The sequence below is a fragment of the Strix uralensis genome, chromosome Z (assembly GCF_047716275.1).
Source record: "Strix uralensis isolate ZFMK-TIS-50842 chromosome Z, bStrUra1, whole genome shotgun sequence".
Classification (NCBI taxonomy): domain Eukaryota; kingdom Metazoa; phylum Chordata; class Aves; order Strigiformes; family Strigidae; genus Strix; species Strix uralensis.
Window position 1 is genome coordinate 79,884,923 of NC_134012.1, and position 288,358 is coordinate 80,173,280.

Sequence of the window (288,358 nt, forward strand, 5' to 3'; positions counted from 1 at the left end):
GGTCCTGATTTATTTTAGCTCAAGAAATTGACTGCCGTGTAAAATCCATTAGTAAGGTTTCTCTTCAAGTACTTTAGAACTTCTATATCTGACTTTGCCTAAGTTTAGCCACCTGAGTGTAATTGAGAGGCAAAAGGCCAGATACAAACATAATCAAATCGGATACTTTCCTTGCATAATAATCTTTTAACACATAAATCTCTTGAATTACAACAGGCTATGGGGGTACTAAGACAGTTTACTTCATCTTACATATGTAATCATATTCTTCACCAGGTGTCAGAAGTGTTCCAATGATGTTATGAGTAATATTTGTAAGAACAGCTTAATTGATTTTCAGAATTATTTAATATGGTGTAGAAATGGTTCACATCTCTTGTAGGAAAGTACAGAAATGGTGGCACAAGTAAAGGATTTCTGTGGTTATGGGTTAAACAATTTTGATATATATTCACGTTCGTACATGCTGATTTCATTTCTGCTAATATGAAACAAAAGCAACTCCACTGAAGATAGCAAAATGTAATTCTCAATTTAAAACCAGAAGAGCAGAACTTTAGATGGTGAATATAGGACTCATTCTGGGTGATGGTGTTAGAGTGTAAACAAGCACAACAAATTTCATAAGCAGAGAAAAGCTTAAGTAAACTGAGAAAACGTTTTTTGAATCATTTAGATGAGTGTTCACTTGTTCAAGGTTAATAGGAAAAAAGAGACTTCTTTAAACATTTGTCACAAAAATTACAAAGTAATGTAGGTTAAGAGTTCTTTCTCCCTCACTCTGGTGTTCAAGAGTTGAGTAATATATACTATTGCAGAGCACTCGAGGAAGGACACCTCCAAATTGCAGCAGAGGAGAATAGTGTCATGCTACAAGGCATGGAAGGCTAACCTTACATCCCCAATCAAGTGAAACTGATTTTCTATTTGACCTGCAAGATATGCATAAGTCAATTATTTGGTATGTCTTAGCATTAGAAAATGTTGTTGTGACTTCAGTAGCCTAGCAGATGATCTTTTTAATTCTTCACTCTTCAGTTGTTCTAATGGAAATATGAAAGAGCACTTGTCTTACGCTGGGCTACTAAAATAGAAGGTGAAGTCCCTTCCCCACTCTCCAGCACTAAACGTCCCGATTTGCTGCCTTAGAGAGCCGTGAGTATGACCTTTATTTAGTCTTCTATTGCACAGCAAGCAAAACAACAGGTCTCTGCCACCAGAAATTCATGAAATGGCAGACAAGTTTAGCTACTGCAGACTTCATTTTCTGCAGTCTACTCAAACTACTTTAGTCTGTTGCTTTCAATAATTCTGTGCCCAATACAGTTCAGTAGAAGGAAAATGGATTTGCTTGTCTGCCTGGAGGAGCTTGAGTAAAAATTTGACTTCACTGAGAAAGCTGCTTCTCAGAGGAGGCTTCTGTTAGAGCTGATCATCTGAAATTTCCCAACATTATTAACATGCTAGTTCAAATTCTGTAAGTAGCAGAGGTTGAAACATTAGTGTAAAGAAAGCATGCATTTCCATCGCCAACAGCAGTCTGTCTTGAGCAGACTGGCTCAGGCTGACGTGGCATTAATTTAAATGCTCATGGTTACATGGAAATTCCCATATGGTATACTGCTGTCACCATGACCCACTGTGCCACCTGTGAACCCAGGGTCCCAAAGGGTGAAGATTTTGACAGAAAGTCTTAGTGTCTGATGTTTCTGTATTCAAAGCAAGAGCAGTTCTCCTGTTCCTTCAGTGGAACAGAATTTCTCTACCATGGAGATACCCTTATTCGCTTTCTGTTTTTTTTCCTCTCCCTCTCTCTCATTTTCATTTTAAAAAAATAACTTCCAGGGGAACCAGGAAGGCTAACGACATCCTACACTCACATTCCAGACAGTAGTTTTCAGCAGTCTTGTTTGAGACCACAAGAGACTAATAGGAATGTGAATATGATCACTGGCTATTGATTTTGAGCCTGTAATTAAAACATCAAGCCTGTAACATCTGTTGGGATTCAATATGTAGATACCCTTTGTCCTTTAGGAAGATGCCTTTATTGATATTGTAAAAAGTGGTTTCAAGTTTAGGATTTGTCACGTGGCCAGAAAAGAAGTAATTGATGATAGATGGCCATTAACAATGTTCTGAGATTTACAGTGAGTACAAGCAGGACACTAGACTGTGAAGTATCCACACACTGAAGTTAGTGATTCAGGAGGAGGGGAGTTTCTTTTTGTGGAAAACTAATTCAGTAGCTACTTATGCTTAGGCTAAAAGTACACTGAGAAAATAGCAACATGGAAATCATATTACCACTTAATAAAAATTATTTTGAAAAAACAAAAAGGTAAAATCTGAAGCATTTTGCCAAGACTTTGAGGCTGTCATTAAAGTAAACACAATTTCAGAATCTATCTGTACAACCATACACTACCTAGCTATAAATGCAGGAGCTGTGACACTTAGGAAATGGCATAGATAAATAAAGACAAAAAATTTAACACAGAGCCAATGCCAGGCCACACAGTTTTACATCTTTCATCACAGACAGGTACAAACATTTTAAAGTGTATTTTTCTATATGTACATATACATTTCTGTTGGCATAGGAAGCATATTGGGCATTGTGTCATGTCTGAGAGCGCCATAGTCTTACAGGTAATGCTACCTACATAAGGAATTTCCAGAAAGGTGTTGTAAAACTGTTATGATTTCATAGATTTTAATGAAAACTAGAAGTTACGTTTCATTTTAATTATTTTTTTTACTTTAAATTTTAAAACTTTATTTTAAAGGTGTTTTCTGCAAGAGCCTGAGCTTCTTGATATCTTATGTCTAAGTAAAGTGATGGTTGTCCTGGTGGGTGAAGGTTAGGTTTTCACAGACCACAGTGATGATGAGAAAATCCTGCATGCTAAAATAGTGTGTGATCAAGAGACTAGAAGTATGTTGTGAATGTCTGAAAACAGAAATAGTCAGAACATATGTATTTCCAAAATGTTTTAGTATATTTTGTCATTTAGACCTCATCATTTGGGATTTTAAAAGCTTTGGATGTCCTTCTCAATGTCTTTGGTGTTAATACTACATGTATTGATTTTTAGCTTTTAATTTTTTAGAAATATACTGAATGAATTTGTAACTAGTTCAATCATTTTTTAAGTAACAACCTGTATTTATTAGCATTTACTACAAAGTTACATTTGTGTTCAAAGAACAATGTTAATAGATTGGGAATTATTTATCCACCAAATATTGTTCATGTTCTAAGAAATATTGTCCATGTTCTAGCACAGCAAGACACAGTGAATACAAGCGAGCACTTAGCAGATTCTAGAAGTGTTGTAATTCCCATGCATGATTCGCAGCTTTCCCAGACTTAATTGTTATAGGGTCATAGCATATCCGAATATCTAATTCAGAAGAACAGAACAAAAATTATTCTCTATCAATATTCTTGATTGAATTTCCATCCCCCCTGGATGAGTGTTCAAGCAAATGACTTGCATTTATCATTTGTAATAGTGCTGAAATTTTCTCACATAAGTGCTTGACACTGACTTCATAAGCCAGCTGTCACTGTTGCTTAACCTCAGGACAAACACCATTTTTGGCCTATGGGGGCTAATGGAGAATATCACAGTTCTAGGATTAGTGGTGGCCCTCTGAAGAGCATCTGTTGACTGTGGACCTTTGCTTCCCTCCTTGCTGGAATAGAAATCTAAACATGTAGTCCCAATTCCAGGATTGGAGGACTGAAATTCATTGTGATTATCCAAGTAGGTTGGAGATCAATACTTGCATATCTGCTACAATTTCTCAGTGAGTGAAGCAGCAAGCAGATAGCTTTACAGAAGTGTAGTTCATTTTGTTTACAGAGAAAACACATAGTAAAAAAATAAATAGCCTACACACATGCTGATGAGTCATCCACAGAAGCCCCTGACCATAACTGTACGTAACAGGCTCCTCATAAGATTCTTAACAATTTTTACCAAATTCTTAACAATATTTACCAAATTCCAATACCAAAGGTATTTTCTAATTTCCTCTGGAACTGTATGGGCTGCTTTGTTGTGGATGAATGTTTCTACTTTAAGTGTCAAAACAACTGAATGCCTATGAAAAGTAAATTAAATATGCTGTTATGGAGGTTATTTTGGACCTTGCCCTCATCTCTGTTATTTTTTTTCACAAAATGTTCCTGTGCATTGTGGAGCGCAGGATGTTGAGTAATTTTAAAATTTCACCAGTAGGTTGCAAGTGAATGGTATGTCAGTCACTCTTCCAAACAAAACTGAAGGTGGTTAGCTACCAGGATGGTGGAAAATCATGCCAGAAATATGGAGGAGGTTTTCTTCCTGGAAGAAAAATTAACTACCTAAACCACCAAAGATACTGAAGATGTAGGAGTTAATGAAGCACCTATTTCTCATAAATAGATTAAGATAGGCATTTTTTGGTAAATTTAGCAATACGTATTTTGGTCAAATTTGATATTTAAAAAGAATATACCTATTTTATATGTTGTTATAAGGACAGAATATTAAAAATCTATACATTTTAATAGGTCTAGAACATCTTTTATGTCAGAGAACCTGTCCTTCTGAGCAGTCACCCTTGCATGCTTTTTTGATATCTGCTTGAGTCTTCTGAAAATGATTGATAAACACTCCCATAGAGATTGACTCTGTTTAAGATTCATTAATTAAAGGCAATTCTGTTTCCTCAGTTCCAAAAACCTATTACTTCCTCATGTGGTCCCATTTTGAGGCTGCATAGACTGCAGGAGTATCTTACCTGTACAGCAGGTGTATTGGTGCAGTGTTTCTGTGCAGTCTGCCTATGAAAGGATCTGCCTGACTTGCTAACTATCCAGATACAACTTCCTATCTTCTGAAAGACTTTTTTCGCTTCTCAGTAGCACCATGTAGTCCCCTACTGAGTTCTGAAGGAGAAGAAATGCTTTAGCTAATTGGGAACCAATAAAAAAGCCTTCTTGATGTCACAGTGCACACCACTTTCTATTTAGAATTGCCACATACCATTAGCTGTCAAAGACTGAATCTTTGTGGTCTCAGAGGTATGAAATTCAGCTTACATACTGCTGTTCTGATACATGGCAAAGACAATCTGGTGAATGCCACACAAACTGTTACTTTACCAGCTGCCCCTGAGTTAATACTCTTGATGATCTTGGAGTTCAAGATCCTTAGGGCAGTGAGAAGGATGCACAGCAAGCTCATTACCCTGGACTTCAGGAGAGCAGACTTTGGCCTCCTCAGGTGTCTGCTTGGTAGAGTACCAAGGGATAAAGGCCTGGAAGGAAGAGGGGCTCTAGAAAGCTGGTTAATGTTCAAGGATCACTCCTCCAAGCTCAGGAGTGATACATCCCAGCAAAGAGGAAGTCAGGCAAAAAGCCAGGAGGCCTGCATGCATGAACAAGGATCTCCTGGACAATCTCAAACAAAAACCAGAAGCCTAAAGATGGCGGAAACAAGGACAAGTACCCTGGGAGGAATACAGACAAATTGTGCGAGCAGCCAGGGATCAGGAAAGCTAAAGCCCAAGTGGAGAGCAGTGACGAGTGGAATTCCTCAGGGGTCAGTGTTGGTACGGGCACCGTTTAACATCTTTGTTGGCGACATGGACAATGGAATTAAGTGTGTCCTCAGGAAGTCTGCCAATGACACCAAGATGTGTGGTGTGGTCAACAGGCTGGAGGGAAGGGATGTGCCATCCAGAAGGACCTTGACAGGCTTGAGAGGTGGGCCTGTGCAAACCTCATGAAGTTCATCAAGGCCAAGTGCAAGGTCCTGCACATGGGTTGGGGCAATCCCAAGCACAAATACAGGCTGGGATGAGGAGAAGGACTTGGGGGTGTTGGTTGATGAGAAGCTCAACATGACCCTGCAATGTGGATTTGCAGCCCAGAAGGCCAACCGTATCCCGGGCTGCATCAAAAGAAGCGTGACCAGCAGGTTGAGGGAGATGATTCTTACGCTCTACTCCACTCACATGAGACCCCACCTGGAATACTGTGTTCAGTTCTAGAGCCACCAACATAAGAAGGACATGGACCTGTTGGAGCGAGTCCAGAGGAGGGCCACAAAGATGATCAGAAGGCTGGACCGCTCCTATGAAGACAGGTTGAGAGAGTTGAGGTTGTTCAGCCTGGAGAAGAGCTTCCAGTACCTAAAGGGGGCCTAGAGGAAAGATGGGGAGGGACTTTTTACAGGGGCGTGTGATGATAGGTTGAGGGGTAATGGCTTTAAACTGAAAGAGTGTAGATTTAGATGAGACATAAGGAAGAAATTCTTTCCTGTGAGGGTGGTGAGACACTGGAACAGGCTGCCCAGGGAAGCTGTGGCTGCCCCCTCCCTGGAAGTATCCATGGCCAGGTTGGACAGGGCTTTGAGCAACCTGGTCTAGTGAAAGGTGTCCTACTATCTGTATGACCCCTTGGATGGGACCCAAGTTCAGTGAATTGCAAGCAAAGTTTTTGTGCAAGCTGGGCAAAACTGTACCAGAATATTTGTGGAAAGTTGCTTCAATGGTGGAGATGGGATACTATTAAGTGTTGATGAAGCAAGGGGTTTCTGGGGACTGGGACTGTTTCTGAGTGACAGGCAGGTAGGTGATGAGTCGATAATGTCTTGAGTAGCTTATTTGGCTCGGATTATGGACGCCAAGGAGGGAGGAGAGCCTATGACTGTTCAGGTAAAGAAGTCATCAGAGTTAATGGAAGGAGTGCAAAAAGCCATGTGTGTTCAGGCGATGTCGGAAAGGGGGCAGCAAGGGATACCAATGACTGCACTGGTGGACCTCCACCACATTAGATCTCTTATTAGAGGACTAATGGACATTTTAAAGATACATGTCTAGTCCCTCAGAGAAAGGGTTCAGAGGGCAAATGAATGTAATCAGCAAGACCCTCAGAATCTGCCTGTGCATCTGTTAACCTGGGTCGAAGTGTTAAATGGTACGTTTGATTACAGGAGCAAGATGAGCTGATCTGGGTGATGATGCGGACAGTAATAGAAAGGTCTGGAAAGCCAGCCAAAAAACCCTGAATGGCTTCCTCTCCAGGATCCTGAACCCCACTGAGGCAGGCTGGGTCAAACTTACGATCCAGGAAGGAACAACCTGGACATTAGGAAAAAATTTTTCACAGACAGAGTGGTCAGACAGTGGAATAGGCTGCCCAGGGAGGTGGTGGAGTCACCATCCCTGGATGTGTTTAAGGGTTGTTTGGATGAGATGTTGGGGGGATATGGCATAGGGGAGAACTTTGTAGAGTAGGGCTGGTGGTTGGACTCGATGATCCCAAGGGTCTTTTCCAACCTGAATGATTCTATGATTCTGTGAACCGACCTTTGGCAGAAAGCATTAGCACTAGGGGCAGCTAGAGCAATCCACTGATCATATCAGGAAGCTGGTGGAATTGCTAGAGGGGAAAACTCAGGAAATTTGGGTAACCTCAGCCCACCCGGAGAGGGAGGCTTAACCCTTACATGACACTGTGAAGGGAAGGAAAAGAGTTTTAAAAAATAGTAGTGGTGGTTTGGGGTTCAGGACACTACTCAGCAAGGTAAATTCCTGTCAATGGTCTGCTGACAAGGAGCCTTATATAGGTATACCTGTGGGTCTAAAATTAATAAGTCTAGAGTTTCTAATTGATACAGGGGCCCAAATCAGTGTTCTAAACAGACAACAAGCTGATCAAATAGGAATTAAACTATCAAGAAAGACTATAAACACAATGGGTGTGATGAGTGCAGCAGAAAAATGTTCCATAGCTTGAACTCAGTCTTGACTACTTGGGGAAAAGAGGATTATGGCTGTGGAGGTGACTCTGACCCCTTATAAAAGAAATATATTAGGAATCAATGTGCTGGCAGGCAGACAATAGTACCATACTAATTTTGTCCTACAGGAGTATTAATGGGCGACGTTCCAAAACTGGACAATCCAAAGGGACCACTTCACACTAAGGAAGTACGTGGGCCAACCTGTAAGGGTCAGACTGCCCTCCACTGGCATCGTACCTATGACCCTGGCAAAACCCAGAGGCTCATATGCCTGGGAAACCCTAGATGGGAGTGGAAAAACCACTGTATTAGTGTTCAGTGGATAATTCCCGACTTCTAACCTCAAGACCTGGTCTCAGAGGACTGAGGCTCAGCTTTGTGTTTTCTTGCAGGGCAACGGAGAAACAGACCACCCTGCTGCTCCTACTGGCAGGGTGAGAGCAGCCAATATGGGCAACGTAGACCTGGATGACAATGTTGTGGCAAAAATGATTGGTGGGGTTTGATTGAATAATGAATCTAACCTCAATAATGGTTTGCCTACCTACCTCCAAGTCAGCAGAAGACCCTTTACCAATTTTTGTGCAGGACATTAATATATTGTTAAATCTTGAGCTCATATGGGAGCAATATAATTATAGCTGGAGATTTAGGCAGATCAAGGGAAGAGGCTATAGTTACATCATCTATAGTTGGTCACTGGGTAAGTAAATGCTAGCTCCTTATGGGATGCCAGATGTGATTATATTCTCCAACCCACTCATGAAGCCACAGGGTGGACCTAGAATGGCACTACACCATGGCCCAAAATTCAGTAGGGAAACTACTGAATATAATATTCTATGGAGTACTGACGAACATTCCCTACAATATACAAGACCATTAAATGCCTCATGGTGTATCAAACACCCTAAAAAGGATAATGACGAACGTCCTAGTGCATGTAACTGAAACTCATTCTACTGTCTTCTTAACTGCACATGGGCTAGATATATACCTATGAACCTAGCTGGGATGGAAAAAAGGATAAGTGTTTCCAGGAGGGAAATCTCTGCTCTGCAACTGTCAGGTGGAGGTTGGGTGCAAGGACATAGATAAAATGCCACTTCTATGGCTACATCCTCCTTCTCAGGAAGCTTTAATACAGGGCTTCCTATGTAGTAATACCAGTTACTTCTGGTCCTCTGCCCTAGATTGTGGTAAGAAAGACTACTGTGTCTCCTTACTACCCTGCCGCCCCTAATTTAGTGTGGGCATGTTCTGACAGCCACCTATATTCCCAGTTATATCCAACTAGCCTGGGACTAGCCTGCACACTGGCTGTGCTTTCTCTCTGTCCAATTTATCAGGAAGGACCCACACCAATCATAGTATTGTGGGATCATAGTATCATGGGATCGTAGACCAAGGGACTTCTGGAAGGGATGACAGAAGACCTCAACACGAGTTGGATGGTGGGTGGAATCAGTATTTTGGATGGGAGTTGTTCCAGTATGAAACTGACAAGCTATTCTAGAACTGGGTCTGCAGGTATCAGCCTTAGCTAATGTCACGGCTAATAGCCTGAGACTCAAGAACAAGCAATTACAACATGCTATGAAAATTACTATCAAAAAATGAACTGTATTGGATTTGATATTATTAAAGGAGAAAGGTGTATGTGGAGTCCTGCATCCATCATCAGATGAGTGCTGTGTCCACACCCCGAATGTGCCAATGCTGCTTCAGGATCAGATCAACAAAATGAAGAAAGTAGCAAAAGAGTCAGAGGCAATTGTTGCCACATTAGGGACCAGTTGGTTGGGGAAAGTTTTTGATATGTTTGAGTATTCCTTGTTGGGATGGCTAGTTAGCCTCCTCCAATCTTTAATAATGGTTATAATTGTGATTACTGTGATTCGTATTATCATAAGCTGTATTAAGTGTGCTATAACGAAATCTGTGTCAACTGTGGAGTATAGAATCTGTTCATGTATTACATATCTCAATGTAACCTTAGGATAGTATTTACCTACTTGTTTGCTGCTGCTGTTGATTATTGTTATATTGTTGACTGTTGCCGTACGACTGTTTGTACTGTTGATTGCTGTCATACTGTTAGTTGATACTGCATTATTGATTGTTGCTAATTTGTAATAGCCTGAAAATAATTAAGGAATGATGATCCACAGTGAGCCTTAAAACTCACTGAGACTGTGCTCCCTTTTAACTTTGGAGGCAAGAGGTGACTGTACCACCACTCCAAGGAGACCAGTCGAATCGTGAATGGGGTCATGGGGTGGATTGTGTGGCAGGTGCACCCGCCCTGATAGAGGCTGAAACTTCTCAACCACTGAAAGGAAGGAGTTAAAGCTAGAAGATGTGGTTTGGGGGTCAAGCTGCCCAGCACGAGTGGTGACTGTGGCCACTTACATACACTTTGGTTGGTGATGATCATCACATACACACCTCAGTTGAAAGGCAAGGCCCTTCAGTCAACAGACAAGGCCCTCAGCCAACGAAATGCTGTGGTTGAGAGAAGTTTCTAGACCTCTGACCATATATGACCACAGATCAGATTCGACTAGGGTATAAATGGAGCCCTGCCGGAGGCCACATGGAGCCAGTCCTCCTCAGAGCAGCGGGTCTGCAGTCGGGGACTCTCCCCTCAGGTTGGGGCACCTCCTAAGTAACCTCCTTGAGGTTGAGAGCCCTCATCTTTTAGGTGAGTGATTTGCGCATTTTGGGTCATCATTTCTAAATTCTTAAGTTGGTTGTGTTGTAATTAACCCCTCTTACATCCTGAATCTGTGGTTTGCTAATGTTGTTGAAGTTCTAAATTGTTTTGATGATAACAGATCTTATTAAATTTAACACCTGTCTAAATTCGATTGTGTGTGCCTGTGTGACACCCTTTTATAGTTGGATTCAGAGCTTTTAAATGAATGCTTAAAGTTTCCAAGCAGAAGGCATAAGGAAAAGTAGGGTCAGGTTTTTGCTCTAACATCACTATTTGTGTGAAATGCAAGTGAATTCTACAGGTTAATAGGGGAATGGTTTCTTGTCCATGATAAATCAGGACCTGGAATTCTAATACAGATCTTTGTTCAGTAAAGTACCTGATGTCACAAGTGTATTATTTAGTTTATCTGCAGTACCTGAAAAGTCATCCTCACAAGGAAATGTGTTGGAGAATGATAAGGGCAAGAGGTATGAGAATAAATGAGTCCCACAGGAAAGTTCATGATGTAAAATACAGGCAGAGTGGCAGTCGTCTCCTAGTTCTAGCCTTGACACACCAAATTGACTTATTACCCCAAGCCTTTATTCAGCTGTAATAAGCACTGTGTTAAAATGCTTTACCACTTCAGACTTTTTACACATCTGTGTCTCATTCTGACTTGTTCCTTCACCACTAATGAGTCCTCTGTCAGACCTGGATATGTCTTCTGATTATCTGTCTGTCTCAACTTCCACCCCTTTGAAAACAAATCTCAAGTTTCCGAATGCCACCGTGTCAATATATTATGCCTACGGGACTAGCAAAAAGCAGTTGTTGCAGAATTAGAATGAGTCAAGAGCATGGACACAGACCCTGGGAGAAGGCCATAAACTGCATTCATTCACAATGGTTTGATTTGTTGACTTTATAGATTTTAAGACTGCTGTTGGACAGAGAGTTAGTAAAAAACTTACTGGAATAAAAAATTTCCAGAAACTGAAAACCTACAGTTCTGAATAGTTAAAGTGACAGACTTGATCACAGCTCAACTTAATACTTCTCTTCCAAGGAATAGAAAAAAAATCACTTTTAGATACAAGTCTATAATTTTTAAAAGTTCTCTTTAGTTTACAGTATAAATAATTTCAGAAAGCCAATCACATCCTGGGCTGCATCAAGAGAAGTGTGGCTAGCAGGTCAAAGGAGGCGACTCTCCTGCTATACTCCATTCTCATTAAACCCCACCTGGAGTACTGTGTCTGGATCTGGGGCCTCCAACATAAGGGACACAGACCTGCTTAAGCAGGTCCAGGGGAGGGCCACAAAGATGATCAGGGCTGGAGCACCTCCCTTATAAGGACAGCCTGAGAGAGATGGGGTGGTTCAGCCTGGAGTAGAGAAGGCTCTGGAGAGACCTTATAGTGGCCTTCTGGTACTTAAAGGGGGCCCACAGGAAAGATGGGGAGGGACTCTTTATCAGGGAGTGTGGTGATGGGGCGAGGGGTAATAAACTGAAAGAGGGTAGATTTAGATTAGATATAGGGAAGATATTCTTCACTGTGAGGGTGGTGAGACACTGGCACAGGTTGCCCAGCAAAGCTGTGGATGCTCCCTCCTGGCAGTGTTCAAGGCCAGGTTGGACGGGCCTTTGAGCAACCTGGTCTAGTGGGAGGTGTCCCTGCCCATGTCAGGGGGGTTGGAACTAGATGATCTTTAAGGTCCCTTCCAACCCAAACCATTCTGTGATTCTACAATTCTATGATAATTGAAGAGTAGGAATAAGTGTAACTTTAAAAGTGGTAGATCAACACAAGAGAAACAAAATGGCAGCAATAATTCTCAAATGGCATGGTTCAAATATATTACATACAGTATTATAGGAGAAAGGCCTCTTTCCTCCATGTTTTCCTCCATGCTTCTGCATTAAAATTATTCTTCCCCTTTCAGGTCCCTTTTATTCAAACCCAGGATAGGACCAGAATTGCATTAATGATACTCATGGTAGCAGACCTAGAAACTGGACTGTGGAGTTCATTAGCAGGAACTTGATGATGATAAAGCCTACTGAGCAGTGTCTTTGAGCTCATAGGTGGAGACACGGGCAAAATAGGCAGCATGTTCTCATGGCTAGACATGAGACTCTTTGATAAGTATGCAGCTGATGTTTTCTGTAATGAACACCTTTTTTGTAATATAGAAAATATTTAACTTCTGTTTGGATGGTCACACAAGCATTTTCTCCTAATTTTATTTTGATTATACATTTCTTTGAATTTATTATGTTTTGTTTATAACCTGGCTTTGTGTAATTCTATGCAAAGAGTTGTTTCCCACTATAAATATAAATATCACTATCAAAAATACGTGTCTATAACTGGCCTGAGAACCTTAAAGGAGTACTCTAGTAACTGACAGATTTTCCTTGAGTCTCTTCCCAGACAAAATGGTGATTTGTAACATTGGGTTTTGTGTCATGAGGGTAAAAAAATGTGAGGAAAGAGCCAAGAGCATTGTGCATATTGTTCTATTATTTTATGAAACATATGCTGGTCACAATCAGATGTAGTTTAAATCTGATTTATGTTTGAGGGAAAGCAATTTAAATATGACTTACATTTATTTAATTACTGATCTTATTAGCCATAATATTTAGCTATTTCAAAATGTTACAGGCAGAACTTAGAATCACTTGGCATTGCTGGTTTCTTTACCAGTCATCATCACTCAATCTGATAGCACGTGCATTTCTCCAGCTTTGACTATCTTTTTTGATAATTCAGTTCTCTCCCAGCTGAATAGATTTTTTTTTTTAATGAGAAGTAAATTAGCCCTTTTTTCCCCTGAAATAAAAGAACATGGACAAGAGTTGACATTTTTGCTGACATTATCAGCAGCTCTAATGTTTTCCATGATACAAAATAATCAATGTGTATTTTAATCACTTTTATGTGTCTATTTTAATTTTTTAAGTCAAAATTTCTTTCAGATATCATGTCTAATTCTTGTTGAATATTTACTTCAAATATTTTCAGGAACTTGGTTACTAATTCCACAGATTGTTTTCTTTACTTATTTCAACAGAAGGAATACAAAAACCTCTCTTCATTAATGTTTCTCAGTCTTGTGATAATTAAAATGGGTAGGCAATTATCTGCTCTATTTCCACTGCCCAGTTTGCAAAACTTCATCTATTGAATATTTGATCTTAAATGCATCACTGGTCTTTTAAAGACCAGGCTGTATATTCATACAAGTCAGCATTCATTTTTGACAGAATATGTATGCAACTGTGGAACCATATTGTAAGCTCTAGGCCTTTTCCTTTCATCTTAATACTGTCAACCACATTAGTTCATGCTTACTACTTCCCAAATAATTCATGTGCTAAAGACACACTTTCAATTCTTTTCCCAATATTTTATGTAGTTTTGATTCAATGGACATAGACATGATTTTGTTTTGTTCCTAACCTGTTCATTCTGAGTCTTTCAAGATACTATTAGAATAAAATTTAAATCCTACCATGGCATAAAATTTCAGTATTTCCTTTGACTCCAGATACAGCTTAGATTTTGCCACAAATTTCAGTCACTGAACAATTCAGACTCTTTATTTCAGCTATCCCTATTTGATTCCTTTAAATGCTCTTCTTTACCCTTATCCACAAACCCAATTTTATGTTTTAACACTAGCTTTCAGAGCTCTTAATTTAATATAGTTTACAACTTAATTATAGATGTTGATTTTTGTAACTTGGCTTATATGTGATGGAGTGGTTTACAGAAATGGAGCAGGTATATCTGATTACAGCCTCTTCATTAAAAGGAGTGCATAAAACAGACTGCTTGGCATTCTTTGTTGAACACACCTTTTCTCTGTCTTTAGAACCTGATAACTGAAAGTTTTGAGGATCTCAAATGAACCAGTGAATTAACTAAAAAAAAAAAACCACCACCAAAACTGGCAGAATTAGAAAGGTAGGGAGAAAGGATATTATAAACCATTAATTAAACAAGAATATAAGTATTCATGTATATGTACAAATACTCTTAAATCTCCTGGTGGTAATGTGTTAGAAGATTGTGTTCTGGGGAATATGAACATAGCCAGTAAGAAACCATTATTTCTTTTTCAAAAAAATGTATGCAGGAACTGTTAAAACACAAAATCTTTGCACACAATCTAAAGTAGCCTTTTTAAAAACTGAATTGTGATGATTAGTTATCAGACCAGAAGCCAGATACTTCAAAGAAACCTGTAATAAAAATCTGATTAGACTCATAGAATCATTTAGTTTGGAAAAGAGCCTTAAGATCATCAAGTCCAACCATTAGCCTAATGCTGCCAAGTCCACCACTAAACCATGTCCGTAAGTGCCACACCTACACATCTTTTAAATACCTCCAGCGATGGCGAGGTACTTAACCACTTCCTTGGGCAGCCTGTTCCAATGCTTGACAACCCTTTTGGTGAAGAAATTTTTCCTAATATCCACTCTAAACCTCCAATGGCACAACTTGAGGCCATTTCCTCCTGTCTTATTGCTTGTTACTTGGAGAAGAGACTGACACCCACCTCGCTACAACCTCCTTTCATGTAGTGGCAGAGAGCTATAACATCCCCCCTCAGTCTCCTTTTCTCCAGGCTAAACAATCCAGTTCCCTGCATTTATTAGGAGAGGAGAGTTCCTGTAAGTAATCTATGTACCTCATACCTCAAAAGCATTGATTTACCAAAGTTATGAAAAATTATGAGTGAGGTATGGAATAAAACCAAGTATGGAGTACTGCAAAGAAAAACCACAGTTTTTAAGAAATTTATTTGATCAAGGAAAAAAGATTCAGTAACAAGACAGATCTGGCTAAAAGTATCAAAAGGAAGGGAAAGGAAATACAATGTATAGAAAAAAATTAAAAAGCTAGTCGTAAATCATAGGAATTCAAAGGTAGGGAGTATAGAAAATGTTAAAGGGAATTTTAAATACCAACAACTTTTAAGGATAAGGATAAAGTATCTTAAGGATACTTTAAAGTACATTAAAATATATTAGCAATGTTATAGGTCCTACATGTTTTTACCCAAATGATAAAATGTGAGGATGAAGGAATTATGAAATGGGCATACCAGACGCTGATATCTGGTATATGTCTGAAGGGAACATAGCAAGGTGCGTCACATAAGCATGATTAAATACTTTCTAATACATTTGTAAGTAGGGATAATTGTGAATAATACTGAGCAGGAATTAAAACAGGCCCAGATAACTGGCAGACAAAAATTCTGAGGAGGTCTTGTTCCGTTTGATGGGAAATTTTAATAAATCATGAACTCCAAGAGAAATACCAGAAGAGACTGGAGCTGTGCTGCTGTTGTACTATCAGCTGTAGGTTAATTAAACACTGTCATCAGACAGCACAAGTAAACACCCTGATAAATTTTCGAAGACATTTGTCTGAATGTTACTGAACGCTTTATGATAAACTGAAGAACAGAATGATAAATGATACAATCAGGCTTCCTGTTCCAGCTCTGCCATAACTGTTGTGTGATCCAGTGGAAACAGATCCATTGCTCTCTTGACTTTCAGATAGTGGTGGTGCAGCACAGGGAGTAAAACCAGTTAATCTAAACAGGCTTTTGTGGGAGGCAACGCAGTAATTTTAGTAAAGCTTAAACTACATTATGAAATATAAAAATGCAAAACTTTATTGTATTTGCCAGCAAAAGAAACAGGTATTTTTCCCAAAACATCTTTTAATCCAACACGTTTCTAAGTCCCTCTTTGAACCTGCAGTTAGATGTGTTTTTATCACTACTATAAAATATTTGAACCCAAAAGAGTTTAACAACTGTTGTTAGGGCTCGTTGCTGCAACAGGAGATGGCAGGTTTAATTCCTCCATAGATATCAAAACCTTTATGTAACATTAATTCTAATTAGTTGTTTTAATAGTAAAGATATGGGATTTCTTTCCTCATACAACAGGATTGAAGGCTTGTAATTAAGTGCGTGTTAGCTCCATTATTCCTGCACACCATAAGCCTTTACAAAACACAACATTAATAAATCTTAACAGCAGCGTGCACATTCAGAGTTACTCAGGAAAATTTTCCTATGTGGTCAAACCTTTAGTATTTGAGAGAGGAGTCTTTCTCTTATCTTTCCAGTTATAAGAACAATAATCTGAAAATTCTTTTGCTTCCTCATTTGCTCATCTTAATGTCTTTTTTATTTCTCTCATGAGGTAAGGTACACCAGCAGGTTTATTTTACTCTCATCATTGTTTGTTTGTTTGCAGTGTTAGGATAGTGGGTAACTTCACATTGCAAAGATGAGATTAGTTTACCATACAATTAAATTAGCAAAATTTGGCTATGGTAATCTCAGGCATCTGTTAGAAAGAAACCTGAGCTGCTGCTGCTAGTTGTTTTCAAAGTATTCCTACTGCAAGGACCAGTTTTGGCTTTTGAGAATTAGATTAGTTTGTGATTTTTATCCAATTAATTGTTCATTTTCTAAGTGCTACTTTAATTGGTATGCTTTAATCCAGGCATTTCTGGAAGAGTATGTATTAAATTTAAATAAAGTGTACTAAGTTGTACTAGGTTGCATTAAGTTGTAGCAGCCAAAATAATTCACACATCACAACGTTCTTTCTGCAGGGCAGGAGCTGTTTATTTTCTTTAATATCTCTTTTTCTCTTCTTACATTAAAACATACTCATACAATAATACATACGTATGGTCTCATCCAAGCTCTTACTTCATAATAAAGAAATCAGCAACTAGACAGTCATCAACCCTCTCTCCCACAAACAGTTTCATACTTCCCCCAAGCTGACTTACCTTTCTTCCAAGGCCTGCTTCTCCAGGCTGGCGTAAAGTAGGTCTGGCACTTCTCCAAGCCAGCGCAGGACAGAGCTCCTGCCCGGCTCGCCAAGCAGAGTTCTTCTGGGCAAAGCCTTCCACTTTCCCTGAGCTCCCCAAACTGAGCTCTCTGACCAGCCGATGTCTATTTGACTCTTAACATATTGAATCTCCCACAGCTGCACAGAACTGACACTCCCACATCTCCCCCTTCTTTGTTGTACAACTGCACCTGCAAAGGCTTTATCAATTAAGGTTTAGACAAACTTCAGAAAACACAATATACTAGAATAATTACAACATAAGGAAGATAACTCCTTGAGGGGCTCAACACTCTGGTCATATAAGCAGTCTCTCTGCTGATTACACACTTTATTGACATCATCACCAGTCACAGAAGCCTTAAGCTTAACAAATACTCCAATCTACACTATTGTTAACAAATACTACAATCTGCATTATTTTATTATTTTCCTTAAGCTTAACGAATACTCCAATCTACATTATCTTATTATTTTCCTTAAACTTACCAAATATTACAATCTACATTATTTTTAACTTAACTTCCTTAAGCTTTGCATTATTTTTAACTTCCTTAATCTTCAAGACTTTTAAACATCAAAACACCATTAAAAATACACAAAGCCATTTCTTGGTGACCATGTGGTGTATCCAGAGAACTCCCCCTTCTTTGTTTTGAAATCAAGGCCTTTAGTATACAAATTATCCTTTTAGAATAGACAAGGGACGCCACATCACAGTGTCAACACCTTCTGTAAAATCCAGTATACTTGTTGTGAGTTTTTAAGGCAGTCCTCATTAATGCTTTTCTCTGTAGTTCTTTAATAACAGAAAAATAAAGTCCTTCCCAATGTGGCTGATGTCCTAGTTCATACATTACAGCAACAGCTTCTGGGGGTGTCTCAACCACAACTATAGGATCCATCCGAGACTCAGATCCACTACACAACCTGGCCTCAGCTGCAGCTACCGCAACAGTCCAATCACTTTTTTTCTCTCTCTCTGACCTGTGCAGCAGTCCAACCACTTTTTAACTGTTTCAGGGAATCGTTTACCAGTTGCCGTGAAGTTAAAGATGATGCAGCAGGGACCCCATTCCTTTTGCATCAAATAAGCAGAGTACATATCACTTTTTCCTCATATTTGATTCTCATCTTCTCCAGACTTCTTATCAAAATATATAAAGTAGATTTTTCCTCTGCAGAAATTTTCACCCCCATCTTCTTTAGTCCCCAGCTGCTCACCTTCTATCCAGGTGCCTTCAGTTCCTTGTCCAGACTAGTCGGCTTACCTCTGCCGATCGTAAAGTTCAGCTGGGCTCCGCTACCACTGCTCAGCTCCACAGTCCTTGCTCTGTCCCAAATCAAGATGGGATTCGCACATCACACATCAGGGTCACCAGTTGTATTAAATTTTAATAAGTTGCATTAAGTTGTAATAAGTTGTAGTGGCCAAAATAGCATGAATCACAGTGTTCTTCTTTCTTTCTACAGGGCAGGGGCTGTTTATTTTCTTTAATATCTCTTTTTCTCTTCTTACATTAAAACATACTCATACAATAATACATACTTATGCTCTCATCCAAGCTCTTACTTCATAATAAACAAATCAGCAACTAGACAGTCATCAACCCTCTCTCCCACAAACAGTTTCATACTTTCCCCGAGCTGACTTATCTTTCTTCCAAGGCCTGCTTCTCCTCCAAGCCTTGCTGCTTCTCTGTGCCGGCGCAGAGTAGGTCTGGCGCTTCTCCAAGCAAGCGCAGGACAGAACTCCTACCTGGCTCACCAAGCAGAGTTCTTCCGGGCAGAACCCTCCACCTTCACCGAGCTTCCCAAACTGAGCTCTCTGGCTAAGCTCTCTAACTGAGCTGACCGGCCGATGTCTATTTGTCTCTTAAGTACTGAATCTCCCACAGCTGTTCAGAGCTGACAGGCCAATGCCAACTTGCCTCTTAATCATTTACCAGTAACACATGATTTGACTCTTAACATATTGAATGTCCCACAGCTGCGCAGAGCTGACACTCCCACAAGAATATATTAAATAATGTGTACTTAGAAGGTGGCTGAATCTGGGATATTTTTCACTGCACCAGTATTTGGGGCTATTGAACCCATCAAATTTGTTTGGGCCAGTAAGAAAGTTTCTCTGAATCTATTCCTTTTTACTATGAGTTACTGAGCAATGACATGCACAAAGTACACAGAGTGGCAAAGAAAATAAGTCATCTAGAGTGAATATTTATCACTGTGTAAAATAACAAAACAAAGAGAAACTAAACTACCGACCCTAAAGAGAAAGCCACACATGATTATTAGTACAAAATTGAGTTTATTTTAATCTCCCAGTTTTGAAATATGCATAACATTTGGGGTCTGTTTCTCTTTGAATCTTTGTATCTTACATAGCTGCTTACTCGTAAGAAAAGTGGATATAAACCACTACCAAATAAAAATCCTGTATCCATTTTTCACAGGTTAAAATGACCATGCTCTATGAAGGTCCAGAAAAAAAAATGATTTTTCAGTTTTTCAGTACTTCTTGAGTGAATGACAGCAGGATTTCCAGTGCTCTTCTACCACTGCTCTTGCTCACAGTAGCTAAGAACATATTTTTAGCTAGAAATAGTCAAGAAAAAGTGTATACATAATTTAGGAGTAAACCTGAAATATTATTGGTATCAATATTCTGCCTTGAAGTTCTCTCTCCATGTTAACCATACCCCAAAAGCCACTTTTAAAAACAGCAAAACTTAAGTTACTTCCCTCATTGAACCTACATTGATATATTTTTGCTCAGTTTTTCTGAAGCATGATCTGCACCACTTCTACACTCATTACCTTTTTTACTCAACCAAGTACTTCCATGTAAAGCACATAATAAAATATGAGGTTATGAAACATCTAAAATTTCCTTCTACTGTAGCTGTTCTCCAGGTTCCTATCTCTACCCAAAACGACAATATCCATTCTCTTCCTGGCTGTTACAGAGCACTGTTTCTTGGTCTTTTTAGTTGGTACCCTCTTGATTTAAAGATGATGTTCACTCTTAAGGAAGCATAAAAACAATGAAAACCTGATCAGAAGAAAAGAGCAGTATATGATTTTGTGTGCCTTTGGTCTTGAAGACTAACATTGTGCAAGCAGAAGAAAGAGGGAAGTACCTGTAGCTGTTTTATGATTTTGTCACAAGATATTAACTGAAAATGACTTCTGACTGTCCTCCATGAGGTCAAACATAACTACCACCACACTTAATGAAAAGCAGTGCTTTAAAACTTTTCCCAACTGCATGCAAGCACAGCTTTTTCAGCTACTTTTCAGCAACTTGGGCATGTGAGACAATCAGATGTTTCAGTTCTCAGCATTTTTACATCACACCAGCTTTTTAAAAATCTCAGACCTACCCTCAGCAAAACATACACTTTTTTTAGCTGTAGGCAGAATTTTCACCACTAATGGTTATTTATATTGTAACCAGCTCTCAAGAAAAACTACTCAGACCAACCTTTTACATATCCCTTAGTTTTTGGCAGCCTTCTCAAGATAGTTAGGAGTTCATATGCCTGCATCTGTGGGAGTGGGCACACCTGGTTAATGGTGGATCAGCCAGAGGAGTTGAAGGGAAATGTGCTGGGTGCTAATAACTGGTCTAGAAAATACCACAAAGTTCTGCACAGCCTCTTGGAGTGTAACTTTTAATAAACTCTAGAGGCTACTACAGGCAAAAGTGGCTGCCAGGTACTTTGAGTGTATTTCTTCCCAGCTGCACCATGAGAGATGTAACAGCATTTTGGACAAACAAAGCCCTCAGGAACTCAGTGGAAAACATTGATAGCCTTGTAATCTGCATAATTCTATTACTCAGCTACAGGATAATCAAACCACAAGCAGAGGAACTTTATTCAAGAAAGCAACAAGTAAGCAGGAAAAAATAGCACTGGTGATTGGAAGAAAGCTTAATCATATCACATAAATGTTAGTTCCAGGAATAAATCGCCCAAAGGATTTCTTACACTGTACTGACTTGTTCTTATTACGGAATAGGTGAAATACAGTGTAATACATGGGGAAGAGTTCTTCAGCCTATTAGAAAATTTACAGTTAGGGAACTCCACAGTCACTGACAAATCATTTAGAACTTGACTCCATTATAGCACCAAAAAAACCTCATCTAGAAGTCTAACCCTGCTACCTGTAAGGGATGGGAATCTGTGTAGCTTCCCTTTTCCTATCCCTTCCTTTGGCTGTTGCATTATGACACCTTTATGCTGTCATTGTAGTTAAAGACTAACTGACGAGGGAACTGGGAACTCCTCCATTGAAAAAGGAATTTTTGTTGATCCTTCTATATGAGCTGATGTACTTCTGCAGAACCATGGAGGAAAAACTCATATAGCACAATCCTGAAAACTCTTCTGTAGATACTTATTTTTGCTTTTGAATAATGTTAATAAAGGTAAGAGATCTACAGTAAGAATAAACTTGGACTTTGATTTTTTTCCTTGGAGAGCCAACCTTAATGTGGGAACAGAGATATGATGTGAATTTTCAAGTTGTTAGAGTAGTGGGAATTGTACTGCTGTGTACACATTTCTGTAGTTTACCAAAAAACCCTGATTCTGACACTTATCTCAAACTGTATGTACTGGTTATCAAGTACTATTAGACAAGGCAAATATTTACTTGCACTAGCAATGAATAACATTATTCAGAGAATAACTATATTTGTATGAAACTCCAGGATCGGCAAACTCAGAGGATCCTGAGTCCTTTAAAACCTGCCTGCATTCTTTCTTATGTCAGGAAGGTATTCTAAAAAGTTACTATCACCAAAAAGTACAAAAATATTTAGCTTTCAAATGATGAAGCAACTGCTTTGTAATTACTTCTGTTTCATATTTAATTGGCAAAGGTAGAGACAATTGTTTTCCACAGACCTAGAAATACTAAGCTTTGATTTAAAAAAATATTTTACATTCACAATATAAATAGATGCAATTGCCTATGGGGAAGAAATCAACAAATCAACCACTTATGCTTGTTTAAATAAATATTTGCTTATCCTTCTATTTTCTAATGGTTTCACCTATCACTGTTGCATAAACTTTTGAGTCAAAAGCTTGTTGCTGTTATTATAGGTATTTAAAACTCTGTAAGTTCAAAAGTTCAAGTATCATTACAAGGTTTGTTTTCTTTAGAATAAACCAGTAGAGAAAAAAATGGTAAGAGCATGAGGAAGTATAGAGTCGAACTCTAAGGAAACTTTGAACACATGCACAAAGAAAGCAAAGCTGAGAAAAAGAAATAGTTTAATTTTTAGTGTAAACATGCTGTTATAAACCTGAGGATCTAGCTCGTGTGCAATAAATGTTCCCTTCCCCTCCCCCCCCAAAAAAAAACAAAACAAAACCAGAAAATAAAGACTTCCGACACCTGAAATAACCTTGCAAGAGATTTAAAATTCATGTGCTGATTTTTCAGACCTTCAGTAGAGTTATAAGGTCAAAAATATCATATTGTCCACAGATTGCAAACTTGTAAATGAGTATCGAAGTCTGGGACATGGAGTATGATGTAGTGTTGCATTAGCAGGTCTGTCCTAAAACAGCTATCTGTGGAGGTAATCCTGCCCAGAGAACAGAAGGGGCTGAACTGAAAAAAACCCTGAAGCCATGGGATCTGTAGCCTGAAGGAGTTCCCACCTCGACCACCGCGTTAGCACAAGTGATTATGTAGTGCTCTCTCTCTGGTACTTGAGCTTGCAGTTCCATGTTCTCAAAGGAGACAGTGATAATTACTCTGTAAGAAGTCAGTGTTTTCTATATAAAGGAATCACAAATGTGCCTTTTCACAGAATCACAGAATCATTCAGGTTGGAAAAGACCCTTGGGATCATCCAGTCCAACCACCAGCCCTACTCTACAAAGTTCTCCCCTACACCATATCCCCCAACATCTCATCTAAACGACCCTTAAACACATCCAGGGATGGTGACTCCACCACCTCCCTGGGCAGCCTATTCCACTGTCTGACCACTCTGTCTGTGAAAATTTTTTCCTAATGTCCAGTCTGAACCCTGTTGCAGTTTAAAGCCATTCCCTCTTGTTCTATCGCTAATTACCTGTGAGACTGTGGTAGTAGTAAGCTTGAGTGTTGGCACGACCACATTTTAGAACAAAATGTTACAGTGGAATACCTATGGAAACGACAGGGAAATGGGTTAAAATTTAAATTTCGGATCCAAGTCCAAGCTGAACCAACTTGGCTGAGTTTTTCATTAACTGAGACAGTAGAAGTCAGCTGTATATGGAAACGTCCGGATGAAAACATAATTTTTAGAATTAAAAATGGAACAAGGCCAATAAAGCCAACAACAACAACGGTTAAACCAACAATAACAACAGTGGTAAAGCCAACAGCTCCCCCATACCCTGGATACCATATTTATGAAACAGGCCCACACATAATTCAGAAAACAGGACAGCAGATTGTATTGTACAATCCTAAATGGTCATTGAAGCAAATAGAATTACATTTGCAACTAGATATGTCAGGTGTCCACCAAAAATGCCTCCCATTTATAAAAGCAACCCAGGAGGGATGGAGAGAGTGGTTAAAATCTCGCACTATGAGGTCAAAAAGGGACGTGACAGGGGTCCTAGGAACAGGACTAGGAGTACTAAACAGCATAGACTCAGAAGTAATAATGAACAAGCTAGCATCTGCAACCGGAGAGCTGGTCAAACTAAAACAACCTTTGATATCATCCTTGTTAGCCTTAGGAAATCACGAATGGCTGACGTCTAAACTACTCCCTGATTGGGAAAAAAACAATATTAAGGACCATTTGATGATAGTAGAAGGATTGGAAATGATACCAAAAGACATATCCTGGGCCCTTAGTTGCATCCAGGCACAAATGCGGATGCAAATTGTCATTTCCAATATCTTAAGAGAAGGCGAAGAAGGAATCCTCCCAACAGAGATTAGAAAGATAATTTGGGATAAGACAAAACCTCAAGAGAGGGAGTTGCAGTCCTGGTGGAAACTGGTGAATTTTACATATGAAAGACAAAATGACAAAATAATTGCCTTTGTATTAACAGTTGTAGAAGCTGCCCAGCATAGCATATACCCTGTTACCTCTATAGGACTAAACCATGGGGGAATGATAATCAGTCCAGTAGGGCATGGGAAATAGGCATGGAAGCAAGGGGATAAATGGCAAACCGTCAACACAAAACTATGCATTAATATGGACCAGCAGGGATACGTTTGTGAAGGGAACGGCATACAGGCCGAAGACATGGGCTTAGACACACATCAGAAAGAGTGTCATTTTGAAATACAGTCATCCATAAACAATGATACAGTCATGATATATATAGGAGAAGGGTGCATATGTCTTCGTACCCTTTGCACAAGTGTGCTCATAGATGGTTATTTTAAGGTAAAGATAGGAAACTATTCCAATCATTGTGTATGTAATTTCACAAAAATTGAAGGGTGTGATTTTACCTATACTATCCCAGTACTAACCTCTCAGGTAATAGAATCAGATTATACCTTGATTAGAAAAATAGATCCTGTCTCTATAGGAATGAATTTGGATAGGATTAAAGAAATGTTGCAACATAAAGACTTAATCTCCATCTTAGAAGATGTAAAAAAGAATGGAAAAGATATGTTAGTTGTAGTAAAACATGATACAGAACAAATTCATGAGATTCTAACACAAGTACAGAAAACCACTGATCACCACTGGTGGGATACTCTCTTTGGGTGGTCACCTACAGCTACTGGAACACTTACTATAACTCTCCACCCAATTATAGCATTGCTAATAGCAGTAGCAATCCTACTAATTCTCACTATAACCATATATGTCTGGAATTGGAGACTTACCAAACGCATACAGGCTATATACGAGGCTCTTCACTTTACTCCGATACCAAAAAAACCAATAAGGCCTTGAAAACTAGATTTAAACTATAAGATAAGTATTAGAGTTAGGAATAAATGTCAATAAGTAAAACTATTAATTAGTATAAGTATTATGAGTGAATTTTAGCTAACGAAAGAAGTAAAAGAATTTACTACTAGGAAAAGAAAGGGGGGAATTGAAGTGAGAAACCTTAACGAAATAGATGCAGGCCTCTCAGCAGGGTGGGCTCTCAGCAGGATGGGCTCTGAGATAAGGGAGGAGCTGCAACTACTGAGTCCCAAAATAAGGAAGGGGAATTCAAAGAATGCTAAATTGACATGCTGAAGAGACCTAATTGGGTGAAAAGTCACGAGAGGAAGAAGAGGAATCTTCAGTCTTCATCCTGAAGACCCCTGCCCAAGACCATCAGGAGACATTGCGCAGGCGCAACGGGGAGGGACTTGGGGCAGGATTTATGATAATGATTTCTCAAAACTAATTGTAATCTCTCTCCCTATTCTCGGGATTATCATGAATATGTAAACACTTACGCTACAGAAAGGAGCTGCTTTTTGCTCCAAAATGTGCACGTTTGTGGAGGAGCGATCCCCCGTGCACCCAGCGTTGAATAAACATACCTTCTTTATAACCTTACTGGTTGTAAAGTCGTGACTCCGCACGTCACCAGCACCTTGATATCTCTCTCGTATTGAGGTGCCCAAAACTGGACACAATACTCAAGGTGTGGCCTCACCAGTGCAGAGTACAGGGGGACTATCACCTCCCTACTTCTGCTGGTCACACTATTGCTGATACAAGCCAGGATGCCGGTGGCTTTGATTTCTGAGCTCTCATAGCATTCTCTACCATACAGGGCCACTGTACCACCTCTCCTTCCCTGTCTACCCCTCCTGAAGAGCTTGTAGCCATCGATTGCAGCATTTTGTAACAATGCTGCTAAATGCTACTGTACTACCACAGACCTTGAATTACTTGTAGCAGGCAGAAGCAAAGCAACTGTTACTTCACCATGAGATATAGTAGGCTCCCAGGACACCGACAGAGCAGCTGGAGCAGCCTTGTGTTAATAATGCTTTATAGCTGCTCTGGAGAACACTAGTTTCAGTACTGCAAGGCATGACTTAGATGTGGAAGATTTTCCAAGACTGTATTTCTTACAAAATACAAGCCAGTAAGTTAAATGCTAGATCCAGCTATGCAAGCTAGGAGTGAAAAACAGCTGATTCCCAAAAGACTCCAAAATGACAACCAGCCGACACCAAAGGCAGGCACGAACCCCTCCGTTCCACAGCTTCCATCGCTGTGGAGCGGCGAAGGTGTCTGGTGGGAAAAGGGGAAAAAAGCCCCAGATACGGGATTTTATAATAGTAACCTGCCGGGTCGCCCCTCTGCCCTCCGCCGGCCTCAGAGGGAGGTGACAGAGGGGCGACCGCGCGCTGCCCGCCCTCTGGCAGCCCCCCCCGCCGGCAGGCAGGCAGGCAGGCAGGCAGGCAGACAGCCCGCCCCCCCGCGGCGCCGGAGCTCCGTGATGACAGCTAGTCTCCCCTTCCCCACCGCCCTCCTAACCTTCGGCAGCGGGTGTGTGCGGTTCTGGGTTTGGCTTTTTTTTTTTTTTTTTTTTTTTTTTCAGTTATCTGGGGAGCTTTTGTGTGTGCATGAGGGTGTTTTGTTTTGTTTTTAAGCAGCTGCCTGCCTTTGCTTCCCTCGGCGCTTCGCAGCCATCCGGGCGTCCCTCCCCGCCCCTCGGCCCCCGCCCCGGCGGGAGGGGGGGTCTCTCCCTCCCCGCCCGAGCCGGAGCCCGGCTGCGCCCGCAGTCACTCACCGGCGGGGAGGAGGCGGCACCTGCCTGCCCCTGCCGCGGGCCCGCGGCCCTCCCGGCGGCGGGAGGGGAGGCGGCAGCCCCTTGCCGCGGCGGGGCGAGACTGGGGACGGCTCCCCTCCGGCGGCGGGAGCCGGGGGCGCCGGCGGCCATGGCCGGGTGCTGCCTCTCCGCCGAGGAGGAGTCGCAGCGCATCAGCGCGGAGATCGAGCGGCAGCTGCGCCGGGACAAGCGGGACGCCCGCCGGGAGCTGAAGCTGCTGCTGCTGGGTGAGTCGCGGGCTGCCGCCGAGCTGCCGCCGGGGCGGGCCGGCACCTAGTCCCGGCGGGGCGCTGCTGTCTCGGAGGGCCGGCGCCGCCCCGCGTGTGGCGGGGCTGGGGAGGAGCGGCCGGGGGTCACGGCCCGCTGTGCCGGGGGCTGCTCCTGCCGGCCCGCCCCCTGCCTGCCTGCCGGTTGCTGCGTATTCTTTGGAGAGAAACCGAGTCAAACCCAAACGCGCCCAGGCACCGCGAGGAGGCCACGGCGTCACGGCCGTCACGGAGTGGGGCGTGGCGAGGGGGTCGGCGCGCAGCCTGTCCCGTGTGCGGGGGAGCGCGGGGGCTGGTGGCACCGGCCCCTCCGCCGCCGGCCCCCGGTGAGAACGGGGAGAGGCGGTACCTGCCTGCCCGGCCCTGCCCGCACCCGCCCGTGCGGAGCGTCTCCTCTGAGGCACCATCTCCTACACCCGCCGCTTGACTTTTCCAGCGAGTGCTGTTTCCCTGGTGGTGATTCGGCTTGGCGGAGGCGCGGGTGTGAGCTCCGGTGCGGATGAAGTTTACAGCGTTGAGCCTTTCTAGCTGTTGCAGCTCCGCACAGACGCCAAACACACCTACGATAGAGTTGCTGCTGCTCTGATAGTGGCTGGGGGTGGGGGGGGAACAGCCCGCAGCAGTGGCTGAAAGAAAACAAGACACTTGAAACCACCTGATACAAAATCTTAAACTAAGGTGAAGCAGCCTCAGCCTGGGAGAGCTTTGTTTTTTCTGTGGCAGCTGTTTGTGCCCAAGCAGAAGCTCTCGGGCGTCAAAGTTCCCGGCGTGGGAACAGCTTCCCTCGCTATAACCAGTGCCCGAAGAGAAGTCTGTGTCTGTAGCGCGGTGGGTCGGTGAGCCAGCGCTACCGTGTGCTTGTGCGAACGCTCCCTTGCCACGCTCTCTGCCTTCATCTCTGCTGCAGGCGGGGCAGGATACAGCTGCTTGCATAATGCACCTGACCAAATAACCGACTAGGCTTCAAACAGTAAGTTTTTAGGAAGACTGAGCGAAGTTCTAGACCAGAAACTAAGTTTAAACAGGCTGCTCTCAGTGTTGAATTACAAAATTATTTTAACATGAAACTGATTGAAAAATGAAAACCCAAAACACTGACTCACCCCCAGTGCCCTATGTCTGGTTTGCTGTTGCCTTTTCCTATTACCTGTGTAGAAATCTATGGTTGACTCATGCAACAGTCTAACCGGATGTCTGTTAGATTTGGGATTTTGCAGTGAATATTTATAAGAAATAAAAACTGTTAAAAACTCCCCTAGTGCAATGTTCTATCTGTGATGCTGATTTCTTGAAAGATTGTGAAGTAGCTTTTATTCCAATTTACTTTTCTTCAGTATATGCTCTACCTTTATGCAATTTAAATGTTATAATGTATACTGTTTTCACACTTTCTCTTCTGTTTCCTTTTGGGATATCACATACTGTGCAATGTTGTTTTGCCTTAACTGAAAACACTGCAGATATTTCTCTACATTAATTTACTGTTTTTACCAGGAAAACTGGTGAGAACAGTTCAGCTTGTTATCAAGAACATAGGTCTAACAGAAAAAACCCACAAACAAAAAAAACTTATCACTCTGTATTTTTTCTTACTGAAATAATTGTAAAACACACCCTCTCTACCTATATGCAGCAGTGGATAGCTATGGTTATTGTATGTTGTGCACAACTGAAAGAATTGTTTTGTTGGGCAGGTTGGCTGTTTGAACATAAAGGAGAAAATACAAATATCACAGTCTGGGGTCAAGCATAATTTTATAGTTTTTTGTACAAGAAATGGAAGATTCTTGGTGTGTTTTTAGTAAAAGATAGAGGAAAGTAAGTGGAAAGACAGAACCAAGTAGGCAAATCATAAGGAGCTGCTGTATCTAGAAACTGAGTTTGCATACCTTCATATCAGAGATAAGATGAAATTTTTAACTGATGATGTTGTCCTTAGGTAACTCCTGGCTGCATTCCTGTGGACAGCTTGGTCAACATGAGTTGTTGAGTCATGGTGGGGAGAGCCCATAGATGACCAGTCCAGAGAGGCTTGATTCTGGAGTTGGATTTCTCCAACCTTTGATTTATTTAGATGAAACCATTTTTCATAGCTATCTCAAAGGAAAGCTTTTGGCTAGCTTGAAACTTATGTTTGGTGGAGAAATTAAAGTGAAATCCCATGTCCCCATTAGCAATGAAGTCAAATGAAGCTGTTGGTTTGTTCTGAGTGCAAACCTGTCCCTTACGATGTTTGAGTCACAGATTAAAAGTTTAAGCAGCTGTTATAACTTTACCGGGCAAAAGTAAGTTTGACTACTGTGTTCATCCACTGGTTCTTGTTGCACCGTAGTCAGCTTCTTCTTTAAAAAGTACTTTATTTGCTTTGTTGTAGTGCAGAACCATCATAGAAAACCTCAGGTGGTACAATATTAATCACTCGTACAAAAAGACTGGACACATGTTGAAGAAACAGTATACTTTCAAAGATGAGACCTTTCTAAAGCACTCATCAGTGGCAGTACTTATGGGTCTTGGAGGAATACCAAGCCTTTTCTGAAACTACCTGTTGCAATCAACAAACTAAAACTTTGTTCTGACCTCTGTGGGACATTACCAGTATATGTAATTCTGTAAGAAGGGTAACTTGTTTATGGTAGTAATTAAAATATTTTCTTGAATATGGATGTAACCATGTACATCCAGATATTGTAAATATACTTCAGAAAGTATAATTTGAAGCATGTAGTTCTGTTCAATGAAAAATAAAAACATTTTCCTGTCTGGCAAATTTAGCAGTTCCTTTAGTCTTTTACATGATAGGAAAAAGGGTGATTATTCTGGATTACTATCCATCCAGCAATGTTTTGTCATCAAAAAACAGATCTCCAAGGAATGAGGCAGGAGTGGCATAAACACAACTTCTCTCCTTTCCCTAGCATGTGCTCCCAGCTTCCAAATACTTCTGTCTCAGGAGCTTTCTGAGCCACGTGGGGGTTCTGAGTTTTCAGCAACTCTCAGTGGATTCCTCTTCCATGAATTTATCTAGCATCCTCCTGCCATCCACAGCATTTTGGGGCAGCAGATGATCAGCTTACCTGTGTTCTGTGTCAAAAACCACATCCTTTTGGTTTTGATTGGCCTATTCCTTTTATTTAAAACCTCTTAATATTTGTTTTGAAAGAGACAGCAGACTCTCAATGCCTATTCATTCACCTCCATGCCTCTTCTGGTTTTACAGAGCTGTTATATCCCTCTAGCCATCTGTTTTCCAAGTTGAAGCAAATAAGTGATTTTTTTCTTCACTGTGTCCGTGCACATGCATGGCAGTGGTGTGCTTATAAAGGGGGATATAATATATTTTGAAATCTTGACTCTTGTTGAGTCAAGATTTACACTGGGAAAGGGCTAGTTTTCTTATTTTTAAAAAAAACATTGATTTTCATAGTTACCCTTGAATATCTGTTCCGTGCTTGCTTTTCGTTTTTTCACTTTGCTTTCTACTGCCCTCCCCCTCCCACCCCTGTCAAATGCATCAGGGTTTTCTTTTTGACAGTGGCTGCAGACTTCGGGCAGAGCTCAGATTGTTCCACAGTGCTGAGACCTTTTGCAGAACGGACCCCACTGCATGCATTATGGGTGCCTAAATAAAGACCTCATTATAAACTCTTAATTAAAAGGGATTTGTTGTTGGCAGAAGTGGACATTTCTTTAACAAAACCAAAATACAGTAAATTTAATGGCAAAAAGGACTAACATATTCTTTTCCTGGTAGCTTATTAGAGGACATAATAATTTATAAATAAAAAATTATGATTGTGAATAAAACTTCAATGTAAAACATCTAAGCATGGGGAAGATAATGCTGATTATGGACACACATAAGCATCAATGGCTCATGAGGAGGGATAGACAGGGAAGGAGAGGCGGTGGAGTGGCCCTGTATGTTAGAGAAAGTTATGACAGCTCAGAAATCAAGTATAGTGATATCGGGGTTGAGAGTGTTTGGATTAGGTTAAGGGCCAATAAAGCAGATCTTGCTGTGGGAGTCTGCTATAGACCTCCCAACCAAAGCAGTGAGGTGGATGAAGGTTTCTGTGAACAGTTGGGAGAAACCTTGCGGTCACTTGCTGTTGTTCTTGTGGGGGATTTTAACCTCCCAGATATCTGCTGGGATCACAACACAGCAGAGGGGGAACAATCCAGGAGGTTCCTGGAATGTGTGAAGGATGACTTCCTCACACAGCTGGTGAGTGAGCTGACCAGGGGAGGTGCCCTCCTGGACCTGCTTCTTGTGAACAGGGAAGAGCTTGTGGGGGAAGTAAAGGTTGGAGGTCGTCTAGGGTGCAGTGATCATGAGATGAATGAGTTTTCCATCCTTGGGGAAACGAAGAGAGGGGTTAGTAAAACTGCCACCTTGGACTTCTGGAGGGCAAACTTTGACCTGTTCAAAAGACTGATTGACAAAATCCCTTGGGAGGCTGCCCTGAAGGATATGGGAGTCCAGGAAGGCTGAACATACTTCAAGAGAGAAGTCTTAAAGGCACAGGAGCAGGCTGTTCCCGTGTGCTGAAAAACAAGCAGGCGGGGAAGGAGACCGGCCTGGCTAAACAGGGACCTTTGGCTGGATCTCAAGAACAAAAGGAGAATCTATGACCTTTGGAAGAGGGGCCAGGTCTCTCATGAAGACTATAAAGATGTAGTGAAGCTATGCAGGGAGAACATTAGGAGAGCCAAAGCACAGCTAGAGCTCAACCTGGCTACAGCTGTTAAGGATAATAAAAAATGTTTCTATAAATTCATTAACAGCAAAAGGAGGATTAGGGAAAATCTCCCTGCTTTATTGGATGCAGAGGGAAACAGAGTAAGAAAGGATGAGGAAAAGGCTGAGGTGCTCAACGCCTACTTTGCCTCAGTCTTTAGCAGTGGAACTGGCTGTTCCCTGGACACCCAGCCTCATGAGCTGGGAGATGGGGAGGGGAAGCAGAATGAGCTCAGCACAATTAAAGAAGAAGTGGTCAGAGACCTGCTACACCACTTGGATGCACACAAGTCTGTGGGACCGGATGGGTTACACCCAAGGGTGCTGAAAGAGTTGGCAGATGTGCTCGCCAAGCCACTTTCCGTGATTTACCTGAAGTCATGGCTAACTGGGGAGGTCCCATTGGACTGGAGGGTGGCAAATGTGACACCCATCTACAAGAGAGGCAGAAAGGAGGATCCAGGAAACTATAGACCTGTCAGTCTGACCTCAGTGCCAGGGAAGGTCATGGAGCAGGTCATCTCGAGTGCCATTACAAGTCATATAATGGACAACCAGGGGATCAGGCGTAGTCAGCACGGGTTTAGGAAAGGCAGGTCCTGCCTGACAAACCTGAACTCCTTCTATGACAAGATGACCCGACTATTGGACGAGGGAAAGGCTGTGGATATTGTCTACTTGGATTTTCGAAAAGCATTTGACACAGTTCCCCATAGAATTCTCGTAGAAAAACTGGCTGCCCATGGCCTGGATGAGCAAACGGTCTGCTGGGTCAAGCACTGGCTGGATGGACGGTCCCAGAGAGTGGTGGTCAATGGAGCTAAATCCAGCTGGCGGCCGGTCACAAGTGGTGTTCCTCAGGGCTCGTGTGGGGACCATTTCTGTTTAACATCTTTATTGATGATCTTGATAAGGACATAGAGTGTATCATCAGTAAATTTGCAGATGACACCAAGTTAAGCGGGAGTGTCGATCTGCATGAGGATAGGGAGGCTCTACAGAGAGACTTGGACAGATTGGATCGGTGGGCCAACATTAACGGGATAAGCTTCAACAAGGCCAAGTGCCAGGTCCTGCCCTTGGGCCACAACAACCCCATGCATGGCTACAGAGTTGGGGAGGTGTGGCTGGAGCTGTCTGGAAGAGAAGGATCTGGGGATTCTAATTGACAAGCAGCTGAACATGAGCCAGCAGTGTGCCCAGGTGGCCAAGAAAGCCAACGGCATCCTGGCTTGTATCAGCAATAGTGTGATGAGCAGAAGTAGGGAGGTGATCTTACCCCTGTACTCTGCATTGGTGAGGCCATACCTTGAGTATTGTGTCCAGTTTTGGGCACCTCAATATGAGAGAGACATCGAGGTGCTGGAGCGAGTGCAGAGGAGGGCGATGAAGCTGGTGAAGGGCCTGGAGAATAAATCCTATGAGGAGCAATTGAAGGATCTAGGACTGTTTAGTTTGAGGAGGAGAAGGCTAAGGGGAAACCTCATCACTCTCTACAACTACCTGAAAGGACATTAAAGGACACATGCCTGGATGTGTTTAAGGGTCATTTAGATGAGATGTTGGGGGGATATGGTGTAGGGAAAAAGAGTAGGGCTGATGGTTGGACTGGATGATCCCAAGGGTCTTTTCCAACCTGAATGATTCTGTGATCAGAGCGTGACCTGTGGGGGTAAGCTCAGCTGGTCCTGCTGAAGGTCCAGTGAGGCCATATCAAGTGGATTTTCTTCCAGCCTGCGTCATTATAATGGCCATGTGTGGTCAGGTTTGACAGGAAGAGTCAGTTGTCCATGATAAGCCACATTAAGATAGATCAGCTGTTCTTTCTAGGTCTTGTATAGTGCAGAGAGATGCATTTGAGGGTGGTAATCCATAGCAGTCTTTTAAGAAGTTATATAAAAATGGCAGTACATTGACTCCTGATTGGGAGTAGGAAGATCTCCAACCAGATAAGACTATGATAGATTTCAGTGGAATACGATGGCGCTTTTGATAGGTGTGCTGTTGTAGGTCTCCATTTTCTTTTAAGCACCTGGAAAAGTTTACAATGATCATCTCACATGTGGGTTATCTATGAACCACTTTTTTTTTTTTCTTTCTCTCTAATTTTAGACTGTGCCTTGTCAAGGAAAAAGAGCAGAAAATAGAATCAGGCTTTACTGAAAGCTTTGCTGTCATGCATGGGGCACTGTAGTCACTTAACAGTTTTCCCATTTCAAACATAAGGTTAACAGAAGAAATTATGAACCTGTTAGACTGAACCATGTAATACCATCATTTGCTTCAGAGTTTCTAAGGAGTAAAGGAATTGACCAGCACTGCTTTTTGCATTTCTCAGAGAAGTGTCCTATATTTAGAGAGAGAGTGAGCACGAGTGTGCAGATTTTGACTGGCTTCTAACTGCAACACAAAGTGATGTGGAGGCTCATCTGATTCTGATGATTCGACAATAGTCTGAAATACATGATAGAGTCTTTCTGTGGGATCTCTTTTCCCAGTTATGCCAAAAAAGAATGAGTTTCTAAACATACTTAGCTACAATTTAGTATGAAATAGTCCAGTTTTACATTTTCACTTATAGTCGGGTATGTGGACAGAAGCACTGTACTGAACCAGGAACTTCTATACACATAGATGAAGTGCTTTCTGGCATTCACTGCAGTAGCAAGACATGTCTTTGGACCTTGTGTTTCCTTAAAATAAGTCATTACATTTCTACAGGAAGCACAAATTAATCTCTTTGAGAAAAGGAAAGTTCGACATGTGTGTTCATGGTTGATTTTTTTGATGGCACTGTGCAGGCTGACATTCATGGATGTGGTAAAATACAATTTATTATTTTTGAGTAGCGGCATAGGAAAAATAAACCTGTCTATGATGAAACTGATTTGAATTTGCTAAAGTCAGAAGGATATGGAGAAAGAAAATATATCTGTATCAGTCTAGTGATGGTAGAGTCATCTTACCAAAGTCCTTAGTAGATCTGTGTTAATCTAAACCAGCAGACTGTATAAATTAATCCAAAATAAGCGTATTTGGGTTTAATACAAGCTCAGAGAAGCAAGAATGAGCATCTAGAGTGAGCAAGATTTTTTTCGCAGCACCCTAATGATTTTGCATGTTGGTTTGTCAGTTTTCTGCTGTAGCTATCACTGGGTTGTAATTACCAGGAATGTTTTACTCTTCCATTTTGAATGTGGTTTTTATGCATCATTTTTATTATTGTTGGTAACCGGATCTGTCTGTGGTGAATGAAAGGCTGGTGAAGACCTTAAGGGCTGAGACAGAGCTGAGTTAATCAGTGACCGTGACTGTACCTGAACCCATGTGGGTGTTGGTGGGGACAGTCAAGGCATCTTAGCCTGTGCAACTTCATAATTCATCACAAATATGGACACGTGAAAAATTGCTGCTGTGCCTCATCTCCTCACTGTTAACTGGCAATAATGACTCTTGGTTTATCTTCCTGGGATATGTGTGCTACAGGAGTGCTTACATCCTAACTCATGAGGGCGTATCTGATAGTGATTGCTTGCTTTTCTGCAGCCTTCCTCCTACAAGCTGTCTGTCTGCCTTTGTTGGACATATTTACTATATCTGTGTTGGCTTCTGTGAACAGATTTTATGAAAAAATGAGGAATCCCTCTGCTTACCTACCTGGTAAATTTGTTCTTTTTCTTTCCTATCTGTTTGAAAATTAATACTAAGAAGAAATAGTGTAAAACTAATCTAACTTGAATAGATGCAAAGAGAGGAGACTGTCTTAGCTTAAGGAATAATGTTTTGACATGAATGCAGTTGATTCTTGTTCATTTTGTTTTAGTAGTTTGCCAACACAGGATTCCCAAAATTGACTCTAGAGAAAATTGATGCAATGAACAAGTGCTGGTTAAGCCTTGAGATTCTGATTGTGTACTACAGTTTCTAAGAGTAAATGAGATAATCCATATCTTCAGAAGGTAATCTGAGCAAATACTTGATACAAATCAATTTCAGTGGCCATAAGCTTCCTCATGATGTGCCCTTCTAGAATATTTATAAACTGGATTGTGCATGGCTGACTGGCATCATGAAGTCCAGAGATAATGTAAGCCTGTGTGAGAACCGATCTAGAAGTGTACAAATACATCTTCTTTCTTATTTATTTGTGAATCACATTACAGATAGTTGAATCATGGTAGCATCCTTTTTTAGGTTAGAAAAACCCAATGTGCTTTAATATTGAGAACCTGATTTTGCAGGGCTGAAGGTAGACTGGTCCCTGGATGAACATGCTGGGTGGCAAAACCAATCATAATTCACAGCAGCTAGCTCAAACCTTTGCTCAGACTTGTACCTGTCAGTATGTGTGTCAAGGCAGTAATTTTAGTTGAACTGGATTTTATTTCTGAGAAAGGTATGTTGAAGCTATCAAATGATAATTCATGAATTCACTCTATGTACCTTTTAATTAAAACAGCCTTTCTGCTCTTTGAATAGAACAGTTTAAGTCTTTCTCTTGACATTATCATTATGCAATTTTAAATGCTTTAAGGATTGTATTAAGATAATATTCCTTTGTTTGGAAGTTTAGCAAAATGATCAGTGCTTTCTGCCAAAAACATTTTTTTGTCTTTACTGGGTATTAGTTGAAAGTGCCAGTTATTTTACAGTGCTGGTATGCTCTCTTTCATTTTGAGAGAATTTAACTGTTTTGTTTCTACTTGATGCCATCATTATCAAAACATCAAAGAATTTTTTTGGAAATGTTCAGAGGGATAGCAGTTACTAGACAACTAGTAGCAGCTGTTGTAAGATAGAACAAGCACGATGTTTTGAGGAGGAAAGGAATCACATGCATCTTTTTGCCTATAGTTTTGTATTGACTGATACACAAAACCCATGAAGCATTACTTTGGGAAGGGAGAGATTAGTAGTGAAGAGATGAGGACATGACCCATCGAGAATGTTTGCTACCTGTAAGGTCCCAAAAAGGTAATCTGCAAACGTTGTCTCAAAATTTGGGTTCTTTTGCCTTGTATGCAATGAGCCAAAAAATACAGAGTTGAGATATTAGTTTAATCCGTATCTGTGCAGAGTTGGGTGCTAAGTGATAATTCCACAAAGCTAGCACTCCACACACAGACAAGCGACATATTTATACACTTCAAACTACACAAATACACATTTACTGTAATGACCATTGGTTAGTTCCTTATCACTTTGTTCATCATTGTTAAAGAACATGCCTTGTCTCGGTTTAAAGTCACAGTGTCCTCTTTTTTTAACTGTGCATGTTCAGTGAGGAAGTGGCTTTTCTTGGTAGAGGGCTTTTTCCTACTTGAAGGTGTGTTTTTACTATGTTAATGAGGAAAGCTCACTCATAGTTCAAGTAGTTCTCTCCTTGGTTCAATTAGCAGCTTTTGTTCCTGTGCACTTATCTTGATATTTCCCTGCTTGATGGTTTTATGGTTTATCCCTCACGCTTATCTCAGTATTTTCTTGTTTTAGCCACAGTGTTGCTTCTTCAGGGTTACTGTCAGCTTTACCAGTTCCTTTATCAATTCCTGGCATTCTTTCACAACTTTCCTTTGGTCATTTTATTAATTAAGATGTAACACAAGAAATAAAGTGGCATCCCTGCAATTTTTCTATGAAGTGACATCTTACTGTTGACCATTTTGGCTTTTTGGTACACTGTCGTTTTCCAACATAGATAATGTTCTTTCTTCGTGTTCCTTGAAGAAAGCAACAGAACAGAATAAGGGAGAAAATGCAATTGTTTTTTATGTGACTGCTATCATAAAGGAAGATAATTGGATTTTTTTTTTTCATTTCATCCCATCTGGCCTTGTTTCCGAAGGAAATAATAGCCTAATAGGCAAGGCAAAATTAGAATTTTCTGAAATGAATCTTTTACTTACAAGGGAAGTTAGTGAGTAGTACAATGTAATCATCTTTACCCTTCTGAAAGAGAAAAAAATGAAGAAATGAACAATTATATTTTTATGATAAAGCTATTAAATCTTCTGTTAACTACTAAGTGATAGTTTGTTATATTTGCCTTCAGATTGCATTCTTTTATGGTATTTGCTTCATTGTTACTTTGTTTGCCTAATATTAGTGGAAAGAAGTAGATGGAGTAGTATATCTTTCTGCTTTGAAACTGAAATACAAGGACTAGCTTAAAATAAGTGCTCAGGGTTCCACAGCTCCCCTCATTATGCAGGAACACCATGTATGAAGTACTGGGCACTGAGGTAACATAAATGCACATGGGAGCAAGCATTGATTTTGATGTACTGAGGAGCTACAACTAGAAACCAACACCTGACTCTTGGTTGAATTTCTCTCTGAGCAGCAGTGGCTGGGTGAACTAAGCAATAAATTGTTTCATTTGCACAAAGCAAACCCAATAGGGTATATGTTCATTTTATCTAATTTGCTGTGATTCATACAGTCCTCGCTAGGGCTTCAATACCAACCCTTTCCAAGTGAATGACCTTTTTGACTGTTCAAATATTTTGATAAATTGCCCTGTAATATCACAATCACATTTTGCTTGTATAGTTTAAATCTGATAAAATGATGGTCTACTGCTTTTTATTGATCCGTGTAATATTCATAAATGTATGTAGCTGGCTAGCTTCCCTTTTACGTCCAGAATAGCTTAGTATGAATGAAAGCACCCAGAGCAGTCAAGGACTGCTGTATGCTATTCCTTTACCTTCCTTTCACGGTTTAAGAGTGGCTCTACCACATCTTTATTGACTTATAGCTACTATTGTCAAAAAAATATTTAGCAAAGTCTGTCATGTGTCACCAAGCCCCTTTTTTTCCCCGCTACATAAACAGAAAACCTCTTCAAGTAATAGCTGTTGATTTTATATCTAGCAAGTGCTGATCCATGACAGAGTAGTGGTTGGCTTCCACTGGAGTGTGATGATCATACAAAGCCACTATTAATTTTGTTCCTTTTTGATTCTTAAGAGCAGATGGTCAATTTGAACAAATGCAGCTGAAAGAGTACTCCTGTTGGAAAGAATAAAACATAAGAACTAAAATATAGTCCTGGGAAATAGTTTAGCTCTAGGTTATACAGTGAAATATTAAATACAAGCATTATTTTTTATGTTTTCCTTTTCACTTTTTACTTTCTCTAAGTCAGTTCCAGGTCTAAAGATTTCCTCCACTAAGGAAAGCAAGTTAGATAATTTTTTATGAGTAGAAGTATACAAATTGTTGCCTCAAGAACTATTTGTTTGAAATGTACCTTCAAAGCCCTTGGGATTCATTTTTACACTTCCTAATGCTGTACATGTGTTTAATTTAATCTCTTTAATTTGGATAGTCATCTAAGCATGCATCTTCATTTGCAAACATCAAAAAGGAATCAGAACTCAGTTGGAATCTGTTTTGGAAAAGATGTAGATAAGCTTTCTTTGCATGCAGAATCCAAGTTGTATTATCCAACATGTTGGAAGTTTACCTTGGCTATGTTACTATTCTCTGGCTTCAGTTTGGTTTAATGTATTTAGATACTGCTCGCTTTTTTACTTTCTTTCTTTCTTTCTTTCTTTCTTTCTTTCTTTCTTTCTTTCTTTCTTTCTTTCTTTCTTTCTTTCTTTCTTTCTTTCTTTCTTTCTTTCTTTCTTTCTTTCTTTCTTTCAATTTAATTCCTTTGAACTTAATTTAAAAACTGTTGCATGTAACTGCCTTTGCAAATATCATTGAAGGAGATGATTATGGAAATTTTTTTTAACTGTTTTGGGTAAGGGACCAAATATTTCTAATTACAGTACTTTACAAATATATGTGAATATTTTCCACCTCAGTAGTATTAAGAGTTACTTTTAGGCTTGTTTTGGAGGGAGTGATCAATTTGCTGATGTGTCCTGAAGACTCTGGTTAGCCCAATTGTTTATAAACCTGAGCATTGAGAAAGCTTCCTCAAAACATGCTTTTCAGTTTCTGCTCAGAAGGGTTCACTCTTAGCTGACAGTATGTAATGTTGAGCAGGTTGCCACTTTCAGTATGCTAAAAACAAAGTTAAAATTTGATTTGAGTAAATAAAATCTCATTCTTAAATGAATACCTGATTACAATAAAGCACATAGGAAATCTGAGGAAAGAAATTGCTGGTAAATAACAGGTAACTACTAATCCATTTTACCCAAGTACCTATTTTCAGGCAGTAAATTGATTTAGCCTGTGATTTAAAGGGCTTTGAAGAAAGATTTTGATTTGTTTGCTTAGCAGATGACCAAAAAAAAAAGAAAAAAAAGTGAAAAATTAGGTCATATTGATAACTTCTATCACTGAAATTTCCATTCTCTTCATTATATTTAATTGCTGAAACTTAGCAGTAGCTCACGAACTCTTTTTGGTTTTGTATTTTAAACTTTCTGTTAAGTGGCCTTTGAGCTGTCTTGTATCATGGTGCTTTTCTGTGGTTGCTATGCTTTGCCTCACATCTGTTGCATGTATAAAATTCAGTATAAATTAGTTGAAGATTTTGTAGATATAACTTTATTTGCAGTGTTTCTTGAAAGAGTAAGCTAACTTGTCTAGCAGAGTGTGGTTTTCTACCCTTGCCCTTTTCCACTTCTCAGATACATTGCTTGATGTTTGACTGTTGACTGGATCTCTTTGTTTCTTTCTTAAATAGGGGTAGTAATCTGCTCTTATTTATCTGAAATATTGTGTCTTATGAAGTCTTCCATCAGTTCCTATGGAAAACAGCTTGCAATATCAGTGCTAAAAGTACTGTAAGATATAGTTGAAAAACAAATGTGCCAACATGAGACCCTGTTATGAAAAAGCTGTAAAATTTGAGTTTATTTACATCAGAATCATAGAATGATATTACAATTCCTTGGACATTCCCGTTTCCACTGTTGCATAGTTAACCCATAGTGATAACTGCAGCATAGGCAACTTTGAAATGATTTTTCCATCACTCCTATTTGCAAATTTTTCACTGATATATAAGTTGAAAACAGAGCATAGAAAGGGATCATTTTCCACATAAAACATATACACTTAAAACAAATATTATCAAAAGCAGTGTGAAAAAATATTAAATGGTAAAAAGACAATTCTGTTGTTTTTTCCAGTCTGTGCTTAGCACAGCAATGTTCATGTTTCAGATAAAAAGTTAAAAGTTGTGGGGTTTTATCCAAAAAAGAAGGAAAAAGGAACAAGGTTTGATAATGTGTGTGGTATCTCTTTCCTTGTAAGTTTTGCTTTAGGAAAATTAAATTTGAGTCCTCATTAACTCAGGTAGTACAAATTAAATATACATTGTCTTAAACAAAAATCACAACATAAAGGCCAACATCATTAGCTGTGATTTTGTTTTTGTTTTCTCAAATGTGCTTTTAAAAAGGTGTCCTTTTCCAGTTGATTGAATAGTCGCTGTTTTGTAAATGTCTTCTAAAATTCATACTCTTCTAATAGACCCATCATATCAGATAACACAGGGATTATTATCTTTATCCAGATAGCATTCTGAACTGTAAATAGGAAAATAACATGTGCCTGAAAATGAATTGCTAAGTTTTTTCCCATGATGGCTGGAGAGAGTAGGCCTTGCTGTCTGAACATAGTGTCTTCTGCTGGTAGTAGTGGTGACTGTATACGTGTTTTAAATTAAACTAAAATTCATTTCTTTCAAATATATTTACACTGGTTCTATTTAACGTGTAATTTTATTGGCACAAGCTTGTAGTTATGAAAAAAATTGTAATAGGAATGAAGTTCTGCAGCTTTGGTAGGAATCAATTCCTTCTGTGTGAAAACACATCCTGTGTTTCTCACTTCCCTAGAGGCAAAAATTGTGAGAATGATAATGTGGGAGATGATGCTGTCTATCATATTGTATATTTGCTTATTCTAGCCTTTCAAGCACTGATGCTCTTTCTGCAGGCAGAGCTCTCGGCACAATTAAGGAATCTCTCTTGAAAAGTATCCTTTCTGTACAATTAGGATTACAGAATACTTTCCACAACAGTAGCGTAGGTAAGCGGATCTTTGCAAGAACTTTTATGCACAGTGACTCTACTGTTCTTTTATGATTATCTTCTCTCATTGTTATGGAATTTCAATGTGATTATGCTAGGAAGTTGGATTTAGCTTAGAGAATTTTTTTTCAGAACAGTGTTCCAACTTTCTAAGAGCAAATTGAGTGTACTTGTAATTAATACTAAATATGAGTTAATAAAACTTCATTAAAGTTCAGGAATTTTAGTTGCTGAGGTATTTCATCATTGAAGTTCTGTTGGTTTCCTCAGTAGTAATGCTCCTCAGTACTGAAATAACCATTTCTACTATGAAACTATTAGTTTAATGATTACACCTTTTTCTCTCTCAGTGCTGAGCTTCATTTGCTTCATTTGCTGTCTTCAGACCGAAGGTACCTTCATTTGCTGTCTTCAAACTGAAGGTATTCCATGGAAGAAAAAATCTTTGTAAAATAACATTTAAATAAAACAGAAGAATGGGTTTCTAGATGTATTACATGCTTGTAATGTTTTGTGGTTCCACTGCTAGTCCCAGGTCTCCTGTATTTAATTTCTTTTCAATGTGATTACTTTTCCCAGTGCTTGTACTTGTGCCCATCTTTTGCTGAAAAAGCATTAGAACTTTATGCAGAGCATCTTGGAAATATCTGTAGTTAGCCACTGGTTGGGAACTGCATGAAACACTAAATGAAAAGCAAAGCATTTTCAGTAAATAAAAATATGTGTCACAAAATAAGTCTTTTTTTTAAAAAAAAAAAATACAAGTAAATACTTTTTGGACCTAAATATTTCCAAGGTAATTGTGCCAAGCTCTTATCCATAATCATAATATGTATTTTAAAAAGCAAATAAGTTCCCAACCTGATATATTTTCTCTGGTAGGAAAAGCCAAACAATTCATTTTGGCCCTTAGGACATATCCATTTCACAATTCCCATCTTTGTGTTTGAAATGAAAATGTCTTTTCTATAAAAACTTGGCATTCACTACCCAAGCAGGAAGCTTTTATGCTTAATTTTGGTTTGTTGTTACTTCACAATCTGAAAGCCACATGTCAGCCTGTGTTTTTTTCTGAGGGAGCACCTTCTGTGACACTGTGCTATGTAACCTCTGAGTAGGAGCTGGTATCTCTTACTTGACAGACACCTAAGTGTCCTAATTTCCAGCTGAAATTCTTAAATGCTAACATAACGGATGTCAAGACAAGGAGTTTTCAAACCTATATTTGGGAGGAGTTCCTGCCAATCCCATAGCTTTACTCTGCATGTGCATTAGTGTACCTTTTTCCTTTTTTTTTTTTTTTCCCCCGAGTCATAGAACAGTGTGAAAACTGAGTAGATAAAGGCAAAGTTTATTTCACTGGAAGTTTTCACTGGTTATTAAACTTTTTTTTTTTTTTTTTATTTCCTTTGGTAACGTTTGCAGTGTCAAACCTTTTAAATTTAAATGGATTGCAACTCAAACAAGGAGGAAGACCAAGGTCCACCAAGGCCGGGTTGTTCTAGACCAGGTATTAAAACCAGTTCTAAAAAGAACCCCAGAAGAGTCATTGTAGTGGGTGACTCCATTCTCAGGGGTGCCGAAGGCCCCATATGCAGACTGGAGCCGTTTCATAGGGAAGTCTACTGCCTCCTTGGGGCCCGTGTCAAGGACCTCACGGCAAAACTACCTGCTCTAGTGAGACCCAAGGACTACTACCCTCTCTTGGTTTTTCAGGTAGGTAGCAACGGTATTACCAGGAGAAGGCCTAAATTAATGAAGAGAGATTTCAGGTCCTTGGGGAAACTGATTAAGGGGTCGGGGGCACAAATTGTGTTCTCCTCCATCCTTTAGTTGCGGGGATGGATGAAGTAGAATACCGGAGAACTCAACAGATGAATTTGTGGCTCCAAGACTGGTGTTACCATCAGGGCTTTGGATTTTTCAGTCATGGGTTAGTATACAGGACACCAGACCTTTTGGCATTAGATGGGATGCACCTGTCCCAGAGGCAGAAGAGGATCTTGGGGCAGGAGTTAGCTGGGCTCATTGACAGAGCTTTAAACTAGATTTGAAGGGGGAAGGGGGCAAAACACCAGCCCATCTGAAGTGCATGTATACCAATGCACACAGCATGGGTAACAAACAGGAGGAGCTTGAAGCCGTGATGAAACAGGAAAATTATGATGTAGTAGCTATTACAGAAACATGGTGGGATGTCTCCCATGACTGGAGTGTGCCTGTTGATGGCTACAAGCTCTTTAGGAGGGATAGACAAGGAAGGAGAGGTGGGGTGGTGCTGTATGTTAGGGACTGTTATGATTGCTTTGAGTACAAGTGTAGTGAAGACAGGGTGGAGTGTTTTTGTGTTAGAATCAGGGGGAAGGCCAACAGGGCAGATGTTGTAGTGGGAGTCTACTATAGGCCACCCTCCCAGGACAGAGAGGTGGATGAAATATTCTATAGTCATTTAGGAGAAATCTCATGATCGCTTGCCCTTGTTCTTGTGGGAGACTTTAACTTCCCAGACATCTGCTGGAAATACAACACAGCAGAGCTGGACCAGTCCTGGAGATTCCTGGAATGTGTGGCAGATAACTTCCTGACGCAGCTGGTGAGTGAACCAACCAGAGAAGGTGCCCTGCTGGATCTCCTCTTTGTGAACAGAGAAGGACTGCTGGATGATGTGGCGGTTGAAGGCCAACTAGGGCACAGAGATCATGAAATAATAGAGTTCTCTATTCTTAGAGAGGCCAGGAGAGGGGGCAGCAGAACTGCCATCCTGGACTTCCAAAGGGCTGACTTTGTCTTGTTTGGGCACCTGCTTGACAGGATCCCTTGGGAGACGGTACTGAAGGGTATAGGGGTCCGGGAAGGCTGGACACTCTTTAAGAAGAAAGTCTTAATGGCTCAGGAGAAGGCTGTCCCCAGGTGCTGTAAGAGAAGCCGGTGGCAGAGAAGACCACCCTGGCTAAACAGGGAGCTTTGGCTGCATCTCAGGGAGAAAAGGAGAGTTTACAGCTTTTGGAAGAAGGGGCTAGCCACTCACAATGATTACAAAGGTGCTGTGAGGCTATGCAGGGTGAAAATCAGGAGGTCTGAAGCCCAGCTAGAAATTAATCTGGCTTCAGCAATCAAGGACAACAAGAAATGTTTCTATAAGTATGTCAGCAACAAAAGAAAGACCAGGGAGAGCTTCTATCCCCTGCTAGATGCAGGAGGAAACATGGTAACAAGTGATGAGGAAAAGGCTGAGGTGCTTAATGCCTTCTATGCCTCAGTCTTTAATAACAAGACTAGTCATATTGAGGGAATCCAGCCTCCTCAGCCAGAAGACAGAGACTGGGAGAACAACCCCCGCTCATTCCAGGAAGAGATAGTCAGTGACCTACTGCATCACATTGATATACACAAGTCTATGGGACCAGATGGGATACACCCGGGGGTGCTGAAGGAGCTGGCTGGGGTGCTCGCCAAGCTGCTTTCCATCGTTTACCAGCAGTCCTGGCTGACCGGGGAGGTCCAGACAGATTGGAAATTGGCCAATGTGACACCCATATATAAGAAGGGTCGGAAGGATGATCCGGGAAATTACAGGCCTGTCAGCTTGACTTCGGTGCCCGGGAAGCTGATGGAGCAGCTCATCCTGAGTACCATCATACAACACATGCGGGACAACCAGATGATCAGGCCCAGTCAGCATGGGTTTATGAAAGGCAGGTCCTGCTTGACAAACCTGATCTCCTTCTATGACAGGGCAACCTGCTTATTGGATGAGGGAAAGGCTGTGGATGTTGTCTACCTTGACTTTAGTAAGGCCTTTGACACAGTTTCACACGATGTTGTCCTGGCGAAACTGGCTGCTCGTGGCTTGGATGGGCACACGCTTTGCTGGGTAAAAAACTGGCTGGATGGCCGGGCCCAGAGAGTTGTGGTGAACGGAGTTAAATCCAGTTGGCGACCGGTCACAAGTGGTGTCCCCCAGGGCTCGGTTTTGGGGCCACTCCTGTTTAACATCTTTATTGATGATCTAGACGAGGGGATCAAATGCACCCTCAGTAAGTTTGCAGATGACACCAAGTTGGGTGGGAGTGTTGATCTGCTCGAGGGTAGGGAGGCTCTGCAGAGAGACCTGGACAGGCTGGAGCGATGGGCTAAGGCCAACTGTAGGAGTTTCACTAAGGCCAAATGCCGGGTGCTGCACTTGGGCCACAACAACCCCCAGCAGCGCTACAGGCTTGGGGAGGAGTGGCTGGAGAGCTGCCAGTCAGAGAGGGACCTGGGGGTGTTGATTGACAGCCAGCTGAACATGAGCCAGCAGTGTGCCCAGGTGGCCAAGGCCAATGGTATCCTGGCTTGTATCAGCAATAGTGTGGCCAGCAGGGACAGGGAAGTGATCTTACCCCTGTACTCGGCACTGGTGAGGCCGCACCTCGATTACTGTGTTCAGTTTTGGGCCCCTCACTACAAAAAGGACATTGAATTACTCGAGCGTGTCCAGAGAAGGGCAACGAAGCTGGTGAAGGGTCTGGAGCACAGGTCGTACGAGGAGCGGCTGAGGGAACTGGGGTTGTTTAGTCTGGAGAAGAGGAGGCTGAGGGGAGACCTCATCACCCTCTACAACTACCTGAGAGGAGGTTGCAGAGAGCTGGGGATGAGTCTCTTTAACCAAGTAACAAGTGATAGGACAAGAGGGAATGACCTCAAGTTGCGCCAGGGAAGGTTTAGACTAGATATTAGGAAGCATTTCTTTACAGAACGGGTTGTTAGGCGTTGGAATGGGCTGCCCAGGGAGGTGGTGGAGTCCCCATCCCTGGAGGTGTTTAAGAGTCGGTTTGACATAGTGCTTAGGGATATGGTGTAGTTGGGAACTGTCAGTGTTAGGTTAATGGTTGGACTAGATGATCTTCAAGGTCTTTTCCAGCCTTGATGATTCTGTGATTCTGTGAAATTCTTTCCCAGTGTGTTGCCTGTGAGTTCTTGCCATCTGCATGCGTACAGTCACCTCCCAGCACAGCTGTGTTGACAGGTTACTGTAAAATGGCACCTGAAAAGTCCAGTTCTTATTGCTAAGAGAAAGAAGAATGGGAGTGAACCTGTTGCTTAGAATTACAAGCTGACCTGAGCACTGTCAGTCTGTCCCCGAGATTAAATCAGTCATAATTTCCCATGCAAAAGAATTGAGGTCCTATAAAATGTCAGTATGGCAGGTGTTTTAGTGTAGAGCTGCCTACCATCCTGTTATTGCATGAAACAGATTTCAAACCTCTGTTCTTGTTTTGAAATTGTTTACAAGCTGAAACTCCAGGTAGGTGAGTTAAAGCCAGTTCTAATAGATTTAGGAATGTGCCTTCTATATAATGCCATGTCTGTAAAAATAGAAAAATTTAGTTTTAAATTTGAAATTGTTTTATATTGCACTGTTATGTCTTGGGTTTGTTCTTTTTTTTATCAATGCAGTCTTCAACAATGTTTAATTTGGTAATCCTTCACACTTTAAATCCTTCAGTTCTCATCAGCTAAGTTGTTTTTATACCTAGATGTTTGAAAGTCCCAGTTTAAGCACTAGGAATGATAAGCAAGGGATCTTTTGGGGATTGCATGTTACTCGAGTTTTTTATTTAGCAATGTGGAGAAACATCTGGTGCTATGTGAAATGCAGACTAAACAGAGGAACTTGCTTAGTACTTGCAGTCTTTTTCTTGCAAATCATGTATGTAAAGTATATCACACTTTTGAGCTTGTATCTGAGGTAGAGGTACACACATTAAATACAAACCAGTATTTCTGGTGTATAGAGGACTGATAGAAGTATGATGATAATGGCAAGGGAATGGTGGTACAGTATTTCACTGGCATGTTTCAAACCTTAATTCAATGTTTTTGAATTATGACTGATGAAACCAGATGAGATAGGGAGATTGTGTATTGATACTATTAGCATCTAACATAAAGAACACGTGGTAGTCTAATCATAGAAGTCTAATGTTCTGCTGCTTTTGAACAGATTAGGACACTATATTTCATTACCTTACGAGGAAAATACTGTGTGCATGACCAAGTATACTGTTGTGTGAGTCTATTTTTTAATTATTTCCTGGAAGAACTACTGGGCATTTTGGAGCTCAGCACTTTTCTGCTAGTAACATTTGCTGTAATCAGGCTGTGGTTTTGATCATTTGACAGTTTTCAGGAGGTCAGTAAGTAAATTTTATCCTACTTGTGTGATTTGTCTAAGTACATATCTAGCATCTGTTAAAGAGTTGAACAGCTTCCACTGTGCTGAGTATGCTTTGGACTTGAGTGCAATCTGCCACTAGTATCTGGTTTACCTAATAATTTACCATTGCTAGGAGTAATTGTGGGGTTATATGCTGGAATAAAGTAGATCTTTTGTCACTTTTTGCTTTGTAAAACTCATCTGTCTTAAGAGTTACCTGTGTTCACATGTGCGGTTCAGGGAGATGGATGGAGATATTTTTTCATGCTCATGTATTACAAATATTTAATTCAAGAATTGTTCTTAAGTGTCAAAAAGACCTTTGGTAACAGTAGAAGTAGTCTCAGAAACTCTTATGAAGGCTGTTTTGATTAGATGAAATAATTGTAACTCAGGTTACTTAGAAGCTACAGAAAACCCTTGCCTTAGGCTTTAGTATTAGTATGATTTTTCTCAAAACAATTTTGCTTGACTATCTTTTTGAACTGGCTGATCCTTTATGACTGCTGTTTTTTGATGCGCCACCCATTAAACCATTTCTAAACCAGAAGTTATCTTTACCAAATTTATCTTGTCTCTTAAATTGTTGTTTGGCTATTTATCTGGGTCTGGAGTAGCATTTTGTAGTTTTTTCTTAAGTGCTATACATAATGTATATTGAAAGGGTTGGTTATAGACTTGTTATATGTAACCATAAGGGCCTGTATGGGTCTGGAGGCTGTATTTTTCTTCACTGCAAGCCATAACCTCTAGATCTGAGTTACAGCCATTTCCTTAGTTGGATTAAAACTCTACATTTCAGGAAAACTGATTTATTCTTTTCTTTGTCTCTTTGATAAGGTCCATCCAGCTGTGCTCAGTTTAATACAACAGCCACAGGAAAGCCATAGTAACAGGTTGACATATGTTTATATTCTCTGGAGGCCGGGGTATAAAAGATAATTCTTACTGTAAGTTCTTTCACTCTTTTTTTGGGGAGGAGTGGGGACATATATTGCTTTTCTCTTTGAATTCAAATGTTAATCATAACTGTTTTGTTTTCAGGTTACAGTGGTTTTGATTAAGCTCATGACCCCAAATCCTGTTTATATTTTTGTCAGCGTACATGGATGTATATTATTGTATTTCAAATGGATTTATATTATTGTATTTTCATGTTACTGGATACAGTCACCTTTTAAAGTCCCTTAAGTTTCTTTTTATACTTGCAATCTTTTGAGAAGTTCTTCAGCCTCCGAGTGCCCCTGCAAAACAGTTGCCTTTCAAAATATAGCTGTATTTCTTGGCTAAGGTGTAAGTTTGCACAACACCCTCTATCTCAGTATTAATCTTAATATTCACATAATAAATACAAGTATTCCATGAGGGCTTTCAGCTGTTAAAATTAAGCTTAAGAAGGGTTCAGTACCAGTAGCTGGTTTTTGGCTCCTGCTTAGGTTCTTAGCATTAAACTCTTACTCTATTTCTTAGTTATGCCCTACAAGATTGTGACTTCTTTGAGGTTTGCCAATGATTGTAGGTCCAAAGCATAAGTCTGAACTTAAAAATTTGAACCTGAAACACACTGGATAACTATGTGTTTGGTGTTAGCAGGTGTGGAGAACGGTGTAAGTAAAGAGACACTTAAGCCTGAAGGAAGGATGATTGTTAACTAAATGTGTACAAGTGTTATATGATTTGACACTTTAATTTAGTGATCAAACTTGCCATTGTGGCAGTACCTGTTGGGATGTAAATCTAAAATGGTCTATAAAATGGTGTGGGATATTAGAGTCAGAAGTGGTTGCAGATGGTTGGACAGGCATATGCCAGCATATCGTTCTGGCCCCTGAGAGAAACCCAAGTGATTGTCAAAGAACTGCAGTAGCAAATGACTTTGGCTAGGTCAGATCCACAGCAAAAGCTCTGGTTTTGATGCCCACCTGCCCATAGAGTCTCACTGAAGGACTGTGTGTCACTACTCAGTGAAGAGTAGATGAGAATTGATTGCATCTTGTAAGTGGTACCATTCTCGATCTGCTCTACTGCAGTAGTGTATTGGGACCTGGTTTGTTAGGTGCAGTGATGTGCTCCTCTGGGGCTTAGAAAATATTTTGGTCTCAAATCAGAGATTTTGAAGATAGAGACAGGAGGTTGAGGAATTGTCTTCTTTAGAGTCTTTTTTTTTTTTTTTTTAAACAACTCACTGTAAATGGCAAAACTAGGAAAGATAGGATTGTCACCACCCTAAATTCACCTTTTCTTTCCCTTGCTATGCTGTAAAATTTTAGTAAGGTGTAGGTCTGGTTCAGACACTTTTCCTAGGTAACCTCACAGACCTGAAGGCATGACCGTAAAGGCACTTGCGTATATACAATGGTATGTATTGTGTGTACATACACACACACCTCAAGCAAGGGGTGCTGGTTTTGGGGGCTTCTCACTATATATATTAGATCCTATATATTAGCTATATATTTAGATCCAAAGTGATTAACTTCAACAATGTCCTACACTTTCAAGAAGAGACCTTGATTGTGTATAGCAAATAAGTTGCCACATTGAAACCACAAACAGGCATGGGCTGCTTTTGTGTGTTCTGATGCCAAAGCTTGAACAGAGGTAAGGAGATTACTAGTTTTTTTGTGGGGGAGCAGCCTCAGCTGTGGAAGTCATGCCTGTGTAGCGTCTGAATGGCAGGGTATTAGTTGAGGCATGGTGGCATTCAAAAATTACTCTACTACTTCTGAATACTGGGTACTAAATCAAAACTGTTCCAGTGTCTGCACTTCCTAGGGAGAGTCTCTGCTATCTTGGTATGTTCTCACCAGATTCAATTACCTGTAGCAGCAACAAGTTGCTAACTGGAGAAATGGGATTCTTTGAAGCACCTGTGGATAAATTAAGGGGCTGCTACAGATGAAATGGCAGGAATACCATCATCTAGTTTTCTTGGCTATTTAAAAATAACTTGGGAATAATTGCCCTGTATTTCTTGTAAAGGGCTAGCAAAATTTTTAAAGTCCTGATGGGAAAATAAAAAACTAGAAAATTTATTGCTGTTTGTTAAAATTCAGGAAAAAATACTCATTTTGAAAGAAGATTTTTGCTAGGATTTATTATTGCTGGTTTCTAAAGCTTTCTAAACTCAGTGCAAAGACCATACTCATCAGCTTGTTCTTGCAATGGAATATTGTCATGGTGTACAAAGTTCACAGTTGTAAATAAAGGCTGTCATCCTATGATGTTAACATTTGAAGCTATGTAAGGTAACCTTCAGAGCTTGCTTATATCTGTATTAATGTGGTGTGATTATGGATTTGTCCTCATTCACCTCTTCTTTCCCAATAGTATTTTATAAAGAAAGTTGTGGAGCTGCTGATTCAGGGAGAACAAAAAAAGTGGAGGATAAAGACAGTCTTTATAATTGACAATTAAGGTTAGTATTTGGGGGTTTGAGGTTTTCTTTGCTTGTTTGTTTTTGTGACTAGCCAAAACGTTTGTTTCTGGAAATCCATAATCTTACTGGCAGACTCCAAAAAACCTACCTTCTATCTTTTCTGATATAAAGTCAGTACTTCTAGCCTTTTTTGACCAGCAGTAACTAAATAATACCGCTTATCAAAAAAATCTGTAAGAGAGTAAATAATAGGAGATCTGCAATATGTGGTCCAAAAATTTACATTAAATTTGGGTAGTATGCAGAACTAGATGCACAGCAGCTGTGCTTTGATCCCATTCAGTCTCTGAGGAGACTGTTTCCATTTAGTCACCATTCTTCCTCTAGGTAAATCCCATTCTGCACATCTCGCAGAGCTAAGCAGGACTGGTGGTGTTCAGGTTCTTCTCTTGTCTTCTTTGTGACCAAAATAGACTTTTCAAGTTCAATATTATTTTGGCTCAACTGAAGTTTTATACGGGGTACCTCTGCCTCTGGGGACAGGGTTTCAGTCAACTTCCAGATTCTCGCTACCACACTACTATATTATTTTGAGCTGTGTTTTTATCCACCCAGTCATAGAATCACAAAGCTGTCGAGGTTAGAAGGGACTTCTGGAGATTCTTTTGTCCATGCTCCTGCTCAAAGCAGGGTCACCTGAAGCAGGCTACTCAGGACTGTGTCAGGTTGGGTTCTGACTATTCTCCTGTCATGGTTTGAGCCCAGAGGGCAACTGAACACCACGCAGCCATTCACTCACCACTTCCCCCCCAGTGCTGGGAAGGAGAAAATGAAGGAAAACGCTTGGGAATTGAGATAAGGACAGCGAGGGGTGGCTCACCCATTACAGTCATGGGCAAAAGACAGACTCATTAGGGGAAGAAAAAGGACATCACTTTAATTCAAAACACTAGCGACAACAACACTTAACAGACAGAATGGGACAGTGGAAGTGTCTTAAAAATACCTCCCCCAGCCCTCCCTTATTCCCAGAATCAGTTTTGTTCCCAATATCTCTACTTCCTCCCCAGCAGTGCAGGGGGCAGGGAATGGCGGGTGCTGTAAGTTGGCTGCTTCTTCCTCCAGAACTGGGGGAAGCACTCTTCTGCATTCTTCCCCCTGCTCCATATGGCATCCCTCTCATGGGAGACAGTCCTCCATGAACTTTCTCTGGTGTGAGTTCTTCCCACAGGCCACAGCTGTTCCTGTGCTGCTCTGACATGGGTCACCCCTACATGCTGCAGTTTTCCCAGCACCAAATTACAACAGCGGGAGCTTCTTCTTTCCTCAGAGTCCTGGCCTCCTTTAAGTGCAGCCACCTTCTCCAGTGTGGGGTCCGCCAGAGGACTCGGCTCAGCTTCTGCTCCACCATTGACCTCCATGGATGGCAGGGGAGTGGCCCTGCTGTTTCACCACAGGACACAGCGAGGCTCTCTGCTCCAGCACGCCTCCCTCCCTTGTTCCTCCTTCCTTCCACTGACCTCGGTGTTTGCATAGGTGTCCTTCTTGTAACTCCTCCTCACAGTCCCCAGCCCCTCTCAGGTTGCCCTTCTTAAATACATTATCGCAGAGGCACAGCCACCATCACTAATTGTCTCGGCCTTGGCCAGAGGTGGGTCCAACTTGGAGCTGGGGGAGCTTTCAAGAAGCTTCTCTCAGGGGCCACTGCTGTAGCCCCCTCCCCTGCTACCAAAAGCCCTGCCACATAAACCCAGCACACCTCCAAAGATAGAGAGAACCTCTCTGGACAGACTGGTTGCATGTTCAGTCACCTTCACATTAAAAAAAAGGTTTTTTCTTATGTTTAAACAGAATTTCTTGTATTCCAATCTATCTCCTTTGCCTCCTGTCCTGTCATTGGGCACCACTAGAAGAGTCCAGCTCCATCTTCTTTACTCTCACCATCACTATTTACGCAGACTGATAAGATACCCCTGAGACTACTCTTCCCTATGGGAAGCAGTTCCAGCTCTCTTAGCCTCTCCTCATATGAGAGATGGTTCATCTTTGGGACCCTCCACTGGACTCACTCCAGTATATAATCTCTGTTATAATGGGGAGCCTAGACCTGGACCCTGCACTGCATATGTGTCTCACCAGTGCTGATTAGAGTGGAAGAATCACATTCCTTGACCTGCTGGCCACACTTCTGTAAGAGTCGGTCAGAAGATCAGCATTGTCTCAACGTTGTCGTTGGGGACATGGACAGTGAGGTACCCGACAATGGCCTGTTTGAGGCGCAGTTCCCGAGCCCTGGAACAGAATGTGGTGCAAAGGCTCCTGAATGCAGAACTGTGTGACACAGCCAGTGCTGTGCTGTTCTCCTGAGCACCGACCCGTGTGGTGCACGCAGTGCAGTGCTGTTCTTTGGTGCCTGAGCCGTGTAGTACAGAGAGTGCTGTGCTATTGTTCGGTACCTGGGCCTAGCCGGAGCTGTTAGAGATAATTGCATAGCCACTGTCAAAAAAGATGGATCGCGACTGTTGCCATAACATCGATGAAGAAATCATGAACCTTAGACGAACTTTGCTTCATTAGAATACCAAAACACACCTCCTGGTTGAAGGTTACCCGCCTCCAAGACTGACCACACCTCGGACACTCCCCCCTGCACACGTGCGATGGCCTCGCTCGAGAAGGGCGGAGATATGATAATTGAATTCTGAGAAGGATGGAGACCCCTGAGGCAGAGGAGGAGCAAGGTGTGTTACTAAGCATAAAAGATGACTTCTGGACAACAAAAATGGGAAGCTTCCCCACCAAGGACCACGACGATCGACGACACAGCATCAGCTGGACCCGGGACCGTTAGGACGTCGTGAGATCAGTGGTGGTAGCTATAACCTCTCTCCCCCCTCTCTATAAACTTAACTTTACTCTTCTCCTTTCTCTCACCCATCTCTAACTATCACGTGCCGCTTCACAGGCAACACAGTAAAGTTTCACAGTTTGATTACTGCTATCCCCTTTGGTATTGGTCACCTTAATTTTGCACTTTCGAGATCGTAGCAAAAGAACCATCATGAGTCCACCGAGTGGACCGTGACAACTTCTCCTAATGCAGCTCAGGAGGCTGTTGGCTCACGTTCAACTCAGTGACCACCAGAATCCCCAGGATCTTTTCAGGGTCTTTCTATATGGTCAGTCCCCAGCATGTACTGATGTCTGGGGTTGTTCCTTCCTAAGTGCAGAACTTTGCATTTGCCTTTGTTGAACTGCATGAAGTTCCTGTTGGCTCAATTCTCCAGCCTGTTGAGGTACCTCTGAATGGCAGCACAGCCATCTAGTGCAGCAGGTTTTCCACTACTTTCCAAATTCCAGATGTCTCAAAGATGTAATCTAGTCATGTTTAGCAGACAGAGCTTATTTGAGGTAAACCTCAACAGGCATGAGTTCTGTGCTGGTGAATGTAACAATTTAGAGACACTTTTCCCTTTTCTTGAAGTTCTACCCTTTTTTGTGATCTCCAGTGACAAACATGCTTGTGAAAAGTAACCTAGTAATACCGAGTAAATTACTTTATCACAAATATATGGCAAAATACTGTTCCTAAAAAGTTATGAATGCCTTCAGAAAGATGAACTGTAGCAAGGAAACTGACAACTGTTTAGTTTTAAAATAAAGTAAAAGCCTATAGAAGTGTATCATACAAATACAAACATGTCTTTTCCTCTCTAGAAAACTTTGTTTCATGGGTAGAAACGTGTTCATGGTTGTCACACCCACTTGAGCAACTACCCCCCAAATGCAGTAAGCTATGATTTTAAGGTCTTTATATAATAAGGAAGGTAAGTCCCTCAGTCTCACTTTGAAAACTTTGCATGGTCAGGAGATCTACCCTGGCTAGAGTTTGGGCCATATACCAGGGAGCTTCACTATACTATAGCATAAAACCAACAAAGGAGAGAGATGGACACACACACAACTTCTACTGAAAATTTTTTTAAAAATTAAATCAGCTGACAACTTGTGTAAGTTCACGTCCTGTTGGCAAAAGCAATGAGTGGTAGCTTTCTGAATACTGGCTCTTATTCCTTGAAGCTAGAGGGGAAAGGACCAGAGAAAAGTCAGCCACTTATAGTCCCTTTGGGCTAACTACAATGACATACCAGCCAGCCTTCAAGAAGTCACTGGCAGGGCAGCCTAGAGTTGATGAGATGTTCCTTCATTGTTAAAATATGCCCTTCCATGTTCAAAAAGGAAATGTACTGAAGATTTCTTAGACAACTGGGAAATTTTCCATGAACAGTAAAGTGGAGGCTTAGAATGGGGAGATGTAAAAAAAAAAAAAAAAAAAAAGGCGTTGTCTGGCAGATTTTTAGTCCAAAGTGTAGCAAATTGTTTCCAACTACATTGCTCTATAAGGAACCTTCAGAAACAGGTCAGTGGTCTCTGTATTTTTGAATCTTTTCCATTTAAAGAACAAAAATGTTACTGTTTTGTCCCTTGGTTTTTAAGTTGGGATAATACTTAGCATGATTTTCTATAGTTAGACTACTTTTTGTTAATTTGTTTTCCTGTTCTGCTTTGAAGTTCAAAACTGTGTATGATCGGGAAACATCTTACTCTGTCAGAGCTGCCCTTTTCATATTAAACTTCTGCCCTGAATATATGATGTTGCTATGGTTCTTTAAATAGTTCTTGTATCCTGGAACATGAAAGATGATCAGACATATTTAACCTTTGGTTAAATAAATGGAGTCACAACGTTTCTTTTCATGGGATACTGTGATATGTTGGGTACTGGGGGAGCATAGAGTTTGAAAAATAGAATTGAAATATCAGATATAAGCCCACAAAATTAAAGCTCCCTCGCCAGATGGATTTCTTAGCTCAAAATACAATATTATGTTAATCAATGACAGGAGAAAAGCTTGTTTGAATTGTCAAAATGTTAGATGCGGTCCATCAGCAGATCAAACCAGTATTTTATGGGTTTCTGTAATTTTGTTTCAGTTAGTTGGATTTTGGGACAACCTGGCAAAAATAGGTTTTTGGGTTTTTTGATTTCAAGAAAAGTTTATTTTACAAAATATTCTATTAAATACTCTAAAGCCTTTTTAAAAATACTATAAAATAATCCCCATCACAAATGATTAATAATTTACCTAGCATCTCTGGTGACTGCAGATGACACCTGAGTATAGTTAACTTCTTTAAAACCTCACATGTTCGTTGGCAAATTTGCAATGTAAGGAATTTCCTACTCTTGTTAGTTTATGCTTTTGTAAGACATAAGCTCTTAATATATGCTATTGCCAGGTACCACACAGGAGATGCCTAGTTCAGGGTGTTTGATGATGCTGTAGATTTAAGGAGTTGCCTCATGCTTTCTACTTCCTCAACAACAAAGAGACCCTAAAGGATTTGCAGGTATTTTTTCCCTAGGATGTGAGGTAAGAGGAGAGGATCGCTGGAATGGGAGTTTGTCCTTGGTGGTGCATAGATAACTTAGAATGGAACATAGATAAATTGGAAGTTAAGACTGAAAGACTGAAATTCCTGTAGCATTTGCATTTGTCATTCAAAGATCATGTCAGTAAACCTTACTCAGTTGCAGTATAATTTAATGATTCAAAGTTATGGGAGATCAAAACATAACTAAGATGACTGTGGAGTGGCCTTTCAGAAAGTTATTTCACAGCCAATAGTGTTTGTCTACTTTGTATATTGTATGTAAGGTAGCAAAGTTAGAATAAATGTGTTGAGAACAATTTTGTGTTTTAAAGATTATTTGATTTCGGATTAACATTTCACACAGCAAATTCATTGTTTATTAGCAATTTGATAAGCAATCTAATAAAGTTCTTTGGCTTTTGAAAATACTTAAGTACTGTTCTCCTGAAATAGCTATTATCCATAACAGTCCTCTGTTCCCTGCACAGGGCTATGATAGGAGTTGGAATTGGTGTTCTCTCTGTTTGAAAGTGTAATAAAACATAATTAGAGCAACAGCAAATTAGTCTCCTTGTGTTCAGCAACACAAAGTGCTAATATAAGGTCCAACTAATTAGGGATAATATCAGAAAATATTTTAGAAAAACAATTTACAATTTATGTGTTTGAGCAAGATATTACTGAATCATACAGGGTGGGAGACTACTTGTGATTTAGAGGTCAGTCATGAGTAATTTATGGTAGATTTTTTTTTTTTTAAGTGATTTCAGACTATCGTCTAAGTCTCATATAAAGTCAAGAGAACTTAGGGTGCTGAATTTCTCAGATCCTTCAGAAGCAGTTAGGTTCCATCCTCATGGGGAAAAAAAATAAAATGATCCTGGTAATTAGACTGTTAAATCTTGGTGGGAAACTTCTGTTTTAATCCAGTGCTTACTCTATCAACCTATATGTTCATAAGATGACGTGGCAAAACTGTGGTCTTGTACTGAGGAAGTGTTAATAGATTAGTGTTTAGACTAGGACTCAAACTGATCTTTTGGTAAAGTCCAAAGTGTGTGAATGCTGGGTGCTGCTGATCTCCTACTTCTGATTTTTGTCTCATTAAGTAACTTGGGGTTTTGTTCTTGTCCTATGTATCACAGGGCTTGTCTGGATACTCCCACACCTTCTCTTGGGTTTGTGCCAAATACACAAGCAAAAGGCCAATGTTCAACTCTGCGGTCACCATTCTCATGTCACTGAAGTAGTTTGTATTTCACTGGTGGTGTGTGTAGCAGAGCTGAGATCCCTTTATGCAATGCTTGGTACAGTCAGAGCCAGGCTAACTCTGCTCAAGGGTAGGGAGGCTCTGCAGAGAGACCTGGACAGGCTGGAGCAATGGGCTGAGGCCAACTGTAGGAGTTTCAATAAGGCCAAATGCCGGGTGCTACACTTGGGCCACAACAACCCCCAGCAGCGCTACAGGCTTGGGGAGGAGTGGCTGGAGAGCTGCCAGTCAGAGAGGGACCTGGGGGTGTTGATTGACAGCCAGCTGAACATGAGCCAGCAGTGTGCCCAGGTGGCCAAGAAGGCCAATGGCATCCTGGCTTGTATCTGCAATAGCGTGGCCAGCAGGGACAGGGAAGTGATCTTACCCGCTTGCTGGCAGCACTCCTTCTAATGCAGCCAGGGTGCAATTAGCCTTTGCTGCTGCAGTGGCACATTGCTGGCTTGTGTTCAACTTGGTGTTCACCAAGACCCCCAGGGTCTTTCCTGTCATGCTACTTTCCAGATGGTCAGCCCACAGTAACTGGTGCCTGAGGTTGTTCCTCCCCATGTGCAGGACTTTGCACTTCCCTCATGCAATTAACATGAGGCCCTGTCAATCCATTTCTCCAGTCTGTTGAGGAGTGCTGCCAGCAAGTGGAGAGAGGTGATCCTTCCCCTCCCCTCAGCACTGGTGAGGCCACACCTGGAGTTCTGGGCTCCCTAGTACAAGGGAGGAAGAATCACAGAGTCATTGGGGGAAGTTGTTTCTGAAAAGTTCTTTTGTTTCCTATTTAAAGCCTGTCCAGGCACTACTATCAGTTTTATAGGATGCACACACACATCTGTGTCAGCATCACCTGTGATCTCCTTTTCTATTTTTTTATAAAATTACTTTAAAAGTACTTTTAATATTTTCAACAGTAGCAGACACTTTTTGGTGAGCGGCAGTAGTTTTTGCATGTTAAGCATGTGAACTATTTTACAAAGCCTCATATCCCATGTGCAACACCTTGGAGGATTTGACCAGAGGTTGTTAAGTTTTGGTTCTAATGCTGATTTTGCTCTGATGCTTTCCTTCAAGTTGTTTGGAATGACTTAGAATAACAGAATGAAGACTAACTTGATCCTGCACTTTTATAGCTCAAAAGACCAGAATGAGCTATGGAACTTTTGCTTTATATAATTGTTCCTAGCTAAAAAATTATGTGTTCAAGCTTTTTTTGGTTTTCCAAGAATCCTATAATTGAATGAGTTATTTGCAGATATATTGTTACTTCCACCTTTATACTTTGTAGCAGAAATAACGAGATTTGTAGGTGTCAAATAAGTGGTGCCAGTGCAGAAGCAGACATTCAGCTATATACATAGCAGTAGTCCATATGGACTTCTAAATAATTTTTTTAAAGTATATTGTTCTTTTCTCTACAGAGCTTTTAATGGTGATTATTAAATATGTTTGGAGCTTCTTCCTCTGTAATTTGACTTCGGAAATTGCAGAAGTCTTACTCTTAATCATGTTTCCTGTCATCAGCAGGGGAAAAGTCAACAGAATGTGCTTTTAACATGTGGGATTTTAGAATGAATGAGAGCTGTTTCCATGGTAACAAATGTGGAAGATGGTTCTGAATCCTACAGAATATGAATGGAGTGTCTTAAATAGCTTCTGGTTTTTGGGGGGTTGTTTTTTCGGTTGTTTCCCCCTCCCCTGCCAGATTTGTTTCTTTATACATTTATGGAGGGGGGGTGTGTGTATTGTTAGTTAGTAAAAAGCAATAGATAATACTTCAAAATATTGCCTGGCACAGATATCAGGAATGCTTATCAGTAAATGAACAAGAGAAGTGAAAACATGTTTTATTTTTGGGTTACATTCCTGTTAGAAAACAAGCACCAACTGTGTATGAGTTGTAGAGATGAAATCTGCTTTGGCTTTTCCCCAGGTCATTAAAAACACTGTCTTGTCCCTGCCTTGTAGTAGTAGAAACAGTTGTGGGTTTGTTTTCGTGTAACTATGTGCATTACATTGTGAAGCTTATTTCAGCATTTAATATGGTACCTCCATGAAAGTAGTTAACAGAATGGGCAGACTAATCCTCCTGAATGTCTCTAAAACATTTTTCTTTCTGATAAACCTCAAAAAACTCCTTTCTCCTGCTTCAGGTCTCCTTGAAATAACAAGAATTTAATTTTGTATAATTTTTCATTCATTCATTCATTCATTCATTCATTCATTCATAACTCATTCATAACTCATTCAACATGAGGTTTTGTTGCTCTAACCTTATAAATTTTCAGTAAGATTTATTTACCTGAAAGTCATTTTTGTTATGTCCACATTTGCACACTAGCACCGTTTAGTTCGGTATATCAAACTGTTAATTCTACACTTATAGAAAGATTTTTCTTTCTGTCAGTTGAACAAGCCTAACAACTGCAATACAAAATATTGCAGATCCTGTTTAAATATAGTTTAATTTTTAATGCAAGCAGCAAATCTTCTTATTTAATTACTAAATGTTGCTATCTTTATTCTCATAATTATTTCTGCCCATGAAATGACTCTGTAAAGAGTCAGAAATGTGGCCTCTCATTAGAAGCTTGAGAACAGAGGCTTGAGGCTACTGAGTTTTGCAGCTATAGCTATAAACATAATTCTGTCAGTGAGCCTTTTCCAGTGACCACTCATAACTGGAGAAGAGGTTTAATACTAGATTCTGGTCTAAAGATGTCATCAAACATTACTTTTATGACCCTGTACCTTGTCTTTTTGTTTTACTTGTGAGATTTTGACTCATGATGTTTATCATGCTTGACAACAGGGACAATTGGGAAGGTATTTGGAATTCTCTTGCTTCTGCTGGGACCAGAGGGCTTGTTCATGCAGGTGTCCAGTGACTTGGCCCTTACCAGCACCACAGCTATTGAGTGAGACACAGCTGCCAGGACAAGAGTGAAATCTGTTGTCATGCAGCAACAGGTGAAATATATTTTCTTACTAACTGACCTATATCTATTCAGGTATGGCAAGTAGAAGTGAGCATGTGGGCAGATCTGTACTGTCAATGAAGGTATCGCTGCCGTTTAGAGCTGATAATGGTGAAGACCAACCCAGATCTCAGTCATTTGAACTGCTCAAGTGTGGAACCAGGATTTACAGTAGGCTTTATCACCTCTGCCAAAGCTGCTGTTCTGTTGTTCTTAATGGTAGTAGGGTTAGAAAAACTAGTTAGTTAGCTTTGCTCTGTCCTTAGCAATTACAGCCTTCTAGTTTTGTTGTGACTGTATTCACAGTCTGCTCATTGACATCAAGTCCTTAGGAGAATGAGACTGTAGAGTTGTGTTTGGGATTTTGGTTTTGTTTGTTTGTTTGTTTTAATAACTTGTCATTTCCTCCATAAAGAATTGAGATATTAGAATTGGAAAAAAAGTTGACGGGCAAAGGAGGAGTTAAGAACAAAAGAGACAATGACCAAAACAGATATAATATTTTATTCCTTGAATTAACTGGCAAAATTCCAATATTTCTTTTAATTGAGAAAGTGGATTTGGGTAGGTACCATTTACCTACGTGCAGTCTGTAGTTGAAAGCAGAGGAAAAAAAAAGAATGCTTGAAGTGACAGGAAGGAAGATAAATATGTGACATTAACTAATGTATTTACATCTCACCTTTTGAGAATATTCTGTCTCTTAATCTAATCAGTAGACTATGTATTTCATACTTTGTCAATAATGATTAAACAGATCATTTCCTGAAGATAAATGCACTAAATATATTCTGGGCAATGTTTACCACAAATGTCACTGAGGAATAAAAGACACTTTGCCTGGGTTTTTTTGGTGGTTTTGTTTGTTTGTTTTGTGGGAGTTTTGTTGTTGTTTTGTTTATTTACACAAATAACCTTTTAAAACTTGCTTGTAATAATAGAATTCCAACATCTTGGAGGTATATAGACAAGTTTTAAAGCCCCCCGTTCTCTAATGCTTGTAGAATCAATGGCATTAAGATGTGATATATACCTCCAAGGTATATAACACATCAATATTTTATTGTTCTATTATCTACACTTTCTCTACTACCTGCTTTTTATTACCCTATTCTCATTTTTATTATTCCTAATGTAAAAACTGTACTGCATTTTCTTAAGCCCCACAATCTGAAGTCTTAAAGCACAAGTTCCAATTTGTGTGTCTCCATTTGCTTTCCAACTATTTTAATTAAAAAGATACTCAATCCAAATCTGATTTTATATGCGGTTCCATCCTGAAATGCAGTTATCTTTAGCTTAATATCTCACAAGTATGCATTGGCATGACTACTCCATATTCAAACCCATTTTGAAAGCCCTGACACTTTTTAACATGCTTTAAAATGATGCTCTGTCAAGATGTGCTTCAAAAGCCCTGTTTCATTTTAAGCTAATGAACTCTGAAGATTTTTTTTAGATAGTTTATGGGAGTGGAGAAACAAAGTGCATGTATTGTTGGATGTGCACAGAGACCATGTATTCTGGGTTTATGACAAGAGGCACATCTAGGCACATAAGGAGTTGCTGGAAAGAAGAATACAGAAGGAAGACTGTGCACTTTACTTAAGGTCAGGGTAGGGAGCACAAAGCTTTTAAATCAATTTGTGTTCAGGATTATGAGACGCCAAGGGGTAAAGCAGGATGGCTCAGTTTATTACCCATGTATTACATAGCACTTTATAAATCACTTGAATAGGCAATTTTCATTAGCTGAAGGTTGATATAGATTAGATCAAATCAGATCATAATAAAGAATTAACCCTAAATTTCTTTAAAATTAAATTGGATACATGCAGGGAGGAATAGCTTGGATTACAGATTATGATCTCTTCAAACCTGGCTCCATCTAACTTTGATGTTTGTGGGGGCTTAGAAAAAAGCGTGTTTCTTTAAAAGCCGAAATTAGATTTTCTAAACTTAATTTCACAGCATTGTTACATATCCCTGACAGTGAAGTTAACAGTTGCACAATGTTTTTTCTTTAACTCAAACATTAGTAGCGGGCACTGCTGTAATGTGATAGGACTGTTTATTCTGAGTTATATAAAAATTTAGGCCAGCAATTCAGCCTGGATTAATCAGAGTGTTTTCCTCGCAAATAGAAGTGTTCCACTGGCAGTGAAAAAAGTTCGTGGTGGAGTTTGGTTTGGTTTTGCTTTGTTTTATGTTTAAACTGAATTGTATTTGAATTGTATTTATGTTGACTTCTTAAAGCTGACATGCCAGGACTGCCTTTGAGGGCTGTGATATATAATGTAACATCAGCATTTTACCAAAACAAATTCCTCCAGGAATTTGTTTCACATGTATTACAGCATATCTCTATGTTCCATCTCTCTCAAGTAAACCAATGCAATGCCAAAATTAAAGAAATCCTGAACATTTCTTGAAAGAATAGCTATATTAATCTTCTTTTTACAGACAAAAATATTAAATATTTCTTACTGCTTGATTAAAAGGTTGCTTCACTCTTCTGATGAGTGCTATAGGTCCTCTTACCTGGAGAGCAGAGCTGTGCTCGCAATGTCCTAGAGGACAGTTAAACACCAGGGACAGCTACAGCTTTGAAAGGAAGCCCACAGTGGATGATGCAAAATATGAAAGAAGATTGTAGAGTAAGAGTTGACAATGATAAACATTTCAGAAAAATGGCTATGATATATGAGTAATACATAACATATTACACTTTCCTAGGTTACCTGGGCTTTGCTTGCTATTACTGTTAATGGTTGGAGACCTGCTATTGCAGGATCTTTCATTGAAGTGATACTATGGTTTGCTGTGGTACTGAGACACAGCAGGATCAGGTGGACACTCGCAGGATTTTCCTGCTCTATCTGAGGATGTAAAGTTCAGAGGAACTCTTTCTGCTTTGTGCTTATATATTTCGACACCTAGTGGTACTAAGTGTAAATTACCGAAAGTCAGTTATGGGAATACTATTTTACCAGCAGTAAATTCTTAGTGAAGAAGTGAAGCAAATCCTATAGCTCAGCCAGAATGAAGTTAATTGTTAAAATTCTGAAAAATTACAGTGAAGGTTTTAAGGAGAAAGTGTAACAGGTATTTTTTGCTCCTCTACCATCCTTCAGTTGGGGGAGAACTGGAAAAGGCTGTCCATGACCCTCTCGTATAACAGCTTGTGTGATAGGAATGCATTTGTTCAGTCACATCACACTGATGCTGAATAACAGGAAATATAGAGAAAATGAAAGGTTGAGCAATTACAAGAGAAATTTTTCTGCTCAGTGTTAGTCAAGTTTGTAAGGATGACAAAGTTGAAGGAGGGATATCACAAGAGTAGGCAGTGAAATGGCAAGACAATTTAATTGTAGATCTGTATAAAGTAATGCAGATGGAGAACAACTATATAGCACATGCACTCTTTCTCTCTTGTAATTAATTAGAGTACAGATAACACGATGATGCCACCTCAGAAATCCAAGTTTTGACAGCACCTCAATATTTGAAGTTTAGGTACTGTAGGTATATCTCAGAGGTAAACAGAATTGAGAAAGCCTCAACAAGTGTCAAAGGGATGATCAAGCTATGGAGTATCTTCCACCTGAGAACTGAACTGACCTGGTTAGGACTCTTCAACCTAGAAAAAGTACAGCTGAAGGTGAATATGTATGGTGGGTTGACATTGGCTAACCTCCAGGTGCCCATCAAGCTGCTGTATCACTCCTCCTTCTCAACAGGACAGAAAAGAAAATATGGTCAAAAAATTAATGGGTCAAGATAAGGACATGGAGATCACTTACCCATTACCATCATGGACAAAATGTACTTGGCTTAGGGAAATCAGTTTAATTTCTTGCCAATTAATAACAGAAGGACAGTGAGAAATAAGAACAAATCGCCTTCCCCCCACCCCTCCCTTCCTCCCAGGCTCAACTTCACTCCTGACTCTTATACCTTCTCCCCCTTAGCAGCACAGGGGCATGTGGAATGGGGGTTGTGGTCAGATTGTAACACTTCATCTCTGCTGCTCCTCCCTCCTTGCACCCTTCCCCTGCTCCAGCCTGGGGTTCCTCTCACAGGATGCTCCTTCACAAACTTAGCCAACACTGGTCCTTTTCACAGGCTGCAATTCTTCATGAACTGCTCCAGCATGGGTCCCTTCCACATGGTGCAGTCCTTCAGGAACAGACTGCTCCAGCGTGTGTGCCTCACAGACCACAGCTCCTGCCAGGAGCCTGCTCCTGCATGGGCTTGCCACAGGCTGAAGCTTCCCTAAGGACACATCCACCTGCTCCAGTGTGGGGTCCCCCATGGGCTGCAGTGTAAATATCTGCTCCACTGTGGTCATCTGTGGGCTAGCAGGGGAACAATCTGCTCCACCACGGTCTTCTCCACGAGCTGGAGGGGAATCTCTGCTGTTAAGTAGAGAGCAGAGGTCTGGAACACCTCCCCTCCTCCTTCTTCACTGACCTTTGTGTCTGCAGGGCTGTTTCTCTCACATTTTCTCACTCTCCCCTCTCACACAGCTGTTGCACAGCTTTTCTTACCCTTTCTTAAGTATGTTATCATAGAGATGCTACCACCATTGCTGATGGGCTCAGCCTTGGCCAATGATGGGGTCAGTCTTGGAGCTGGTGAAACTGGCTCTGTATGACATGGGAATAGCTTCTGGCATCTTCTCAGAGAAGCCACTCTTGCAAGCCCCTTACCAAAACCTTGCCACATAAACCCAATACAGTATGATAGAGGTGTGTAAAATCAAGGGTGTGTGGAGAAGTCAGGAGGAACATTTATTTAATACAGAAATTAAATATAAAGAAATAGAAATTAAACTGGTGGATCCAGGCTCAGAACAAATGATGTATCATGGATGATAGAGCTCTGAAACACCTTATTAAAATGTGTTGAGGATGCAGAAATTTTCCATGGTGTGCTGGGTTTATGTGGCAGAGTTTTTGGTAGCGGGGGAGGGGAATACAGTGGTGGCCACTGTGAGAAGCTTATCGAAAGCTCCCCTGGCTCCAAGTCAGACCCACCTCTGGCCAAGGCCGAGCCAATTAACGATGGTGGCTGCATCTCAGCTATAACGTATTTAAGAAGGGGAACCTAAGAGGGAGTTGGGGGACTTGTGAGAAGGCATTATGAGAAGGACACCTATGCAAACACTGAGGTCAGTGGAAGGAAGGAGGAGGAAGGGGGAAAAGTGCACTGGAGCAGAGACCCCCCCTGTATCTCATGGTGAGATGGCAGGGACACCCCCCACTGCCACCCATGGAGGTCACTGGAAGAGCAGAGATACTCCTGTGGCCTGTGGAGGACCCCCAGAACGATATGGGAAGAAGAAGCCCCCGCTGTTGTAGTTTGGCATTGGGAGGAGTGCAACATGTGGAGGTGACACACGCTGAAGCATCTTGAGAAGAATGCATCCTATGGGGAGGACTAATGATGGAGAAAGCTTGTGGAGGACTGTCTCCCATGAGAGGGGAGCCACGTGGAGCAGGGGAAAGAATGCAGAAGAGTGTTTTCCCCCCCTTGCAGGAAGAAGTGGCAGACTGACTGCACCCCCATCCTCTGCTCCTGTGCCACTGAGGGAGGAGGTGGAGATATCGGGAACAAAACTGATCCCAGGAAGAAGGGAGGGGTGTGGGGGGGGTGTTTTTAAGATACAGTAATGCTTCTGACTGTCCCATTCTGTCTGTTAAGTGCCGTTGTTGTTAGTGCTTTAAATTAACATGATCTCTTTTTTTTTTTCCTTACCCTAATGAGCTTATCTTTTGCCTGTGACCATAATGGGTGACTGACCCCTCTCTGTCCTTATCACAATTCTTGAGCCTTTTGCTTCATTTTCTCCTTCCCAGCACTGGGGGGGGAGGGGTGAATGTACAGCTGCATGGTGCTCCGTTGCCCTTGGGGTGCAAACCATGACACATAGCTTTAAGGAGAGACTTGCCCAAGTACTTGAGAGATAAAGTAGGGCTACCAAATAGGTAGCATTCAGCTAATGAACTTCTAAGATAAGTCCTAACTTTTAAACAGGGAGGTTTTTGTGGAGGAAGTGTTGTATTCTGGCCCCTCTTTTTACTCTTCTCTTGGCCACCACTTACAAACTTGGTTGTAGACAGGACACTACCTGAATGGACCTTTGATATAAGTCAATGCAAACATTTTTCTGTTGTAAGGCTAATAGGAAAGAACAGAGGAACAAGGCTTATATCCTGAAAAATGTTAAGAAATATGTTGTTATGTCCTGTAAATGGGCTTAAAGCAGTATGTACATGCAAAATATTATATGAATGATGTAAGTTCATATATGACTTTCTAATATTTGCTTGTTAGGGGTTTTTTTAATAGAATCAATAATTCCCAGTGTTATTGATTTGTTATTAATTTGAGCCGATTTTAATGATTTTTGATTATTTGGATTTAAATAAGGAATGATTTAGAGTAACTATAGAACCAGTTATACTGCTACATGGCCTTATACTGAGGCCATGTAGACTATTGATAATCATTAACTAGATTTCAAAGCTGTTGAGGTTTGAACTCAACCGGCAGCCAGACACCATGTAGCCGGCTGTTCACCTCCCCCCCCACCTCTGGTGAAATAGGGGAAGGACAAAAAGAAGAGAAATCATAGGTTGAATAAAAAGAAAGAATTTACTAAATATAACAAGAGAACAACAGTAACAATAGTGAGTCCAAAAAGAAATGGGTAAAATGCAGCAGTGGCTTACCGAGCACGGTGACCGTCCCCCCACAGAAACAACAAGACCTGACGAGCAGACGGTGCAAGCCCAAGCCCGAGCGAGAGCCTGCCCACCCACCTAAATCCCTGACATGACATCACATGGTATGAAATACTCCAATGAAAGTTATCCCCATTCTGCTCAAAGCCAAGATATATACAAAGAATAAGACCGTGATGAGGTACCATTGTTAGACTGTTCAGTAAGGATGATTTATTGCCATGTAGACCAGGTGTTCTAGAAGTTACATTGTGAAGGGGCCTTGAAGCATGTTAAAATTGCAATGTGAACCAAAAATACATGGGTCAAGGGCATTGGAGGGTCTTTCGTTTAGGTCAGTAGTCTGTGGTGGTCGCAAAAACAGCCCCCTGACTCATTTCAGGACTCAAGTGCGCATGATTGGAAAGAGGTGGGAATAAGAAAATGAGTTATGGGAGTTAACGTGTTTATATATGAGAACTTGATTAATATAGAATCACAGAATTCAGAATCACAGAATCATTCAGGTTGGAAAAGACCCTTGGGATCATTGAGTCCAACCACCAGCCCTACTCTACAAAGTTCTCCCCTACACCATATCCCCCAACATCTCATCTAAACGACCCTTAAACACATCCAGGGATGGTGATGCCACCACCTCCCTGGGCAGCCTATTCCACTGTCTGACCACTCTGTCTGTGAAAAATTTTTTCCTAATGTCCAGTCTGAACTTCCCCTGTTGCAGTTTAAAGCCATTCCCTCTTGTTCTGTCACTAATTACCTGTGAGAAGAGACCAGCACCAACCTCTCTACAACGTCCTTTCAGGTAGTTGTAGAGAGCGATGAGGTCTCCCTTTAGCCTTCTCTTCCTCAAACTAAACAGTCCTAGATCCTTCAATTGCTCCTCATAGGATTTATTCTCCAGGCCCTTCACCAGCTTCGTTGCCCTCCTCTGCACTCGCTCCAGCACCTCGATGTCTCTCTCGTATTGAGGTGCCCAAAACTGGACACAATACTCAAGGTGTGGCCTCACCAATGCAGAGTACAGGGGTAAGATCACCTCCCTACTTCTGCTCATCACACTATTGCTGATACAAGCCAGGATGCCGTTGGCTTTCTTGGCCACCTGGGCACACTGCTGGCTCATGTTCAGCTGCTTGTCAATTAGAATCCCCAGATCCTTCTCTTCCAGACAGCTCCAGCCACACCTCCCCAAGCCTGTAGTCATGCATGGGGTTGTTGTGGCCCAAGTGCAGGACCTGGTACTTGGCCTTGTTGAAGCTCATCCCGTTAATGTTGGCCCACCGATCCAATCTATCCAAGTCTCTCTGCAGAGCCTCCCTATCCTCATGCAGATCGACACTCCCGCTTAACTTGGTGTCATCTGCGAACTTACTGATGATACACTCTATGTCCTTATCAAGATCATCAATAAAGATGTTGAACAGAAATGGTCCCCACACCAAGCCCTGAGGAACACCACTTGTGACCGGCCACCAGCTGGATTTAGCTCCATTGACCACCACTCTCTGGGACCGTCCAGCCAGCCAGTGCTTGACTCAGCAGACCGTTTGCTCATCCAGGCCATGGGCAGCCAGTTTTTCTACAAGAATTCTATGGGGAACTGTGTCAAATGCTTTTCGAAAATCCAAGTAGACAATATCCACAGCCTTTCCCTTGTCCAATAGTCAGGTCATCTTGTCATAGAAGGAGATCAGGTTTGTCAGGCAGGACCTGCCTTTCCTAAACCCGTGCTGACTACGCCTGATCCCCTGGTTGTCCATTATATGACTTGTAATGGCACTCGAGATGACCTGCTCCATGACCTTCCCTGGCACCGAGGTCAGACTGACAGGTCTATAGTTTCCTGGATCCTCCTTTCTGCCTCTCTTGTAGATGGGTGTCACATTTGCCACCCTCCAGTCCAATGGGACCTCCCCAGTTAGCCATGACTTCAGGTAAATCATGGAAGGCGTCTTGGCGAGCACATCTGCCAACCCTTTTAGCACCCTTGGGTGTAACCCATCCGGTCCCACAGACTTGTGTGCATCCAAGTGGTGTAGCACTTCCTCTTTGGTTGTGCTGAAATATCTATTAGTGTATCCTATGTAATCAGCATACAACAAGAGTTAGGTGTGCGTTGTTGGTGAGATGACTCCCCTATGCACCTGGCCATTAATAAAGGAGTGTCTGCTTATCTACATCAAATTGGTGTCGATAAGTTCTTTTATCCTGTTTCGGTGACACCAGAGTAGTGTGATAATGATAAAATTGTTCCCCAAGTTCAGGATTAGTGCAAGCTTTATTGTTAAGGTGTAAATGGTACATAAACTCCGTACAAAGTTCTCAGTGTTGAGGAATTTGATTTTTACACAAATGAATTCCTTTCTTTTGTACTCACCTACCTTGCTTATTTTGTAATCTGACTTCTACCTACAGGATGCTTAGATTAAACGTTGTAGGATGTATTACGTGAAGATACTTATATATATCTTTTACCAAAACCCCTCCCAAACCCATCAATCCAAATATTTTGTCTAAAACAATATAGATTATGAAGAATGGAATAATCAGAAATGGTACTACAGTTAATGATATCTCTTATGCATGCTCAGATAAGGTGCACATCCTTGTATGTGTATTTACAAATATTCTCAAGTGCCAGGATTTGCAAATACAGTACTTCTTGTTTCTCTCTTCTTTCCCCCTCCCCCAGGCACAGGAGAAAGTGGCAAGAGCACATTCATTAAACAAATGAGGATTATTTATGGATCAGGTTACACAGAAGACAGGAAAGGCTTCACAAAACTGGCTTACCAAAATATATTTACTGCCATGCAAGTAATGATCACAGCCATGGATGCCTTCAAGATACAGTACACATCCAAAGAGAATGAGGTAAGCCAGTACAAAGCAAATTCTAGTTTCAGCCCATGAAATTTCAGTTTGTACACAAATTATTTGAGTCATAAACTTCTACAGGCAGAACCTTAAAAATCCGTAGATGTTGTGAGGAGTTTGGTGCCGCAACATCTGATTCTATAGAACAACAGTGAGTTCCTAGTGGAACGAGGAACAGAGTGAGTGGGGATGGGATGGAGCTGGCTAGGAAGGGAGAATTTTCAGAGTTGCAAGCTGGTAATAAGTACAAAAAAAGAAAAAAAAAAAAGGTTTTTTTTATTCTAAGTTGTAGAGTTAGACTGTGCAGGATAGGAGTATGCAGTCAGAACTCCAGAATGAGAAATTTGGGGTCTATTGTAGGAAAAGTCAAATCTGCTTGATGCTGGTGTGCTTTGAAACATACCACCAAGAGCCCTTTTATGGATTTGGTTGCAACCTTTTAGTTTCAGTGTATGTTATACAATTACATTTTTGGTTTGAGTGCTTGCAATTATAGAACTATACAAAAAATTTTTTTGCTTCAGTTAAATCAGTTGCATCCTTTGCATCCATCCATTGCATCAGCTGCTCAAGTATCATGAAGAATATGTAAGCAAAATATTGGGTGATATTTGTTTAAGAGGGATTTCCAGTTGGCTAACTTTTAGTGTTAAGATAGGGAAGACTGTGCAGGAAATATCAAGGCACAAATAATTTGTAGAATTTATAGGTTTATTGACTGAAGTACTATATGAACAAAATACAAATGATAGCCTACTTTTCATTCAAAAAAATGGGATTGCATATGAACAACACAAAACCCAAAATTATGATCAGATTTTTTATTATTTAAGTTGGTTTGTGTTTATTGTCCTTAGGGTTGTAGAGAAGAGGGATAGAAAATGTTGTTTAAAATAAAGGACTGGGAAATTAATTTTTTTTTTTTTATCAGAAAAGAATAGATGGTGTTAGCAAAAACAAATTTTGGACTTCAGAGAGCTGAGGTAATTCTTCCCTACATAAGAAAAATAGTCTGAGGGTTAATAAGTTTGTAAAACATCTTTAGATCCTTAAGAAGGTGGCAGTTACAGAAACATCAAATGTGATTGTGAATATACTTCATCCTAATTCAGATGTGTATATTTTGATTAAAAATTATGATAATCAGAATATTTGAAGAAACACATTTGCACTGCCTCTTACTGAGTTTTGGGGTCCTTTTCCTTTTCCTTTTCCTTTTCCTTTTCCTTTTCCTTTTCCTTTTCCTTTTCCTTTTCCTTTTCCTTTTCCTTTTCCTTTTCCTTTTCCTTTTCCTTTTCCTTTTCCTTTTCCTTTTCCTTTTCCTTTTCCTTTTCCTTTTCTTCCCATTAAGAACAAAATATGAAGACTTAATAAACAGCAAATTTTTTCTCATTCTGCGCTCAGAACTGAGCTGGATATGTTCCCATAACACACTATTCTGGCTAAATTGTGTTCTTGATAATAGCTGTGCTGCCAGCCTCTTCAGAAGATTATAATGCTATTTTACAGTTGTTGGAGAGAAGCAGAATTTGGTCTTGTGCTTCTATATTAAAGATAACAAACTGCTAAGCGATAAGCACACAGTTTGGCATGCCTATCTTCAGTGGCATTTAGAAAGGAAAGTAATTTTTGCTTACACACAGATAAAACTCGTGAGACATAACGTGAAAATAACCAAGCATTACTCCAGTCTCTTTGCAGGAGACAACTGCATTTTAATCTTTCATTTAGGTGATGAATGTAATGCAAAGTACTATAAATCTTGTAGTTGCCTTCCATTAGAGGATCTTAAGCCTGTAGTAAAAAACAGTTGACAACGACAGTGATAAACAGAGGAGTTGTGATTCTGCTGTCATAACTGTATTGCAAAGGTATGTCCAGTGACGATACAGATTGTCCAGCGTACTCCTCCACATTTCAGTATGTCCATTTTCTCCATGGCATGCCTTCTTTTCCCTGAAAAATTTGTTTCCCTCTGGCCCTTTTATTAGTTTTTGTTTGCTTGCTTGTTTTTCTTGTATCCAGTTTGTGCTTTGACCAGGTCAGGTTTTTTCCTCTGTGGGCTCTGGAATTCTCTGGCTGCTGTATATCTTCATTTAATGTTTTTGTAGTAGAGAGCAGATTGTTCTGCACCAAGTGTCTCTTCTTTGTAAGGGTGACGTGTGTGAAAATCCGTAACTGATATATGGCCAGAATGTTCCAAAAGGCCTCTTAATCCTCTTAGTATTTGCAAATAAAAGCAAGTTTTATAGAAGGTGTTTGAAGAGTTTTCTTATTGCTGTTGTCAACTGCAAGTATTTAAGTAAATGATCTGACTTTCTGTAGTTGCTGCATTGAGATGGGAAGGGGTTTTTCTTTTGTATTGGGTTGAAGTTGCTTGGATGAAATACTTGACCTTGAACTTTAACTGAACAGGCAATTTTTATCCTAATTTCAGGTGGTGTGTTCTTTGGGATACTTTGTCTTATCCTCAATTTGAAGTTGGAAGGTATCATAGCATGTTTTGGGTATATTTTAAGTACAAATCCTGCAGATGTTTAGGAACCTAATAATTCATGGAATTAGTATAGTGCTGTCTAAACCCCACAGTTTTGAAAGGGATTGTTTGGGTGTTTTTTCTCATTTTTTTCCTGTTATAACCACTCTATAAAATTTGCCACTAGAGTTTAACTAGTTGGAGGTTGGGGGTGGAGGAAGTAATATTTATTACCTATATGACACTTTTTTCAATGTCATAGAGTGAAAATTCATAAATTGAGTGTTGGTCAAGTAGCAAGTTACAGTACAACAGGATTTACAGTCTCTGAGGATAGTCTTTTTGTGTGAGAGCTTGAATCAACTACTTTTACAAATACTTCTTCTTTCCACACGATAATAGAGACTGCCAAAAAGCGAGATGAAAGTTAATGGCAGCCTGTCTCTTGGCTTCTTTGAGAAATTGTGATTGAGTTAATGTGAATATTAAGATAAGTAAATGAAAGAAAGAATGTATGTGAGGTATAGAGAAATAAAACATCAGCTGATAGCTGAAAAGTAGTGAAAGCTGTTTTCACTGTCCGAAATCTTTCTTAATCAACTTAAAGTGTAGGAAAAGAAAACTTCAAACAGAAGCAGCAAGAAATCAGGTGATGTTGGAGGAAAGGAAAATATAGCATTCCCTTTATGAGTATCTTAAAAGGCAGATTCTAAAATATTTCTTGGTTGCTTGACTGTGCCAGTCAGTCAGATTTTACTGGACTATGTTAATTTTTCCTGTATTACAAATATGCAGAAGAAGCAAGTTTTTTAAACCTATCTGAACTGGAGATGCAACAGAGATTTTAAAATACTAGTTCACCAAAACTTTTCCATCATCTTCCAAGCTAACATGTATTCTATATTGTAGGAAAATCACTCTCTTTTCCTTCTCCACTTAAGGCAACATTGGGTATTTCACCTTATTTGCATTTAAAAAAAAAATAAATGCACTTAATCCACTGGGAAGACCTTTTTATATAGCTGTTCAGGGTAAGGATCATAGAATAGCAATTCAGTCCTGTTGTTGTGGGTTGGTTTGTTTTTTAAAATACCCTGGTAAGATGACAGTGCGTATGTTTGCAATTAACAACAGATCTTTGTAGCAGTATGAACAATTACTTTTTTCCTAAGGAGAAAAACAGAATACTGTGTAAAAATGCACTTCAGAAAGAGGTCATCACATTGCATCTCCAAAACATTTCTTGCTTTCAATAAGTATAATCTAGTGTTCTTCTGTCTTACAAAAGTTGCCCTGGCATGAGTGTGTGTCAGCAAAACTAAAATTTTTCTGAACAAAAGGACTACAATGCCAAATTAATTTTATGGGACAGGCAATTAACTTATGTTAGAAAAGGGGAATGAAAAAAGACAAGTACAGTAAGATGAGATTTGGGAATTCCTGAGGAAAACCATGTAGCTGGGACAAAGGGAAAACACAGCAAAGAGTAATTATTGGTTGATTTTATTGCATGTTTCCATTTGAAGATGTGTAAAATGACACAACACAGTTCTTTCTGCTCTTAATTTTTTTAAACCTTAGCAGAGAAACAATTGCTCATAGCAGGTGCTTTATTTTAAGAGTAATCTGATGGCATTAACAGTACTTTGTGCTTTTAAAAGAACTTTTTTATTACAATCAAATTTAACTTCAAAGATGCAGTACTTTGGTAACTGATTTTCATTGTGTTAGCATTAATGCAGGTGATAAAGTGCTAGAATTTATAGACAGTCTAAATGTGTTTTTAGCAGTTTATTTTATAGAGACACTAATTCAAAACATTCAAAAACATACTGCATCCTTCTTCATAACAAACATGTTTAATTATGGGCCAATGCATGAAGTCTGGGTCTAGGCACTCCTAAACAGAAGTTTCAATTTGATTTTCCAAGGAAATGAGCTTTATGTGACCAGACTAATTGTATCTGTCTTTGGACCTTTGGTCTGATTTCAATTGAATTCCACAAAGAGATTGAAGTTAAAAAGCTAAAATTCTTGGCTTCAGAGAGTTTAGTCGTGCTAGAGAGTTCAAAATAGAGAAAAGGGAAAGCTTCTCCAGGTAACCCAGTTGAAGTAAAAGCAAAGAATCAACAGAGGAGAGGCTGCTTTCAAAGTACGTGCAGGAGGAACTGGCGTTCACTCAGTCACAAAATGTGATTTAGCTCCCCATGCATAAGCAAGTAGCATCATACACTTAAACACTTGGACACACAATATCAGAATTTCTGCTTCCTCCCTGGAAGGGCATAGGTTTTTCTTGTTATTTTTTGTTTTGTAAGTTATTTTTTAGTGAGAACATGGCCTTGTTCTAGAGCAAGATTAAGCATCCACTTTGAGGGATTAAAGTTGTGTGCTGCTTTACATAAGCAAATATAAAACATGTTAATACTGAATTAACTGCTCTCCATGTGGAAGTCAGGAAAGAAATTTTCCACTTCTTAGATGACAAGCTTCCCTGCCATACGTGGAATGTGCATGTGCTCAATTGGAACTGTGTGCAAGTTTGTTGACATTAGAATATGTGGGAGTTACTGAGGTTATGTGGAGAGTTTCTGTTTGCTTGTTTTGTGTTGGCTTTGTTTTGTTGTTTGTTTTGGTTTTGGGTTTTTTTATGGTCATTAATCAGAATGCCTTGTATTTAAAAATTGCCAGACCCCTAATGGGACTGTTTCCACTAATACCACTGCCTTGAATGGTGGAATTCTTATTCTGGTATGTCACAGTGAAAGTGTGTGCTTATAAACAATAATGCGAGTTACCAATTACTATTAAGAGACCTATGAGAGTGCTGTACAGGCTGTAAACATATGGACTATGGCTTCCTTCTACTTCAAAAACTGACTTTCTCTACCACGCCATCTGGTTGATGGGGGTGAATACTGGGATCTATTTAATTTGCTTATCCCTGCCAATACTAGAGAGGTTGTTGGCATCATTGTTTGCATTGCCCCATTGAATTTAAATACATGTTACTGGCTAGGTTTAGAATTGTTTTTTGTTTCTTCTTCTTCTTTGGTAAATTCAGAATCATGGGCTGCTGACAGAATTTCTTTTTAAACAGTTTCTAAACAGACCTACATGCAAAAGCTATATTGACATGCTTTTGCTTTTTTTCTTAGCATGCAAGCTCCAACTATGCACTTCCCTGTCTTCTAGTGAAATTGCTGTCTTCAAAATAATTGGTTGTTGGTTAGAAATCTTCAGGTATTTCTTTACCTTTTCTTTACCTTTTAGTGTCAGAGCTACCAGAAATATAACAGAGTTTTCCTTCTAACTTATTCACAAATTTATTCCAAGTTTGTCATCTTCTTGTTATGTAGTTCAAGGTGGAAGGTTTTTTGCTTTGTTTGTGGTTTTGGGTTCTTTTGGGGTTTTTTTGTTTGGTTTTTTTTTTTTTTTTTCCCTTTCTACCAGTAAAATCTTATGTTTAAGTTCTATATATTTTTATTTTGCTTTTGGTTTTTTGCACTAGGAGAGATGGTTCAGCTTAACAGAAACAGAGCTAACCTTTCCAATTCCTTCAACTAATTATAACTGTCTTATGGATGTTTTAGGAAGAAAACATGTAAAAAACTGTAACTGGAGCAATATCACAAGCAGAAGAGCAGAAAGTAGAAAAAAAGTGTGTCTTAAAAAGCATGTACATCTAAGGTTTATGGCAGAAAAGTGAAGGATGGGAGAAATACTCAGTGTATGTGTTGGATTTTTGAGAAAGTTTGGGCTGAACTGACTTATTTGAGTCTCTGAACTGAGTTGCATTTGTGATAATCACAGAATCACAGAATCATCTAGGTTGGAAGGGACCTTGAAGATCATCTAGTCCAACCGTTAACGTAGCACTGACAGATCCCAACTACACCATATCGCTAAGTGCTATGTCAACCTGCCTCTTGAACACCTCCAGGGATGGGGACTAATGGTGAGTTTTAATTTCTTAGGTCTCCTGATCTTTGAGGTAGGTGTGTAATTTCTTTTTTAGAAGGAACATATTTTCTCTTAAAATACTAGCAAGTGCACCCATATTTGAAATTCTGTTGTTTTGAAGAAAAGTGAATATTAGTGGATACTGGGTTCATGGTAAGAAAATTTAAAAGTTTTCTGACCAATAATAGGGCCTATATTTTCATAAATATGAAAGTTTGACCAGAGGTACATTAGTAAATCTACCAAAATCAGGTACTTCTCAGAGTTAATTTGTTAGACTTTTTCCAGAAAATGTTACCTGTATCTTGTGGAATTCATTGAAGCTTTTTCTCTTGACATGGCATTTCATCTAAAAGGTTCTGACTTTATAGTTACTGTTTTTATGCAGCATTTAACATAACATACAAAACTATGTAAGCACACAGCATGTAAGTAACCAGGCTTGATTTTAGTGCATTATGAATGACTGGGTGAAGCCCGTCTGCCAGCAGTGAATTATTTGTGCCTAGTTCTCTTGCTTTACAATGTTATAAATCTTACTGGCATGAATGATACACATAGATAAAAAGTGATCTGATAATGAAAAGGAAGGACAGTGATGATGGGAAAATTAATGATGTAGAGCTTGTAAGTGAAGACTCCAGACTTAGCTTTGTACTTTGAAGTGAATTGCATATAAGGGCAAATACTAGGATACATACAAGTGGTTAAGATTTTTTGGCTTTTCAGAGCAGACTTTAATGTTCTGCAGACCAAATATCCTTTCTGTTCCCCATACTCCTTCCTTCGTAACAACTGAATAATTTCATTGCCAGCTTTGTGGCTGCAAAAGCATTATTTGTTGGCAACTGAAACCAAGGGAAGCTTGGTAAACAAGTCTGCTAATGGTGCAGAAGATGTAGCAGAGTCCAGTTATTCTCTGTGCTGTGGGTTAGAGAGGCAAAAAGTGGCAAAACTTTGCTACAGAGGCTGAAACAAGGTCACTGTACAAAGTCTGCTGTGGCTGAATACCTTTTCTCACCCAGCTTCTCTGTCAGAACTTGCTGCTTCTGCATCAGAATCAGAATGGATGCATATGCCTCTGGCTCTGTCACCTGAGTTCAATCTGGAAAGTTCACATCTGTAGTTGTCACAACAAAATTAAGCAGAGTTCATCTTTCAGAGCCCTTGGTTAGCAGAATGGGGAAAAAATTACTCTCAATCAGAAAGCAACAATATATTGTCATCTTTGAACGATTGAAATATATTGTCATCTTTGAACGATTGATTTGTCAAAAGCTTTAAGGAAATAACATTTAAAACAATGCAAAAGTCTGCATTTTTTGATTTGGCATGAGGAGCCAGAGGTTGAATCAGTCCTGAGAGGAATATACTTGAAAATGTGTGTTGCAGCTGGAGGCTTTTGATATCTGTGCACAACTGGTTGCATAAAAGATGTGTTCTCTGTGTGAAAGGCTGTGTGACTGTTTTTGCTGACAACTTTTTCCAGTTCATGAAGTTTTCTTGTGCGGTCTTCCTTGCATACTTGGCTTTTTATTAAGATAGAAATGAGTGAGTGCATACAGTTGAAAACTTCTAATTCTTAGAAGAAAGACATAGTGTTTTATAGATATATTTACTGCAATATGGGTCTAACTCCTTGCAATGGAAAATATGAGGGGTTTTTTAATGAAAAGTTTAATGGGTATTTTTCTAAAGGAAAATTGGCAAATTTCTATGTTGCTGCAATTAAATCTCTTAATGAACAAGAAGACAAATAAATTAATGGCAGATGAAAAGACCAATTAGTAGTAACTTAGCCAAAATCACTTAAATCAGCATCTGCTGTCATGTTAAAAATAAAAAAGCCACTTCAGAAAGAGAAGCAGCTAGAAAACTCCTCTAGGCCTGCTCTTTCCTTAATACTAAAGCCTGTGACACATTTTGTGGATTTATGAACTGCTGAAAAAATTATTCTTTGGAATGAATTTGCCACAATGAAGAAGTATTTTTAGTTTTAGCCTATTTCCTAGCAAACACCTTGGTGCCATTTTTTTACTCTTTTTTTTTTTTTTTACTTTTTTTTTTCCGCCTCCTGAAATGTGATGCATATGATTATTCATGAATTTAATTTCTGTATTCTTACACTGTATGAAGTGATTCTAGGGACCATTATATTGATGCTGGTCAGCAAGCCTGTGTATCTGACCCTCTTTCTGGAAAGTATACAAGGCATCTTGGGGGCAGAATATGCCACTCTGTTACTGGATGTCTCTTTGCAGGCTGTCAGTTTTTTGTCTTGCAAGCCATTTCCACATCTCTGTGTTTGACCAGGAGATTAATTTAGAGGCATGGAGAAATACCGGCTGCTGCCTGGAGGCCACACTGCCAGCACAGCAAGGAGGCTCCCCTAGTCTAACAGGGTTGAGAGTGTTATCTATTTACAAGGGCTGGACAACTCTGAAGAGGTGGTGTGCTCAGTAGCTGTCAAGTAGAGTCCATAAAGGTCGTGTTTGCTTTTGTAAAATAGGGATTTCAATGGCTTTGACATTTAGACCAGTATTTATTTACTCATCCATAGAGCAACAAGAATACAGTAAACCAAGGCCAGATGGACTTTTGTGCAAACCTTGTTCACTCTGTTTCATCAGATTGCGATGGTAGCACTCAGTGTGAGTTTAGCTTTCCTGAGGAGAGTGTGTGGTAACAGTGGGGAAGAAAAACTAACATTCCACAGATTAGTAGCTCATCACAGGAAAGGGAAGCTTGGAACAAACATTTGTATCTTTTAAACTAAAGAGCTTTCTTTCTGTCACTTGATTCTTGTCACCTTTACTGAAAATCTGCAGTAGTGTAGAATATATCATATTTGGATGCAAGATACAGAGGAGAAATCCTGAATTAATTTTTTAAATTCTTGCTGTACAGTGAAAAATCCTATTTCTTAGAAGAAAATAGTAGTATATTTCATACACATATTTACTCACTAAGTAAATTAGTGTGACATTAAAGAATAAATCTCATGTTTTTGAGGTATTTATAGATTGCTACTTAAAAACTGAGGTGAAATGTTGGCTAATTTGCCCTTAGTCTAGAGTTTTCAAAGCATCAACAGAATAAATTGACTATAGGCAATTCACATTAAAGAGGAAAAGGATGAGAATGTAAAAAGCTGTAATAACATATGCAACTATTAATGGCGTTTAAGGAGCTGACATCAGGTCAGATTTCTTCTCTCTAATATACTACTTTGAACAGGTTTGGTAAAACAAAGTCTTATACTAGAAATTCTGAAGAAAATGGATTCTTATTTGGGAATTAGAATTGTTCTTTATCCACTTTGTTATTTGGCCGCTTAAGTCGACAGGTCTGTCCCTCTGAATCCCTCTCTAGAGTTTGTTCTCCATCTTAGAACATACATTCATCTAAATGGGCAGTTACACTATTCTAAAGGAGGTGAGTATTAATTTACCCGAGAGTCTCTGTTTGAAGCTAAAACTGCATGGTAGGCAATACAGTAAAAACCATAGAGTAGTTGCATACTTTATGGCTGGTATGTTTCCTTCAAGTTGCTGCTGTATTTTTGTATGTGTTTATGCTGCTGGTATTTCTTTTTTCCTCTTATCTCTTAGTCATTAGCAAAAATTAATCTTAGCTTTGTAGACAAGTCTGAAATTTCTAATACTTTAAAGCAGTTTTGTAATTTGAATTAGTTTCTGAAAATGTTGGCTGAAACATCTTGTGAAAATTCTTGGGAATTGGCAAGTACTCTCTTAAAACAGAAATCTAAGTGTAAGTGTCCAAGGAAACTGAAAGACAGTATAAGTAATAGTATGGATTGTTCAGCTGAATACAGTGTAACAAATTGAGAATACAGTGTGGCAAATTGATTGTATGAACTAATGACTAATGGCCAACACTTTCAAAAGGATGCCTAAAAACTCTGCATTGCCAAAACTCCCCTGAGAGAGGAGCTCCAGTAACATAAGCCATTATGGCGTTAATGACATTTTTAATGGAAGAGTACCGATACTAACTGTTAAGCACGCACAGTACTTATTTGTCCACATTGTTGCAGTGAAAATACTCTGAACATATTGCAAGCCTTCTGCCACATGTACTAGATGGCAGCCTCCCTGGCAGAATTTCACATAAACACTTGCATTTGCACACCAGTCCAAGGCATTTCTGCACCTCGGTTATGTGTTCAAACCATGTGTGCTATCATGAGCTGAAGCTGGTCTCTGGGAAAAGGTTGGATGGGATGGGCAGCTGATGGCTAATGGAATAAGAGAAAATAGTGAGAAAAAGAGGAAGGTTTCTTAACTCTGGATGACCTCCAGAGGTCTCTTACACCCTCAACCATTCTGTGATTCTTTGAACTCTACAGGGATGGTGATGGATGGATGGGGAAGAGGGTGTGGCCCTCAGAGCAGTGTGGGAAAAGGTAGTCTGGAAGGCAGGGAGAAAAATAGAGGTTCAGAGGGGACATAGAGCTTTAGTGATTTTTGTCAGCAGGTACCCAAGAGGTCCTTTTGGTATTTGCAGACCTGACCTCCATAGCTGTGAACCAGAAAATCGTGTGTCCCGTGTTAATTAAGTGTGTGGCAAAGCCAGGAATATCTAGCATTGAGTTTGTTAGTCTTAAAGAGACTTCTCAAGAGATTTACCAAAATACTAGACTTTTCTCCTTGCTTTTTGATTTGTTTCTTAAGTTTCTACTTAAAGGGACAACTGTTGTCTGATGAGCAGAAGCAAAGAGAAGGTAATTATACAGGGCTACAGACACTGTGGGTGCCACAAACAAAAAAAATTGTGAAAGGTAAAAACCTATTTCTGCTTTAGTAGTAGAAAAATTTAATTATTAATAGAAAGAGACAAGACTTTGTTATTTCTTCTTTTCCTCTAAGCCAAGAAAAGGAGAAAAACTAAGGGATTTTTCAACCCTTGTGACTACAGGAAATGTAAAGTATTGTTGTATAAAAATAAATGGTTGGGATAAGGGATCAGAAAGCAGTTGGGGAAACTTGAGGTAGAGGTGTAGGAAACCCAGAGAGAACAGGGAATAAAGAATGAACTAGAAAGAGGGGTAGGAATTCTAAAAGTAAATAAAGCTTAGTATTGTATAAGTTAATATTTTATTCCTAGTGGTCATTTGTTAAATTTTTGAGTGTCTCCATTTTCTTTTGATGCTAGATATGTGCTTGTAATTCCCCTGCACTGCTGGCTTCTGCTCTATGTTCCTGTTAGGAATAAATTAAATTAAATACATGGAACATAACACACATTGTGCTGAATTCCAAAAGATAACATTTCTTAAAAGTATCCCAAAAGCTGACTGCTATTTTTCTGTTATGCCATGCAAATATGCCCCAAAAGTGCTTTGCACAAAGATGCATTATGGAATAACATAATGGACTAGAGAGATGGTACTGCGATTATCTGGTCTGATTTCCTGTACAACACAGACTGTAAGACTTTCTTGCATTCCAGATTGGCTGTTTTTCTAAAAGTTATGCTCCAATTCAAAATAAAATAAGAATCACTGTAATAGTAAATTCACTTCAATTCTTGGTAAATTATTCGAGTGATAGGTTACTTTCATAGCAGTGGATGGAAAAGGCGCCTTGTTCTGTTTTGTGCCAAGCTTCCACTTTTGGCATGTGGCTATTGTTACATATTTGCTGGTTATCTTTAAAAGTCATCTGTTACTTTCTGTTCTGCACTTTGAGTGATTGAGTTACTTGTGCTTATTCTCTTTGATCCCTTTAATAGTTCAAGTTTTCTCATGAAGGCACATATTAGGCATGGCTCCAGTCCTTTAAGCAGGATCAGTGCCAAGCTTCTTCATGGTGTAGTCTAAAAATCAAGAGGCAGGGTGCCTGAGCTAGCTTTTCCCCAGGTTTCAGTGTGACACGATGCCTGGCTTGAAGGGGCATGAGAGAGTTGGAAAACTTTTTTCTGCTTTGGTTGGGAGTTCTACATTAAAATAAATACAGCCACAGTGGAGTGCAGGCCAGTGATTTCTGCTGCTTCTGTCAGCCTAGTGTCCTAGGCAGCTGTCTCCCTTGCATAGGTAGAAACTGTCTTGAATGGTAAAAGAATGCTTTTCACCATTGCCACAGCTTTTCTATGAGCACTCTTCTGGGTGACTGGGTAGTAAAGATGAGGGATAACAATAAAGAATTGCATGAGATAAATAATAAATAAAATGGCAGATAAAATTGGTATAAAGAGAGGTTAAGTGGTGCATATAGGTAAAAGAAATCCCCATTTCAGACAAAATTATGAACTCTGTTGCTGCTCAAGAGTGATATTTTGGGGTCTTAATAGATCATTCCATGACAATGTCAATTCAGCACTCGGTAGCAGTCAAAAAAGAATGTTAAGAAAGTTAAGAAATAAATGGAGATCCTCTATGTGCCCAAGCCCTGATTTTTGTGTGCAGTTCTGGTTCCCTCTTGCTAAAACCATATAGTAGGCCTGGAAAAAGATGAAGAAGTTATTAAATAGTTACCATGAAGACAAGTCACTAAGGACTGGAAAAGAGACAGGTGAGCAGTGGTTATATTGGTCTATGAAACCTGGAGTAGCATAGAGTTAGAAGAGGTTGAACTAGTCTTCAGCAACATCAAGAACTGCAGAGCATCAAATGAGGACTGAAAGCAAAAAAAGGTGGTTCTTCACAGAAAACTAATCAAGCTTTGGAATTCTTTGCTATAGGATTGCAGGCAGCATGAGAACCTGCTCATGTAGGTTCAAGAGCTCAAGTAGTCACGGTCCAGTTCATGGAAGGGAACTCTCCTGAGGCTTATTAAATACACAGAAACCACATGTAGGCCACAGACTCACTGAATTGGAAGCGACTGAATGCTGGAAGATAAACATGAAGGGGAAATACTGTGTGTGCTTGTAGTCTTCCCTAGATGTCCAATTTGGCCACAGCTGAAGACTAGGATAGAAGGACATTTGCTCTGATCAAGCATTGTTCATTGCTTTCTTAGGTTTTGTATCATGTGTAAACTTGATTAGTTGTGAAAACAAGTAAAAGAGCAGAAATGTTGAAAAATATATCATCTGTTTAAATGTGGTCATTCTTTGTGCATAAAAAATAAAAATTGGTTTTAACTAGAGGTTTTAAGTTAAATGTAGTTTCAGAAGACTGATATTAACTATGTATACTAAATTGTAGGAGGGGCTTTTTTCATCAAAGTTATGTTTAGTATCAAATTTTGTCTATTTCTGTTGAGAGAGTGTATGAAACTTCTCTAGTACATCTTCAGTGGAAGTATCCATACAAACTTAAGTTCATCCTCATATGATTTGCAGCAAAATTAAATACTTCATTAAACAAATATATTTTTCCTTAAGAATTCCTGTCACATTCAAGCTATACATGACTTCAGTTTCCATTACTGGTTGTGGAGTTGTTTTTTTAACACTGTCATTACAGGCATTGGTATTTGCCTGTATTATCTAAGAAAATATGGAAGAAAATTCATCGAAACCATAACAGGCAAACATTTGACTAAAGAACATAGAACCATAGAATTGTAGAATGGTTTGGAAGGGACCTTAAAGGTCATCTAGTTCCAACCCCCCTGCCATGGACAAGGACACCTTCCACTAGACCAGGTTGCTCAAAGGCCCGTCCAACCTGGCCTTGAACACTGCCAGGGAGGGGGCAGCCACAGCTTCTCTGGGCAACCTGTTCCAGTGCCTCACCACCCTCACAGGAAAGAATTTCTTCCTTATATTTAATCTGAATCTACCCTCTTTCAGTTTAAAATTTTTACCCCTCATCCTATCCTTACGGTCCCTGATAAAGAGTCCCTCCCCATCTTTCCTGTAGGCCCCCTTTAAGTACTGGAAGGCTGCTATAAGGTCTCCCTGGAGCCTTCTCTTCTCCAGGCTGAACAACCCCAACTCTCTCAGCCTGTACTCATAAGGAAGGACATTCAGGAGTACTTACAGCAGATTCAGAGAGAGAAACAAAAATTTGTCACAGAATATATTTGAGTTTGACACATTGGTTCCCAGTGACTGAAGGCTAGATGCTGGACAGTTTGGGCAAATTTAAAGTAACAGACCTCTATTTTTGACTACCGAGGTTGTTGAGAAGTTATTTCTTGGCAGAATAATTAGGATCTCGCAGGAGTGCTCTTAATTGATATGTATTGCTCAAGAATAGATATTTCTTTTTTACCTATATTAATTAAGACACATGTCAAAGCTGCATCCTAAAGTATTTTTACAAGAAATACTTTACCATGGTTCTGGGATTTATCTGGTACTTGCATGCAGCTTTAAGTATCACACAGAGATAACTTTGCATTCAAATCTTACAGTATTCTGACTAATTTTAATGGGTTTATAGTATTATCTTTATAGAATATTGATTCATTTATGGTGTCTAATAATACAATCTCCTGCCATTAAGTTTCTTGTTATGTATTGGATGGTGCAGAATAAGTGCAACTGTTGATGATGTTGAATGTCAACAATAACATGAATAGTGAATGCTGCTCATGAACCAGCATCCTATTATATTGAGCCTTATAAAAAAGCTAATTTAGAAGTGTGGGTGATGCCCAGGAAATTTAAAATTGGCAAGATCAAAGATGTAATGCAGACAATAGACAGTTGTGATTAGCATGGGAAGCAGTGGCCCTGACATCCTAGCTTTGTGAAGTTTTCTTAGATGTACATCATGGTAAAGAAAGGTTTTCTCAAGAAATTGGAAGGAAAAGAATGAAGTTGATTTCTGGAGGCTTAGAGGGAGCTCTTTCTAAACTTGCAAGTGACTTCATGGGAGAAAAACATGCAGGGATTGGAACAGGGTGGTGTGTGAGCACAGGAGAGAGCAAGATGGAGTATACAATTGAGTCACTGATCAACCTGAACGGATTAGATAAGTATCAGTGTCTGTGGAATAGCAGATAAAGATAATTCCAGGATAGTGCTAGTTTCTTGTCTTGAGACATATTGTAACATCAGATGTGCTGGCATGCAATACTAAGCTGTGTGTCCTGGTCTGCTGGGATCTCTGTTAAACCCTTCAAATGTTCGGTAAACTCTTCACTGAGCAGTTTTCTCTTCTGTGGGCAGAGATGCTGAAGTCATCAAAGTAATCTTATTTGTTAAGCGAGTGCTGCAAATATGCTATTTCCACTCACAAAAGATTCTGCTGAATCAGAAATAAATGAAAATTTCCTCTGCTGTAGGGAATTAGAAACAAATATTCGACAAAGCAAAAACATAAGGCAAAGGAAAGAAATTACTGTTTTGAAAAAATGTGAAGAATATCATTGGGCAATGACATTCAGAGATGCCAGATGATCATTACCAATATTTAATGCACATTTTTAGTTGATTAAAAGAGAACCTAAATTGTGAGGATAAAGGTCTATTCTTTACTCAAGTGAAATCCAGTGATGAGACTCAGTGGGATAGTTCATCTGTTCTCCTCTCTGATGTGGTTTTGGGCTTGTCTCCATACTCTGGGGACAGAAACATGAAATTCAGTGCCAAAAGCAACAGTGAACAAGTCTGCACTTGCTATTTTCTCAGTGTTACAACAGAAAAAATTAAATTCGTCTGTATTTTATAATATGGCTGCTTGGCAACAAGGCGCCTGATGCCTTTCTACTATTAACAATCATCTGACTTAGGAGTAAGCTGATGTTACAAGGGATAGAAATGGCCCAGGCAAAATACTGGTTAGCATCTCATTTGTTTAATATGAGATACTTTTATCTGTTTCATTAATTTTTGCCTGTCTTTAGGCAGTTTGAGTTCTGTCACTGCAGTCTGCTAAGGGAGGAAATTTTCTTTGTGTGGAATAGGTTTTTAAAGGAAAGAGGAGAATGAGAAAGTTGAGAAGCAGAGAGCCTGCGTTAGATGTTCTTCACATTGCAGTAAGATAGTAAATCAGGTGGTTGGTGAGATGTCTTCAGGAAATAGCTACTCTGGATTCCTTGCTAGTAGTTACCCTGGCTTCTGCTGATAAACAAACTAGGGCAGCCAGGCACAAACCTTTGAGTCCACTTTGTGGTCATGCTTTCCACATGGGCTGCTCAACTCCAGGGTAGCCTGGCAGAAATGTGAACATGAACACAGATGACTAAAGCATAGCAGAGCTGATACTTTAGATGGTTTTCATCCTCTGTGCAGGGAAAAGTGTAAGTCACTGGAAAAGAATGACAGGATTATTAATGCAGTGTACTGCTTGAAGTGTCAGAGAGAACTGGCTGGTTCTAATGTGGCTTGTTAGCATTGATGTTCACATCAGAAGTCTGTTCCTAAGCTGAAGAAATTCAGATGCCCAGAATTTAGTTCAGAGAAGAGAGCTGGAAGTTGAGTAATGGCAGTTCTCTTATTTCAGGAATGAAAGACCTACTATTTCCTATGCAATTGTACATAGGTAGTGAATTTGATAAACTTAAAGGCCAAGAAATACTCTGCTGGGGAAAAAAGTCTGATTTTTTGCAATGTTTGTAGTCACTGTTTCAATTACTTCTACTGATGACATGGTAAGTTTGTAGTTTTGTTATTTATGTTTGTAATTTGGTACATCTGGTTTTAGTCTTTCCTGATGCAGAAAAGCTTATGACACTACATTTATGAGCCTTTTGACTCTATGGTTGCATATGTTTGGAATCAACACTGGGAAGTTCAGCTTTGTGGTATTGCTAGAATTTACATCATAATTTATTAAAAATAAACAAAATCATAAACCTTCCTTATCTTTTACATCCATTGCTCCTTATGTAGAGATCTACTATTATAGGAAACAAACAGATTCATTACTTCTGCATGAAATGATATTTTACAGCCTATCTCTCAGTTTGATACCAGAAACATTTTCATGAGTTAAGTATATACATTAGTAAGTCTATGCTGAAGATCCTTCTATATTCACAAGTGTTTAGAAACATGGAGGGGCTTTCCATAGAAACAGATGACATGTAAGCACTTATCATTTGTGGTTTTAATATCTCCTGCAACATTCCTGTTTTAAATAATGCGAGGAAATGAGTAGAACAAAATAACAAGCAGATCCTGCACATATATACATGTGCCTTGTGCTTCAGATATGAATTCCTTTCAAATCTCACAATAATTCTGAAGACATTTCTTAGGAGTGGGGTTACTCCTTATTTACTGGTTGTTGAGTTTCTTGCCTCGTCATTTGCACAAGTTGTGGAGATGCTGTCTCTGATGTCTTTGTAGAGGCTGTTTTGAATTCCTTGGACTGCTGTTTGGACAGTCTACATTAGTAGAAGTCACTCTCCTCTTTCCATGCCTCTCAAAATCACAATGATATTATATGAAGGGATAGAAGAAATACTTTACTCCCAGTATTAATATTAGGAAGAGAGTAGTAGTTGAAAGGAACAAAAACATCCATATTGGTGACACCTGCTCCCTGTCTATGAATATATTCATTGTCTTCAGTGGGATTACTTAGAGTGAGAAGCCATATTCAAAATATGAAAACTTAAGAGATTTTACTGATATTTTGTGGGTTTCTTAAAATTTTACCATTTGGAAGTAAAATTGTTATGAGATCTTTGCTTTTGTTGTGTAGCTGTCACGCTGTGTAGAAAACTTGAGAGTATGTCTCAAGCTCAAATGAAAACCCACCAAATTTTAAACCTGATATTTAACTGCAGCCACAGCTTTAGGTTCAACTTCTGATTTGTGAAAGTTTGGGCTTGGCAGCAGTGGAAACAGCATATTTCCCTTTGCAAAGCAGATGTGCACTTTGAACCTGGAGTACTGTTTTAGGTTCCCTGCTACAAGCTAGAGATTGAGGAACTGGAAAAAAGTCCAGTGAAGGGCAACCAAGATGGTCAGGGACCTGGAGCAAGTGACATAGGAAGGGAGACTGAGGGAGCAGAATTAATTAGAAACTAAAGGAGGATCTACTCACAAGTCTTCAGCTCCCAAAAAGGATACAGGTGGTTGTAGAGGAGATGGAGGCAGGCTCTTCAGAGAGGTGTACAGTGAATGGACAAGAGGCAAAAGTTACAAGGTCTAGTGAGGTAGATACTCACTGGGAATATGGGACAAATCTTCACAGTGAGAGCAGGCAACTACAGGAATGGCATGTGTGGAGAAACTGTAGAATCTCCCATAGAAGAAAATCTCAAAACTTGCCTTTTGAAGGCACTGAGGAACCTCATCTAATTTTAAGTTAGTCCTGTTTTGAGTGGGAGTCAGAGCTGTAATAATGTCCAGCAATCCCTTCCAACCTGCCTTATTCTATAACTGTATGTGTTGGCTTCTCTTTCAGGCTCCTTGATGCACTGGGACACATAGTGATAAAGAGTATTTGACTTATTCAGATGTAAGCATTTTTTCTTCAGCTTCCACAAAATATATCAGAAGTGTTGTCATTTGCTTCTCTAATCATTTTAATGAATATTAGCTACATAAAAACATCATCAAGAATAAGTGAAAGAGAAAATGAGAAAGTAAGATTACAACCTCTTGTTATATAGGTCCTAGCATGGACATGATGTTTCTATGCAATCTATTTGGTCAGAGGGGTATTTTTTTTAACTTGCCTGGTTTACTCTTTTCTTCCTAATTTACATATGCATTGTTCCCTTCATGATGTTGATCAAATAAATAGGCTTTGAGATTACAGCTGTGCTTTGTACGTAGCTTGGAGTTGGACTTTGCTCTCCAGTTGCAAACTTGGAATAAGAAAATGTAATCCCTACTGAGACAATTTTTCAGCTGAGAACTCTAAGCAGGATATATTCCCATTTTCACTACATTTTCCTACCTGAAAAGTTCCTTATTCAGATGTGAAGAATATAATTTTTAAAAAATGTTTAAAGGGCCAAAGCATCTTTCTATTTGAAGTACAAACTTTTTTTGGAGGCTTAGTTTTGCAGCATCATTTTGCAAGCTAGAATTCTTAACTGAGGCAAATTCTACAATAATTTGCAGTAATGTGACACCACTGTTGATTATACTTGTCAATTTGAATACAAACAAGTGCAGGGTGATTTAAAGTTTGCAAGAGAATTACTCTTCAAAAGTACTTTCTTTTGGAACTGTATGCATCTAAAATTTGTTTACAGTTACTAATTTGCAAGGATTTCTCCAGAAAGGTTTCTGGCTTTCTTCCTTGTGAGTAAACTTCTGGGTGGTCTGGGAAAGCAGATCAAAACCCTACAATGTAGTTTTCATTGGAGAAGGCATGCTTGTGTAATGAAAGTCTACTTTGAACAGTTATGAGTAAGTTGTTGGACATTAGAAAATAAAAGTCTTTGCTTATATGAATGTTTCAAAATCATTTTGTTTCAGAGACAAAAAAAATCTGAAGAACACTGAGGATATGCTGATAGTTTCCATTATAACTTTGTAGCTTTGAACGAAGTAATTTGAAATTTATTTTCCACAGAAACTAAGTGGTCAATCAAGCAGAGCCAGCTGAATTCCACTAAAGATCATAAATCCTGTTCTGACAAACAAAACCAAAAGTCCAGCCATTCCTACCAGTGAGCCTTAGACTGTCACCTGGAAAAGGCAGATGTAGATTCCTAGGCTCCACTAAATATTTGCTGTTAGAGTGGCATTTGTAAGTGCTATTCCACTAGAAGTTCTGTAGCTCCAGCAAAACATACAGGAAGTGTCTATCTCTCAATTATCCAATCACCTGACTATCAGTGTTTCTGCTCTGCTGGAGAGGAAGGAGATGTTTTCACATCATAGAAAGGAGAGATTCAGTCAAAGATTACAGTTGGATGAAGCAGTGTAAGATCTCATCAGAGACAGGTTGTGTACAGCCTTATTTATTAGAGGGTTGTGGATTTTTATATTTTACCACTACCATGGCTCCCAGTTGGAAAGTATGATGATGATGTCCTCTCATCTTAAAGCAAAATTGAGTTACCAGTAAGTAATAAATGAGGAGCCATGAAACCCAGCTATTTGTCCAGCAGGATTCTTTGGAAATTTGTAAGGCATTTTCACTTTTAACAGGTTTTTATATCTAAGGCAAACAGAGTGAGAAAAGGGTCTAGACTGTAGACATAAAATGTTTTAAGTACAGAGTATTCTTAGATTAAAAAATAAAATTATGTACACTGAAAATATTGGTTGACATGGTGAATACATGGTATTTTTCTCCTCATAAATCTAAAAAAATTTCTTGGCTTAAAACTCCATGGCACTTGTTTTGCTGACATGTATGTAACAACTTATTTAGAAACAAAAAGAGGCTCATACTGTCCTGTATTTGTAAACATAGGTTTTTCAGCTATAATTTGTCAATAATGACCTCTCTCTCTATTACAAGCAAGATTTAATTCATCTTAATGTGTAAAACTAAAGGGGTGAAGTTTACTATGTGAACTTATAGCACAGAAATTACAAAAGTTCATTAGGTATGTTCTTTGTTAAATGTCTTCTAAACAGTTTGCTGGGAAGTTTTGCAACACCAGAACACAGACCTTCTGTTCCTCCCACAGAGCTAAATTGTAACAAAATTAGGGCCCATACCTAGGATTTGCAAGACTTGTGACAAGGCTGATTTGGGTGAGAAGTAAACACTCCCTGTCCATTTCCTGTCCTGATGTATATAGAGCATTTGGAATAAATTACCAACAGCAGTACATCAGAACAATCTAAACATCAATTCTTTGGTAATCCCTTCATTTTTTATCTCTTAAACTAACAGTAATCTTCAGGGTAGAGGAAAATGGGCTTGCCAACATCCCTCGTTGTAGTAAACCATTAATGAACTGGTCAGGCATGTAAGATGAATCTCCTGTCTTGTCATATTGTTCTTAACAGCCCAGATTTTTCAACCAATACATCAATGTTGCTCAGTTGACAGTGTTTCATAGCATCTAGTATTTTCCTCAACAGATATAAAACCATCAAGGTATTAGTGAAGAAAGTGGATTTCTGTTTGCTAGAGTCTATACACTTGGATTATTTTTTCTTTTTTTTAAAAAAAAAAAAAAAAAAGATTGTGATAAGTATTTAAATGTGAGAGCAAGACTCCATTATCCGGTGCCACTGCTGATAAAGACAGCTGAGAGAGGAATCAACTGTGCAGTTGGGAGTTGTGCCATAGCCTAAAGTGTCTTTGGTTAGAGAGTCTTACAGGGTCTCACTAATCAACCAGGAAATGACAATGAATCTTATTCCTTTCCTTTTGTCTTTCAAAAGTCAGAACCAAGATGCAGAGTTCTTTGCTTCCCCATATTTGAGCAGATGAGGGAAAAGAAAAGTCTGGGCTTTCATGTCTATGGGTTTTTAAAAGCTCAGTGGAGAGTAATGAACAGGAAAAGACTTTCATGAAAATGTGGAATTAATTTCTTAAATAAAGTTCATTGCATCTATCAATTACTTAAACTGGCAATTTAGTAAATTAAACAGAAGCTGAGAATGCAAAAACTTCAGAGCTTGAGGAGAGAAATTGTATTAACAGAAGTCTGACATAAGATTCCCTGTATACCTTTTTGAGAATACAGGGATATTCTTGAATATAGAAAAATAACAGTAGCATTTGCATTTTGCAGTTGTCTTTACTTGCTTTTCTGCTGGGTACTGGAATGAATAGTGCATCTGGTGCCCTACTTGAGTTGAAGGGGTTAAGGAGGAACTGGTGTGAGTCTGAAGCCATGCTCACATGGGCTGTGCTGTGAGGTGTCTGAAGTGTCTTCAGAATGTAATCTCTCTAGGCAGGGACATGTTATGTTTGGCAACATTCACCTGCCATACAACATGATGTACCCTTACAATGCTCCATAAGGTAATATCCAAGGAATTCATTTAGCAAGGAAATCAGACAGCCAAGCAGCTTGGCTCAGTGGGAAAGCATGTACTTCCAAGGACATTGTCCTTAAAAACAGTCCTTAGTAATGGGTGAACATCAAAAGACTTGGAGTTCATTTTAGTTCAGATAGGAACAACATCTAAACTAATTATCCCTACAAATATGGACTGGAAATCTGGTAAAGCAGATTGTTAGATATTGTTAGATATCTGGTACTTCCTGTGTTTAAAATTTTTTGAACTTGAGGTCCTGCATTGCTTCACAATGATGGTCAATTTATTATTTCAGAAAAGAAGACAAGAGAAGTTTGGAAGAACCCACCTATTATGTAGTGCAGTATAAGTAAAATGTCAAGCCTGAAGACTGAAATGTTAAAGATAATCCCTTAAACTAAGATACATTTTGGGGAATCATCTAGCATATTTAGACTATCGCCAGTGGAGGCCTAAATGTTCTTAGATGCACTTTTACTTAAAGAATTCTTTCATATTTCCCTGTGTACTGAATTAATGAGAGTATTTAATATGTGGTGGTTTCACGGAGAAGTGATATCATCATTTTAATGCACTTCATGTCATGTCCTTAGTCAGAAATTAGTTTAAAACTAAGAAAAAAAGAAGACAAAACCCAAATCTATCAAGACACTTTGTCACTGAATATACTGAAAATTAGACTTTGAGACAGGGAAACTATATTAGTCCCACTGTTATGTAAATAATCATACTCAGCTGTATTTGACGAAGCTGTTATACATCTTAATGAAGCTCACTCAAAAATAACTGTCCACAATTCAAAACCATTTCTGCAGATAGTTTATATCCTGCAGGTATGTTAGTAAGACTTCAAGTAAGTGAATTCTTGAGGTGCAGTGTGTCCATCTGATCTTAAAAAGAAAAATAAAAATAATTGTAGCGAGTGGTAGGTGAATGTTATATGTCATTATTAAGTACTGAGTGATTATGGAGATGCAGCGTTGTGTCCTGAAAGGAATGTGTAGTATATTTGCCTCTTCCTGTAGTGTGTTGCAGAAAATTAAGGTGACCAGAAATCTCATTTTCTCCAGATGCTCTTAACATGGAGTCTCCAAGGACATGATGTGTTTTGTGTTATTTTCAAGTTTGATGTTCATGTGTGTCTTCAGAACGAGACAATATGTGAGTTCATTCAAGGTACCTGCTGATGGCGTGTGACGTCACGTATTTTCTTTATCAGGTTAGGATTTGTTGTGTCAGACGTAATGAAGTCAGAAGTAAAGTTCGCCAGGTATGGGAAACTGTATGGACACCGACACAATCTCATTCCAGGAAAGCAATTTCTTTTCAAGAAGGGCTTAATTTATTGACAGTCTTGGAACTTCAGGTGCACAGAGACCAAGCTGCTGCTTTGTCTAGAGCTGTTTGAAAAGTGATAAGTAATTTTTCTTGTTTTTCATGTATACTATCTTTTTCTGTGACAGTCCTACAAAAGACGTTTTTTCTTTTGAGATGCTCTTGGTTCTACCACAAAGTGTAAATCATCTGCAGAACCTCTATACACTAATTTAAGAAGTTGGAGCTAGAATGCAGGAACACTGAATTGCTCAGTTCATGCAATTTTGGCATACTGTAAATACCCAGAATTGTTGTTCATAATTATTCATTGCATATCTTCCTTTGTATAATGCATTCTCGTTCTCTAGAATACAAGAATTTTCTGTTTTCAAGAGGTTGAGATATTTTCTGGTAGAACTGCAGAAATAAATGAGAGGAAATTAATCTTTCAGTATCGGTGTTTACTCCCTCAGAACTTTGATGTCTTAATAGGTGGAGAGGTGTGTGGTTTTGAGGTGGTGGGAAATTAGTGAACTTGCACCAAACTGTAGAGGTTAGACATCCACAGTCTTTCTTTTTTTTCTTTGTTCAATTTTTTTTTTTTTTTTTTTTTTTTTTGGTATGTGTGTGTGTATGCATGTCTTCAGTTGGATGGAGAACCTCTTTGTAACCCCAGTATCTCTGACATATAATAGTCACATCTTTAAAAAATTTATGACCTATTTATGTCACTTTTGTCCTACACCTGCCAGTTTGCACTGTAAAAATCCCAGTGTTTTAAATCTGTGCACCTCAGAAGTAAGAAACTGTGCAAGTTCTGTCTGAAAACTTGTTTTCTTGGACTAATAATTACATTTGTTGCTTTGCCAGAAGATCATTCTATTTCATCTTAATGCTTGCATTGTGATTTGTTTTCTTTCCTGACTCTGAACTCACTAATTGAGACTCTTCCTCAGCCTAGGAAATCTCAAAGTAGTCTGTATCAACAGGAGTCCCACCTATCCTACCACTTGAAAGGTTTTCTCTACACACAGGGCTGTACAGAACAGAGGTGCAGGCTTTTGGATCTGTGAACCTTGTTTCTTCCAAGGAAGGAAACCAAGGCATGGATGAATTTCCTGTTCTTAGCCAGCTGCATTTTTGTGTTTTGTTTTGATTTGAGATGAACGTTATCTAATCACAACATTTTTGCCCTGAATTTGCTTCCTTCCTGTCAGGAATCTACACATACTGTACCTCCAGAGAACTTTATTTGTGCTTCTCTTGAGTCTCTATACATCTGAAAGAACTCCATTATAGTCACTGGTGGAATATGTGTACAAACCAACCAAATAGCAAAATCCCCCAGTAACTTTCTCTCTAATTCGAGCACATATAAAGTGAGTATCGTTATTTGGAAACATATTTTTTTTCTTTGTGGAACGTTTTTTAATGTATTGTGACTAATTCATAAGGCATTTCTATTGTTTTATGAGGCTGGAATAAATTTAATAAGTATTAAGTCTGGTTTCTTAAGCAAGAAGTATTCTGTGATCACACTGTGCACAGCTGCCTTTCTTCACTCGTAACTTTTAAACCCATTGACATGTGTCAGGCAAACTTACAGAGGAGAGACATCTCAAGGATAATTAGCTTCTGGCAGTTTTTATAATAAAGGTGGCTGGATAAAGGAGAAAACTGTTGCAAGTATGTTCGTGTAGGAAAAGGAGGTGGCAAGAAAGTATTGGACAGAAGAGGATATACAAGGAGTGTGCGTTTGTGCCTGACCACTGAAGAAGTACGAATGCAGCATTGCTGCAAAACCCAGAGGCACATTTTGTTAGCTTTTGGTTGCTTAGAGTTATTACTCTAATTTCACCTTTGAAACAATGATAGAGTTCACATCTTCACACTAAATTTGGTTGCCTTTTCTCATAATATACTGTGAGTAAATCAGAAGCTATGTACAGAATTACCTGGATTAAGTTCTGTAGCCAAAATTAGTCTGTGTTCTAGGGTTAGATAATCACAGATTTATTCAGGAAAAGAGACAATTTCTGTTATGGATATATATTCATGTATTATTTGAAGAGAATCAAAATTCAATTTAATTCATTTTTCCAAGCACTGCTGGGGAACACAGATAGAAAAGTAATATCAATAATTTATCATGCTAGTTGACTTAACAGTGGTATGTTACTGCATTACTTACTATATATGGTTCTTCTAGGCTGTTCTTTTTTTTAGTATTTGAAACAACACTGGTTGAAATCTGTATCACTGCTGGAATTTAGTAGGTCCATTGTAAGTAGAAGAAAAGTAAGAATAAGGAATATCAGAATGTGTTGACTTTTTAAAATTTCTTTCTTTTTCTGATTTTCTGGAAGCCATACTTACACCAGCAAATCTTGAAGGAAAACAATATAAAGTTATTTCTGAATAACTCTAGTAAAAACAGCGTGCAGACATATGAAATTAATTCTTTTTATCATCATCTTGTATAAGTGATTTAATTAAACTATAGATTTTTGACATCACAGACAAGTAAACAAATTCTCCTGAATAGAACGTGTTCCTCAAATAGCTGGCACCTTCTTGACATAATCTCTGCTCAAAATCACTGGAAAGGGAGTACTTGGAAAACAGAGAACAGACTATCTGGGTGTGTCAGAGAAGTTTGTGAGGGTAAAGACTATGGAGCAAACATCTCAAATATTCATGTGCAATATTAATAGATAATATTAGTGCATTACCCACATGTGAAAATACAATGACATTGTATTGTATATTGTGACCTTTCAATAAAATTTACACTTTTTCTCTTTTTCTCTTCTTGTAAATCTGCATGCTCTTGAAAAAGAATATGGTATTATCGAATGATTTTTATCTTTTGTCCATTTGTCTTTCTGGTAATCTGGTAACTTTTTTACTTCTCATCATATCTGTATCAAAGAGGGAATACTTTTTAAAACATTGAACAATTCAGCTGCATTGAAATATAATTAACTGGTATGTAGTCAGATTTTTGCTTGATATCGCCACATTTCCACTATTGCAACATTATATCAGCAACAGGGTATACCTAACCTGATTCAAGGGGAATGTCTCGTCTTGTGAAAATACCAGTGCTTGCCATTTGTGAATGACAGGAAACACCCTTTTTGTGCTGTTTCAGTACTACTGCACGTAGTGCTGACTAGACCAGATAATGATGAAAACCTAACAGAACTGAGAACCATTAAAGGTAGGCTGAAGAATCACACAGAGTCAAGTGTTATTTCTGAAAGCTGGTAGAAAATTAGAAAATCCAAATTGTCCGTAAAGAACCATAATAAGCAATCCCATAAGTCCATTTAATGGATTTGAGAGACTAGCTGACTAAAAGAAAGGAGAAATGGGGTGATAGTATAAGGGGTATATCAAAGCCTGAATGAATGCTGCAGAAATCTATTCAATATTTCAATGCTCAGATTTCTGGGCTTATAAATAATGAGGTTGCACTGAATGACATGAAATATTTTGTGAAATGGGCTCATTTAAACAGTTTGGGGTTTACTTGGACAAATACATAGGCTGTATTTAGGAACAAAGAATGATAAGAGTATATAACTGGTTGAATATGATGTTTTTATATATTGCTGTAACAGAGAGAGACACTTCATCTTATATGTACAATGAAGGGAAACACAAGCAACAGAGGGAAGGTATTACTTTGTGAAATGGTCATCTGAACTGTTATGCTGCTACAGAAAACTTGCTGTCAGTTCTACTCTTAACACAGGATTTCAAAAGAGATCTGAAGGATTGGTCTAATTATGTAAAACATACCTTACTGGTATACTGTTTATTATATAATGAGTGAGGAAATGCAATCAGTTTGTCCTACTAGAATAGACTTCTCTGTCACTTTAAGTATTCACATAAAGATAGAATAACTTATATAAAGAACTTACACATGAAGCTGAAATTATGATCATGAGCAGTGAAATGATTGCTGCTGTTATTGGTGATAGGAATTCAGGCTTAGGTAAGTATGCATACTTTCGAAGGAAACACCTGACATGTGGGCAAAGTGGACTTATAGAAAAAAAAGTTATCCAAAACAACGAAACTCCCCCTCCATATATTTTAAATTTTGTCATTTATTGTGAGTACTAATGTTTAGGTTAGTTACAATGTACTGATCTCTTTATTAAGAGCGTAAACATTGCCCATTACTTATTTAATGTTTCTGAGAAATTTTCCCCATGCACACCCACATCCCTGAAAACACAGGGGTGAAGTCTGACAAATACATTTCTCACCCAATATAGAATCATAGAATCGTTTAGGTTGGAAAAGAGCCTTAAGATCATCAAGTCCAACCATTAACCTAACACTGCCAAGTCCACCACTAAACCATATCCCTAAGCACCACATCTACACATCTTTTCAATACCTCCAGGGATGGTGACTCAGCCACTTCCCTGGGCAGCCTGTTCCAATGCTTGACAACCCTTTTGGTGAAGAAATTTCTCCTGATATCCAATATAAATCTCCCCTGCTGCAACCTGAGGCTGTTTCCTTTCATCCTATCACTTGTTACTTGAGAGAAGACATCAACACCCACCTCACTACAACCTCCTTTCAGGTAGTTGTAGAGGGCAATAAGGTGTCCCCTCAGCCTTCTTTTCTCCAGACTAAACACCCCCAGTTCACTCAGCTGCTCCTCATAAGGCTTGTGCTCTAGACCCTTCACCAGTTTTGTTGCTCTTTGATGCACTCCAGCACCTCAGTGTCTTTCTTTAGTGAGGGGCCCAAAACTGAACACAGTATTCGAGGTGCAGTCTCACCAGTGCTGAGTACAGGGGGACATCCACTTCCGTAGTCCTGCTGACCATGCTATTTCTGATACGAGCCAGGATGCTATTGGCCTTGTTGGCCACCTGGGCACACTGCTGGCTCATATCCAGCTGGCTGTTGACAACAGCCCCAGGTCCTTTTCCGCTGGGCAGCTTTCCAGCCACTTCCCCAAGCCTGTAGTGTTGCAAGGGGTTGTTGTGACCCAAGTGCAGGACCCGGCACTCAGCATTGTTGAACCTCATACAACTGGCCTTAGCCCATCAATCCAGCCTGTCTAGATCCCTCTGTGGAGCCTTCCTACCCTCAAGCAGATCAACACTGCCACCCAACTTGGTGCTATTTGCAAATTTGCTGAGGATGCACTCAATCCCCTCATCCAGATCATTGATAAAGATATTAAACAGAACTGGCCCCAATACCAAGCCCTGTATATGTCATAGCTAAGAACCAATCCTGACCCTGTTTGAGTACATTGCTTCCAGTTACCATGTTGTTTAGATAGTCCAGTCACCTTTTGAAAGCAGATCTGTTTTGGAACCAACTTTGCTATTGCCAGCTCATTGCCAATACTTATGTTAAATAAATATATTGGGTAAAGTATTAAAGAATTGAGAGTATTTGCTTGTTCTTGTTCTTAGAAAGGCAAATGAAAAATTTTGTTTCCGAGACTCATTGTAGTTCAGAAAGGTTACCCAAAATTGTCAGGAAGTTAGTGAGACAATTCCACAGTAGGCATCAGCTAAAAATACTGTGCAAAGTGACTAATCATACAACTGATTTTATATATATATATATATATATCTACATGAAAATGGCATTAATAATCATGGGCAAAAATGCCCAGATAGGATAGATTTTTTTGGTTTTACTTCCTAGAAAGATGACAAGAGGCTTAAGCTTTTTTTGTAGTGATTTTAAACTAAGTAACAAAGTCAGACTAAGATCAGACTAAGATACGTGTTGTTCTGAGCCACATATTTACTTATTCATATTTAGTCTTACCTCTAAAAAGGTTTTATTTTATCCTGTGTACCCTTAACTTACTTCCAGAAATTTTGGTGTCACAATCCAAAGATGGGACATACCTAAAAAATAAAAATAATAAAAAAAGATGTGGAGTTCTTAACCCCTCAAATTCCAATGATCACAGGTTAAAGAAATAGTGTGGGACTGTAATTTCTTGGTTTGATCAATCAAAAATATCAGATCTTAAAGATCTGAATGGTCTAGGAAAAACTATTACTAGCTGATATTCCATTTAAAAAAAAAATAAGGACAATCTCTAAAGAGAAGAATTATTTTTTCCTATTTGGAGAGCAAATGAGATCCGTTTATTTAAATCTTGATATTCATGTAACTTGTTCTTAAAGATCTCCAGTAATGCAAACTGCTTTGCACACTCCCTTCTAGAGCTTATCATTACAATTTTGTCCTACCTGCTATGATCAGACAGAAGGGTTTTTTCCTCCTCTACTGCAGTGACAGCAGCTCTCCTTTTATTTATTTTTTTTTTATTTTTTTTTAAAAGGCAGTTATTGTCTTTTCTTGTGTTTGGATTAAAAAACTGTGCCCTTTTATCTGTTGCTAATTTGATTTTGTCCTTCGGACACTGTCTTGAAGTGTGTGTTGAGAAGCAAAAGTAGTTATGTCATTTGTGCCCTTGTCGTGTTAAACAAAATGTAGGCTGTAATGGGCTCTTGTGCCTTTCATACATCTCATGTGCTCTCATACATCTTCCTGTGATTTTTTCTTTTATTTTGTTTTGGAAGACTATATTTCTAATTTTTACTTAGCTTGTCAGTCTCTTCACTCCCAGATCATTTGCAAAATTTCTTAGTTGTCTTTGTACTCAAATTTCCAGGAAAATTGTTAGTAATTGCGTGGAGAAGTAGCAGTGGCAAGCGGTTCATTGGACCTTTCTGTTGCAGCTGGTACCTGGAACCTAGGACACAGGGTGTCAGATTGACAGACACCTTCAGAAGGTAGTCACCAACAACTAACATCCTTTGTTCATTCCTGTGAGTGGTGGTTGTGAATCTCAAAGCCTTCATGCTATACAGATTGTGTTTATTGATCTTGAAAGCTGTATTTCTGTTTATGAGATAAATATTGCCAAGGAATGGGAAAAAATTTTAAGGAAACTGGCAATACACACACACACCCACCCACCCACCCCCCCCGTTCTTATTTTTAAGAAACAGAAACTCGGCCCACTGTGTAAGCCCTGAGAAAAATTACACATGCTCAACTTTGAACTTGGCAGCATCACTAGCATGTTGAAAGTGAAGCTTCTGCTTAATCTTACAAACAAGATTTCGGTGATCATTTACATTAACAGGAAGCATTGCATTTGCAAGTCTGCAGTCTGTCTCCAGCAACACTGAAGATTTTAACACTGCATACATTTTTTACGAAGTTGAAAAGAAAAAGTTAACATATGTAAAACCCACTTGGATGAATAGACCACTAGAAAATTTTGTTAGATGAGAGGAATTTTAGTTCCTTGGTAGAGGGGCTTTCTGTCTTTCTAGACACCTCTTCCTTCAAAACAAAGGAAAAAAAAGTGTAATATTTTTGTTCCATGTCAATATATGCTAGCTACTAAATGCTTTAATAAAAGGGAAACAGGGAAACTCTCCACCCCCTCTTTTTTTAGAATACACCTTCATCTCATTCTTGCACACAGTCCTCTAAAACCATTTCTGATGGCAACTGATGGTAATTGGTAGCCAGGAAAGAAAAAAAGCCATTAAATATTAAAACCACCATTTCAAATAGTGATCTCTAAATCAAACTGTGACCCAGATAGTTTTGCAGTGTGCCAAACAATGATCTCTGTCTACTATAGCGTGGAAAAATGAACCAAGAAAAAAGGATGTCACTTGATTATATCTGGGGACGTTATACTGACAGTTTTTATTTCTTCATTCCCCCTATGAACTAGAAGTGTTAGAAAATGAGATTTGGAAGCCACAGATTACATGTATGTGTACTTGTGTATTTATATTTGTACCTGTGTATTTATATATATAGTTGTGTATTTATATGTGTACATGCTCACTTTTATTCCACGTGTGTGTAATACTGCAGAAATAACTTTTGTGTTTGAAGAAGTCGACCAACATTTACATATACATGGATGCAATGTCACACGTAATTTAATAAAAGACAAATATATGAAGATTAACTGCAAACTGTTTCACTTTGTGAAGAAGAAAACAAACATCTTGTGATTCTCTTACCTTTTTTTAGGGGTAATCCATTAAATTTTATATAGGACCTGACTGTGAGGTCTTGTTTTCAATCAGGTCTTTGCTAAAAATTTTGTATTGCCAATTACGATCTGTGTGGTGGTTTGGCCTGCTATTTTTACAGTTGCCCTGCTTAGTCTTGCTTTGCTTACTGCTAGCTGGTGTACTGTTTGCTACTCCTGCTGTTACCACAGATGATTAAAAACTTAAGAGAAAAAATTTGCTACAGCCTATGGGTGGCAGACAGAATAGGCTCAGTAAGAAAGATACAATAACCGTGATGGTATCAGTTCATTATCTAAATTTGCAAAAATGTAATCTTCAACTTAATCTGCTGTTCTGTTTAGTTTTCCAGACTGTGACCAGGTACCTTTTCATAGCCATAGAAAAATGCACTATTAAATCTAAATAATGAGATACTGCAAAATAAGCAATATTTATTTAGCTTTAGAATATAATGTTCTAACTCTAAATGCTTGAGTCATTTAGTTACCCTGCTCTTTTTACCTTCCTTAATTTTCCTCTTCTTCACTTAGAAATTAAAACCAACCCTCATATACTTAACTTTGTCTCTTCTTCTGATGGTAATTAGGAGATTCTGACAATAGCACCAGTGTGTACATTTTATGTACAGGCTCAGCCAGTTGTTAGCTTCCTCTTCTTTAGTTTTAAGGGTGGTTTATTTATGTTCAATTCCTCCTGTATCCAAAATATGTAAACAAAGCAATCATAGTTAACTGTGTAGCTAATTTTAGAAGTCTCTTAGTGTATACTTTACACCAGGAATAGAGTTTGAGCTATGAAAAATACAATAGCTCAACCAGGGAAGCTATATGCAGTGCCTGCAATTCAGCCTTGCTGGTACTGAGAAGAGATTGACTTAAGTGTTTGGGTCTGCATTTGGGCTTGCATTTGATTCCAAGGCAAAGAATTTTCAACAGCAACAACAAGCCAACAGAATTGAAATTCACATAACTTCTCAGTGAAACTTAAAATGTTATTTGTTAATCAGTATCTTCCACTAAAATTATACATGGCCTGGGAATAGCAGCTTCCTATCCCCATTGTAGTGAATTATAAAATCTTAGCGGCGGTTGTGGGGTCTTTTCCTCCCTGTTTTATGCATTCTTTTTTTATTTCTTTAGAAACAAACACACCCTATTAATTATGTCAAATTAGCTGTAAGGACTGTTTCAGAAAATGAGATTTCATGAATGCAAACATGGTTTTAGTAAAACACAATGACTTCCAAAATATACTACATTGTGCTCCCCAGAAGTTCAATTTATGGGCATTACAATAGTATGAAGAAGAGGCAAGTATTTAATTGCATATTTCTACATATTCTGTAGTAAGATATAATCTGTGTTTCAGTGGAACTGTAAAAGTAAAAATGGTTAGAGATTAGAAAAAAACGTGGTCAGTGATACTTGCAAACTTATTCACATACTATGAAAACTTAAACTCCTGGTGTAGCTAAGTATCTCCTGAGAAATAATATCTTTCTGAAGCAGTATATGCCCTAAACTGGCTGTTCTTGTAAGCTCTCAATACTGACTAACCACTTTGTCCCCCTTCCTGTGACCCTCTATTTGCTGTGAAGAATCTGCTGTTAGCGTCCAAATACGACTTTTAATGGAGCATTTTGCAGTTTGTTTTGCCCAGCCAAATGAGGAAGGACCTGGGGTATGGATGTGAAGTGCAAAGGCCATACAATATAAAAGCTTAGAAAAATAGGAGCTTCATTAGTTCTCACACTTTTAAAATGAGTAATTCCTGTCTTTGCCACTGGGCATTTAGAAAACACTTTTGGTAGTTATTCCTCCAAAACACACTGCTTTTCTCAGAAAGCTTTTTAAAGGAGTAATAACCTAGGTTATGGGTGAAGAAATAAATATGTATATCAATTCAGGCTTTATAAATACAAAGAGCTTCATAAGGTAACACATAGAGCCATTTTTGGGTTCTATTTAACATTTAGTTTCCTAAGAATTAAGACAGAGCTGCAAGGTATCAAATCAAACATAATTTTTTTCCAAGTGTGGAGATTCAAACCCTCCAAAAAGAAACTGAAATATTCAGTTATATGCATCACAAATAACAGCTGAAGATAAAATTTATTCATATATCTAAAAAAATGACAGTTGTCATTTGTGGTGTTATCCGTTTCTTGTCTGGCAAAGATGTGTCCTTACTACAAGTTGTATTTAATATTATACTCATTCAGCTGGCATTTGTGCATGTTTCTTGGCACTTTCACAAAAGATGAGAAAACTGCTTTTACCCAGTGGTATTACTGTGTGAAGTGAAAAAGGCAGATTCAAGACCCCTCCTGATTATTTTGTTTCTTTTTAGTATATATTTTTGATGAAAACAGATTAACAATTGAACCTTGAAGTGTTGCTTGTTATGCACCATCAGTCGCCCTTTAATTGCAGAACTAAGTTTTATTTCTAACGAAGAATAATGTAATAGATTTTTAAGAGACTAATAGATTTTTAGTATTCTAAGAAGCTTAGACACAGGTTTTGAGTATATTTGCCAAACAATTTTGCCACTGTCTTTGTTATACATGATTGTCATGACCTGGACTGGAAGTCCAGAGAGTCGCAATGGTTCTGTGATCCCCTTGGGTTAAATTAGGGTGAAATGACAGCAAACGACTGGTTAAAATTTTTTACTTGTAGTAGAAAACAATTTAAACTTGGAAAAGGATGATAAGCAATGTGGTCTCTTATAAATCTATAAGAAAGAAAAGAAAGGAAAGAAAAGAAAAAGAAAGGAGAGAAAGAGAGTCAAAAAAATCCCGATCACCGCCCCTGGATCCAGCGTTGTCTCAGGTCCCTTAATCTTGGGTGGTGTGTGCACCTCACAGCAAAGTTTCTGTTGCCTTTTAAGTTCATTTTATCAACTGATTAGCATACTAGAGGAGGAGGGGCAGGTATTCCACAAACTCATTTCCATGACAGACGAAGAAAAAGGTGGAGCATGGGTTCTGCACATACATTGAGAGGGAAATGAGGTGTACCACCCCTTGTCCAATTGAGTGGGTGGTGGTACTCACCCTGCCCACCTCTTACCAGTTTTTGTCACCTCTTCAATGGAAAAGGCACAAAGTCATTAGCAAGACATGCATGGTGTCTGACTTCCACAATAGAGCCAAAGTTTCAGGCTTACACAATGGAGCCAATGATTAGCGGTCCTTGTGCTTGATGGGAAGCATTTGGTTTTGCTCAGTCCATGTCTCCCCCTTTGAGGCTCATCTAAGGAGTTTGTCAATGCAACTGCAAGAAAGTGGGGGGTGCATCCTTCCGTACACTCCCCCTTCTTTGGGTGACATTCCTTAGACTAATCCAAAGGTCACAGCTTGAGGTTTTCTGTGTCGATGAATTTTTGAGGCATTATTTCCTTCAGTTCCTTACAACGATCAGTTTTCTTTCCAGGATCATAAAGTTTGGGGTTTGTATTTTTTTTTTTTTGTGGTGTTGTGGGTTTTTTGTAATGGAGCAAGTCTATTCTCCTATGTCTGTTGTATTCAAAATTACTTACCCTTATTTTATCATCTGTATTCCTTTCTCTACCTGCACCATGTCATCAAGAAGCAGATCAGCCTGAAGTAAGGTAACTTCAGAATAGGGATTTTTTTATATAAAAATATTACAGCACTTTTAATGTAGCTTTTGTTGTTCTTGCTTGTACTGTGTTTAGAGAGATCATTATGTGCTATACATATTTTAACTGAGTGCATTCTGGAACTCATTTCTTGCTTGTATTTCATTAAAAATATTATGCCAATAACTAACTTTGTTAACGTGTGCTTATGCTATTTTGCATTTCCCCTCTTTGTTGCTTGGTTTGGTCTGCAATGATTGTAGATCTCTTCTGTTTTGGTTTCTTTTCATGTTAGTGAGCCCTTTCTGTTCTTTCTGCAAAGCACCTATTGCTTATGTATTACACTGCTGCATATTTCCACAATGTCTCTTGGGCTAACTTCTTAGTGGTAAGTGAGGATTCTACAAAACTCCACTCTTGCTCTGAGGGAGATGAAAACTAAATTTCTGATGTTCTTCCAAGTTGCAGGGGAAGGTTTTAAAATATGACCCTGTCCACCTGAAACACTGAGGTATACTGCTTGCCAAAATACCATTATAAAATTATGTGATATTTAAACTGCTTCCATGGTATTCTGTTGGCAATGCCAAAAGATATTTATTAAAATGTAAACTTATATTAAGTGTTGACAAGTTTTAATAAAAATTTTCTAGAATTCTTAGTGGTGGGATTCTACAGCAAAATAATAAAAGCCCTGTGAGCCTTGTGGGGCATCTTACATCATTCAGTTACCCTTTATAGTGTTTAACCAGAGGAAAAAAAAAGACATTTAAGCATTTTATCAGATGTCAAACTAGCTTAAAGACCTGTAGCTGGTTAGAAAATTTATTTAGCTTTCACAGTTTGTGACAGATTCAAAGGCCACTTATTTGCAATAATCAGCAAAAATCCTTCAGTGGGTTAGATAAAACAATTTTTTTAAAAAAAGAAAGTCCTGATTAGCAGAACTGGTTCTTATTATGTACTGGAAGAGCCATGTATAGAGTTTGGGGGCTTACTTAATTTTGTCATGGCTTGCAAATTTTCAGTTCAGTTGAAATTAATATTTGTGTTGACTATGAATACAAAACAATACCTGCAACTAAGGTATAGGTATTATCAATGTTTGACAATCAGTATTAGTTAAAACTAGATGTAAAACAAACAATACATTTCCAATGATAATCCTATTTTACATTGATAAGTTTTATCATGTTAACACAATTTTGAAGAAAAATCATTTCCTTCAATCATTATAGTAGTCAGAGGCTGAACTAGGTGGCATTTCTCTTGTTGTTACTTGTAATGAATGTTTGCCATTAGTAATAAATTGTCACACACACATACGCTCACATGCGCACAAGTGCACACACTCAATCAGAACCCTGCCACACCTGCCTTTTAGTTAAAATGCTGATATTTCCCAATATAAAAAATACAGGGCTCTCCTGCTGCCCAGTTTGAAAGACATTCTGCTGCTTCTAAGGACATTTTAGAGTGTGTTTTCAAGTTTAATCCCCTTTTCCATCAGATCATGGCTGGATTATTTTACGCTGTCTCCTAAGATTAGTCATTACTCATTTATCCTGAAGACTGCGTTTTAAGGAAACTTAAAATTTTCTGTATCTTGCTTTCATGTCATATTATCCACCCATAATTCATACTGAAGGAATTTTTTATTAGTGACGTGCCTCTTTACTGAGGATGAGGAAGACATACCCATGGAAAGACACTAAAATCACCTGGTGCTTTAAGTAATTTTTCACTTCATTGTAGGATTTTTTTTCTTTGAATTATGAGCATAAGACTAGCTGTCAGTGTTGAACTCTATTTGTTATATACTATGAAATGAAAGATTAATCTGAATTATGTTCCCCAAAAGGATTTTTCCTGATGTCACATGGTACTTCACCACATAAGGGGAGGTTTGCAGATGTAGACACAAACCATTTCTTTTCACAAGGACCTGATACCAAAGCTGGTTTTGCAGCTACAATTACATTAAGCCCTCTTAAGACACATGCAAAGTTTTAGCATGGAATGAAGCCTAAGTCAACTCCATTCAAAATGCTGTGATGGATATTTGCATGTCAGTGCCCTTTCTTTTCTCTAGAAAAGGATATTTGTTCTGTGACTTTAGTGAATTGAAGGAAGAGTTCCTCATAATCCAAATTATTCTGCACATCTCTCACCAGATAAGATTGAAAATATGGAGAAAAGTTCCTGCCAGCACACAGGTTCTCTAATCTCTTGCCTCATATACAGTGCCTAAATAAAGTATAAATCACAGGTAAAGCTCTTCTTATATAGTTCTACATCAGCATGAACATTTGATGTAATAGTTACAGAAGAGAAAAATTTATTCAATAGACAATATTACCTGTCTTGCTAATGTAATTATGCTGTGTAAAATTAAGGTAAAAAACGAATATGGATTACATTATATCTGTAAAGAATCTACAAGAAATACTAACAGGAATGTTTATGTCATTTGATCTAATTTACATTGATTAAAGTTTTTAACTACTATTTTTAAAAAAAGTTTTAACAAAAATCAAAAGACTTGGCATTTGGTTTTGCGTAACAGAATACCTGTAAAATCAGATAATTCCAATTATGGAGAATTTGCCCAGGCATTATGACTGCATTGTAATTATTTTTAATATGAAAACTCAGAAGAGTAGCATGTTCACAATATTTTGGAGACTTACAATATTTAAAATTAATTTGAACCGAGCAAGGAGAAACTGCTTTTGAGGCATTCGGTTCTATGTTTCATAGTTTTGCAGTTGTCCATGATAACTTAAGGACTCCGTAACTACAAAAGTCCTGTTCTCTGTCTGATCTTTATCTTGTTTTGAATGACTAGATTAACAGTTTTATCAGTATTCAGATTTTCTACTTCAGACCCAAGAATTCACTGCTCTGGATCCAAACCTGTATGCAGCATTACTATTTGTGACTCTCCCAGGCTTAAATAAGAAGTCAGGAAGAAACCTTATTTAATTTTCAAAGAGGATGTAAGTTAAAATCTAGATGATATCTAGCAATGTACTGGAAAAAATGTTGGCAAACTGAATTTCGTAACCAATTTATTATATTCCAAGCACTAAATAAGTTAGTTTATTTCAATATTAAATTAAATAAATTTAAATTTTCAATTTAAATAAATATTAAATCTCACCACCCTCACAGAAAAGAATTTGTCCCTTATGTCTAAGCTAAATCTACCCAGTTTCAGTTTAAAATCGTTACCCCTTGCCCTTTTGTTACAGGCCCAGGTAAAAAGTCTTTCCCTATCTCTCTTACAAGCCCCCTTTAATTATTGAAAGGCCACAATAAGGTCTCCCTGAAGCCTTCTCTCCTCCGGGCTGAACAACTCCCAACTCTCTCATCTTATTTTCAAGAAGAGGTGCACCAGTGCTCTGATCATATCTGTGGCCTTCCTCTGGACATGCTCCAACAGGTTCATGTCTTTCTTGTACTGGGGACCGCAGAGTTGGACACAGCACTCCAGGTGGGGTCTCACCAGAGCAGAGTAGAGGGGAAGAATCACCTCCTTCAACCTAATGGCCACACTTACACAGCCCAGGATGAGATTGGCTTTCTGGACTGCAAGTAATTTTTCATCCACAAATATCCCCAAGTCCTCCGCAGGGCTGCTCTCAATCCATTCATCCCCCAGTCTGTATTGATGTTGGGGATTGCCCTGACCCATGTGCAGGACCTTGCACTTGGCCTTGTTGAACGTCATGAGGGTTTCATGGGCCCACCTCTCAAGCCTGTCAAAGCCCCTCTGGATGACATCCCTTCCCTCTGGTGAATCAGCGGCACCACTAGCTGCAGCATGATAGATTCTTTTGCATCCCTTAAAAACAAAACTTACATTTATCTTTGCCATACCTCTTACACGTAACAGCAGAGCGCAAAGAAAAATTAATTCTTTCCATAGAGTAGTACCTTGGCTGTGTCTCACTGAGATCAGCATTAAACAAAGATCGCTTGTAGGAATTTGATGTCTGCATGATGACTCTTTATTCTAGGTCAATGTCTGGTTTGTCCTGAAACAAACAAAATGTATCTGTACTAAAGAAAGTATCTAGAGTTTTGGAAACATTACCACTGTTATAAATTAGTATTAAAATTTAGTGAGTTTAAAACCAGTAGGTTTAAAGCTCCTTCTGACCTTTGTCAAGGTCCTTTTTAAAAAGAAAAATCACACCTGGATGACAGTAAGCAAGACTGACTTAATTGAAACATTCACTAGCAGTCATTCGACTTGAAACATTAAATGCATTAAACAATTAAAGCTGGTTATTTTCTCCTAGGTTCCTTTCTGATGGGTTCATTTCTTATTGATGGGAAGAGTATAATAAAGAAAGGGGAGACTGTGTACTGCATGCCAAAAGCAATTGTTTCTCACAATAGTGTAATCATTTAATTGATTAGGAGAGTGCTCAGATGATCAGAGAAGTGGAAATGGATGAAGTGACAGTGCTGGAAAGAAAACAAGTTGAAGTAATCAAAAAGCTCTGGGAAGACCCAGGAATTCAAGAATGCTTGAGGGAGTACCAGCTCTCAGACTCTGCTAAGTAGTAAGTACATTGCACAATTACAATGACAAGCCAGACTTAATGAAGTTAATCATAGAATCATTTAGGTTGGAAAAGACCCTTAAGGTCATCAAGTCTAACCTAACACTGCCAAGTCCACCACTAAACCATGTACTTAAGCACCACATCTACACATCTTTTCAATACCTTCAAGGGATGGTGACTCAGCCACTTCCCTGAGCAGCCTGTTCCAATGCTTGACAACCCTTTTGGTGAAGAAATTTTTCCTGTTATTCAATCTAAACCTTCCCTGGTGCAACTTGAGGCCATTTCCTCTTGTCCTATCACTTGGGAGAAAAAGACTGACACCCATCTTGCTACAGCCTCATTTCAGGTACTTAAAGAATGGGAAAAGGTCTTCCCTGAGACTTCTTTTCTCCAGACTAAACAACCTGTCACATCCCACTCAGATTCATAAATCCCCAATGGAGCGGACAACAGTGAGACACGTCTCAAAGTCCAAACATTTATTAACTACACACAATGTACTAATTGGACTCACGATAATTGGCTAAGTATATAATGAGTTGTGGCAAGCAGTACAGTATGCCTTGCATTGCTTAATGGTAGTGAAGGAAAAGGGGAAAAAGGAAAGGGGGGGATAGAGGGAATAGAGGAACAGAGATCACCAGTCTGAGTTTCTGCGTCGATCCGGCCAGTGAGGGTTCCAGGAGGCATCTGTCTTCTTCGCTTCACTGCACTCCCTGGGCCTCCCCCCTCTTCCTCCCCTCAATTTATACACACTTGCCTTGGGTCCATCCCCTGGGTTGACCCACATACCTACGTTTCCCGTGTATGGGGAGGGGTAAGGTGTTTCATGGGATGATGTAATTAGCATGATCATGTTAGTCTTCATTAGTGTATTGAGGGGTGTTAACTTTAATATGCATTTTGTGGATAATGAATCAAAGGTCATTCACCGGACAGATGGCCCTTGAAATTTGGCCAGGTGCACCAGAGCAGAGCCATCCTGTCTCCACAGGGCTCCCTCCTCCAGCTGCATCCTGTGTTTTTCAGGTAGCCTTATCAGCTTCGACCTCCACACCATCCACACCGTGACTACAGATTTGTCTTGCGAGTGTTTGAGGCATTCCTTAGCTCGGAGGGCCTCAACTTTTATCTCTTTCTCAGGCTGTTTTTCTCAGTCCGTGTTTCTCGCAGGCCTGGTTTTTCGTCTCTCACAGCACCCCAGTTCCCTCAGCTGCTCCTCAGAAGGGTCTCTAGACCCTTCACCAGCCTTGTTGCTCTTCTCTGGACATGCTCTAGCACCTCAATGTCTTTCTTGTAGTGAGGGGCCCAAAACTGAACACAGTAGCGAGGTGCAGCCTCACCAGTGCTGAGTACAGGGGGACAATCACTTCCCTAGTCCTGCTGGCCACAGCCTTTCTGATACAAGCCAGGATGCTGTTGGCCTTGTCGGCCACCTGGGCACACCACTGGCTCATACATGAAGAGCTAGATTCACTCTGATTTTGTTAGTTATACCTGTGTCTCTGTTGGCCTGTGGTACGCAACAGATTTTAAACTGGAGTGATGAAACAAACTTATTTTAGGCTTTCTGAACATCGTGGAACCATCATCCCTCCCAGTTCTGAGGTCAACACAGCTGGTACATAACTGAGTTTCTCTTGGGAGAAATCATGAAGAACAGCTGTACAAAATATATTGACAACAAGCAGGCAGGCCAGACAGTTCAGTTACGTGAAAAGTTTAGGATCTAAATAGGAAGGTAAATCTGTTCCCAAATTTTCAAAGAATTTTATTGTGAAAAAATGATTTTTTCATGAGAACAGAAAACATATTTCTGTTTCTGCCAAGGTTGAGAAGTAACAGGGTTAAATTTCAGCAAGGAACATTGAGATTAAGCATTTATGGTAAACTTTAACTCAGAATGGTTACGCACAGGCAATCTGTTCCTGTGTGTTAAGCATTAACATTCTTGACAATTGTTTGCCTTATTCTTAAATAATTCTACATTGGAGAAGAAGGATGCCACTTAATGTAGCCTCATTTTCTAAGATATCAGCCACAACTGAAAATCAGTTTTAAATTTTATTAAATCTTCCCTTTACTGTTAATTACAATTGAGATCTCTATAACAATTTGCTACATTGCTGGAGAGGAGGAATTTTCTTGATCTTAAATATTTTCTGAGTAATTGATAACATTGTGGGTATTTTTGATTTTGGAACCCAAATGTGAGGGATGTTTGGGCACCAAGGAGAGAATACACGGACACCCTTCCTCTTCCACTAAAGGAAAAAGGGGGAATTGGTGCTTAAATAAAGGATATTTTCAGCCATGTTGTATGATTTGGAATACGCGTTACTTCACGCTTCCTGTATGACTTGTTAGGATTTTGAACGATCTAATGTTGCCTTCTAGTGGTGGGAAGATAGGTTGCGGAGAGGAATACCAGGCATCGGTTCTTCCTGTCTTGCTCACACACTGCTCAGAATGTCATCGTAGAATTTAATTCCAGCCATGAAAAGCACAAGAGCCTTGTGAAACTGAGGAGGGTAGAGTTAGGAACAACTGCATGGGCGGATGAGAAACTAAATGCATAATCTTTTATATTAAAAATATATACGTTTGAAGCATTCATGTTTCCCGTGCTTTCCATTAATAAGTTTTGTGAATTCTGTACCTCAACCTTTCACATTTGTGCCCATTTTTAGCATCACAGGTGAGTTGCAGGGAATAGAGTACTGTTGGTAAACATTATGGCTAGGAGCAGTATTTATATTTGTGTTCAAATCTTAATTCTGGTGTTTATTTGGGGGTAACAGCAAAGATTATGCAAACAAAATTCATCATTCTGGGTGTGGGCTGATTGTCTATAGAACAGTCAGTCGTCATCTCTTGTGACTGGTAGTATTCTGTCTAAAATGTACATGTAGGCTCAGTTGAAGTAAATGGTTTATTGTTTTATGCCAGCAACAATTGCGCTGAGGCCATGTACAACTGAATTTCCATTTAGCTGATTTTCTGGGAACACTTGTGTGATTGCTGGTTAGTACTTTGGTTTTGAATCTGTGTGATTTATTTATGATAGTGCATTAATCTTGTTTCTGTTGTATATTTAACTTTCCAGTTATCTTACTGACCTTGATCGTATTGCTATGCCCTCATTTGTGCCAACTCAGCAAGATACTCTTAGAGTCCGAGTGCCAACTACAGGAATTATTGAGTATCCTTTTGATTTAGAAAATACTGTGTTTAGGTAAGACTGCCTGTCAAATGATTCAGTATACAGTTGTGAAAGTAGTTGCTGCAACTTTACTTCTAAGGTCCTTTAAGCTTTTGCATTCAGTGAGTCTTGCATGTATTTCCAGCCCTTTTAGTCTTCAATGTTAATATAGTAATTTGAGTGGTGTTTCAAAACATTCCTTTTGAAATGTACATGAAAAAATCTTTATAATTCAAGCACTCCAATTACTGTGTATTCTGAACCATTAGTTTTATTAAAAGCCTTGATGGGGAGGATGCAGAGTCAAGGTACTTGTAGTAACATGCGTGCTCATATCTGAATGTAGTTTAATTCCATTTAGAGCCAACAGTTTCTGCCTCCTGACTGTAAATATTTGGAATAGAGGGCCATAATAGATATGCTAAAGTCCTCAAGTGAGTTTACAACTTTAAGTTAGATGAAGTTAGTGAGGGGAGTTGAAGGCACTGAGGGAAGGAGGAGGGATAAAAAACATGGAAGGTCATGACAGTAGATACTTCTATTCTTCCTGCCATATAATAATAAAAAAAAATATGTTCAGTGGAATTGAGAGAAACAAACATACTCATAAAGTTGAAAGAAATTTTGAGACGCACCTTAAAATTATCTTATCTGCTACTAGACAAGCTATTGCAACAGGTGGGGTTACTGATTTTCTAAGGGAAAGCATTCTTTTTTAATTTCAAAATTGCAACACTCCCACTAGCATGATTATAGATGTTCTTCCACCAAACCACCCATTGCATCACGAACAAACACCTGCCTACAATTACAACACAGAACCAGAACCCACTCTGATAACGTGGTCAAACCAGCCTAACCGTGATTCTGTTGTTTGTTTGTTTTTTCCCAGAAAATAGAATGTTCTAGGGAACACTTTGACCTGGGTAAAATGTGAGGGTATACTTAACTGTCTGAAAAACAATATGAATTTGATGTGAAACTAAGATACTTGTGAATGTTTTGTTTGTTTTGAGTAGTGAGATATGACTACACTGAGGTTTTGGGGTGGGGCGGCCAAGGGAGATTTTGAAGTGTGTGGAGAATTTAATGTGGTCACATCTGCCTTTGCTAAAACTTCTACGAACACAGAAAAAAACCCAGCATTGTATTTTGTATCGTGCCTCAAGTGGTTTATACACTTGTACCAGGCCTGGCTAGGATAAAGTTAATTTTCTTCATAAGCAGTTGATATGGTCCTGTGTTCTAGATTTGTAACCAAAACAGTACTGATAACATAGCAGTGGTTTAGCTTCTGCTGAACAATGTTTGCACAGCACCAAGGCCTTCTCTGTCTTTCTGCCACCCAGTGAATAGGTTGGGGGGTGCACAAGAGGTTGGGAGGGGACAAAGACAGGCAGGAGACCTGAACTAACCAAAGACATGTTTCATGCCACACAACGTCATGCTTAGTGGTAAAAGTGAAGAGAGAGGGCTTTAGGGAGGTTGGACATCTTTTTCTCAGGAACTGATTGGGCATCAGTCTACCCATGCGAAGTGGTAAGCGATTGCTTTTGTATCACTTGTTTTCTTTATCTCTTCTTCCACTTATCCTTCACTTATTCAACAATTTATTTTATTTTTTTTAATCTCGACCCCCAAGTTTTCTTGCTCTTACTCTTTCTTTCCTCTCCCCCTGCCCACCCACAGTGGGAGGCAGGTAGTGAGCAAGCGGCTGTGTTGTGCTTAGCTTAATGAACAGCAGTACTAAAGAACAGTGAAAGTTGTAGCACTACAGCAAGTGAATCAAGTTTAACTATTGAACAGAACATACAATGTTAAGATACACTTTTCACAGTTCAAGCTTATCTCAGGTAGGCAATCTATTATATGGCCTTTAGATATACTTAAAGTATCTTATGAAAATGACTAATACGTTGCTTGTGTAACAGGATGGCTTGTATAACAGGATGTTGCTTGTTTAACAGGATGGTGGATGTAGGTGGCCAAAGGTCAGAAAGAAGGAAGTGGATCCGTTGTTTTGAAAGTGTTATTTCCATCATTTTCTTAGTTGCATTGAGTGAATATGATCAAGTTTTGGCAGAATGTGACAATGAGGTAAGGAATGGGGGTATATAAGGGGCAGAAAAAGATGTGTGCTTTTTAAGAAAGACAGCATTCACATGTCTTCATAATAGCATTTGTAAATACTAGAATTATATTAAGAAGCTGATCAAGCAGTCATGAAGTTGTATTAAATTAGCAGCCTTCCTGTAAAAGTGAACTCTACCTTAAAAGACGAAACATGATTTAAAAATGTTTTAGATCACTTAAGCCATGTTTGAGAACTTGAGTATCAATGTCTCTAAGCAAGTAAAAATACTTCAGTTATCTGTAATTAGGTTGTATGTTTGGGTTTTTTTTAAGTCTCTGATGTTTCAGAATTAACCTGTGCATTAATTAAGGAAAATTAAAACAAAATAACTTAAAATTCTCTTTCTTCCCAAGGTTAGAAAACGTAAGGTGAGTTCTCCCATCTGTTCATCATTAGCAAAAGAAAACAGTAGGCAATTAGGGAAAAGCATATTAGTAAACTGCGTTACTTTTGGTAGTGGTTGCTTTACATCCTGCAGTATAAGGATTCCTTCAAATGTCATTCAAAAACACTCAATACCATTTGACCTCTGAAGTCCCAAAGCCCTTACCGATCGCTTTCTCAAGATCTGTCTGAACTGTGAAAATCATACCCTACTTGCTGAAGTGTCACAATATCCACTGTAGATGAGATAGAGTTTTCAAAATTTCCTGTAATCTTCTGATGCATGAACAACTTCAGTAACTGTAATTTTCTTCTTCATTATCTTGAATGTTTTGTTATGCACACTTTGGACATTAGGAAATATATAACAAACTGACTGCCATCACAAGCTTATCCCCAGGGACTCCAAACAGCAATGTCTGAATGTGGTGTTCCTTACATCTCTCTTGAAATGGACAGACTTTATTATTAGTATAGATGAACACATACGCTCTTGTCCTTTCATTATGTTACAGTATGTTAATACCAGATATCTGTCCTGATACACCCTTCTTCAGCTCTCACTGTGAGGTCAGAAGAGGCTTTCACAGTGCAGCAGTCCATGGCTGCTCATTAACTCATACAAGAATTCTTATAATTTCTATTATTAAGGTTTACCTTGATTTCACATGCCATCATGCCATTCATAGTGGTGATCCAAGATCCAGTGAATAAAAGGATATAGAATGTGAAGAGTATGATCAACCAGCGCATTTCAATTTTACTTAATAAAAGCAATATTTTTTTCTAAGGCTTTCAAAAAACCTTTATGATCTCTGGGTGATCTGATTTGTATATGCTACTGTCTAGAGAGTGTAACTTCACATTAATTTTTGTTGTAGAATCAAATGGAAGAAAGCAAAGCTTTATTTAAAACTATCATTACATATCCCTAGATTCTGAATTCTTCAGTCATTTCGTTTTTAAATAAAAAAGATCTTCTAGAAGAGAAAATCGTGTATTTCCTTAGTTACTTTCCAGAATACACAGATAAGCATTTATCCCACACTATCTTCACAAAGTTAAAACTAATATTTAAACCAGTTAGTTTTTCCTCATGAAATTGAATACAGAAAGTGGAATTATGCAATATATTTGATATCTGTGCTTTTCTGCTCTATTTTTTAAAATACAAACTGAAGTTACTCTGTTTTACTGGAACTTTGTTTTTTTACTGGACCATTGTGGACAGAGTATTAAGAGATTTCTTGCAGCCCTTCTGTTACTATTAAAGTGGCACAATCACTATTTATTTATGAGAAGAAGCACCTTTTTCTTCTCTGATCTCAAAAGTCAAGATATGGGGGGAACTTGGGAAATACAGCTATTAATCCAACTCTTTGTATAGTAATAACCCATAGTACAGTCTTGCATTCATTATTATAACTTATCTATATAAAAGTCCACAGTTAACTTTCCTTAACAAATGTTACTTATAAAGTCATCAAAAGAATGGTGAAAATAATCACAGATGTATTCTGTTACTTAATACAGTATTATATTCTGCAAGACACGTATCACATTGAATCCTACAATTAATGAAAAGAGTTAGAATGATTTCATAGCTACAGAGAAAACACCCATCTCTCTCTTGGCCAAAGAGACTACTGTTTGACAGCCGGCTGAACATGAGCCAGCAGTGTGCCCAGGTGGCCATGAAGGCCAGTGGTATCCTGGCTTGTATCAGCAATAGCGTGGCCAGCAGGGACAGGGAAGTGATCTTACCCCTGTACTCGGCACTGGTGAGGCCGCACCTCGATTACTGTGTTCAGTTTTGGGCCCCTCACTACAAAAAGGACATTGAATGACTCGAGCGTGTCCAGAGAAGGGCAACGAGGCTGGTGAAGGGTCTGGAGCACAGGTCGTACGAGGAGTGGCTGAAGGAACTGGGGTTGTTTAGTCTGGAGAAGAGGAGGCTGAGGGGAGACCTCATCGCCCTCTACAGCTACCTGAAAGGAGGGTGCAGAGAGCTGGGGATGAGTCTCTTTAACCAAGTAACAAGTGATAGGACAAGAGGTAATGGCCTCAAGCTGCACCAGGGAAGGTTTAGACTAGATATTAGGAAGTATTTCTTTACAGAACGGGTTGTTAGGCGTTGGAATGGGCTGCCCAGGGAGGTGGTGGAGTCCCCATCCCTGGAGGTGTTTAAGAGTCGGGTTGACATAGCACTTAGGGATATGGTGTAGTTGGGAACTGTTAATGTTGGGTTGATTGTTGGACTGGATGATCTTCAAGGTCCTTTCCAACCTAGATGATTCTGTGATTCTGTTTACTCTGTGTGTTTTAGAAAATTTAATTTCTCTCATGATCTTTGACATACTATAATAATGTAGCAAACTATTATTATATGCTAGGTAATTTCAGTTGTGTAGGTTTTTATAAAAAATTACTTTGACCTGTATGGTTTACTGTTGAAAAAAGCATACTCCACACATTTTAGAAAGCAGCGTTGTAACAGCTTTTGTTCCAGTAACATATGAATGAGAAAATGCCAACAAGGGAGTATGCCTTCATGACAATTTGACATTTAAAGAAGAAATTAGACTGTTAAGATACTGTCCATATGTTTCTTCCTTGACCCATAGCTTTTAACTGTTCAAAACCACTGATTCTGCTTTTGACTAGGACCTAAACAAGATGTCAAAGCTGCCAGAGACTTCATTTTGAAGCTGTATCAGGATCGGAATCCAGACAAGGAGAAAGTAATCTATTCTCACTTCACTTGTGCCATGGACACAGAAAATATTCATTTCGTCTTCGCCGCTGTCAAGGACACAATCCTGCAATTAAACTTGAGGGAGTTCAACCTGGTTTAAAGAAAAAACATAAACTACACAAAGTGTGGCTTATCCATAGCACAGCCTGTGTTAATTAAAAAGTGTCTTTTTAAATACCATGTACAGAAATGGGAGGAGGATTTATATTTACTGAAGTATGGTTTAAGAGAACTTTAAAGAATTAGTTTCAAAGTTTACTTTTTAAGATGTACATTTAGAATACTGGTTTTGCCTGTGAATTATTTTTTGATAGCTGTGGAAATTAAGTATATTTAGAAGGACATACATAACTACATTGCTGTCAGCTGGTATTTTCTTAAGATTTTTTTCTTTTTTGCAATTTTTTATTTAGCATTTACAATCATAGCTTATAAAATTTCAAATTTATAAATTAAATAAAGTGATGCCTTAAAAATGACAAGTTAATCTTATTTTAGGCTGCTACATATTTTTATATTCTTGTTCTGAGAAATGTAGTTGAAAGACTAGGGTAAATTTTTACACTTTTTAGAAGCATCTCTCAGTAGCCTTGATAAAATAAACCTGTTCATGTTCTAGGAATCATTACAAAAGATTAATTATTGCATATCACTGCCTTTTTGTTCAAGTGCCTTACAGTAATAAAATACCTTTCACAGTTAAGGAATAACAGATTAAGATCTTGTAGTCAGTCCATGGAATTTACTCTTTTCTGAAGGGGAAGTGTTTCTCAAACAGCAAGGCATTTAGCAACATTCTCAGCGTTCACTGCCATGGGAGCTCAGGGATCATCCACAGCTGCCTGTGATAAACTAGACCTTAAATTCCTTCAAGTCATTAATATAACTTGCTTTTTGCACTTTGCATTTTCCTGTTGTTTACCTCCACAGGTAGTTTTGCATGGATTAAGGAGTAATAAAGGCTCTCTTGTAGATTTCCAGCCATTTTCCTGTCTCCTCAACTCCCTGCCCAACTACAAACCTCTCCACTGAAGATGCCAGCACCACTAATATCTCAGTCAATCCTCTGTCACTGGGTCAAAAATTCTCAGACAAAATGATAAAGACATTAGGGCAATCTTGAAAACCTTTTTACCGATGCAAAATTTGAGGTACTCATTGGCACTTGATCAGCTAACCCAGCAACATTCATAAGGAGAGTGTTTTAGTAGAACAGTCTGTAATTAGCAGTAATTCAGCCCAAAAGATTTGCTGAGACTCTCCTGTGTTTAAATAGATGAAAATTCCATTTTTCCAAGATGGACTATTATAGCAGTAGTTTTTACTATCAGCATAAAATAGCAAGTTATGTTCAGTGCAGAAAAGTCAAGTTACATTGATTTTTCAGCTTGTGTAGCACCTCTCTGTATTCACCCAGGTTGATGCTCTCTCAGTTCAGTCTTGCAAAAAGCACACCCTGACCTTTCACTGCACGTAAAAAATATTTACTGCTTCACATATTAAACAGCACAGTTCCCTCTTGTCCAGCAGTACAGAAAAAGTAAAGTATGCCCAGAGCTGGTTTTGGTTGTTAAGGAGAAAAGACCCTGTAACATTTGATTCATTTGTTCTTTCTTTAGTGTTTTGGAACAAGCAGTAGAAGCCTGTTCTTACACTGCTTTAGTGTTTTTCTGTGAGGGAAGGACACTGACCTATATGTTGTGCCCATACTAGTGAACAGCAGTAATCAGCACTGAGGGAACAGTGCTGTACACCCGGGGATGAGGTACAGGGTACAGTGACTGAACGAGAAGCATCCAAGGGGGAGTGACAGAAAGTACAGAATAAAACAGCACATCAAGCAAAAATTGTGACCAAGATCATGGTGCATTTCTTAGGTCAAATAACAACTCAGGCTTCTAGGTGATGCATATATGTACTTGCATATACCTGCCAGAAAATTCCTAATTAATCCACTGGCAAGAATAATAATGGGCAAATCTTGACTGAGTAATAGATTTAAAGGCAAGGAAAAAAAGTTATCTACTAATATGTTCAGTTTTAGACAGAAAAGAATAAAACATTTAAGAATCATATAACCAGACTATGACAATTTGAATTTCAAGTGAAGATGATGATAAACAAATGCTTTCTGCATGAAAATGTGAAATGCTTTGCAAAATTTTGATCTATATAATGCAACAAGTACTGTGATACACATGAAAAATAAATCTAAGTCAGAAACCCTTTGCACCATATCTGAGACAATTACAAATACACAATGCATATTAGCAGTATTTTTCACCAATGCTCTTTTGAAATACATCTCAATTCCTAAAAAAAAAAAAAAATGGAAAAAAAACCCCAAGCCTTCCACGGTATTGAACTAATTTCCATAATAATCTGTACACAATAGTGAGACAGACAGGTCCTTCACCCAGTCTGGCTATTTAAGCATAGAACCTGAGACCCTTCCTTGGCAGAAGTTACAGATAAATTGATCAACATGGGGGAAAAAAAAAACCCTCCTCAGTAATTAATTGCTAGGAACTTTAGCCTCCTGTATCCTTAGTTACTGGGAGGTGAATTTCATTGGTATTTGTTGCTGCTTTAGTTTTTGCTGCATTTTCAGTAAAGATTAGTCACTGCAGATGGAGAGGGATCAACCAGGAGGGTTTAATGTTGGAAAAAGGTACTGTGGAATTGTATGATTGCTGAAGAAACACAGCGCACTCTTGCCTTGTACAATACTTCTGTGACTCCAAGCAATGCAGTCTTTAGGTAGTTCTTTTCTGGAATTCAAATGTGAAAGGCTCAAGAAGGGAAAAAAAAAAAATCTTCTGAATAGTTTTGTGGAATATTCCGATTCTTGAAGCTAATACAGTATCAGGAAATATATACAAATCAAATATATACAAATCTATTTAGATGTCATATGGATATGAAGCTATTTACAAGCAAGCCACAATCCTATTATAAGGTATGTGATGTATTTCTTGAAACTGTTTTATATCAGCAGAATAATTAAGAAACTTAGGGTTTGCAGTTCAAATTCAAGAATATGCTGTAAGTATTAAACTTTAACTACCATTACATAGTAATATTAGTCTTGTGTTGACTAGTGTGTGTTATTTGTTATTTGCAGACAGATGGCTAAAAGTAACTCAGAACAAAAGACAGTGATTTGTTTGATATGTCAGTGTATTTTGTGAAGTGCTAAAGATAATAAATAGCTAATGGCATACATACAGAAATTTTGGGGGGAAATAAAGAGGATTTCATGAGAATCTCATTATCTGGCAACATCATCTATATTTTTTCAATGTGGCAACAGAAAAAAATACTTTAAAGGGAGCTTATACATGTCAATCCAGTTATTAAAAACTTGTCCTTATAATAAACTAAAGGTACGGACTACAGCCTATATTCTGCTTTTACTGAGATGGCTGCAACAGAAGCCTGACCTTGTGTTCTCAGAGACAGGATTTGTCTTAATTTCTCAATTTCAACCTATGAAATTCTGAGTCATGGTATTACCTGTTAATTAAAGCAATATATAAAGAAAACAAGTAATAATCACATTCCAGTCAAATAAAATTCAGTTTCACTTTATTCAAGGTAAAGAAGAGGGGGGTTGGGGGAGGGGAGAAGTGTGGGAACCAAAAGAGCCATGTCATGCAAAGCCATGCAGCTGGACAAAAAGAGGTGCAAACAGACTTACAAATGTTTTAGGAATGTGTCTGGCATCTTTGATTCTGTATTTGGTTTGTCATTGATTTTTTAAGAGGTAATTCTAACCCTTAACAAACTACTGCTGAGAACCCAAATGACATTTCTCAACAGTATTAAGTAACAGTCATCAAGAAGAGAAACTGTTCTTCACTACACTTCAGTAAAGGCCATGGTATACTTTTAAACACCACAGTGGGCAGACCTAAATGCCCACGTTTTAATTATTATTGAGATCCCCTTGTCTAATTGCATATACATTTTTAATAAAAGTTAATATATCTATTCTGTCTTCTTGTTGAAAAAATATGCATATTGCAATAAGGAATGAGGCACGGCAGAGTGGACAACTCATCTTGCAGTAATCCAGAAAACTACACCATGTTGTAAGTCTGAATTCCTTTCTCCTCGTCCCAGGCTGATGTATAGTTAACACAGAAACAACTGGTGTCTGCCAAGAAATTACAAAATTCATTCACAACTGTATGGAGAAAGTGTAAGGGAAAAACAAATGAAAAAGATACAATTTACTGACTAGAAAAAGGGAACTATAGAAAATCATGTCATTACAAGTTGGGACAAGAAGAGAGGGAAGGGAAAGGTTCCATGTTGACTTTTGAACACTTCCAGTGTTTTAGTTCTTGCATTAAGGCTTTTAGTTAGCACAGAAGATCAAAATATTTCATACTCTATAGGAAAAGTGCAATTTGGGGGGAATTGTTATGTTTTCCAAAACATGAACTTAACCACAGACATGCACATTTAAAATAAATCCTTCAACATTAATGGTTAAATTGCTCAAATATTACCGAAGAGCCAGCTAAGATTTAAGAATCAGGAGTTTGTTGGCAAAATAAATGTAAGAAAGTTAAGAAATTGAGATAATATTGATTGAAATACAGGTTCTGTGAAAATACTTAGAATAGGGTAATTTGACAAATGGGAATGTACAAAGTACTTGCAAGAGTTACTAGAAGTGAAAGTTGCAGCAGATACTCAGTAATTACGGGGATAGAGAGGAGAAGACAACACAGTAATCAAGAATCAAGACCATGGTGAAGCTATTAATTTAACTATCATGCCTAAGATGAAAAGTGATAGATGATAAACAAATTACAGATATAGAATGGTACTCAGTGCACCTAATAACACTACTTATCTAAGGCAAAGTATTCTATTAGTTTGGCATGATTATAACCTGAGTTAATACTCTTGGTACATGCTTTGTGTACAAACAAGTGGAGTGACACAGTCGTCATAATTTGGAATTCTCTTATCATCTTTTGATTCAATTTACAATTTATGGGAAAAATTACAAGATTACAAGTATTTTGTAACCCACTAAATGGTTACTCAACACGAAAGGCAAGACTTACAATAAATTACAGAACTGCAATTGTAGGTTAGCATGCTAGTCATTTTAGATTTTACAATAAAGCAACAATCTGGGTATCTCAAGCACCACCAGGAAGATGTCAGACTTATATCCTGTAGCTATAAATGTTCCAAACAATTGCTTGGAAATAATATTTTGGCAGCAGGTACTTACTATAGGTACCAGATATTTTGAAGACTTTGAAATGGGAATTTATGGAAACCTTCACGTAACACTCTTCTGTTTCCTGTACTTTTTATATCAACTGCAGTAAACAGCCATTCAACAATACTATGACTACTACACCTAAGAAATAAACAGAACTGCACATATTCAAGCTCTCCCTATTTAAGTTCTGCTATCTGGATACGAAACAAAAAAGTTTCATTGAGTAAGAAAAGTTAATAAAAGCAACTATGAAATATTTATTATTTAATATAAATTTGACTTTATTAGTCACCTGCTTAGCACACAATACTGTGTAATCCAAGGCATTTATTTTTGGTATGCAACAGTGCACTTATAACCCCATAAACTCCTTCTTGAGTTGCAAGACTATTAATAACTTATATTTAAAATAATAGGCTTTAATGAATATTTTTAGTGCAGAGATAGATTAATTCTCCCCATTATACATTTTTGTAAACGGTTATGTTTTCTGTGAATATTGATAGAGGTGCTGCAACATTTCCTTGAGTAGAATATAAAAAAAGTTTGCAATAGAAGTGATATTGTATTGTAAATTCATCATGACCTGGTCCATTAATTTACAAAAAGAAAATAGCATTGTTAACTAAGCAGCCACTCCTGTGATCATCTAAATTAGACTTCTCTGGTCAGTAGCCTCCTTCTTAGAATTTGAGTTGTAAGACTAGTGATTATTAAGTTAACATTTTCTTTGATAAAGAAATCTGGATTTCAACACAGTCTCAAGTCATATGAAAACTAAGACAGAAACTTAGTATTGATTTTCAGAATCAAATTAAACCTGAAATATTTGCTCTGAATAGTATCATAAAAATTATTCCAGAGTTCAATTTCAATATCAAATGTAATGGTAAAACAAATTAATTTTACACTGTATTTATAAAAAATGGAATCTGGAATTCTTACTAAAAAAACCCAAACAAAACAAGCCAGAACTTGGCAGAATTTTTTGATCACTATATAATTTTTTTTTAACTTAACATCATCTATTTTTGCGATATAGCCATAGCCTGTTTTGAGCATAACAAATAGTTTCATAAATCTTCCTTCCCTCCTGTTTTTGCTTTTGTTGCTGATATTCAAATAGTTCTGATTGTTAAAGAGGAATTAAAAGGTAGCTGTTCAGTGTTCTTCGTATCTCCGTGCTTCTCCATTCATTACAGTTTTGGCTGATTCTCTCTCACTTCTTCCAGTTTAGAAAGGATCCACTGTGTGAAGGAAAAAGAAAAAGTAAAAATGTGTCCTTGATAAAAAACATACAAAGCAGCTGAAACTTAACATTAGGTTGGCCAGACACTCCACTACCTGCTCTCTTCCTGAGTTTTAACACAATGCTCAAAATTCTACTGTAGATTATAAATCACTGATTTTCTCACATGAAAATGGAGGCATTTAAGTACCAATATCTGACATTGAATACCACAGCTAATTAAACTGGCTAGGTTGATATTTCAGTTTCCTGGTCTGTATTTCAGTGAATAATATTTTAAAAATTAAATGACATCATAATTTCACCCACATCATTATTAATCCTCTGCATTAGTCTACAACTCCAGACAAATCACAGATGACAATAGAGAAGCAAGGATAACAAAAGACAGAGGACAAGAACAGATTGCAGCAATGTGATAATACAGTTATTTAGAAAGAAGCTTTCTTTAACTATATTTGGTTTCTTTCCAGGAATGTAAAATTATTCACATGTTTACTGAACAGGGAAGGAAAATCAGTTTCCCAAGAGTCTAGGAAAAAAAAAAGGGGGGGGGGGGGGGGGGGGGGGGGCGCGGGGCAAAAGGGGGCGGTGACATGGAAGTCTAGGGTAGGAGATGAAGTTATACAAAGGAATTGCCATGAGAAAGCTGCATAATGCCTTCGAGGAAGATGAGTGGATTATTACAAATCAGATTCTGTTACTGGCTCAGGTTCTATGTTACAGATCTTTAGGATCCCCTCTTCCCCATCACAAGCTCAGCCCCTCAAGGAAACCAGAGCTTCTGTTTAGCAGGATGCTAAAGGTTTGAAAGAAGAATTGGCTGTTCAATAAATTACTATTCACATCAGAATATGGCACTTCTCACAGATGGAACAACCTTGTAGTGTCCACTAGACTGACACAATGTTCACAAAGCTGTGTCACTGAAATGACCTAATACCCTTTTTACTATAAAGGGTGCAAGTTTCATTTTCACTTCCCTCAGTGCCATCTCTCTATATACACGTGTCACATTTGCAGAAGTGAGCCATAGGCTAAACAGCCCAGAAGTGACTCTCAAAGACTTACTTTCTGTAGGATAGCCCCTAAGGCCCTGATGGCAATTTTTGAATTAATCTGTTAAGTATTCCTTCTCTAAGATAAAATCACACTCCTTACCAAGCCTGTCTGACAGTGACCTTTCCCCTCAAATTCACATTCCCATTGGTTTTATGAGGTTCATGGGCCTTCCTAGGAAAATATGCAAACCAACACAGCATACACAACTTTTTCAGCTTTCTTTTCCTTGCTGAAGACTTATGACATACATAATATGATCCATTAATTTGATTTTTGGAATTATTCCTGGTTTAGCTAGGACACAGATGGGATTCCCTTCCCACACAGAATACTGGACCTCAATGCTGCCACTGCTCCACCACAGAAAGAAGAAAAAAGTACTTCCAAAGAGACTTCCAAGAAGACAAAGACAAGTCAAATTCAGCACGCAGCCCTCAAGTACCTTGACAGTATTTGGAATGGTTTTTGAGGCAAGAGTCAAACAGTATCACTCACGTGGGGTTAGAAACTACCCTCACGAAGACAAAAGCAACTTAAACTGATGAAAAGATGCAAAAGAAACTAATGAGAGGATACAACTATCGCAGACTGTTTCAAAGCGTGATCTCAGGGTACCATATCCCACTGGTGTGAATATATACAAGACTAAAGTAGTGTTTGTGAAAATAATTAGCTACACTAATAAAAACAAGGCAGAATCTTCACAACCTGGCTACCTCATTGTTCTAGTAGCAGACCTGAACCACTCCTACTCTCTGTTGTAGCCAAAACTAGTGATGTCAAAATGAAGAGATCATAGAGGATATGTGTATAATAATAGTAGTAATATCATATATCAGATAAACTATTTGTATTTCTATTACGGATTTTCTTAATTCTTCAACCAATACTGTATTTTGAGGAACAGAGGAATGACACCACACCTGTCCACTCCCCAGAATAAAAGTAGAAGTGAGTAAAAATATTTTTTCTTCTATTAAAACACACTATTTTAATTCACATTCTTGATTGTTTAGTTTTGTTAGCAGTACTTTAAATCAGTAATTTGACAGTCAGTTATAATTCCAAATATAAGGAAAAGTTTGGAGTTGGAATTGAGCATTTTTGAAATTCAGTACTGAATAGATCATTGCCATTTCCATCTGTGTAACGGCTGTGTGGAAATACTGAATTTTAAATACACATAGTAGTTTCAAGGTTAAGAATATTTCTGTTTTACTTTTTAAGCCAAGTTTAGCACAGTATAACAGTAATAGTATTTTGACTTTACCTTAGCATCCTCTGGACTTTTAAAATTAATAATTTTTCCAAATTCTTTGGCATGGAACACAGACTTAACTCGTTCCTAAAAAAAAATAGTAATTCAAAATTGAAGTTAGTTTCTTCAAACTTTACAACTAAGGAGTTGTTTACCATTAAGGCACCTCTGTGGTTCAGACGGCCATGTGTACCCATTAAACTAATCTGAATATGTTCACATTGCACGCACACACACTGAGAAACTTCATTTTCTGCATGAAAGCACAGTGGAGTGGAACACTTCAGCAATAACAGACTTCCCTTTCTACCATGGAGACCCTGGAGACTGGATGATAGAAGTGTGTAGGAATGGAAGGCAGATAATGGAGTATGTAGGGTAACAAAATCCAGTACTCCCTAAGGTTGTAATTTTTCATTCTCCTTTAAATCGTTACCTGGGTGGACATTCCACCAGTACTGACTTGCAAGTAGTGGTCCTAGTGAAAATAGCAACCTAGGTTTCTGAAATAGAACATAAGCAGTGCTTTGCCCAATACAGTTTTCAACCATAGATTTCAATAAATAGCATACTGCAGACAGGTGAATGGACTCTGTAATGACTGCTGTGTGGGGGTAAAGATGGATATGTTATTCAGCATTGCCTGAAATGGCAGAAACTCTAAGAATTATTTCATCCTGTAAAAGTTCACTTGCAGTCAGAAATCCAGTTTGGAGGATTCCAAACCAATATGGCTCTGCCTTTCAAGCTCTCTGCAATAGAAACAAACAATCTGAGTGAAAAACTGAATGACTTTGTACACTGTCAAGACTGTCCTGGCAAGCAAGATTTGTAATTACACACATGAAGCTTATTAAAAACAGAAACAAAACAAAACACTGGCAAGTAATTTATTGATTGGAATTAAATTCAGTTACCATCTCGACAATAATTTAAGAATTTTTTTTTTTTTAAAGAACTTTGCCTCTGTAAGTACACTCAGTCATCAGCAGTCATCTTTCTCCTTATGTCCTTTGCCAGTTTTCCAGGAAAAGAAAGTTTTGGGATTTTTTTAAAGGAAAAATTGTAACTGAGAGAAATATTCTTCAACTTGCATTGAAAGGGATAAGTATATGTCATTATGATTTTTATGGACATATTAATACCTTATTATACTTTTGAAGAATTTGATTACTAGCAAACAGAAAAGAAAAAAAAAAAACCTGAAGCATAGCACATGCAAATGTGAATCTTTGGGACTGCAACAAGGCAGAAGCCCACATACTGGCATATTTCCACAGTGCTAGAGTGCATAATATAAATATTCCACAATGTTCTGAAAGAGTTTTGTTATATCAGCATTTTCCAAACTATGAATAGACCATGAACTGGTGCACACAAACAAAAAATTCCCAGGGCTCAAGTAACAACTTCAACTGCAAACACCAAGTCATCATTCTACTTAGAACAATCAGAAGGTAGTTATCTGAGGAGTTTGCCCATGCCAAATTTCAACTCCCTTTTCTGAGTGCATCTCAACTAGAAGAGAGATCAAGAATTTGAAGAAGATAGATCAGGAATTTAAAGTTTTAAAATTTTATAAACAGTAACACAAAAAGAAAACAAAATATGTTAACATACCTTGGCTTCAATGCGTAATCTTCTGCCATCGACGATGAATGGTTCTTTGGTAAATTCATCATAAGTGTATTGCCATTCACATGTCAGCTGTCCAAATGTCCCTTTTGTCACAAATAAGACACCACTAGGCACCAGAAAATAAAATTAATAAAGACTAATGTAAAAATACTTAAAAGTTATCAAGTTGCCCCAGCTCTAGTGAAGTCATCCATTGTTCCAAATAGTTCAAAGCAGTTCTCATTTAATGATACATAACCATACAGCATACTTTCCAAAAGAGTGGATTTTGAACCTTCCTCTTATTTAAAATACTGTATTTCATAGCAAAACCATAACACTACTTCCAGCTGTATTTCTACAAAAAGTTGTACAGGCTTTTTATTTGAGAAGGATGCCTGATACTCCACTGTTAGATACCGACTCTCTTCCTGTATTACCCTGTTTTCCTTCAATATGCTAATTTATAAGTGAATCCCACAGTTCCATTGACTTCAGCCTAACCAGACTTATAACAAATCTTTCTCAGCTAAAGGAATCATAAATTCATTTTCTCTCCTTAAATAAATTATTATGACACTCAAAATAACATACTCTTGTGCTGAACAATGCTGTTGTTGAACAAGGTTATTAACAGCACACTAAGCATGCCTTCCCCATTATGTTCTCTACATAATGACAGACATGTCAAAGTGAAGTTAATGATCAACAATTATTAAGGCATGCACATTTTGATGATAGTGTTAAGTACTTATTATTCAGAGTCAAAACTGTTTACCTTTTTGTTACCATTAACAGATCTGTACTGTTGACCATAGCATGTGCAATATATCTGAGTTTTGCAAATCTTCCATTTTCAATTTTCTAAAAGAGATAAAAGTTTTATGGCTTTGAATATGTTAGTATAAATTCACGTACTAATTTTGTGCTTAAAGTGTATTTATCCTCCAAAAGTATAAATGAAATAACAAAGCACATAGCACATACTTTTAAATAAAAGTCTACTTTTGTAAAGTCAGAAAATGACCTACAGATCTGTGACAGCTAATGTTCATAATTACACAGAATTATTCAGTAGTTGCATGCAGCTATGGAAATAAAAATCAATCCTAACCAAAACTGGCAAAGAAGAATATAATTTCTCAAAACATTTCAGGACTCACTTTGCTACATATTTTTAGTACACACTGAACTACTGAGTAATACAGTTCTAAGACAACAAAAGAAATAAGGATTCATTTCCTAATTTATGTCATCATCTCCAAAACGTTGAAGTAATTAACTATGGGAAAAAAAAATCTATACTTAATTGTATACAGGAACCCACTATCATGTAGACAGTGGGAGTTCATAATGCACTTGAGGTAATGCTTAGCATTTTTCTATATTCGTTTCCCCCTGAATTTACTTAATCTTTTCCTACAATTTGCATGAATATTGTAGCAGAATATTCTTTACTGGGCAGTAAATTTTAAATATTGAGGACAGCAGATTAAATAAATTTTAAAAACAGATGCTCTGTAATTTTAACATGACTTGGGAATCATTGGATTTCTGACCTTCTGAGCAATGAGTGATTAAATTAGTAACTGAATTAGGATTGTTGCATTTTAGCTGGGAATAGTAATATGACTGCTTACATATTTCCCATCTGTTACAAACTGGAAGTAAAATAGATCAGTATAAACCAGTATGATTCAATAAACCCTTAACTACAAACATATTGTTTCAGATATGTATGCCAATATTTAAAAACATGTAGATTAGTTCTCAATGCAGTTAAAATAACACAACCATTTAATGATTGTTCATCTCCACTGTAAAGTAATAAAGATACTTAATTAGGCATACCCTACAAGTTCAAATTTGGCTGCATGGATAACTCCACTTGCCCAAACAGATTTTTTTTAAATGATGTCTTCCCTCAAAGATGCTGATTCTTTAGTGACTAAAATACCAGAACATTTGAATAACAGGTTCCCAGAAGAGCTTTTCAGAAAGCTCTTCAAAAGCTCAGATTATTTCTCTCCCCAACTCTGTTGGGCTACAAACTCACAGCTGTTGATCATGTGCATACTTACATAAGAAATGAGGAACTAAGGGCTTGCAAAACAGATTATTATTATTTTATTTTTGGAAACTCCTTATCCAAGCTTTGTCTAGGGGTTGCCATGTCTCCACTTTGAGTATCTCCCTGCCTCTCATATTTAGGTCCAAGCTCCTAGTTCATAACTAAATAACAAAAAAATCCTCTCGAGGTAGCCTCCATAATGTTCCAGCACACAAGATGTTGGATGGTTAGAAGACATAGACAGATGTATGGACAGACAGCACAGATAGCAGACTACTGGTCTAGTTCTATGTCCCGGTGGATTTTCAGTGTTAGTGGCCTATCAAGAAAGACAGGGAAAGGCAGGAGAAAACTGACAGAAACTTACAGAAGTAACATGTGTGGAAAGAGCAAGGGTGGTTCAGCAGAGGTAACAAATACACATCGTTGTATTTAATCTGTAAGACTCTGTGACAATACCAGCAATTTCTCTTACTGACCAAACACATTATAAATATTGCAAAGTGGGACCAATATCTCTGTTCCATTAGAAGCAATTATAGGGGAGAAGCATTTAGCAATTTAGCCTTATTAGGATGGAAGGGATCTCTAGTCTTTCTCCCACATCAAAGAAGATAGCTTTCTTATGGTTTGCACAGCACTGAGGTAAGGTTGTCAATCCAAACGTTAACCCCCCTCAAGTGAGATTTAAAGAGAGCGGGGTTACCTCTTCCCGTCTTTTCGTTAGCTTGCTAGTTAATTTTCAACAAGTCGTATCACCCCACTGTAAGTTACTCAGTTTACTGGTAACGAATTGAGAATTATGAAAATTATTACAGAAGTACAGTACTTAACTATCACGCAGGTTGGAATCCTAAACAAAAGCTATTTAAATGTCCACCAAATTTCACAAAAAGTATTTCATTCTACTAAGGTTCACAAACAAATGATTTGCTCAGCACAAAAATGTCGCTAGCATGAGCTAACTACTCCTCGTTAGCTATGAGTCAAAGATCATAAACTCAAGTTATCTGTCATCTATAGTTTTGTAGACAACAGACATTAATTGGGAAATAAAGCACAGGAAAATGCTGCACAGTCCATTTGCGAAATTAACACTTGTATCTATGCCAATGCTGAGCAGTATCTCCTTCTAAATTTTCTGCCTTTAGATTCTTCTACCCTTCATTTACAATTTTCTACCCTTTTAGCATTGGACTTCCACCTATTCATTAAAAAATATAGAGGGGTAAACCAATTTACTGCTGATAATTCTTGCAGCAAGATCACTACTGCACTCTGCTATCAAAGTGCCTGATACACCTCAAACATAAAAGGATATATAAATGATCCTTCAATATAGATGCATAAATAAGTTTTAAAATTTTGTGGTATTTAGCTATTAATTGTTTGGAGAAAGCAACTTGGACCACTGTTTGGTGATGCAAAAGTATGAAATTAACATGATCAATCATTGTTCAACATCAGTTTTATCGCTGTAAGAAAACAAATACTAGTCTTTAAAACACAATTTCTGCATTTCAAATTTAAAAAGGTTGATAAACCTTTACTTTAGTGTATGCTATGGTTCATTGACTAGACATAGAAATTGAATTTATCTATTGAAAAAAGACACTACAGCAGCTGTTATATGTGAAGTAATTCAAGCACAAATGCCCTCCTTTGCAAATTATTCTTACCTGCAGCAAAATGCTTAGATGTCACTGCAATAATCTAACAGTAGATGTGATCATTTGTTCAGAGATGGATATGCAAATATGCTCAGTGTCTTAAAAGTGGTATCTGCATTTGGAAAGGTTCCTAATCACACCACATGCTTCTAATTGATTGAGGAGCAAGTACAGAAGCCTTGACAAAGTTAGAAATTAAACAGAGCAGACTAAGTAGTGGAGACAAAGTTTTAAATCTATGATACTTCTGGTTATATTTCTAAAAAAATACTAGTAGTATGTCTGATACAAAAGTCAGAATGATTCATATCCTTCTTGAACTCATCTCAAATGACACATAAAAGAAAATATGGCAAAAAGTGGTTATAAATCTGCTGCTCTTCTCTGTTATGCTCAGATTAACATGAAGTTTTCAGTCTGATTTTAGATTGCCATTGTATTTCCTTACAAACTGATTACTGTCCAAACGTGCAAGTTCTGAAGGCAGTTCACTGTTGTTGCTAGAAACTCCAATATTGAATGTACTTTTCAGCAAAAATTATAAAATGACTTCTTCAAAAGCTGTAGAATTGCTTTCAGCAGGCTAACCTGGTATAATTGTATATCACATCTTCCCCACAGAAACATTTAATAATTCTAAGCAGTACCTAAGATAGGATGTGTGTGAGCAAAGGGGAAAAACTGTTATATAAAGAAAAAAATCACATGTTAAACATTCTTTTTTCTGCTATGCAAAGTTCTCTTATTCTTTATTAATAAGAACCAACGTTAATCCTTTATTGCCTACTCCCTCATTCCAGTCATCCTAATGTGCAATGTCATTCTACAAAAAGCAAAGCTTTTGTCCATGATGTGTTAGTGCTTGAATTCAAGATTCCACTCAGCCATGCTGAACAGCAACTCTGAAGTCAACGTGGTTTTGTTCAAATCAACAGAAATTTGTGGTCAAGGTTAACATTTCAATCTAAGGCCACAGTATACAGGACAGTAAAAATTAGGACAGCAGCTTTCTTTCAGAACACAAAGTTTCTAATTTACAACAGAAATATAATTTGCCTATGCTTACTGGCAGAATTATCTTGGTCAGTTTTTGATCTGAATACCAAGAGAATTCATTTGATGAGCTGAATGAAAAACCCATACTGATCTACACTTTCATAATGACCATGACATCTAGGTGTTCTTTGTGTTTCCTGCCAATACAACCAAAGTTCTTTAATTTGTAGCATCTGAAGTAATTACACTATCAGGAGGGAAATGGAAAAACATTTCAATTTTATTTTCTGTATTCTCTGTCAGCAAATAAGCTGGTGTATGCATTGCCTAGGACACTTCTAGTTTTTACTTGCTTTTCCACCATATATAAACATTTATGCTTCAGTCACAAACAAGCTAAAATGAAACTGAGTCACACAAGCTTCCATGTTCTTCTGAAACAATTTGTGTTGGCTAGTCTCAGCCAGCTTCCCATAAGTATATACAAGTCTTCTATTTGAGGATGGGCAATGGCTATGTAATAATATCCAAATGTTGCCCATTTAAGTGGTAGGGATCCTGCTCTTTCCTTTAACCTAGACACAACAGGTTTTCCAACAGAGGATGGATAATGACAGCTGTGACCCAATTAATGGAGCAGCAAACTAGATAGCATGCATGGATGCCTGGTAAGAGACAGGACAATGTTGAATAGAAACGAAGTAACTTTGAACTTTGGAAAGAATTTCTCCCTATAGTTTTATGAAGTGAAACCTCAGTTCTACAGTACTTCATGATATTAATGTTTATGTTTTGATTTGAACCCAAGCCCAAGGAGGGTGAAGGAAGAAGAGAAAGGACTATGGCACACTTTTCCCACTCCTCAGATGTTCTTCCTGGCAGACTGAAATTTGAATGCTCAGAAGCAAGAGTCTGCTTAAACCTTTCCAACATTCTGACACCTGATCTCAAGCTTACGTCATGACCAAAAAAGGATCACTGAACTGAAAGCTGAACACCTCCAATACAATAGGACACAGTACTGAAGCACAGCTTTGAAGGATGGTCTTCTCTACAAGTTTACGCACTGCAGCATAGTTGGGCAGAAACCTTACACAACACTGTAAAAGAGCCCTCACAATTTAATACACTATAAAGGTAAACTAAAAATTAAAAAAAGTTTTGAAATTATTTTGGTTTTAGGTAGGCACAGACTTGTGACACAGAGAACTCTACTGATTTCATGGTGCAAATGTCAATGACACGTTCATAAGCATGAGACAGCCTATCCTTCCACTTTATTCCCTGGCAGGGAAAAAACCAGTGATTTCTGGCAGGTCTATAGCTTCTCTGAGTGACTAATAACAACAAAGGTATGAACAGTCTATTAAATGGTCCCAGAAACTGTCTACAGTATCTCTCTGCACTGACTTAAGTCTACAGAGCCTCTTGAGAAAACAAAAAGACCACAGAACCCTGATCAAAAGTGATGTACTGGATAAAATCAAAGATAAAAAGCACAGCCAAATCTTCACCTCAACAAGAAGGAAGCATATAAATTCAAGTCACCATTACACAAGTCACTAAAAGAGTAAAACTAAACACTAGAGAAAAGCTGAATCATCAACTTGCTCTGTAGCTGACAGCAGAACACTTGGCAACCTGAGCTGAAAGCATGGCACTTAGTCTTGGGAGTTTTCCGCAACAGTACTGGACTTCAATTCACCAGTGAAACAGTGAGGAAAAATTGTGCAGCCAAAAGTTAAACTATTAAAATACACTAAAGTGAAGGGGGGTAAAAAAGCAGGGGGGGGGGGGGGGCATTTGAAAAGATGGTCTATATTTTTTGGTATGTTAAATCCCTAAAGGAAATAATCTATATTTTTGCTGCCTTAAAGAGCATCACTTTCAGCTAGTTAACTATGATACTTTTCACAGGTTTTGGTTCCACGACTTAAAGAGAAATTGAATCTAAATATCCCAGGTGATATAACTGTTTGCTATCCTAAATGTAAATTATTTCTTCTCCCAATGGATACTCAGAGGAAGATAGACTCAAGACAGAAGCAAAATACTTGTACAAAATTACTACATTTTTTATTAACATAAAAATTTCAAAAATAGAACTATACTCCATGAAAGAGACAAAATACTTTAAGGTACATAATCATATTTGCCAACTTTACCGGCAAAATTTTTTTACTGTTGTTTGGTTGGTTTGGTTGCTTTAAGATAGCATTCTACAACCTTTCAATCTACTGACTAAAGAACTCTTTTAAAAAGTTTTTAAACTTATAATTCTACAAATCATTACAGAATGTAGAAGTAAAATTTAGCATGCATGGTAGTACTTCTGAGTCAGGTATCACTAATTCAAGTTCCACAGCAATATAACTAAAAAGTTTGGTCAATTTAGTAAAATTATGTAATATTTCTAAAAATCAAATTCTTATTTTTGCAGGGATGATTCTTCAGTCAAATAATAATTATGTTTCTTTCTAAAGCTGTTTTAGAATGAGGAAAAAACATGTTTTGCTATAAAATTGATATGCATTGTCTTGTAAGACAGGTCATTACAGAAGAAAAACAAAGTTTTACAGGATAAAAAAAGACATTGCACTAAAAAGCCAAAAAGGAAAAAGAAAATGTCAGGTAACATATTCAAAGTTCCCAAAACCCATTAAAGTTGATACAATGCAGCAGTAACCTTTCCATAAAAGTGTACCTAACAATCTCCTCAACTTGTAGGCATGACGAGTCTTTTTTCAGGATTGAAGATCAAAATAATTTCCTACATTCTTCGACGGAATACCTGAGATCCATCTGTATCTGAAATATTCAAAATACTTCCTACAATGTTTCAGGCAGCAATACATTGCAATACAGTCTTTCATCTACTTCTGCAAGACTTCCTTTTGAGACGACAGTATTACAAGCTAAGTAGCAACACATGATCTGTGGCAATCTTGAAGCATCAGCAGTTTCAGCTAACACAAGCTCTCAAGCTGAGTTTGTCCCCTCTTTTATCTGGAAGACTACAGGCATATATTCCTTGGCTCATTGCCCAAGCGATCAGACTATACAGCAGCTTTTGAAGGCATAGAGCTAGACTATGTGGTCTTATCAATTTTAATGGTTCTTCCCTCAGAATTCTGATAACTGGAAGACAATAGACAATGAAAGACATGACACCACCTTTGGTAAATATGCAAACTTTTCACAAGGTCTTATTGCTTTACAGCAATTCTAATTCTTCAGATGTTGGTAGAAGAAGTAATGTTTACTAGAGTATTTATTGATACACAAATATCTACATCTTTAAAATGCAACACAAAAATCTAAATTTAGCAATGAACCACAAAAAAAAAAAGTGTTCCAGTGAATGCAGAATAAAACAATTTTTAAACGAACAACTAAAGAAACAAGTAACTTGTAAATCTGTATTGTAGAATTTAAAATACAGAGTTAGAGTGGTTCAGTGCTATGTTTTTACCCCCATGTCTAGGTAAATAAAAAAAATGTTTTTATATGTTACATATGTTTTACTACACAGAGCCTTGTAGAAGTATGTTCTCCAGCTGTCTGATTTTACATAGGGTTTAGTTCTGGGGTGGATTTTTTAGTTTTTTTTGTTGCTACAAAAAACCAAAAATATTTATTTCAAAACCAAGTAATTTATGGTCACAATCAAAAATAACTAAATAAGATGTTATTTCACACCTCTAAGGATTCCAAAGGATACATAAAATAAGTATTTAAAAATTACAGTAAAACAAATGATAAATGAAAAATTAAAGCTTTATGTTAAATGTTCCTTTCAAAATATAGGTATTTTATCTTTTAAATACTTTTATAGGCCATTTAGTTTTTACATAATCTAGTTCCAGGAAACATGAGAAACAATGTTGGAACAGAATAGATGAATCCATTTTAGATATACTTTAGACATGTTTATTGTTAAAAAGAAAAGCAGACAAAATACTTTTGAGATATTAAATAATTAAAACAGTCAAACAGCATTTTAACACCAATAATGACTGTACAACTCAGTAAATTTTTACTAAACACATTTATAAGCATTCCATCTGGCAAATTACAAAACCTGTCAAACACTTTATATAAATGCAAAACATTAAATACACTTAGAAACATTAAATACACTTATTTCCAGATAGAAACATATCTGGAAATAAACTCTAAGTCACGGTATTACTATTTCTTCATATTATTCAATACTGTTTTCACCTAATGTCCAGTTTTATCTATAAGACTATTTTTATTACATTCTTTGCTCCTTTGCCTAGCACTCATCATCATACAGTTTATTTCCCCACATTTTTTCTGCACAGCTTTAAAAATAAGAATTTAATATCAGACAACCCCAGTTTCTCAGTGGGAATTACAGCAGCAACATTTAATACTTAAAAGCAAAAAAAAGTGACAAAGGCCATGTATATCTGTTACAGTCCATATTATCCTAACTGTCATCATCATCACTACTACTGAGAGTCTTAGTCCATTCCCTGTAGGCCTGTCTTTTCTGAAAGCATGGTAAGGGAAGAAGAAAGCAGAAGTATTAGTTTGGAAATACTAGTTTGTCTGGCAAATTTGTTAAATAAAACAAAATAAAACCCCATAAAACAAAGAAATTCTGAAGTGAAATCCTAGTTTAGGACACAGTATGAGCACTCGAAATCACCTACATTCTATTTCCTTTAATCTGCATAGACAATCTCTAAATCACTAAAAGAAGTTTTATTCCAACCAATCCACTACTCCATTGAAAATGCTACAATACAGCAACAGCACTGGGGGCAGTCACCAGACCGTTCTGCATAGAAATAAAATGAAAGGGGAAAATAACTCTTTTTTTCCCCCATAAGAAAATACTGTGCTATTCAAACTGTTTCAGCTAGGGGACATGTAGTACTCTGAGTCTCATGCAAAACAAAGAAATGTCGCTAGAACCAGAAACATTAAGAATCAAAAACATTAGTACACTTGGGGCTAAAATAAGATTAAGACATCAAACTTACAATATCAGAAATTAATGCCTGAAAAAAAATGTACACAATTCATTATTTTCTGATTTGACTGTCTACCAGGAGAACTACAACCTTGTTTGGAGCTTTCAACACATTTCTTCAAGAGTAGTTCTGCCTTCAGTAGTGAAAACTAAATTAAAATGCAATTTTTCAACTTTAGCTACTTTCAAATGGTGGCTGCCATCACAAAATATGACAGGCATTACACAAGGCAATGCCTTGACGCTTTTATAAGTTGGATAATGGAAGGTGGTGGTACTGCACTCAACCACAGAACAGAGAAAAATCAAAACTACATATTACACTGCAGAATTTTTTAAAGGTTTCTCAGAAAAAAACCCAAACTGCAAACATGTACAAATTTAAGAAGCAAAAGCAATGCAAAGTCATTAGAGAAGTCTGCACATTAGAGCTGACTGCTGGCTTGCTAGCATTTGGTTTAGTGGTACACTTTAAAACAGAAAAGGGGATGTTTTGGAATTCATTTTCTTAACCAAAAAGAGGAGAAGGATCAGCGATAAGTTTATGCCCTTCATCAGTTGTAACTTCTGAGTATGTTCTGGTTAAGGTAATACTGCTTTATAACACTAGCTTTAAAATGAAGAGCATGGGTTAAAGCTACCTCCTTAGAAGAAAGGCAGAGGCATACTCTTTATTATCAAAGAACTTTCACAGTCTGCTGAACTAGATCACCAGTGAATGGCATGGTGAACATAGCTGAGATGTCCCAAATAGGACAATCCTCTTCTACCAGAAAACAAGAGACACACTAATGAAATGCAGAAGAAACAGAAACAACCAGATTGGAACTTGACATAAAACAAACAGCTGTGGCAATTCTCAAAATAGTCTAAAAGTTGTCTCCAAAGGCTACTTCGTTCTTAGCTACTTCTCCAAAAAGGTTATTTCTGTATGACTTCTCCAACATTTCCCTGGCACACTGTGAATCCTTCGATGTGTATTTTAAAAACTCTGTTTACATTCATGCAATCACTAACTACTACGTTATTTCTTATGTTTGAGTGTTTCCAACATGCAGTTTTACTTCTAATAGATGAAAAAAATAGAAACTTTGTAAGCTGCATAACAGTTGAAATTATTTCCACTTTGATATCTGAGTCAAATTTGCTTAAATGACAGGTGAATTATCAAAGAAAAACTGCTGCTCAGCATGTTCTTCATGCAAACAGTACCTCTCTTCAAAACTGTTTACATTCTTTCAATAGCAGTAGTATGACATAAATATAGCTATTTTAAGTGTGTTTAAAATGCTGTTTTACATAAAATTGAGATTAAAAAAATCACTGTTTAAAATGTGTATTATAAAATTACTGAAAAAAGTATCGTGTTTATCAACACTGTTTATCAACAATAAAAACTAAAGACATAAACCTTTTTAATTACACATATAAACCTTTTTCTTCTTCCAAAATGCTCTGTATTTTGCACAAACCTCTACAGATATACTGGTATAAATTATGGTGTCTTTCTCGAAAACTGTAGCATAGAAACTAAATCACCAACATGGTCATAAGCCTAAGAAATTAAATGAAACTTCTTGACTACTGAGTTACTAGGTAAGGGGTGGTAGGGAATTTAAGAAATGGGCAATTCTGTTAAATATTTATTTCAACATAGGATAAATTAAAATGTATGTCAAATTGTCTTTCATTTTCTTCACCTGTAACATTTGACTTCCGGTTCCGTCTCTTAATCTGTAAGGTCTAATAACTCCATCTTCACCAAAGAATCGAGGTGGGCGCAGGCTTATCACATCTTCTGATGAATCTGCAACTCTGACAATAAAGCAGCAAATTTAAGGTATGCATCAATATCTCTACTCAGTTATAATATTTAGTAAAGGCTCTAAATTATTTTAAATACAAATTAAACTCAAGTACTAAGTACTAGACAGCAACTGTGTCTATATATGTACTTCTGCACGTGAATAGACATTGAGTAGATAGTCTATGAAACAGTAATAGATTTTACCCAGAAATCTATTTCAGAGAATTATTATTAGAAAATTAGATGGCACAAGGCAGCACACACCTGCAATACTTAATTAGTGTCTAAGTATTGTACTTCAAAACTTCAAAATTAAAGAGATTTGTGCCATACAGAACTTCTGCTCTGATATTTTTCTTGATTTCTCTGCTAAAGAACTTAAAGTGGAAAACAAAAGAGACTGGCAATCTTATGCCAGCAAAAGTGGTCCAGCTCGCTAAGAAGAACAGGGCCATTAAACAGCTGTATTCAGACAAAGCTACTAAATGCCCCCTCAAAACACTTTTTCCTACCTCTTTACATATTACATTGTGAAATAATCTACAGCAACGGGTTTATTCAAGTGAGACTATCACAGTATTCAAACACAGTCATAACACAATTCTCATCTGAACAACCAGAACAGATCCTGGCATGACCTGGTAGTCTTGGAACTCATTACATATAGTAGTAATAATATAAAAAGTAACTTCTGATGCAGCTGAGAAGTCCTTTTCTCCTGTATATTTGAGGTAATGGGAAAAAAATCAGCAACTGAAGGAAGTCTGATTGCTGAGGCCTTTAAACTAGTTTCTTTGGTAATGCTAGAAGTATCCAAGATTTGATGTTGTGTTTTTTAAATGCTATCAACTGTGTATGTTTTAAAGAGCCACCTAATAAGTAACAACATGGATAAGATTTTTTCCTAGCTCATCTGTATTAATGACAAAGTTGAGAGATCCAGAAACATCAATGCAGAAGTGATGCACAAGCACAATGTACTACTACTACTACTATCGTCTGTTTCATGCCATATGTCATTGTTCATACTTATTTTACTTACTTTTTAATACCCTGAAATGTGCTGCTTGCCATGTCTATGATTCCTCCAGTAGGCCTAGCTACCGCTCCCACTAAGCCTTTTCCAACACCTTTGAAAAAACCAGCTGCTCCTTCTTTCTGAGCTCCTAAAAGGATTAAGTGCAACAAATCATTACAAAACAGTGAGTTTTTCTTACAATCTTAGGAAACTCAATTACCATTTAATTACAAATCTTATTTGATACGCAACTGCATAGCCTCCACACAAAATTCACGTTAACAACATTTAAACTAGAAGTCAGTAGCAATATAAAATCTTGATAAAAAGTTTTATAACTCAGGTTTATAATATGTGGTGGGTTGGCCTTGGCTGGATGTCAGGTGCCCACCAAGCCACTCTATCACTTCTCTCCTCAGCAGGATGGTGGGGTGAAGAAAATAAGATGGAAAAAAACCCTTGTGGGTCAAGATAAAGGCAGTTTAATAAAACAAAAGCAAAGGCCACGTGGGGAAGCAAAGGAAAACACAAAATATATTCTCTAACTCCCACCAGCAGGTGATGTCCAGCCACTTCCAGGGAAGTAGGGCTTCAGCAGGCATAGCAGTTGCTCCAGAAGACAAACATTCTAGTAACAAATGCCCCCATTTCCCCTTCTCTTAGCTTTTATTGCTGAGCAGACATCATGGTACAGGATATCCCTTTGGTCAGTTTGGGTCATCTGTCCTGGCTATGTCCTTTCCCAAGATCTTGCCCATCCCCAGGGGGAATGTTGGAGAGACAGCCTTGATGCTGTGCAAGCACTGATCAGCAGTAGCCAAAATACTGGTGTGTTAGCAACACCCTTCTAGCTACCAATACAAAGCACAGTACTATGAGGACTGCTGCCCAATACATAATGTCTCATCAAGTATCAAAAATTTACCATCATATGAACAGTTAATGCATCAGAAGACCTAAACTTACCTCTTATTGGTTTAGTAACTATTCCTGTTATGCCACTGACAAAACCCTATCAAGAGAAACAAGAGACATTATAAATATGCTTTCAGATTATACTTTTCCTTTTTTACTTTTTACATTTTTACATTATTCATTGGTGAATAGCCTCCAAGTACATGTGTTTGAGTATTCTAAAATTCACTACAAGTTAACAGAATTAGAGTCACCTGCTTCACAGTTCCCACCTTCTCTACTACCCTCGTATGTTTTTCTTTAAAACTGTCCCTCCATTGTGGCCATATATTTGCAAACCCAGAATTAAAATAAAGAATAACACACTCTGGTGACTGCAGCAGCCTCTGTATTTGCTACTCTTGCCTGCATAGAATTCATTAATCTTTTTATGAATTTTTTCCTCCTTACAGAAACTAATCCTTTTCCACCACGAGTGATACCCTCTCTAAGACCAGTGGGCTGTTTATTCATGGCTTCTCTCCTTTTCTGCTGGTAATCCTCATCCATAGTTATTGCAGCTACCCCTTTTGCCATAGCACCAGTGATTCTCGATGCAGCACCAGCTAATCCACCTATCAGAAAATGAAGCAAAGTAAAATGACAATGCAATTTACAAATACTCACCTATATTGCTTACTATTAAGTATACTACCATGATAACACTGAAACTTACCAACAGCTCCTCCTACTAGTGCTTTGAGTCCTAGTGCCATTCCTTCTATAAATTCTTCAGGACCCTGGATGGCTCCCTAAGAAAAAAAAAGAATGCATTTATGTTAAGCTTCAAATAGTATTCATTACATATTTTTAAATCTTAACTTTTTATTGGAATATAGATACAATAAAGAGAAAAAGAGCATGAGACTGAGTGACAAAGTGTGAAAGTGCCCACAAGAGCACCCATGAGAGAAGGAAAGACTATTGTAGAACACTAATTCATTCCCTGAAGTCTGCTTATTTTAAGGCAAATGGGAAAAAAAGCAGGGCTTTTTTAAAATAAGAACCATAAGGAACAGTCTTTTGTGAATTAAGTAAAATGGAGTACTCTCTCCTTTTTATCTTGAGTTTTCCAGTAACTTTTCCTGGCGCTGGCACTTTCACTTTAAGTTTTCAATTCTAAATCTAAATTTAAAATCAATACAGGTACTGACATATCCAAATTTTCAATATAATTCATATCTAACTACTTATGTTACATTTTGTAAAAAGGCAGCAGACGTTTTCACCTGGTAAGGTTCATAGAAGAATGCTTCTACTCCTTCAGACAAGCCTCTTATGAATCCAAATGGATTACCCAAGACATCAAGGCCAAGAATAAGAACATACATCTGTTTAATAGCCTAAAATAAAAATAGTTATTAGTAAAAATATTTCAGAAACTACTCTAACACAAAGGCAAACAGTGTATATCCAGTTTTAAAAAAAGTGGAAGTAACATGAGTTTAATATAAAAAACTCAGAATTATTTGGAAAAGTAGAAGCAGTTGTATTAAAAAGGATCTTACAGTAATTAAATCATATTAAGTCAGCCAAATAAATGTTACTACTTGCAAGCATTTCACAAATAACTGACATTAATGTTCTTGAGATTTTACAAAGCAAGCATATTACTAAGATTTCTCTTATACTATAGGACAAGATTTGGTCTCTTTGCATACACTGAAAAAATTTTGTTGACTGTCACTGCAAAATGTTGTAACTCCATCTATAAAGTGTAACTCAGTTTTAAAAAAAATGTTGAGCATATCCTAGGAGATTTCAAATTTTCCCTTTGGGAAAAGGAAGGATCAGAGAACAGACAACTGGTTTCCCAGTTAAAACCCTCTATAGGTTTTTTTTCTCCTTTAAAGATGGATAGAGCACAGAATTATTATGTCCAGAGAATCCCTTATTCTAAATGATGGATGGATAGAAGAGGACTAATTCTTTCGTGCAAAAGTGTGTCTGCTGGATTCTCTCCACTGGATGACAGGACCTGAACAGTACACAAAGGCCAAAAAGGGATCAGAATTCATATACTACTCACATCCAAGAAAAACCATTAATATTTTGATGCCAATTCTGCCCTAACAGAGCTACATTGCGTTTGCTTCTGCTATCCATTTCAGCAAGTTGTTTTGTAATCCATGTCGCTTTTCCTCTCATCATAATTTGAAAATAGTAATTGCACACAAAAAAAAGGCAATAGAATCCAGCTAAAGAGTAATTATTTTGTATGTGTTCATGTATTTAATCTTTGTACAAACACACAAGGCTGAAAGTAATTTTGTTTATTTTCACAGAACCAAAGCACACCGTAGTGCTTTCAAAATACACACTTAGATATTGAAATTTACTTATTCTAACCTGTTTTGAATAATGTCTTACAACTGCTGACTGGAGCTGTTGTGTAGTACAGAAGTGATAGCTGAGTTCAAAGAATGCCAACCTAAAAAAAAAAAAAAGAGAAGACAAAAAGTAAGTCCTTATTATGCAGAACAAAATAGAATCTAACATATGTAATACTGGTTTAATTTTTGGAAGTAATCTTTACAATCATATTTTTAACCTACTTAAAGACAACATCTTGTACATCTGTGAGGGTGGCCCCTATACTCTTCAGCAGGAGATTCAAGGACTGAAGTGGTATCAATTCATTCTTTCTTTCTTCTTTGTTACTATCTTCTCCACCCGTACTGAGTGAAAAGCTTAAGTGTAACTGAAGGATAAAAAATGAGATTGGGAAATAATATGGTTGATTATTAGAAGTATTATATTTCTACCTTCATAATCTTTTAGATTATTTAAAAATTGAGATAAGACATTTCTAATCTTGACTGAAATCAGACTGACTTCATAACAGAGAACATAAATACACCACGTAGGGCAATAAAACTACTGACATTTATACTCAAACTGAATAACTAGAACTACCTTTAAGAGAACAAGAACTTGAAATTGCTTACTTATGTTTTCAGATAAGGTCTCCAGAATCTTTTAGCTTTAATTTAGGTTAGTAGGTTGTTTCCAAAACATTTTGTTTCTATAACTAATACCCAAAATCAAAGCAGACTGAAAACAGTAACATAGCATGGTATCCACGCAACAGTGAGAAACAAAAGCCTGAAAGTAAATAATTATTAACACAAGTTTTACAGGTGTTAAATAAACACTGGAATAAGTGCCCAAGAAAAATCCCACCTGTGCAGACCTGAATTAACCAAAGTATTTGTTTCACAGAAATTAAGGTGACAGTCACAAAACAGAAAAACATTCAGGAAAATTGCTCAAAGGGCTCTATAGTGCATAAGTGTATTGAGCAGTTTTCAAAATCAGATAAAAAGAAGTTATGCCTGTTTCCAATTCTCTGAAGACAACACCACGTGTCATTCATTAATTTGTAGTATAACAGAGCTTAACTATAGCTCATTTCAAAGATACAGAGCTCATCTTGCATAATCACTGTCATCTAATTCACAGCTCTATATTGATTTCATAACTGCTAAAGCTTCTATTAGAACCTGAAGCCCATTTATTCCATCCTCTCTCCTCCATGTAATTTTTCTTGCCATATATGATACAATACATTAAAAAGTAAGCTTTCGTTTACTTTGATAACAGAGTGAACACTTTGTTATTTTAACATGTAAAGGGCATTTTACTTTTGTCAAATCCTGAGCAATTTTTGTAATAAAACAAATGGAGACATACCTATGAAACAGCTACTAAATTTACTTGAAATGAGTTAGGCTAAACTGTTTACACATTAAGCTAGCCAAGCATTTGCTGGAATTACCAGATACTGTAAAGAGGTGAAACAAACCATTCTTTGATCTATTTCCCATGGGATGGAGGGTAGATTCTCTGATTAAGAACTGTTGTAGAACCTACGAAGTTCTATCACACCTTTAACAATGTCAGCTATGCAATAATCGAAAAAAAAAGAAAGACCAGTAAGCTACAAATGCATGAGAGTTATATTCGGGTAAACAGGCTGTTGCTTCTCTGTAAGTATGCACATACTATTGAACAGCTGTACCTGAATGCTTATGGGAATGGTGAAATACCCAAAAGTAGACTTTACTGGAGTAAAAAAACCAAAATTGGTTTTTCAGCAAGTAATGATAAAGCAGAAAATGCCATTACCCAAAAGTAGACTTTACTGGAGTAAAAAAACCAAAATTGGTTTTTCAGCAAGTAATGATAAAGCAGAAAATGCCATTGCACAGTAATGGTGGCTGTATATGTTTCTAAAAAATTACTCATTCTCAAACCCAGCAACACACTATCTGCACACCAACTATAGCATTTTGCAAGGATCTCTTAAATAGTAAAAAGAATTACTGTATACAAAGAAAGTCACGGATAGGAATGAAATAATGAATCTTTAACGTACATATTTAATAAGTATTAATGTAAAACCCATATAAGTTAGTGGTTCACAACGAAAGCACTTTTCTGAGACATTTTTATTTTATTTTTGTTCACCTCTATGTTTCTTCATTTCCAGTGTCTACTATTCTGAAGGAGAAAAAAATTCTTCAGTTACGAGAGCAAACACAGGCTGTACTGTGAAAAAAGTATACCTTAATTGGAGAGATATGAAAGTATTCATACAAGCTGATTTGTGATGTATCCATTGATGACACACTCATCAGTTCTTCTTGAAGAGATTCAACATCCTTTTTGAAAAGTTCTAGCTGTGAATGCATTTTCAAAAAAATATACTTTAAAATTTAAAGTATATAAAACTACCATGCATTTGTCACTGACATGCAATATATTGACTAATACTGCTTATACTTTCCTGATCTTACTTTTTTAAAGAGTTGACTTTTTAGAGGACTTTTAACTAGATGGTTTACTGCCTTTTTTTGTATGAAGAGGAGGAAACATACATATAAAAAGACAATCCAACATACATCTATTCAATAGTCAAAATGAAAAATAAAATTAAAAAATCTATTTTTATGGAAGTTCAAATACCAAATATTTTCAAGTAAAGGTCGGACAGTTTTTACCTGGGCCAAACAAAGGGCATACATAGATACCCTCTTGAACACATAATATAGCACGTAAGTTTTTAAATACAAAAAACTAGACTAAAGACTACTTTCTGTTATATAGAAATTAGACTTTTACATGCTCTGAGAATAGCTCCATCTAGCCCTTTTCCTCTTTTCTCCTTCAAAAGACAGACCTCCTTTATAACAGCTTTTGAAGAATTAACCAATTTAACAATTCCAAAGTTACAGTCAGAAAAGACTTAACCAGTGAAGCTGTAACTGAAAATAATGGAAGAGGTCCTTTCAGAACAGTAAAACCAGGTACCACCTTGCTACTTAAACAAGCAAAACAGTCAAGGCACTAAATATTAAGTAGGGATCAAATCCTAAAATTATGCCTTGCAATTTCACTGAAAAATGAAAGTGCCGAAGAAGGCCCCCTCTAATCTCTGGATTCAGTGATTAACCTCACAATACTGACCTCAAATCATTCATCTTTCCACTGGGAGGGGAAAGACAAAATAAAATACAACAACGTATTTTTTCCACAACACAACTATGCATTGAAATTTAAAATAATTCTTCAAACCACCACAATAAGCTAGAATTGAATATCAACAGATGTAACAGACAGCATGCCCTAGCACATTGCTAGGAACCACCAGTTTAGACTACGTATTCATAGAATCATAGAATGGTTTGGGTTTTAAGGGACCTTAAAGATCACCTAGTTCCAACCCTCCTTGTACAGGCAGGAACACCTTTCACTAGATCAGGTTTCTCAGAGCCTCATCGTACCTGACCTTCCATGATGCATCCACAACTTCTCTGGGCAAATTGTTCCAGTGTTTCACCACTATCACAGGAAAGAATTTCTCCCTTACATCTTATCTAAATCTACCCTCTTTCAATTTAAAACCACTACCCCTCATCCTATCACCACACTCCCTGATAAAAGAATCCCTCCCCATCTTTCCTGTTGGCCCCCTTTAAGTGCTGGAAGGCCACTATAAGGTCTCCCTGGAGCCTTCTCTTCTCTAGGCTTGAATCACCCCAACTCTCTCAGCCTGTCATCACAGGGGAGATGTTCCAGCCCTCTGATCATTTTCGTGGCCCTCTTCTGGACCCCCTTGAGCAGGTCTGTGTCTTTCTCTGGGGCTGGGGCCCCAGAGCTGGACGCAGTACTCCAGGTGGGATCTCACAAGAGTGGAGCAGCGGGGGAGAGTCACCTCCCTCGACCTGCTGACCACACTTCTCTTGATGCAGACAAGCATACAGTTGGCTTTCTGGGCTGCAAGCACACACTGCCAGGTCATGTCCAGCTTTTCATCCATCAGTACCCCTAAGTCGTTCTCCACAGGACTGCTCTCAATCCACTCATTGCCCAGGCTGTATCTGTGCTTGTGACTGCCCCAACCCATATGCAGGACTTGACACTTAGCCTTCTTGAACTTCATGAGGTTTTCATAGGCCTACCTCTCAAGCCCGTCAAGGTCGCTCTGGATGGCACATCCCTTCCCTTCAGCGTGTCAACCGCACCACACAGTTTGGTGTCATTGGCAAACTTGCTGAGGGTGCACTCAATCCGCTGTCCATGTGACCAACAAAGATGTTAAACAGCACTGGACCCCTGAGGAATGCCACTCATCACTGCTCTCCATTTGGACATCGAGTTGTTGACCGCAGCTCTTTGAGTGCGATCACCCAGCCAATTCCTTATCCACCGAGTGGTCCATCCATCAAATCTCTGTCTCTCCAATTTAGAGACAAGGATGTTGTGCAGGACAGTGTCAAATGCTTTGCACAAGTCCAGATAGATGACATCAGTTGCTCTTCCCTTATCCACCAACGCTATAACCCCATCATGGAAGGCCACCAAATACATCAGGCATAATTTGCCCTTAGTGAAGCCATGTTGGCTGTCACCAATCACCTCCTTATTTTCCATGTGCCCTAGCACAGTTTACAGGAAGATCCACTCCATGATCTTGCTGAGCACAGAGGTGAGACTAACTGGCCTGCGGTTTCCCGGGTCTTCCTTTTTTGCCTTTTTAAAAATGGGGGTTATGTTTCCCCTTTCCCAGTCAGTGGGAACGTTTCTGGACTGCCATGACTTCTTAAATTTGATGGATAGCAGCTTAGCCACTTCATCTGCCAGCTCTCTCAGGACCTGCAGCTGCATCTCATCAGGACTTGTGCACCTTCAGGTTCCTAAAATGGTCTCAAACCTGACATCCTCCTACAGTGAGCAGTTTTTTATTCTCCCAGTCCCTTGTCTTCTGCGACTTGGGCAGTGTGGCTGGAGCGCTTGCCGGTGAAGACTGAGGCAAAAAAGTTATCGAGTACCTCAGCCTTATCCATATCCCAGATAACCAGGTCTTCCATTTCCTTGTGGAGATGGCCTGCATTTTCCCTAGTCTTCCTTTTATCACTGATGTACCTATAGAAATTTTTCTTGTTGCCCTTGACGTCCCTGGTGAGATTTAATCCTATCAGGGCTTTAGTTTTCCTAACCTGATCCCTCTCAGACAATTTCTCTGTATTCCTCCCAGGCTACCTGTCCTTGCTTCCACTCTGTAGGCTTCCTTTTTGTGTTTGAGCTTGTCCAGGAGCACCTTGTTCATTCATGCAGGCTTCCTGGCGCTTTTGCCTGACTTGCTCTTTGTTGGGATTCTGACCATAGAGGAGGTGATCCTTGAGCATTAACCAGCTTTCTTGGGCCCCTTTTCCCACAGGGTTGTACCCCCTGGGACTCCACCAAGCAGATCCCTGAAGAGGCCAAAGTCTGCTCTCCTGAAGTCCAGGGTAGTGAGCTTGCTGTGCATTCTCATCACTACCCTAAAGATTCTGAACTTCACCATTTCGTGGTCACTGCACCCAAGGCTGCTCTTGAGCTTCACACTCCCCACCAGCCCCTCCTGGTTGGCAAGAAGGTCCAGCATAGCACCTCTCCTTGTTGGCTCCTCTATCATGTGATGGACATTATCATCAGTGCATTCCAGGAACCTCCTGGATTGCTCATGCCCCGCTGTGTTGTTCCTCCAACAGATACTGGGGTGGTTGAAGTCCCCCATGAGGACCAGGGCTTGCGAACTGTAGCAGATCCTCACTGTAACGTCACCTGTCCCTGCCCTCCCTTTAATCCTGATCCACAGGCTCTCAGTCAGCTCTGGTTGTATATTATTTATGATTGTATCTGAAGTTTTCATTATTATTTCCCAAGCAGACTGCCTTGTACTTCATATTATAATAACTTATTTTATTTCACTTATTTCTATTTCTATGTACAAACTCCTCTCATTCTCCCTTGATAGTAATTTAATTCCCTCCCACTGTCCCCTCCTCTCCATTTAGTATCAACATGTTAACTACATAATTTTCTAATATTATACTTTTGGATAAAATTACTGAAGACACTTTCACTTTCAAATCAACCTCTTTCTCCATGCCTTTTACTTTCTTTTGCCCTCACAGGCACCTAAGTTTCAGAAATTTCCAAGCCAAGATTTTCCTAGGGGTTTGGGTTTTGTTTTTTTTTTTTTAAATAAGCTACATTAAAGGAAAGAGTACTATGTTCACTTCCTTCCTGTCTTGGGCTCTTAATTAACTGATCCCTCAGGCATTAGTAAGACCAAAGAGTCTACAACTGCATTAGTTTCATTCTTTTCAGAAGGTTGTGAAGCCTTCTTTGCATAGCATGCAAGACGAGGATACAGGAAAGTGTTTACTGTTTGCCTTGGGCAACGGCAACTCCTAGAAACCTCACAGCTTCACATTAGTCCCAGATACAGCAATTAACCAGTGTTATGGACAAAGATGACCAAATTGGTTTGGTTTTTTTTAAAATACAAGTTGAATAATTAAAAACTTAGAATCTATTCATCTTTAAACAAGAAAAGGGTTCTACCTCTTGGTCACTTGGCAAATCAGTCTGTGTAAAGAATTCAACCAATGCATACAGGAAGCCAAGATCTAATCTGAGATCCATCTCTTGAATCAGGACCTTAAAATACCTACAAATGAAACAAAAAGCAATTATTAAAGTGTTTTACAAACATGTGTAACATATAAAACTTAATCTAGGCTATTTAGGCCACTTATGTATGGACTTCAGGTACTGGGGCAAAGAATGCTTCCCACAGTGGTGTAAGATAAACACATTTCCTGTAACCAGAACTATTTTAATTAAGTAGCAGCATTTAATGCTATATATAGCACTGTTAAACATAAGAGTTTTTTCTAAATTAAAAAAGACTCAAAATCTGCATTAAAAAGACACTTAAAAGTCCTTGCTTTACTTAGCAATTATGTGGATAATAAAGGGAATTGAGCTTTTATCTAAGTGTTTTGATCTTTCCAAGAATGAGCTGGTGTAAAATTATCTTGCATTGTTGCCCCTATAATAATTTTAAAGCTTGATTAAACATAATCCATAGCAAAAGAGATGGAACACGTCAAAATACTTACTTAATATGAGATATTTGCGAATGTCCTGCAGTTCTCATGACAATACTGACATCAGTAAATGGTTTTGGCGCTATGAAGTTGTAAAATAAAAAGAGATCAGCACAGATTTTTAAATTATATATACCTTTGTATTTTTAATATGAAAATATCATACATGTTTAGGATTTTCTCAATCCTGTAAAGTATGATTACATAACAGATATGGCAAACAACTAACTCAGGTAAAAGAGCAGGAACAGAAAGGAATAGGAAGACAAGGATGAAATGGAACAACAAAATTCTATTTCAGTGATCTCTGGTAAGGCACCATTTTCATTTAAAAGCAAATCAATATTGATAATATCTTAGACATAGTTTCCCTAGTCAGGGAATAAGATTTTTCATTGGCCATTGGAAAAATATAAACTAAACAAAAAAATAATTTTGCAGATCTATGCACTGCAGCTTGAAATTGATCATATTCAGAATGAACACCTGACATCTTATTAGCTTCTGTACAAAATCACAAGCAGTATTCTTTGTCTTAATCCAGAATCCCTCCTGAGATTACTCTGCTCTTCCAAATGACTTTACCCTGAAGGAGTTAATGGAAGACTGCAGTTCATCACATAGTGTACTGACATTGAGCTCTATGCTCCAAGCAATGGAGAAGTTGGAAGGCTACATACAAAACAGGCAAAATATAATTTGCCATCTACAGAGCTCATAAATGGTGCTTCACATAGCAATTTTGAGTTTAGACTGGAACTGGTACACATTCCTTTTATTGTTAGTTCAGATTATTTCGGATAGGTCACTAGGTCATCCATTGTGCCAAGCAAAAAAAAACCAAACCAACAATATTAGGATAAACATTTTATTTGGGGCAGTAAGGAAAAATCAGATGACTAAATATGAAAAGTGAATCCTTACTGCCCCAAAACTTCAAATGCAACTAATACAGAAATGGTGCAACAGATTCACTACCATCAAGATAACCAACAATTTGATCTGTTCTTACTTTCAGCAGGCAACTCTTCTCTTCTATTAATCAGCATTAAGTTTTAGTTGTGGTCTGAATGCAACTGCCAAAAGCCCATTTTAAGCTTGATCCAAATGTAACTTTCATGTTACGCTCTCCAAGAGCACTGAATTAGTGTGTCAAAAAAATGTGCTTAAAAGGTATGGTATCAATGGATGAAAGAAATTTTGCTTTCTTCTGGTTATCTGTAGTCAGTAAGCTTATACAGACTTCATCTGATTGAAATGACATGGTTATCTTCATTATAAGCAATTTATCTTGTAATTTTAGAAGTAAGGATTGTGTTAAACTAGAACAACAAACCTGAATCCAAGGTGATGGACTTTGGAGGTTTAATAGGATAGAACACAAAGGGAAATATGGCTCCAGGAATCTGGTTTTGTATCTAATAGGGGTAAGGACAGGACAAGGGGCAGCATGTTAGCTTTTCAGTAGTGAAATATTTTAAAATCAGGACAAACATAAGACTTGTAAACATTACCTGTAGTATTCCACCAATTCCAAAGCAGAAAAAAAAGATGCTATTTTGGTTCAAAATTCAAAATTTGGTTCAAAATTCAAAATGAAATAATCCAATCCAAGCAGTCAAGAAAAGCTTCTTGAAGTTGGTGGTAATAAATGGTCCACATAATTTTGGAAAGGATTTGTTTTTAAAAACTTGGACATATGCAAGATAACAAATTATACCTATTTTTCTGTTGGTCGTAAAGAAAAGCCACAAGAAAAATCATGGAAGATGAATGGTAAATATTTTTCCTGAACAGTCGTAGTTGTCTGGGGTTTTTTTCAGAAGCATTTAAATAATATTTCCAAAGATTGAGAAGCACTGATGTAAAAGCCAATGAGTACAATTAAATTCAAAACATGACAAATCCGAACAATTATAAAAATAAATCCAAGTTTCCACAGAAGTTGCTTTTTCTCAATATGTAACTCACCGGTTTTTTGACAAGACTCACCTGTATCCTGTAAATTTGAATTCTGAAAGACTTCTGATGTGCAGATGAACTGTATTCTACTTTTAAAGCTGGCAAATAATTCCTTCTGATAGGAATCTCATTTGGTTGTTGAATTTTCATGTTCATTCCATTAGGAGTTAAACATACCTATCATATTAAAGAAAATTTGGTATGCTATGTTTCAAAAGACTGATTTTTATACTATACTTTAAAATTTACACTGTTCATTAACATGTAAAGATAGCTTAGCAGTAAAAGTTTTGCAGCTTTTAAGTCAGATGTCATAACCTTCCTTTATTTAAAACAATCAAATTTTGTCACAAATATCACTAGAACTACAAAATATTGCACTATTTGAGGAATCACTAGCATTTAATAAATGGCTTTCTAGAGCAAAGGCAGAGTAGTATAATGTAACGATATGACAGATAAAAAAATTGGCTCACTTACCTATACCATGTTCATTTACCTACAACAAAATTCAAATGAGTATCTAGAATTTATCTATAGACAAGGACCATAGCATTTGGAGCATGATGCACTTCTACATTCCAGAATAATTCTTTTCATGTATATGTGGTTGAGTGACACAGTTGAACTATCCCACAAAAAGGCACTTGAAAAAATACAAGATTTTGTGCTAAAACAAACCAACCCACCCAAAACTAACACCCTGCCCACCTTCCCAGTATAACAAATGAACCAAATGCAAAGCTTCTTTACTGTAGCTTTACACATATTTAGTCTCATGACCTGCAAAAATGTTACACTTAAATTTCAAAGTTAGAGGCTAACAACAAAAAGTCTATAGCAAGCTTTCAAACATTTACAGATATTTTTTCCAAAGATTTTTTTTTCTAGACAGAGATAAAGAAGGATTTTCAAGTAGATTAGGTAAATCGATCATCTCAATTTTCACTGGAAGTTTCTTCAAAGGTAGAAAAATTGATACATTATCTTTTTCCTGTGTATACAGGTAAACAATAGAATTAGAGAACTATCAGTATTACCAAAACATTTGATTCCAACTCAATAATCTTGTTTTCTGAAGGAGTTAGCTCACTGTAATCTTTGAACTCTTGTTCTAATTTATCAGTCTGCTTAACACTCATTGGTCTCCATCTTGACTTCTTCTTGGGTTTCGTCTCCCAAACCACATCAGAACTTTGAAAACAAAACAAAGGACCAAGAAATAAGGATTAGCTATTTCAAAACAAGTTTTACCTACTGCAGTATAGCTTTTAATAGGTTATAACTACAGAATGAGAAACCACATCATAAAGCACTACTGTAGTAAATAAAAGTGATCCAAAACACCCACTGCCTTCTTGTTACTAAGTGGAAACCAGTCTCTCCAGTATAATGCAAAAAAAGGAAAAGTTAACAGCACATCTGTGTAGCTCCCCACTTTGATGAAGATGGGTATGTAAGGATATTAATCAGAAAGCTCAGTTTCAGCAGTACCACCGTGCATTATTCTACAATCTCAAGGTAGTTTTCTACATATACTTCTGCATCTGTTTTGGCATACCTGAATTTACTAGAAATTGAGAACTTCAGGTTGAAATGAAATTCCTCCTGAACTACCCTCTTATTTTTGATAGCTAGTTTCTTCATTCTTTCTGTCTAAATGAATAGACAGTGATTTTGGTTTACTCTACCAATTTTAGGGGGGGGGGTGGGGTTGTTGGGGTTTTTTTTTGTTGTTGTAGTTGGGGTTTTTTTAACAGTAGCCCAAAATCAGTTCTTTTTTCTCTTATTTTTAATAACAACAACAAAATAATTAATCATGCTTAAAGGGCATCGGACTCTTTTCTGCTCAATTCCACTGCTGTTGTGAGAAGCTCTAGTGTCTGACTTCACCTTACAGTCAAACTGAAGGCACATAATAGGGCACAAACCAACACTATCAGACAGGCGGAGGGTATTTCTTCTTTCCACAAGTTACTCTAGAGCCCACAAATACATAGCTTTCCAGACACAGTTCCCTAATCCAATCCCTTTTAGATGCATCTATGTCTGTGTTCAGATACATCAAATGGCAGAACCACCAAAAAAGGAGGTGAGCTAAAGGGCAAAACAATAGCTACAAAATAGAGTACTACCTCGAAATTGCTGGGAGTTTTCTCTTTTTTTCCTCTTCTTTTAAAAATTTTATTTTTTTCACCCCTCTAAATGTGCTGTGATCCCATAACTGGTATGGTGAAACTTGTTTCTGCATCAAATTCAATGCAAACTGCCTCTTTCATTCTTTTCATAACAAGACATTCACAAATGGGAACATTCTGAATAGTAGGGTTTTCTTCACTCTACCCAAGGAATAGTCTCTTATCCTCAGAAAGAGCTTTCAGGAGTTTGACGTCAACTCAGAGATTAACAATGCCAGTTTTAAGTGCTGCTTGATGACTATGGATGACTGCTCCCAAAAAACACTGATTCAGTGAAATCTCAACACTACTTTGAATCTATGCAATTAGCTGACACTTTTAATGGAGCATTTTCACTGTCTAGATAGTTATCAGATCTCCCTTTCTCAGGTGAGGGCAAGGATTGGGGTTTTCTTTGTGAATGACAGAAGTATGTGAAATATACGTGTATGAGAAGTTTTTGCTTGTTAAGTTTTGCAGTGCAATGCAAAGAATTAATCAAGATAAAAAAACCTCACTCTAGTAACCTCATGGCTATGGATACACAGAAATGTCTGAATTATGGAAATGATATACTGATTATATGATATATAATCCCTCGAGCATTCTAAAAAGCCTCTGTTTGAATATATGATAGCACACATTTCTTAAGCATTACATAGTTTCTCTTCTGCTTCCCTCTGAAATGTTATGGTAGAAAACCTGAAGTATTAGAGCCTTGGAGCTGCCATAATTTCTGTCAAAACTGAAAAAAACTACAAACCACTACTGCATCAAAATTTTCAATACAGAGTTCAGCAGCTCGTTTCTGTAATGAAAACTGAAAAATCCACTGACACAAACTACCCACAGACCCTACTCCTTAAAACTCCATTATCACTCCCCAAACTAAATAGACAGGAAATACTTCTGTTCAATGTATTGGAAAGTTGGCAGCACATAATTGTAACTGTGTGTGGCAAAAACACGTACACCCAAATACAGAAAGCATATGCATTAATATGAAACACAATGAAAATATTTCTCTTTACAACAGGAAAACATAACGATTTAGTTCTAAATACTCTTACTCAAACCTTTTTTTCCTCTTCCATCACACCCCAAAATGAAATTCAGTGAGTGAAAATACCTGAAGTTAAACATTTTAGACTGTTGCACACAAAATCAGTTACCTTGTAATTCCAATGTAGGACACCTCTTGCTTTGTATAATTATTAACCAATGAAATTCCAACATCTTGCAAAGACAGAACAATTTCTTGTTCTGCTAGTTCTGCTTTTACACTTTCATATGTTAATTTAAATACATTCTCATCTTCAGTGATCAGGACAATACGTTGCAAACCTTCAAAAAATGACACTAAATAGACCACTTTCTTACAATCCAGGCTGAGTATTTCCATTTTGTCCTAGGAAACAAGAGAGAAAAAGTTTTTACAACTCATCATTCTACTCCACAAGCAAATGCCAGCATAGAGACATGAACAACAATAGAAGACATTTTTTAAAGGTACAGGAAAATAATAATGAAGTTTTTAATGATGAAGTTTTACAGCAGTCTCTCTCACACACATGCTTTTGAACTGAAGGTAATGCTTACTGGCGTAAGCTCCAGCAAATACAGTGTTGTTACTGTTCGGTGTTTGAACTTCATATATGAGATTACTGATCATACTCACTATATATGGAATTTCATACATACACTGATGAACAGGATAATAAATTAGACATCATTAAAAGGAGATTTAGATAATATACGTACCTCTTTTGGGGTAATTTCCTCAGTTCTATTTCCACATTTCCATTTCAATTTTTTACATCCTGCTGGGTCTGCCCAAGTATACAGTACTGCCTTGTTTGGCTGAAGACAGTCTTCTAATTCACTGAGGGAGCTAGAATACAGTAATATTAAATTAAAATGTCAATTAATATTTTGTGTCAATGACTTTTGCATTCTAGCATTCAACAAGAACACTTCAATTATTTTTTCAAACAACAAAAATGAAAACTTAAAACATTGTGCATGAAAAAACATGAACAAAACCATTCTCAGAGCACTAATACAAACAGTATTTATACCTCAAAATACATATGTATACTTTAGAAATAAATTATACACAGTAGATTTTAAATGCTCATTTTCCTCCGCACTTGTGATTAACAGGGGAACATTAAGTACAGAAAAAAACCAGACAGTGGAGCTCACAAGCTGAAAGGAAAATTCAGGATTTGTGCTGCCTAACATTAATTTTCCAAGAGAAGAATAGTGCGTTCAAAATCCATTGTTTAGGAAAGGTTTCCCCTGTATGATTTGCTGAAGGGAAAAAAGTGCAGTGTTTGGTATCTGTATACAGTAGATGTTTTCAGACAAACATATTTTAAATTTCATTCCCCTCACATACAGTTAAAAGCTGGCAGACTTGTTTTCTACAGCTCTCTGAAAGGAGCCTACCCCCAGGAGGGGAAGTGGAGAGGGAGATGCTGGTCTCCTCTCACTGGGATCCAGTGATAGGATGTGTGGGAATGGTTCAAAGCTGCACCAGGAGAGGTTTAGACTGGACATTAGGAAACATTTCTTTACCAAGAGGGTGGTGAAACACTGGAACAGGCTGGTTGATGCCCCATGCCTATCAGTGTTTAAGAGGCATTTGAACAATGCCCTTAACAACATGCTTTAACATTTGGTCAGCCCTGAAGTGGTCAGGCAGTTGGACTAGATGATCCTTGTAGGTCCCTTCCAACTGAAATACAATAATATAATATAATATGATATATCATATGATATCATATGATATAATATTCCATTCTCATTCCATTCTCCATAGTTCATTAAAGAAGTTACATACATACTTACTAAATTTACACTAGGGATGCCCAAAAGCCAACTAAAAAGATAACAATTACTAATCTTTACAGATAAAAACCCAAAGCAAACAATTGACTGTATTCTTCATACAGGAACATACAGCTGTAAGCTTAATTTGACTAGCAGCTCTTCCACTTTTCAAGTAAAAGTCTTTAAACAACACTGCTCTGACTGACTGAAAGGAAAAAATTGTAGAGGCTGTTTGGCTTTTTAAAAGAAACAGGTCAAGAATGCTGTAGATATGCTTACATTTCTCAGCACTGCACAGTATCTGCATACAGTAGCAAAGCATTGCAAAGACATTCCACCTTGAGAACAGAACCAGTATAGCTGCATGCAAGTACAGAACCAAATTTTTACTGATCGCAGATAATTCATATTTGTTAAAATAATCTTAGTTTTGGTCCAGCTTGACAAAATTTAGGTAACTACCAACCCATTTTTTAGTCTGTTTCCTCATCTCTCCCATAAATTTTAACCCCTTCTTTCAGCTAAATCTGAACTAAATATTATAGAACTCTTAAGTCTCAAATATAATTACAACTCATTTGTTACTTATTCTGCACAGTCAGCCCCTGCACCATTCCAGAAAAGCCAAGCACATTCTTTGCCCCTACTAGGAATGTAAGGGAATGTAGAGAGCAAAGGCCACAGAATTAATATAAAGAGAAACCAGAGAGCTTCTTTAGCTCACAGAGCAGTTTCTTTACTTGCAGAAACTGGCACCTAACACTACATAACACTGCTCTGTTAATAATTCATTCTCTTCAATTTATAAAACAAGAGATTTTTGGGTGCTCTGACAAAATTAGACAGTCATTTCTTAAAATATAGGCTTCTTAAGGAATAAGAGTGCTTACAATACATGAAATAACAGTTCACATGTCTCCATGCAGAGACCCACACTAAAACCCTTCTTACATACCTTTGTCCATACTCAATAATTTCTGCTTTAGTATGGTTTATCAACAGAAATGGAGCAGCACCATCATGATAATTAGAAAAGGTAATCACGGTAGAATGTTCAGTCAGGTTAACATCCACTGTAATTCCTCCAAGCTATCAGATGTAAAAATTATGAAGTAAGTAACAGTGAAATGAATTTCTAGTAAAGCAAATGTAATTTAAATATTTTGGAAAACTTTTACTCTCATAAGATAAAACCATCAAAGAGTCAACCTGTTTTAACATACTTTTAAAATACTTCCCTGATCTAACTACTAGGTAACAGGCATTGCACTCAGTAGTAATCAAAACTATGGAGGAGTTCTCTACTGTAAAAAGTTAGACTGGCAGTAGAGGAATCCTCCTTGAACAATTCATACACATTAATGCCCTCTAAAGCATTAAAAACACTCATCTACTGCTTAGATGAGTAAATTTAGTGGAGTCAAAGTTACTTTTCAAAGTAACTTAGTGTTACGTTAGATCTAATGTAAATATTTCTCAGCCTCAGATAGAGAACACTAGCAAAACAATCTGTTTCCAACTTCTACAGACCTGCTTCTCAGAGAAGTGCTTAAAACATCTACTACACACACAGAAAAGTAAGAGCAAGAGAATGAGAATAATATGCTTACATACATATAATCTTTTCCCCAGCTAAGCTTTTGCAATACTTGATTGTATGAGAAGACAGAAAGTTCTGAGAATGGAAATGAAGCAGTTATTTATGTTGTTTTATCTAGCTTCCAAAAGGCAATTATTTACCTTGTTGTCCAAATGCAGTAGCAGACAGTTTTCTTGCTTATCAAAATTTATCTTCTTTGGGGGGAGATCAGAATTTTCAACTCTAACAAGCAGTTTGTTGGCATCACTTTCAGGCCAAAAGGGAATGCACTACAAAAAAAAAAAAAATCAGGTATTTTAAAGTAAGTGAGAAAACAAACTAGATGTTAAATGGCATTAGCCCAAAGTTCATCTAGTAAAATTCTGCCCCAAAATGTAGTGAGTTGGATCAGAAACTCTATTAAAAAACTAAAATAATTACTTACCTGAATACAATAAACTGAAAGGAAGTCAGAAATAATTCAGACTACAGTGAAGAAACCGAGGAGTTAAGGAGCTAAAAGTGAAAACAGCAAGACTTCATATTCACATGAAGAAGTAGATTTAAAATGGATAACGTATATGAAATTCAGAGTATAAAGCTCAGCATAGCTACAACACTGAAATGGCCACGCTTGTTACAAAAAAAAAAAAAAAATCAACATAATTGTTCTTCTATTAACACCATTAACAGACCTCTTGCCACTAAGTATAAAGTACAAATCTTACAGTGACAATCAATGACAAAAAGCGATATTAGCATAAATACACCCCATAGTAACTTGAGTACACAGGACATCAGCATACTACCTGTTCTTTTGAAATACTTTATATATATATATATAAAAATACATATACACATACATATATACACACACACATATATATGTGGGTATAAAACATATATAAATAAAATACAAAGCATTAGACAGCTAAATCAGAGAGCATGTTCTGTTAGTCACATCCACAATTGAAACCACAGGCAATTTTAAAAATCCCACAGACAATCTCTCTTCAATAGTTTACACACCAAATGGTTAAGACAAGGAGGCAGGGAAGACAAAAGTTTTAACTGTAACTAATGAAAAGTCTCCAACTAGAGTCCTGCCACAGGAACGAGCTATGATTAACAATAACTCTCAACCAGCAAGAGCCAAAGTCTGTCTAGATAGACTAGTTTTCCTGTATTTCAAGCTGTTCACCTGCAACATCCAAAACTTCAGGAGCATCTTTCTCCAATATAGGTTAAGAAATGAGATGTTTATATTTAATTGTGTCTGAATCCTAGAATTAAATCTTCAATGGTGAAAGACTAGTTCACCAACTTACCATGCCACTAAGTTCCCTTTCCCATTGTTTCTCACACCACAGGAAGCAGGAAGACAAAGGAAAAAAATATAGTTAAACAGAAAGGTTGAAGGTGTTATCTACATCAACGTATCCTACAGACAAAGGAAATTTGTGTTGTAAACTAGTATAAAACACAGCAAGTAAGTCGCAACATGGAAATTAAGAGCGCTCAAAGGAAATTCAAGGAGAATCAGTCAACAGTAAATGAAAGTTTAAAATCAAAACCAACATAAGTAAAAAGGATTGGCTAAACAAGAAGTTACAGAATCAACCACAGAGAATTGAAAAATAATTTTTTGCACTAATCTTCAGCCACAGAATGTGTCACAAAATGATGATGTTTCCAAATGTTTTACCACACACTTGCTAATTGCTTCACTAGATACTGTATTTATACAATCTCCATTCCATAATAGGATCTGTAATTTTTATTTAGCAGTGGTCTCACGTACAGTCTTGGCAATGTTTTCTTTCTTTTTTTCCCTAAGGATGTATGTTGGTCAACTGTCTTGCGCAAGCCATTTCATACTAATCACTGTCCAACAACTTCTATTACAACCTTTGAAGAACAATGAATTTTTCTAAAAATAGTAATTAAAAGTTTCAAATAGATTTACTGCTTTCCAGACAGGGAACATATCCAAGAAGAGATGGGTTCTACAGCAGGATTGCTTTTTTTCCCCTGATAAAACAGGTTGTCACCAAGAAAGAAGAGTGGATAAAAAAGAAAAGCAGTAGGAAGGACTCTGCTTTACTTAAAATGACAAAAATAGAATGGGGGGAGAGGGGAGCAAGCTAAAATATGAATTAACATTTCAACAAGCGTCTTGTTTTTTTGAAGATCAACCTAATGTAAAAAAGTAAGAAGTATTAAAAAAAAAAAAAATCACAGGAACTAACTAAAAAAAAAAATCTAGATTAGCTGAATAGCAGAGTTCCACCTCTCAAGAACAGGATCAGATGGGAACTTGTTTTTGGAAATCTGTGTTGGATGCCCAAAGACAGACCAATATTGGCTGTACTCTACCTAGATTTAGAAGAGATAAAAAACATGCTGAACTGAGCAACTGGGTTACAAATGGAAATCTCGGCAGACTTAACCGTCACAACACAGATTTTTAGACTGCTTATCAAAAGGGAAAATACAATGTGGAAGGGCAAGCAATCTTGGGAGTGAAGTTTGTAATAATTTATGAGGGGATACAGATTCCTCTGTTGACCCCTACTACTGCATTTGATAAACTGCCATATCTAATCTTTCAAAAGATATTAGGAGTGATCCTAAAACCTACAAAATCCTCCTCTGATAGTCTCCTTTCAGTTATCAAGTAAGATCAACTAATACAATTATGAAACACTTGAGAAACAATGATGCTTGTGGGACAACCTGGAAAATTCTGTAAACATATCAATAAAACAGCCAATACAGGAAAACTACAGATTATATACGTAGCAATTTGAACGTACAAAACTATTACCTTTGAATAGTTTTTGCAGAACATTTCAAAAGTTCCTATAAAATAAAGTTATTCTAATAGCAACTCTATATCAGATAGAAACCACAGACCACCAATAAGTAGTAAAATCTACCTATTTCCTCAGAGTAACAAGTTAGATATGAAGTGGCCCACACCACTACACATGAACCTTTGTCATTTCAGAGATGAGGAATCATGCATGTAAAGAACCCAAAAACTATGCAGAGTCAAACAAAAGTTTGGTTCAGAGGAACGTAAGAATATTAGGAAATAGAACAAATGTGTAGGCTTATGGCAAACAGCCTATTCTTGAGTAAAAGCAAAAAAAAAACATTTTTGAAAATAACGATTAACATTATGGGAAGCCGAACTGACTTAAACACATGAAGATCTAAACATCATTGTGTACACTTAAAAATCACAACGGAACAGTGACAATAAATAGCAAGCAAAGTAGTATTGGTTTCATAAATTGAAATAATGATATTTAACTGGTATTTCTCCTCCATAATCATTAAAGAAAAAATGCACACTTAAGGAGCACATGTTGAAGGTACCAAAAATGTAATAAAAAGATCTAGTTATGAATCTGATTCAAAATATTCTTTTAACTTTGGTATTTTAGTTTGCAAGCATTTTTGGTAACCACTTGGAGTATCTACAATGCTAAAGAAAACTGAGAGGGCCTCCAACTGCACTATTTGTTAGGCTTAACTCTGTCTCTGTTTTGGATATGGTCCCTTCAGAATCATTGGAAGGAGGGAGATTTCACTCTTCCCAGAAGGCAGCATGGATCACTTTCAGCTTTCATAGACCCCCCAACACTACCCCAAACAGGCACTGCATCTCCTATACGCCCTGAAGGAAGGCACGATGGCCTGAAAATTCAAAATACACACAAGACATAATTGTGGGATACTGCAATGCAAACAGCCAAGTTGCATGCCGTCTGCAACATTCTAGACCTCTGCGGCATAGGCAAAAGCCCAAAAGCCATTTCCACATCATTTGGCCCAGGGGCCGGTACTCCCTCTCTAGAAATGATGCATTAAGCACTAAAAAATATCAGTGAGACTACTCCCAGAATAAGAGCTTGGAGCTATCTGAACTGATCCACATGAGGGATTTTCCTCCTATATGAAAGCAGCAGGACATGTACCAGGTCAGCCAAAACACTCTACCAGATACCACTGCAAAAACTAAACAGAAGTTTCAGTGCCACTGCGGAGAGAGATAATATAGTAACAGTGCAGGTCTTTTTCTCATACTGTTTATGATGCAGGTAACAGAGAAAACATTACAATTACAATGTAGACAGCTTTACAATATATCCTAAAGCAACACTGAGAAAGGCTAAGAGGACATAGATAATTTATTGAAAAAGCACGGTATGTTCAGACATTGTCACTGAACACTATGCATGGCTCATTTTCCATCACTGAGTGTTCAAATCAATTTTTTTTCTCCTTAGATAAACAACTTGGAATAGCTTCCTTTATAATTTTACCTGTTGCAAAACAATAGGAATCCACTTCTCCTTGCCTTCTTCAGCTACTTCCAAAGTGTATTTGCTTCTATTTGAGATCATAAAAAATGGAGTGAAAGTTACAATTCTAGTAATATTAAAACTGCTGTTGTTTATGGTGACACCGACCTATGAATAGAAGGACATTGTTAGAAGTATGCTGTTACTTTCTTACCTCATTAATATTTCCTGAAAGTAATGAATCTGAAAGATAAATTCGACTCACTTGATATTCCTTTTTATGGCTCTTGCATTTCACAGAACCATGACTTCCAACTGTGTCCAGTGAAAACTGATCAGACAGTTCACTGTCAGTCACCATAAGCTGCACCTGTGAAGAAGCACGCTAATTAATTTTCAGCTTACAGAGACTAACAACATTTAAAATCATACCTGAAGTATGCATATATATAAACATAAGTGCATACTGGAAATACTGGTGTTTCTATTAAAAAGTCAAGACATATCAATTGCCAGTATTGTCTCACAAAGATATTTTCTACCACCCTTAGTTATAAGCTATGTGAAATAAGCATTTTAAGTGTAGGATACTCCAGAGGAGGCAACCACACAAGAATCCTTTCCAAAACTTATCACAATTAAAATCTCAAACACAATCAACAGTCTCATAATTCCTCTCATACCATTCATCAGTCAGTAATATGCAGCATTAAAAAACTCACATAGCACACTCAAATGGTAAACTGAATCTTAACCTTAGCTTACTACCAGCTCAGATCCAATCTACCAATCACCACTGCAAGTTTTCATTTTTCAAGTACCACAGCTTTACATTTCTTATACAACTTCTGCATCTTATGTGGAATAAGGACCTTTACTGATGCAGTTTAAACGGAATAACGGAAATTGTTTTATCTAGGAAACATTTCTCAGTGAATTTTATTCCTCCCAAAGATGAAAATCTCTTTCTTAACTATATCTTTGATAATGTAGATTTCCCATCTCAGGCATATCTGACTACACATTTTAAAAAAATTGTCTTTAGACAGAATATCTTAGGTTTCACACCCTTTACAGAGCATAGCATAGTGTAGGTAACTTTCAAAGTGTAAAAATGCTTTCATATAATAACACAGGGGTGTACAGAGCTGTCAGGTTTTCCATAATACAATACCTTGTTATTTTGGAGGAAGTTTTTGGGCTGGAAAGAAAAAAGGAGTGGCTTTTTGTAATCTGGAGGATGCTTGCGGTGAATACCATCAGCTTTGTATTGCAACATTCGACCAGTTTTATTTACCATCCAGTAAGGACTGTGAATTGCTATAACCATCTGCCCAGTTGTGTAGGTCACGTGGACAGCAATATCCAGTTCAGTCTTATCCAACTCCGTGACGCAGTAAAATGTCGTGAAGCTGATATCAGGTAGATTGCTTTTTACATTGTACTCACTCTTCCAATTTTGATCAAGATAGTTAAGCAACTGTAAATCTAGTTTTGTTTGATCCAAGACTGCATTATGAATCTGGGCTGAACACCCTTCTTGTAGAGTCTCATATTTGTTCCCGTTTCCCTTTAAAAAAATGCCAAACAGTGTACATTTACATGAGTCACATTCGAAATTCATATCCACTTTTATTTTCTAGCTAGCTTTGAAAATTAAGATACAAGTTATTTAGGCAAAATTTTAAAATGTTTATTATCCTATTTAACTACGTTACATTGTTAAACATCTCCCTTAATATAACATTTTACAGGAAAAAAACCCTATGCATAGTCATCAATATTTAACACCTGAAAAAATGTGCCACCAAATTCAAATACATAAACATGCCGAAATGACAGATTTCCTCAACTCAATATTTCTTTCACTAAATTTAAATTTCTAAGAGACATACAGAAAAAAGCCTGTTACTGCCATACATGTGGTAGAGGATACAGTCTCTAGCTCTACAGACTAGAATTTTGTCTCTAGAAGTGCAATTGAGACAAAATTTAATTATTAAATTCTACTATTTGAGTTTAAATACTAAATATTAAGACCACCTGAAAAAAAAAGTTTCTGTGTCTCCCATATATACTTCTATTATCTTAAGTCTAGATGAGTAAGCAACGGGACACAACCATAGCACATCCACAGAACAAAACATGTAGTGCTGAGGAAGCAATGTCCACACTGTATGTGTTTTAGGTGTTTTACTTGAGACTGGCTCTCATTTGGCCCTGGATGCCTATTAACAGTCAAAGTGCACCTAATTGTTTAACTTCATTGGAAAAGAATATAAAGTCTGGCACTAGGCTGCAATTTAAGCCAAAAACTGGCAAAAAGGCAGGCCTGTGAGAATTCATTAAAAGCATGCTACTGCTAAAAGTCAGTGACTGCATAGCACAAAAAATGCTACTAGAGGCTGACCCACTTCAGTCACTTGAGGCTGTCATAATTCACAGGGAAAACTGCACTGTTTAATTAGGCTCAAGCTGCACTTGAGCAACAGAAAATTGTTCTCTCACAGGCATAAACTTGTACAGTGTAAGTTTTACTTTGCATATGTATCTAAAGTATGAATTATTACTAATGATTAATACCATCACTTTATGACATTCTGGTACTGTTCCATTTCTGTAGATAAAGACTTGCCCTTACAAGATCTGTGAACAGAAGCTCTTTATTTTAATGTCCATTTATAAATGTATTTCAAGCAGCAGGTCAGCTTTCATATCCTAGGTGGGAAACATCACCAAGAAATTAAACATTAAAGAATTACCTCTACAGAATAAGTTATCTGATAAGGAAGAAGATTGCGGAGAAGAACAGAAGGCCATAAGTGAACAACATATGGGAAGTCCCACTGATCATCTGCACATAATGAAGATGTCAACATGTCTTTTACAGGAACAATATTGATGATAAGTGAGTGGTTAGTTGACCTCACAGACTGGCATTTCCTTTGTAATAAACTATCGACATTTTTCATAATTTCATCAAACGTAATTCCTTCACACATATCATATTCTCCATCCACTCCACTTTCATTGGCTAGTGGTTGCAAACTCAGTATGGATCTGTAAATGAAAACATTTTTTAAACACTCAATATGAGATTGAATTTTTCAGTTATGAAAAAATACTATGCAACACTAACATTCTAGTATTACTTGGATTTTGGAAGATTTCTGACAGTAATTCATTGCCTGCCTTTATCTCACTTAAAAGAGGAAGCAAAAGGTAGTCTGGATCCCAAAAATTCATGGAATTGTACCACTTAGGATTTTTTCTTCCATACCACCATATACTTCCCTTGCAAAAAAAGGGACTGTTGGAGATTCTTATGAAGAGGCTACTGAATTTCCTTAGAAGTGCTGCTATATTCTTGTTCCAAGCAAAAGGTCTAGATAAACAATTCACTCCTATGACAGATGTGCAGAAAGTGCACTTCTTTCCAGTCACATAAAGCATCAAGTTTATGGATTATTTACACACATGGCTTTTGTAAGGCAACTGCTTTAATCCAATCAGCTGCTCCTTGACTGAATGTTTTTGGTAGTAAACATTTCTTGACTGCCTAATGGAACTCACCCATGTATCTGTGCAATGAATCAGAATGTCACTAAACCGTATTAAAGAAAATACAGATAGTTAGAAATATTAATGAACTTACATTATCTACAGTAAAGTATAACTTATTTAGTGAAAGAGATACACAGCCGTCATCTTAAAAAAAATGAACAGTGTTTGGGAGAAAACAGAAGGAAAAAGTCTCTGTAATCATAAAAAACAATCAAAGCAAACTTATCTGCCTAAAAGTTGGTGACAGTTCAGCTAAACTGTACATACAAACTCACTGCAGTTTTAAGTGGGTATTAGCTTGAAGGTGCTAATAGCAGAGCTATGCTGGAAGCCAAGTCATTCTAAGGTTGAAAAGTCTTTTTGTACATCTGTGATAAGAGTTTATCAGTTTCAATTTTTTACTTCAGAATCACAAAAATCAAAAGAAGCCTTTTTTAAAAAAAAAGAAAGTTGTAATACATCACTGGACATTTATCCACTAAGAAAAATTCTGTACTGTGTGGATAACAATCACTGTGTTACAGAAGCACCTTGGCTTGGAGTCTTAAAGTAATTTAGCTAATTTAAGTTGTTTGGTAAATGGATTTCAAAATACTTCAGATTCAAGAATTAAATAGTATTCTGTTTAACTCAGACAAGATGCTCTAAGATCCTACCTAACAATGACAGTACAGTATTAATTACAGTATTAGGTAGCAAAGGGAAACTATATTTAAGTAATTGTATGGATACAATAATCAACAATGTATAAACATATTTCATTATAAAAGAACAATGCAATAAAGTACCTGTAAGAGGACAATGGTATGTTGAATTCATTTTCTGGTGAAGCGGTCCCTAAACATCTTCCTTCCTCAAAAATATTTAACGGGATTGAAAAATGATTCCTTATCTATATGAAATAAAAATCCAGCAACATATATCAGGAAAAACTGGAAAGAGTGTTGTGAACGTAATGGAGCACAGAATAAGAACTCTTTCATTGTTCATCTTACCCATTTACCATTCAAGGTCAGGTACTTCAAAAGAACTGTCTCTAATACCAGCAAATCTCCTTGAATGATTTGATTGTGCAGTTTAATGCTATATTTTAATTATAAAAAGAATACATTAGCTGTAAAATTCTTTTCAAGGAGAAACATAAAGCCCTGTAAAACCAAAGACAAGTAAATCTGAACTAATAACTTTTCAAAGAACTTTCACCTAAAAACATAACAGATATAAGGGTGTGTGGGTCAAAATCCATATGGCATAAAACACAACGAAACTCAAATATTTATTTAAGGTTAAGCCATCAATGTTCATTATAATTTGGGGGATATATAATTCTCTTGTTCTTTACAAACACTATTTTTTTTATTTCAGGTTAATTTAACAGCATTATTAGCTCTAGAAAAAAAATTACAATTCGACTTAGGGAAGAATAAAACCAGTAAATCTTGTTATTAACCAACTCATGAACTACTCTGGGCAAAAGCAGCAAGTGAAATGTAACAGGGACACTATCACTATAGAACACTAATATCTGGACCATCCCTGTACTTGTAAACTACAGAATAGCTACCAAAAATACTATCCAATCAAAAAAGATGTATGCTCAAAGGGCTCGCTCTTCAGCTGACTCTACTAAGCTTGAAATTCATGTATCAATGCTACAGGATAGAGTCAAAGAAATAATCCATAGAAGGATAACCTTGCGGTAAGGTTAATGGAGGTTTCTTGACACAAAGCAAATAGTTCAATAAGACTGAAAGAAGACCTAGTCGAGAAAACATTACTGATGAATTATCCTGATCTAAAATCTGGTCTATTTCCACTCCCACCCAACCCCTGTCTTTGTCACATTGAAAAAGCTTTTTGTTCTTGAAAATGTCTCCTGAACTACCTTATAATACACACCAAAGTTATATGAATTGTTCAGATAGGTTTTTAAAATACTTTTTAGAAAATATTTAAAGAATACAGGATCATTTTCATTCATTAAAAAATTAAAATGAAATTATAATGTTTGGAAATATAGTAACCTGAATAGGAGAACGTATAGTTATCATCTTGCTTCCTTCAACAGTATCAATTTGGCAGACAATGGACCTTTCAACACCTGATTCCTCGTGTCTCACTCTGTAAATACATCGACCTACTTTTGTCAACGGAATCTTTTCCACGGTGGAATGATTATGTGGACCTAGAATTTACAAGATGAGAAATGAAAGACTCAGAAGGACCATAAAGATACATCTGAAAGACAGAAATGTGCATTCAATAGAATTTTCTGCATCATTCAATCTATTAAAAAAATTTAAAGCAGATTAAAAAGTACAATCACCACTCTTAATATGCCAATCTTGCAGCGTTACTGAAAAAACAGCAAGGATTTTTTTTCACCACAGGAAAAAGGTTAAATAAGTCCATCACTCAAATATTTAAGTGGGTTTTCCCACTGCAAATAAAATTAGTGTCTAAAGAGAAATGTTTACAAGATGTAATGCTTAGTAACAAGGTACAGCTCATATATACTGTAAGACCAATTCAACTAATACAAGACCAGTTTGAAAAATCAGTGTCGAAAAAACTGTCAATTGTTACAATAAATCAACTTAAACTGTTAACACATACACCATTAAAAATAGATAAATTTTATTTTTAGCTTTAACTGTGTTTTACTTTAAATTATTTAAAACCATCCTTTCTTAAAAACATCCCCCTTAAGAATAACTTCTGCTATGAACACACATATATATAGGCCTCCAAATTCTACTGAAAAAAATTATTTTGGGCAGCTTAATTCTGCATTTACGTGTGAATACAAACAAAAACATTTGATTGCAGTAAAATTATGAAATAAATAGTAGTTACCTAAATCATTTATCATAGTAGAAAATTTATGCTACAAAAATTAAAAAGCATGATACATGTAACTTTTAGCTGCAAAGTCTAAAGCAGAACTTCAAATGCTACCAGGTATCTAAAATCCAAAGAAACATACCTTTCATGCTATGTAGTCCCTCAACACTGCTTGACCTGTACAAGTTGCCGTATTATGCATCATGCAGTATTTACAAAAACAGAAGATGTATGAACCTTGAAACTTACAGATCTGAATGTAAAACCTCTTGCTGCTCAGAGTTGTCATTGCTGTGAACTGGTCACTCTCATTTTTAGTTCTGACAAATTCCATATTTAAATTCTCTCCATCTCTTAAATGAAATATTTTTGCTCCAAATTCAACATTGAGGACACTAAAGGAATCACTAGGTGAGACAGTGATGGGAAGTCCTAAAGAATTTATTATTACAAATGGTGCTCGGTCTTTTTTGAAGATGTCTGAAGTCTGACTAGCTGCCTCAGCAAATGCCTAGAAAGCAAAGTACAGATATAAAACACAAATATAATGAATGAGACTTCATCAAGACAATCTGTGCAAACATTCATTTAACAATTCTGACACTATTGTATAGTTAAGTAATCTTTCTTACCGTGCCCAAGTTACTCAACATTTGTAGCCCACATTTGGATAGTGTAATGTTCAGCTGGTCTTTTGAGGAAACATTTATTACTGTTTTATATTCTGGAACTTTGTAGTTTTCTTCTTCTGCATCTGATTCAACCAATGCTTTTTTAGCCTTCTTTTTCATCTGAAAGCAGATTTTAAAGAATTGTTATTTGACCACTCCTTCTGTAGAAGCAGGTTTTACCTCAAGACTCTTTTTCTCTCCCTTTCCTACTTCCATGTTCTGCCATAGTTTTCATTTTTTTGTTCATGTTTTTATTCTCAAATAAAAACAAGAGCATGAGAGAATAAAGGAGGCAAGTGGCAAGAGATACATTTCAGAAGTCAGTGAAACTCCAATAACAGTACTTAAATTTGATTATTCAAAACCAAAGAACAGACATTTACATAATAACTACTGACATATCCAGTAAATGCTGTGTGAAAATATTTATCTTATCTAATAACAATGTGTAAAAACTATTATATGTAATTGCTTCCATATTCTTAAAGCACTAACCCCAATTTAGTCATTATATTTCCAAACCAAATACATATTTTGTATGTTTTCATTTGTTTAAGGAAAAAAAATTAAAATCACACATAATACATTTTCCTAGCCTTTAACATTTCTGGAAATTCTTTATTTCCAAATGTTACATTTCAAATCTGGGTAAGAAGATAATTTTGACTTACTATCTTCTACCTTTCTCCTGCATTAGGTTTCATATCTTTCTGGAAAATTCTTAGGAATATTTTTAATAGCAGTTTCTTAATTGCAACATCTCTCCCCTGCATTAGGTTTCTTTCATATCTTTCTGGAAAATTCTTAGGAATATTTTTAATAGCAGTTTCTTAATTTCAGTATCTCAGCCCATAATCTTTACCCTTCTGAGGTCATTACTGTAGAAATTTGTTTGATAATGACAGTCCTAGTAAAAGGGCAGTTTTTCCATTCTGAGCAATCTCTCAGGCTAAAAATACTTGAAAAGTTTTGAAAAAATCCAAAAACAATGCAATAAAACGGTTAAAACAGAAGGGGGGGGGGGGGGGGGGGAGGGTAAGTAGCTTCCTTTCTTAGATAAATGCTTACCTACTTTGAGACCAGAATCTAGACTATTTCCTTGTGAAAGACAGAACTGAAGTGCTAAGATCACTATTCCCACAGTGCACGTTGTGCTAGTCAATAACAGGTACCAGTTTTTCCAATATGTTTCTGCTACAGATACTAATGTGGAATTAGACGAGTGATATTCTGTCTTTCACTGAGTACATCATTAGCATATGACCTAACCTTAGAGAAACTGATATAAAGCCATTATGATTATGTAGTGCAACTGGAATCAAGTCTGCTTGCCACCTGAAAGACAGTATTATTTAACAGATCTGTGAATCTGGATCTTCACTTGTGCAAAAGCTGGTTTCATTCACTAATTGGGAAGAACAGTCTCAGTAGCCAACAAGAAGGAACAAAATTCTTAGATTAGTCTCAGTAATAAAAGGTGCAGAGCATTTGTTTCTTCTAAGTTAATGAAATGGAATATTTGAGTTCAGCTTTGGAAAATATACCTTGATTTCAAGAATCCATGGTTTGAAAAAATCAGTCTTCTCAACTTCTAGTGGTTCAAGCAAAGGTTCCCACACCCCAAACATCTCATTAAAATAGTGTACCTATAGAAATGCAGAAGTCAATTAGGAAATTACATACAACTGTTAAATCAGTGAAAGCTCTACAGATTTTAAAATACTTAAAATCCTGATTTACAAGTATATTAATTACTTCAGTAATATAAAAGATTTATAATCAGATTGCACTTTCAGCTCCCACCGTAAGATGGAAGCAAATGCATTATAGAAACAAATGAGGCAGCTAACTCCCTACTGCAAAGACCCACTTCCAAATAAGTGGTATAAGATGTGTCACCTAAGATATAATTTTGGCTTACACTGTAGGCACTGGAAGTCTAAAGCATTATAAATAAGGAAGAATCTTCCTACAACAAGCACTGAATTTTATTTCACTAATTTCCAAATATGAACCAGTTTGGACGTTTTATATACAATACTGGTACCACATAGTATTTTAAATGACACATGAATATTTTCTACTGCAATCTTAAATAAAAATTGCTGAACAATTTTAGGCAGTTGCTACTCCAAAATTTAATATTGATGCAACAGGCCTTTGGAAACTTGTATAGAGTTTAAATGTGAGATTTACTCTATAACACCAATTACTGCCCTTAATACATTACATCTAATGCATTAGATCTTCATTTTAACTACCTTAACACCTCATTTCCATCCTGCTCCAACAACATGTATCTGCAGGAGTTTAGTCATCAAATATATGGATTATTTTTCTTTTACTGTCTAAGTAACATAGTGGGTTTCATATCTTAAGAAAATTTTTCTTTCTTATGTAGGATTTCTCACCTCTAGCTCAAGACGAGAACGTAGGTTGATTAGAGTACTCCAGTTTTTGACTTCTCCAATAAACGAGGACTTGGCTAAAAGCATTGGTACAGTTCGGTGCCCAACCCCAGCTTCAAGTGTTAGAAAAACAGATTCTATATTCATTTTCAATGACTCTCCTGTGGGAACCAGTTCTGTGGTTGGATTTGTATCTTCATTTTCATTTGACTCTTCAAGAAACCACATTTTTAGATTTTTTATGTCTTTCTTATTCCACAAATCTGGAGGAATTTGACTAATCTCTTCTTCTGTTGTTTCTGCAGTTTGATAAAGGGCTGATGTAATAGTAATTACTGTGTTTATGATTATTGGTGAAACCTACAAGTAAGAAGTTGGAGGAATTGGAAATGAGCAGCTAGCACAGGAAACAGTCAGCTACTTTCAGACACAAAATTAAAATAAGTATGTTACACTACCAAAATACTTCTGCTCTCCACAGGACTCATGTTTGAAAACTCACTCCTTTCCGCAAGTTATGGCTCAACCTATTCAGATTTTCAACCCCTGCCTTTCTTCCAGATGGGAGCCTTCTGAACTACATCATCCAAAGCTTTATCTGAACACTTCAAAACTTATCTCTGCACATTAGGCCTTTGTAAAACACAGATTTCAAAACCAAAGCATTGTGACACATGGTTAATTTTCAATTTTGTTTTCACATGCTAAACAGGTAGGTGACCTGAAGAAACATTTCTCCACTTCAGCCATTTCTGATTTTAATTTTTTAAGAAACATACCCCACAAGCAACTTCAAAGCCTTCTGAGCAGGAAGTAGTAGAAAACTAAAAACACAATGAAAATCTACTTACTTTTATTGTTAGAGATTTAATTGTTAGATCAGCCGTCTGTGGATTAGTACCTGACTGTTTCATTTCAAAGAAGAAGTCACAAGGCTGTAATACCTACAAAAAAAACCATCTTACTTTTAAATACTACACATCAAAAGTGTGTAAATACTACACACCAAAAGGAAAAGTTACCATTATTTGGTTCTTGGAAATTAAAAGTAATCTGAACACTAATCATGTGTTCAAACATACAGAAAAAAGTATCAGAAGCATCACCTCAGCCATTCTCAATCATTAAAAATTCAAATGTCAGCTACAGTAAAATGCATTACACTTCCAAGGCGTAAACTGGGCTGCTATGAAAGTATCTGATAAGGAGATTAAGTGGAAGTCCCAGGCCTTTGTGCTTATAGCTTTGGTCTTTCCTACGTAGCTCCATAAAGTAAGCAGGCAATAACGCAGAGCTGAAAAGACTTGTTTTTCAAAGTTAATCTGTGGTCTGAAGACAGAGATAACAGTTGGATATACAGTGAAATTGAGGGTTTTTTTCTGATTCAACAATTCGTTACAGAGTTAACTGAGGTATAGTCTGCTGTAGAGGCAGAGAAGCTGCAAGAAGCTCCAGGAGTCAATGCATTCCATCTGGACAGTAACTAACAAGTCTGATTCTGTTGCCAAAATATAAACAGGCAGTTTTAATACAATGGATCCAACACCAAGAAATTTATCAACAGCATACCATAAGTACTCTATTTCATAATACATACTTCCCATTCTGTCTGTGACCCTTTGTTATTCAGTTACAGAGCTACTTAATGCAAAATTTCAGACTGAAAGTATTCCAAATTTGCTACATTGCATTTGCAATAGTATACACTCATAAAATTATATTTATTTGGCTTACATGGGATATAAGAGATTATTAACATTTTACTCCTCTGGGCTCTTAAATTTAGCTTGTAATACAAAACAAACTTCAGAGCCACAGATCAAGATGACAGTTTTGGCATATCAGACACAACAGAATAAAATCAACAAAATAAGTTAGCAACAAAATTTTACTCATATGTCTGTAATACAGTTTTTAATGATGAAAGCTTCAGAAATAGCTTGCATTCTAGTAGTGTAAGTTACACAGCACCTTTTAAATAGAAACTGGATGTTTGCAAACTCACCGTAGTAATGTTCCCTTTCCTTTTTTCTGGAAGAAATGGGCATGCTTTCATTTGTATCTCTTTAACAGCAGCTGTCATGCTATACCTCTCAGGGCTATTCTTAATGAAGACTTCACACTGTGTTGTAACCACCAATGCAGGAGCATCACTTCTTGTTAAATCAGCCACAAACACAATCTCTGGATTTTTAACAACAATGTTCATTTCTATTGTAGATACAGGCTGCACAGGTGCTTCAAAAAATATAAATTAAATTAGACAAATCATTAAAAGATTATCATTATTTACATAACTTACAGAGAAGTTTTAAAGATTTTGTGATAAGATCTAGCACAACAGGTATCAGAAACCCTGTAGATCCCTGCAACTGACTTATTTCTAGGCTTTTTGCTGGAGATGCAAAAGCATTAAAGCTCTAATTACTTTGAGATACAAGATTCCACAAAGCTTCTTTGTCAAAATGAAAACAGTACCACCACTGTCATTACCTCTGAGGCTATGTATCAGCTTTACTAAACGTCTCCGTCAGCTATGATGGGGTCTTATGAAAATGCTGGACATGTTTTCTGCTTTCTGGAGCAGCAAAGCACACACTTTTCCATAGGACAATAATGCAGCATTTACTAGCGCTTGACATAACCATTTGCAGTGCCAATATATTTTTATGAAAGACTTCCTTATTTATTTAAATTTTGATCATCTACTAAACAATCACAGCAGGCATAGCTGAGGTGGACACAACTAAGACATTTAGGGTACAGGAAAACAAGATTAAAAAGAAGGGGACTTGCTTTGCAGACTTGATATGAACTACTTGAGGCCTAGAGGCATAAATAGCCCATTTCTTGCTCTGATGGACTAATTCCTGATATCAGGTATAGGGGTCCTGCACTAGAAATACCAAACCAGACACTCAAACTAAAAGCCTGTTTCCTGATGTAGGGAGAAATGCGCACCAGTGGACAAGTGAAATGACAAAATTTCTAGCCAGCAACATCAGCCAGGCTGAATTAATATTTAAGCATAATATGCCCCATCATTCTCAGGAGGATGACAATTATGATGGTGGTAGTCATCATTATAAACTTTGTAGAGACTGCAAAGATAGCCAAACAAACCTAGAGAGCACCATCTGTAATTGTCCTTTCCCATTTTGTAACATTTTAGACATACATTTTTAGGTATTACCTTTGTCTGATAAGACAAAGCTTCATTTGGAAATAAAGACCAAGGGATATGAACCAATTTCCATGATGCAAAGAAACATCAATGGTTAAAAGCAGCTGTTCTATATACACAAACACAGGAAATAGCATAAAAGGAGTGCTATAATTTTTAAGATAGCATTTTAATACCAAAATTAAACAGATATTTAAATACATATTTTTAAATATTTCCAGTGTATACCTTGCTCCTTTAAAGGTAATGACTGTTTGAGATTTCTCTGTGCAGCAGCACTTTCTGCATTAGCCTTTAGGAATATATCTGCAACAGTAAGTAGAAACTCCATGCTTGCACAAAGGTATATCTCTTGAACAATCACATCAAGAACAGTGCCATCTCTCCCCTGCTTATAGCTTATATCCACCATAACCTTCTTTTCAAATCCATGTTTCATTTCCACCATCCTGAAAGACCATTAAGGTGGCATTTAATGAGACAATAAAAAACCAGCCACAAATACTGAAAAACATTCAAGATTCTCACTCCAGCTGCAATACATTAACAAGAGTGAATTTTAAAAGTAACACCAAAAATTTTACAATATGACCAATAAAAACATTAACATAAATTCTATAAAACTTCAAAACTAATTAGACTCCCATACATTGGCAACTAAAGCGTTCATAATTTTAACAAGTCAAACCATCACAATTCCTTGTTTACATAGCAAAAGTATTATATTTTACGCAAGTTTACTTGTTACTCTTCATGAAAAAAAAACTTAGTCTTACTTAGCCAGCAGTTTATTAAAACCGAAAGTGAAATATTTTTCTAAATGCATTTATTAATTTCATATTAAAAGCCTGGTTTCTTTCATATTTACAGTTTGTTTATAGCATTTATATTGGTCTCTCATAAACAACATGTGGAACAAAAGGCAAGTAAGATATATGAGTATACAGTAACATGTACTTTAAGAACCACTACACCAAAACAACTGCAGTTTTATCAGAATACTAAAATGGAAACATATGGAACTCTGGCAAACTCCAATAAACAGTAATTTATGTCAAAATGCAGACCTTGGTGTAGCCTTCTGGATTGACTGCCTTTTATCATCTAATGTACAGTTTGCCAGCTTGACTGAAGCATTCATTGAACCATCCGATAACATTTTGACAGCAGCTGACATCAAAACTAATTTAAACTCTGCAAGCTTCAAAAGGTCATCTCTCTGATCCAAATTTGTAACCTGTTTAAATCAAATGAAAATATGTTTGTAGATTTGCTTACAGGTAATGGAAATAATACACAGGTGTGATATACAGCTTTATTCTAATTGGTAAGATTTCTAACGATAATATTAAATAAACCCACTGGTAATTCCAAGACAACAAAAATCAATAACATACAGAGAAAACTGAGAAAAAGCAAAGCTCTACTCTTTTGCCAGCTTGCTAAAGCTTACACTAGTGAGAAGAAGACAATGTTTAAAAGAAAGCAGAATTGTCATATGCAATTTTGGTTTGTTTGCTGTTTAAAAATACACAATACATGCAAAGACGCCAAATAAATTAATTTTTGCCTCTTATGACTATGTCATGTTTAGTCAGATACTGGAAAATTGTTCAAAATCTGAATAACAGACTATGAGTTTAAAATAAAATATTACCATAATTTTAGTTAGAAATTTGCTGACAAGTTTTGTAAATTTAAAGACGGAAGAATAAAAATTCATTCATACTCTAGTACAAATTCTCAATCTCTCTCCACAAGTTTATTTATATGTGTGCGTCCACACGTGTGTGTGCAACTAAAAAATAGGTTGCATCCCTCTGCTTTTTTTTCTTACCAAACTGTACTTCAAACTAAGATAAGACTTCAGCAAATTTTTAGTCAGATCACAGAACATGCCATGTATTGTGTGCTACCACACATTTCTTTCCTGTGACATCTGCCATGTGATTTAGTTAAAATAGCTGTTTATCATTTCCATCATGTTTGCTACTATTGCTAGAAATCCCTTTGCTCATAAATTATCCCTGTTCAGAATTTCCAGGACTCTAGGCAACCTTAAAGCTATTTCTTTTTCTTTGTAACCAAAATTGTATTTACCTGTTTTGAATTTGGACTATACAGTACTAAAGTCAGAGAGTCAAATCTGAAGTCCAGTTTCAGCGTTGTTTTTATTTTCATAGGTGAATGCAATTCCACCACAGCTGATGTCACAACAGTCACACCTTTCAGAAATTAGAAAAACACTTGAAGTAAATTACCTGAGTGCAAATAAGGAAAAAAAAAAACCCCAAACAAGTAACAAAACCAACATCCTGACTAATGACTACAAAGACAACAACTTCCATTTTCCTCTACATATCCACACTTAGTATATGTTTATCATGCTCTCTGTAATTACTTTTGGCAAAAATCACACAATGTATGAGAAAATAAAATACTCTACTTATATGTTCTACATGCAATTTTTCCATCTTTAAGACATAAACACACAACTTCGCTTAATGTTATATGGTACTATGTGCAATAATGTTACAAAGAATACAAGTTTACTTTCATTCTCCTTTGTTCATCTTGCCACATTTTTGCTATTTTTCACATTTAATAGAAGAGTTCAACAAAATATTCTTTTTTTAACCTTACTTGCTCTTTTCTAGTGTATGCTGAAGAGTTTATGGGCAATGATGCCTACTGAATAGGAAAAACTTCTAGGGATGCCATCGTTATGACAAGACAAACAGATCTAAAACTGAACAGCAGCAGAACCAGCATACACAGGAAAAAGAGTAACATAGCAACTTTCCAAAGTTGGGTTGTTACCAAATCCAGCTGACAGACTTTTAGGTGCTCACTGCATTACTGTCAGTAGAATAGATAGTCCTTACATCAAAACACATCATGCTACAAAACTCACTACAGCAGCCTCCTATTAATTATCATTATTGTTTGGTATAGCTCAAACCACAATGTCAAGATAATAGAGGCATACTGTTAAAAACAACTGAATCTGGCATCCTTTCATAAAGGCAATTCCAACAGAAATAATAAATTGACAGTAATACCTAAAAATGCTAGACCACATGTAATTTTAGAAAACATTACCTGCAGAGTGCTGTGAAGTACTGTGCATATCACTACAATGGCTAATCGTATCTTTTGGTTCTGGTAAAGATGTTGATGCACCAGAGCTTCCACCTATATTCTCGTTTAGGGTCCTCAATATTGTGGTAATATCTTCCTGACTGAGAATTAACTTTAAAAAAGATTGTTGTTAAACTCCGAACAACTGAGGTCATTAAATGCTTGCTAAGTAAAATCTAAGTTTACAAACAAACAGATAAACCAAATTAATCTCATCTGAGTCTCTGTTTAGGAGACTAAAGAACCAAGTAAAATGTTTTTCTCAAATCCACACGACTCCTCTAGTAACTTCTAGAAATCAGTTGTTCACACATTATTTTGGTTTTGTCTACAAACTTCCTTTACACAACTACAATTTAGAAATAGAATGTTAGAAGATGTACACATGTACAAACAGGAAGTTTGACTTACAGTCACCCAAAACTGTTATCCACATTTAGTCACAAGGTACTTTACAGTAACGGTTACTAGTGCTATTTCAAAATTTGGGAAATTGGTTTTCCTCATACAACTGACAAGTTATATAATTTTTGATGTTAAATTTAAATAGCACTATTTAAATTTATTTATTTAAATTACTGCCTGTTAAATTTAAACATGTGCTAACTCATATTGAGGCTTGTCATGGGTGTGAATTCAGCAGGTGATCACGCTGCTAATGAACAGACCAATATGTCTGAACTTTTTCCGATCCTTCTTTGAAAAATACTAACCAACAGGTAAAAGACGACTATAACAGCATACTCATTTCTAACAAGTAACAGTAATATACAGTACAAAGTCTGCCTGCAGTATCACAGATGAAATACAGAGCTTAGATTAGAACAGAAAGCTCTTCACTTCTTTTTTCCCTATTAAACAACAAAATCTACTCTACCTGTATGTCTTGAAATCAAACAATACCCTAAACTAAGGAACTTGGACTTTCATGCACAGAAAAATGAATCAATTTTCCACAGATATTTTAACAGCTGCTTTCAGAAATCAGTGCTTACATTCATAGGCTTGAGTCGGCCAGATATTTCAATATCAGGAACTTCATTATACCACGCAGCAGCTAAATTTCGTTCAACAGCTACTTCCAGATTGAGTGGCTGCAGCAACTGTACTTCAGTTTGCAATGAACCTTGTTCATAGCATGATCTGTGAACAGAAACAAAATACTCCCAGCTTGACACACTTCACTCACACATTCTAACAAACACAAACACATTTCTGTCTTTTCCTCATCTTTTTGAATAGTAATGTAAAATAGTCTTCATAATACTCCTAGTGTCTCTAGTTAAAGCCTTACTCCAACAACTAGATGCCTTGGCAGGGAGGAGACATATCAAGCACATACTCCACACACAACATACTAACTTCTTGCAAGTTAAGACCTCTTACCTGCTTTCCACTGGAGAGCAATTCCTTCTGTCTTCAGTACTCTTCAACTGTGTTTGAAAATCCCCTTCCCTTCCCTCTCCCTACCCCAAACCCCTGCACCAAGGCCAATTTTCAAGGACCTCTTTACAGCTATCTGACTTGATATCTTTCCTCCTATGTATAGCTTGAAAACCCCATCAAAATAGCCATTTACAAATGTGTATAACCTGTCCTAAATAGTGAATGATGCATGAGTCTATTACTCTACACAATATTCCCTAAACAAACATTTGCTTCTGTTTAAAGATGTGTGATTGCTATTTCTCCTAAACCATACATTTTAATTGCTTTTATAAAAATCTTTATTAATTTTCTGTTATATTTCAAGATAATAGTGTATTCCCAAAGGATTATATGAATTTTTAAAAAATCTTGACACTACATTACCTGTATAACTTTAGTTCACTCAATTTCACTGTCATAGAGTCAACAACAGGTGGGAGATTATACCATGTTTTTGTTTTAGCGATAAAGAACTGGTTCTTCACGGTGATTAAACCAAGATCAGCCACCAGGACATTCGCAGACATTGCTGACTGTGGAACTATCACAACAGGTGCTTTAATATTGATATCTAGTGCTAATCGGGAACTACGCTCCGCTAGTTCTTTTACACCTGTCGCTGCTTTCTCTGCTGCTTGAACAGTTGCCTCAGTAAGAGCTTCCTTGGCAGCTTGAAAGTTGTTTATAAAAGCCTAAGAAAAAAAATACAGATCTTGGGAATTTTATTAAGAATTACACTACTTCAAAACCAGTAAGAATCAGTTTTTTAAGTAGCAAACCAACTTAAGATACTATTTTTGCTATGCACTTCTTCTGAATTCTTTAATAGAATAATCTTCCCCAAAGTATGATAAAGTATGCATACATATAAAAATGAATTTCCATACTAAATATTTGGCAATCAGATTGTAACAGCAATGACCTTGTAACATGACTTGTATGAATTACATTTTATTTACTCATAAGGAGAGTAAAAGATAGATTTACTTCACAGAATTTATGGAAAATACATTAATTTTCATGGTTTATTGCTTATATTTCAGTATTATAATGAACCATGTGTATATCTAAAAGCTGCCACAAGCCATTTAAAGAAAAAAAATACTAACAATAACAGCAAATACTGTTGCTTAGCCACCCACTCCACAATAACAAACAAATGGAGAGTAAAAGTAAATAGCCCAACCACCAATCCCAGTGAAGTTTTTACAGTAGTATATAAGACTTCTTACACAAATGGGCACCACCCTATATGGGATGCTTTATCCTTTTCTAGCTCTGACAATGTTATCTGAATGCTAAAGAATAGTATCTGGAAAATGTAACTTACCAAGATAGAGGAAACAAACTTGTTGACAAAAACTACTTGAATACACCCAACAGTTAGATAGATACGATTGTCAACAACATCCATATTTGTATATGCAATCCCATCTGTAGCATTCACATATGATATCATTCTAAAGTTGAAGACTTCTTTTCCTGTGATGTAAAGGGCCTTAGGAAGAAAAAAAAGAGTATCTCTGCTGTAAAAACTTATGCTGGAGAAATTGAATTCCAAAATAAAATATAATACCTCACACTAAGACATTTTTACTTCAAACATCTCAACAATAAACAAAAAAAAAATCCTTGAAATAGCTGAAAGTATTCAGTTGGAATCTCAGCTTGAATAATTCTGCCCATTAAAGTCAACAAAATAAGGAATGTAATGAGCAGCTGGGCATCACAGTTGCACAAAATCAATGCCGGCCTAACAATCACCTGTTGTGGGGATGAAATCAGTCCACCTACAGAGAATAATTCAGCAAATACATAAAACATTATTTAAAAAAAAAAAAACCACACCACAGTTAAAGAGTGGAGTCCACAAAGTAACTTCTATTTAGCATCTTTATTACATTCAGAAATCAATGAGACATGAAATTCATACCTTTTTATACAATGCCATCTCATCAGAATCCACAATAATGATGTTCTTCAATTTTGCAGTCACTTCTGTTGCTGCTTTCTTCATGATCACTTGGCTATCCAGACCTTAAAAAAAAAAGACATACAAAATCTAGAGGCTATTCTAGTTACAAAGTTTTGTGCCTTTGTGATTAAAGTTTTGTTCCTACCTTCGATGTGAATTTCAGCTATTCTATGTCTTTTCTCTCTAATAAAGATACGTAAACAGGATAAATCTGCACAGATATTGAGGTCAATAACATCTTCATATTTTGATTTTTTTGATGCTGTGAGAAATACAAAATAATAAAAATTATAGTTTTTCAAGGAGAACATGTAATATTTTAGCATCCCTTCCCCAAAGCCTAGTTTGTATCAATCCTGCAGCACTGGCAAAATGGACTGCACTCATACTAGCAAGTACAACACAAAGGAATTGTATATACAGGATTGAATATACAGTTCTCATGTGCTTCAAAAACTGTAGTAATCAACATCAGTATTTTATTAACTGCAAGAAACACATTTTATACACATCTACACAGCACAATACAAAGTAAGAGATAGGTTATTCAGGACTAAGCAGTTTACCTTCAATAGTGGTAACATGATAGCTACATTAATACACTACTCTATCTGGTCTGTTGATTAGTTATCTGCAATCACTAGTCTTGTTTACATATGACAGGCGACTTTTTATTAAATCTCCACAACCTATATTTTCAGAACTTAAGTGTTAAATCATTTAATACCATTAACATAACTAGACACTGAAGAGAAGGGACAGTGAGCATCCTTCAAAATGAGTACAGGCAACCTTAATTCCTACAAAAGATATAAGCACAAACATAGTGCATTTCAGAACAGAGCTGTCCAAATATGTAGTCCTTTCTTTTTTCCCCTCAAAACCTAATAAGAGTAAAAATATTCTATTTCCTGTTAACAGAAATAATCTCTGTTCATTGTGAGTAGACACAACTCATGCCACACAATGCTATCTGCAGGTACAGTGCTAAATACAGACATCAACAGGTAAGGGACTCAACCAACAACTTAGTCCATTTCTGCTGAAAGTCAAATCCAAATTAATGTTACACACTACTTCAAATGACAAAGGGAAATATCATATCTTGTATTCAGAGACTTTTGAGTCCTAAGTGGTAAATTCTTATAGGCAATCTATAAAGAAAGCAGAAAAATTAAAAGTAATAAACATTCAACCCATCTTGCCACAGCCTAGCTTTTCAGATGAGAACTATTGTCTGTGAGTATGTTAAGGCTTTCCCAACCCTCACAATCAAGCTATGGTTCCATAAATAATAAATAAATACATCAGCTTCAGTCACATGACTTTATCGCATGTTGCTAACAGAAAACAAACCACAGTAAATTAACCAATAACTACTCTCAAAGTTTAGTTTGCACAGTTGTACAGGAGCGGGGGAGAAGGAGGGAGGAGAATCACCTGTGAAAGCTCTTCAGCTGTGTAAAGCCTAAATTGTCAAGAAACTAATTTAATCCTTTGCCTCCAAGAATTCTGTAAGATACAAAAGACTTCAGTATTTGCCTGCATAGCAAAATGGTTCAAAGCTAGAGATGTGCTGAATCTTCTGTCCACAGCTCTCAGTAAGTCACAGAACCCTTTAAGTTCCGACTATCACTGGAACACAAATGGTATTCCATCTAAGCATATTCCTGTATAACTGAAATCAAACAACCACCATAAAGGAGAACAATCTCACACAGAAAAAAAGTAATTGTAAAAATACAGTGAAAGGGAAGAATATTTTTTCACTGAGCAATTATTCCACTTTCTCAGTTCTATTACGAAATTTGAGACCTACAAAACACCTTCAGAGAACAGGCTGAGTAACTAAACTTCTTAACAATCTGATGGAATAATAAAAAAAAATCACAAGCTGAAAGACAATGGCTCTGTGACATTAATAGTCTTCCCACCTCTCATCCCAACTGACATCTTATCATTCCTGAGGCAAGTATCTCTTTCATCTTCCTCCAACTCGTCCCAAAAAACAGAGGCTACACACCTTATTTTCTCTGCTTTTATTAATAACCTGTTTGGCTCCAGACTTTTCCTTTCACAATGCTCAAAAAAACAACATAACTAATTTCATTTAAGTACATATGGGAAACAGATACTGAAATCCCAACAAGAGCTGTGCACCCAAAAGCTTGACTTACTTTTTTCTTCCCTAATACACATACCATTTGTCTCAAATTGTTCTTCAAAAAACACAATCGGGCTACTAGTTCACCAACCTCCCATAATAAAATCATCGACTCTCAGCAACAATGTGAATTAATCACTCAATATGACTATACACTAGACTTACAAACATATTTCTGTTTTCCCAAACAGAAGTATGTTTGTAAAGGCAGCACAAATTAACATTACAAAAAACCTCTCACCAAATAATGCAAATGTGATACTTGGGGTTTAAAGATACCAAACTAGTATTGAAGTTTAACTTGAAATGCTCGTAAAAACTAACATCAGTGAATACAGGCAGACTCAGAAAGATCTTGTCAGTGTACCAGTGGGTTGGCTGGGTCAGTCATGTGAGGGAACTATTGAAATCAGTAATGCAGAGCAAGTATTACAATACTTCAACTAGAATCATCTTGACAATTATCCTCCACCAGTTTTTGTATGTGTGTTTTCTGTTTTAATAACTGGACCCTCAGTGTTCTATGATTAACAGCAAGCCAAGATTGCAAAGATCTCCAAGAAATCCTTCTCAGAGCAGAATTGAACATCATTGACATAATGCTGAGCATTAATAGAAGCATTCATTTCAAAGTAGCTCCCAGACACAAAATCAAAAAATGGAGGTGATCTGTTTGCTTTTGCACAACATTATCAACAAATCAGACATGCTGAATTCTTGGTCAGAGAATGATAAAACTGCATAGCAAGCAGGTTATTCACGAGAGAGTGATGTTCCTCAAATATAAGGTAATAAAATAACTGTAATAATGGTAAGGCAATCAAAAGTCTCCATTCATCCCAGGAAAAAAAAAGAAGAAACAAAGGCAATTTATGGGGGTTTTTTTCATATACTCAGTGCCTTGAACACATAGCAAAGGTGTGTCTGGACCAGTATATCAGAAGACTGCACATGGAAAGAAATGAGATTAACCTCTTTAAAGCAGAATAATTCCTTCAGACCAATACTGTTGGATAACTGACTGGCCTGCACTCGTCTCAGGATGCAACAGTGCTACTGCTTTTGCAGGCCGAGGAAAGTCAGGAACCCTAAACTTGTACATAGAAACCAGATACCTACAGAGTACCAGGATGTGTCCCTAAAAACACAGTAATTGATACTAATGAATGCTATTGCCAGCTTCTTAAAACAAAAGACTGAAAATGCTTAAGCCATCTTCCACTATGTAAGGACTTCTTATCTATTACACTTCAAGGCAAATCCAAAGCAGTAATTTCAACAAATTATTCCTCCAAAATTGGTGCCAAACAGAATTTAGCCATTCAGCAAACCAGTAGATCACTAGTAACCAAAACTGTCTTGGAGCTTGTGAAATGCAGCAGTGTATATTTTGTACTAATGCCTACAGCCAACGTCTACACATCAATAAATTGCTAAATGAGTACCGATCTGCAGGTTGCAAACCTAAACCATTTTGATGGTGGGAAGAAAGATAGTATACAGTCATTTCACTGAGGAGTTAGAGAAAAACAGTAATTTTGCTATTACTTGGAAAACACAAACACAAAAGTGTGTAGCATATATTTAATACACTTATCACAGAAAGTTCTCACCTTCATGTTACATTTTCTAACCCATAAAGTTTTTTTATTTCCTTACTTTTTATAAACACCTTTTCTGCATAAATGCTGTAATGCAAAGATACTTTTCTCATTATATGGGAGAACACCATTAGGAACATAATTGCTGCCAGTAAGCTACCATTCAATGCAGTTGACTAAGTGAATTTGAACACATATCTTCAAAAAACATGCTTACTGTACCTACCTCAGGAAATTTCAATAGCTACAGTTATTCCTCATCTACACACTTTCAGCTAGGGAACAAGAGTATACCCTTGCTACTCCATAGTACTCTGATGGCTAACAATCTTACTACTGCTGAAATGAAAAAAGACTGCAAAGTGGGTAAGTAAACATACACTAAACAAAATTTCTCATTTCAAAAGTCATGGACAGGCTTACAAAAATAAAAAATATGTCTGTTTTCTTTCTTGCTTAAATAAGTGAAGAAAGAGGAATGAAAAGAGAGGGGGAAAAAAGAATAAAGCAATTTACTTAATTTCTTAAGAACATCCTTCTTCTCCTCTGTTTTTTCATGGACCGGTTCTTCTGTAACTTTAGCTTCTTGTTTGGGTAGAAGATTATTCAGATAGTTCATAGCATTCAGCAGAGCTTCAGTATGCAAATGAATATCTAGAGATGAAAAGTTCACCTAAAAGAACAAATTACATTTATCCAACATGCCTCTCTTCCCACAGTGAGAAAATTGTGTTAAAAAAGATATCATACCTTTATTTTCTGTAGAACATTCTGATAGGCAGTTTTCAATTCCGGCCCATTAATATCAGCCTATTTCACCAAAAGTGCACATAAAACAAACAAATTGGCAGAAGTTTAAAGATTTCATTAGAGACAATTTATTTCAAAAACCACAACTTACGATGTACAAGTTAATCTGTTTTAGGGAGCAGACAGACTTTGCACATGACACTCAATATGTTAAGGAACGAATAAGTAAGGAAAAACCTTCAGCAATTGCTCAATAATACTATACTGTTCATGACTGGCTTACAATTCAAACGCAAAGTCTGCTCTTTTCTCACCTTTATGTACTCCAGAGTGAGAAGATCATCTTCTACATTATCCAAAGTAGTAATTATATATACTGGTTTGTCATTATCATCTTAAAAAAAAAAAGAATAAAAAGATTACTTTCTTTAAAGAAAAAAATTTACAAGTTTTCTACAGTTCTTTTTATCATCTATAGGCAACAAACTAGGCTACTAGCTGTTACTACTATTTAATCACAAGACCTCTTCTGCAGACCTAAAATAGTTAGATGTCTCTACTAAAACGAGCAGCACTAGAACATATTTACCAAAGCATTACTAAGAGAATGAGCTCCTGAATTACTTTTCCCTTCTCCCCTGCCCCATTTAATTTAGGAAGCAAATCCTTCTCAGTTGACCACAGAAAGCCATACTGGCTTTTTGAACACAAATTCACAGTGTTATTTCTAAATAGTTTTTTGATGAGACTGTAAATACTTACCCATATACTCTGGACACAGCAGAGAAACTTCACGAAGGAAAGCATTTGCAGTCATGTCGAATGTTCTTAATTTAAGTTCAGTGCCTAACCCTACAATATCAAGCTGCAGCATAGGTGTCTCAGTATTACCAGTAAGACGGCATAATTTAATTAAGACCTAAAAAAACCCAAACAAACAAAAACCAGAAAAAAAAGTAGAGGATTATTCCCTTAGTTTTTATATAGAATTATATATTTACATACATTTTACTGGTTAAATATGTATTGATCATTTAACTTTATACAGCAAATACCCTGGAAAAAATAAACAGTTCAACAAGCAAAATTGCTAGAATACTGTTTTCTGCTATTTTAACAAAAACTTCAAACAAGCACACATGTAATACCAAAGCTACACTTAATGAACTAATTTAGTTTTAAAAACAACTCTGTAAAGCATTTGGTAGTGTTCAATGGAGCCAAAACTAGATCTTCAGTCAGCGTAAAGAGTTTATTGCTTTCACTGGAATTTCTTTGGACTCTCATGGTAAGAGTTGGATTTCCAAGCTGAGTATCAGGCAAGAGGATTTCCTACTTTTTCACCCATGCATGACAAAGATGTTGTTAAATAAATACCTAGCTGAGCTGTTGTTATCTGTCTTTCACAACCAAACCAAAACAAAGATATGTACTTTCTACATAACACTCTCTACAAATAGGGAAAATCAAAACCAAACCAAGTAAGTAATTTTAAACTATAAAGCCAACAGAAAGAAGGTGATTCTTAATAGATTCTCAACTGTATTTTTTTCTTACAGATTGTAAGAGAGTTTCCATCAGAGAATAATGTAAAATACAGCATTTGTCTTTAGACTAGTAGTTCTTAAACAAGGTCTTGCCATCACACAAAACCCACTACATTTCAATTTTATTTATGTATTTTCTATAAGGTGTAGTATATAATAAGGTAAGTTGCAAGCTAGTTACAATGTGTTGAAGACATTCTGTAAGCCCTGCCCTAAACCAGAATTTGTAAGTTAACTGAATTTGTATGGTTTATTTGTAAAGTGAGTAACAGCAGTAACAGTGTCATAGCCATGATACTCTAACAATAAAGGTAACCATAGTGGTAAAAAGCCATCTCTTTTACTAGACCAACTGATGTAGCCAGAAGCTGTGTCTTGCATTTGGGTAAAATACTTCCCCCCACCCCCGAGTCTGAAACAGCAAGAATGACACATAAAACACCTCATACTGAGTATGTTACAGATTTAGGCGTGAAGCCAAGAGAATAAAACTGGGAAAAAAATGGGAAAAACTGGAGCAGAAAATTAGGGTGCTTGTTAACAAGATTAATAAACATTAAAGAAGTTTTCCCAGTTACTACAGCAGTATCTGAAAAAAAGATGTCAAAAGCTACAGCTTAAGCCAAAACAAATACATAATGTTATTGCTGAGTGATAGTTAGGTAAAGGAAATTCAGTGATAAATGAGTTGGGAAATAAAGTGGATTAAATCAAAGCATTTAAGTGATGACAAGGATGCAGAAGCACAACTGTGACTTGGAAAAAACTCTACAAAATAGTTTCAGTAAGAAATGGGGAAATCTAATACTTCTGCAGACATGGATTCATGAACACAACAAACAGGGAAAAATTACAGTTCAGATGTGCTGCAAAGAAGTGTTTAAAAAAGTAATTTTACCTTAGCTACTTCAAACCTTAGCTGGAATTCTGTCATATTTTTCAAAGATTCTTGTTTACGTAGCTTTTTTCGCCTTGTACTGCTAGCTCGCTTGAGAGAACCAGATGGGGCTTCAAAAAATGGCATGTCTTCCACAGGACTGCTTAAAGCATCATAAAATTCTTCCTCTGACTCTAAGGATTAATTGACAATATTACATACACATTCTAGACAGCCACTATTTTGCAGTACTATGACCTAGAACTTTCGTGTTTACATCTATAAAAACTTAAATGTACGAGTATGGGAAGATTACCTAGCTGATAACTGGCAACCAACAAAGTCTGTTTCTATAATTATCTCTGCTCCTGCCTCCATAACTTTCCACCACACCTACAGCTCCATCACGTCATCATAAACCGGTTCCTGTCAACTAACTCCTTCACCAGCATTCTCTCACTATTGGCAATGCAAAAGACAGCACAAACTGTGGCTCATCTTGCCTTCGGTGCGTAGTAATAGCTTAATAACTCTTCTGCTGGTCTGACTGCTGATGACTGTCCAGAAGCCTTTGCCTTACTAACTTTGGATCTCTCCCTGATAAGGATCTCCCCTTTCAGGAAAGACTCCTAAGGACTATCAAGCTTTTAATCCACCTGACATTATTACAGAACTATAACCAAGACATAGATTGCACCATCTTATAAGGGTCTTTTCCTTCACCTAAAAACCATAAACAGAGAAGTTAAAGGTAACTGAAGAATAAGGATCCTTCTGCCAAAACAGAACAAGTGACATTAGGAAGTGTTTTCTAAGGTATAAAAGCACCCTTGAGTCTGGGGCATGAAAATAGAGAAATAACATAAATCACTTAAAACGACTGCACAGCTGTATATATAGTATAAATTAAAAACCAGATTTGATTCACTCTAAATCTAGTTATTACTTTCTCAAATTAGGTTCACTCTCATCTTACCCTAATTTTTAAGACTTGAATAACACTTCCTCTCTACCTTTGGACACTTAAAGAAACTCGTACAAAAAACAGATGAAGATGCACAGATACATATTTCTCTACATACTGTACATACACTGAATTTAAAGTGATAATCAACTTGCTGATAATTTTGCTAGTGTTTCCAAACCACATATATCATTAACTTGAGAGAAAAGAAAAAGTATTGTTCTCCATTTCTTCAGTTGAGTGTTTTGGCAAGACAAAGGTGATTGGCACTGAAATAACATTGATATATTTGATTATTTTTCAAATGTAACTACTAGATGGAACATTACAATCTAGCTAAGCTATCTGAATGGCACAGCAGTATTAAATATGACCAGTTTCTCCACAGCCAATCTTCTGTTTGATCTGTAGAAGTCAAAATAATGTTTGTTTATAACAACACAGTAGTTTCTAACAGTCATTGTTTCAGTATTTTGTAAATTAAATAAATCCAGCTAAGCAGAAGAAAAATCCTTCAGCAGAATAATTAAAACCATCACCAGAGGACTAAGTACATACTGAAGCAAAAAAGATTATATACATACTACTTCAGATGTTCTGAATAGAGATTTGTAGTAACATATGCAAAGACAAATACAAACCTATCCTACTAAATAAACATTCTTACTGTTTTGCCTTCAGAAAGGGAACAGCAAGAACAGAATTTTATTGCTATGAAAAAATACACAAATAAGCTACACAGAATATAACACTCCTCAACCTTCAAGAACTTGAAACAAAGCTACAAATGGTCACTTACTCCAAGAAAAACAACTTAATTCAATGAAATAAAAAACTTGATTTGACCTGTTTATTAATTCAGACTTTAAAATAGATGGTATTACCTGACTCCACAAATGAATGAAGATCCAAAACAGGAAACACACTTTGTGATAAATGTGGTGCTGAGAGCACAGGAGATATCGCAGCCTGAAACAGGAAACACCATAAAACTTTTTGCTCGAACTCACTGGTAATGCGATTGCATGCACATATGCTGAATGGAAGTTTTACAACTTAAGGAAACCAGTCTCATTTTAAGTGCAAATCATTACAGTTAAACACTTATGTTACTAAAATTAAAAGCATGGGGAGAAATGAGGCCTAAACCATGTTAAAGCAGCAGGCGCTGCACATTCTTCTAGCTACAGAAAGCTAGAAATATCAGGAAACATGACAAAAATGTTCAAACATCCAACTTCACAGATCAAAAGATGGACAGAAATGCACATCATATGAAAGCTCAGGGAAGACAAAACCTAGTCCCTCACAGGACTACAGTATGGCAACTTCAGAGAACAGTAAAAGATCAGCTGTTCCTCAAAAATCACATGATCCTAGTGGCAGGTGGGAAACAAACAAACAAAAAAAGAGCTAGAGAAAACATTAGAGCAGACAGAATTGTTTCTAAATTTCACAGAATCATTTAGGTCAGAAAAGACCTTTAAGATCATTGAGTCCAACTGTTAATCTAACACTACTAAGTCCACCACTAAACCATATCCCTAAGCACCACATCTACACATCTTTCCAATACCTTCAGGGATGGCGACTCAACCACTTCCCTGGGCAGCCTGTTCCAATGCTTGACAACCCTTTTGGTGAAGAAATTTTTCCTAATATTCAATCTAAACTTCCCCTGCTGCAACTTCAGGCCATTTCCTCTTCTCCTATCACTTGTTACCTGGGAAAAGAGACCAACACCCACCTCTCTACAACCTCCTTTCAGGTAGTTGTAGAGTGATAAGGTCTCCCCTTGAGCCTCCTTTCCTCTAGACTAAACAATCCCAGTTCCCTCAGCTGCTCCTCATAAGACTTGAGCTCTAGACCTTTTAACAGCTTCACTGCCCTTCTTTGGACACACTTCAGCACCTCAATGCCCCTTTTGTAGTGAGGGGCCCAAAACTGAACACAGTATTCAAGGTGCAGCCTCACCAGTGCCGAGTACAGGGGTAAGATCACTTCCCTGTCCCTGCTGGCCACGCTATTTCTGATACAAGCCAGGATGCTATTTGCCTTCTTGGCCACCTGGGCCCACTGCTGGCTCATATTCAGCCAGCTATTGACCAACACCCCCAGGTCCTTTCCCACTGGGCAGCCTTCCAGCCACTTCCAAGCCTGTAGCATGGCATGGGATTGTTATGACCCAAGTGCAGGGCCAAGCACTTAGCCTTGTTGAATCTCATTTCTTCATGTATCTGGAAAAACAGATGCTAGTAGAGTCTTTAACTGTGAGATACAGTTATGCACAACCCAGAGAAGTAACTGAAAATGTGTGAAATGTCCCAGTTTCACCACTAGAGTGGACAAAAGGACAAGAATCCTCACTCCATGTGGTATCATATATGACAGAATTAAATTCTCTTAGTGAAGGCAACCAAATGGTTTATTCACCGAAGTCAGGTTTCCCATCAAGCCTCAGAAGGTAGTCTCAGTGGTTTGAGTTTGTTAAGAATTCTCACCTGCATGTTCCATGGGAATATTTATTCAGTATACACATGCCTTGCACAGAGTACTAAAGTAAGGATAGATGTGTGCATTGTCTGGTTGCCCATTCTTCTTGAGTGCCTTTGGCTCTGGACTACACAGATGACAGTAGGGTTTTTTTTCCCCTGTTACTGTTACTTTCAAAGCCTAGTCTCAGACAATTAATTCAGTAACTCACAGAAATCTAAGTATTGTGGCAACAAAGAAACTTTCATCTCTGAATGTTGTTTCCAAGGCTCCATTTTTCACCTCACTCTTCACATTTCAACAGTCTGTCTTCTCAGTCTCCAGTCTACATAATTTGCCCTTATGGAATATATTCATGCCTATGAGTGATAGATACATTGAGTCTCTAAGAGTCTTATGTCATCTGTAACACTTTCACATTCTAAGAAGACAAGAAGAAACTGTGCGACTTGACTTCACAGTATCAAATCATGAGAAATAAAGCCTTCCACACGGAAGCGGACAGCCTTCTTGTAATGAGTAAACACAAGAAAGTGCAGGCTGCAAAAATCTAGAAGAATCTGAGGAGTCTTTTGTCTTTACAGCCCAAGAACAATTCCTCCACTAACTCAAAACATAAAGAGCAAAGTTCACATACAGAGCTCTGAAAAAGGATTTCACATCCTTTTTGATTCTGAAGTTATGTGATGGCAACAAAGCTCAGAAGAATTTCAGCTACAAGGATGAAAGCATGGGAGTGTATCTGCCACCACCAAAGCAGCAAATCTACTCAAATTAACTGAATTTAATACCAGCAATTAAGAGTCTGGCAAACTCTGCTGTAGATGGAAGCTTGAGCAGACAGGTTTAACCATAGGTTTTAATAGGGATGCTGCATATAATGCAAATGCATTCACACTGGCTCAGCAGTCTTTCCTCACCTCATCTTGTGAGTCACAAGTAATGTACAGGTAGTACTAAGCATATCAACTCTATTGAACTCTATAATTAAACTCAAGTATAGGTGATGTTATAAGTACAGGATAATCATCTTATATGTGCACATTTTATTTATGTAAAACTAAAATTCCATCACTTATCCTTGAAGAAAGTTTGCCTGTGAGTAACTGCACAAAACAACAGAGATTATAGCAGCTTTTGGCTGGGGATACTATCAGTATATGAAAAGTGAAAGAGCAGGTCAGAACTAGCTAGAATTTTAACATCACCACTGAAGAGATCACAGAAACTACATGTTAAAGGGAAACACTCTTCACTCTATATATACTTTCAATAGATATGCATGTCTAGTCATGTGCATTTACAGACTGAATTTACAGGTACTGAATTTACAGAAAACACCCCCAGAACTGCAGCAACAGCCATCAGGAACAGGGCAGAATAATTTGTAAAAAGATGGAAAGATAATTAAGTAATCTTAAAAAAAAAACCCCACAAATATGACCATTATTCCTTTAGAATCAAGTGAACAAAAGATTAAATAACAGATAATTAGAAGTATTTACAAATGACAGAAAAATGGATAGCCCAGTTTTGTCTTTGACCTTGACATTTCATGTATGTTCAAATGATAGGACTGCTTTAAAGATATATAAAAGATAGCCAGACTATGCAGACTAGACTGATGCTAAAAATTAGCAATTCAGAGTTCACCTCCTAGGTTTGTTAAAAACAACTCATATCATAAGGTAAAACACACTTCTCAGGTATAATAACAAGAAAGTCGCAATCCCCTGTCCTGAAAAAAGCATAAAACAGTGACCCGAACCATTCTCACTAAGGGTGGGAAGTAGAAAGAATATGCACCCCACACTCCTATATCTTAGAAATGCAAGGCAGAACTGTTGCCTACTCAGGTATGTTGTATAGTTGAATAAAGAAAAGCTGGGAAGAGCAGTGAAGTCAGCTGAAATGAAGCTGCCACTTCTGCCAGGCAGGCACTGTTTAGCCAACATTAGACGCAGATAGTGGCTATTTTTTGTTCTGTTTTTGAAAGCTCAACTCCTGCCTAAGATCCACATAATACTTCAACTTTAAAAATTCCAAGGTTTCTCCATCTTCTTCACTAAACAAAATAGCTGAACCCAAACTCTGCAGCACTCTGATACATGTGTAAATTTGAAGATAGAATTAAACTAATAGTCAACAAAAGTGAATACGGTTGTTACTCAAGATTAATATGAACTACAAATTCCCAGAGTAGTATAAGTTTGGGTTTTTTCATTTTAAATTCAACCACTGCAAAACTATTTCATAATTATTGGCTAAAGATCACAATAAACTAAGTAACAAGCAAAATTTCTATAGCTTTAGAAAATTTGCTACATTTTTCAAGAGATACTAAGTAAATGCTTGTTCTCCACTTTTTTGGGTTCCTTTCAAAACTGCAATGCTAATAGCAAGAAGATATTTTTCTGATAATTCTTACTGAAATATTTTTTTAAAACCTTACCTCAGTTATTTTTGGAGGAGAACTGGTAGCAGAAGCACTTTCCGGTTTAGGAATGCTATCAATTAGTTCCAAGATACTTGTCAGCTTCTGGTCTGATATTTGGATAGAAAGTAAGGGCAGCTGTCCAGACAGTTTGAACCTGTTTTGTAAACAAACAAAGTTACCTTAAAACTATTTAATTCAAACTTTATATTAGCTTTCTTCTGAAAAAACACACAAGTCTTCCTGGTCAAAAGAATCACTCATCTAACCATTGCATGTAATACACATATATGTGTAACTTCTGTTGCACACAGAAGAGTTACTTAACAAGCAAATACCCAGTTACTAACATAGTTTATGCTTCCATTTGATACAATGTCTTATGGATCAGGACTGCAGACAATGCTAATAAAAACTTCTGATTTGGCTACATACAGCATATTTTGCTCACAATCAGAAGTTGTTCCTTCTTGTTCGTGTATTTATTTTAATTACTTGTAATAAATCACATAACTGATCCTTTACACAGTATTTTACAGAAGAAAAGGTGAGGGGGGTTTTGCATAAGAATGTTTATAGTCCAAAACTTAAAGCAAAGTATAGAAAATACTTCCTAGAAGTTATGTATATTTAAGCTGACTCTAGCAGTAGTCTAGATATTTAACAAAGGAATAAATGGCATAGCTATAAATGACATAACAATAAAATAACAGTCTTTAATTTTTAAAGCGGTAAAACATATTTTAAACCTGTTGGAATAGACTTTGGCCGAAAAGTCAGTGTCCACTTCAAACTTGGACACTGACTTTTTAAAGACCTAAACCCCATCCCTGTTTCTCAGAGAAGTGAGCAGAACAGAAGCAGAAAAACGGCTTTAAGAACATTATCATGCTTTTATTACTATTTCCTCCCAGTTTTGCTGTGCTTAACTTACAGCTTAATCTTCAAAGGAACATAAAATATAATACATTGGAAAAGATGTGAGGACAAAAACCTCAAAATTTTCTATCACCCTCAACTAACTTTAAGGCTACAAGAGTAACAGGAAAAAAGCTCCTCATACAAGACAAGCACGAAGTTGTACATGTTGAACTGTAACAGAAAGTACCTAGTTTTCTATAATTTCCGAATTTCTTCACATCCTTAAATTATTAAGGAATTGATTCTCAACTACTTTTGACTTTTATTCTTAATTCCAGTTCTGTCAGAGAGAAATTTAGACTTTTTTGGGTTTTTTTGTTCTTTTATTTTGACAAAGAGGGACAGAGTAGATATGTAGCTGCTGGGTCTTAAAGGCCTGTCCATCTACTACTGCTTGAGCACTCCAGTAATCTAGGACACTTAGCAATTCTCACTTCCATTGCACCTCCCTACAAAAATTCATGTATATGGTTAAGACATTTTTGATCAATGTTCGTACAACAGACAGCCCATGCAGTTACATGGAAGGCACTTAGCAGATATTTGCAGTTACCTGCCTTGTAATCTCAGACTCACTGCACCACTCTTTTAACAAAAGCTTTTAAAGTTCAGAAAATATCTCAACTGGAATTTAATTATTCCCAATTTGTAGAGACTGAGGCATGAAGGAGCTTAAGTACTTCAATTGATGAGGAAAACTGTGCAGAAACTTCTTCCAAGTTCAGACTGGTTATATTTAGAGAGAAGGAAAGGTTAAGGATGTCATTCTCAAACCTGTAAATAAGCACGTTCCTTCAAATTGATTTTTTTTTTTTTTTAAGTGAACACTATTATATGGAAGGATGCTCTTAATATTGGTATCCTAACATTGGCTTCATACACCTTCAAAAACCAGATGACAGACTCCCAGTCACTTTCTTCAGAAAATGGGGGAACCATACCACAGGATAAAGCAAACATCAAAAAAAAATTTTACAGAGGCTAGAAAACTACAGAATCATATTAGTGCTTCCAAATGTGAATAAGGAGCACAGCATCCTATTCTCAGAAATGAAAGAAAGGCAGATGTTCAAATACAACCACAGAGTGAAAGCCCATCTTAATGGTTAGGAAACATGAGCAGATGAAAATACAGGTTAAGAGCGAAAGGCCCCGATACAGTGGTCTTCAACAAATTAAAATTACATAAATTAGTATTCTCTTCAAGGCAGCAGTATGTGCCTTCCTAAACAAAGCCAGCACAAAGTCCTGGTGAATTCATTATTGTTTTTGAACAACAAAATCACAAGGAATTCAACTAGATTCAATGGTCACCAAGGAAGTACAAAGACTCAAAAAAATGCAGACAACCAAATACCTTATTTTTAGGTAACAAAGTAAAATAGGTGCCCTCCAAACTAAGGGACTGATTCATAAAGTTCTAATACAGTAAACAAAGTAACTTTGGTACTAGTTTTTGCTGTAGAACAAATATTTTTCCACTCACCTTTCTCAATAGAATTATACTGTTCTACAGCATAATTTCTTACAATTACTTCCTTATAGCATAATTACAAACATGAATGAAAAAAGCTCAGGAAAAACATAATGCTGGCTTTATATGGAAGTACACTTACAAAAATTGGAATATAAAAGAATAACTACATGTATACTAAAAATACATTCATATATGTGTAACTGATGTGAGCAATACTGATCCATAATACTCTACTCAACTATAACTACTGAAATTTACAGTTTAGGGGATTTTTGCTGACACAAAAGCTACCAGTTAATTTTTATCATTTGTGCACTATGTCATCTAGAGATGACATGGACCTAAACATTTGTATATAATAACTTGTTAACTAACCATCCTGAAAAAAAAAAAAAATTATGCAGTGATATGGCATTTTAAACCATGTTGATACTGACAGTATTGATGGATTTGAGTAGTCAAAGCTAGAGACCAACAGAAAATAGAACATTTGTAGTTTTAACTGATTTGGGATACGTATAAGCAAATGTGAAAATTTATCACACAATCCTAACTGGATATATACCACACAGAAGTTCATGACTTTCAGACTTTTAAAAGAGATCAAAGCAAGAAGAAAGAACAGCAAATCTTTAAAGAAAAGGTCAAATCTGCACTATCAGGTAAAAAGCTGCTGTACCAGTCATTTCAAGACTGGTAGATGACTCTAGAGTATTATAATACCATCTGCAGATACATCCTGGAAGCATTTGGAGACTGAACCAGGTACAAAATTAACAAGTTCAGCTGTTGTTGAGTCACGGTATCAACATGCTAGATTTGAAATGGTTACTTGTTCCTGGTGTGGGGTAAAGTATTAGTTATGGTTAGTAACTCACTGTGATATATGTTCATCAAGTACCAAACTCCTATTCGTGGCATTCCTAACAGTTGCCGACAGTGCAGGCACCCAGAAAGAAGCAGCAACTGATCTCCAAGAAATATTACTATCTCAGTGGAAGAAAAATTTGCTAATTTCTATACACAGGTAGCAACTATTTACTGTCAAGTGACTGTATGAGAATTCAGAATACAGAAATAATATCCAGTAGGGAAAGATTTCCCCCAATCGGTCTAGACACATAAACTGGTAGCCAAGACAGTTAGAGAGGTAGTACTACAATACTGCAAGCAACAGGTGTTCTCATTAAGAGCAGACACTCCTTAATCCAGGTTATACTAGCATAACTTGGAGAGATGTCAATTACAAACCCACATTAAGTAACATTCTGTTATAAGACCATAGAAATGAAATCTCACTTTCCCTACCTGTACTTTCTAACATAAAAAGACAGATTCCTGTGAGCTGTATTTCCCTTATCTCACCTCCTCCACCAAACAGAGAAAAAGGAGGGAAAGAATAAGATGTTTTGTAAATCAAGCATCAAAATTCAGAAGCTGGCCTCCCAGCTTTCCACAAGGTGGCACCATTATACCATGCCATCACTGATCGGCATTCGCAACACACAGCACTGAGGTACATAATTATTGGGGGGTTTTCTGACTAAGCAAATCCTAGATTGTTCATAATTCTTTTATTTCATAAACTGCCTCTTGATTTTGCTGATTGTACTAAACAGTTTTCTGCAATACCCTAGGTCTATTTTTTTAATGACATTAATTTTCTGAAGTGCCTAGCTAAAGTCTGAGTTTGGCAGGGTTAAAAATTAAATAAGCATATGCTAGCTTATTGTAGCATAAGAATATGATTCTTATTAATGAATTAATAAATCAAATTATCTCGTAATACTTTAATGTTTGCAAGTTTGCAAGTACTTCAAAACTGATCAGTTTTTAGATAGTAGTGACCTTATCAGACATTAGTGCAGATGCACTTTCCAAAATACATGCAAAGTTAATCTTTGTCACTTTGACTCAGTGATCTTTAAAATCAAAGTTTCATCATTAATAGTAACATACATTTTCTTCTGACTAAGTACAATTTCCATAATCAGTAGGTTTTTTGCTAAATGAGCCTAAATGCAAACTCAATGTGATCTCTAGCAGGTAAACAAACAAGATGAATAACCTAAGTAAAAGAGAGGGAGTATGACAGCACATTACCTTTCAAAATAGTTTTGTGATGTTTATAAAAGAGACTTTGAAAGTTCAGATACTTTGCTCCTCAGTATTTCCAATGAGAACTGAAATATATTTATTTAAAGATGAGAACTGAAATAATATATTTAAATATTTACTATACGTACTTATTTTATAACAATGTAACAATCTATCACCTCTTCAATATCTGGCAACTTCTTGGGTTTATTCTCTGTTTTTCTCAATGGAAGGTATTTTACTTCCTAGGTTCACACACAGCAGATGTAAAATTGCCTAAGTATAATTAGATCCTTGATTTTTTCTTTTTCTCCCCCTAAAGAAAGTAATCTACCGTAAAATTTCAAAACAGGAAAGAACACATACTTGGGCATTCTTGCATCTGTAACAACCATAGCCCTGCTAAATTCCACTTTTACATCCAAGGGCTGCAAGATATGTTGAGATGAATATTTCAGCTTTCGAGCCTCTTGCCAGTTCTCATCTAGAAGAACAAAGAAAACCTATGCTTTAAGCACCGAAAGAGATTCCTTCTCATTATGCACATCACAGAATTAAAGTATCTTTTATTAGTTAGTATATGTTGCTAAAAATTCAGGTGACACAATCCCTTTTACAGCTCTATCAATACACATATATAAGAGCTGAACTTCAGACATAAAAGACCTCTTAATAATTTCCACTGTTTACATTTAAACAGCTATTCCATCCATGCTGCAGACTTCTAAGGGCCCAATTCTTAACATGTTTCGTACTGGGAGTATAGGCTCTGGACTCTGCTCAGGCACCAGACAGTTAAGAATTAAATGCTTAAGACTTCTTTGGTTCTGACTCCTTCTATACTGTCAGTTCCCAAACTATTAGTAAAAGTTTCCTTCAGTAAGGGATCTGATCCTTTCTTTACCCTCACAAAATGATCAAACTTACAACTACTTGTAGATTCTTCTTTAAATTTGAGGGAAGCAAGGAAAAGACACTGAAGGAAAATATTATAAATAAATTAATTACACTCATATTTATTATTCAGCAAATCAAATGAGACATCTTCAAAAAGAAGGGATTTATTGTAAGTTTATTTAGCAAAAGCTAAGGTTGGAATCTAACACCTAAAGGTATGTTTTGGAAATCTGTATCGTGTTCATAGGACTGAGTTTAGAACATGAACTCAAAAAAGTATGTTCCAAAGATTCTCCACTGCTTCAGTTAAAATGTAAAGGGCACATCAACCATCAAAATCTTTTTACTCATATAGAGAAAGATTACTTTCATGAATACTTACCATGTTTGCTGTACAGTAACTGTATACTGCTGAGCTGGATATCGAAACTGTCATAAGCTCTTGACATTATATCTTCAATAGTGCTTTGTCCTACTTTGAGTTCTGATAAATCAGAACGACTTTTGCTTTTCATCTTAGAAACAGTCACAAAAAAGCATAAATCAATTTCAAAAATATTCAAAGCACTAATTCTACAAATACTTGATCCTACTACAACAAGATATTAAAGTCCTCTTTATTAGGGCACAGAGTCTTACAAATATCACAGCAGAGGAGATACCTAGAATTTGTAGCCTGTATCAAAACAAGAAATGAAGAGTATTAAACTCTTACTACTTCTTCAAGGAAAGAGACAAAATAAAAAATTAATTAAAATCTATGAAGTTTTATACAACATATTTTGTACAGAATAATTTCCTTTAATAAGTGACTCATACCCCAAAGTATAAAGTCTCAAACCCTTCGTAATCAGTAGAATAACTGTTGAATAAAATATAATTAATAAAAATATTACTGCATTAATCACCTCAGAAACATGAAATCTATTTTTGAATCCTGTTGAATTTAGTTGTGGCATTATCCTGTTACATATTAGTCAAACAGAGTAAAAGGGAAAAGGGGATTTGGACTGTTCATCATCAGTGTTCAGGGTCTTTCCTTTAATATCAGTCAATATCCCTTTTGCTCAGCTTTGGGATGCCTAACCTTCTTTGGTATTTCACACTTGTATGTGCACTCTCTGCTATTCATCTCTGATGAAATGTGGCTGTCCTCACCCTTAAACATCTAATAATTTTGGATCCATCTCTGGTTTTGTCAGACCTAGATAATATTCAAGATAAGGTTCATAACCATGAAACAGGTTTAAATACTAGTGTTTAAGACAGCATTTCTTCTTCCAATGCTACTGAACTATGACTACTTTTACATTAAAAGTAACTTGCAGATTGAAAATTCAGAATTATCAAATTAATATTGCCTATGCAACCCTAATTAAGTCCATTTACATATCTGCATTGAGATACAGTTTTAAATTTATATGCCATTTTCTTCCTTGGGGCTTGACCTTATCCAGTACATAACTGAGGAAAAGAGACTATTTGTTTCATATTAAACATACTAATTCAGCGAGTGAACTACATCTCACTTAAGCCAAAGTCAAAGTGAGTATAAAATTATTAACTGTAGCCTGAGAGGCATCTGATTTTTCTCTTGTGGTATTGGGCAATTCCTTCATTTTGCTTTCTAACCTTATTGAAGGACAGGAACCAATCCAAGAGTTACATGCACTATGAAAATTACTTATCCATTTCAGAAAAAAAATTCTCACAGACACATTTACTGGAGTCTTGATTTTGAAATGTATTCTTCTACCTATTATTCTGAGAGTAATTTCCTATGGGTGGAGTAGAGGACATGAGTTGTTTTATTTCCCCTCTTCATTAGATCTATGAGGCTGTCGCATGCACCCAACCAATATACAGATTGATTACTGAACTCTACAAAGTGCCTACAAATGACCAGCATTCAGAAGAGCTGATAAAATTATTAGTCACCGAAATAAGTGATCTGGTTGTAAATCCAAATTATTTTTAGCATCTACACAGCAATGTTTTTCACTAATTCCACTTTCTGAAGCACCTGATATATTCTTTTCCAACAAGGCCAAGTGCAAGGTCCTGCACATAGACCAGGGCAACCCCCTGTATCAATACAGGCTGGGGGATGAAGAGATTGAGAGCAGCCCTGTGGAGAAGGCCTTGGGAGTACTGGTGGATGAAAACCTGGACATGAGCCAACAATGTGTGCTCACAGCCCAGAGAGCCAACTGTATACTGAGCTGCACCAAGAGAAGCATGGTCAGCAGGCCGAGGGAGGTGATTCTCCCCCTAGTCTCTGCTCTGGTGAGACCCCACCATCCAGCTCTGGAGTCCTCAGTACAGGAAACACATGAACCTGCTCAAGCAGATCCAGAGGAGGGCCACAAAATTTATCAGAGGGCTGGAACACCTTTCCCGTGAAGAAAGGCTGAGAGAGTTGTGGTGGTTCAGCCTGGAGAAAAAAAGGCTCCAGGGTGACCTTACTGCAGCCTTTCAATATATAAAGGGAGCTTCTAAAAAAAGACAGAGACTTTTTAGCAGGGTCTGTTGCAATAGGACAAGGGGTAATGGTTTTAAACTTATAGAGAGTAGATTTAGACTAGATATAAGGAAGAAATTTTTTACAATGAGGGTGGTGAAACATTGCAACACATTGTCCAGCAGGGTTTAATATACCCCTTTCCCTGGAAGTGTTCAAGGTCACACGGGACAGAGCTCTGAGCAACCTGATCTAGTTGAAGATTTCCCTGCTCATTGCGGGGGAGTTGGACTAGATGACCTTTAAATGTCCCTTCCAACACAAACTATTCTATGATTCTAACTAAAACCCATATGCTCAGAAAGTCACCCTGTGGCAGAGACATAGAAAACTTACCTCACTTTAGCAAGATTTTAAGCTTCAAAACAATTTCTTATTAAAAGAGCAGATAAGACAAGCTATACAGATAGGAAGTGGCAGAATCATTCTTACCCAGAGTACAAGTAAAAAAAATATATTAAATTGCCTGTATACATGTAAGATCATTTGTCCTGAAACACAAGTTCACCAATGAGTAAGATTGCTAATAATATGTAGAAACAGTTTCTTTACAGTGCTAAATTATAATTTTCAATACATCATTAAACTACCTTTTTGACTTTTCCCTTGCATGAAGTATCTCAAACATATCTCTAATTTTATCTAAGTTATTTTATAAATTGCCAATGTTTACTTTTCTCATTTTAAAGTAAACTGAATGACCAAAAATGTAACTGATAACAAGAATAATAGTAATATTAAAAATAAGAATACCACTTAATCGTATAAGTAAAAGGTTTACTATTTTATGTTCTAAGCTAAGAAAATTGTTAGACATTTTCCACATAATAGTTCAAAGCATCAACAGTGGTTTCATTCCAGGGGAGGATTATTTTCTAACAATTCTTTTGGGTTGAAAGAATCTACTGAGAAGCGTTCAGTAATTTCTGCCTTGACTGGAAAGCAGTTTAAAATAAATACCTAATACCTAAACTGCAAAAGGAACTTTTACTTAACTAGTACCACAAAATATAAATTAAGAAACTGTAAATCACATAAAAGTCAAACTACCATTTTCAGTAAGTTACTTCATTAGGTAAATACATACCTTAAGACTACCAAGATCCAGAAGTAATAAATTTGATGTACGGTCATAGAATCCTTTTTGTGGAACAATGATGTATGAAGCCATGAGGTTAATTTTGAGGTCAAGAACTTTCTGGGTTTCAATAACATACAACAAACCTGAAAAATAATATAATTAGTGAATACAAACAAAGTAATCTGTACAAAAGCTATGGAATGAAAAGAAGCTATATAAAGAAATTTTAAGTCTAACTTTTAGCTGTGAATGCTAGATAACTTAGTTTAATTGCAGGTACAGGTGGTCTTCAGATTTCTTCTGAACCAAAAATTATAGGCAGTCTTTAAAGAAGCACCGAGTAGATGAAATTACATCTTTTCAATACCCTGTCCACCTCTAACACGAACTAATGAATAGAAATATAACTGATGCCTGATTTTATTCCTGATACTAGCTTGATAAAAGCAATTGATTAAATATACATTATGCTTGAGGTTTTTGTAACTTCTTTTAATTATTATCAATGAATACTCCAATTTTTCAAATGTACAATTTAAATATTAATAGGTTACAAGTTTAAATGAGGTTTAAAAAAATTATTTTTTTTTTTCCTTTTAAAAAGAACTTATATATGAAATTTCCTGTTAGCATCCCCTCCCATCCACAGTCAGAGACAGGACACTGCACTGGACACACCTCTGATCTAAGAAAGCCTCAGACATCCTTACAGGAACAAGTTAATTCTTGTTCTATGTAATATCTAAGGATATTCGACACCATAGAATGTCATGCTCAGTATGTAAACTGGGGGGGAGTTGTCTGGGAGGGGCAGATCACTGCTTGGGCATCGGTCAGCAGGTGGCGAGCCACTGCACTGTGAATCACTTGTTTTGTCTTGTGTTTTATTTCCCTCTCTTTCTGTTATATTCCTCTTCATTACTATTATTATTGTTATTATTATTATTATTATTCTATTTTATTGTTATTTTATTTTAGTTATTAAACTATTCTGGTCTCAACACACGAGTTTTACTTTTTTTCCAATGCTACTCCTGATCCAGCTGAGATGGGGGAAGAGTGAGTGAGCAGCTGCATGGTGCTTAGTTGCTGGCTGGGATTAAACCACGACAACCTAAAACAAGTGCTTTGTAATGAGATTGAAGAACTCAACATGTTTAGGTGTTGTGTTAGAAAGATATGACTTGGATACATGCATCTCCATATGGAAAGATATTTTCATACTGCTAGAATCTAAAATGTGTCTGAGTGTGCAATCAGAAGTGCATGCAGTACTTGCCTGTTGATGTTTTTTCACGGAACTCTTCAAGCTTCATCAGAGTTGCTGATGTCAATTGCTCTAAATGTACATCTTTAGGAGGCCTGAAGAAATCCACTAAGCTATTTATTGTCATCTGTTAAAATAAAGCAAAAATAATACATAGCAAATTGACTAGTAAGTTTTTTCAAGATTTATAACTTACTCAAATATTTACTTACCGCATCATATACTATTTCCAGTGGCTGTGATTCTATTCTAAGCCTCTGATCTGCTTTCTCATCCAAAGGATTAGTCTCAAACATTATGCTTAAGAGTGAAGTACTCTTGTCTGAATACACCGTTCGAGAAGATAGGAGACAGGGTGTACAATTTTCTCGGGACATGCCTGTAACTTCAAGCGAGGTAATTTTTGTTTCAAATCTGTGAAGAAAAGTAAACAGCATGTTCAGATGTAATACCCATATGGCTAGGTAATATTAGATGGTAAGAGTATAAGGAAAGTCCTGGGAAAAAAAAAAAAAAACATAACCAAAAACCAGATAAAAAACCCAGTAACATATCTCTACCCCAAATATAAATAGCTTAGTCTAAGGATGTAACACATATATCCATGTGTTAACTGTTTTCCATTTCTTATCTTTTGTGCCTACCCGCCACCCTTGAGTAAACAAGAAAGGGGGTCCAAGTTATTCACCTCATACACTTTTCATGAGGACAGATGTCAGGGTAGGGAAGAGACAAGGGAATTCTGTAGTATGAGCTCAGGAATTAGATGGCACAGTTTATACTGGGGAAGTCTGCACAGTTCCAGTTCAGAGAAATAGAAGAAACACCACAAAAGGAGCACAAGATTAATAGCCTCATCACTCTGAGGAATTATTTTTTAGGTGTTGGATTTATTCCTTTTCAATACCCTGTCCACCTCTAACAGCTCTCAGTGGAAGATCTTTACCTCCCAACACTCAAAAGAATGTGTTTCACTGTAAGAATATAACACTTTCTTCCTTTTTTCGCAGTATTGTAGCATTATTAAGGCCATTTAGATGCAGAGGTGAACAAACAGAAAAGCTGCAAGCAAAACTTTTTAAAAATTATGCCTAAAACTCAGCAAAATCAACAATACCTTAATATCATACATAGATTACACTAATACGCCGCAAAGTAGAGGGGACAAGGTTTAAAACAGGAAAGCTACTCTCCTCCAGAGTTTTCAAGTCATTACATTTGAAATGAAAATATTTCACATCGCTGCTCTTCATCATCTACTGTGAGAGCTCGAAAACAAGACAAAATCGTCAATTACAGCTTTCTTCTGCAAATCTAAAAGATCAACTGAAAACTCAAGAACTTTTCAGTCATGTTAAGTGCCTACACACAAGCGTTATGAGATCCCTTGCTCAGATTAAGTTTCAAAAGGGGTAAGTCACTTTTCAAAGCAAAAAACTCATTAGTAACTAGATTACTTGTATGTAACAATAATAAACTAAGAAAAGGGAGAAAAAACTGTATCAGTACAAAAAATTCTGAAGATTGATAGAACTTAATCATAGAAACAGTATCCATTCACTTTGTCCATCAGTTGCAGGATGATTCTACTCCCAAACTGCTCAAGAGATGATAGTGAAAAACAGAAGTTAAACATAGTAACAAAGCGTTAAAATGCTTATTAGCTGTCATCAACATTTCATGAGGACCAAAAACAATTTAGAGAGAAAGTTCACCTTATTGCTTGTGCCCCTGGTCGTTGGGTAAATACTGTACTCAAGCCAGCTAATGCAAATTCTACCAGTTCAGGAGTTTGCTTGTTTTCTCTTATTGATATAGACATGCTTAACAACTTCACAGAGAACTTCATGGCTTCATACTAGATATGCAGGAAAAGCAACAACAGTGGATTATAAAAATACGTTAATATACAATTCAGTACAGTTTATGAAGAGATGAAAACCACAAATATCAATTTGATATTACTTTTCTAGTGCTATAAATAGGTTATATCATAGGTGGTATAAAAATCATTCCCAAATAGTTAATACTAAGAGGCAAGGTTAGAGTAAGAGTAGACTGTGATTACAAACACATGTCTTTGATGTCTCTACACCACATTTTGAGATAAAGGGCCTCTAACATAGAGTTGGAAGGCAGTCCATTGTACCATACATGGCATCTCACATAAAAATGACTTACCAGACTATTTCTGAATGGTTCAAAAATGTTGCTCTTCCCCACTACAGTCCGTCAATCACCTCTTTCCTTATATACTCACCTACTTTATGTCATCTATTATCATTTGAGTTTAAGATACCAGTGAATCACTTACTGCACTTTCTTACAAAGTTTCTGAATATTTTAAGAGGATATAAAGCACTTCATAACTTAAACAACAATACATTACTTATATGATTTTATTCTAGCTTGAGCGAGCAAAATTTCATTCTGAACTTTTTCAGAATATCCAAAGTAAGCTCTATAACCACTCTCCTGAAACTAGATCTAAGGATGCTCTGTTCTGCACAAAGCCAGCACGTGGTAACTTCATTAAAAAGTGTCAGAACAGTACTTAAATATAGAGACAGAATTTCAAGTAATTTTAAAAGTGATTTCCTATCATCTTTGGATTTTTATTAGTAGATCAAGCTACCAACTGTTTGGTACCATAGCTGGTTATGACTTACTGATTTTGGAAGGGTTGGATCCACAGCTGTTTCACTATATCCAATTGCTGCATAAAGTTTAGCCTTCTCTTCCCGTGTCATCAGCTCTTCAAGACCTGTCACATTGCAAGAGGTCAGTTAAACTCAATATAGGTATCTGAAAGATGCAAATACTGTTATACACTTTCCAGTGCTTGGTAGCTCTATAACGCACAGTTGATCAACATTGTCCTGAATCAGTAAAAGCAAAAACCCTGAGGTTTAAAGCAAAGTCTTGGGTCTCCTAAAACATGCTTTAAAATGCACTTATACTTTTATCCTGACCTACTCTATTTTCTAGCTTGGTAACAATAGAAGCAACCTTTTTGATTTAATTTCCATGTTCCACAACCTTTACTAGGTGCCCTGTACTTAAGTGAATCAACTCTAATACACTGCATGAAATAGCCAAATTATAAAATGAATGTTTACATTCCATTAACTGCTACTGTTTTCTAGTACTTTCTTCAATTCCCCATACACAATACACAATGTAAAAATGTACACCAATGTAAAAACTGGGGCTGGAAAAGGCACAAATTGAAGACAGTTCAGAAAGACCTATGGAAGGAATTTTAAGATACCTCTGTAACATGCAATTAACAACATCAGGAAAAAAAAAAACAAAACAAAACACGCTAAATGTCATTAATTAAATGAATCCAAACTTCCATTGCTAGGGACCTATTATTCTAATAAGTCATCTTCAATAATTAAAAAAAAATACCAAGAAACAAACGTACTTGACCCCTTTACTTCTTGTTTTTGTTCATCCTTTTTTTCACCTGACCAGCTCCATATCCAACTAAACCAGCCACCAGAGTTTTCATCATCTTGTTTTACTCCTGGTCTGTAGATTTTTAATCCAGCCTTAGTTGCCTGAAATTCAAAAAATACATAAGCAAGAAATTTTCTTCATGCTTCTTTCTTCATTTTCCTAAGAAAAAATATAGACTCCAGACATGCTCTAACACATCAAAACATCATTAGACAACCATTGAAAAGGCAACGCTATTTTTTAGGTTTTCTTCTAATTTTTTAAAGTATACAGTGCATCATCAGACCAATTCTCACTTGCATAAAATCAACCACCTTTATGAACAAAAAGAGCAAGCAAAAGGTAGCTGATTATAAATCAATAAATTTTCTCTCTAGCTCTCAGCACCAAAAAAAAAAATTTCCACAAAATTATATAGTGCTCTACATTACAACAATGCACTTAGAAGTAATCATTAAAAATACATATGTAAGCAATGAAATGGCCAGCACAGGCCAGATTTTAAATGATCCCTGTACTTTTTATTTCAAGCTAAGATGTCCAAAGCAATCATAAAAAAACCATCATTACTCCTGTAATGGAATATTTACTCTAAGGAATATAGAAAACTATTCCTGGATCTGATACATATAGCTATAACAGTAAGGAAGTCCTCCTTTTTCCCACATTCATTATCTCAACAACTAGGGGATAGCCTGTCTGATGTCAGTGATGATTCCAGTACTGGGTCCCCACAGAAAGTGTAAACCACATCCACACTCGACTACTGAAAGTTTGGTGTAAGGGACAGCAAACCACCATCAAGCAATCTAAGAGGCAGAGTAGTTGTCAAAACTGTAGTGGACCACACAAATGACTTATTTTTCTTCATGACTAATATGATCTGAAAAGATAGAAACACTTGCAGATAACCCCTGAATTTAGAGATGCTCCAGTGAATGTGATACACAAAGTGAGTGAAACAGCAATCACTTCTCAGCATTCAAAAAACCAAAGATCTCTCTGCAACAGAATTAGGGAAAAGAGCTGGCTATAAATCAGAACCCCTTAGGGACTTGTCACATCTATCCACCTACAGGTTAATGGAAGGCTGGACTCACCACAAAAACATAAAGGCTTCTGAACTGATACTATTGATTCATCTCAGAGAGATGATGCAGAATGTCAGCTAAACAATACAAGACCTCAAAAATTTGAAAAAAATCCTTCAAAGTCCTCTTTATAAAGGATACCAATTAGATGTTAGAGTGAACAGTCCAAGGAAAGAAGGGACAGAGCCTTAGAAAAAAGGGCCGTTAAGTCTCTGAAATTAGGGGTTTCTAGTACACCAAGGAGTTGGTGTTGAAGGACAACTGCCATGAAGAAAAAGAAGTGATGCTTAAAGCTATGATTCTCAACACATCTGAGGCAGCAACTGGCAAAAGAGTCCAAGGTAAGAAAGGCTACAGACAGAAGGGAGGGGAACTGTACTTCTTCAAGGATGAAGAAAACATTTATGCAGTATGGGAACTAAAGAAATTTCCTGAAGAAATCCTATTGAGCTTTTCTCTGTCTTTCATTTACAATTTACCATTTACAATTCGTTTAGTAACAAATACAGTCATAGTCTGTGGAAAGATTACTCAGCAAGGTAAATTGTTCTGAATAAAAGAGAGAACCAAGAGCATCATCCTGTATTCTGATATAGGTGAATCTTCTCTAGTCTTCTCTAGATTGAAAGCACAAAATTTCTCAGACTCTCTCATACAGAGACTTGATGCTTTTCTCACTGAAGCTGGTGTCTGGTACTTAGGGCACTAGTGGTAAAGATTAAAAAGTGGCCTAACGTTTGGAATATAAAGTTCTTGCTACAAAGTTCCCTGAAAATCAGATGGTACTGCATTCACAAGTCTGAGTTCTGGGGAACTTGATTTCAAGGTCTAGAGAAAAGCAAGCCCTTGAAATTGAATGCTAAGGTATGTTTTTTAAAAAAAAAAAAAAAAGCTTAACAAACAGTAGGGTCCTTTATCTGGCTTTACTCAGCCCACATCAAAAGGGTGCTCCTTTAAATTCCTAGCAGACTTAAGGCTAACAGTCAGGATACCAAGCTAGTAGTAAACTTGCCTCTTACAAGTTCTTTGAGATCTTTTTCAGAGGCATGACCTAGTAATAATGAGATAGATCGGTTCTGACAAATAGGTAGAGGTAGAACACAGTTTAGAATCACTGTGACCTGATTTTCAGTACTTGGAAATAAATTCAGAGTTAGCTAGCAGATCTTTCAAGATGCTTTTCTCTCACTTTTCAAATGCAAGGCTTAAAGCTCAAACAAATGAAAATCCATTTGCTTGCAACCTACTCTAAGCACTACAGAAACCTATCTTAAAACTCAGGACTGGAAAGTGGTCAGGAATGCAGTATAACATAACCTTTTCTAAGCAGCACGGTCACACTGGAGAGATGAATAATAAAACTAGACAGGAAATTCTTTGGGATGTCCCTCACTTTGCAAAAAGTAGGAAGAAAAGATAAAACCAAAGGAAACTATACAGTACAAGATAAAAACAAGCCAAAATTAAATGCTAACTAAAACAAAACAAAAAACCCTTCATATGACAAGCATTCCAATTCATCCAAACAACTGAAGGGGAAGGACATGAATGTGTCTTCTGGTTCTGTAGAGGTCTCAACAATGATCATACAAGCATCCAAATGTGGGTGCACATACAGACAACTAGAAGGAAAAATATCACATTTATGGATTCCTGTTTACAGTTTTGATTTAGAAGTACCATATCTGTCACTGCAGCAATTGAGTTCATACCATACTTAATATACTCCAACAAAAAAAAAATCCCAATTTCTTTCAAGCACTGCCATAAGAAATTATTGACATTCATAAAGTTTAACTATCAACATGTTATTTCAGATTCTAAACTTCATATGCTGCTTACTTTTAGTTACACTGATTATCAATGGAGAAAGACCACTTCACAGATTTCTGAAAACCTATGCAGATTTCACCTCAGTTTACTGCAATGATATTCAGACACTACACAGAAAACTAAGCAGTACACTAACCTCAGAAAAACAAGCCTAACAAATTAAGTGTAACTACTCAAGTCACATTACCGTGATTATCTACTTAAACGTGTTCTGCATTTGCTGTATTCCGAATAACATTTTAAAATAGTATGTTGACCTTTTGTTACTACATATGCAGATGCTCAACCTACAAATAGGGTATGAGGAAGGAAAGAAATAAAATAATAGTCTAGGCGGTTGCAGGGGGCAGGGGAGAAGCCTGAAGCTTTGGGTATAATCACTTCCAACTTGACTTAGCCTATCATTCCTTGACCATATTTTCCCCAGCATTTTTCTCACCAAAAGCGGAAAGAAGTTTATCCCAGATCAGTTACTGTGAAGAAGCAGCACACAGAGCTATTTAATTTTTGCTTAATTACAACCTGAAACTATGCCTTATAACAAATGTGAAATACAAGGAAAATAGAAGACTGTATAATGCACAATTCAGCCACTAGGACTAAAATGCATCTGTCTAAAATCTCCACAACCTATTGTCGTAGTTATTCTGAGACTCACTGAAATGATTAAATTTTACCTCAACTTCTGCTTGTTGCCTTGCTAGAGTGATGTTAAAAATATCCAAAGCCTTTTCGAATTCCTAGAAAAGAGGTGAGAAATTATGTTTTGACAATTTCATTTGCTTAGATTTCATGGCTCAATTTTACAAGAAATTACAGTAAACAGCCCTTTCAGTGAAACCCAAGTTCAAAACTTAAAATAAACCTGGAAAAGAAAAGCACATCGGTTTAAGTTTTAATTCACTGCAGTCATTAATTTAGAAAATTATCTAATATGTTTGTTAATACTACTCAGAGAAATGTACTGATGAAGTTGCAAGTCTGGGCACTGAAAATTTTATTTTAAGTTAGTAATGACTTAGAAACATGTAAACATTTAAGATAGCAAGATGAACAATATTTAAGCCATTTAATGAAAAATGGCTAACCTCCAACAATTTTAGGATTTCTTCATTAGGCTTTTTTGATGTTATCTTTGTTTTATACATCTCTTTATAGTTCTTCACTTGTTTCCTATGGTGCCGAATATGTTCCCATGACCACATTTGGAGCTTAGGTTGAACATTTACTTCAAGGATGCCATAAATAACATATTTCCACCTAAAAACAAAGACAATTGAAGTTTACATTTCTTTTGGCATATTGAAAAGACACCTAAAGCTATGCAGACTCCCATTAAATACAACTTCAAGTTGTGAAAGAGTGAAATCCCTTGTCTAATATCACACTTCTGATCAGTAGAGGAACCTAACGATTTTATTTTTTTCCACACAAAGTTGACAGGTTGCTATTTCCTAAAATTAAAAAGTAACCTTCTACAAAAAGCACCCACAAATATATATATGTGTGCATGTGAATAATCAAAACACATTTGTAAGGAATCTTCTGAAAAGAAATCAAATCTCTGCCATCTGTGCCAAAAAAGTTTGCCTATTTTTAGAAAATAGCTATGTTCTTGTAATAGTACCTAACATATAATGGGGTCTCCTTCATCAAAACAGAGTTAGGTATCAAAATACTATCAGGCTTAAGTTTCTGGTCTGATAACGGCCTTTAAGACATTCAAATACTGTCTCCTCACATTTGGTTTGAGGTCCTCACCATTGTTTTTCTTAAGCTAGGAGCATTAAGAAAAAACAAAAGAAGATTCTTTGTTTCAAAAGAAAACAAGTTCTAACCTCCCTAAGTAAGAAACAATCCCTTGGTAATTATTTCATATGAATAACTAACAAATTATTTTCAGAGTCTGAGGTGGCCTACCATGTCTTGGCATTGTTGTGCAATGGAACATCAGGTCTGTATTTCCTATATGGCAGATTTCGAGTCATCATATCAATAGACTCAAGAAGCTCCATAACACTGAAGTACTAAAAACAAACAAACAAATTAGAACTCTGTTATTGCCTTTCTGAGAACAATGTGAACCAAGCTTCTCTTTAAACAGAAAATAATTTACAAAGAAAAACAGGACTAAGAAGTGTATGTTTATTATAAAATTTCAGACTGCTTTTCTTACTATTCTTGCAAACTAACTTTTTTACCACAATATATATAACTTCAGAAAAAGAGTTTATACCTGTGGTTTATTGAATTCAACAGTTATATCCTGTAAATTTACATCTAAATCCATTTTTGGTGATGAAAAGTCAACATCAGATCGAGGATTCATAAGGAGTTTGGCTTTAGCTGAAATTGGGCGGAATACTAAAAAACAAAGGTTGATATAAAAAGTTTAATTAAGTTATTTAAGACTGCCATAAATTATACATAATACTTATCAGCTCAAGTTATGCCAGATTATTGATTTTAAAATGCTACACTTCAAAACACAAAGACTTTATCAACTCAGCTTAAAATATAATACAATCTATACTCAATTTCCAGTTTCATTCTGGCAACATTTGTGGAACGTTTTCATAAAATCTCCTGTATGCAGTATTGCATGGCAGATGTTTCAATTAATAGTTTATATTTGCAACAAATCCAATTTTTTTGGCTATAAGCTACTTACAGTACAAGATAGTTTAAAACATAGCACTTAACTTCACTATAGTAACTCTAATTCCATAGAGACTATATTTTTAATGTTACTGATGTTTTACACTGTTTGATAAACTATATTCACAACAGTGGCTAAAACCAAACATTTCACATTTCTAAGCCCAAGCAAGTATGGAAAAAATCAATATGGATCCTATGTAAAGTGAAGCACATCACATGAAAAATATTCAGAGCAGAAATGTTTTATCTGTTCCACAATTTGGCAATACAGTAATTCAATATAGCCTTCAGAAGTCATGTTTAGTTCAATTTTTCCATTTCAGCAATTGATCCAACAATGAGAATTTGTCTATTACTTGAATTTGTATAAATCATATTTTTATCAAATAAAATTTCTTTGATTTCAACAGAAATACTGATAGACCATCTATTCTAAATACCAAATATTCTAAACTCACTGAAAGCTTTATATGAGTGGAAACAGATGTTTCTGCAAGATGAAACCATGTTTACACCAATTTACCTTTGTTTAATTTTAAGTCCTGTATTTCTTGTTAAGCTTATTTTACTTTTATCTACACATTTTATGTGGTAGCTTTTCCATTAATTTTCTCCCAGTATTTAGCTTCCTAAATTTCATTTTTCATCCTTCTTATGTGTAAGTATTATGTTCGCATTTAGATCAAATGACAGAAGCAGACTTTGTGCTTACTGCCTTTTTATCAATGTCTCAATCTAATGAGTGCTCTTAAAGAGCCAGAATGCTCATTTACCACTGAATATCATCCTGATGTAATTCTTTAAATATCTGCATCCCTCATGGCACTGCTTTCTAAGAGTATAAACCCCAAATCATGCCATTCTGCATACAACTATTTTGAACTTCTATACAAAGACTTAGACAACTAATGATGTTTAAACTTATTTTCTTGTAAAAAGAGTCAAGGCTAGGAACTGAAAAAGATAAATGAGAAATCAGAAGAAATTATTAAATAGTCCTCTGGCAGTCAAAGACATGAAAGACTTCCTCTTTCAGGCAAAGGCAGCAAGAAAAATCCATTTTTAACTCTAGCTATAGTGTACTAAGGACTTGCTAGCTAGAGAACAAATCACATCAAAGGCCATTCTGCCTTGTAAATCATTACTAAACAATCACACATATGCACATGAGAAATAAACCCCATGTATTTTCCATACAGTGAAAAGTAAACAATCACCATGTTTGAGTGGAGCCAATGCGACTTTCAGACTAAAGTAAGCAACACTCAAAGCAATACAAATTGCAGTATGGCAACACTAAAAAAAAATATATAAATATATATATATATATTTTGATGTTTCAGAGTTGTGTGACTACTGTTTCCACCTCTAATGAAAAAAAGATACACTTCGCATAAGGCAGGTGACCTCAAAAACTTTAACCTGTTACTCAAACCAATGTGATCCACAAAACTCACTTCATGCACATATTATTGCTAAACTTCTTACAATAAGGAATTATCAATGGAAGTGAACAATGAAGATTTATGTACGACATTCCATTAGAATGATACATGACTCAAGACTCATCTCTTAATCAAAGCTTTTTTAAGGCTACAGATATGGTACAGTATTCACTATCAAAATTCCTACAAAAGAACTAAACTGCACTTCTTACCAAGATTTTTTTAACAACAGCCAAGGTAGCAACTTCTAAGAAGCATTAAAAATTACAAGTAAGGTATACGCACATTTTACAAATAAAATACCACTTACCAAAATCATAACCTTCTGGAATCACATTGTGGCTGGCAACTCCCTGTTTTAAGTTAACCTACATACACAATACAGTTAAAAATAAGTTGCATTTTTATTTCATGATAAAATTTTTAAATATAAAATGTTAGCAATTTAATACAGGTTTCAGACAATCCCTCTGATACACAGTACAATTCAAAATATTCATCTATGTTTTAAACAGAATAAGACTTCTATGTTTAGCTAATAAAATCACTGAACAGTAAGATGACCTTATATTGTGTATAATTTGGTAACTGGCAAAGGACTCTTTTTTTTTTTTTTTTAAGACTTCCTCAGATGGGCATTGCACTTCCATCACATAAAAACATTCACATCTACTATTTTTCCTAAAAAAGCTATTAGTACAATACAATTCTCTGCGACATTGACATAAATGGAAGCAGAACTGAAAGTGAAGCATGCTCTATGCTTCACAGTATGAACTACAGTCCTAGATACAGTACTAGATACATGCTTCACTTACCAATGATTCATCACAACCACCATGGTAGAACATCTCTGATTTCACATTCCAGTAAGCAAAAAGGTTATCCAGTCGTACAAGCTGAAAATACAACAGAACATATGCATTAATACCTACAAGTTTTAGATTAATAATTTGGATTTCACAAAGTCTGGATGAATAAAAATATTCAGAACATTCCTTGCAGACTAGACATCCCTTTACTTTAGAGCCTATACAGTTACATGTTTTCTTGATCTCACTTTCTGTGGAAGGAACTCTAATTCAGCTTGTTTTATTAACAATTTTTTCTTTAGCGTACAGTTTATACTGTACCTTGTAGAACAACTTGGCAGTTTCATCATGTAAACATGGATTCCAATTCTTATCTGAGGTCTGAAATGAGAATTAAAGAAGTTATTTTAATATCTGTAATGCATCAACACTTTATCATCACTGAAACAAACCAGCAAAAAAGAGAGGAACATCATCATAATTAAATCCCACTGAAAATAATGGAATGTCATCTTCTGATTTAAGATGATTAGGCCATTCTTTTAAGTGGCTACTTAATAAGGCTACTTGTCCCCAAAAAATACACACGTGTACATGCAGTGACTGGCAGATTGCACACAAGAAACAAAAGTTTCTTTAAAATTCTATTATCAGCATTGCAAACTGTTTTCCTTTACACTAATATTATTTTTAGGCAGGCACTTTGGAAAGACATAAGCAAGAGACTAGAAGTTCATTTTAGTTTGAGTCGAACAGAAACACTATATGCTATTATACTTTTTCAAGGTTAAGACTCATTTTAAGAGTGAAGTAGTAAGAATACTAAAGCTTCTGTTCAGTATGCAAAACTGCTTAGGGGAAGGGGCTGGCAAAAACGTTTCAATGTGCTAGGAACAAGCATTCATAAGACAACTATTTTATTCAAGAAAGTAAGACATATTTTCTTTAAGATTATCAGTTACACAGCAAAGGTTACTGAATCAGAGCAACTCAGAAGAATCAGCATATTGCTGCTAATAGGTTGTCTTCCAGAAAAAAAAATGTATACAAGTCTATGATGACTACTATTTGCACTTTAAAGTGGAGCTTGCAGATCAAAGAACTGAGCTCCACTTTGAAACAAGATGTCATCTTCTTTTTTTCCCTCCCCAATATCAAGCAGTACCTTCCTTTCTTGGGCCTTGTGGCAGTTTCAGTAAAATACCCATAGATTCTGAATAGCCCAAGTCCAGCAAAGTCTGGTACTTGACAATCACAAAGTGCAGCAGGCAGAAGAATAAGAATTTCCTCTCAAAGGTCTGTCTTAATGCTAGCACTTTATCTTTAATGACACTCCCCACAATATTTATGGTGCATTTGATAAACCAAGTAGTTATCATTGTGCATTGCTCACAGGTATACTTTCATTAGGTAGTAGGCTACCAGATAGCACAGTAATACACAAAAACATAAATTTACCTATCAGTATACATCAACATGCTTTTTAGATGAAAAATAAAATTACCTGTAAACTTAGATTCTGAAGTGAAATACCAAATGACAAGGGGTTATTCCGATTTGTGATCTAATAGAGCAGGTGGAAGATAACAAAAAAGGGTTATTTCATGATCTAAATTTAGATTTGGAAGTAAACAGCCAACAATAAAATATATATATATATATATATATATAGCGCAAAGATCCAACATCTGTATCTTCTTTGTACCCAACCATATGCTTATAAACATATTTATGCTTTGGTACAAGCTTTTTATCAGTTTTCTAAGACTATGGAATTTCCAAAACTTTATTAGGTTACTCTCACCGTGGAAAACAACTAGAAGAAAAGAAATCAGACAGGTTCCTAATTTCATGTTACAGTGCACAACCCCTTATGCTGAGATAAGTACAAAAGTACTTACATCATCTTCATAGCGAATATGGATGTTGGAAATTTTCACCTGAAGATTTTTGATGACCTGAGTGACTAGTTTTTCTACAAAAGTGTCTTGTTTCTCTTCTTTTACTTTATCTAAGTTAAAGCAAGAGAATTTAATATTTTCTTTGCATTAACGTATTTTTAAAACTACACTAGAGAAAACAATAACATAATAAATTTTGCATGATAGTTCTTTAAATTTTCTATTACATTGTATTCTAGTTGTATAAAAACATGTCCTTTCAATATAATCTATAACATTTCTATCCTCAGACTAGATGATTTCAGCTTTATTACCCGCTGCAGGAAGAATCAGTTTGTTCAAAAGTGTGACTTGTACCCACTGATACTCAAGGTGGCCAATATGTATTTCTTGAAAGTACCAGGAGTTGAATTTGAGATAAGACTTAACATGTATCAAAGAACAAATTAATCAGAATTTTTAAAAAGGTGTAACTATAAAAATTCTTTGCTACTGGCAAGTTAAATTGCTTCTTATAAAAGAAAAGGAAAGAAAATGTCAGGCAGCAGTATTTCAAAAGACTTATTTATATCTAACCACATCAATGCTTGAACCTTTTTATGTTCAGGATGCGTGTTCTGCAATGTTGACGGCAGCTACACCTAAAAATCTGTAACTAATTGGTTTTTAAGTATCAAAAGAAAAACAGGAATCTAAAACACTTTAAGTGACAAATCCAGTGTCTCTCTGGATTAAAATAAAGAAAGAAATAGCATCATTTTCGTTAGCTTTTCCCACTCTTACCTTGGTCAGCTATTTTCTGCTTTGCTTCCTCTATCCTTTGCAATTCCCTTTGTCTTGCTTCCAAGAGCTGTCTGGCTTCTTTTTCAGCATCATATTTTATGCCTAAATACACCACGTAAAAAGGTACGATACAAAAAAGTTACATGTTTTTGAAGATGCTCTTTCAAAAGCAGTAATTTTCACATTTTGTTAACAGTTACATAACAGCAAAAAATTAGGTGACTAAATGTTAACTACTGAAAGACACCCCATTCCCATTATCTAATTGTATTTGCTAGGAGCATCTACTAGGAATAAAGCCCCTGAAAACACTATCAACCCATTCCAGATACTCCTGAAATCCCACCAGTCTATATTCACTTCTTTTCTCTACATCAACTTACTGGCTGTGGGCACAATAAGCAAATAAACTCCATCAAGAACTGCCTCAACGGGTTGAGTATAAAGGTTTTGCCATGGAATCTGTAGGTTAAGTTGACCTACAAACACAAAAGAAAAAGGTTGAAGTATGCACTTAAACAGTTGACTGGGAAAAAAAAATCAAAAGATTAGAAAGATAATCAACATTAACCACATCTCTGAACAATTATATTGAACAGAAAAAACAGTGCATCTGAGGCACATGTCCTTCAGGTTGTTCACTTTATACAGCACACAAATGTTTTTTCACGAGCAGAACTATTAAGTCTACAGGTCTATCCCTATTCCCTTGAATTATATTCCTTCCTAAAAGCAAGCTCTCTCTTCTTGCAAATCCACTACAGCACCCTCATAAATAAGAAAAGCATGGGCAGCTCATATGTGATCAGCTAAATATTCCCAAACCCAGAATTTTTAAAATATGTATTTTTCTTTTTTTTCCTGTGGAAGTGACTCTTAAAGTAGTGTGTATGTTTTGTCAACACAGGGACCCTGAGGTTGCAGCACCTCACATTTTTCACACAAGTGCCAATTTTAATAAACTACGAAATCAGTTGACAGGAAAATATATACTTCAAGGGTAGATTTAAGGGAAACATAATGACTTTAGACTTAATTTGCTTTAAGAATCCACTAACTTTTACAAGACAATCAACTTGCAAGAGAACACTTTTCATATTAACAAAAACAGGGGAGGAGGATAGAAAGGGAAACAGAAGGCAAAATCGATTGTGGAGTCTTGCTAAGACAAAGGACGAGATCCATTCCTGCTCAGTTGCTCATCTTTGCTGGGTTGTGTTCTTTTCTCATTAATATTGAAGTGATTAGACGAGACACCAGTATATTTTTACTTTACCATCTCAGCTCCAGAAAAGGAGCTTCTTCAAAAAGTTTTTTTCAGAAGAGACAAACTTCAGAGTGTAGAAAGCATGCAAATCAAGAAAACTATGAAAATTACTTGCTTAGGATACCCAGAGCCACTTGCAGGGACAAGTAGTATGTTTAGTAACTCCTGCATGGGTGTATGATAAAATGTAACTTACCAATATGTCCTGCTTTAACTTTAAATGGCACATCCAGCTGACTCTGAAAGAAAGAACATGTAAGCTCATTTCAGCAGCTTGTGAAATGTTCCCATACAGGAAAAAAAAGTGGATGTTAACCTTATCAACAAATTTATCTCTCAACCACTGAAAAAAACCCATTCAACATAATGGAACAAACAAGTGTTTGGTTACTGATTTAGACTGTTAAGCCACACTAGACTAAATACATTACCGAGAGCAAGTTTCTAGCTTCATGATCTATATAAAAAGAAAAGGTCTTGCAGTATTGCTTTTCACCTAAACACATTCTTTTAGCAATTGCTGAGAGTTTTGCTTTTGAAACAAAAGCTAAATGAAGCCAGCATACACCTTCACCTTTAAATTTAATGTCAAATTAATCAGACAATCCACACAAGTACAGAGAAAACAAAACAGTAAATTTTCACTTAAAAGACAGTGTATCCTAAAGTAAGAACCGAAAAAAGTGCGTACAACCCAAAAGGTTGTTCAAAAATCATTTTTGCAATAATTTTCACTAACTTACCAATGCATTTTCTTTTATTTCAAGATTCTTCAACGCTACGGCTCCTAAAAGCAAAGACAATAAGTAAAACTACAAGAAAAAAAGTAGTAGTGGTGCACGTTAAACATCCTGGTCTGAGCCAGCGGTCCCTGACCTGTGGTTCTTCAACTCTTTGCTGTCTACGATATGCAGAACTTACATCTCAAATATCCATGAAATATGATTAAGAACACACTGTTCATTCATGCTACAAAATGATATCTGAGATTTTCTCATGTACCTTGCATGTCATAGTAGAGAACCTAATATTCTTCAAAGTAAAAATGTTGGAAATTACTGTCACATTTTGTAAGGATCCATTTTGAAATTAAAAGTTTGCTTCTTTTTCCTCAACCATCTGCTTCCTATGCTTTGGAAATCTAGCAGTATTAAAATTAGAGCGAATTTTTAGCCCTCAAAAGATGTTACATTTGCAAGTAATATTTATAGGCTTATAAAAGTTCACAGGAAGCATTTTGGTAAATCTGATTTTTAAGTGTCTTAAGACAACAATAAATTCAGTACCCATAAGCACAGAAAATTTGAATTGCAAGATCTGTTCCTACAATATACTTGACATCAGACACTTGCCATAGCAAAGAAACACTGGAAGGGACCAGGAAACTCATAACTTAAAACCATGCACATAGTTCAAAGCAAAGCCTTCTGCAAATTCTGCAAGAAGGATGGAACACCTGCAATGGTTAACACTATACAACTAACTCAAAGGTAACACATGCACATGGAACAGACACCTGATACAGCTGAGCAGGGGCATAAATAAGATTCAGGAAACCAGAAGCAGATTAGAGGCCTGGAAAGGAATACAATTTGAGATTGCCAATGAAGATTTGATTGACCCAGTAACACTTTCCTTTGGGGGATGCAAGTTAGAAATGCCTAAACATATGGGGAGACAGGAGTTCCAACTGCAAGAAATATTCTTGCAGTTATGTAGTGCTGATGGCATTAGACTACTGTTCAGAGCAGCACCAATTTTGGGAAATTGGACACTAATCTCAAAAATGCATTCATTAGAACAGTTGGCTCAAGTTGTTGAACTGCTGTGGAAGAGCTGATCAGGTAAACTAATCCATCCATCTTGTAGTACTCGCAAAACGCTATAAAATTTTCAATTATTTAATTTATTCATTGCAACAACCTATTTTCACTTTCCAGTAGAATTCTATACATCTGACATGTGCCACCATAAGCCTCTCCAGAGAAATACTACATGTAGAAGGACGGTTTTTGAGAGCTAGAGCTGGTGGTTCTGCTTTTAAGCCTTAAAATACATACATATTGATGGGAATATTAGAAAAATGAAAAAAAAATCTAAGAAAGCATTCTCAGCAGTACTTTATTCTAGTAACTATAACTGGTCTACATAGACTTTGTAGGTAATTACAAGGTGACAGTTTATTGAACCATTGCATTCAATTCTACTCTAAATTTATTCCCTGATAAAGCTGACCCTGCACAGACCATTTTACACTCATCAGAGAAAGTTTCACTATATGAGACACACACCAAAAAAAAAAACCTAACACCAACACACCACATTTGTTTCTCTAAGAAGACAGCAGTAATTGTGATTGTATTCATGGCAACTAATTCTAATGCTATCCAGAGCAAAGGTTCATGTTTGTAACCAGGTTATAATGCATGACATACAACTTCTGAACATCAGTTAAGCCATGGTAAAAATGGCAAACTGTAAGACTCTAAGACACATGAAGCAGTTTAACTGGGTTTAGTTTCTTCACTTTCACTGTCAGCTAAGTAAACATTAACTCTCATTTATTAAGGGTTTGGCACATGTCACATTTCAGCTGAGGCACAGTAACTTAAAACTACCATAATTTGGCAGCCCTAATGCTTCTAAAAACACGGCACTGCAAAGTGAGCAAGGACTTTGGCTCAAGCACCCACAGCAGTATTTTGTGATGGAGAACTATAGCTCAATTTAGCTGAACGCATCGTAATGGCAGAAAACAAACACGGTACTGATACTGTTTCAAACACAATGGCTTTGACAATTCTACATGAAATGTTGGGATTGGTAAGTGGGGTAAATAATTCTTCACCAGTTTTCCTACACTTACGATTTTACAAATCATAAATTTAAAGGTTTTAGTTAAAATCATTAGAAGAGATAAATTAGTAAAACTTCAATCACCTCAATTTTAGTATAAAATTACTGAAATATATTCACTAAAATATCACAGTTTACTTACAAAAACCTTGATTGATGGTCTGACCACAGTGAATAGACTATCAAAGCACACAAAAGGCTACCACTGAAGTACTATGTTTTTATATATTTACATAACCTTTCTTTTTCCTACACTTGAGAGAGTGCAAGAAAGAGGTTAACTAAACATTCCTGCGAGTAAACAATAACTATTTCCAAAGTTACTACGCCTCAGCTGGCAACCAATTTTAATACGCACAATTTGCAATGCATAACCGACTATGTCAGTACACGCTTTCATTGCCAATATTTAGTCTCAATCACACTCAGCTGTTTCACTTGCAATGAAAGGTAGCTCCAAGTGCAATTACACTGAATCCTGACTGTTCTTCAGGGGTGGGGCAGAGGGGGGGGAACTTACAGACAGGAGCAGAAAAATCTGGGAACAAAGGCCTGTTACAGGACCTAACACAGCTACCGAATTTTACTGTCTCAGAGCACTGCCAATGAATTGCAAAACACATCAAGATTCAGTTGGTTGGTTTTGTTGGGGTTTTAGGGGTTTTATTTTCCCCTGTTGGGGGCGATTGGCTGTTTTTTTATTTTGATGACAGAAATGTGTCCATATAAAACCCCATTTGATGGGTTAAAATTGCTCAACTAAGCAACCTTGAAAACTGTATATACAAGTAGTTGGAGTTGTATAAATAGCTAGGGTTAAACAGGTAGGCTAACAGTCAAAGCAATAATAAAAGCCAGAACATTTATAAATACCTATACTACAGTCTATGATTTATTTAGGCTGTATTACAAAGCAAATTCTTAGCTTCACTGATCTCTGAATATTGTAAATAATTCAACAAAATCAAACATTTGTCAAAAATCTGGAATAAATAGCTTTATAGTTTTAATCTTAGATACTCAAAGTAACTTCATGAATTTGAGTGCATGAACCAACAGCTACTACCAAGGACTTAGCTCGCAAAAAGAGATCTAGAAAATAAGATAACTCTTGGTAAACCATTTCACCAAAGAGGCCTAACTGAAATTTTGTAATGGATGTCAACAGAAGTTAGAGTGGGAAGAAATTTAATCCACATAAAAATCCTGTAGATTTAACCTATGTGTTAATCAAATCACATCTCTGCTGTCTTGTAAATAAGAACGGGGTGAAATGAGGGGAAGGGTAGGGAAGGCAGATGACAGAAAGAGAGATGAAAGATAACAGGCATCAGAAACTGAAAATACATCAGCTGGTATCTGACCAGTACCCAACACTCCTGGCTCACATACTGCAACAGAATTTCAGCTTTATAGTAACAGCATTGTCAGCTTGTAAATCCCTTTAATCACTTTATACAAACAGCTGCCTTTGCCAGTCATCTCCTACTGGTGGTTGTGCTGTTAATTATTCCTGTTCAAGCATACCTTCTGGAGACAATCTCTTAAGGCTTTGAGGATCAGAGTGCCTGCCAAATACCTCTTCTATTGACATCTATTGTAAAATGGGTCATGAAAGGCATTAGAAACTATCAGATATTCTTGACCCCTCAGTCAATTCAAATTACTAATAGTAAGGGCAGGATTGCACCTGCTATACCTAGACAAGGCAAGGTATGCAGAAGTAGTCGTCTTTTATTATAACAACAGGTGTAGCTGGAAGAAAATTAGAAGTGCTTGTATGCTCACAAACTTGTGTCAATTATCTACCTATATCATCCTGCTAATATACCTGCCCCAATAAGAGACATCTGCTATTCAAATAACTTAAGTAAGATATGCTTGAGACATTACCTAATAAGTGTGCCAAGCCAACAGAGAATTAAGTATTTTAAAGGGCAGTACAGAGTGTCTGACTAAAACACTGAAAGAAAAGTTATTTAGACCCAGTCAAAAGTGGCAACATGAATTTTGGTGAAAAAACTGGTCTCATAGTGTTAGGAAACCTCAGTGAAACGTTGCTTCTCAAAGATAACTATCAACATCTCACATTGTTTCAATCATTTCTTCAGGTATTGAAGTATGACTTTATTAGGTCTAGAGCATTCAAAAACATCTAAGTTATCTACTTATCTAATTTATCTAAGCCAAGTACTTACACATTTATTAGCACAGCTCATTGAAACTATCATTTTAAGTGAAGACCAGAACAAGAAGAGGTTTAAAACACTGTCCTTCCCAGCATCAGCCATCCAATAGCTTTCCTTGATGGCTGCCTAACACAGTTATTTTTTATTATTCAGCTTCACACTAATGGCCTTCTTAACATTCCTTAAGATCTTCTTGCCTGTTACATTCTTTTCTGAGTTTTGGCCTTTCATGTTCAAATTAACTTTTTTACTTGCATAGGTTATCCTACATTCTCCTTTCTGTGTTGCCTTTTATATTTCAGGTCATTCAGTTCTTGCAACTCTCTCAGCCATGAGTCTGTTTCCAGACATCACATCTTTCTTTAGCACCGAGACAGTCTGCATTTCTACCCCTCAATTTGAGGACTGTTTTTAATGAGGAAGAAAACCCAACAAACCAAAACATTTTACAATTTACATTTCTGTAGTTATTGTTTGGAGCAGTGTCATCACACAACTTTATTACACAGATTGAATCTGGATGGCATGCTGAATTCTCTCATTATGCAAAACCAAAATGAATGTTAGGGATGTTCATTAGAAAGTCATTAACAAAGTTCCCAAATTTACAGAGCTGAAACTATATAAAGTTTGGTTTTATACATACATCCAGAGCCTAACAACAGGTTACCAGTCTTAATCTAAACAGGCTTAACAAGATGTGACAAGGACGTAACTTGTTCCCTACAGCATCTAAAAAAACTCTCTTGGGTATTTAATAATTCAGATGCAAAAAAATATAACCTGTTTAAAACTTAAAATACAGGTATATAGCACCCATGCAGTGCTATAGCATCCAAAAAGCACTGTCCATTTGTTACAGGGAGAAAAACTTTCCTTTTAATCACTACTAAAATATTGAATGGATTTAGAACAATTTAATTTCAAGACTACACAATTTATGTAAAATTCAGTAAGTTTATCATTACATGAAGACAAACACTGTATGAAAACACATAGCTGTAATGGAAATGCTTTCAGGGCATGCAGACAAGCATGGAAAAGTATTGAGTTTACAAAAAACACTAAGACAAAAAAATAGTACTATTTTTCTAAAAAAGTCATTTTGTTCCACAATTTCAGCAATGAGAAAGCCAACAAAATTCACAGTAGACTTTAGATATACTGTGACTGTAGGGAATCTACTAATCAGTGATGGCCTCCATATAAAGACAGTAGTCTACTGCTATCAGTACTAATAGTTACTGCCTTTTAGATAGAGGAGTGCAATTTCCAGGTCCTCCAAGATCTTTGGAATGAAAGAAACATTGCAGATGCACACGTCATTAAACATAGCTTAAGTCGCAAATACAAGTGAAAGCATCATATAGTAGACCAGGAAAAAATAAACTTCTACAGGTGATGCTTCATCCATGCTAAGCACTAGTTCTGGGCATCTCAGAGCAAGACATAGCTTCATATACCAATTTTCATGCTAAATAAACAGAACTATGTAGAGAAAAATTTATTTTATTCTATTACAAAGGTACTGTACTGAGGAAAAAGAAATTTAATTTAAAGAAAAAATATACTAAAGCCCCTAAAATATTAAAACTACTTGAATAGTAGAAAAATCCTAAAATCAATTTCCACATACATTAAAAATATGTAACAGCTGAATATCAAAACTCTAGAATAAAACTTAGTGAGATCTATTTACCTTTTTAAAAAAATGTAAGAGAGCTAATGTGCATCTAATCTTGTTAAGAGTTGCCTCACAGAAACATAAAACTGCCAATAGTAACCACCAGCAATCTACAGGCTGGAAAAATAAGCATTTACCTTTTTGTAATGTATAAACATTGCCCAAAACATTTACAGAAAGTTCCATATTTTACATTAATATTTTGCTTGCCTTCCCTGAATAGAAAGAAGAAACTATGATATCTGAAGTACTTGTTAAGTACACAAATCAAACCATTAGTTTGACACACTTTTGCTGAAAGATGCAATAACTCGGTCCTGTCAAATAAGGCACACATAACCTGTAATAAATACCCTATATTGGACCTTACAGCTAGAAATCAAGGGCTACTACTTTCTCTCCAGCAGTTACATGTGCTGTTGCAGTGTTAAGACTGCATATAGAGACAGAACTTTGTAAAGATCCTACAAATACCTTAACTAACTGAAGGAGAATTACTGCAGAGATGAAACGAAATAAGAACACCATTTCTGAAAACAGAAGCATGAAACAAAAAACATCCAAGATGGAAAAAACTTCAGGAGAAGCTTCCAAAATCTGATTCATATACATGAGTACATAAGAATGGAATTGTAGGTAGGGAATACCTCGAGGATACTTCACACCTGCAGACATACGAATGTACATGTAAAAAAAACCTGCACCCCTGTGTTTGCTTTTGCTGATGCTGCAATCACCTGGAATGCACATTCAAAACCCAGCCAGGAGTGGTTTCTGCACATGCATCTGTTAATTATCTGTTTTACTCTTCTTATGCTACCTTATTTTGCCCAGACATACTGGAAAGAGAGAACTTTGTTGCTGTCTTCTCGTACCTACATACTAATGGGACCTCAACAGAGCACATTCAAACAGAATACCTTCCTCTCTTCAGAACTGGCATGCTAATTTATTTCTACAAACTATTGCTTACCTCGCCTAGCACAGTTGGTCACAGCCTCTGCAAATACGTAAGACAGGCTCTATTCCTCATTCCTTAACGCTAAAGCCGACAAACACTCTAGACCTACAGATGACAGCACCTAGAATGGCACGTCACAGCTGTTCGCAGAGAGGCTACTCGCTTCCACCAGCACACCACGGACATTAAACCGGTATCAAAACCCAGGCGTTTATTTTCAGTTTCCTATTTCCGGGCAGGGAAAATGTCAGTAAGTCAGCTCAGTTTCGCATTCACTCAAAGCCGGGTCAGGCTGCGGGTTCCGGGCCGGCGGCGGCTGCGGCTGCCCCCCCGCCCTGCCCTCCCCAAACTTTCCGCGAGTGCCACCAGCACCGCGCAGATTCCGACACCCGCAGAGTCCCCAGCCAAGAGAAGGCTGCAAGGGCAGCTACCCAGGGAAAAATAAAACCAAGCGGACACTCATATACCTCAGGCACTTTGGCCGGGTTTCTCCTTCTCTTGCTTGGCAGCTCCTACCGGCCCCGCCACCGCCTCCCGCCCCGCCGCCCCCCGCTGCCGCAACCGGCTGCTCCACGCCCCCCGCGGGCACCTCCTTCCCAGCCCGCCCGCCTCCATGACTATTTTTAAGCTGCCGGGCTGCTGGGTAGGTGGAGCGGCGGCAGAGCTGCCGGGCAGGCAGCCCAGCGGCGGGCGCGGCACCGCCCGGCCCGGCCCGGCCCGGCGCCCCGGGGACACCGCGCCGGCCTCCCCTGCGCGAGCGGCAGGGCAGCCCCAAGCCCGGCCGGGCGGGAAGCGCCGCGGGGGTGCTAAGGGCGGCGGCGGGCAGGCGGCTCCCCAGCGCGGCTGGGCCGGGCGGCGCGTCCCCCCGCGGCGCGGCAGCCCCGTACCTCCCCAGATGCCCAGCTTCAGCTGGGAGCTGTCCAGGTTCACCACGTAGTCGCCGAGGAAGCGGTTCAGGACGTCCACGACCAGCGACTCAAACACCATCCTGGCCCCCTCCCCGAAGGCGACGCCAGCGCCGCCACCCCAGCCCCGGCTCCGGCTCCTGCCCCCGCCCGAACGCGGCACCGCCCCCCCGCCACTCACACTGCGGCGCTCCGCCCCGCGGCCCGAGGGGGCGGGCCCCTGCGCCTTCGCCCCGCCCACCTCTCGCCAGCCGTCGCAACACCGGGCCCCCGCCGGCACTGTGCGCACGCGCCTTGGGCCGCTTTCCCGCGCGCAGGCGCAGTACTGTGGTGCCGGCTGCGGGCGCGGGGAGGGCGCGGCGCGGTTTGCACGGGGCTGCGGAAGCCCGTGGGGGCCGCGCCGCGGCGGCTGGGGGGCGGGGGAGTGCATGCCCTCGCCCTTTCCCGAGGTCGGTTGCTACGACTTCCGAGGGAAATATGAAGGTTTCACACTGGCCAGCGACTTTTGTTTAAGATACCGACTAGCTTGTCCGAGGAGTTTAACTGTGGTCGCCATTACGATTTTTAGAAGTAATTTTTTTGCCCAGGCTGGGCAAGTGTAGATGTTATTACATTTCTCAGCTGTTTGAAAGTGGCTGAATTATTACTAGCATAATGACTAAACCAAATTTAAGATGCTTCTCCAAAGAGCTTGACTCATGCCATTTTCTCACTTGGGGATCTGCAGAATAAAGCTGAGAAATCTGGGTCACGTCTGCCCTGAGTGACTGTGCTGAGGCCTCCCGTGCTCACAAGGTTCTTGTTCTGCCAAACAGCCACAATGCATTTCTTGGCAGGAAAAATATAATAATCTTCGAGTTTGTTCCTGGAACAGCAACAATTAGGTTTGAAATCAAGCTTAAATGTTTTATTGATAAGCAAACACATGAGTTTTTATAGCATGTGGTATTAGGTTTGCATGGCATGTTTGGCGGGACAGAGGGCAGCCTTTGTGAGGGCTGCCCTGTGCTGGACACAGTGAGTTCCAGTCAGCTCCAACATACCCACCACAGGGCACGGCTGGGCTTCTCAGCAATGCTTGTGGCCCCTGTGTGGTAACCTATTTAAGAAAGAATAAAAAATGCTGCACAGCAACTGTGAGAGAAGTAAGAAAAACGTGGGAGAAACAACTCTGCAGACACCAAGGTCAGTGGCGAAGGAGGGGAGGAGGTGCTCTGGGCAGCGGAGCAGAGATTCCCCTGCAGCCCGCGGTGCAGACCATGGTGAGGCAGGCTGTGCCCCTGCAGCCCGTGGAGGTCCACGGTGGAGCAGATAGCCACCTGCAGCCCGGGGAGGAGCCCACGCTGGAGCAGGTGGATGTGCCCTGAAGGAAGTAGTAGCCCATGGAGGGCCCACATAGAAGCAGGTTTTCTAGCATGACCTGTGACCTGGAAGGGAGCCACGCTGAAGAAATCTGTATTGCTTTCTGTCAGTGTCACTGAACCTTTGTATCTAATATAATAACTTAAAACATTTTAATTAGAATGTCTTACTGCAGGGGTAGGAATGGGAAGACTGCCAGAGGTGATACACTGTATCATTGCTTTTTATAGCAGTAAAAGAATGCTACCTAGCACTTCTGACCTGTTCTTTCACCGTGACATGTATTTGTCTACTTACTCACAGTCTGCCACATCGGCAATGTCTCACCTCCCCCCAACATGCAGAATTTAATCAATCAAGAAGAAGTTTGATTTAAGGAAGCACACTTTTATCAGGGACATCATTGTTGTTCTTTGCTTATCAACACGAGGAAGGGGAGAGGGTGAGACCAAAGAAGGATAATGGACAATGGGAAAACATACCATCTTATTGACACTTAAGTTCCTCTGAAGTTTATTGTGTATTTGAAGAAATTACAATCTCTGCATTTCCAGTTCTTGTCTCTTGAGACACAGCAGTAACATAAAAATAAACACTACATTAGAAAGACATAATTTAAACCAATAAAAACCAAAATGCACTCAGCAACTTGTGCATTTCAAATGCAACGGTGTCCATGCACTAATACACATATGTGAGAGCATTTATGCAGCAGGCTTTCTATACATTTCTTACACAAAGCCAAACATATTTCTTGTAAGCTGTCTCTGGAGAAAAGTGTCAACACAGGGCTTTTCTTATTTTGTGACTAAATCACATATGTCCCTATTTAGCTGTGGAAAAGCTAGTCATTAAATCCGTTTACATCTATACCTGTCCACTTACTCTCCTGAAGTTGGGCTTTAAGCAGCATGCATCCTCAGGATTCACTTGTACCAGTCAGGTTTTCCAAATTAACTTTCTTTTGTAAATCGGCAGCTCCTTAGGGTATAGGTAAAGCTTCTTTGTCTTATTTTAGTATTCTGCGTTCTTAAGTCAGGGGAACAGAAGTGTCCTAGGTTAAGTAGCATTTGTATTGATCAGAAGGATACAATTTTCATTTTTTTACTTCAAGAATTTTTTTTGGTATGATGGATCTTTCCACTGCACAAAATGTGAATGAATGTTCCACAGCAGTCAGCTAGGCTTGAAGCTCTCCAGCTGAGAAAAACTGCTTACTGTTGATGAACTGCTAGGCCTAGTGTAGGTGACCATGGATAAGCACATGGTTTCCACTAGTGTCTCTTACATAGTTAGAAATCTGTGACATTTGCAGACTTACCAAGGGAAAGGAGTTCAGTCCTCCTTTTTCCCTCATCCCTCATGTCCTGCAGGTCACTAGCGCCAGCAGATGCAGTGTGATTTCAAGCCCAGTTGGAGAAGTAGCTGAGAAGTAAGGAACAGGGTACATCAAACAGTGAAGTATCTGCAGAGCATCTGCCCAGTCACATGAACCAAAATCTCTCCCTGGGATTTCCATGGAATTTGAGAGCTCTGTCTACATACATGACACAATCACAGCCACCTGGACAGCAATTTTTCCACTTGAACTGGTGTTCTGTGTGTTCCTGTGGTCCCCACAGAAATCCATTAGTAATCTCTGTGCTTTTCCCAGGTCTATAATCAAAGGTGCCAATACCCTGATGGCAATTCATGTCTGGCTGAGTATTAGCAACCAGGTTTCTGGGATCCCTGCTCATACCATTTCTTCAAGCTGAGCCTAGAGGCCACAGTCTTCTCCATGCCAAAGGGGGATCCCAGGTCAGCTTACTGCTAACTTCTGTGTGAACACTGCTCAGACTTCTACGGCAGTGACTCAACATGTTACAGGTCTGCCAGGACAGCAGGTCATCTTCAGCATACAGTGCCATCCTCTGCTGCAGGACAATCACAGGCAGCCTTCTCAGTCACATATTAAGAGTTCAGGGAAGTAAATTTGGTCATAGAAAAAATGTAAAAAATGTTTCAGCTTGTTTTTATTCTCCTCAAAAAATTCTAATTTCTGGGGTCTAATGAAGTCACATGACTTCAGGCATACTGCCATGATTCCATGTATATTCATGTTCATAAATAGGAAAATTCTTATCCTTGTTTCTTCCATGTTGCAGATAGTGCTTTCAAAATGGATTTGGCTCAAAAAAGCATGAAGGGTGGTGAATGAAACAGGAATGACTATGAACTTCATTTAGTATGTCCCCCAAACCAGAATTCTATCAATCTTACAGGGATGTCAAAAATTATGAACTATTTCATGAACTGTTTTTGAATGCACTCATAACTGCAGTAAAAGTTATTTCTAAATTTTTCAGAGCCACATGGTTTTGAATCTCCTTCAGAATCAGCTGAATCATGGTGGAACAGCGTTTGCTCTATTTACACAACCTTTTCATCAGGACAAGGTGAAATACATGTAAGTCCTAAACTACTTCCATTATACATGCAGCAATGTAGTGACTGCTGAAAAGCGTAGCAATCTTACTCAGCAAGTCCATAGTACTGAGCCTAAACTGCCTAAACTCTTTGAAACTCAGAGAAAAAAACACTCTTGAATTTTCCATCTGATCATGATACACAATAAAACTCCAAGATCTTCTTACCAATAAAACAGCTTAATATTAAAGCTAGTTCTTGCAGTTTTAGAAACAAACTAGAGAGTAATTTTATTCTTCCTGCCATCATCAAAGAAATGCGTTCAGCAGCTTGGCAAAACAGAAACTTTAAAACTCCAATAGGCTTCTGAACACATTCACTGAGAAGACTCCGATCTTCAAGTTTTACTCAGGAGATCCCTAGCAGTGTAAACTGTGGCTTTTCCCTTGCTAGTTGTGAAATGCTTTCTTTTGCTGATGTCTCCTGGCAGGAATTATCAGTTGCTCACATCAATACCATCAAATATGGGGTTTTTTTGTGCCTAAGTAACTACAAAAGTCTAGCCCTACATGTGAATGGTTAATAGGAGTAGAAGACAAAGTAGAAGGTTCCTGACTTAATTGAAGAGGTGCCATATGACAAAAGCAGGGAAATTAATAACTTTGTCTGTGATACCAAGGATGCTAATTAAGCCCAAGTATATTACATCCACAGTTTGACCTTCTTTTACTGTAAGCGCATACAAATAAGAGGGTAACTGTGCTGAGGATTCTAGGAGGAGAGTCTTCCCAGCTGGAAGGGTAGGAACAGTATTTAATTGTTTGCACTGGCAGATCTCCTATACTTGTATTGGAAAGCAAGTACCTCATGCTTCCTGCTTCACCTACAGCCATGTCGTGTAAGATCAGTAATGAATCTCATAGAGATTTGACAACGTAACCTGGATGTATATTTTTATGTTGCATAGAATGTGAGAACATGTTTCTAAATCAGATTTATGACTACAGTATTTGAACTAATAATACATGGATGTAATGAATTCTATTGCAAATGTTATTTTTAAATCTGAAATCCTAAAGTTCCTCACTTACCATTTTTCTCTCTACATGACTGTATTGCCCTATTAATTACAGCTAACTTGGAATCCTTGTCTTGTAATTTTACTGTCACAAAAAAGCTGTGGTAGATGCATCAAAAATGCATCATTAAAACACTGAGACTTGATTAATTCCAAGAGGGGCACAACTATTTTTGCCTGATGGTGACAATTTTCATGGTAGTTCCTTTATAAAGAACTTTAAATTTAAATGACAAAACTTTAGCTCTCTTTTCATCATCTTATGAAAAAGCAAATCCTCATTAATAAGAAGAATTTTGCTGTTTTTAATAACTGCACTTAGTTGCTTTTGGAATTTCCCTGAGATTGAGGACACGACTACACTACAATTAACATTTTTTTTGCTTAAATGATTTATCATAAATGTCCTCAGCTACAATGACATGCATCCTAAGATCTGCATTACCTGAGTTATATTCAGTACCTAGCCTCAGCAGGCCTCTTTTGTCAACCCACACTGTATTCTCTTTTTGCAGTACTTTATTACACTGGATGAAATTGAGAGATAATGCAGGAGCAGAAAGCAGCACAGGGAATGAACCTGTAGATCTTATCAGATACTCAGGACTGCTGTCTGGAGACAAGCATTTTGCTGTAGAAAACACAGGTTTGTGTTGCAGTCTTGGTGAATGTTGTTTTGGAAGTGCTATTCAGAAAGGTGTTGTGACTAATAAATGGAACCAGTGAGGATCGTGAAGCTGACTTCTTCATAAATGGAGAACAGTGTGACCTTTTTCTATTATAATTAGTCATACTTTCTTGTAAGCATATATTGTAGTTGTTAACATGTTTCATGTGAACTTAGTGGTAGTGTCTGCAAATGGTTATTTAAAACAGGTTTCATATAGATTTGCTTTGAAGTTTCTACTTTTTGTGTATTTACAGTAATTGTAAAATCTGTGTGGAATAAAGATTCCTTTCTGGTATGCACATGTCCCAGGAATTAAAAAATACCATGTTTTGACAACTGCTGTGCACATTATCCATATGATTCAGTATGAGTTTTGCCATTTAGGCTGACGTTTTCCATATTTCTGGTTTTATTTTGGTAGTTCGATAACTGAACAATATTGTTATTGTCATCATCATCATTCTTATTATTATTATTGATTATGTTTTTTGTTTCAGAGTCAAGAAGAGAGACATTCGAAATTTTTTTTTTTTTTTTTTTTAATAAACACAGGATATTTCTGTAGAAGTTAGGTATATTGGCCAGGTTCTTACAGCATTCATTGGTCTTGATAGTTTTGGAGGAATAAAGATTGGGAATCTTTTCTAGAGTCAAGACATTTCTTGGCAATTTGGAGTTCCTTACTTGTGAACTACCATCTTTGTTAGTTGAAATTCTTTGAATGGGCTTATTGCAGTGTTTTCATGATTTATTGTAATCAACATAAATGTCTGAAGGGTTATCTGGGTTGATAGGAACCTCTTTGGAAATGATCTAAGGAAAACAAGAGAAACAGTTGTGAAAAATCAGAAGAAACAACGACTATTTAAAAGCTCAGTTTTAATTTCTATAAGGGTATTGGAAGCAGATTGCATGAATAAAAAAACCAGCACATAATATATAGTCAGCAGAAAATATGCTAAATGAAATTGTAGTCTAACATAGCAGTAGGCAAAAGAGGGTTTTCCAATATATTTGGCATATTGACATATTTTCTAGCTGATTAAAAGAACTGATGAAGTACCATACTTAACATTATATGTACTTTCTTTATACTTCATATAAATAAATATAATTTACACCATATTTCAGAATTTGCATTTCATATTAAATTTGATAAATCACTCATAAGCATTGAGAAGCAGCATGACATAGAAAGAAAAATAAAACTGGGGATACCATGTTTGTGTGTACAAAGTAATACACATTTGTCTTACCATCTGGAAATACTGATGTGTCACTGTTGGCAGGATAAATTTAAATCTGACACCGAGCATATTTCATTATCTGTCCTTGTCTTTTTTCTTGACTCATGAAAGTTGCTGTCAGGTGACACAAGACATCACAAATAAAGCCCCAATTTCAATCAAAATCAAAAGACTGGTTTGAGAAATTATTGTTGATGGAAAAATTTAATCTTATTAAAAGGGCACCATCTTCCCTTTGAGCAGAATATGAAGTAAAATAGATCACTTATGTTTCTAGTAGGCCAGGATCTGCTTTATTTTAGACAGGGATATTAGGATTAAATCCACATCCATTTCTTGCAATCACAGGGGGTTTTATAAGCTATACACATGTCGTATGTCATTTGTTTTTACAGTGGCATGAAAAGTAGATAAACACACAGTTGAAGATATGTTATATGCTTAGCTAGATTGCAAGTATTTGATTATATCCTGCAGTATGGGATCTTGTGTCATTTTCACAATCAGGATAGATTTGTTGAAATTAAAATGTCTTTCATTTCTCTGATTCTTAATGCCTACTATGTTGAAAAAGTTTAAAACTTTTATTCACTTGAGAGAAGTTATATTATTATATTGAAATGACTTGAGTTTAATCTTTAAATATTTTCATTTAAATGTAGCACCTACCCTACTATCTGGAAAAAATATGTCTAGTTCAAGCAGTATTCATTACTTTTGTAGTTTATCTATACTTCTCAGATCAGACACATAATTAGGTTTCACAAGTGATGGAAGGAGAGATGTTTTCATTTGAGGGAATTTTGTAGAATTTGTTGTAAATTAAGAATCTACAGAAACTGGCTGGTTTGAAAGCAAGCCTAAAGAAAAAGGTCTGAAAGAAGACTGAGACAATATGGAGAGGTCCTATAGCCACATGCTATTTAAAAAAAAAAAAAAAAAGGAAAGAAAAAGAAGAAAGCCATGCTGATGTACACTTCCAAACCTATGGATTACAATTTCAGACAGATAAAAAACTTTGACACCTTTTTAACAATAACAGTAAGTCTTTCCAACAAACAGGATTAAACGATTTACAGTTTAAAAATATGTATCATCAAAAACCATTAATCCATCCAAAAAGTTCCCAGATAAAGGATCCCTTCTTTGTTTTTAACTGTTTGGGAGATAATTTCTCCACCTTTAGTTCCTGCTTTACTAGTTTTCTAGGTCTTTGATTACTGGGACCAATCAAAATATTTTTTTTCCCTTTTAAGTATACAATTACACTGAAGCCAAATGTTCTGTAGAAATACATAGTTAATGGTAGGTTTTATCTGATAAAGTATTATCAGATAAACCAAAACTTTAAGATGACAGAGGAAAGGGAGTGAATGGACTGCTCAGCTTGAACACACTTAGTATGGCAATTGCTCCACCATTAAAGCACTTGAAACATTGAGACCTCTCATCGTTTGTTAGACCCATTTCAAACCTATTCCTACTGTATTTCTACTATAACTCACAGGACTTTGGAGCTCTAGCCTGACCCTTACTTTTCCAGTGTAGATAAAATAGGGGGAAAGGATTACTCTGAAGAGTTCTAACCAAAAAAAGAAACATGAAAAAAAAAGGCAGCAACTTTAGCAACTCACCTTAAAAGTGGCACTTCCTGGACCATCACATACGTTCTGAATTGTGTTCCCAAATAGCCACATTTTGCAGCAGCATTTCTTTTTTACTGTCTGTTCCTGGAAGAGCAGCATTAGTGTCACTGTAAGTGATCCTCCTATCAGCAAAGTAAACAGAAGTGTTACCACTGATTCCAGTAGAAATGGCATCAGGGCCCCAGTAGGGTAATTCTGAATGCTGGAAATACAAGTAATCTGTATTTGACATGACAAATTTACACAAGAGAGACCAATGTTAATAAATTAGTCATAGAATACAGATGCTATTGACAGAACTGTTAAGGGTATGCTACCTGCTATTTTGTGTAACCAAGACCTCTTTTTGACACAAATGTCAGCTAGATATAACTGCCTTGATTTTAAGAAATCACAGAACTCGTAAGCCATCCTCATCTTTTTCTTTACTCCTAGCCTCTGTAGGTGAAGCACAGCTCCATTTGTTCAGCTGCAGTGTACATTTCTACTGTGATGCAGAGAGAAATGCCTGCAGTATGCTGTATATCCTGCACAACGTGTGGCACTTTGCATTTATTTATACATGCTGTGTAGTTGTTGAACATATTGTTTGTGTTTTAATTAAACACTAATCAGTACACTTCTTATGCTGCATTCACACTTCTGTTGTATTCCTGAATCTCAGTCAGATAATAAACTTGGGCTATTGCAGCTGTACTGATGCAGTGCTGAAGGTTAGTAGTAGTAGTAGTCAAATGGTAGTTTCTATGCTAGATTTAACCTATAAGACTGCTCAGTCTGCTAAATGCATGTCTCTAGCAGGTTCTTGGATATGCGAAAAAGTAGGAGAGGAAACAAGAGAGATAACAAGTGTGTGGTGTCAGATCTGAGGGTCAGTGTGTGGCTAAATAAATCTTCATCTGTTTCAGTTGGCCAAACCAGAAATATGATTCCTTCTCATGAAGCATGCATTGCTGTGACTATTTTGCAGTATATGTATTTTTTAAATTCTCCTTGTCATGGGTCAGCTGATAGGAATGTATTAAAAGCAAAAGAAGACCTTAAAAGGCAGGACTACATATGGGGGGGGGGGGGGGGGGCGGAAGTGAGCAGCAAAGCTCAAATGCCAGTGGGAAGCCTTAAATATAATGGAACCTCTGGATACTGAACTTGGCATTTGGTGTTCTTCCTCACAAGACTGCAGAAATCAGAGTGAATGAGCAATTTAGCTAGTAACATTAAGGACACTTAAAGTTACAATTGAAAGGCCGCCTTAGCTAAATGACGGAGACAGCACCATCTGGTGGGTATACGAATATATCTCAGCATAGTGTTGAATTGATGAGCTCATGCATTTTCTAGTAGTATATTTTCAACAAATAATTACAATTAACATTAATAATTTTAAGTTATGTTATGTCCCTTTTTAAATGAAGTGCACAGAGAAAACATAAATTCTCACAAAGACTTGCATTTCAGGTGGAATTGGCCTTTGGAAATCCCCCTTGGCAGTGCAGCAATCTAGTGGCGAGTGGTTAAGTCATATATGGAAGTAGGTAAAGCAAGACTATATGATCTTCCCATATTGTTAATATTCTTAGGTATTATAGATAAAAGGCTGAGAAGATAGAACTTGCTGCCAAAGACATTCCTGCAGGTTTTTTCTCTGTCCACAGTGTAAGGAAGGCAATGTAGATGCTAAAAATAATTCATAGAAGTCCTAGGGATTAATGCCAGATTTGCATCCCCTTTTAAAAAGGCACTGATTCTGTAATTTGTGGAGAGGCCCTGTAGACAGGCCCTGGCAAAACAGTTCTTTAAAGTAACATTTGGATGTGGACAGTGACTACCCCTGCTGCGATGGGATGTGAACTTGCCTATCTCTACTCCATCCAGAGGGACTGGAGCCATCATTGCTATGTCTCACTTCCTGGTCTTTCCACACGGTTACTCACTCTGCAGTTGTAAATGAAGATACTTGGACACCATAGCTCAAATGGCAAATCTGAATCCAGCAGTTCCCCTGTATGAGCTTTTTCATAGGAAGAGGTGGTATGGGCACTCCAGTTAGAGGAGTGATGGACCACTCTAGTTAAAATCCACATGACACTAGAGCTCAAATAGTTTTAAAACACCCAGCCCAGGTAGTCTAATTAAAGTCCATGATTACTTTTATCATTATATTAGAAAAGCACCGGAGTGAAAACTTATGCAAAAGCAGCTGGTAACTTGTGGCAGGTAACTGTTTAGGAGGCCTGAAGTCATCCCTGATGAGAAATAGAACGGCCATGTGGGAAATATAGTGAAGAAACATGGAAAAGCAGATACCCACCCACCTTCAAAGCCTAAATTTTGCATGTACATATTGTTTGACCTTTATCCCTTACTACTTGATACTGTAGCCAAAACCACTTGCTCCCTGCAAAGCAATGACTAAATTGGTGCTAGCTAGTTTAAGGTTGTCTTTTACTTTATGTACAGTGAGTTTTCTATATCATTATAGTAAGTCATTTTCTTCTTCATTTGTGCCATTAAAGATTTTAGGTATCAAAGTGAAAACTCAGAATGAATAATTATTTTTTCTTATGAAATGATAAATAGAAAATTGGTGACCGTATTTGTTAAGACAATTTTTTAATTCTAATACTGTGTAGTCCTGACTGTAGCACATGATTTTGTGACAAATATAAGTGTACTGTTTCATTTATTTGATCAGTGGTGACAGTAGATTCATCAACACGCGTGTACATCTTTGAATCGCCTTTTCTTTAAACTTTTCACATATTGAACAATGATTATTTTTATTGTTTTACATCTTTTACCCTCTTTTCCAGTATTGTGACAATATTTCATCTTATGGTCAACTAGGGACTTAATTATTCTCTTGTAAGAGAATTTATCAAGAACTTTCAGACTGTCTAAATAGTGGAAAACCCTATTACCTGTTTATTTTCTGTTTTAAGTTTTCAAAGAGATCTGTTTAAACTGTTCAAAGAACAGGCTAATGGTTCATAACAGACATTTCTAGGCTGCTTCTTGGTTTGTCCCTGATACTATGATGTAGAATTCTGTCTAGAAATTTATTCACTTATTTTGGCTTGTACTGAACTGAGCTTATTTATCTACAGTGAACCCAAGTAATTGTTTCAGTGAGGAAAAAATGTGTGTTATGAGGACCTGTCACATCCAGATTTCTTGGGATGATGACTCAGATTCACTGATTCCCAGGTCAGGATTAAGGAGAAATGACACCAGGGATTCTTCAGTTCACAAAACTCAAATTTTATTCACTCACAATAAATATTGGCATTGCCCTGGTTTCGACCAGGATGGAGTTAACTCTCCCTGGGTTGAGAGGAAGCACAGCTAGAGAGCCGGATCCTGATCAGTCATTGGAGTATTTCATACCATGTGATGTCATGCCCAGGGATACAGGTGGGCGCGGGCTCTCTCTGGCATGTGCCATTTTCTGGTTCCAGTCCAGTCGTGTGCTGCTGTAGGGGCGGTCATCATGCTCAGTAAGCCACTGCTGAATTTTATCTGTTTCTTTTTGGACTCACTACTGTTACTGTTGTTCTCTTGTTATATTTAGTAAATTCTTTCTTTTTATTCAACCTATGAATTCTCTTCTTTTTGTCCCTCCCCTCTTTCAACAGAGGGAGGAGGGTGTGAACGGCCGGCCACGTGGCATCTGGCTGCCGACTGAGTTCAAGCCTCAACGGTTTTGGCGCCCAACGTGGGGCACTGAGGTTTTTTTCCTGAGATAACAACAAAACGGGTAAAATGTGGATTGCTTGGCTCCTTAAGATCTTATCACCTCGTTTGCAATACGTGTTTCCCATGCTGTTGCTCACCTTCCATGAGAGTTGAGATTTTCTTTCTGTTGTACTATGCTCATCTATGATTCCGTGCAGTCATCGGCCCTGGGGATATTTACAGTTATGTTTGAGAAATCTGGGGAGTTCAAATATCTTTGGAACGTGGACATAAACATGGTTACCGTGCTATTAGGAGCTAGTGTGTTCCTGCATGTGGTTCTGGTTTTGTTCAGGGTTAAGCAACTATTTAAGAGTATCACTTGGAAACCTACCCCAAAGTTGGAGAATTATGAGTGATTGGGGGTGTGGAGTAGAATGGGCAAGTACCTAGAACAGTGGGCACCTCTAGGGTATTGGAACTTCACTCCTGCACAGGTGCAGAATCCTGAAGAACTAGTGAAATATTTGGAAAAAGTATGTTGTCACCCAGGTAATTCCAGAGAGGCACAGCTCACTGCAACATGCTGGGGCCTAGCCCACGCTTACCGAGTGCTATTAAACACTGTTCAGCACCCTCAAGAGAAAGAGAAGGGCTCTGCACCTGGTAACCAAGTAACAGAAACTGCAGCCACTACAAGCCCGAGGACGGGCGATGCAGCTGAACCAGAGAACCAACCCATGACGGTGTCAGTTGCTTCCATACAGAAGAAGAAATACACAAGAAAATCCCCTCACGGTGTACGGGGTGATGATGAACCAGGCCCATCATGAGAACAGGAGGAGGAGGCAGAGCCAGTGATAGTCACCCAATCTTTATCTTTGAGTGAGTTGCAAGACAAAAGAAAAGATTTCAGCCACCATCCAGATGAGCAACTTGTTACCTGGCTGCTCCGGTGCTGGGATAGTGGGGCCAATGGCATGGAACTAGAGGTCAGGGAGGCGAGGCAGCTGGGATCCCTGTCTAGGGAAGGGGGCATTGACAAAGCCATTGGAAAGAAGACACAATATCTCACTGATCCAGACTGCACTGGAACAGGGTGAAGCCCCAGAACATTTACAGTACATTGATGACATCATTATATGGGGTAATACAGCAGAAGTTGTTTTTGAGAAAGGGGAGAAAATAATCCAAATCCTTCTGAGAGCCAGTTTTGCCATAAAGCGTAGTAAAGTCAAGCGACCTGCACAAAGAGATCTGGTTTTTAGGAGTAAAATGGCAAGATGGACGTTGTCAGATTCCAATGGAGGTGTTTAATAAAATAACAGCTATGTCCCCACTGACTAACAGAAAGGAAACACAAGCTTTCTTGGGTGTTGTGGGTTTCTGGAGACTGCACATTCCAAATTACAGTCAGATTGTCAGCCCTCTCTATCAAGTGACTTGGAAAAAGAATGATTTTGTACGGGGCCCGGAGCAGTGACAGGCTTTTGAACAAATTAAGCAAGAAATAGTTCATGCAGTAGCCCTTGGGCCAGTTCAGACAGGACAAGATGTTAAAAATGTGCTCTACACTGCAGCTGGGAAGAATGGCCCTACCTGGAGTCTCTGGCAGAGAGCACCAGGGGAGACTTGGGGTCGACCCCTGGGGTTTTGGAGTCGGAGTTACAGAGGATCAGAAGACCACTATACTCCAACTGAAAAGGAGATACTGGCAGCATATGAAGGGGTCTGAGCTGCTTCAGAGGTGATCAGGACTGAAGCACAGCTCCTCCTGGCTCCCCGACTGCCAGTGCTGGGCTGGATGTTCAAAGGGAGTGTCCCCTCTACACACCATGCAACTGATGCCACGTGGAGTAAACGTGTCGCATTAATCACACAACGGCTCAAATAGGGAGCCCCAGCCATCCGGGAATATTGGAATTGATCACAAACTGGCCAGAAGGCAAAGATTTTGGAATGGCGCCAGAGGAAGAGGTAGCACATGCTGAAGAGGCCCCACCATATACTAAACTACTGGATAATGAGAAGCGATATGCCCTGTTTACTGAGAGGTCCTGTCACATTGTGGGAAAACATCGAAGGTGGAAGGCAGCTGTATGGAGCCCCACATGACGAGTCGCTGAAGCTGCTGAAGGAGAAGGTGAATTGAATCAGTTCGCAGAGGTGAAAGCCATCCAGTTGGCCTTGGATATCGCTGAGCGAGAAAAGTGGCCAGGGCTCTACCTCTATACTGACTCATGGATGGTGGCAAATGTGCTGTGGGGGTGGTTACAGCAGTGGAAATGGAGCAACTGGCAGTGCAGAGGCAAACCCATCTGGGCTGCTGAATTATGGCAAAATATTGCTGCATAGGTAGAGAATCTGGCTGTGAAAGTATGCCATGTAGATGCTCATGTACCCAAGAGCTGGGCCACTGAAGAACATCAGAACAACCAACAGGTGGATCGGGCTGCCAAGATCAAGGTGGCTCAAGTAGATCTGGACTGGCATCATAAGGGTGAACAATTTATGGCTCGCTGGGCCCGTGACTCCTCAGGCCATCAGGGAAGAGATGGAATATATAGATGGGCTTGTGACCGAGGGGTGGACTTAACCATGGATGTTACTGCACAGGTAATCCATGAATGTGAGACATGTGCTACGATCAAGCAAGCCAAGCGGTTAAAGCCCATTTGGTATGGAGGATGATGGTCAAAATATAAATATGGGGAGGCCTGGCAGATTGATTATATCATGTTCCCACAAACTCAGCATGGCAAACACTATGTGCCTACAATGGTGGAAGCAGCCACTGGTTGGTTGGAAACTTATGCCATGCCCCATGCCACTGCCTGGAACACCATTGTAGGCCTTGAGGAGAAAGTCTTATGGCGGCATGGCACGCCAGAAAGAACTGAGTCAGATAATGGGACACATTTCTGAAACAACCTCATAGACACCTGGGCCAAAGAACATGGTATTGAGTGGATATATCACATTCCCTACCATGCACCAGCCTCTGGGAAAATTGAGTAGTACAATGGATTTCTAAAAACTACACTGAGAGCAATCGGTGATGGAACTTCCAAACACTGGGACGTGCATTTAGCAAAAGCCACCTGATTAGTCAATACCAGCGGATCTGCCAAGCAAGCTGGCCCTGCTCAATCAAACCTCCTGCATACCGTGGATGGGGATAAAGCCCCCGTAGTGCACATCAGGAATATGCTGGGGAAGACTGTCTGGGTTACTCCTGCATTGGGTAAAGGTAAACCCATGCGTGGGATTACTTTTGCCCAAGGACCTGGGTGCACTTGGTGGGTGATGCAGAAGGATGGAGAAGTCTGATGTGTGCCTAAGGGAGATTTGATTTTAGGTGAGAATAGCCAATGAACCGAACTGTCAAATAACCCTGTTATTGCAATTGGTGCCTTGCAACATTCCTGTGCCACATCCAAAGCCTCCTGCTCCACCAAATGAGCCAACTCCACCTCATTCCTCCAGCCTTATAGATTGTCATGACAGATGCAACCCGAAGTTATGGACTAAATGAACTCAGCAGACAATGTGGAAGGATGGCCCATAGACTAAGGGAATGATATTCTGTGAGACCTGGGAAAAAGGGAATGGTAATTCCTTCAGATCTATTTGGGACCTGAGCATAACGTCAATGGTATGGAATAAGGGGTGGAGACTGGCCTGATTTCAACCCGGATGGAGTTAACTTTCCCTGGGTTGAGAGGAAGCACAGCTAGAGGGCCGGGTCCCGGTCAGTCATTGGAGTATTTCATACCATGTGAAGTCATGCCCAGGGATATAGGGGGTGGGCTCTCTCAGGCGGGCACGGGATTTTCGGGTCCGGCCTGGGTGTGTGTTGCTGTGGGGGCAGTCGCTGCGCTCGGTAAGCCATTGCTGCATTTTACCCGTTTCTTTTTGGACTCACTATTGTTACTGTTGTTCTCTTGTTATATTTAGTAAATTCTTTCTTTTTATTCAACCTACGAATTATCTTCTTTTTGTCCCTCCCCTATTTCACCGGGGAGGGGGAGGGTGTGAACGGCCGGCCACGTGGCATCTGGCTGCCGGCTGAGTTCAAACCTCAACAGGCATGAAACTTTGTCAGTAAGCCTTGCAACTTCTGCAACAAGCAGTGAACCTTACAACATATGCTGACAAGCGGAAGATCTTATCATAGACCCCAGCAAGTTGCACACATGCCCTGACAAGACTTTCCTTATATGCAGAGATAATAGGGATAGAGAATGGAAGAAAAAAGGAGAGAAAGAGAGAACAAGAGAGGCAGGGAGGGGAGAGAAAGACAAAAAAGAAAGATTTCACCAGTCCTGGTTCCAGCTCCAGCCAGCCTAGGGACCCACTTCTGGAGGGGCACCACCACCCAGGGCTTTGACTCATGTTCTTTTATAATTCCTTGTCCCTCCTCTGGGCAGGCACTTGGACTTAGTCTAATCAGGCATCATGCACAGTCTCTGCTTCTAGAATTCTCCTTGCTTTGGTGCATGTGTAGTTTGTATCTTCAGATTCTTCTGGAAATGGGTCAGTAGGCTTGAGGGCGTTGGGGAGTTACTCCCTCCTCCATGCAGGTATGACCATTGTCTGACCTTTCTTCTTGACACATGCATCATGAAAACAGCTTCTCTATTGGCTCTTTACGGAGTCACTCAAGATGGGGAAGTTCAGCCTCAGAAGAATGTGGTCTCACCTCTGTGGGACCCCCTTCTCTTGCTGCATCTTCTGCTGTTGCCTGCACAGCCCTGGCATTTCCATAGAAACCATTTCCTTTACCAAAGTTCTTTACTGGATGTTTGAGATATTAACTATGGTTTCATAGGACCATCACAGGACCAGAACTCAAATAATGGTCATGTGCTTGTGAAATTGTCTCTCTTCTCAGTTTTACTGCCACTGGGCAATCCTCTGTAGTTTGAAGAATAAGTCTCAAAAAATGCCTAAAGTTTAACATGTCACAGGTAACTCAAGCTGCTCAACTCAACTTTGTAAGTCTTAATCTATGTGCCTTGATGCCTGTTGAAATCCTCCTTCTCAAGACATGGCCACAGCCCGGCGGTACATTATTTGGGAAAGCGTAGCAATGAGGAAGGGATGCTTAGGAATTGAACTAGGGCACTATATATAGTGCTAGGGCATTAAATGCATTTTAGGGTTTTATCACTTACATAACTTGGCCAAAGGTAGGCAGCTTGCTCTGGGCAGCAAGCAAGGCAGGTTGCCTCCCATGCTTCAGAGCCTTCCCAGTGGAATGGGAACCATTTAAACCACTTTTACTTTAGGGAGTTTCTTGCATCAGCAGGAAAATTGTAAGAGTTTTAAAGGCTTTGACAGTAACAATAACAGATAACAGTAATTTTGTGAATTTCAGTGGTATTTAATAGATTTATACACATATAGAGGAGGTTGCTTAACAGTCTCTGAGCACCAAGCCAGATGATTTATTGAAAATTACATTTTCAGACTGAACAAGACAGGTCTGAAGTGATCACCACGCTAAAGAAAACAATACATTCATAAATTATGGTATAGTATCATGCATACATTTTGGATTACCAAGCCAGTAGCTTGGTCGTATGTCGGGGCTAATTAACCTCTTTCCTAGAGATGAAGGTCCTAGTCCAATTCCAGAACTAGCTTGTTTGGAGCTAGCTTGCAAGTCCTTGTGCCATTGTTTTGTACTCACATGTCTTTTGGTGTTTTGAACCTCAGGATTTAGGGTCTTGTCTCCCATTTCTTACCTCTGCTGAATTCTTATTGATTTGTGCCTTAGAAGTTGCTTTAGAATTCTGTTTTTCCCTTCCACTTTTCCTAGTACTGCATTAAGGTTGACTTTCCATGTCCAAAAGCATGATGTGCTCTGTGTCAAAAGGGCTTAAGCCCCAAACCTATTTTAATCCTCTATTTTTTTTGTTGAAACATCTGGTTTTTATACAAACATAAAATTTCTATGCAGCATAAAAATACAGCACAGTGCATCAGTAAGAATATACATGTGTATCATTTAGGACATTATATAGTAAAACATAATGTCTGTCACTGGTAACTTACAGTAATAAAAATCTCTTATTTTTAGTATTTATAAAACATAATTGCATTATAAATATTTTGCCCTATTTTTTTTTTTTTAATGTTATCAGAACTCAATACTTCATGTATGCTTTTTGTAGACTTGCACCTGTGAGATATGAACATTGCTATGGAATTGGGTAGTAGAATTTTTTAAGTATGGTATTTCATTTTGTGACTGTCCCAAAGGGGTATTTCGGTTTGAAGAGAAGTCTTTTTAAAATACATTTGTGGATTTTTATAAAACCAGAAGATGGCAGCAAGTGTTGACTAGAATTTTGTATCACAAAACCACTTCACACCTTCAGAACAAATCGATATCTTTTGTAATGCAAGCATTTGCTTTGAATGTGATGTGAAAAGAGCTGATTTACATTTGCATCAGTACCATTATTCTAGCACAGGCAAGTAAGAGGGCTAATCCATTTCAAACAGATTTATCCATTTGAAGAGATTAATGCTGTGAGGGGCCGTCAGTGTGCATATGCCAAACAAATAATGCAATGATCTGTCTAATACGTTCCCTAATAATACAAAACCACATGTATAATTATGGTTTTTTTATGCATACTGCCATCTCTGAAGCTTTCTGCAGCACATCTTTGGAAGATAGACACTGTTTCTGAATAGGCATATCAACAGTTGAAAATATTAATGATGATGGAAGATACCTTATATGTTGATTCCAGAGTAGTTCAGAATGAAGGTGCTTCCATGCAGGTTGGTGGGAACACTTAAAACTGAGGTTTAATTCTCCTCAGTGTTTCAGCCTGTTTCTAGTTGCAGGGTGGATAAGAACTGAGCTTGGGACTTGAGCACTGAAGTAGCAAGTAGAGGTGCAGGAGGCTTAACACTTGGTTTCTAGGTTGTAATTTGGATATTGTATATAATGTCAATTTGTGGAAAGGGAGGAGTAAACACCAGCTATACTCTGCACATTTTTGTTAGAATAGCACACTTGCCCACAGCAACTGATGGGAATAATTTAAAATCCTTTCTGGAAATCACATACTAGGAGATACAGTAAAGATAACTTTGAGTAGATAGCTCAAAAGATCTTGCTGAAGTTAGAGAGAAAAACTGCTCCCTACTTAATATTAATTACAGTGAATCAGAGAGGAACTGGGAGAAATATATAATAGTTTTGTGATATCAGCATCCTTCAAAGAGTAAATTTAAAGAATTGTAGTGTAGTTATTTTGGTGTAAGGTTTAAGTATCATCAAAAGTGACCTGGAAGCCACTCATGATTTTAAGTGTCTTCTGCATATTTTGCCTCATCTGGGCCTTTCTAAGCCTGAAGGATCTTAATTTATTTAGTTCTCCTCAGGAAAACCATCCCATCACTTTGATTGTCCTCATTGTCTTGATTTTGTTTTTCCAGTTTATCTGTCCAACATGCAGGAGAGCCGTGGGTTTTATACAGTGGTATATTGATGTTTATTCAGTGACATAAAGATGTTGTCTGATAGTCTTGTCCTATTAAATCATAACATTTAACTTGCTTATCTGTAGCTGCTGATAGTCATTGGACTATCAGTCCAATGTTGGACTATCAGTCATATAGTGAGGGAAGGAAATAAAAGACAAATACAACGCTGAACTGATAACAATATTTTTTTTGTGTTGCAACAGCATTTTCAGGAATCTGCTTCACTACCTTCTAAACAGAACAGCTGTGAGGCTTTTTAATTTTCTCCTCTGTGAAATGGGAACAGTCATGGGAAAAAATGAACAAAACTTGTGAACTCCAAGCTGAAGTAAGTGGCCCTAATAAATTTACAGAAATCAAAAGGGAAAAGACCGGATTTGTTGGACTGTTTTGTGTAAGAAAGAGTCTGTGTTACACTGGTCGGAGGAATGTTGGTAAGAATATTGTTTGAGGATCTGAAAGTCATCCAGCTAGTAGAAGAAGAGAATACAAAACTAGTGCTTGGAAAAGTGCAAATATCCAAATGTCTTAAATGAAAGTATTGCCCATCAATACTGTAAGATTGAACAACAAAGAAAATGAATTGTTATACCTACCTGTCTACTGGTCATTGAATACTACTGAAAACTGCGTAAGATTTATTTCCAAAATTAAATTCAGTTCAGGAAGTCTCACAGCCTTTTAATCAATCTGGCAAGATTTTAATCACCTTTCTGGTTTAGAGACAAGTTAGATAGAAATCCAAATTTAGACAGGAAGTAATTACATAATTTTTTCTGCTAGGTCAGTTGATTGGTTTGATCAACTGATTCTCTGGTTCATCAAGTGATTGGTGAATTCCACAGAAAACTTCATTATTTTCCTAATATAAACAGGCTATAACAGTGATTCAGAAATCATAGAATCACCGTATTGTCTAGGTTGGAAAAGACCTTGAAGATCATCCAGTCCAACCATTAACCTAAAACTGACAGTTCCCAACTACACCATACCCCTCAGAGCGAAGTCGACCCTACTCTTAAACACCTCCAGGGATGGGGACTCCACCACCTCCCTGGGCAGCCCATTCCAATGCCTAACAACCCGTTCTGTAAAGAAATGCTTCCTAATATCCAGTCTAAACCTTCCCTGGCACAACTTGAGGCCTTTACATCTTGTCCTATCACTTATTACTTGGTTAAAGAGACTCATCCCCAGCTCTCTGCACCCTCCTTTCAGGTAGTCGTAGAGGGCGATGAGGTCTCCCCTCAGCCTCCTCTTCTCCAGACTAAACAACCCCAGTTCCCTCAGCCATTCCTCGTATGACATGTGCTCCAGACCCTTCACCAGCTTCGTTGCCCTTCTCTGGACACGCTCGAGTAATTCAATGTCCTTTTTGTAGTGAGGGGCCCAAAACTGAACACAGTCATCGAGGTGCGGCCTCACCAGTGCCGAGTACAGGGGTAAGATCACTTCCCTGTCCCTGCTGGCCATGCTATTGCTGATACAAGCCAGGATACCATTGGCCTTCTTGGCCACCTGGGCACACTGCTGGCTCATGTTCAGCCGGCTGTCAATCAACACCCCCAGGTCCCTCTCTGACTGGCAGCTCTCCAGCCACTCCTCCCCAAGCCTGTAGCACTGCTGGGGGTTGTTGTGGCCCAAGTGTAGCACCCGGCATTTGACCTTATTGAAACTCCTCCAGTTGGCCTTAGCCCATCGCTCCAGCCTGTCCAGGTCTCTCTGCAGAGCCTCCCTACCCTCGAGCAGATCAACACTCCCACCCAACTTGGTGTCATCTGCAAACATACTGAGGGTGTACTCGATCCCCTCGTCTAGATCATCAATAAAGATGTTAAACAGGAGTGGCCCCAAAACCAAGCCCTGGGGGACACCACTCGTGACCGGCCGCCAACTGGATTTAACACCGTTCACCACAACTCTCTGGGCCCGGCCATCCAGCCAGTTTTTTACCCAGCAAAGCGTGTGCCCATGTAAGCCACGAGCAGCCAGTTTTGCCAGGAGAATGCTGTGGGAAATGGTGTCAAAGGCCTTACTGAAGTCAAGGTAAACAGCATCCACAGCCTTTCCCTCATCCAATAAGCAGATTGCCCTGTTGTAGAAGGAGATCAGGTTTGTCAAGCAGGACCTGCCTTTCATAAACCCATGCTGACTGGGCCTGATCATCTGGTTGTCCCACATGTGTTGTGTGATGGTACTCAGGATGAGCTGCTCCATCAGTTTCCCTGGCACCGACATCAAGCTGACAGGCCTGTAATTTCCTGGATCATTCTTCCAACCCTTCTTATATATGGGCATCACATTGGCCGATTTCTAATCTGTCGGGACCTCCCCAGTCAGCCAGGACTGCTGGTAAATGATGGAAAGCTGCTTGGCGAGCACCCCAGCCAGCTCCTTCAGCACCCTCAGGGGTATCCCATCTGGTCCCATAGACTTGTGTATGTCAATGTGATGCAGTAGGTCACTGACTATCTCCTCCTGGAATGCGGGGGGGTCGTTCTCCCATATAAACCTGTTAATACTAAATAAACATGCAGGTTTAAGAAAATGTTGTTCTTTCACAACATTTTATATACAGGTTAACTTATCCTCCAAACGAGTCTACTTGGAGTCATAACTGGAATAAACGTGAAAGAAGACAATTAACACTTTTAGTCATCTGCTACTACAGATAGCCATAAGTTAAATGTCCTTTTTTCAAAATTAATAACAATATTCTTCATTATTGCAGCAAAACAGTGAGTACTTTCTTCAAAATGAAAGATCTGAAAGAATGGAAAGGTGGATTTTCAAAAGTCTGTGGCTACTGTCAAATATAAATTAGCATTTAGTGCTTTATTTCCTAACTCAGCTTCTTTGATGAGTGAAGCATGCTGCTTACACCATGATGGATTCACAAAATCCACTCATTTACTTGAGATATTTTGTAGTGCTGTTCAATCAATGGGAGAAAACAGAGATTGGTAATTAAGAATGGATGTCAAGTAGTGTCAAGACTCCTCAGTTCATAAAGCTGATAACTCTTTGTGTGATTGCATTTGTCTCTTTACAGCTGATATGGTCTCCCTCTCTACCAGCCTTTGAAAGAAGAGCATGTATTATTCAACTACTGGCACAGCAACACATGTGCTGAGGTATTTGTTTCTGAGGATGAGCAACTCTCCAAAATTATATAAATGAAAAAAATAAAAATTAGACCTTGACTTTGAAGGTATATTGCCACTAACAAAAAAAAAAAATCACATAATAAATGCAAATCAGTGAAGTATGAGAACATCTGGATTGATTTCTTGACTATATGAGTGATAAATTCCCATGTCTAGTAACATCTCATAGTTTTTGTCTCTTACTTCTTTATTTGGTTTACCTTACCTATCATTACCATTAGTACTCTCTTACATAGTCTTTCTTAATCCTATTCAAATTAATTTCTTAATACACAGTGGAATGTAAAGCCTCTTGAGAGTGATTCACTGTTGTGATATCACAATTTCTTGCTGGATTGCTTAATCGATAGGGGTATAATGATATAAACCAATGAACCACAGCTCTGAATTGTTGTGTTATTCAAAGACATCTGCACAGAAACTGGATTTACCACACCCTGAGAAAGCTATACTTTTGAAAATAATTTTTTAAAATGTTTTAAGATGTTGATATTCCATTAGATCTGTCAGTCACATTGAAATAAATTGATTGTCCTCTAGAGGCACTGTTAGAAAAGACTACAAAAGATTTGTGTCTTCACATAGTCTGAAGAAGTGCCAAAAACTTAGAGAGACCCTTTGGCCAATATTAAAACTCTTCTGTATTTTCTTGATACCAAATTTATCTCAGTGAGGAGTTACACTTTAAGAAACAGTACTATTATATATACATTCACATTTTTTAGCTTCTGCTTTTTTCCCAGCATGCCAAGTGCAGGTTTCTCTCAGGTTTGCAGCCCAAATGTGTTTTAAAGCCTGGCCTTATTTTTGTCAGCTCTTTAATAACACATTTTTCAGTTTAAACACATTTCCATTGCCCACATCTCAACAAAGCTCTGTTGTAAGACAGCAGACAATCACACTTACTGTACCTAAATTCATCTCCTCACACAAGGACTTCCTTCCTCAGCTACAGTCTGGCCAAGATCTGCAATGTTTCTGCTTTTTTTTCCTCCTCTCTCTTTGTCTCTTCTTCAAGTATCTTTCTTCATTTATCTTGTCAGGGTTCTATCCTCTTGGTAAGCTATTAAATATTCAAAGGTTCAAAAGTATGACTGGAGTTCTCCTCTGTAAGTCTGTTCATTTATTGGCAGCTTCAGTGTGGGTGTCCCCTTCAGGGAAGGTGGATACAATACCAATGCACAGCTTATAAATTGCAGTAACTGATTTTCAGATAGGTGTGAGACAGAATTGGAAACAATGTTATGACTCTTCTTGCTTCCCAAAGCAAAATTTTTTAACTATTTTATTTTAGTCATTTTCATGTATTTTTAGAAAGGAAACAGAAGTGGAAGGTTCAACTATTAATTTTGTAGGAGAATCGTGGTGTGGTCAAACCACATGTGTGTGGTGAATGACACCACGGGAGAAGTTATGCTAATGGGAAATTCTTAATGAAAAAGGGTGAGAGCCTGATTCTTTGCAAATTCCTTCTATTTCACAACACTCTTATTTTTCAGACTTGTCAGTACTATTATCCCAGGACTTGTTATTAAAAGTTTGGTGGTTGTTTAATTGTACAAAATGGATAGGATGAAATAATTGGCATTTGATAGGTCCATCAGCTACTTTTATTAGGTCTTCTGTGTAATTATTTTACACCCCCATTCTGTGTTTGCATGCATTCTTGGCAGTTCCTGCAATCACTTTGCTTACAAAAGAACATTGTTTTGTTCTATAATTACAACCTCTAGTTAAGCAACTGTACACCAACTGGTGCTAAAATACATTCACTGTCATAGTCTTTAGACTGCAGAATGCATTCTTCCCCAACGGTGAAACCTTGAAAATAATTATGCAATGATAAGCATGTAATAAATTTAACATGGATATAAAGGACATTTATTACCCCTTCAGTTTTCCAAAGTTTCAGCTTTTGTGTTACTGTATAATCTAATCTGAAAGAGTAAAAAAAGAACGCGTTACTTTATATTGGTATATGGTCTTCCATGTGACATACATTCAAATACAGCTGTTTGGCTTATGGAGTTTATGTAGTCTCTACTGCTTTTATGTACCTATCAAACCATATCACAAAAAGTCAAATTACAGCTTCTTCTGGCAATAGATAGAACAGGGAAATGTGACAGTGTGAAGAGGCATGATAGCTGTCTGACACAAATCTTACCTGTCTTAAGATCTGTGACAAACATACAAATTAAAAAGAAACTTGAATTTGTACTTTTTTTTTTCCCCTTACATAACTTTACACTGCTAAATCCATGGAATGTTGTGTATTTACTTTGGAAGTATTCAAGTATGAGTTTTCTCTGTCTGGATTCTAGCTGTTTCAAATGCAAGAATGTATTTTGTTGCAACTCCAGTAAAAAAAACTCTGGAAATCCTGGAATTTCATGTTGAGAAATGCATTCCCAATTAATTTCTTTGGAATTCAGATTTACTTAAATCCATTTTCCCTAGGACAAAGAAAGACTTTTTTTCATAAACTCAAAACATGGCCTTTTATCTTCTACTCTGAAAATAATGACAATCCCCTACCTTCCTTCCCATGGCAAGAGTTCATTTAGCAGACATAACCATTATGTGAATTCATGCTGAAATTGACAATATGAGCCCACAATTGTCAAGAAGAATTTTTGGAACTGCATGAATGAGAAAATCAGTATGTGGTGGGTTGACTTTGGCTGGACGTCTGGTGCTCACCAAGCTGCTCTATCACTTCCCCTCCTCAGCTGGACAGAGGGAGAAAAGTACAATGAAAGGGTCATGGGTCAAGATAAGGACAGGGAGATCACTCCACAGTTACTGTCACGGGCAAAACAGACTCGACTTGGGGAAATTAATTTAATTTATTGCCAATCAAAAGTCAGAGTAGGGTAGTGAGAAATAAAACCAAATCTTAAAACACCTTCCCCCCACCCCTCCCTTCTTCCCATGCTCAACTTCACTCGTGATTTCTCTACCTCCTCCCCCTGAGTGGCTGTCCTGGTTTAACCAGGATAGGGTTATGTTTCCCCAGCAGTGGGGGGGAGCTCTAGCCGGGTTATTCAGATACCATGCCGACGTCACATCCTGGCAGGTCACATTTTTCCTGGCGCGGGAGCGCGGTGCACTCGTGGTTTTGTACATCGTGCTTCAAACTGCTGTATTTGGTAGCTATTTTGCTCTGTTCATTGCTATCACTATTACTGTTATTGTTATTGTTGTTATTTGTTGTGTTGCTATTGCACTGTTGTATTAAACCTTTCCTTATTTCAGTCTTGGGGCTTTGTATTTCACTCCCTTTGTGGGGGAGGGGCAGCGGCCGCGTGGTCTCAGACCCCGGCAGAGGCTAAACCATCACAGTGGCACAGTGGGGATGGGGAATGGGAGTTGCAGTCAGTTCATCACATGCTGTCTCTGCTGCTCTTTCCTCCTCACACTCTTTTCATGCTCCACGGGTGCCTCCTATGGGAGACAGTCCTCCACCAACTTCTCCAATGTGCATGGTGAAGCTTGGCTGAATGCCAGGTGCCCACCAAGCCACTCTATCACTCCCCACCTCAGCAAGACCGGGTGCAGAGGAAGTAAGATGGAAAAAAACTCATGGGTCAAGATTGTACTAGTTTGAGTGAGTGGCGGGGTTTTTTCATAGCAGTGGAAGGGGTACAGTGGTGGACCTCTGTGAGAAGCTTCTCAAAACTCCCCTGGCTCCAAGTTAGACCGGCCTTTGCACCAAGTCCAGGCAAATTAGCAATGATGGCTGTGCCTCTGTGATAACTTATTTAAGAAGGGGAATCTGGGAGGAGTTATGGGAGTTGTGAGAACATCTGTGTGAACACTGAGGTCAGTGGAAGAACGGAGAAGAAGCGGGGGAGGAACGCCAGAGCAGAGACTCTCCTGTATCCCGTGGTGAGATGGCAGGGCCGCCCCCCTGCCACCCATGGTGGTCTACGGTGGAGCAGATGCTGATTTGCGGCCTGTGAGGGGCACAGAGCCGGGACAGGTGACTGCACCCGAAGAAGGCCGGGACCCTGTGGGAAGAAGCCCCCGCTGTTGAAGTTCAGGGCTGGGAGGATTGCAACACGTGGGGGTGACCCACACGCCCGTGGGAGTGAGTCATGTTGGAGTTGGTTTGTGGAGGACTGTCTCCTGTGAGAGGGGGACTGCGCTGGAACAGGGGAGGAATGCCAGGAGATTCCCCTCCATGAGGTGGAAGAAGCAGCAAGACTGACTGCACCCCCATTCCCTGCCCCCTGTGCTGCTTGGGGAGGAGGAGGTAGAGATAAGGAGAGAAAAGCTGATCCAAGAAGAAGGGAGGGGTGGGGGAATGTGTTTTTAAGATATGGTAATGCTTCTCATGGTCCTACTCTCTCTGTTGTCGTTAGTGTATGTATTAAATTTATGTTCTTTATTTTTCTTCCCCTAATGAGCCTGTCTTTTGCCTGTGCCTTAAAGGATGTGATCATCTCTCCTTGTCCTTATTTCAAGTTCCTGCGTCTTTTGTTTCCCACCTTCTCAGTGCTAGGGGCAGAAGGGGAGAGTGAGCGATGTCTTTGCTTATTTTCCCCTTGTCAGTGCTGGGGGAGAAGGGGGGAGTGAGCAGCTACATGGTGTTCTGTTGCCCTCTGAGCTCAAACCACAATAAAGATAAAGGCAGTTTAATAAAGCAAAAGCAAAGGCCATGCATAGAAGCAAAGGAGAACAAAAGATTTATTCTCTACTTCCCATCAGCAGGTGATGTCCAGCTACTTCCCAGCAAGTGGGGCTGCAGTACACCTACCGGTTTCTCTGGAAAACAAATGTCATAATAATAAATGCCTCTGCCTTCTGTTTTCTTAGCTTTTATTGCTGAACAGACATCATATGGTACGGAATATCCCTTTGGTCGGTTTGGGTCAGCTGTCCTGTCTATGTCCTCTCCCAAGATCTTGCCCACCCCCAGCCCAGTGGGTGAGGAAGGAATGTTGGAGAGACAGCCCCGATGCTGTGCGAGCACTGCTCAGCAGTAGCCAAAACACTGGTGTGTTAGAAATGCCTTCCTAGCTGCCAATATGAAGCACAACATTGTGAAGATCCAATACAATGGGTCCTTCCCACAGGTTGCAGTTCTTCACAGACTGCTCCAGAGTGGGTCCCTTCCATGGGGTGCAGTCCCTCAGGAACAGACTGCTACAGGGTGGGTCCCCCACAGGGTCACAAGTCCTGTCAGCAAACCTCCTCCACCATGGGCTCCTCTCTCCATGGGGCCACAGGTCCTGACAGGAGCCTGCTCCAGTGTGGGCTTCCCGTGGGGTCACAGCCTCCTTCAGGTGCATTCACCTGATCTGACATGGGCTGCAGGTGGCTATCTGCTCCACCATGGACCTACATGGGTGCACGGGAGCAGCCTGCCTCACCACAGTCTTCACCACGGGCTGCAGGAGGAATCACCGCTCAGGTGCCTGTAGCACCTCCTCCACCTCCTTCTCCACTGACCTTGGTGTCTGCAGAGTTGTTTCTCTCACATAGTCTCATTCTTCTCTTTTGGCTGCTGCTCCACAGCAGTTTTCCCCCTTCTTAAATATGCTATCAGAGAGTCGCTACCACCATCACCAATGGGCTCAGATTTGGGCAGTGACAGGTCTGTCTTGGAGCTAGCTGGCACTGTCTCTGTCGTACATGGGGAAGCTTCTGGCATCTTCTCACAGAAGCCACCCCTATAACCCCCCTGCTACCAAAACCTTGCCATGCAAACCCAATACACAGTATTAAAGATACCTCTGACACCCTTAGATTGAAATGTGTCCAGGTTGTATTTCAGGATGCCCTGGTTTCAGCTGGGATAGAGTTAATTTTCTTCCTAGTAGCTTGTATAGTGTTCTGTTTTGGATTTAGTATGAGAATAACGCTCATAACACACTGATGTTTTTAGTTGTTGCTAAGTAGCATTTATACTAAGTCAAGGACTTTTCAGCTTCTCATGCCCTGCCAGCAGCCCCAAGGCTGGAGAGGCACAGGAAGCTGGGAAGGGACACAGCCAGGACAGCTGATCCAAACTGGCCAAAGGAATATTCCATACTATATGACATCATGCCTAGTACATAAATTGGGGTGAAAGCTGGCCCACAAGTTCTCTCACTTTTACCCTTCTGATTCTCTCTCCCATCCCACTGGAGGTAGTGAGTAAGTGGCTGCATGGCGCTTAGTTGCCAGCTGGGGTTAAACCACAACACAGGAATATGTGATCTGATACATAATTCTGTGGATTTTTAAGTACTCTTATATATCGATAAATTATAAAGACATACAAATAAAATTTTCTTCGTCAGAGTTTTATTTCAACATGTTCATCTTTGCACATAAAATAAATATTTATAAAATAAAATATGTATTTTATAATTTTAAGACAATAATAATAATTTCACAAGCATATACACATATATATACCTCAAGGGTGCATCACATGCTTTCTGAATTAACAACTGTTATTCATATATGAAAGTGAATGTAACAATGCTTAAATGGAAACTTGCCATGTATATTAGCTAATTCCAAGTTCCATTCACAGTTCCATATAAATAAGGGACATTGAACTATGGCATTAATGACATTAATTCACCATAGCAATTTGAATAACTTTGTATTACAAAGTGAGAGAGTAAGCCAAAACTGAAGAAGACTTCAGCTGTTAAAAGTTGTTTGAAGCCCATTGAACATGAACCAGGCTGCTGAATAATGCAGACAAGATAATGAACTGGAGATAAATGATCCCAAGCGGGCCCCTGCTGAGTGCCAGGAGAATATGTTTATTTGGTAGATTTATTATCTTAACATCTTTTTGCAGTGACCTCCAATTTACAGAAAATACGTGAAACATTTATAATCTCTGTGGTTTTATTGTAACTACAGGACAATGTTCTTATTGTTTACCTGGAGCAGCTGTGTGTAGTTGTCTGTTGAAGACATAAAATCAGTTTGCTGAATTCTTCTTTCAGGTATATAAAAGTAATTAAAACACATTTTAAGTAGCAATGTCAGTCAAATCTGTTCTTGGACAAGCGGTTAAGACTGGCCTTTTATCTTCAGGGCAACAAAGCCAACAACTTCTGCAAAGGTTGTTTTTTGAGGCTTACTCGTTTAATAGAAAAACGTTATATTATAAACATTGTTACTGTTATTTGTTTCATGTCTACACCTACTATTCTGATAAAAAAATACAGGAACTTGTAAAGATTTGCTTAATACAGATCATAAGGACTTTCATACAGAACTAACAGGTGTTTCCGTGCTTAAATGTTGTAAAGTATTAGTGTCACCAGCTGCATTAAGGTTCATTCATTGGAGGCTGTGCTGGCACAGAAACTCCTTTACATCACTCTTCACAGGCACAGCGTAATACTCAGAAAGGCATTTCAGATTCAAACATCATTTCACTATATTTTTCTTTTAACTCCATAAACTACTTTATGTCCACTGCTTTATAGCATTTTCTACTCTCAGACAGCTCCTAAGTGTACACCACCTTCCTTTTCAGTTCCCAGAAAAGCTTCTTTCCCAGCAGCGGGACTCTTGGTGATAAAAAATTGCAGTTAGGCCTTTTACTAGTTAATGGTTCATCAGCAAGAGAGCTGGTCTTGAAAGTCTTGAATGGGTCCAGGAGATAAATTTTCTTCAAGTTCTGCGGTACACTACAATCACATTTCTATCAACATAACAGTTTAGCTCTAGGATTTTAAATTTACAGAGGAAATTTGTTGCAGGACATCTTATCTTTTAACAACATCATTTAAATTACATAGTTTTGCAACTTAATTTTGGATTCTTCTTCCCCAGGCTCAAACACAGGAACTGTAAACAAAGAACATATGCAAGGATCATAATACCGCTGGTTTTTTGCTGTTTTTCTGCTACTAGTGCAAAAAGCAGCAGAGGATTACCTCATTTCTTGGATACCCTTTCAACTTCCAGTTAAACCTGAAAGCTTCTACAATGATGTCACTGCCATGGTGGACAGGTTACTTAAGTGGACAGTGAGATGGATTGAAAACTGTGTGAACAGCCAGGCCCAGAGGGTTGTGATCACTAGTGGTGATCACCTCAGTGGAAAATACTGGGACCGGTACTGTTTAGCATGTCATCAATGACCTGGAGACTGAGACAGAGCACCCCCTCAGCAAGTTTGCAGATGACACAAAACTGAGAGGAATAACAGATACACCAGAGGGATCTTGACAGGCTGGAGAAATGGACCGGGACGAGTCTCATGAAATTCAACAAGGGGTAATGCAAAGATTTGCGCTTTGGGAGGAACAACCCCATGCACCAGTACACACTGGGGGCCGCCCAGCTGGAAAGTATCTTTGCAGAAAAGGACCTGGGGGTCCTGGTGGACACCAAGTTGAACATGAGCCAACAGCCTCTGTAGCTGCAATAGGCAGACTACTGCCAGCAGATTGAGTGACGTGATCCTTCCTCTCTACTCAGCACTGGTGAGATACATCTGGAGTACTGGGTGCAGTGCTGGGCTCTCCAGTAAAGGAAAGATATGGACATACTGGAGTAAGTCCAGTGCAGGGCCACAAAAGTGATAAAGGAACTGAAACATCTTTCATATGAGGAGAACCTGAGAGAGCTGTGACTGCTGAGCCTGGAAAGGAGAAAGCTCAGGGAGATCTTATCAATGTTTGTAAACACCTGATGGGAGGGAATGAAGAAGAGGGAGACAGACTCTTCTTACTGCTGCCCACTGACAAGACAAGAGGCAATGAGCACAAAGTAAAACACAAGAAATTTCATCTGAACACAAGAAAACGTTTTTATACTATGGGGATGACCAAACACTGGCAGAGTTTGCCCTGAGAGGTTGTAGAGTTTTCAGCTGTGGAGATACTCAATCCAGCTGGACACAGTTCTGGGCAACCTGCCCTAGGTGACCCTACTTGAGCAGAAGGTTGCACAAGATGATCTCAAGAAGCCCTTTCCTGCTTCAACAGTTCTGTGATTCTGAGCAGTTTCTGGGAAAAGCTCTTTTCCTTGCTTATGTGCAGTGTGTGTGTGTGCTGCTGTTGTTTTGGAAAACAGAAGCTTAGCTACTAACTTCTCTGGGTAATAGTGATATAGGTATTTATGCCTGTCTGGTTTGATGGTGAGAAGGAGGGAAGAGGAGAAGAAGAAGGACAAGGAAGATGTATTTTTAGTTCATTTTTTGTTTATTCTGCACAAGGCCATCACCAGTTTTTGTCAATATGACACACATTTCAGTAAATTAATGGTATTCAACAAGTTCATATGAACCTGTACATGCCGAACAATTAATACATTTTAATATTGAAATGAGAAAGTGTTATTTTATGCAGCACTTAACATGAATTCATAAATAATCATGCATACAAACATATTAAATCACTTAGAACTGTAATTAGTAATTTTAAAGTCCTGGCAATCAGCAGGATTCAATTGGAATATACTGTTTGGCCTATTTGGCCTTAATAAAACTTTCAAAGAAGGGGCAGCATGTCCTTTTTAATCTGCTTCTCAATGGCTAGTAGTAAATAAATGAACATGAGATTGGTGGGTATGACAAATTAATATGCACACTGACAACTTATAAACACAGCATCGCTTAGGGAATTACTATATGAATATATACAAGCAATTATATGTTTTAAATGATTTATTTCATTTTCCAAATAATATACCACTGAAGTGGAAATGGATAAAAAAGAGAATACAAATACAATATTATATCAATTTTTTACTGAACTTATTAAGTGGAGGCCTTCTTAATGAGGAAATTAATGAATGAAGCAGTTCATTATGGCTAAGCATTCTTTGTGGTCGTTAAGAATTTGTCAGCATAGACCTGTCATAGTCAGTTTAATTATGATTAATATCTTATCTTGAATTCCATCTCCATTCATATCTGAGAAACAAATGCAAACCCTATTACATGATCAAAGTTCATAAAATAGGGTGAGTTGCTGATGACCTTATATTTTATTCATCTTCACATTCATATTTATCAGGTTTTAGAAGAACTGAAGTTAATCTTACATTATTTAAAAAAAATAAATATTTTTATTAATGGTATGTTATACAACCTCTTGTTCTTAGAAGCAGGATCCTATGTTCAAGATGAAATATCGCAATGGCTTTATTACCCTTTTTCAAATGCGGTTACCACTATTTTATGGCAATTTGGATAAGGAGAATGACTATGTTAGTCTCTAAGATTTACTGTAAGACTCACTAGACTGTGTAAATTAAACTGATTTTATTTAGCCAAAGCTCTCATAAATGTCAGTGCAAATTGTACTTCAGCTGTATCAGTGAAAATTGTACTTCAGCTGTAATCAAGGTTTAGTTGTTAGCTCTATGGATTTTTTCTGTGCGTGTGTCCATGAATTGATGTATGGGAAGTATGTTTTAATTAGTTTTTGTTTTTAAGGGCCTGTCAGTCATCAATGGCCCATATTTCCCAGTATTTGATCCTATATCGAGTCAGTTAAGTCTTGTCTACACTAATAGTTCAGTCTGAAATAGTCCACACACTGTCTTTGGCTGTGTTGTACTGGTTACATTAATGTTATGATTTTATTCTCTTATATTCTTAACAAAATAACTAAAAATTTCATGTGGTCAGCTCTCCATCTGTGATTCCTCTTCCCTTTTTTGAGTACCTTGGCTAATTTCAGCCAAGCCTCCACCTTTTCAGAAAGTTATAGGTCTCAAAAGTATGAAATTTATTCAACGTTCATGAAGACTGGTGGCTGAATAAAAAACTGAACAAAGATATGGGAGTAATGGGCTTTAGGGAATATAGGATACAAATCTGTAGTGCCCCAGCTTTAGTGTTTCCAATGCTTATACAAAACTTTATTTTGTCTTACGGAGTTTCAAAACAAATTATTTTGCCATCTTTAAGAAAGGGGCCAGGGCAAAATATGATGTTTTGCCTCTGTTAAGGAATTTAATAATGTTTGTTGGAGTAGAGGTGATTCTTGATTAAAGTTTCTGAAAATGCTAATGTTGTCACATGATAGCATACTTTTAAAATGTATTTACTTTCATCCACTGTACTAGTATCATGTCCCATAAATGAATCATAGTCATATGGTAAAAGCTTGTTAAACCGCATCCTCATTAGCTGCAGTTAGGCAGGAGTTAAGCAGATCTTTAGGAGGAGAAGTGGTTGCTAAGTGAAGAAAGGAGATTTCTAAGGCAAAGGACTAAATTCCATCCTGTTCTCTTTTCTGCAGCCTCTGAGATGACACTGGACAAAACCGCTAAGCCAGCATGTTCATTGATGACCATTCACTAAGGATTCCTCACATCTTAGTTACTTAGGGGAAATTCTGTCGAAATTTGAGTCAGCTGAGAACATATGGGATGATTTGGAAACACTAAAATAAAAAATTTTCATCTAATTCTCATATGTATTAGCATAAGCCAACAGTAATACAAATATTAAAATACAGTATTCTGGGCCCCTTTCCCCAGACTCTAACTATAAGGGAAAGTGGGATCTGGAACTTCATTTTTCTGTAACCAATTTTTCTTCTAACCACTTTTGTTACCAAAATGAAAATAATGAATGGATGCTATCCCATCATTCTTTTTAACGAAAATGACCTTTTAATGTCTGTATTTGAGAAAATGGACTTATCTAACTGAAAACTGCTTTACCTAAATTTACCTGCATGAGGAGATTCTTTTTCAGTCACAAGCATTTATGCTGTTCTTCATGGCATTTACGATGTGTTCTTCAACACCAAAATATTGTGGATTCAGTTCAACTTCAACTAACTGTGTGAGTTGGGGAGGAGACGGAAGCCCAAAATCTCGTGAAATCCAGCAAATCATTCTTTCTTAGGCATTTTTTTTTCATAAAAGTGAAGAATTTTAGTTTTCCTGACCATTTTAAGACCATCTCATTTCACTTCAGATCCCTAGTATAACCAGAGACTAGTGTACCTCATCAATGTATAAGTCTGTGAAATCAAAATAGTCTGTGTGAGTGAAAGATTTGAAAAACCACATTTTAGTTATGATTTCCCATAAGTATTTGGGGTCATACATTTAAAAGCATGTGATGTACTTAAAAGTTATGTCTTTCAGCAGTCTCCACTACTGACTTCATGAGTCTGCCCTTTTGAAAAGCACCCTCTATCATATTTATGGTGACGTCTTACTTAAACTGGATACTAATCTAAGTCTGCTGAAGGTTTGATTGTACTCCTGTGACTGTCACAGCGGTGAATCCCATGGGGACAGCATGCGTTTGAGCAACAATTTCTTGCTGTATTGGTGACTACAAACTCACTTATAGGTCATAACTAAGTTGTCACCCTCTCTCCCTTGGTATTTCCAAGATAGTCTCTCTACAGCTGTCTCTCTCTCTCTTTCTTCTCGTTCATATTGATTATCACAAGATCATCCTCCTACTTTATCTTTCTTTAGTTTTTACACAACATTGCTACAACATAAACTTTAGAGAAGTTTAAAATATCATCTTAAATTCTTTATGCTTGTTTGCCACTTCTTACATCAAATCTCAAACATCTTGTTTACTCTTTTCTTGTATTACACCCATTTGCTTCCACTCTGCCAGTGCTCACATGCACTTATATTCGTCAGATTTTGATATAACAATTCTTCCTAGTCACAGATACATCTCCCTGTATGCATAATCCAAACTCCCTGTTACAACCCCTGAGAACCCTACCTTATCCATATTCAGGTTACCTCTAAAACTCACTTTGGTTATTTGGTTTATAGAGATTTTTCATACATTTTAATTTTATATTTTTATAATTATATAGACATTCTTTTATTTGTGTAAATTGCATGCAATTTGTCTATTATTATTCCCCTTCTTGTCTCTATCTGAAGGTAACAGACTCTTCAGATCAAGGCTGTCTCAGGTATCCAGTTGGCATTACTCATCCTATTGCTGAAACCATTTTAATGTCAAAGTAACTTAACTATCTAATTGCACCATCACCACTCTACTTTTACGGAAATATAAAAAACATTATGCTAAGAAGCATTTTCAAAATATAAATAAAAATTATTAGGGCATGCACCTTTTTCCTGTTTATTCATGTAAGAGCTCTAGTTTATAATAGCTTGTATTAAAAAAATCCATCTCTAAAGTTAGTCATGGACAGTTCAAAAAATATACAGGCCTAAAGGTGATTGCAAGTTAGAAAGAAATCATTTTCTGGGATCAGATTCTCCCTTGCTGACATTTACTGTAGCCACTTATATTTGTGCAAGATAAGCCTGAGCTGGCACCTAAGTAAAACTCTATGTTCACTTTTGTTGATGACTATTTGTACTGTATTTTGTCCTGGAATAAATAGCTTTAAAAGGTCATGAATCAACACCCTGAAAAGTCTAGATTATCCTCAGTGATCTAGTGCTGACCTGCTTATGTTTACAGTGTTTTAATTCTGAAATCCCTTTCTGTTAAGACTGATAGTCTGACAGACTGATAATTGAGTCTAAAGGGAGGTTCCACAGCTACAACTGCAGAGGCAAGATTTGTTGTGTTGGCAGAACAATTGGAAGTGACAATTCCTATATGCTTCACTGGTATACTGGTGCTTGGACATAGGTGGTTTTTCACCTCATAAATAAATAGTACAAAGTGAGAATGATAAACATAGCTGGTGTGTTGGGTTTGTGTGTGTGACAGGGATTTTTGGTAGTGGGGGAGGGGGCTACAGTGGTGGCCCCTGTGAAAAGCTGCTCAAAGCTCCTCTGGCTCCAAGCTGGACCTGACTCTGGCCAAGGCCAAGCCAATTAGTGATGATGGCCACACCTCTGCAATAATTTAAGAAGGAGAATCTGGGAGGAGGAGTTGGAGTTGGGAGGAGGAGTTGTGAGGAGAACACCTATGCAAACACTGAGGTCAGTGGAAGAAAGCAGGTGAATAGGAGCTGCGCTGGAGCAGAGATTCCCCTGCAGCCCATGGTGAGAGGGCAGGTTGTCACCCTGCAGCCCATGGAGGACCCCACACTAGAGCAGGTGACTGCACCCGAAGAAGGCCAGGACTCTATGGGAAGAAGCCCCTGCTCTTGTAGCTCAGGCACTGAGAGGATTGAAACATGGGGGTGGGACCAACGCTGGAGCAATTCAGGAAGAGCTGCATCCCATGGGAAGGACTCATGTCAGAGAAAGTTCATGGAGGACTGTCTCCTGTGAGAGCAACCCCATGCTGGAGCAGGGGAAGAGTGTGAGGAATCCTCCCCCTGAAGAGGGAGGAGTGGCAGAACTGACTGCAACCCCCATCACCTGTCCCTCTGCACTGTTTTGGGGAAGGAGATAGAGATATAGGGAGCAAAACTGAGCCCGGAAAGAAGGGAGGGGTGGGGGAAGGTGTTTTTAAGATGTGGTAATGCTTCTCATTGTCCTACTCTGTCTGTTACATGTTGTCATTGTTAGTGTTTGGATTAAAGTGATGTTCTTTTTTCCTTTCCCTAATGTATCTGTCTTTTGTCCATGACCATAATGGGTAAATCATCCCTCCCTGTCCTTATCTCAGTTCCTGAGCCTTTTGCTTTACTTTCTCCTTCCCATTCCTGAGCAGGAAGGAGTGAGTAAGCAGCTGCTTGGTGTTCAGTTCTCCTCTGGGCTCAAACTAGAACAGGTGGATAACTGCAGCCTAACTTTTCAGTCCTCACTCAAATAGGGCTCCTGTTTGTCTGCCCAGTATTTACTGGGATTATGGCTTATCTCTTCATTGCTCTGGTTTTAGCATCTCTTTATTGATTTCTGTGTACACTGAAAGAAAAGGAGTGGGGAATTGAGTATAACAAGGTATAAGTATTTCAGTATTATTCAAATACACATAGGTAGGAATAGTTTCACAAAAGAATGTGTATGCCTGGGCCAGGTTGCAGAATCCAGAGCCCTGTATTTAGGTGTCCAGTATCCCCACAGAAAATATTTGCTTCAAAATTGGATACATCAAAGCCCCTACAACAAGATGGCTAATTTAGCCAGTGATGACTGAGTGTTAAACTCCATTCCTTTATTCTGTGGCTGGAGGTAATCTGTATCCTGGTTTCCAGCAACTCTGTGATACAGCATTTACTCAGGCTGCATGAGACCTGGTTCAGTTTCTGTGTAAGGCGAGTGAAATCTCCTGTCTTCCTGAAGCATGCTGTTAATTAGCTGTCCCATGCCATTTACAGTAGTAAGACTTCCCTGGGTGGCTAAAATTCTGTTGACTGGGAATTAGAGCAGCCAGATGGAGGGACACAGCAAAGTGCTCAGTCCTAGCCGTGACCATCTTTAAGGATTACGCTCCTTTTTTATTATGTGCATAGAAACTGAAGCCCAAAACCCTTTCCTCGCTAGGCAAAAGATTCCCAAACTCAGTCATATTGTTAACATTTCCTAGCAGCCAGGACATGTGACAGAAACAGAAGACCTTGTGCAGAACAAGAAAAAAGTGACAGATTGATCCATTAAGTGGAAAAGGAGGCAGTCCTGTGGAGGCACTAGCAGTTCCCCAGTCATGCTGCTCTGCTAAGAGGAAAAATCAGCAGCCGGGCAGCTTTCTGCCATCCCTTCTCCTGTTCCTTGGTCTGCCACCTCATGTGTGACAGAAACCAGCCTCTGGGCCACTCTGAAGTGGTCCCCAGCTACTAGCAGTACAGGTATTGTAACATGACAGTACCTGCAGAATTTTTGGTTTTGCTGTTTGATCAAATTCTCTCATTAAACAACATATACTATAAATTATGACTAAATGAACTGCATCTCTATATACAATATTTATATTATTTTCATAACAAGTTGTTGGATAGTCTAATGAACTAGTATAATGCTGATGCTAATGTTTGCTATACCTGTTGAGAAGGGGTAGGTCTACTCCTTATTCCGAGTGGCTAATCTATTTTAATATGCTTGATCCCTAGGCTATTGTGACTGTGTGCCAGAAATGCACAACATATCAGCAATTCCGCATGTAGAACTGGTAGATCTACAGCTTTTCACTAAAACGTGGAGTTTTTTAAGCTTCCTTGATTGTTCAATATTTGTTTTATGATCATCAGGAAGGTAGTTGCAGAAGCCAGTAATGTTTCTCATGGGGATGCAGTCAGAACTATAACCCACTAATAAACATAAATTAGGGTATAACTCATGTTAACCTCACACTAGAAAGCAGAAAAAAACCCCAGAGAATGTGTCTCTTGAAATAAACTTTAATAGTCATTAAAAGGACAGTAAGAGGGGAAATAATGTGTAATTGAAAGACCTATGGATAATGTTTATTTGTGCTGGTAACATAAAATAGATGTCAAGCACAAGAGAGAAAAAAATTATATGAAAAAATTAGATTTTCTGCTTCAAACTCATTAACTGTCAGTGTGGAGCCGTAGTCTGCATAATATTTAAACACATGATAAAAGCAGAGTTTTGGTACTGAAATGGTGAAAAGTAGGAGGAGAAGGATTATAAAAATTCCAGTAATGGGTACTTTTTTAAAGTTTCTTAAGTTAATGAGGTTATAAATATGATGCATATCAGATTGCATTTTAAAGATAAACAAGTTCTAGATTTGTGGTTATAAAGGACTTTGAACTTTGGCAGTTCACACTTTCAAAAGGCAAAGAAAAGGATTTGTGGGTTGTGGGGAAGGCAAGAGTTTTGAATGGCTCAAGTTAACAGTACTGTGCCTTGGACCAAGCACATTTTGTGCAGTGGTAAGACAACAAACAAAATGGAAGGTTTATTCTGTATGTTGTGTTTTTATGAAAATGGAAGAACAGATTGCTCTGCTTTTGGTTCATGGGAATGATCGTTAAGCTTAAAGATCCCCAAATCAGTAAGGTTTTACTTTTGGATACTCCTGTTTTGTTTTAGTGAATCCATTCCATTATGAAACAAGAAGACCTATCTATTTAACTTTCACGTTGACAGGCTGTTTTGTGTCATGTTTTGTGTTTCTACAGTACACCACCATTCTCCACACGAACATGCACACACACACACAGACTTTTTCTTTGTTTATGAGGAGTACAAACATCTACTGTTTTGATGGACTTTGACACAAAATTCTTACATTACAAAACTCACTGGAAAATAACGTGGATAATTTGTTTGTGGATAATTTGTGGTTAGTGGTTTTATAAAGGACTAAATTATTGGCTTTCCAACGTAAACTATGCAGGAATTATGTCTCACAATCCCTCAACAACTTTTTTTTTTTTTTCACTGCTACATTAAAGGAAAGATAATTAATTACAGAACTGTTGCTCCACCTCTAGCTTGGTGGAATTTTTCAGCAGAGGTGTTTGCACATAGGGTCAATCCCTGTTTTTATAGTTGTCTCCTTGCTGCAGTTGCAAGGGGAGGTTTTTGCAAATGTGTATCTTTACCCATTTAATTCTCATCAGATAGTCTTCCATACCACATTCTAAAGGTTTGTTATATTAATGGCAAGACTATCGTTCTGAATTGAAGACAAATGCAAAATACTATGTTCACATTTGCTATTTGTCTCATGCACTTTACCTGACTAGTTGCTGTTAAAGTAAGTGTATTACAAATACTCATCCTTCAAGACAAGTGAAAAGGATAGCTGGAACTTCAGTAGTGCTACTGGGAATATATTTGACCTCACACCTCCAATCCTGACATTGTTTGACCATATCCCACAACTAGTGAATTTCAATTATTTGTTCAGAGGAACCATTCATAATTGCCTGGTGTAAGCCTGCCTTTAGGATGCAAAGCAGAAAACAATGAAAATGCTACACTGGCGAATTAGAACAGCAGCACTTAAATGTATAAATTAAATGGGCCTCTTTTCACAGCTTTCTCTTTCTCTTCTGAGAGGCCTCAGTCTGGTGACATCAAAGACAGGATTATGTGAGAAGATAAAAACTTGATCTAATGTCCATGTTTGAAGTCATGAAAGTCCTCTTCTCTCCAAGCCAAAATAACTCTCCTTATAACACAATGAGCTCGGGTCCAGGTGCAGGGGGGGGAAGGTTTCAGCAAGGCACTGGGAATATCTCAGAGAAGCCAAAGACTTGTACATTAAGCCATAATTTTCCCAAATGTGCAAAACATTGTATATAGGCTTCAGAAGCTTTGTCCTGTCAATTAATTTGTTAAGTCTTTCTTTTAATTGAAGAATGCTATTATGAATGTGGCTGGATTGGCCTTTAATGAGGGTTTAACCTATTTAACCTACTTATAGAGAAATCTACATCACGATATATGAGGAAGAAGCAGGGAATGCTAAAGCGCAATGTCATCTCAGAGTACACTGTGGTCATATGTTTTTAGCTTCTGTACATGTTATGTTCCATTTCTGATGTATCTGATACACTGCCTATGGATTACAAAAGGATTTAGAATGTAAGGCCAAATGATGGGCTCTTTATACTTTGAAAGTTGTTTCTCTCAGTGAAGGATTCTTCTTACATTTAAATATTCTCTCATGTGGTGAAATGATTTGGTCTGATTCTCTAAAAATTGTCTGAGACCAATGCAAATTTTTACCTTGTAAAGATGTACAGCTTCAGGGCTTCATAAAGAAGACCATTGTTTTAATGTGAGCATCTCCAACACACATGCCCTTAAAAGTTCTTGCTCTTAAAACAGAGAAATCATGGCCTGGACAGTCTCTCAAGAGGCCAAAGCAAGTGCTTCTGTCCAGCCTAAAATGCATGCCATTTGTTGTAAGATTTTGTAAACATCAGATACTACTGAGAATATTTGCCATTTGTACAATCTATGATCCTGCTGTATGGATCCTCTCTGTCCTGCATTTTCAGCCTATGATGCATATTCACTAACAGAAGAAATACAGAGATAGCAGTCTTTCAGATCATAACTATGGACAATCAGATGCAAAAACCCACATGAAAAATAGGATATTAATATACCATATGTCTGATGTTCCCCACAGCCTCAATTCCAGCATTGGACAATTCGCAATGACTTTACCATATTCAATTCTACTCCAGTGGTGGGAGAAGAATTCTTAGTCATGTATTTACAATAACCTTAAAATAATGCATCTATTATAAGGATTACTACTGTTTATTTACGTTACGTACATGCTTCCAAACAAATAGCTATGTTTTTATAGAACTGTTGGAACAAACATCTTTCACTCAAGTTGAATTACGATAACAAATTGAATACTATTATTTAACAATCTGATTTTATACTGGGTTTATATATATGATCCATGTAGCTACATATTTTGATGGCTATAAAGTAGTTTAATTTCTTGCTTTTATAGTTGTATCCAGGTGCACATAATTTCTAACTACCAATTCCCAAACTCCCTGCCTACCTATATCTATCACTTGTAAGGTCATTTCTCTTTTCTCCTACTGAGTTTAAGTCATTAAATGCATCCTGCCCTTTTCACTTGTAAAAAGTTTAGAATTGGATACTCTGTTGAATGGAAAGCTTTATTAGTGCAAAGCTTTATTAGTGCAAGATTCACAGAAGAGCCATCAGTAGCATCTTTGTTAAATTAGTCCCTGACGGACAGGGTAGTTTTGAATGATGCAAGACACACAAATCAGTGCTAATTCTATAGGCAGGTAGCATATTAATTAGATTTCTACCAGGATACATAAACCTTTAGAATATGTGTTTTCCAATGGTCTTACTGCTATGTCAAGTCAGTCTTACAGGTGGGTATTTTCTTCTGGTCTAGATTTCAGGCAGCACAGTGATGCTAAAGTGATTGGATAAGTACAAAAGTTTTCATTACTTGATGGTGGTGGGAAGGCCTTCATAGAATATTTTCAAGATGTTAAAGGGGGAGCAGCTTTAATCCTGCAAGAGGCCCTTGAGGCTTCTTTTAGCATTTGCAGCTCTGGGTGGTCCAGCTGAATCCCTTGTGGTCATTAGGGTCCCCCTAAGCATTTTGATGACAATGCAGTTCATGGAAATTCTTGGCACAAGGGCCTGTTAGAATATTTAACAAGCTCTCAGCATCCTTCACGGCTTCTATGCAGCTTTCATCCCTCTGTCTTCCTGTATTTTGTTTCTGCTAGATATGGGAGCAGGAAACATTTGGTAAGCGAAATAACTGAGAGTAAATAGACATGCATAACCAAGAAGAAGTGGGTAGTGTCCATGCTAAAGCTGAAAGCAGTTGCCTAATTGGTTAGGTGCAAAACAACAAAAAGCTGACATCCATCCATCTATCCATACTTGGGGCTGGGCGCTGCCATCTGCCAGCATCAGGACCTCAAGGCACAGTGATGCAGTTCTTCCAAGAAGCCAAAGATCCACGGCCCTTGGAAAAGGGATAATGCTAATTAGAAACCACAAAGCTCAAAGGGCTGAGGAAAACTGATTAGCTAGCTTAGCTCAATAAGAAAATGAAAATATTTGGCTCAGATAAGGCTCAAAGGAAACAGGAAATCTGTCTGAATTCAGACTGTCTCTAAGGCAGTGCTGGGACCCAAAGCTTATTTTCATGAGAGTGCAAGTTGATTTTACTGCATTATTCCAAGTAGGACAGGTATCAACAACTACCCCACAGTTTTATCAATGCAATGTGTTATTTCATAAACCCTTAGTTGTTTTCATCTGTGCTTTTCTGGGAATTTAATTTAAAGGAAACTATCAAAATGAAAGGCTCTTCCCATGAAAGAGAAGAGAAGAGAAGAGAAGAGAAGAGAAGAGAAGAGAAGAGAAGAGAAGAGAAGAGAAGAGAAGAGAAGAGAAGAGAAGAGAAGAGAAGAGAAGAGAAGAGAAGAGAAGAGAAGAGAAGAGAAGAGAAGAGAAGAGAAGAGAAGAGAAGAGAAGAGAAGAGAAGAGAAGAGAAGAGAAGAGAAGAGAAGAGAAGAGAAGAGAAGAGAAGAGAAGAGAAGAGAAGAGGAGCTTGCAGGTGAGGCTTGAACCAATATTTGTGAGGTTTAGCTACAGCCTCTGACTCTTCTACCAGCTACCTAAGCAAAGTTAGGTTTTCCTTCTGTTGTCTGCCTGTTAAATAAGACAGTAGTGCTTTTTTTTTTCTTCTACACCTATCTCTGTTGAACATCTAGCATGAAAAAAACTAGATCTTGAGTAAACCCCCTGATTTCCTGAGTGTGTAGACTGAAAAAATGCACTTCACTTATCTGACTTACAAGTTCCCAAGAGATTAAAATGTTCTGGCTTTGATTTTTTTAAACCTATTTCTTTGTGTCGCCTTTCACTAAGGAGATCCTGCAGTGTTTTCCTCATTTGACCTGGTGGGCTAGAAAGTAGTGTTCCTATAAGCATAGTAACAGTACTGAAAAGTTTGGGAACTCATAGAGAAGACTGAATGTCCTGGCTATATCGGGTCAAAGTAATCAAGTCCTTTCCTTTCATTATATCCACCAGAAAGATTTGAATAGAAACCATGTCAATCTACCCTTCCTCTTAGCCTTCTGTATCTACTGGGGGAATTATCACATGGATGTCAGTATTCTCATTAAATATTTAAGGAGAAATTTTAAAGTCAAAGAAATATCAAAAGTAAAAATATCTTCAGCAGCAGCAACAAAGATGAATTTTGTGAGTCATCTTCAGTGTGCCCTTGTTAATTTTGATTGAGTAAAAGCCATTGAACATCCCTTCCATATTTAAGAGCCAAAAATTTATGTCTGCACAGTTTGTGAATCTTGCTCCATTAATAAGCCAATTCATGCACAATTCTAATTCCCTTGACATGTCATCTGTAAGCATTATGTAGAAATTTCAAAATGACCTTCCAAAATTTTGAGATTGGAGTATTACATTTCACCAAGCATTGGTAATCTTGGGAAATTTCTCCATAAACTCCCAACATTCTTGCATTAGATTCTCAGTGTAATTTTTTGTGTTTTAAATCTTGTGTTTTAATTTCAACAGCACTGACAGCACTGTTGGGAAAAAATGTGAGGGGAGGAAAAGTGAAATCATTTAAAGCAAATTCTGTTTACCAACCCTTAATATTTTTGGTAACACTTTTCAATAAGAAAGTATATCTCATAGGCAACTAGGGTGTTCCCACTGGTACGGTGAAATTGATTTATTTCAGGCTGCATTAGTACAGGTTTCTTGACTTCAGTATTTCTTTCTTCAGTGATGAAAAAGTGCCAGAGATTTTGTTTTCCTTGATGGACTCATGTGACAGTAAATGATGCTATGACGCCATGAATTAAGGAGAACGCACATGACAATCCCAAGGCAGGAACTGTTGACACCAGGATGAAAAAGTTCAGACCAAAACAGTATAGGAAATATTTCCTGTTATTCAAGAGTCAAATCCACCCCAGGAGAAGAGAGTGAAACCTCAGTAGAGGTCTTGCAGCTACCCTCTACACTAAATTTTTGTGCTAGAAAGATATCCCCTTAGAAGCCAGTAGTGACCAATCCCTTCCAGCCTTCTCCTGCCATGAATTAAAAAAAATCCCCACTTCTGGGACTTCCAGAAAACTGCTGGTAATCACAAGATGCCTCTCTGATGTCAGCAAATCACTGCCACTGTTGTGGTCCCACTCTTCGTCATGTCCATCTAAATAGTGAGCAATTTTAATTTTCAACAAATCAGAAGAATGTGGTTGAGTTCAACAGTTTTCTGATTCCTGGCTGGGAGGAATATGTGTTTGTGATGTTTCTCAGGCACTGTTAGGAAAACTAAATCTGTTGACAGCAGGCTAACTTCCCTATAAAAATCCTTCTCGCTGCAGAAATTGTAGAGTGTCTGTAGCTGAAAAAATGGCATAACATCATAAAATCTGTTAAACTAGTATTTCTTCACAATTAATGGAGAATTGTTTACAAGATTTCATACACCAGGAGAACTTAGGAGGAATTCACTGTCAAACTGGGATAACGTGGATTGTAGGGTAGACGCTTTTCAGTTGGGTACTGTGGAGCTGGAGACATGGTCAGAAATTAATAAAACTCAGTATAGTAAATAAAAAAGTATTATGCAAGCAAGGAAAAAATGGGGGTCACAGTAAGAATACCATATGTATGCTAAAGGTAATAGGAATCCATGAGAACTTTCAATTTCTTTCATAGTCCTGCATATTCAGTGAGTTTTCTACTGATTTGTTAGAAAAGGGAATCCATCCTCTGAGTTGCTTGTATCTGGCAAGCCTCCTCAGATACCTTTGTTACAAGACCTAAAATGTATAAATTTACATGTCATGTTACTTAATTTCACATTATCTTGGTGTATAGTCAGCCCCTGTGTGTGGTTCTAGACCTCCTCTATTTACACGGATGATTTGCCAGGCACCATGATACAGAACTCTTTACTGAAGGTCTGTTCAATATTCAGTCTATTGCACTACTTTTATTTTCACTAAAAATTGGTCACCAGAGAAAAATGTCAAGCTATTCTATCATAGCTTGCATTTGATGCATGCAAGTTGCATTTACCCCATTTTATGCTTATATTTGTTATTCATTCCTTCACAATTTCTTGTCCTTCAAAATAAAGTCAGCCTAATAGGCTGATATTTTCCCATATATTTTCCCTTTATTTCTGTCTGGAGATTTGCAGATGAAATACACTGATGACACAAGGATACATTTTCAAAGCAGAGAATATATTGAAATATAAAATCTGAAGAAATATGCATTTTGATGACCAATTTAAGCCCATGTTTTCAACCTGTTTGTTTGTTTGTTCATGTGTGTGTGTGTGTTTGTTTGTTTGTTTCTTTGTAGCACTGGAGTTGGTGAGTAAATTGGGGCATTTGCAGTTTTTAAAAAAGCTTATAAACAGCTCTAATATAAAGATACCAGAAGCTCAGTAAGGATCTCAGTTCACTTGTTATCTATTTCACTGGTGTAACTGGTGTGACTTTATTTTGAAGATACATTCATCTTTTTATGATTTTGTCTTTATCTCTGTTGCAAATACTTGACAAAGAAACAATAAATGATTCTCTTTCTAGGTTTCATCCCAACAGTCCTATGCAGCTTTAAAAATTTTATATTGTAATAACCAGCCATCAATGTACCATGTTATGTTACATTTTCTTCCAAGCTCACATGTACAAGGAAAGATTTTCATAAACAGTCAGTAACAATCAGTTAAACAAGAGGTAAGCACCTACCAGTGACAGCCATACATTTTATTAAGCATATGAAGTATCACAATAATTTGCATATTTACTAATCTGTTATGGTTCAAATTCATACCAACCACAGTTAAAAGACCACGTGGGGATTAAGAAAAGTCTAATTTCAAGCCTTAGAAGAGAATAAATCCAAATCACACATCCCACATAAAACAACAGGTTAATAAATCACAAATGGCCAATACAATCACATTACTAAGTTTTTTACACTTTTCCCAGCAAATGACCACTTTCCAGTAGCAGTTTTACAGTGCAAGTAAATGAAAATACATCTTTCTCCATTCTTTCTGTACTTTTAGCCAGAATTAAACATTGTTTGAGGTTCAGACTATTCAGATCATCATGAAAGGAAGACCTGATCCACACTGGGAACTTGCTGTATAGTACACAGAGTTAAAAACCCTTTTTTGTCAGCTTGAAGACTGATGATAAATAAAAATTAGTGGCCCGTACCAGTAAAAGAACCCTTTGCCTATTAATTTATTCACCAAGCAACACTGATGTTCAGCCAAAAACCTACCATTTGACAGTAAGGGGCAGTGATTAGTTGATAAAGAATGGTTTTATTTTTTCAAATGACTGCTTTAAGATGACTCTCTGGCTTAAAAACTGGGGCATCCTTGTTCCCTACGGTTGTTCAAAGGGCTGTTAATGGCTATTGACCAATGATTATTTAATGAGTGATATATCATAAAAGCAGTGTGGACTTATGCCTTTGTCCCGGGTCTTTTGCCTTAAAAACAGATTTTTGTATCTCGTTGAAAATTAGTACCTCTCCCAGTTTATATTAAGCATCTATGCGAAGTCTAGAGAAATATTACAAGATTCTGTGGTGTATTGTGGATGTCAAATGCATTAAAACTTATCTTTTAAAGCTATGTGAAGCTCAGCATTAGAGCTGTTTTTTTTTCCTGTGTCAGGACTTGATCATTTTCTCCTTCAAAAAGCAAACAGTTTCTTTTCACTGGTCCTGTAACCAGAGAAAGAGGTATAGACAAAATAATACGCATCTGTCAATGTCTAAAGCAGCATGGATGCCTCAGACATGCGTGGCATAGACATGTCCAGTATTATAGTACTGGGACACAGATGTTTGGAGTTGCTTCTCCATCTTAGAGGGGATTCAAATTCATACCTATACTCAGTCTACTCAGTTATGCTAGCGTAGTACAAAACAGGATCTCAGTCTCTCATGCTGAAACTTTGTAGTTGTTAAAATTAATTTCACTAGAAAATAAGCAAATTAATCCAGTCAGTGGAGCACTCTCCTTGGAAAGAGGAACTTGTACATTCCTGGACCATTTAAATTATTTTTCATATAAAAACATATGCCATTAGCCTTTGGAGTTTGGATTCTTTGCATCTGCATCTCTGCATACATCCCTGATATCTACTCTCATATATCATACACTGAAATAACTTTAAAGAATTGCTTTGATTTAGAACACTTTACTCAGAATGGCAGTCACAGACCTTAGTGCCCTCTCTGATTAAGAACAATTGTCATAGGTCAGCCCAAATGTTCATATAACCCAGTGTCCTGTTTCCAACAGTAAACAAACAATGGATGCTCTAGAAAGAGTAGGACAGGAAAAGCATGTAATGATACTTTCAGAAATTTATTACTAGCATAGCGAATCTGAGCAAGAGGTAGCAACTTTTTATGAAACAACTCGCAGTGGATTTATCTTGCATTTAATTATGTGCTGTGTCAAGTATCCCCTCTTTCTGTTTGCTTTGAACCCTTTTGATGACTCCTAGTTCTGGTATTAAGAGAAAGAATGAGCAAACACCTTCTCCAGGTGTCTCATGATTTTGTAAACCTGTGTCATACATCTCTGTATATCCTTCCTTTCCACACTGAAGAGTCTTAGACTATTGAATTGCTACTTGTACAGAAGATGTAAATTTGGTTATCCCGTCTGATTCTCTCTGTATCCTGCCAGTTTTAATATACCTGTTTTCAGGTGTGAGGAACTCCCATAACTTCCTGATGCATTACAGTTTACTAAGGATTTAAACAGGGACAGTGTGTTTTCTGTCTTGTTCTCTGTTCTCTTACTGGTAATTTTTTTTTCACAGCTTGTGACTATTAAGCCAACATTTTCATAGAGCTATCTGCCATAACTTCATAAGAATCCTAAGTTCAGGACCTATTGCTATGTATATAAAATCAGGATTATTTTCCCCATGCATGTTAGTTTGCATATATCAATAATGAATTTCACTTTCCATTTTATTATCCTGTAACTCAGTGTGGATGTCTTTTGGCAACTCCAAATCTGACAGCTTTTTTTTTTTTCTTATTAGTCTAAATGACTTAATATTAGTAAAGATTTGTCACTTCCCTGTCATAAATCACCTTTTACATACCACAATTACTAACTTCTGGGACACCCAACACCAGTCCATGTGGGACTCTGCTGCGAAAATTTGCCATTTATGCTTATTCTTTCTTCCCTCTCTTCACCCATTATGTGTTTTCTCCAATGGTTGTTGGACTCTGCCTTTGTAGAAAAGCACCCAGTCCCTGTGGCTTATCTGACACTTCATGAGGCTTACATTTGTTATTGCTATGTAATGGCGTATCTTCACCAAAAAGCATAACTCCTCTATGTGCCATTTTGCAGTTGACTGGTTTTGGTACATGGATGAGAATTTGAATCTTTTCGAGCTGAAGTGATCTTGAACTCAGATTTCCTTCAGGGGTTCTGAGAAGAGTGCTCTAACTATTAACTACATGAGCAGTGTCAGTGACCACACTATGAGCAAAGAGGGAGGACCACTGATTCTTTAAATAAGTGAGTAACATACTTAAATATGTCCAGGCTAGAGGCCTGTAGGCAGTAAGATTTGGTATTTAGCATATAGATGTCTAAAATTACACCTGGTTTATCTGACTAAAGCTATTTAATCTAACCATATGCTCAGAAAAACTCCAGAAGCAGAGGTGGAACTTTACTTTCAAAACTGAGACTATTACTGATTTCAAGCACTTACAGGGATGACTATATCTTAAAATAAGCTTTATGCATAATGATTTAAAATAAAGTCTTACAATAAAAGGGGAAAATCTGATCCCACAAGTAGCAGCAGCAAAATTCCAGATCAATTTCTGACCAGAGAGACTTCAGGATTGAATCAATGGAGCCCAGAATTTCAGTTATAACGCTGGTGGTTACATTGTAGCATGTATCACTGAGATCAGAATATATCCACTGAAACACTGCTATCATATTTCAAACCATAAAACACATTAATTCTACAAATCTTACTGCATTTGTTTTTCTTTCTTGACTTTCATGCCCTATGGACTCATAATACACAAAGCAATGCCTTGGTTAGGAATAGTTTCCCATAGGTAGAAATAATAATCACTACATTAGCTAGCCACAATATATCAGAAGCATACTGGAGTGGGATCAGTGCCTTTTCTTAGGCCTCCCTTCTTTCAACACTTTTTCTTTGCTACCTTTGGCAGTCTAATGGTATGAAGATTAAGGTTGCTTGCCCGTCTTGCATCTGTTTTTTCTGTTTACAACCATCCCTCCTGCACCCACTCAGTAAAGGTTCAGCTGCCTTTTCTGTGCAGAACACATATGCCTTAATCTGAAAGCACACAGTTTCTGCACAGGGTGTACGTGTATAGCAGACAGACAAAATCTTGTAGTTAGTACAAGACTGTTTTTCTGTTTGATTTGTCAAGTGAAAATCTTACCCTTCACCATTTTATGCCTGCTTTTCTGCTTGGGGAAAAAGGTACTATTTCGTTTCTCTACATCTTGTACCATCATCTGTTTTTTAGTAGCTTTAGGACTGGTTTTGTATATGTAGTGGGATTACTGGTTGTTGATACAAAATCGTTGATAAAAAAAAACAAACAAACAAACAAAAAAACCCCACCAACGTTTCAAAGGCCATGTTGAGAGATGGACTCCTTAAAAATAAGGGGGGGGAATGTATAAACGAGTTAGAAAATATTTCTCAATTAGTTGATTTTCCCTTTCCCTCTGACAGTCTGAAGTTATCGGGTTCTAACCCTCTACAATTCTCATTGTGCAAGCTACGAAAAAGCGCACCGTCTTCTGGTCATACAAAGCGTAGGCAACTGCCTTGGGAGTTACACTAAACCCTCCGGGCGAGTGATCCGTGGCCTAAACTCCCCGCTCCCCTGAGCTGCCGCTGAGGAGAAAAGCCTGCTGCCAACAGCGACTGTTTGCCCCAAAGTCGCTGCCCGAGCGATCGCCCCCGGAGCGCCCCCGCCCAGGCGCCGGGTGAGGGTCGGACAATCACCCACCCTTGGCTGCAGCCAGGCACCTTCTCCCGTCGCCACACTCCCCTGCGCCTTGACCCGGCAGCCGGGCTCTGTCGCGACACTTGACTCGGCCGCCCGATCGCCGCCCGCTCCCTGCCCGGGGCCGCCGGGGGGCGATGTGGGGGGTAGGGGGGGGTGATGGTGGTGGGGCCTGTGCTTACATCCCGCTGCGGCACCCAGAGCCCCGGCGCCATACTTCCCGAACCAGCATCCTTACACCAAATAAAAGTTTTCCCGCGATGATATTTAGAAGGTTACCCAGAATCTTAAAACTGTCCAGAATCCTCTGAAAAATTCCCAGGAGGATTACCTCTTCTCCTTGCTCCGGATTTCCCATTCCTCTTGCCCCTTAGACCAATGTGAGGGAGAGACTCAGCTTCCCTAAAATGCTTTGGAGCCCTAGACAGCAGCCACATCGAGACCGGTGGAATATACCTATATACGTAGAGCTATATAGAACAAATGCTCTCCGCGATTTATTTGGGTGGGTTCTTCCTTTATAATCAACTAGCTTTTAGCAGCAGAAATATCGACTTGGCTCCCTGTCTAAAATGGAAGACGGAATAAAGAAAGTGTGAAGCATATTTTCTTTTTAACATAATTTCTTTAGGGTGTCTGATTACTGCTCGGTTTATCTGGCTGCAAAACTTTCGAGCCAATTCCCCTTCCAGTCCTATTTCCAAACCGTGATACTAATCCGTACCTCATTAGCACAACATTATTAGTGGTATTTTTTTCGGCTCTAGGAATGTTATAATTTCGGAAATTAAAGTGTAACCCCCCTCTAGAGCAGAGGAAACAACTGGAAATTCAACAGTTACCGTTGAATTCCAAGTGGTCGAACAGACCCCGCCAGTGTGCGTGGGGAAAACTTTGGACAGCCGGCACTCGAGGCCAAACGGTTTTGCTTTTCCTAGTAATAGTTTCTCTGGTCGGAGGTCCACCAGGAAGGACCAGCCTGACGCGGGGTACCCTTTCCCAGGGGCTGGGACTGCGACCTGCCCTCTCGGGGCACGGTAGGTCCGTGGCGTGAGACCCGTAAATCCCATAGCTGCGATCCAGCACCCACTGACACCAGTGGCAAAACTCCAGCTGCCTTAAATGGGATCGGGGATCCGAGCCGGTGCCCTCTCCTCAGACCCGACCGCCGGAGCTTCGCCCTTGAGCTGCGGGTAGTGGCGAGCCAAAGTGTCTCTGCAGCAGGAGATTTACCTGCAAAACGTTTCTTTCCCTTTCCTCCTCTCGCTTTGCCGCCAAGAAAAGTTTTGGGTACTTCTGCCAGTTTGGGAGTGCGAACCTACGCTACGAGCACGCGTTTCTTAACCGGTGTGAAAGGCAAGTATTTTAAACAGCAGCACCAGCAGAAGCGAATGAATAGAGGGGCTTTAATGAGCATCGGTGTACAGCAGGGCAGACAGGGTACGGCAGCAGTCACCCACAAACCAGCCAGGACTCCTCAGCCCAGTGCGCCGCGCTCTGACTTCTGATCCCTCCGCTTTATACAGACCTCCCGTCTGTTGGAAGGTTATTTTCAGTAAAGTGCTTTTTCCCGAATAATTTTTTAACCGTTTTTCTGTTGGCTTTCCCCCACCCACCCCCCTTACCCACCTCCCTCCGCCCCCGAAGCAGGTTTTAGTGTTCACACTCACGTGGAAGAAACGCCAAGCAACACACACAAATATAGCGGTATCTGTGAGCGGTGAAAGGTGATGTGAAAAGCACAATCTACGAATCGCCGGGCTGGTTTTATTTTAATGAGAAACTAGGGAATTCGGACACTCAGTCACAGCTTGAGAGGCCAGATCCTCAGTCCCTCCCAAGGTATTGCCCGCCGATGTGAAATACTGGGATGGGCTGTGAAAGTGTGAGGGGGACGGACAAGTGATAGTTAGTGAAAGGAGCCCTTCGCCGTCAGTGCCGTTGTCATTTAAATTCCCACTAACGAATCGAGCTATTTAAAGCTTAAACAGCGAGCATTACACGTCCTGAGGCCCCGCAGCTCGCCACGCTCCAAGGTAACCGCTTCGCCCACCTCTTTCGGAGCGATATCGACAGGACGGCGGGGCAGAGGTTTCCCGTCCCTCAGGGGAGGGGGAGAAGCAGAGTTCGGAGGGGGTTTTACCCGCTTGCTCCCCCCAGCCGCTGGCAGGTTGCAGCCCCTCTCCCACCGGGCCCCCAGTTTCGCGGGACCTCCGGGCCGGCCGCCCGGGGAAGAGGGGCTGGGCGGGGAGCCCGGGCTGCGCGGCCGCAGGCTGTCGGGGAGACCTCCCCCCCCGGCCCCTTCCTCCGAGCCAGCCTCCTTGGCCCCGACTGTGAGTTTTCACATCACCTCTCCGCCACTAACGATACCTAACGACGATAAAAGCTCTTACCTGCGACCTGGCGCTCAAATAACCGGATCGTACACAACATAAACACAGACACCATCAGGGGATTAGTCATGGGATCGACCACCCGGGTTCCCGTGCCGCACGCGTGCCCCGGACCCCCGCGTCCTCTCCCCTGGGAGCCTGGGGGCCGCTTCGCCCCCGACCCCCCGCCCTTTAGGAGTGCACCAGGACGGAGTGGAGGGAGCCCTTGCCCTCGGAGGCGTTGCTGGCGGCCTGCTCCAGCAGCGAGGCAGCGGCCGGGGAAGCGGCGGGGCAGATCTGCGAGGCGGCGACCGTCAGAGCGGGGATGGCCGAGGCGGCGGGCATCGCCGGCGCCGGCTTGATGGGCACCGGAACGGCGGGCATGGTCTGTGCCGGCGGGTGGCAGAGCGCCTTCACGGGCACCCCGAAGGGTCCGTAGTCGGGAGACACGGGCATGCCGGCCACGGAGTCCATCACCCCCACGTGCGGCCACATGGAGCTCACCACGCTGCTGAGCTGGCTGGGCACCGGGTAGCCCAGGTGGTGCATCACCGAGGCCAGCGGCAGCCCGCCGGCCTGCAGCACGCCCTTGTAATCTCTGCCGATGATGTTCTCGATGGCGAAGGGATGCTTGAAGCCCGAGGGCTGACTGCTCCCGTAGGGCGAGAACTGCGGCAGCCTCCCCACGGCGGCGGCGGCGGCGGCCACGGCCGCCTCGGAGCCCGCCAGCCCCGGCACCTTGCCCGGGGGAGGTGGCGGCGGCGGCGGCGGCGGGTGCGGGTGGAAGTAGTGCACCATGTGCGGGGCGGGCGCGGGGGGCTTTCCGGGGCCGCCGCCGCCAGGCCCGCCGCCGCCGGGCAGGTGATGCTCGGGGCGCAGGACCTTGAAGCGCTTGCGGCGGCGGAGGAAGCTGCCATTCTCAAACATGTCCCCGCAGTCCGGGTGCAGCGCCCAGAAGCTGCCCTTGCCCGGCTGGTCCGGGCGGCGCGGGATCTTGATGAAGCAGTCGTTAAAGGAGAGGTTGTGGCGGAGGGAGTTCTGCCAGCGCTGCGTGTGCTCCCGGTAGTAGGGGAACCGCTCCATGATGAACTTGTAGATGTCGCTCAGGGGCAACATCTTCTCGGCCGAGTGCTGGATGGCCATGGCCGTCAGGGAGATGTAGGAGTAGGGCGGCTTCTGGTCGCTGTACGAGCTCTTCCCAGGTCTGGGCATCGCCGACCCGCCGTGGCCCTCCAGCGGCCACACGACTTCGCCGCGCCGCGCCGGGCGCCGCTCTGCCCCGCGCACAGCGGGCTCGGAATGCCGGGGATGGCGCTGCCCTGCCCCGCCGCCGCCTCTACATCCTGGGCGACACCCGCCCGGCCCACGCGCGACCGCGACCGCCCCGCGGCTCGCCGGCGGGCTCCGCGCACGGCTCCCTCGGGCAGACCCGCCCCGCGGGACGCGCTCGCCTCGCCGACCCCGCCGCTCGCCGGAGAGGCAGCTCCCGCCCAGGCCGCGGGGAGCACGCGGGGCACGGGGAGCACGGGGCAGAGGCAGGTCCCGGCCCCCGCCGGTGTCCCCCCTTTCCTCCTGGAGGTCGCCGAGTCTCCCGGGCTCCCCCGCTGCCGCCCGGCACACGCCGCGGGAGTTGACGCTCCCCACGCACCAAGGGCTCGTGAGCGTGAAATTACCCCGGACCTCTGCAGAGACGGGGAGGAAGGAAATAAAGACGCCCCTCTCACCGCTCAGTCCGGTGTCCCCCTAAAAGTTTGCGGCGGGCGGCGGAGGCGAGCGCCGGGAGCCGGCGGGGGAAGGAGGCGAGCGGGGCGGCGGCCGCCGCGGCTGTGGCGGGGCTGCGCGCTCCGGAGCCGTTTTGTAATGATGCCCGAGCCGGGAGACCCCCGCAGCTCCTACTCTCTGGCTATCACATGACAGCGGCTCGGGGACTTGGCGTCTGGTGGGAAAGGAGCGAGGAGCGGCTCCCCGGCTCCCTTCTCACTCACACCTCCTCAGCAGGGCGAGGTGGAGCCAGGGGCTGAGGAAACGCCATGCGGGAGCGAGATGTGCTCTCAAAACGCAGGGCAGGGAGCAGCAGCCCGAGCGGGGAAGCTCCCTCCCCCCCCGCCCTCACCCCGAGCCCTGTCGCAGCCCCCCTATCCACTTTCCCCCTCTTGGCCCCTCGCTCCTGCACAGACCGGCTCCGCGCAGCAAGCGCCGGGGGCCTCCGAGGGCACCGCACCACCGGGAGGTGGGAAAAGGACGAGGGGCGAGTCGTGCCAAGCCACCTCGCAGAAACAGGCGTCAAGCTAGCCCCGGGACCGGCGAGCGGCAAACACGGGCCCTTTGGAGTAATCTCTTGACATCCCTTTCATTAAGTTTAAAAGGCTACGCGAAGCCTAGCGCAAAAACCAGAGAGATCCAAAAATCCTGCGCCCTTCTCTCCAAATCGTTACGGTCAACTCTTGTTACCGGCCGCGATGCGGCTCGTAGGAAGCAGCGAAAAACCCAGGCAAAGCACCCCCTGTACGCTTCCAGACGAGCTACTTAGCGCCAGTGTTGATTTAGACCGCCTCATTAGGAGGAATCAATGAAGAGTGCAACAATTCATATCTATCCTCCAAACGTACTCTGTTATAGCGGGCAGGCTGTCGGTTTGAGCGAGAAACGGGGAAGCCTGCTCTCTTTGCTGCCGCTAGAGCTGGAAGAAACCCTGCGCAACGTAAGCACCTACCAGCGCTCAATTAGCGAGATTTTATAGGAGGTGTCAGTGCTAAAATGATTACTCCTACTGTGATGGGCTAAATAAACAAATAGGCTGAAAGAGCCTTATTATTTAAAAAAAAAAAAAAAAAAAAGTAATCTCTTTTCAGGCCACCCTTCCACGCCGGTGCCGTGGGTCAGCCGGCACAGGCCTGACTGCAGCGCGGGTACCGGCGCCTACGGCACCGCCCGCGCCCCGCTCCCGCCGCCGGGGGGGTGATTTGAGCATCACAGCTGGTTGTGTCTCTCTGCGAGTCAGGCGTTGCAGGTAGAAGTGGCGAACAGAACCGGGGAGGGGGAAGAAAAAAACCTTTTAAAGGTTTACCTCTAATG

General features: G+C 38.2%; 2 protein-coding genes and 1 pseudogene across 7 annotated transcripts; 1 reads left to right on the forward strand and 2 right to left on the reverse strand.

Annotated features, from left to right (window-relative positions):
• Positions 1 to 26,535: 26,535 nt before the first annotated feature.
• Positions 26,536 to 119,836, forward strand: LOC141938098 (guanine nucleotide-binding protein subunit alpha-14-like; annotated as a pseudogene).
• A 3,101-nt stretch (positions 119,837 to 122,937) lies between these two features.
• VPS13A (vacuolar protein sorting 13 homolog A) lies at positions 122,938 to 231,936 on the reverse strand. 6 transcript variants are annotated; one of them, XM_074856681.1, is made up of 74 exons: positions 231,775 to 231,936; positions 223,941 to 223,984; positions 223,394 to 223,436; positions 222,314 to 222,409; positions 221,931 to 222,032; positions 221,148 to 221,257; positions 220,751 to 220,810; positions 219,568 to 219,627; positions 219,253 to 219,333; positions 218,745 to 218,802; positions 216,565 to 216,692; positions 216,249 to 216,355; positions 215,417 to 215,588; positions 215,006 to 215,068; positions 211,370 to 211,505; positions 210,609 to 210,703; positions 209,655 to 209,797; positions 208,152 to 208,353; positions 207,952 to 208,066; positions 206,679 to 206,815; positions 203,453 to 203,585; positions 202,540 to 202,657; positions 197,697 to 197,835; positions 193,636 to 193,720; positions 191,809 to 191,981; positions 190,126 to 190,282; positions 189,678 to 189,757; positions 189,364 to 189,423; positions 189,130 to 189,286; positions 184,994 to 185,110; positions 184,807 to 184,910; positions 184,204 to 184,371; positions 183,258 to 183,565; positions 182,441 to 182,588; positions 181,407 to 181,557; positions 180,405 to 180,529; positions 179,372 to 179,541; positions 178,533 to 178,753; positions 177,126 to 177,358; positions 175,972 to 176,064; positions 175,124 to 175,480; positions 174,257 to 174,358; positions 172,674 to 172,832; positions 172,291 to 172,552; positions 171,222 to 171,382; positions 169,986 to 170,089; positions 168,396 to 168,693; positions 166,931 to 167,203; positions 166,808 to 166,834; positions 165,899 to 166,003; positions 165,655 to 165,801; positions 162,649 to 162,687; positions 161,482 to 161,610; positions 160,697 to 160,830; positions 158,668 to 158,797; positions 158,079 to 158,314; positions 155,770 to 155,923; positions 154,760 to 154,906; positions 154,104 to 154,185; positions 152,780 to 152,849; positions 152,220 to 152,325; positions 147,893 to 148,006; positions 145,880 to 146,025; positions 145,674 to 145,755; positions 144,554 to 144,667; positions 144,001 to 144,076; positions 143,736 to 143,899; positions 143,337 to 143,382; positions 142,395 to 142,518; positions 141,246 to 141,360; positions 130,582 to 130,667; positions 129,807 to 129,930; positions 128,199 to 128,273; positions 122,938 to 125,864 (listed from the first exon to the last, which is right to left on the reverse strand). In XM_074856681.1, the coding sequence occupies exons 1-74, from the start codon at positions 231,872 to 231,874 to the stop codon at positions 125,814 to 125,816; spliced, it is 9,531 nt and encodes a 3,176-aa protein (XP_074712782.1). In that variant the 5' UTR covers positions 231,875 to 231,936; the 3' UTR covers positions 122,938 to 125,813. The 6 variants fall into 6 exon arrangements, with proteins under 6 accessions (XP_074712782.1, XP_074712780.1, XP_074712781.1 ...); XM_074856679.1 differs by having other exon boundaries at positions 166,808 to 167,203; XM_074856680.1 differs by lacking the exon at positions 162,649 to 162,687 and having other exon boundaries at positions 166,808 to 167,203.
• A 53,539-nt stretch (positions 231,937 to 285,475) lies between these two features.
• Positions 285,476 to 286,495, reverse strand: FOXB2 (forkhead box B2). The gene has a single exon (XM_074856543.1). It carries the CDS (start codon positions 286,493 to 286,495, stop codon positions 285,476 to 285,478), a length of 1,020 nt encoding a protein of 339 aa, XP_074712644.1.
• Between the last annotated feature and the right edge of the window lie 1,863 nt (positions 286,496 to 288,358).

What these genes read in the sequence shown, in the direction of transcription:
- VPS13A (XM_074856679.1), bottom strand. Translation starts at nt 231,874, where the DNA reads ATGGTGTTTGAGTCGCTGGTCGTGGACGTCCTGAACCGCTTCCTCGGC. An exon ending in GGCAACAAGCAGAAGTTGAG is followed by an intron (nt 211,506 to 215,005) that starts GTAAAATTTAAT and finishes TTTGAATTTCAG; the next exon opens with GCAACTAAGGCTGGATTAAA. An exon ending in GTCCATCACCTTGGATTCAG is followed by an intron (nt 152,850 to 154,103) that starts GTTTGTTGTTCT and finishes ACAACTTCATAG; the next exon opens with CGCCAAAACCATTTACTGAT.
- FOXB2 (XM_074856543.1), bottom strand. Translation starts at nt 286,495, where the DNA reads ATGCCCAGACCTGGGAAGAGCTCGTACAGCGACCAGAAGCCGCCCTAC.